Here is a 288358-nt window from a genome sequence, read left to right as displayed (position 1 = left end):
TTGATACAGCATGGCACATGGAGAAAGATCTCACGCCCGCTAGAAAGCCCTGCATAAGCCTCTGGGGCCTAAAATTTATACTAGAATCTGCATCTCAGCAGCATCACACTGAAGTGACACGGATACAGTACACCAATCACCAAACCCTAACTCAACCGTTAAGAAGAGGATTCATGAACAAAAAGTTCTGCTTAACAGTACCCACTGCTTTCTAGGATCACTGCAACCAACTGTATTTCTCCAGACTGTAGAGCATATTCAGTGTCACTATCCATGTACATTACACAACAGTCCCCAGAAACATTAAGAACCTGCTGGTCATGCCTCAAGGGAAGGAACCAGCAGTTTAACAAAAAGCATACTTGCACTTATGGGGACTACCCGGCAAATTTACAGGCACACGAAGACCACCATTCTGCCCTCCACTTCCCCCCAACGGTTGTAACTGAACATTTTTTTTTCCCCACCCAGTTTTCAGCTATCTTGAAATGCCACACTATTTTCATGGCCATATTGAAGTGACCAGACTTCTTTTATTTCTCAAGATGTGCATGGTTTTAGCTGTGTAACTCTTTCATCTCTTTAAGTGCTGGTCATTTGCTCAGGTGATACAGCAAATCATGTAACACTAAGCATTAAAGAATGACTTTTTGGGCTCACGCTTGTCCCTGGTTTCACACTAGGATTAAATATTCCTGAAGTTTGGCAGATGAGAGCATAATTAAAAGCAACCTTGCAGAAAGTAGTATTATTTCCTAAATATCTGAAATAATTAAATATTCCTGCACAAAATAGCAAAGAACACCACCTAGAAACTTCTCTTTGAAGAGTGGACTGAGCCATCTCAGAAAGGGGTTACCATATCTAGTTATCACTGATTAAACAAGAGCTCCTCAGGGAAAACAGAGCGCTTCAAAGACGGAAAACTTCTCTGGCAACAAATTCCTACTGCATCAATTTTCAACCATCTCAGAAGACAGTAACACAGTACATGTCAAATCTTCACAGCCATCTTCCCTCTGAGCACCTCCCTTTCATTACGTTGCTGCAGACAGCAAGCAAAAGAAAGATCTTTCAGACTAAAATGAAATTTATTAATAGAAAAAGACTAAATATACATTATCTAAGAAGAACCTGGTAGGTGAAAGTACAATAAAGACATAAATGTGACTGCTAGATATACAGTAAGAATTGTGAGCTCCCACAGACTGTGGGCTTATTTGCACAATTGCCATTTTCTTCTTTTCTCACAGCATAAAGAAAACATAAAGAAAAAAAAAAAGCGTAAATTACATTTATACCACCTGGAAACCGTTTGTATTTTAGTAGACGATGTACCTGAGAATAAACCCTGTATTCAGCCGCTCAAAACCTGTCAGTGTTTCCCCACACCCTGGAACACCCATCCCAGGCCATATATTCCTGCAGGCAGCCCCTGAACTGCCTTATTTACAAGCAGTTGCATGAACACCACGCTCATCTTTCCCACTGTTCATTTCTGTTCCTCTCTCGCTCTTGCTTTCTATTCTCTCACTCAAGTTTTACCTGTAGCTGAGAGAATACGTAATAGGTGTGTTAGAACAATTTTAATGTCATTGGAAGCACTTTCATATTTGTATGGGATGTTGATTCTGTCCCATACATTTCCCTGCCAGTCATCAAGGCAAAAGCGATTGACTCTGCATGACCACACGTACAAACACCGATATGCGAGAAGTCCTAAAGGATACTCACATAAACTACAGAATTGTAATAACTTTGTTCTGTAACGCTCCTCATCTTTTCCAAACTTTTCAGCCCATTACTTGTCATTCTCCTATGCTTCATCTTCTCTTCTTTTTCAGTTAGGTTTTTTTGTTTTAAAAAGACTTGTTTATGATAAAGTCAGCATTACTTCCTTGCTTACCTTGCACATGCCAATTCCCTGACTGGGCAACCAATCAAACAGAAAAGAACAATTATTTATGGTTTACTTTATCAACCACAACAAAGAAGCCCCATGAACAATGCCCCAGGATGGGTACAGGTGCCAAAATCACAAAGCTCTCTAAAAGAAGATGAGATCTAGCTATGACTGTACTCTTCTTTTTCAGCTCCTCTCCAACTACTCTAAATTAGATTTTTGCTTCAGAAGAATATGGTGGTAGGCTTTAGTTAATTTTTAGTATTTTTTTCCTCTAAATTTGGAGGTATAAATACAGTGGAAAAGCCAAAACAGTGTTTATGTCACACTATGACTTTCAAAGCTCTCATCCCCTTCTCCATTCTGTAACAGAGTTCATGTATCCCCTGTGAGTTGCCCCTTCATAATTACCCAGGAAGAACAGCACAAACACACAAATATCAGAAGGGAGGCCCAGAATGGAAGCAAGCATACAGAGAACATCAGGAGAGTTTCTTTAGCTTTCAATTTCTCCCTCCCCATTTCAGTGTAAGGACTATGGGAACACACAGACTATGGGGAAAATAGCGACTGTGAACAAACAGCAGCAGAACCAACAGCCTTGTCCTTGCTCAGCTCCCGGAGACAGCGGGTCTCCACAAGAGCACAGCTCCACCCAGACAGCTGTTATCCATGTCTGGATGCACTGCCTAGCCATGCTGCCATCACAGGAGAAATTATTAAAAGGCTCAATATAATTTACTTGTGTTTTACGTTAGAGCAGAATTATTTATTATTTGTTTTATGTTATTTTTTGTTTCCCTTCAAACAATGGGCCCTATCAAGAACAGGTTAAAAACAAGCACACCTACACACCCTCCCTAGAGCCCTGCCAGCTAAAGGGGTGAGCCTCTGCCTTCTCAAGCACAGGAGACCAGCTAGATGAAGCTGCCCAGCTGAGGGTTCCCTGCCATGGGCTCAAGTTTACAATTCAAATTGACTATTTTCTGACGGATGTTAAGTTTCCGCATGAAGCTGAACATCATGCTATCATGGAAAAAGGCGAGAAAAAACTTCAGCAAGGTCTTACTACAAAGCCAATGGATATGAACATTTCTCCCAGCTCTCACACAGAATTGAGGTGTTTCAGCAATTATCAGTATCCATTCCTCTCTTTCGAGTTTCCCTGCAAGCAATAGAACTAGATGCGATCTCTGCAAGAAATGAATGAATTAATGGCAAAGACTCCTCAGCATGATAAGAGATAGTGCATTGAGGGTATTAGGATCAGGCTTTAATGCCCAAAACCAGTCTCACAGCCATGTTCGAGCCATAATGGAACTAGAACAAATACCAGTGCTACACAACATCAACTGTCCAAGGAGTTGGGTCCCCACCCCCACCCAAAATAAAACTAAAGAACAATGCAAAGATTAAACAGGTTAATTCTCTTCCTCTATCAAGAGAAAAGTAAGTGTTTATGCTCTCTGTTTAAAGCTATTCATAACAAAGATACAACACATTCATCTGTAGAAGCTTCCATTCAGGTCAGAGAAAACCCTTTTTAAACATCAACAAGTTACACCTCTTCAGCACTTCCTATATTACCTATAAAATGAAGGTAGTATTGTAAATTAAAAAAAAAAAAACACAAACAAACAGAAAAACTACAGGAGGCATATCCCATTGAATTTGGGCAACCCAACACCTACCACAAAAGGTTTTTTCCTTCTTCAGGTGTTAGCTAGCAGAGATCACTGTTCTTTTAATTTAAGATTGTTTCTCTAGAACAAGTGCACTTTCCACTCAACTTTCTTCCCCAAAAGGAAACACCTTAATGGTAAACTGCAGTGCAAAGAATTTTATGTGTAATACCTCTGGAGGGACCAGAGTTCAAATCAAATCTTTACAGAACCAAAATATCTAGGCTGTCTATAGGAGATCAACACTTCAGAGGGACACTCAAACTACCACCTTAGCTTTCCCCTTCGAGTGAAACCCCAAGAAATTGAAGAAACCTGCGATCCATACGCCAGCTGCTTATCCAAACACCAGCACACACAGACCTTGCTAAGCAGACCCTTTGCTTGTGCTTCGCTATCAAGCATCTAAGGTCCTGTCTGCACTTCCACATCAGTGAATATCCCCAACATACTGTCGCTGTGTCTGATGGCTGCTGGTGGAATCAAAGGAGGCTCCTCTTCTGAGGTCAGGGAAGATTGTGATATGGGCAAAAATGAGTGAAGAGGAAAGGCCACTGGTGGATTTGGACATGGTTGCAACAAATACACAGCACAGTACTTACACAGTGGAAAAGCAAAAAAAGGCTTCAACACCCCCTGCTATCATCTCACTAGTTCCTAGACATTGAAGGCTGTACCCCACTCCCACATGGCAGAATAGCAGAGTCCTTCAGCTGATGGGCTCAGGTAAGCCAAGCAGAGAACAGCTAGAAATAACACTGCCAAGTGATGAGGACTGGTTGTAAATTCAAACACCATTTTGATTCATTAGTCTCCAACAGCTAAAGACAAACCTAAAGCAAAATCAACATGACTGTAGACTAAGCACTCGTACTCTGGGGCTGTTTTTCAGCCTGCCGAGAGAGAATGAGCTGATCAGAGACACACTTCATTGACAGCAGCCACATTAGTGCTGCTTCAGCAAGCCTGCAGTTAGTTCCCATTAACTGACCTCTTTTAGAAGCTGGTAACACCATAATTAACCTTAGCTTCAATTTGAAGTGAAACCTGTCCACCTCCTGAGGATACCGCACCTGCCCTACAAGCCAGTGCAAGTTTCTCTCTAGTCTTTTGGTGGCAGTGTCCTGGTGATGAGCTGTGACTGACTTTCCATTAAGGGGCACAAACATTCCAGACTTCCCTGGGAAAGCAGCAGAGCAGAGGTACTCTTTTGCTGGCTCAGCATACAGTGGCCAGTTGAAATCCTACCAGGTGATTGCAGGGAAGCCAGGAGCCCACTACAACTGGCAGCACCAGGAGCTAAGAGCCATCAGCAGCGAGCCAGCCGAGAAAGACACAGAGCAACACCACAGTGCCAGAGTCATGCCCGCCAAGGCAAGCTTAGTGCTTCAGCAGCAACAGTCTGGACCAACTGAAAATATGAATGGTTTATGCATTCACATTTCAGAGTAGCTTGTTAGGTTACAAATACCAACATTCTATAGAATTATGTCCCTTAAGTAAACTGATGAGATTCAGAGATAAAGGAAAAACACAAAACCACAAACAACCAACTAAAAAACCCCTTCAACCACTATTTGTTTAAATCCATCCATCTGAAATCTGTCTTCAGCAGCCCCACCTTCTACTGGTCACTGTTATCTCTTACCATATACCTGCCCACATAATGCGATGTATCAGTAAATCTTGAGAACATTTGCTACAAAATGCAGCTTTCCAGTATTGAATTTCATGTTATTGTTAGCTGATATTCTTCAGGGCCTACATGCATATATACAACTTATTGCTGACAAAAATCTCTCTCTAGTGAAATAGTGTACATTACACACATAAGGTCCTCCACATTTGTAAGAAAAATCCAAAGTTTGATGAAAATAATTTTGATAAGTTTTTCTCTGTTCTGGGGATAATATTTGAGTATCACACCTATATTTTCTCTGTAGCAGTTTCACCTTTCAGTAGATTTTGTATGTTGATGCAGAAAGGTTCAGGTACAATAGCTGGTACATAACTTCTCATGCATATACAAAAAGTTCCTCAAAACTGTTTAAAGCTGGTACATAACTTCTCATGCATATACAAAAAGTTCCTCAAAACTGTTTAAAGTTTCACTCTCCTTTAATCATTACATTTTAATATTCTAACATTCTAACAAGAGTCATGAAGCACTTTGCCAAATAAAATACAATAAAAGTCCTTCTGGATGAAGTTTTTCTTTTTAATAGCTTGCAACACATAATTCATCTGAGAAAAAGCTACACGGTAAGAAAACGACAGACTAAGGTATCACACTTTCCACTCACACAGACACATTGCTTATTGTTGGCATTGTTGTATGACTCCAGCAACACACTCCCTCATAAATATCAGCCCCTCAGAGACACCCCACTTAGTAAAAGAACTATCTCTAAACAAACACAACCAACAGTGCCAGAAGGTCAGCTGAAAGATGGGACAGGCCTTAAAGCCCAGATCTAAGCATATAATCTTCCCCATACCCCTGAGATACAGAGTTCAGCCTGTGACACAGGCATCATGAAAATATTTGCCGGTGGTAATATTAATGTGCATCCCTCTATGGATAAGAGCTGATCCTATAAAGCTGATAGTTGTATTCTCCCCATCAGAAAACCTCCAAGCTATCTCGCCAATATAGAGACTCTCAGGACTTCACTAGAATTCCCATTCAACTCTGCGGTTACGGGGCCTGTGTACAGCTACGACAGGCAGACACGCACACCCAGCTGCACAGAATCGCAGAAGGAGAAGAAAAGCAGAGAAACTGTAGAGAGAGATTATAAAACTTTCTTAAACCAATATACTGGAAAAGGATGCAAGTTCTTGGGTACACTGTAAACCAGTCTAAATCCAGACTGCTGTCTGTCATCCCACCTCTCCCCTCCACAGCTGCGGCTCTGCTTCTCCCCTGCACCCCCAGCAGTGTTCAGGAGCCTGCACATATTCCAACAGTCAGGAAACCCATCTAGCTCAACACCAAGTCAGCAGAGACTCTGAGCGAAAGGAGAAAATCACCTCAGCCTGGGTTAGACCGGTTTAATTGCCACAGAACTACTCTATGAAAATACAGTTTAAGTAAGCGAGAAGGATCTGATCTGTATAAGGTTCAGGATTTACCTCGGGGATATTGAAAGAAACCATCTCCTCCTCCTCTCTCCTCACAACATGTTCTTTCTTCTTCCCTTGGGTCGGTATTTCTGACCACAGCTACATGATCAGACACTTCAACTGACTTATCGAGCCAAAACTTGACACAGCAAAGACTTAAATTTAAAAGATTAGCCTAAACAACTTACAGGAATTGTGCACTGAGCAGAAAGCTCGTTAGCCCACTTTGAATAGACAAGAAGAGGTGCTAAGGGGTGAAAAATAGGACAAGATTGTCACCTTCTACTGAAAAGGGACAGGCATTTACAAGCAAATATCCCCTGTGGAATACAGGGGCAGCAGCTGAAAAGGGGTAAGAAACAAGGACAGCAAAAATGTATAGAAAGTACATAAACAACTTCTTTTAGCCAAGAATAAGCATTTAGACTGTTGAATTTTGTAAGTTTATCAAACACATGCTCTCCCAGAAGTGTTTTCTAAAACACATCACCCTACCATTAACTCTACAGACGAGATTAAAATACAAGATGCACAGACTATAACATAAGAAAACACACAGCCTATGTATTTATAAAGCCCATCTCCATAAAACCAGTGATACCCTCTAACAGACTAGAAGTACTCAGGTATCACCTCATTTATATTACAGAGAATATTTATTCCTTTAGACACACCAGCAATTTATAAAGCTAAGCAAACAAACCCAAAACACCCCCCCACCCTATATGACTCTAAGAACACAGATTTCACTTTTCAATCTGGATAACACATATGCACACCAAAAAAAAAGAGCCCCAACTAACAATATTTAATTGGTTATTGGGCATTTCTATAACCCAGGCACTACACAGAACTGTTTTAAAGTTAACAGAATACCCACAGCAGAGGAAAGCATTACCTTGAAACAAACTTCCCAAATTCTACACATTCTGAAACATAATAGGTTTTAATCACTGCTACACATAATACTGTGGAAACGATGTAGGTGGAATGCAACAGTCACATCTTAGAAAGAATTTTACGTAAATAGCTGGCAAAAACCAAAAGAACCTTGTTTTCTATGAAAATACATTACTCACAGAGTAGCCATCCCAATCTGTCTCCTCAGCTCTGTCCTTCCAGACACTCTCAAGTATCTTCAGAAAAATACCAGAAACTAGAATTCATGAACTCGAGCAAAAGAGCAGAAACACTATTGAACTATTGCTCTCATAGCACTTCAGAACTGTCCCTTCTCCAGAAATCTTTTTTTTTTTTTTTTTTTACCTGAACCTTTCTGCAGGCTGGGCTGTCAGCGGGGCACTGCCATCTGAACGCCGCGGTGCAGAGTAGCCTCAGGGAAGACTTTCGGTAGCTTTTGTGACGGACTCTGTGGCCCAAAATGCCAGATGGCAATAAGCTGTGGGGAGCTCAAACGTCCCCCGGCTGGAGCAGGGACAGGGCCGCTGGCGGGGCCACCTCTGGCGGGACACGCCGGCCCCCCCCGGTGGGCCCCGCTGCAAGGGCTCCCTCAGCGCCGGGCTCCCCGCGCCGAGGCCCCGGCGGGGCAGCGGCCGCCCGAGGAGCGATTCCCGCAGCTGCCGAGCGGGACGGCGGGCGGCGGGAACGGCCGGGCGCATCTCGGCGAGGCGCTGAGGGTCGGACGAGCCCCCCCCGCGGCGTCCCCTTCTCACCTGCCCGCCCCCTCCCTCCGGCACCCTCCGGCTCGGGCCGCAGGAACACCCGCCCGGCACGGGCGCGCCTCAGCCCGTTCCGCGACCGGCCCCGGCCCTACCGGTCCGGCGAGCGCGGCCCGTCAGTCCCGCTGGGGGGGGAAATCCTCCTCCGCCGCCGCCAGCCACCGCCGGCAGCTGCGGGTCCGCGCCCTGAAGGAGAGGGGCGGGGGGGCGGCGGCGCGTCTGCCCGAGGGGCTTTTCCCGCGCAGCCCCGTGAGGGGAGAACCTGCCCCCCCCCGCCCCGGGGAAAGCTCCTCTCCAGAACTGCCCGGCCTCTGCCAGGGGCAGGCAGGGAGCGGGCGCGGCTGGAGGCTCTGGGGCTCAGCCCCGGGGGTCGCAGCCCCTGGTTTTGGGGTGGTTCTGGGGGCGGCTCTGTGCTGGGCTCCGCGCTGGGGTGTCCCGGCACCCTCCCAGCGGCCTGGCTGGCTGCGGGCTGCGAGGCTCCACACTGGGATGAGGGTGGGTATCCAGCTGAAATGGGGGGGATGTGGCTTTCAGTGTCTGAATGTTCCTGATCAGGTTACTGTGCGAGGGATAATTTTGTAAGGTCTCTCTCAAAACCCCCAGTTTTTTTCCTGAGAAGTGAAGATTGGCAGTTGGAAATAGATGCTGAAAGACTTCTAAAAGTAGCTGGACTGCTGGGCCAGTTTTGCTGGGCTGTCTAAGCAAAGTGAAGTTCACGTCCTTTCCCCCTTCCAGCCGGTGTATCCTGACCCTGCGGCAGTAAATCGATGGGCAGTCACACAAATGTTCTTCCCCAGTACCTGCTCTGCCCGTGCGGTGACACCGATGGGCAATCTTTAGTTTGTAGGTCAGGCGGCATTTGATTCCGTGGGCTTGTTTATCACTGCCCTGGAGTCGTTCAGGGCAGAGCTGGTGACTGAGTGTGCAGTGCTGGTTCGTACTCACTGTTGACACTGACCTTTGGGCTTCTGCATGTTTTGTCTGGAATAATGTTTTTTCAGTAGCAGTCTAGCTGCCGTCTGGCAGTTCCTGTCTCCTTGGTGAATTCTGTTCCAGGTTCCTTGTTTTCATGATGCCTGGGGCAATCCCAGTGTTTCTGCTGCACTAATTTCTATAGTCACTTTCTTTGGGTGGAAGAGTCAGGACGGTTCCACTGTAAAAATGTGCAGATGGGGTCAGAGTTGGGCTTTGCTAAGGTTTGCACAGAAAATGGGTTGTATTGCCCTTCCTCTTAGTTCATTTGTATGGTTCAAGCATAATTCTTCATCGAAGCCAAAGCAGGAGATTGCTTTGAAATGTTTCTTATGCCAGCAGATCTTTGACCAACAAACCAAGAATCAACAGCTTGTATCGATATTAAAACCCTTCACAGCTGTATTGGGTCGGGGGGGTGTGTGGTAGTGGGGCAGGGGCTCCTGTGAGTGACTCTTTATCAGGGAGTGTAGTGATAGGATGAGGGGTGAGAGTTTCAAACTGAAAGAGGGCAGATTTAGGTTAGATGTAAGAAAGAAACTCTTCCCTGTGAGGGTGGTGAGGCCCTGGCACAGGTTGCCCAGAGAAGCTGTGGCTGCCCCCTCCCTGGAAGGGTTCAAGGCCAGGTTGGACGGGGCTTTGGGCAACCTGGGCTAGTGCAAGGTGTCCGTGCCCATGGCAGGGGGTTGGAACTAGATGATCTTTAAGGTCCCTTCCAGCCCAAACCATTCTATGATTCTGTGACTAACCCATCTAATATTTGAGGCTGGCTGGCTGTGAAGTAGAAAAAGAGCCAGTTTGAATAATGGCATCATTAATCCCTTTAGCCTTAGGGTCTGACAAGCGTGATGAGTTGTACAGACCTTTTAATGCGTCTTCCCCCTTTTGCTACTGGTGTTTCTGTAGAGACCCTTGATCGTTAAGTACAGTGCTTCCCTCCTGTCCCGCTCCTTTCTCTCTCCTGGTTTCAGCTGGTAATGCAAAGTAGGGTTTCTTCTCCATTTTTCCCTTTCTAAAGCAAGGGTTCTGTGCAAATGCTGCCTTTAATTTAATGTTGTCCTGCCATGTCAGTCCTGTGCTGCTTCTGATTGCAAATAAGTCTAAACACGCAGGGCAAGCAGAGGGTTGCAGGCACAAATTATGCCTTGCTATAATTGGAGTTCCGGGGGCTCCAAACCCAGGTGCCTGGTGTCCTGCTCAGCCTAACTGGGCAGTGAGCTGGCTAAGCCAGGTTTGAGCACCCTCTGCATACGAAGCTTAACTTCTGCTGCTTTATATGCTGATGTACATCTCTTGGGTTTAGACCAAACAGATGTATGTACAGCTAAGCCTCTGAACTCTAAAAACTGAACACTGTGTTTAGTGCGTGAGGCTCTCCTAGCAAAATTAGGTGCAGATTGGTTGATATTTCCATTCATACTCTTCCATAAACAAAACCAAGGCAATGCTGAATTTACTGCATCAGCTCTTTAACAGATCACTTTGTTATATGTCCTTCCTCTACAACCAGCTGCAATGCCCTTCCAGAATCAGAAGCACAGCAAATACATTTAACTAAAAGAAGCCAGCGTTAAATGGTCTTATTTAATGTTAGCAGGAAGCTGATGGGAATATCCTTAAATCAAAACTGATACGAAACCGAAATGTGTCCAAAACTTCTGCTGTGTGTAGCGTCACCCTTAGTGGATTTCAAACCTTTTCATTTCCTGGTGATCGGTTCTAACTGTCTAGAGCAATGCAAGTAAGTTGGTAGCAACTTAGATCTTTTCTTACATGCACAGATATTTTTGAAAAAGTAGTTGTGACTTCTAAGTTAGGTCAAGTTATCTAAAAATCATAAGCAGGACAATTTTTTTCTCATTTATATTAATGCTGGGTAAAAGAACAGACATTGATTTGGAAACCTGTAAACTGAAGGATGTTTTCCAGTAAGGTTGTTTTTTTTTTTCTTCTGTGAAGTCTTCAGTATTTTATTTTCTCCCACAGTAATTCTAAGCTGCAGAACCAGCCTCAAAGGCATTATGGAATTACTTCTCCGATTAGCTTGGCTCCTCCTAAGGCTATAGACTGCATCCATACTCAGAAGCTGGTTGAAGCGATGAAGCCATCTGGGGTATTGAAAGATGGGGAAGAACTGAATCACAGGTATAACAAGGCTGTCACATTTGTTAACCTCTTGGGGTTTTAGGGCAAGCTTAATATGAGTTTTCTTTACAGGCTGGTTGTTCTTGGTAAACTGAATAACTTTGTCACGAATAGATTTCAGAACTTGGTGAGAGCAAGGTAAGGATTTTTTTATATGTTCTTATCAAAACAGCTGAAGCCTTTTTCTTTCTTTCAAAGGCCATACTACTAGGATTTATGTTGAAGTTCAACTTTTAACTTTTCTTCTTAAGTATTGAGTAGAGCTGTAGTAACTGCCATTGAAATAAGGTATAAAAGATACTTCAGTTCAAGATCTTGAAGTCTTTGGGGCACTGAATAGATGTGTGAAGTGGCTCTCTCAGTTGATTTGCAGCAGTTAACAAAGCTGAAACAACGTATTGTGGGGTGAGATAGATGGTCAATGGCACTAATCTTGCCCCAAACAGCCTGCAGCCCCCAATCTAGTTAGAAATGATTACACTAGATTTGCCCTTTGCATAGCTCTTAGATTGTGTTAATTTATGTATGTCTGCTGTGGGGGAGACTAATAATGGGTCTTAATTTCTGTAAATTAATGAAAGGAGTGCTACATTACTCATCTCTTCTTTTTTTTTTCTTTTTTTTTTTGAGTTGCAAGCACTCACTTCAGAAAAACAGTAGCAGTCTATTAGACTAACAACTCAGTAGGGAGTGAGAAGACATTGTTTATGGAGGCTGTTGTAGTCTTTCTAAAAAACTCGTATGCTGCCTGAAGCTGCACATAGATCAACGTGTATTTTATATTCTAAAGTAAATTCTTCCTCTTCTACCCACAGAATCTGCCCCCTTCAGCAGTAACGAATGTTGGTGGCAAAATATTTACATTTGGATCTTACTGGCTTGGAGTACACACTAAAGGTGGAACTTTCATTGTCTGGTGATAGTTCTAATGTTTGAAAGTGACTTCCAGCAATAACAAGAAATGGAATCTCTTTGCAGGTGCTGACAGAGATGCTGTTTCTGTTGCTCCTAGACATGTAGAAAGATCAGATTCTTTGAAAAACTAAAACATCAGGAGGAAATAAAGAATCTAAGAGCGACTGAGCTGTCTCATTGATAATTCTGCACTTCTACAAAAAGAATATTCATGTTAAAGACTCATATTGGTAGTGGATGTCTTACAAGCCAAAATTTAAGAAGGAATTGTTTCTGAGCACCTTCTAAAAAACTATTTCCTGCAGCATGAGAAGTCAGGCTTTTGGTTCCTTTCTGCAGTGACTGTACATCACATAAGAATCTTTGTGGTACACTTCTCCCCTGCCCGTGGTTTGAGAATGAGTCAGCTGTATCAGAAAGCAAGGTTGTCCCTAGGAGCCTTGCCTTAATCTTAGGTCTGGTAAGGGGCAGGAAGAGGAAGGGGCAGCCTGAAAGCTAAGGCAGTTGAAGGGGATGTGGAAAGGCTTCTGTCAGCGCCTTTGCCGTGGTGTCCCTCTGGATGTGCTTTAGAACCTCTAGTTCATTCTGCCCTGGTCCTGTTCCTCTCTGGCCACTCAGCCCCAGACGTTGCGGAAGGGACGCACGCTGTCAGCTTGACATCAAGTGAGTAGGGGCTGCGCTGTGAACGTGCAGACTGCTTTGTAAAATCACCCCCAGGTGCATCTATTGTGCACCTCGTGTGTGAAACTAAGCTCCTGAGAAGTGTTCCTCTTAGCCTGGTCTTCCTCGTGCAGACATTTGCACAGACTTCACGTGCACAGCGAATGAGCCTTTGCTGGGATGACTGTCCCCTGAGACCAGACTCTCAGTGGGCTGCGGCACCGTTCTGACAAGGGGTCTGCAGCACTGAAGTGTCCCATAAGGTATCTGACAGCCCCTCAGGCACGGTAGAAAATCAAAATAAGGAAGGATAGTGCCCGCTGTCAGATGTGGACAGAACTTTTTCGATTTCTCTGGATGTTAACCAGTGGTAAGATAGCGACAGAAATCTCTTACTTTTCTTCCTCACGGCCAAGGGAAATGCCTTACCAGCACTGATGGCTCATTGTGCACCGCTGGTTCATTACAGCACAGGATCAGCCTCTGAATCTCTTGGCTAAGGAACTCTTTAAAGCCAGTGTTAGCACCGTACTAGTGCCATACTGCTTGTAACTTACTAACATTTTTTTTTGTTCAGAAGCAATTCAGTGTTTATACTAAGTAGTTTAGCAGTGTGAATTCTGTAGTTTATCACAGTTTAGGAAAAACACGAAAGTAGCAAAAAATATTTTCTTACGCAGTTATCTGTTCCTTTACAGCCAGTTGAAGATGCGTACATACCAGTTGTCAAGTTTGAGTTTGGCTTTGAGGAAAGCGTTTTGCTTTTTTTTTTAAGTGAGAAATATTTTTTTTCTTCCTTTGGAATAGGAGAATTTCTCCAGGGACCTGTGACCATGCTATTTTACAAGGTTATTGGTACTTTATTTAGGAAACTGTAATTAAACGGCCTGACCACAGCCTATCCCAGGAGAAGACGCTGCAGTAAAATGGGAGCTTACAGGAAAATAAGCCCCCAGGCAGCCTGGCAGGCATGGGAACGTCAGGGACACCCCTTTCTAAACCTGTGCTGTGGAGCAGGGTAGCCTGCTGGAACAGCACTTATCTCACAAGGACTGTGCAGAGGGGCAGTAAAGGCAGTGCCCTTGCTGACTCCTCCCAGCTCTGACCAGCTGGCTTTCTACAGAGGGATGGGTATGGGGTAGTTCACGGTGTGAATCATGTCAGCAGACTAAATGCCTTGTTGCAAACCAAAAATGAAGTGGGCATGAGACAAGCAATCTGGAAAATGGCAAGTAAAAGTACTCATGTGACTCCTGCCTGGGGTTGTCAGCTGCAGGAATCCTTGTATCTGAACACATCTTGTACAGTGACTGCAGACCTGCGTGCTGTAGTACCTAAGCAACTCACTGCTTGGTACCACTCTCATGAAGTCACTTGTTCCGTGACCTTCTTGTGGCCTTTGTCTGGTGCAGACATTCACAGAATAACTTTCTTGCCTCAGACTGTGCTATGAACCAGACACTTCAGGATCAAAAGGGCTTACTGCATAGAGAAAGTGCTCTCTCCTTTGCTGAAGTGTAGCTGAGGTGGCTGAACTTACGTCTTAATTTTATGATTAATTTTAAGCTCCCTTTTAATGGAAATTCTAAGTTTAAAGTACTCTTTTTCAACATAAAAAACCCTTCCTTTCCCTAGCTTAAAAAAAGGGGGGGGATACAATGAAGGGTTTTGTAAATAAAATATCGAACTTCTAGCAATTTTCTTGAGTTTTTTGGCAAATAAATCTCTTGGGACATGTATCTATAGTCACATAGTTCTAAATACAAATGTTAACCACTCTTTTTAGACTTGACTAATTGTCCCCCACTACTGTGCTGTTCACAAACAGTGCAGCATTCTAACTCACCGTTGGCACTTTTTTTCCTCTTAAGATTGATCTGGTGTTTGCAAGACCATCAGTACAAACTGTTTCTGATTATCTTGATCTCGGAGATGACTGGCAGCTGAGAAGCCTGGATAGGAGATGTATACTGAGCTTAAATGAGTAATATTTACACATCTTTAAAAAGAAAGTGTTACTGAAGTTGGTCTAGAAAGCACATGACACAACTCCAGTTTCTGTACAAGGTGTATAAACTTATCTCCTGTGTACTTGAGATCTGAGGAGGTGGCGAGTGGGCTTAAATTTAGATGTTTCAAGGAGCTGTGTGTTTAGATAGACCTGTATTTCATGTTTCTTGGATCAGGGTGTGTGCATTGTTCCAGTTTGCCACAGAGACTGCTTCAGGTGAATAGGCAGAGCACTTGATAGGGAAGACTGTGTGGTAGTTCATAAAAAAATAAAGATGTTTAAAATACCCAAAGCCTAAATTGCTCACTGTTTAACAGTGACTGGTTTAATTGTTCCTGGCTGTCAAAAGAAACCTGGCTGTCAGAATCCTCTAGAAAGGCCTTATTAAAAATGGTTGGCGATAGTCTATAAACTGTGACAAAGCTGTTGAGGGCACCAGTTACCTGGAGGGATACGGAATGTTATGTGTAATCTGTAATTTTAACGTACTACAAAGCGAGTAATCCAAACTTGTTTTCATAGATTTGAACGATAAACTGTAAGCTATTGATCCAGCGTAGCATAAAACAGACCTGTACCTGTTACTAGGAACTTCTGTCCTTCAACTTTTTCCTTAGAGTTACCGATGAAATGCTACATCTAGTGCCAAGTGAGGAGAACTTCTGGCTCAGCTCTGTGTGTGGGCAAAACGTGAGTAAGGTGGTTGTTTGTAATCTTTAAGCTTTCCAGAGGCACCTCATGCTGAAGAGATAAGACCATTAGAAGTACTTCAGCCATGGATAGCCATTTCAATGACAGTTTTCAAACAAAACCTGTTTTTTAGTTTAGATTCAAGGTCTGTCCATGGGATAGAGTGGGTGTGTTTTTTAATGGGAGTAGAGTGAGGAGAGGAGGGGAGTGCCTGCAAGACAAGGTGCTTTACTGCTTATCAGGAACCTGACTACAGATGGTAAAAAAGCCAAGTCAAGTATAAAAGCTTGATCCATGAGGAATAAGAAAGTATTGTTTGTGCATGTGGCTAGAGCAAGTGCTAGAAGAATGGCAGAATGTTTTTCTTAAGGGAAGTTGGAGTGAAGCAGTAGCTGTAGCAGTGCAGGCAAATTTCAGAGTAGCAGTATTTTGGGAAGTGGTGTGGTAATGATCCTTTTTCTCATCACTGTTAAGGACCAACAGTTTTGGCCTCATTGCACTGCAATAACAACTGACTTTGAGGCTGAAGTGTACTGAGTATTTTATAGATTGTGAAGTTGATGCTGCAAATTTGAAGGAATATCCTTGGGTATTGAAAGACTGCAGGCTAACTGCAGTGTATCCGCTCTAGGACATGGCATTTACTCCAACCTGCTGGGATTTCTTGGTGGGGTTTGCTGGGCAATGCTGGTAGCAAGAACATGTCCACTCTGTCCAAATGTTTTGGCTTCTGCTCTTGTGAACAAGTTCTTCTTTTTTTTTTTTTTTTTTTTTCAAAATTATAAGAGCTATTGTTTCTTTTAATTTGCAGAAAGAAGTAACACTTCTGGAGGTAGTTCTTCATATAAGATTTACGTCAACAACATTCAGTCCTACCCTGAATTACATGGCAGAGTTTTAGATGGACAGTTACTGGCTTTTCTTGTATAGGGAATGGCCAAATCCTGCACTGCTGAAACAACCCAAAGACAGCAATCTTTATTTACCACTGTAGGACCCTAGGGTGTGTAAACATTGAATTCAGAAGCCTTTAAACTTTTTTCTAACCTAAGTTGATGCTAAGCACAATTGTTTTAACATCCCAGGTGAACCCCTCAGACCAGTACCATGTAATGGGGATCCTCGCCCCAGGCTCTCCACAGCAGAACTCTGCACACAAGGGATCTGCATCAACGCCAGCGGTAACGGGAGAGGAGTTCAAACATGGTAAAGTCCTTCCCGTGCTTGTTAACTGGTTAAAAAGTGTAATTCTTGCTATATGAAACCACATTATCTGAGTTGGTACCTAAGCACAATTCACAAGTGAAACGATCCTGTCAGCAGAGCGCTTTTTGCCATCAAAATACTTGATCAGCAACAGTTCAGTGTTTCAAACAAGAGGACATCAGAGCAATTAAAAAGTGAAGAGGGAACAGGTATCTTGAAAGGCAATGCCTGCAGAGGCAGTTAATTTGGAGGAAGGAGAGATTGGAAGAGATCTCCAGGCCCATCAGAAGGTGACTGAACCCCATAGTAAGCAATAAGGGGTTGGCTGGTTGCTTCCTCCTTTCTTTCTTTCCCTTGGAAGGCTCTTGCAGAACCCAAATCTTCTAAGCACTAAAGTTTTCTTCCAGTTTGCAGCTTAAAGTTACTCCGGGCCAGGCAGCACACACTTTTTCTGGTGCCCACACCCTTCAGTCTTAGTAACTGTTCTCCCTAAGTGTTATTTCCCTCTTCTGCATTTACAGCAGTCACCCCACTCTTCTCCCACTTGCTTACCTAGCCCAAGCAAATCCCGCACTCCTGACGTCAGCACGCGTGTCCATCTCCCATGTCCCAGCGATCCCTGCAGCTCTCCTCGCCAGTTCTTCCAGGGGCAGTTCATCTTTCGGTACGTGAAGGACCAGCAGGGCCACCACGTCAGACGAGCTGTGCTCTCGTCAGTGGCATTAACTCTCCTCTTGCATTTTAACTGTATGCACTGTAAGCAGTAAAGTTCAAGTAAGGGATATCCAGCACTTGACCAATGAGAATTATGCTCTTACTACTTCTCCTGTGTATCTGCAACAGAGAGACCACAATAAAACAAAATTCGTCTGTGAAAGAAATTTCTTCATGGTGTGAAGGCAGTGACAGACTACAGTCCAAGAGACTTCACAGAACAGCAAACTTCAAACCAGGTTGAAGGAGATGTGCATAGTAAAGATATCGCCATACCTATCAATCACATCACACTTCACAAGTATGATCAGCTGCAAACAGAAACACACATAGTCCTTTTCTTTTCCCCCCTGAAAAAAGTAAATGTGATTTCAGCTAATGAGACCTGTGTGAGGACAGTATCCATTCAGTAACCCAGCCTAAGTTCAGTTTTACAGAAAAGGGCTGCACACTTAAAATATAAATATGCATTGAAAAATAAAGGGAGAACAGCTCTAACTATGATCTATTTTGTACTTTATATTCACTTTTCACAGTTAGGTTACACAGCTGCCTACTGTCCTTTTGGGCATGCAGCAGCAGAAGGGTTCACTTCTGCAACTAGTGATGAAACTAGCTGGAGAAATGGATGGAGGAACCTCCAACTGCATGGAAGACGGAATTCACAGGAGGAAAGCAAAACAATCCCCTTTAAATCTGAGTAAAGATTGTTTATTTAAGAGGACTTAAATGGTTAAAAATGTCCCAGTTAAGCAGTTGTATCGCTTAAACTAAACAGAATAAACGTTACTAACCATTATTTATAGCTGCTTGCCTTTCCAACTGAATTCATTCTACGGAAGCATTTCTTGTGACCTTTAGCCACTGTCTTAACACCTCTCATTGCAATTGGCAGAGCAATTTTCTGGTTGCTACTGTGTAAGCTAGACAAAGCGCTAGCCTGGAGCACTTTCTGACCTTGAACTGCCATATTAATATCTATAATTGGAATTGAAAGGCCATTTAGGCTGAGTATCACCCCAACAAAGCAATCTGAACAATTAGGATTATCTCATTAAAGCCACGGACCACATAACTCCCTTGAGAAAGGGGACAAGAGAAAGGGGTCTGAAGATTAGTTCCATTAAGCTGTTTTTCCCAACTTTACTTTGGCAGTTCTAACAAAGACAACTATCCCAATTGCTGTTGTTTGAAAAACTGAATTAAGGAATGTATGAACTAAATGTCTCATTCAAGTGATTTCTAAGTTCATGCCTCAGAATTCCAATGATCAGTGTCTGTAATAAATTAGATTATTCAGAATCATGAACCATTGAACTCAATTTTCAAACCTGTAACACCAAAGTCTGTTACAGCAGCACAGCCTTGTTGCACTGACATTTTGTTTTAAGAAGTTTCATCTGGGATATGTAGTAAAACCACCTCCTACTCTGTAAGGACATGAAAGAACCTCGGAAAAAAGAAAATATTTCAGAACTTTCTGAGCTGCCAAATGCTTGTCTGAGTCCTGTGCCTCCCTTAATACATCCTATGTTTGAATACAGCAGCTTTATCTATAATACACCGCCATAGCAACGCTGGTGACACTGGTTTTGCTACCTCAGAAGCATGAGTTACACCTGTGCCAGACGAAAGTGCTTGATCTCTCAGAAGAAATAAAGATGGTCAGCTGCTTATCAGTAATTACAGACTACACTTGACCACTGTGTTCCCTGCACTTAGCCATTTTCTTTATATGTATACACGGATGAGAGAATATTACTCTTTTTTAAAAATATATAGTTCTGTACTGCACATAGCTTTTATTTTTATTTTGGTTCTCTAGGTGTGCTTTATCTAGGCTCCTTGTACTTTTCAGCTAGATGGGATGGACTTTGGACAAAGTCTCCCATGCTGAAACAACTCCAAGAAACCTTCTGAGAGGGGCTATAGCACCTGAGCTTGAGTTCACTGCCTTGGCTCTCAGAAGGTTCACACGCTAATTGAGCAAGTGGACATGCAAGCACAGCTGTCCACAGCTCTTAGGTAACTGCTTTGTGCCTCCATGTTTTCCATATGCTTTTGGAAAGTGTCCAGTACATAGCACGATTTGTGGCTTGTGAGGTCTTAATAACCTACACAGCTTCAGGCACTTGCTGTTACGAAGATTCACTTCTCCTGAAGAGGTCTGCTGTCTTCAAGCCTACCTACAGCAGCACACTTGCTCTTCTTCCGCTCATATACTGCATGAGCACTGGAGGAATGGGAGTCAGAGCAGACCATCCAGCTTTTTACAGAATCACAGAGTTTTACAGGATTCTTTACTATATCCGAACCCCATATCCACTTCCACTGAGTGGACTATTAAGATACTTTTTTTTTTTTTCTTCCCTTTTGGTCTGTGAACTACCATTCACTTCTTCTAGCATGTTGTCATTCTGCAGATTTGACAGAAATCTCAGGAAGAGATTAACATGCAGGAACAGAGCTGACTCCATTTACAACTACAGCTGCCTCAGATCACATCATATGATGTTCCCTCCAGCACTGCTGACATTTTTAAAGCTCCCTAGGAGGTAAGAAGTATAAGATTGGATTCAGATAAAACAGGTCACCAGGGACATCACACAGTATCATCTAACATATCCACTACTCCCTGTTCTGGGAAGTCATCAAAGAGGTATGGATACGCACTTGTTCTACCCAAAGGTTATTTCCTTGGTGTTCAGGCTTGGGGCAAGGCAGCTCCATTGTTTAAAGATTAGATCCAAAAGAAAGGGAGCAGAAAGCAAGAAAACAGGCAGGAGCTGGGAAGGAGTAAGGGCAGGGACCAATGCAGGCACAGGACCCAGCACAGGAGACGGAATAGAGAGGTGGAATAAACACTAATACTAGAGCAGAAGCATGAACGAAGTCAGGTGTGGGGACTACCGTAGGCAGCTGTCAGCAGCAGGGAAGACACGCTCAAGATAAAAGCTAGAGAGTCAGATCTAAATGGAGGGAATAAAATCAAACCAAAACCAAACTACCAGCATAAGCCACGGTTAAGTTTTTAATAGTAGTGTGCTGCAGCCCAGACTCTGGTTAAATACCCTCAGGAGTTTCCACCAATTCCCCTGTCAGTATCTGTCCAGTGTGATTGCCGTAGTAACACGCTGCTGAGAGTTCAACTGCGGTTCATACCCTGTGAGATTTAACTTCAGAAAAATCTGGTGCTTTTACAGACTTGAAGAAAACAGGAAAGAAAAAAAAAGAACAAATCCCATGTTTCTTCATGTCCTTGCAAGCACATTATACCAAGACTTAAACTGATCTCAAATAGCTCGGAGGAGTTCCTGTGTCTAGTTATCACATGCAGGGCTTTGTTAGTAAACTTGGGCTTCTTGTAGTGGTTTCGTCATAGATTCATCTTTAGCAGCACTCTTAATTTTCAGAAGCGCGAAAGGAATTATGTATGTTGTACAATAAAATAATTTCTAGCTCTTAATGGCAGTGTGATTAATTCAGCCAGAGGAGGTGCTACAAGTCGCCATTATTATTTTAAAGTGTAGATTACCAAGTTACAAGCAAAGTCCAAGGTTATTGCAGGTTCAAGGCTGAATAGGCATTGAAATTCAAACAAATCCTGAAACTGCTGTGAGCCTGGCAGCATGTAACCCTGTTTTAGCAGTGCAGAACCACTTCACTTACATGGGTTTGGACTGCAGCCGGAGAGCTGGCTGACAGGATTGTAAGTGAGAAAGTGAGTGGAACATCTCTGAATTGACTAAGAGTGATGTCTTACAGACTTGCAGTAATTGGGTCTTTCCAGAGTGTTTGGATTGTTTCCATGTCTGAAACTAGCTGCATAGCCACACCCACAGTGAATTTTCGATCAGAGGAAATCCTTTTGCAGTCATCACAGCTAAACACCTCCCATTAGATCTATCGCGTTGCTCATGAGGCCAGTGGGATAGGAGTGGAAGCTTTAATTCTGATTAGTAACTTGAAAACTTATATGGTAACCAATAAAGACTGATGCAGCTCTTAAATCTATAAATCTTAAAGAAAAACCAAAATGCAGAAGACAAAGCTTATACGGGATGATGAATCTCTGCCTTTCTCTCAGGATGATAACACAACTTTATAGGCAGCTGCTCTCTTAACTAGAGGTTTCAACAATTTTGATGTTAATGTTGGCACGAGACAATTTTTGGATTTTCACTTCCACAAGTGTTTATGAAAACGGAATTTTATTTCTGTCAGCCTCCAAACTAGGAAATACACTTCATAACTGGATACATAGTTTTAAAAGAAAGTATATTCACACAAACCCAAACAGTTTTCATGCTAGAAAGACTTTTTGCCCGTCACAAGCTTGAGACTTCATCTTGCTGTGCCTAGCCTGAAACCCCCTGGATGATCAATGTACATCACTACTATGACTGTTTTAGACAGTAATCAGAACAGTTTGCGACCAATCAAGCAGTTTCTCTCTCTTTCCAGTGTCATTAATATCAACTGAGAAATGAGACAGCAATAAATTTAAGTATGAAAAAATATGCTGAATTTACCATTTGCTTTACACACTCTCTAAAGTCAATAGATTTACACCAGAGGGGAATTTGGGTCACCTCATATTTCAGAAATCACTTTTGGTGAAAGAAGACAACATTAAATGTGTTTAATTCCTCTCTTTTTCCAGACATCTTGGTGGGACTTTCCTTTTTTAACATAAACATAGGTAACTTTATACACCAAATCAAACTCTTTTTTCGCAGTGCAAAAATTTATCTCTAAAGCAAAAATGTGCCTAATGTTGACCGCACTGAACTTGTTCTTTTCCCCCTTCTTAGTTCCATGCCCTGAATTTATGGCAAAAATTTCCCAACTCAAGAGCACACTAAAGTTCGTTTTCATGATATTTAATATTGGTGGGTGGTATCACTTTAAACACCATTAAGTAATAGATCAGAGAGAATAAAAACATTTTCCATCCCCCTCAAGCTTTTAACCTTTAGGGCTTCCTTGAGGGGAAAATGATTCAAATGCCAAAGTCACAATTCTGCCTTCACTACGCAGAAAAGATGGCCAGGCGTTTACACACAGAAACTATGCAATACATTAAAGTTACATTAAGGTCCTTCGTTTTCCGGTTCACTAATTTCCCTTCTTATAGCTCCCACAGACACACTCACAGCCTTTCCCAGGCTCAGCAATCACATTATCTTCCCCAAAGGCACGTTCATCAGCAGACTAAGCTTCCAAGCCGTCAGTAATGTGGTTGCCCTATAGCTTCAGCGTGGAAAGTAGGGAGAAGATTGATAAGTGATCAACAAGTACAGAACAACGCAGGGTTAGTAGTCAGCTCTCCACCAAGGCAGAGGTTAGAATGTACTCTGCCTTATGATTCAAAGAGGATTTATTTTTTCTGTTTTTAAAGGAGGAGGTGATAGAAAGTCTTACTGGTAAGAAAAATGATCCACTGCATGGAAAGCTTAAACAAGACGGGGGTGGGGGGGTGGTGGGGGGGGCAGGGTGTGTGTCAGCAACAGTCTGCTGAAAAAAAGTTTCCATTTCTCTACTAAATGCAGAGGAAAGGCTTTTCTTTGAGCCCCCCTTGAGGGGTCAGGCTCCCCTTTGGTTTTAGCTGCTACAGCAAGAGCTCTTTATCCCGTTTTACCTTAACCCACACACCAGCTATTTGAACACGTATACCCTTTGACAGATAAATGCATGTGGAAAAAATAGAATGAAACATCACTGACCTAGACAGAATTCTTTACCATTGCATTAAAAACCTGCATTGAGTCATTGTGCAGGGAATGAGCATAACTTAAATGTTCACACTGAAAACCTCACATCAGAGGATACAAAAAAGTGGTTGGAATACAGTTGGATTTATTGCCAAGTCTTAACAGAGTAAATGAAAAATTTTCTCCAGTACTGCTTATGCCATTGAGAACTCTGCCCTTAACTACTGGTTCCTTTTTCTCTCCAGCAGTTACTATTTTGCAATTAATAACTTCAAGGCAATATGGATCTTTATTACCCTGAGTAAATATCAAGGACTTTATTGTCAGGAAGAAAGAATATGAAACCATTCAAGCCACACTACTGTGTCTTCCTGTCTTCAAAGCAGCAGGTAACTCAAGGGGTTTAATCTGACTAGCATTTGTTCATATTTTTCTTTCTTACCTACTTACAAAGACTAAGCTCTCATATTCTATGACACTAAGAAGTAGGCAGATTTAAAAATACCATATAAAAAGAGTAATATTTTAAGATTATTTTATTACCAAGAGTGAAAAACTTGATATATTAATCTTTACCCCAGACAAGTCATTCACCCCCACACAAGTGAATGAGTTGATTAATTGTAAAACAAGTATCATTCCCCTGCAGGAAGGTTATACCATAAAAGAGGTTTCATCTGCATCTGAATTACTAGTGCATCACTTAGCACCTCTCTAGTGTCTGGACCAGGTGGCTTCAACTGACAGCTGATGAAACCAGTAATTGTCCTCTTGCATTAGTCATTGGTTCTGTTGTTGCTCAGATTCTTGATGGCAGAAGGAGAAACAACCTCCCTATAATGGCCTTGATAATGCATGCTAAAATTAAGCAGAAGAGAAAACCCCCTCCTAGCTGTTATTATAGCTGGCCTAGAGATAGGAAAGCACACGTTGACGTGGCTGCTAAAACTGAACTGCAGTCCAAAATTATTATTCACTTTTTATGAAAAATGGAATCACATTTATTCATGCAAATGTCTGGGAAAATTTTATGTCAGGTGGATTTATACAAGGAATTCTCACTCTCTGTCAACAGAAGAGATACCTGTGCTAATTAACTAATGGCATATAATGAACATTGAATTATTAACTGTCATCATGAATAACAGAGCTCAGACACAGCCAAAACTAAGAAACCATAATATCTGGGGTTTTATAGTCTCTGGCTTGAGAACTTCCTGCCACCCAACACACATATTTTACAAACAGCAAACTGAGGTACCAAGATTCAACTAGTATTACCATAAGTAATACAGAACTTCTGCAAATTAACTCTTTGAAAAATAAGGCATCAAACCTATGAACTGTAAAGCCACAGTCCAGGGCCCCTCTGTGTAAATAACCCATGTATGTATTTAATAGATTTACTGTGAACGTTCCAAAATAGGTAGGCAGAGTCTGTCTAAGCAACTCTAAATTCTATTCCTGAATTACCCATCAATACCAAAGATGTGACTAAATCCTATACAGTAATCAAGTTCCAGTTTACTAATCCAGCACCAATTCATTTTAACAGAAAGAAAACAAATCTTGTATATTTACACATTTGTAAAGATGAAGTATTTTTAAATAGCTGCTTCTCTATTTGTTAAAAAAAAGCACTCAGTTCAAGTCAGTTCAACTCAAAGCTGGCTTTTTTTTTAATGTATGCTGCTTTACAGAGGCCTAAATTCCCCATTTTTCCCTTAGAACAGGTTCCTGATGAGCCTACAACTGTTGTATGTACACCCTCCTTTAGGATGAAAGGGGATTGCTCTGTTATGGGAGACACAGCCTCACAAAGAAGCTAAGATAAAAATAGACCTGAATAGACATCGTAACAGAAAACTCAGTTACTGTGAAACTGCTTAACTGATGCAGACCAGATACATTGAGCCTACTTCCTCCAACATCTGGAAGTGGCAGTATAAAGAATATGAAATTGAGGGGGTAGAGTATCTTGCTTCTAAACCGCCCTTCTTACTTCCCTTTCTCAGTCCAGTTACCTACTAAATACAGTAGTTTCAGGATTTCCTCACATGGAGGTTGCAGCCCCATCATTATCATTACTGAAAGTCATAACAGAATCTGACTAGCCTATATAAATTTAGATTTGTTATATAAATTTGGATTTGTATTGTACCTTTCTTAATCTATTAAACTTTCAGCTTGCATAGTTTCATGTGGCTAGGAGTTTCTCATTGCACTGATAGATTGAAAAAACCCTGCTCAAAATACTCTGCTGTCTCCTCTGACAGAAAGAGTGCTAAGTTTTGTAGACTTCTCACAGAAAGAAAAACATACATTTTCTAAAAACTATAGTAGAGTCTTTATAAATATTCTAAAGAAAAGTTCACAGACATTTCTACACGGAAGTTACTTTCCAAAAAAAAAAAAAAAAGAAACACAAATATTTGAAAGCATTTCATGACTTTGCTACTGGGATCATTGAACTTCACCTTCAGATTTGGACACCTTGTTCTGTTCCTTGCAGGAAACTCATAAAAAACCCAAACCCACGCTTTCTACAAATCCTCTCTACAGGACACCACTATACCTACGTGATGCACTACCCTGTAGACAAGACGGGATAGCTGCAAGCTGCTAGGGCCTATCTGTAGCGAAGCAAGCCTTAAGAGGTGATGGACTTATGGTTTTCTCTAAAAAAATACAACCTCAGCTGCTCAAAGCTGGTCACAAGAGCATTCTAGCAAACATAACAGGATTGTGCAGCCTGTCTGACCCGATTGTATACAACCAATTTAAGTCAGTTTGTAAAGAAGAGCTTTTAAGATAGGTCTTCACCAAGTGATCCACGGGTAAATTGCAGGTTTTTTAATGCTGATTACTGCATTAGCCAGACCAAACACTCGGGGGCCTAAAAAAATAGCTCAGCCTCCGAAGACCTTTCAAATGTGCATCTGTGGCCACATTTTCTAACAAGTTTTTCTTACTAGCAGTAATTTACAGTCATTGAATTTATGACACAGACCTCTTTGCTCAAACTGGTGTGAGACCACCTGCTACTTTCACATTTGTCACAATTCAAAATAGCCAAACACCCTTTGGAAGTGCATTTTAGCAAAAAACATCTTTCAAGACAGTCCTGCACGTTTCCTTCCATGTCATGAGTACTTAAACATTCAGGAGCAAGATACAAAAATAATGAGTACATCAACTATCAGATTAACAGGTTCCTTGTATTCTGCCAGTCATGTATTGTGTGATCTGTGTTCCCTGCTGATACCCTGATTTTAGCAAGTTATAGTTGAACCTTTCCACATGTGAGTATAAGCAAATTCTCCTGCACTGTCTACCTTGCATAGTTTGACAAGATCATCCTCTTAATTTCTGTTATTCTTCTGCTGCTTCTTTGCTCCCCTTTCTTTTTTTGCACAGCTTTCTAAAACACTCTTCTGAATGTCTCAGGTAGGAGAAGCATGTCAGGTTCTGCAGGGAAGGAGCATTTCTGTCTTCTGTCAAATGGCATTTTCTAATGGTCAATCACTGGACATCTCCCTGGGGGCTCAATGATGCTGCAACCAGTAAAAACTAACCTGTTCTGCCCCTTATAACATGCATGTTGCATATATCTACACCACCACAGTAGGACAGGACAGCTACTAAGCATTGTCACTTCAGCTTTTACTTTCTAAATGGAGCACATTCCTCCTTTCGACATCAACAGTATTACTGGAAGTCACAGTTTGTTTTGCATACTTTTGGAAAAAAAGTAATCTTTTCATTTATTTGCATTAACTATAAGCACTGTCATACATACATTAGGTCCATACAAAGCTGTGTTCTCTCTTTCAAACTCATCTACTTTGTTGACAAAAATGTAGCAGTGTAACAGTGATCAAATATCATCCAAAATTTAAAGCTGCTTACAGATCCCAAATAATCTATTCCTTGGGTATTCTCAGACTCATAATTATTGCCTGTTGTTCTCTTCAGTAAACTCTGACTGCTTTTCATTTCTTTTGGCTAACAGACAGCAGTTTGAAACTTAGATTATTATCCTCAACACCATCAATTAGGTTCTTAAATAAATTCTAAGCCAGAGTCTTTATTGCATAGATGACCAAAAAAGGAGGCTTGATCAAAACTTGTCTGAATTTTGGAAGCTTTCAAATGAGACCTCAAACACTGCAGTTAAGGTAAATCTATTCCTGTGTAATCCTGTCCTTTGTTCCCATTTCCAGATCACTAAGCCCTACATTGACTTTCTAACAAGTCCCATCTATGATGCAGCTCATTTCCACTCTGCGTTGGCAATTCTTACTACATTTGTACATGTAAGACAATATAAATCTGTTAACATAACTATATGCTATAGAAAGATGGAAAATGGCCTCTGCTGGAATAGTTTGGCCTGGTTAGGAACAGTCCTGCATAACTGTATTTTTTATAACATTGAAAGGGCTCAAACCAATGAATTTCTGATTAAGACTAAACTGGGATGCATGAAAGTTTTGCTTGTGTTTGTTTCCCAAGGACTCCTCAACTGTTTTCCCGAGGCCTCTTTGTCTGTCCAGACAAAAGTAAAACGCTCCCTGTATAACTCACTGATAGCAGACTCAAAGCCTTCAATGGGCTCTTAGGCAAACCAAGATATGGGGAACTCGAACAAAAGGACACAGAGATACCATCTAGGGAGGATGATTCTGCTGATTTAGGGAGAAGGCACCTGGACTTTACTTCACAGCCACGCTCTGGAAAGAAAGTCAGCTAGCGAACACTGTGAAGAAGACCACTTACTTCTTCCCTCGACCACCGAAGACCCTCACCCTATTTTTACTACGCATGCTGGGACTATGTAAATGAATTCCGGGAACTCATTATAAGACACCCCTTTCTAGGCAATCTAATGAATAGATATAATTTGTGTGTATGTAAGCTGATGTCCCTTGCTAGTTCGGGGGAGCCCTTATGGTGGAGAATCCCCGGAGCAACCCCAACGCTGCTAATAAAGAATTCCTGCTGAACAGTTATATTGGATTCTGACTGTTGAGTGAATCTCTTTGTTTTAACATCAACAGATACCTTCCTTCTTAGCACCACTCCACTGAATACAATTTGTCTGGAATAGTTTGTCCTCATCTATGTTATACCATAACCTCTTGTTTTCGTTTTGTATTTTTGCATTGCAGACAAGTCATTCACTCCAAGGATCTCTGAATGCCAGATTAACAAAACCTGTAACTTCTCCTAACTCTACTGTCTTGTACAAAAAAATAACAGGAACCATATGGAATTCATAAATACCCACAATAGATTATTTTGTTCTTCCCTTTTAAATGAAAGTATATTACTTATTTTCTAAGTTTCATTAACTAGGGCACATATATTCTCTGCACATATAGTACTGAGAAAGAAAAAGCCACAATACATAGAATTGAGCAAGTTGGGTCTATGGTTCTACTCAGAACTTCACTGTGGAGTCTGGGTGGGCAGAGATAGGAAATTTATTCATAATATTTCCATATTTTCCTGTCCCACTGATCAATTAAACTAGTTTATAACCTCAGACTGTGGTTTTCTTCTGTAAATAATTTGTTTACTTTTATTAACTATGCTCTGTAGGGAACATTTCATAGAAGGAGTTCTTAATTTTATAAGAAAGATGGAAAAATTAACTTCTGAAATTATAAATTATGACATTGTGTCTTTTGCTTCTTCTAGAGATATTTCAAAAATAAGTAAAAAGCTATGAACAATGAGGGATTTTTTTCAGTTTAAAAGATCATGTGAAACTTAGAAAAATGGTTCCAATTTTATGTACAGTTTACTAAGGAAGCAGAAGGGCTTAGGAAAAGAACATTCCTACAGTATTTCCTACCACTAGCATTTCTCAACAGGAGAGATGAGAAGGAATGTTTTGTTCTTTAGTGAGAGTGACAGAAGTTTTTGTATTTTCTTTTAACTTCCATATTTACTATCTCATAAGTGACTGACAATTTGCAAAGTGGATGAGTGGAAGATAAGCACCTAGACCCAACAAATGATTGCACATACAATTTCAGGACTCCATTCAGTCTTCTGTGCATTTAATTATTTGGTCTTTTGGGTGGAATCTAAAATCTAGTGTTCAATGACAAACACTATTCAAACAGCCATCTTGAAAATTTTTTCATGTGCCAGGACTGGATCTAAACCATCCTTTGCCTGAGAAGGAGCCTCTAGACTGCTAGCCTAGTCGCTGGAGGCAGCTATAGAGGAGGCTGGGGGGAGACCCTGCCCCTACCCACACAGCCTACACAGCTCTGAGTCAGAGACACAAAAGCCCTTTTAATACTCTGTAAATGGAGGTAATTATATCACTTTCTTTAAAACCCAGAGTCCAATTCAGTCTTACCTCAAAATGATGCTAGAAGTAAAAGCAGAAGATCCAGATCACTTATTTGAAAAGCTGACCATATTCCTAAATACCAAGAATCATGTTTAGCCATCAGGCTATGAGACTTTCTGGTTGAATAGGACGATGCACAATCCCTTCTCTTCCAGGAATAAAATGTTCTGTGTTGCGATGTTTTAGATTAGTTCTGTGTGTTACATTGACTAGTGTTATAAATTGAGACCACAATGGACTATAATTCACTCTTTATTAATTATAGCAAGTAGAATATGAGCAAAGACAGCGCTGGACGGCAGGGGAGTCTGCGCTCCGCCAACTGCCGTGCTGAGTAGTTCAAACAGTCCCCTTTTTATACATCTTTACTTCCCTGCTCATGAGGTAGTGGAGGTACTCCGCGCATGCTTCAGTTGTTGTTAGGGGGGTCGTTTCCTGCCTCCTGGTATTTGTTGAGGCTGAAGTAAGAAGTCTTCCCTCTTTGTCTCATAGTTGATCTTTCACTCATATATCCTTATATGGGCTGTCTTGTCCTGTTTCTTGTCGCTTTCCTGGAAATCTGGTGTTTATCTTGCATGAGCAGTATCTGGTTCAGTTTGTGTGAGCGATTACAGTTATCTTATCTCACACAGGCGGCGTCCAGTGGTTGTTTGCATGAGTGGTTTCTGTCGTCTAACTTTACCTTGAGCTTAACATAAATCTTAATAAACAATACCTTAGTCCATAGTTTCTCACACTAGCAATGAAATACCTACGTAAGGAGATCAGGATGTTCTCCTCCCCAGACAAGGACCACTGAATTTGAATCATCTAGTTTTACATTGTATCAAGATGTAGATATAAGCAATTTTTTTTTTTCCACAGAGGAAAATCAGTTTGTAACAGGTAAAAAAATAATCTGTTCAAATGCTACAGCAGCTTGCACTAAAGATAAGATAAAGGAAAGGTGTCTGAGATAAGGGGCTTAGTGAGCAAGCATAGAGTTATGCAATATGCTATAAACATGTCATTATGCTTACCTGTTTGTTGTAAGTAAGAAGTGAGGTACCTGCTAATAAGGGAATAATTCGAAAAGGTGGTTAAAAAGCTGGTTAAAACTAGCTTTGCGGTTTGAGCCACAGCCTGAAACCTACTGAGACTGCACAGAAGACAAAGGTAAAAAGTTCAGAAGCGAGGAAGAAGAGGTGCTTCATCCCCAAGACCCCATCTGAGACCACCAGACAGCACTGCGCAGACTCACATAGGAGGAGTTAAAGGAGGAGTGTATGGAAATGATTTCTTGGGACTTATTATAATAGAACCTGCCTTTTCTTGGAAAAATTATGAATATGTAACACTTTACTGTATAAAGCTTCGGGAAATTCCACCCTGCGGCGCGCATGTTTGGAGGAATGATCCCCCATGCGCCCCAGCACTGAATAAACATACCTACTCCAAAACCTTTTAGGCTTTGGAGTTTTGATTCCGCGAGTCACCCCCACCTGCCAGGCTCCCTGGGGGCTTATTTTCCTATAAGCTCCCATTTTACTGCAGCGTCTTCTCCTGGGATCGGCTGTGGTCAGGCCGTTTAATTACAGCTTCCTAAATACACTCTAAGGTACAAATAACCTTGTAAAACTGCATGGTCACAACTCCCTGGAGGAGTTCTCCTGTTCCAAAGGAAGAACAAAAGCAAAACGCTTACCTCAAAGCCATCGAACTCAAACGTGACAACTGGTACGTACGCATCTTCAACTGCCTGTAAAGGAGCGGATGACTGTAAGAAAATATTTTTTGCTACTTTCATGTTCTTCCTAAACTGTGATAAACTACAGATTTTACACTGCTAAACTACTTAGTATAAAGACTGAATTGCTTCTGAACAAAAAAAATTGTAAGTTACAAGCCGTATGGCACTAATACTGTCTAATATTGGCTTTAAAGAGTTCCTTAGCCAAGAGATTCAGAGGCTGATCCTGTGCTGTAATGAACCAGCGGTGCACAACGAGCCATCAGTGCTGGTAAGGCATTTCCCTTGGCCGTGAGGAAGAAAAGTAAGAGATTTCTGTCGCTATCTTACCACTGGTTAACATCCAGAGAAATCGAAAAAGTTCTGTCCACATCTGACAGCGGGCACTACCCTTCCTTATTTTGATTTTCTACCGTGCCTGAGGGGCTGTCAGATACCTTATGGGACACTTCAGTGCTGCAGACCCCTTGTCAGAACGGTGCCGCAGCCCACTGAGAGTCTGGTCTCAGGGGACAGTCATCCCAGCAAAGGCTCATTCGCTGTGCACGTGAAGTCTGTGCAAATGTCTGCACGAGGAAGACCAGGCTAAGAGGAACACTTCTCAGGAGCTTAGTTTCACACACGAGGTGCACAATAGATGCACCTGGGGGTGATTTTACAAAGCAGTCTGCACGTTCACAGCGCAGCCCCTACTCACTTGATGTCAAGCTGACAGCGTGCGTCCCTTCCGCAACGTCTGGGGCTGAGTGGCCAGAGAGGAACAGGACCAGGGCAGAATGAACTAGAGGTTCTAAAGCACATCCAGAGGGACACCACGGCAAAGGCACTGACAGAAGCCTTTCCACATCCCCTTCAACTGCCTTAGCTTTCAGGCTGCCCCTTCCTCTTCCTGCCCCTTACTAGACCTAAGATTAAGGCAAGGCTCCTAGGGACAACCTTGCTTTCTGATACAGCTGACTCATTCTCAAACCACGGGCAGGGGAGAAGTGTACTGATACAAGGAAATGATCACCTGCTTTGCACCTTATTTACTTATAGCAACTTATAATGATTTCTGAATATTGCTTAATAATCCTGCTTGCCTGACTGTTCTGTGGAAACCTAGCAAGAACTACAATGTTGAGCAAAAATAAGAGACATGTCCTTGCAAAGCAGATGTGTTCTAATAAGTTTAGTCTTTGTAGTGGATAGATAGCCATGTATGGATGGTAGAAACTAATATACTGGTGCTTTTAGATATGATAGAGGTGATAAACCAGCGGGAACCACTCTTGTTGTTCAAGAAATTGGCTAAGAGAATCTGCACATGCTCCGAGGAAAAGTACAAGGTGAGGACTATGAGCCTTCCTCCAACAGCCCCCCAGAGACGCCCCCCAGGAGGCAATGCGCAGGTGCAAAGAGAACATAAACTGCTGACACCAGCCTCTAGAGCTAACCCAGCCTCACTTATGCATATGGATATTTGTGTTATGCAATCCAATGAATATGTATATCCACACTCGATAAGTTTCTGGTAAAATGTGCTGTTGGGGTGAAAGCTTTGTGGAGAAATCCCCTTGCACCCCGGCGCCAGACTGGTGCTTTATAAATCTCTGCGAGTTGTAGAGTCTGTTTCCGCGAATCAGGTCAAACAGAAATTCTGGGGTAAAACTGGGGGATTTGGTGGTCAAACATCGATCTGGGGACCAAGGGCCATTTTGGGGTGAAAAGGGGGGGTTTGGGATCGGGGGGACTCACCCCGCAGCACCCAGGTGAGGGTGGCCCCGGTGATGGTGGAGGCGCCGTCCCCCACCCCCACGGCGTCCCAGCACTGGTACATGGGCATCTGAAGGTGGAGATGAAAATGTGATGGATCAGGAGAGGCAGCAGGACCACTGGCAGTGAAAGAGTTGTCAGGTGTTCAGTGTCACAGGAGAAGCAGCTGAGAGGATTCAGAATGGTGATCTGTTTGAAGAGGGGTCACACAGGGTCACCAGGACATCTTGAAGTTTCATTTTGTGTTATAAAGAGATATTCCAGTCTAAACCTCAGGCCAGTAGCAGTTATTTCTTGGTATTTTAAAAGCAGTTAGAATTTCCTCTACTACTTCTGTCATTCCCAGGTGTTGAATTGGCACCTGACAACCCCAGTGGTCTCGCTTCTGTCTCACCATCTTCCACCTCACACCAGCTGTTCCTGTGTGGTTCGGCCGTGTGCATTGCTGAAGTGCCTGCACACATCCCTCTCTATCCCATTGTTTCCCACGGGCAAAATGGAATTGGGAACAGTTGCGCTTTGGGGATTCCATCCTGGGCAGGCAATGGGATGTGCCTGAAACTGTAGTTTGACTGTGTGGGGAATTATTGCAGAACCAGAGTGTAGGGTTGGGAAGTCAAAATGTTTCAGCAGCAATGAAGAGAGAAGTATGGGAAGGTTTCAGCTGCCAGCCTGCACACCCTGGGTGTGCATGTACTCGAATGCACGGCTGCATTGCCCCAGGCTGCAGAGGTTATTGTGTAGAAAAGCCCTTGGTTACTGGAATAATTCTCTGTTGGAATAAATCTGCCTCTGGGCAGTGGAATGGGATATTTACCTTGTGACACAGAGGTACCTCTAAGGCAAAGCCAAATACTAAGAGATTTTTTTTATGAATGTTCATTTTCGTTCTGATTTCATGCTGCCTGAACTGTTTTGTCCAATCCTGACTGTTCTCCCCAGCTGTCCATCACCCACTCTCATGTTTTGATGGCTCTTGTCACAGACAGCCTGGTAAAAAGATCTTGGTTATTTTCTCTTTCCTTTTTTTCCCCTTTGAGAAGTCTCCTGAACTTTTTGCAGCTGTCCTGACTCTCCTCCCCTGTCCTCCCTGGCAGCAGTGTGGCAGTTAGAGCTGCCCCCCCCGGGAGGAGGTGTGCTCTGCTGGCTGTTAAAGAGTTGGCAGTGCTGTGCTCTGTGCTCATCTCCAAAGCTTCTCTGTTCCCCCTGGGCAGTGGATTTTAGTGTTCTGCCATTCCGAGTACAGTAACATCTGTACAGATACAGAACCTCTAGTTCATGGATTGGGTTCACGAAGCCCTGATTCTTTTAATCTCCCTGGGAAGCTCTATTGCCCCACATTTTCTCTCTCCCCTCTTCTCTGTCAGACTGTTTCACAGCTGGCCTTCTTCCCCAGGCCTTGCCTCGTCCCCTGGTCAGACTCGAGCTGTTCAGTTCCTGCAGGCCCAGCGGCTGTTGGGGGATCTGAGCTGCTCAGAGACAGCAGGGCCTGATCTCTAAAGGAAGCAGATTTTGTGGTCTGACTCTGATCTTGCTGAAGCTGCTTTTGTCACCCTTTCAGAAACCAACCGAAGGCTGAATCAGAGCTGGCGGTTTGCTGAAGGTACCAAAGAATAGGGGGGTTAGAAGCCAATGCCTAATCCTGTGGACAACCTTAATGCTGTTTGTTTGGTAACTTGTCGGAGGTATTTTATTGTGGGTTTTGTGTAAGGTGCTATAAAGCAATCCCATGCAGCTGGAAGCCAGAGGCTTTGAAGATCTCTACTCCTGGGACAGCTGTCTCGCTGCTGCAGTGTTGGGTTTTATTTTGCTTTGGAAAAACTGAACAAAAATTTTCGTTCCATTTCCTTTTCCCTGAGGTGGGAGAATTCCTGGAAGTCTCCAAATCGAGTTAAGGGGTGTCTTCATCTTTTTTCCCTGCGCTGGGCTGAGTGCAGCTCCCAGAAGGCCGGGGTTTGGAAGGCTGGGAGCGCTGACCCGACCAGTCCGAGAGGATCCTGACAAGCAGGGCTGGGCTGCAGGTGTGGCTGCAGGTACTGCGGGGAGATGCTGGGTGTCTGGGTGGGCTGACCTGGCTGGTTTGGTGGTTTTGAGGGCGCTGTACTCTCTGCACCAGCTGCTAATAAGGTGTTTTCTGTGGGCAGGGCTGGTGGCCCATCAGTCTGTGTTCTCAGAGATGAGCCCACAGGAGTCCCTCGCTGGGGCTTGGCTGCAGAGAGCTCTGTGGTGTCTTGACAGTGTTTGACATTTCCCAGACAATGCTTAAACCTGCCAGTTGACGCTGTTTAACACTCTCCTCTGTAAGAGCCTTCCAGCGGGGATGCCTATCAACTCTGGCTTTCCTTTCAAAGAACTGTTCCCAAAAGCTGCTGTATCTTTGTCACTTGCCAAATGCCACCAATGAATCTCTACTTTTGTTGCTTTGGGCTTTTACATGTTGCCTTTAATTAGGATGTGTGCTCGTCTGTCCAGGGGCTGATGGGCAGCTCTCTGGTGACCCTACCAGGTGGGCAGCTCTCTGGTGACCAAATCCCAGAGAAAAGAAGGGGGTTTACTGTATTACCTCTTGTACTTGAAGGAACAATCGTTTAGCCCAGGTGTCTTTGGACGTGTCTTTTGGGAGGGGGATACCAGGCCTCCAAACCCAGCAGTTTGTCAGTTTATTCTTTGTCCTGTTTCTGTTTCACTTCTGGCCCTTAATCTGCAGCGGCAGATTGGGGCTGCGTGATGCACAGAGGTTCAGGGCAGGGTCACCTGTTCCTCCAGGACAGGATCTGCTGATTCAGCTCAGTATTTTAAGCAAGATGGAGCCGAATGAATCCCACTTCTAGCAAGAGCTGGTAGCCAGGATGGATGAGCAGTTCATTCACAGTTACTGAAACACTGAAGGAAATTCGATTTGTACATTTAAAATGGCTTTCTTAACCAGTGTTTAGCATCTTGGGGTCTCAAGGGTTAAAATACCTCTGGCAACTTGGATCAATCTATGGGGATTTAAAAGTGCTCTAGATTAAGCAGGGAAATGAGTTAAACTGCATTTAGCTGATTCCCTGGCTGTGAATAATCCAGCCAACCCTGTGCTGAAGACATCTGGGGCTCGTCTGCTGTTCGTAGTGGAGGTTTCGGACCCTTTCTCAAAGCTGTCACCGGTCTGTAAGTTATGGCTTTACCGACCAGAAGGTAGGAGGCACTTTGGGAGACGCTCCTTGTGATGGAGACTGGAGACCTCTGCTCTTCTGTCCTGGATGTCAGGCAGTGGCTTTCACAAGTGGTCCCATCTCTCAGCTCAGCTCTGCTTTCTGTCATTAGGATACAGCTTTGATTTGCCGGGGCTGAGTGAACTGGGACATCCCCTACTGCAGATCTGCATGAGACATACCCCTCTAGCAAGGTATAGGACAACCTTACAGATACAGAAAGCTAAACCTCCCACTAATTACGCAATGGGAATGCAGCAGGCAGAGCTTTTTGTCTAGATTGCATCCGTGCTGCTGTTAGCTTCAGGAACCCAGTGCTTCCAGCCCTGCATCTTCCTCCCCTTCTCCCCATGCCCTGGGCAGATCTCTGTTTCAGGGCTGGCCCTGTGTTTTCATGAGCTGTGCCCTCTAGGCGTGGTTATCAAGTGTGAGGACAGACTTTGGGTTTTGCGCTGTGTTATTGCAGTGGTTGTGTCAGTCAGATGTGGACAAGTCCTAAGTGCAGATGTGTGGTGTAGCACCAAAAATGAAACTCTTCCTCCCGAGAGCCAGTTCAGCCAGAATCACTGACATGCTGCCCTCTCCTCTTCTGGCTGGCACAAGTCTGGCAGCCTGTGTCTCCAAGGGCTTCTTACTGAAAGGGCCCCGGGGCAGACGTTAGCACTTTAAAGTACTTGGAGCAGACACAAGTCTGCACCAATTCGTTGCAATCACCCATATTTAAAGGCAAGTGGTACCTTTTATTTCCATGGGATTATTGGTCCATGGCACATCTGGCACTCCTGTGCACAAGGTCGATGACCCCCCTGCCTTTCTGCTGTACGCTGGCTTTGGCTTTTATCTTTGGTAGGAGGCAACTGGCATTTTGGTCTCAGCAGATGGCTGCTTAAAGAACCACCCAAACCAGGAGACTTTCTCTTCTTTTCCAGGAGCCAAGGACTTTGAAGGCACGTGCTGAGGTTGACGTCCAGAACGAAGGCTGCAGGGTCACAACACACAGTATCTCTTGGAGCCTGTGCTGTAGCTGAGGACAAACGTCTGGTAACTTAAAAGGCAGGTAAAAGTTTATTGTGATCCAGAGAGGTGGGGAATCTCCATCCTGGGAGATATTTCACACTGCTGGATGCATCCCTGCACAATCTGTTTGAACTTTGAAATTGTCTGTTTTGTGCAGAGGGGTTGGACCAGAGACATCCAAAGTCTCTTCCTCCTAAATTTTTCCATGTTTCTGTGCCTGATCCTGCTGATGACCCATGCAGTCTGCTTTATGAGGAGTGAAGGGAAGAGAAAAAAGCATTAGAAAACATGAAGAAATGTATCAGTATTGCTGTCTGCTGCAAGCTCTGCCAGGGAGCAGACGCTAGCTGCCTTTTCTCTTCTAGATGAATTTATTTGACTGGAAAGACAGCTGCTGTTGCTGTGAAGTTGCCAGATGAACCTGTACATAGACCTGGGGCAAGTGGGAATGTCGAGGGGAGAATTTGTGAGGGCAGGGAGCCCATGCTGGCAGCAGCCCCTGCCCTGCCCGGGGACCAAGCAGGGCTCTGGGAGTGATGTGCTGGGGAGGAGCTCCTTGTACTGCTTCTTTCCTCAAGAGCAGCTGTTTCAGGCTTACCTGCATTATGACCATAATGAGAGAGGGTTTCTTGTTGGGCGTACATCCCCAGGAGAGGTTGCACTTGATATCTGACCTTTGTTTTCATTTCATACCAGGTGTTTCTAGGCCTTGAAATTTTTCTGTGGGCTCAAGGGGACAGTTAAGTCAAGGAGGAGGAGCGTAGGGAGACAGGCTCTGTGCAAGGGTTGTGCTTTTGTGTCGTAGCTTTTGTGGGAGACAGACAAGCTTTGTGGGCCAAGAACAGCAGGACTGATGATGGGCATTTCTAGAGGTTTGTGTGCCTTCAGAGCTCTCGGCAAATGTCAGCCAGTTTGTCTGCTGCCCTGCAAATGCCGCTCGCTGGGAAGGAGAAATCCGACTGTCCCAAGTGAATGCTTCTCCCCAGCTGCTTTTCAGCTCGCTTTGCCAGAGAGACTAAAAAAAGGGCTGACCTTATGTGCAGGGACTGTGGCTTGCACAGAGATACAGCCCAGCAAGCTTGAAAGCGTGGAGGGGCCAGTCCGACCTCCCCAGGGCCCTCTCCCGAGTTCAGGGCAGGGAGGGACCAGTGTGTCCAACAAGGCAGAAAAGCTCTCTGAGCTGTGGAGAGGAAGGAAGCTAAGCCCAGGGATGGAAGCTGCCATTATAGACTCGGATGTCCCGTCTGAAGGGAGGTTGGCTACCTCTTCTGCTGCCTCTGCCTGGGGAGGGGGGGCTTGCAAACCAGCGGAGGAGGGAGCTGTGTTGTGCCAGCAGCTGGAGCCTCCCAGAGTCAGCCTGCAAAGCTGTCACTGCTCTTGCTCATGGAGAAGAAGTGTTACTCACAAGGAGGCTTCCTGAGCAGTCTCCTTGCTGGGCTGGTTACCCAGATCTGCTCCATAAGGAGGTTCATCAGCTCCCCTGCAGCCCAGCTATTCCTTGGGAAGGTTTGATGTAGCTGGCTTGGTTAATACCAGATGTATTTTTATGAGATATCATTTGTAAAAGGAGTTCCCAGTGCTGGTGAGACCAGACAGGGAAAAAAAAAGTTTCCAAACAGGTTTGGAAACCTCTGTCTTCTAGTCATAGGAAAATTAAACAGAAGCCATCTTTCTGTGTTCAGCCCAACGAGGTACTGTGAACCTGTCTGGGAGAAATCAGCATCCAGTTCCTGATTAAAAAGGTGGGAGCAGCAGCCAAGGAGGGTTAAAAGAAGGTATGTGCCTTGAGGCTGTGCTAAAGGGAAACCCTAGATAATTTTTTTAATGTGGCTACTGTCTTGTCTTCTAAAATCCCAGCTGTTTAAAATGATATCAGTGGCTTGGCAGATTCATTCTTTCAGGCCTTTGGTGCTCCCTGCACAGACCGATCAGTGTTTCTGATCATCCGCTCTGATTTCACAAGTGGCTCCACTCCTGCTTTGTGTTTTGAAGGGTTTTCCCCTCTTCTTTTGAGGCTGTGTACTTATTACAAAGCTGTTTTTTCACGAGTGGGAAGGTTTCTCTCAAGGCGAATCTACAGGAGATGTTTGAGGCTGGTTTTGTTGCTGGCTCTTTGATTCATGGTAGTTCCTGGGATGTGTGAAGGATGGGAAGAGGTTCAAAGGAAGAACCCGAGGAGCTGGTTTAACAGTTCAGCTTGGACAATCTCTGTGTGGAAAATGAAAACCTGCCCTTCTGCTCCCACTACCAAAATGTGATGTGCTGGGAGTCAGCGTGGAGACCTCGATCACGTCAAAGCTGTGGAGTCTGACAGTACTTCCACGGCAGAGGGCAGAGGCTCTTTGAAGGGATGCACTAGGTGCCCTGTTTAAAAATCATAAAGCCCTGGCTCAGGTTCCAGCCCAGGACGGCCTCTGTGTGGCTGTTCTTTAACAAAACGCCCAGTTTTTTTGGCAAAAGACTTTCGGATACAAATGCAGCCAAATATTTGACTAATCCAGCAATTGCTTTGGGATTTTGCTTGAGTTCAAACTCAGCAATTGTGGCTGTTGTGTGGTTGTATTAAGCCTGTGAAGGCAACTGCCCAGAGTAGGTAAAGCCACATTCCACTTTGCCTTTTTTCTTGATGCCATTTCACATTGTAACTTCCTCGCCCAGCAGAGCTGGTGCCTTCAGGCTGCCCCAGCACCTCTTGGCACAGCCCGTGTGCTGCAGGGAGCTGCACCCGCTGGCCTGGCAGTGGCGAGGAGACCAGCTTGTCCCTTCAGTGCTTCACAAGGCATAAATGAAGCAAGCTGCTCCTTTCCCAGCACTGCTTCTGAGCACGCTGTGGTGCTTTGTAGCTGCCGTGACTGTGCCTGGGGCTCCTGTGGGCTGAGGCTGGAATGCATGTCACGGGCTGGGTTTGTCCCTTCCCTGTGTCCCATTTACAGCTCTTGTTTTTTCTAATCTTCCTCTCCTTTGCTTCAAATCACAGACCCAGATGTTGGTGTTTGAAAGTGCCCTGCAGGAGAGGTACTGGACCTGCTGGGGCTTTAGATGACCGATTTGCTGTGAAGCCAGGAGCCAAGGAGACCCGTCCCACTGCAAATGGAGCTGCCAAGTGATGCCAGAAGCGGCAAATGCCAACCAAGCTGTTGTGGACCAGGTAAAGCACATGAGGTTCTTTTTTTCTTGGCCTGAAGAAGTTGGAGGGAAGGACCACTTGTGGCATTTAGCGTGGTCCTTGGAGCTGACCATGGGAGGATCTTGCTGGGCTGTGGGTGCTCAGGTATTGCCATGGTTTTAAATGTGTGAGATGCCCAGAAGTAGAGAGCTGCCATGTGCTTGGGCTCTGAAGGAGGCTCTGTGCCCTCCTTGGGTGGAGGAGAGGAGGGCCTGGTGCTCCCCAGCCTGTGGTGCCCCATGGCACTGGGTGGGATGGAGAGTGCCCTGGCAGGACCCTGCCAGCTGAGGAGAAGAGCTGGGTGTGGAGGAGGAGAGACTGACCCCTGCTCTGCCTCTGTGACTGTGAAAGGCCACTAAGCCCTGCTCCTACAGTGCGCTGGTACTGCAGCGTGTTTCTGCCCTCAATATGGTGGGGACTTAGGTGGTTTTTAGCTTCCAGAGGAAACACAAGGCCAGGAGAGTTAGGATTAAGGTAGAGTGAGCCCCAGAACTATCGAAGCATCCTGTAACTGTGTAGGTGATCAGTGCCCTTGAAAACTGTCCACTTTCTTGTTTAGGCTGAGATGCCTAAGGGCAGTACCCTGCTGGGTCAGGCCTGAACCTCCATCCAGAATGGACCCATCTTCCTGTGGCATTGTCTGCTGGCAGTCACAGCCTCACAGTTACTGCCTTGCTAACCTCCATGTCAGAGATTCCCTTTGAGCTGTGATTAACTTCTTGAGGCTTGTAAATTTTCTTCTGCATTTACACAAAGACAGCTGGCTGGATTGAATGGTTTCATAGTACTACAGAAAAAGAAAACCTAGGAGGCATTACATTTGTTGGGGCCAAGGACTTTGCTTTGTTTCAAAAAGCAGTGGGGAAAAAACAATTTACTCTTTTTGGATTTCATGGCTGCACCACTAATGTCAGGGTGTGCAAAATGTAGGCATTTGAGATACTGTCTTGATTTAGAAAAGGAGTAGAGAACCAGCTCAGGGTTTGGAAGTGGGATGTAAAATAAACAGGAAGTGAGGAAAAAAATTGATTCCGAACATGGGAATAAAAAAGGAGAAAGCAAACCCAGGGCTGTGTGTTGAGGTGTGTGCTACCAAAAAAAATCAATGTTCTCCCCTGCGATGTGGGATTGCACTGCTCAGAGGAAGGCAGGGGAAACATGGCTGAAAGGAGCCAACTTTATTTCCCTTCTTTCTCAGAAGAAAACAAGTACAAGCCCTGCTTGGATTAGAGAGGATTATGGGCTGCCCATTTTGGAATTCATGATTGGGACTTCATGATGATGCAGTTGGGTAAGTGATCTCACTGCAGTTATTTGGTAGGAAACCTTTTGATAGCATCTAAAAGGGTTTGAGTGTCGCAGTCAGTCCCTTCGTTGAGCGCTGGAGTTCTTCCTTCATGGGTTAAAAGAGGGGAAGGGAATGCTCCCATGGATGGTGTAAGCTGTCTGTGCCAGCACTGCCCTCCTCTCCCTGGGCCCTCACTGTCCCTGGGGCAGCCCTTGTCTTTGTCTTTGCTGCAGCTCCGTGTCCTCTGCAAGACACCAGCTGTGCCCAGTTATTCTGTGGATTTGATCTGGTGAGTGCAGCACTGATGCCAGGAAAGATGTTTCTGATGTGCCTGTGTCACCCCCCAGGGGCTCTGGTCCTGGTGTCCAGAGCTGGGCAGTGCCTGTGCTGGGGCTTTGTCTCGGAGCCTGCAGCAGGGCTGCGGGGGGATGCAGGCTGATGGTGCCCTGTGTCCTTCTGGCACTGCAGCAAGAGGGAGGTTAATAATGCCACACGCCTGCTGCTGCTCGTGTGTTTCTGCAGGAGGATGAGAGCTGTCAGCAGCATTTCCCAGGGCATGGATTTTCAGCCCTGTAGAGCGGTTCCCTGTATGAACCAACAGTTCCCTGTGCCTCTGAAGAGAGCAGGGCCCGCAGCCTGTTTCGGTCAGACCCTGCTAGGATGGAGGAGGGTGGCTTGTCTGAAGTGCTGAGGGGGCTGGCTTGCTTCTGTGCTGGGCTGTGTGCCAGTGTGATCCCCTCTCCACGCCCTGGGCTGCTCCACATGTGTCCTCTTGGAGTCAGAAACGCAGGCAGCCAGCTGAGAGCCAAGTGTGAGTTGGGAACGATGGCTCCAAGCTGAGCTTACTGGTGACAGCTGGATATTGTGCAGGAAAACAGAGGGGAGCTCATGGGACAGAGAGAGTGTTGGCAAGGGAAGAGGGGCTTGTTGGTCCCTGAGGGAGCAGAGGTGGGTATGTCCAACCCCAGGAATGGAGAAGGGGGCAGCGACATAAACCCCGTACCTCCTCTGACTCCATGGTCCTGAGCATCCATGGTGCTGTGAATTTCAGCTTCTGGGCTCTCTTTGTGAAAGCGTGGGTCTCCCCTGGGGACAGATGGCTGATGCTTCCTTTTGTGGCTGGCCTGCAAGCCTTCTTGGAACCGATAAGCCCGGTCATTGGGAAGAAGCCTGGAAGAGACTTGGTCCTCCCTCCACTTCCCTGTCTCAGCTGCACCCGGGTACCTGGGCAGGGAGCTCTGTGAGAGGGGGGGTCTGTCTGAGGAATTTTCCATCTCCAGGCATGGTGAGGGCCAGGACTGGGTCAGAGAGCGGAACGGGGTCAGCAAGGGACTGTCTGTAGCCGCTGCCCCGTGCCGGGGTAACGCACCCGGGGCTGTGGCTGTGCTGGAGCCGGGCGGGTGTGCTGGAGGCGGTTTCAGGCCCTGCTGGCTGTGCTCACTGGGTGCTTTGGGCACTGAGCATCCCTGTCCCCTCTGACCCCGTGTCCCGGAGCTGCTCCCCCCCCCCCCCCCCCGCCGCCACATCCCCGCCGTTGCCATGGCAGTGTTGGGGCTGGCCGGGATGCCCAGTTGCCCTGGCAATGGGGGAAACAGCCCGTCTGGCATCGGGGATCCTCCCGTGAGTGTGTCCGCACGGCCCGTGCAGAGAGGGAGAGGTGGGGGATGCTGGGGGGTAGTGTCTGCGTCCCCTCCCCGGCTGAAAGCCGGAGGGCAGCTCTGGCTGCCGGTGCTGCCAGGCGGCTCAGCCGCGGGCAGGGGGGGCTTGGGAGCGGGGCAGAGCAGGGACCGGGGCTGCGGGGGAGCTCGGGGGGGACAGTGGCACCCCCTGCCCCATGCCGCGGGGCTGGGGACATCCCTTGTGCGAGAGGGGGGTGCCTGGGGCAGGGGGGCCTCGGTCCTGCCCAACCTCTGCTGGCCGCGGGCTGCGCTCGCCCTCCTGTGGGATCTGTGTCCCTGCACGGCAGCCGCTGGTCTGGGGAGGGTCTGAGGGGGGAGGTTGCCCCGGAGCACAGGGCGGGGGTCTCTTGTGCAGGGCGAGAGGCACCTGGAGGCTGCAGCACTTTCCCTGTCCGGGGGCTGGGAGCTGGAGCCCCTTCTCCCCCCGAGCAGAGCCGGGCAGGGAGCAAGCTTTGCTGCCGGAGAGGGGACGTGCCGGCCTGTCTCCCTTTCTTCCCCGGGGGTGCGGCTGTGAGTGCACCCGGGCTGGGGGTGAAACGTGGAGGGGACGGGGGCTGCCTGCCTCGCTGCTGCTGGCCTTGCCCGCCTTGGTTTGCACAGGGCCTTTGGGCTGTTTTGGCCTGGAATCTCTTTTGCACGGTGTGTACCTGAGGGCTTAGCTTCTTCTTGCTCTGTCTATACAATGCTGTGGAGGCTGAGGATGAAAAATGCAGCAGGTGGCCTAGCTGGGAGGGACTGCAAAGCCAACTCCCCCTCCCTGTCCTTTCCCTGCATTTGAAATCCGTAGGTGATTTTCTGAGCAGCAGTTCCTGCGTACATCCAGGGAAAGGAGTGGTGGGCTTGGCAGTGCTAGGACTACAGCTGCACTCGATGATCTTAAAGGTCTTTTCCAGCCTAAACGATTCTATGAGATATGGTCCAGATGCCAGAAAAAGGGTAAATAAAAAGGGAGATGCAAAGTTGCCAATCCAGGATAGCAGAGATCGGATGCTGGGAAGGGGAAAATGGTGCTGTAAATACTTAAGGCAGGAGCCACAGCTGAATCTCCAGCAGACCCTTGAAGGGACCCTTGGTGCATCTCACTGTCAGCTGAGAGATGAAGTTCATTAAAAGAAATAGTTGTGGCTCTTTTACTGTACCCACAGCAAAAGGCTGTTTTGGCTCAGGGAATATTTTTACGGAGTTTTACTTCTATGAATCTTAACTCTGCCACTTAAATATGGTCTAATGACGAAACAGTGTGGGGCGGCCTTATGTTCTCCACTTAGGAAGGGTGCCACAGCCTGGAGACACAGGTGTATCCTTTGGGTCTGCTGTGAATGGGATTCTAGATTTTCAAAGTGTCACTGTTACACCTTCCAGGTTTGCCTAGTCATGGCCACTGGGAAGATTCATCGGTCCATGGGGTCCTCCAAAATGGCTGATGGACTCCAGAGTAAGGTGGCAGTACGTCGTTATCCGAAGCTGGTCAGAGAGGCAGAGCAGCGTGTGCCTGTAAGTACCTGCTGGGGGCCGGGTAGGAGCTGGGTTAAGGCTGGCAGCTGCCCCTGTCCCTCCTCTGCCTTCCCCTCCTGTTGTCAGGGTGCTGTGGAGCCAGGCACCACCTCCCCACCTCTTTGCTGCCGTGCTTCTGTTGGAGGGGGCTGTCATGGTGCAGTGGGGGGTGGACTGTGTTGCTTCAGGGAAAGTCCAGGGTCTTTCCTGAACGTGCCAGTGGAGCCGAGATAAGGGAATGTACTGGGCATTGCACGGGAACAGCTGAAGCACAAACGTGCTTCCTTCCGTCCTCTTTGCTGTGTGGGCAGTAACATCTTCTGTCCCGTGGGCATACCTGCCAGTGCTGCTCTGGCCACACCGCTGGGCAGCTGGGCATGTGGTGGGCTGCTCAAACCGCCTGGAGTCTTGACAGGACACGGCTGTCCCAGATAGAACAGCTTCCAAAAGAGTTGTTTCATGGTGTCTCGTGTCCTGTGTGGAGCACAGATGCAGCCCTGCAAACAGCAGTGGATTCAGGGCGATTCCTCCTTCCCACCCACAACTGTCCCCTTTGCTGGCTGGAGCTCCCTTCACTGGAGGTGACCCAGTGCTGAGGCTCTGTCAAGGAGACATCTCTGTATCCTTCTGTGGAGGGGTCTGTGAGGCCAGAACAGAGGGAAGAGGAGTGCTAATGGAAAAGAAATAACGAAAACTTGGACCCATTCCTCTCCACCTCAGCCTTGGCACAACACTGCTTTTCTGCTTTCCTCTGACTCACCCAGCAGTGCCATCTCCACCTGCGTGTTGGTTGTGAGCACTGTGCAAGGGTGGAGTTAGGGGATCTCTGATAACTCCTCCCCGCTCTCTTCAAAGGTCTCTGGCTCAATCCAGCAAAACGCAAGAGGGAACAAATACCCGAAGAGCAGAAATCCCCCAACATGTCGCATCACCTCATGAAGGAGAAGCTAATGGGACAGAGCCACTTGCTTAGAGCGTGTGTATTCCGCTCTATATCATTAATTTACCGATGTTAAATATTTCAGCAGGTAATTTACGGGACTTCCAGGACTATCCTAGTGGCTGTGATCACAGATTACTCATCAGTGGCACTTGAACGAGAAAAGTCTTTCTGCAGAAAGGCATTTCTGTAGCTCTTGCTGGTGTTTTGCATTTCAGCTGACTCCCTCTGCCTTCCTGAAGGAGATGTCTCTTACCACCAAGCAGAGGCTGGCCAGCACCCGGGAGATGAGGCGGCCCCGGATTACGCAGCTTCTAGACATGGGTGAAACCTCCCATCACAAGGTAGCCTTTTCCTGCCCTTTTCCTTGCTGCTTGATGTGACATTTGAAGAGGGTGTGTGTTTGTGACAGGCGTGCCTCGGGCTCATCTGAATACCTCAGTGGCTAGGGCCTGTTGTCTTTTCAAACTGCTGGTGGTGGTGGAGTTCCTTCTGCTGGGAAAGGTAGAATGCTTTTCCCTGGTGAGAGGTTGGAAGTGCTGGTCTGCACTACGTCAATATAAATAACCTCTGCTGAAGTTGGTGGGTTTTGCTGGAGTTTAGCTGATACTGGGGAAGGCTGGGGCAGGCCACAAGGGCTCGAGCTTGCCATTTTCCATCCTCCTGGTGAAATAGCCACCTCGTGCTTTGGTGTAGTCACTGTCAAATGCTTGGGGTCATGGGACTCCCTCAACGGTGGCAGCATTGCCCCTTGAAGGCTGAGGGCCTATAGAAATTACTCAAGATTTAACAAAACCAGGTGCATTAATGTTTTGGGTTGGAACGATGTGTGGGACCTTTACAGGGTGTTAGATTTTGCAGGCTGCCAGATACACAGGGGAATCGCCCTGGGCGGAGGGGAGTGGAAGTGCGTTCTCTGGATCACTTAGATGTATGTTTAAGCTGCCTTTCTCACAGGACTGCTCACTGTAGCACACAGTCCAAACGGGTGGATCGCTGAGGTAGGCTGTGAGTGGAAAATTGCCAGCAAGAGACCTGTAACCAATTGGTTAAGGACTGCCCTAGGCAGCACAGGAGGCTGGGAACGCATCAGATGAGCGCACACGTAACTGGCAGCGTGCTGCAGGCACGAGCTGCCGTGTGAGCGTGGCTCCTGTGGAGCAGCAGGAGGCCTGCCTGGGTCTTTTGAGTGGGAACAGTGCAGCTGGGAGAGGGGAGACAAAGCAGGGAGGAATTTTCTCAAGTATTGCCTCTGCTCTGTGAACATTGGCTGTTTGTGTATAGTTTCAGACATGCTTCTGCAGTGGTATTAAATGAAATGGCAATAATGGAATACAATAAAGCATCTATTTAAAGCCTGTGGAAAAAGGAGATACCAAGTCCACTCTTACTGAAGTTGCCCAGTAATGCTGAGAAAAGAGCTAAACCTTACCACTCTCCAGCATTCACCTCCTTTGTCTTTTTCCCAACTACTGTGTTACTTTCTTTTTAGCCTTACCTCCTCTGGTAGTGTTGTCTTCTAACTGGTTTCTAGGCTCTCTATCAAAAAAGATATTTAGGGATGTGTGGGACTCGGTCTCTCTGTCTCAGAGTAAAGATCATCCCAAAATTGTTTCCCGTGGAGTCTCGTGTAAATTCTTGGGTTTCGCTTGCTCCATGAGTGCTCGTGGCTCTTCCAGGAAGTGCTCTGGAGCTGTGTGACCACGTCAGCACAGGGCTCTGCTGGCAGTAAGCGCTGCCTTGCATTCTGGAGAAGGAAACCTGGAGGAACACCCGCCAAAAGAGCTTCTTAGCTTGAGCCTTCTCAGTGTGGTCCAGAAACTTTTGATCAGCTCAGAACACAGGTGGGGGGCTGTTTCCTTGCGTGAGCCACGCGGACGTACTCACCAAGAGACTGTACTCCACTGGAGATCGGTGTAGGATTCTTTCATGAATCTTTCTCCCAGCAGCTGACCCTCCTCTCACCGCTCTGTCTTGCCTCTCCAGTTCTCAGCAGTTGACCTGGAACAGAGCTTGTTTCAGCCTTTTCCTTCAGAGGTGGTATTCCAGAACTACGTCCCCTTCGAGGCCTACGAAGTGCCACTGATTCTGAGGAACACTGACAAGGTAAGTGCTGGGATGCGGAGGTTTAACACTGTGCTGGAAGAGGAGAGCAGTGTAATTCCTGTGGTTTACAGCATAACAAGTTATCTGCTGCAGCACAGCACACTCAGAATAAAATGTCTCACCACCTTTATTCTGCAAGACGGTGGAAATCTTCCCCCCCTGATTTTGGCCACGCATTGGTGGTATCTAACGCAAAGGAGCTTTTCTAGTCGGCGTCCTTCCCCTTGAAAGCCCTGGATTGATGGGAACGTTGAGGGTTGTACAGTTCTTACCTGCTCTCCTGCTTTACCTCGAGTGTGCACCATGTGCTGGTGGCTCCCTGGTTAATCTCGGTTTCTGGCAGGGCACCTCTGCCTCTCACAGCCTGTTTAGCTGCCTCTGTGCAGCTCACTGTCAAGGCCCAGGGCTTGAGCCTTCTCCACTTCATGCTGGAGGGAGTTATGGTTAGTGGCATTAGCACTCCAGGAAGGGTGTTTTGAAGCAGCAGGGGAAACGGACTGACTTAGCAGAAGCAGTGGGAGGCCTTTAGGTGCCACTTTAGGCTCCTGCTAAACTTAATGCAGTTCTGCTCAGGTTTTTCTAAGCAAGGTGGCTCTCTGCTTTCCCTTCGGAGAACCACAGCACATCCAGAGTAATGTTCTCTTGAAGGTCTCCACCTTTACTTGAAAAAATTGTGATCGTTTTGAGATTTCCCAGGAAAGTTGAGAAGGGAGAAGCTGAAAAATGCCAGCAATGTTGTTGCATTGTAAAGAGGAAAATTGAGACCTTTTGGATTTTGGCAGGGGAAACGTTTGCTTGAATGAGTCATGTGCCAAGAGCAGCTGGTGGGAAAAGGCAGGAGGGAGGAAAGGAGCTGAGTGGGAAAGTGCTCTGGGAGAGAACATTGTACGTGCAAGGGTTTCTCTTGACACGTAAGAGTAAGTGTGCTGGAAGCAGAGAATGTTCAGAAAAAGAAAGGTGTAATTAAAGATACTGTTCTGTAATGAAGAGTAAGATGTGTACGTGAGAGGAGGGCAGGACGGGCAGAGGGAAGTGTCCGTGAGAGCACGTGAATTAACCCCCCCTCCAAATCTACCAGTCTTGTTGGAAAACAAACAAGCGGACAAAAAAAGCTGTCAGGGCATGTTGCAGGTGGGGGAAGAGCAAGAGAAGTCAGAGTATATTCTGAGGGAACAGGTTTTGACAGGGACATGGTTGAAAATGGAAGACCCTTTGGCAAAGACAGTCGCAGGGTGGTCCCTCATGTTATAGACTATCTTGCCAAAATGATGCAAGTTAGGACAAATTAAATTTCAACTATTTATTTTAGCAAGCGGCAATAAGCAAAACAGCGCTGGGCGGCCGGGGAGTCCCTGCTCCACCAACGGCGCGCACTCACTTCCCGAGGGTCCGTCTTTTTTATATCCTCCGCCTTCCGGTATCGGGTCTCTCTGAGAGGTGTATCCTGCGTCTGCGCACTTTGCAGTTAGGGGGTCGCTCCATCCGGGTCTTCCTCACGTCACCAACTCCTCGTATTTCCTGCTTTCCTGAGAGTGGGTCATAAAGCTTTTGTTTATATCTTACAGAGTACAGACACTACCCCTTCTACCCCTTTGTCCTTCTCCCCTTTGTCTTTCTCCCCTTTGTCCTTTTCCCCTTCTCCCTCTTTTCAGTCTTTTGCACAATAGGAGTCCCTGCTTCAGCATTTCAACTTAGATAAGCACTTGCAGTCAGTCGTTACACAATGTAATAGTTAAGACTAAGCTTAGGCTTACATAGTTCATGGAATAACATGTCACGAGCTCCCGGTATCTTTAATGGAATTTGATGAACAAACAATTTACTGTCTATCACAATTCCCCGTTTTTCTTTTTATCATTTTGTTCATCAAATCATTGCAATTCTTGTTGACTTAACAGGAGAGTTTTTTTCAATTTAAAGTCGTCATCTAATTGGTCGTTTTTGGCTTTAATGAGTATTGGACGGGTGACAGACATCAGATATGTTACCCGCTGCATCATTCTCCAAGTTATGACATATAATGTTATTGACAAAGTCAAACTGATCAAAATTAATATCAAGAGAACCACGATGGGGTGACACAAAAGGGTGTCCCACCAGTCATGTTCTGCATTCTTTTTTGCTCTTTCCAAGACTCGGTGTATTTCCTCCACATTGTGATGAACAGTTATTAGAGTTTTCTGTCCGTTTTCTCTAACTTTCTCTAAAATCTCAACTAAGTCGTTGTGTTGAAGTAACTGCTTAACCAAAGTGAGATTCATTCCAATGGGTGTAGGTTGTAAATTATGTATTAACCTATAATTGGATTGCAGGAGTTGGTGAGACATGACCGGGGCTAAATAGGAAAAGTCACATCTGATTATCTTTGTGAAATTGCAAACACAGAGATTTGAATAATTTTTAGTCTCTGCTATGACCTTGTCTACGGTTAAGAATTCACAAACCGTCCTCAAACATACACAACCTTTGCCGATATATATGAGTACTGTTTTAGGACTTTCATTGGGATGGACCTCAAAGTGGTAAATATTTTGTTCGGTATCTAAACAAATATCTTGTGCCTCAATTGCATTGCCTTCACAAATGAATCCTTGTTGTTCCCGTACAATGCAAGACTCCAGATTGACAGTTTGCCATTTTTCGTTTACCTTTCGGGCCCATAGTCTATGCTCAGAAGGATAGAGTATGGTCCCGTTGTGATTCAGCCCTAATGCAATGACAGGGTAAATTTGGTATACGGTGGCATTGTAAATAGTGAGTATAAAGGTAGTAGCTGTGTTTGTGATGGGGTCATAGGTAAAGTTTACCAGGTTCCACCAGGATTGGAGTCTCCTTTCAAAATCAGTGGCACTGTCCCAAATTATTCTCTGAATTTCAGTAGGAAGAATACCTTCTTCACCTTCTCTTATAATTGAGGCAACTATCGACTGCATCCATATTTGAGCCTGGATACAGCTGAGAGCCAAAGAGAGGTTATTTTGGAGCACACTGAGTGCATCTGTAATCAATTCATGATCCTTTATATTTACCTTTTCCCCTTTTGGTAATATATTTGACAACAGCCACTGGTTAGCCCCCAAAGCCAATAAGGAAGATCGCAAAGGCCATTGTATATTAGTTAAATCACTAATTGAGGTAGCCAACTTGTTCATTATCACCTCCGAATCAATACTATTGAAAACTCCCAATCCTGTTCCCAAAGCACCGGTTAGGTCTCTCTGCATTCTTTTTGTGTGAGGAGTTCGTTTTTGCAGCCAGGTTGTCCATCCCTCGTAAGAAGTCTTTAGGAAAGGTGAACAGGCTGGCTGAATGTTTGAAACATTATTTTGCATCAGCAATTCAACTTGTTTGAGAGACCACGCTGGGTTAAACAGCATTTGTTGCTGACCTGTATTTCTAATTGCATATGGTCCAATTCCAAAGATTCTTGGGCTAAGCACGACCGTTGGTTGTGTTGGAACAGTATGAGCAGGAGTAGTTGTAGTTTCCTCCTGTATGTTCAATGGGAATCGGAAAGATATAGCTTGATCCCCTGACCTGGTCCCTCCCAAACAAACTATGGACACCGGTTGGGTTGCAGTAAATGCATACCAACAGGCCTCCGACTCACAATGGGTTTGAGCTATTTTAGATTCTGTCTTGTCTCTGATAACGATTTGAGTCAAAGGGGGTTGACTGACGGTTTGAATCAAAGGGTACCGACTTGTTATCACACTTACATTGAATACTCTGCAGCCTATCTGTATCTCATCTCCTTTTTTAGCTGTCCAGGTATGGGATGAATTCTCCCATTTATATGTTTGTAGTGTTAGGTTATTGCTTAGTATGGCGGTTGCTAACTCTGTCCCATACAAATCTGCACCCATACGTCCTGTATGTCCATAATAAGCGTCTGCCCAAGGCCATATAATTTGGTTAGTTAGGGTATGTTCAAAAGGTTGGTGGGATTGGTTAGTCGTTCTAGCCCACCCTGGTGGTGTATTCATTGTGGCTAATACACCTAGCCAGACTATCCAATAGCTCCAACAGAAGGCTGGCGGGATTCTATAGATTTGTGCGTAGTTTTTCTTAGTCTCTTTTGTATCAGGGTGTTTGGCACTCTCGTCTGGCCCTTCTCCCTCAGGGGCCCTTTTCTCCTCAGAGTAGGGCAGTAAAGTTTTTCCCACTTGGGTACGTCTCTGCCTCCTCTGCCTACTCTGTTGCTTAGAGCAGCAGGGTGTTCCATCTTCTCGGCAGCAGCCGTATTCTTCAGGGGTACGTTTGTCTCTACTCCGGGACACATAGGTCTCCCAGTTTTTAGCTTTGACCTCGAGTCCATGACAGGGGACCCAGGGGATCTGCTTTCTACAGATCACCCTTAGGATCTGTGGGTGATATTCAGTAGGCCAATTAGGGTGAGTGCACTCTATTTCGGGATTTATCCCTTTAGTAAATATTTTCCACCAAGTTTTAGAATCTTCAATTATTTTCCCGTTTTTACTCCAGTTTTTAGGGACTGATTAGTTAATCTCCGTTCTCATTGATAACACTGATTACAACTAGACTGGAGATTTATTCCATGTGCATTATGAATCCCCCAGCCTTCTTTACATACATTACACTTTACACTTTATGCATATAAAAGGAAAACAAATACAAGTTTCAATTGGACAAAAATATCAGGGTCTCACTCATCGAGTCCTTCGTAGGTTCTTATCTCACAATGTGTAGAGAGTTCTTTCAGGTTTTCCGAAGGGTGACTCGTAGATCCCCAGGAGGGTTGGTCACTTTCCAGGCCGAATCCTGTATAGGTCCCTTTACCCGGCTTGCGCGTGTCCACCCCTTCTCAGCAGTCCGAACAGCAGTTTCTGTAGTGACAAGAGCAACATAGGGTCCTTCCCAACGGGGGGTCAAAGAAGATTCTTTCCATGATTTGATCAGTACTTTATCTCCTGGTTGGATTTGATGCATGGCCACATCCAATGGAGGCCTTTGCACTACCATCCCCCGGGCCTGCAGTTGTTTTCCTCTTGCCATTAGCTGTATCAGGTAGGATTTTATCTTTAATTCTTCAAGTTGGGGGTGATCCGATCCGGTGGCATTTCTAAATCATAGGGCATCCCATATAGCATTTCAAAGGGAGAAATGCCAACATCGGTTCAGGGCTGAGTTCTGATATTTAACAATGCTAAAGGGAGACACTTTACCCATGACATTTTGGTTTCTAACATTAATTTGGTAAGTTGTTTTTTTTATTTCTCCGTTCATGTGTTCAACTTTCCCTGAGCTCTGCGGGTGCCACGGAGTGTGGTACTGCCACTGTGTACCCAGGGCAGCCAAAGTCTCTCTGGCTACTCTGGATACAAAGCGTGGACCCCTATCTGCGTCTATTGCTTCTATTGCTCCATACCGAGGTATAATCTCTTCAAGTAATATCCTTGTTACTGTGTGAGCTGTGGCCCGGGCTGTGGGAAAGGCTTCTACGAATTGGGTTAAATGATCTATAATTACTAATAAGTATTTATACCTCCCCACCTTTGGTAATTCGGTGAGGTCTATTTGTATTCTTGCGAAAGGTCTATGAGCCAATTCTCGCCCCCCCATATATTTGTTTTCTTATTTGGTGCTTATTTACTTTTTACAAACCATTCCCCTATCACTCGTTTGGCTATATCATATATCCCAATGAACATGTATTTAGTTGTAAATTGATCCACTAATGCCTGAGTTCCCCAATGAGTGTTTTTATGGAATTGCTGCATTATCTTGGTAGCTATGGGTTTTGGGAGAACTTCTCGGCCGTCCGGGAGTTCCCATGTTCCACTAGCTTTCTGTTTAATCCCCATTTGATTTAATTTTACTTGTTCTTGAACTGTAAAGCTTAAAATTTCATAGGGTTTTCCATGAAAAACAAACAAACAAACAAACCACCACTTAAACCCTGGTCTTTCACATATACATCCTATGCCGTCTACCCCGAAATCGTCCCAGCAAGCATAACAGGGGAGGTAATTATCTCCACAATTAACACACCGCTGTCTGGCCTCTATCGGATCATCCAAGTGCAGTGCTGATAGCGCTGCTCTCTTTGCCTCTTGATCAGCAAGGTTATTCCCCCGTACTAAAGGATTTAGCCCCCTCTGGTGTCCTTTTACGTGTACTACCGCAATTTCGCTGGGCCCCCGTATAGCTTGCAAAATTTGTGATATTAACTCCTGATGTACTAGGGCCTTCCCCCGAGAATTGATTAAGCCTCTCTCTTCCCATATTTTCCCAAAGGTATGTACTGCTCCGAAGGCATATCTAGAATCGGTGTATATAGTTCCCACTTTTCCTTTTAGTAATTGCAAAGCCTTTAATACTGCATATCATTCGCATGCCTGTGCTCACCAGCTGGGATTCAAGGGTCCTGATTCTATCACCTTAAAAGTTTTTCCATCAATTATGGCATACCCTGTTTTTCTTTTTCCTTCTACCACTCGAGAGGATCCATCTACAAATAATTTTTCTCCTTTCCCTAATTCCTCTTCTTCCAAATCTGGTCTTATCTTAGTCTGCTCCTCGATGTTACGGAGGCAATCATGAAAAAGATTTTGACTAGGTTCTCCATACAAAAATTGGGCTGGATTTTGTAACGATGTTGTTTCAAGGGTCAGGTGGGGGGACGTAATGAGGATTGCCTCATATTTTACCAGTCTAGCATCGGTTATCCTTTTTTCTGCTTTTTGCTGTAACACACCCCTGATATTATGGGGTGATAATACTCTCAATTCACTTCCAAAGGTTATTTTGTGTGTTTCCTCAATCAATAGAGCTGCTGCCACCACAACTTGTAGGCACGTAGGTCACCTCTGATTTGTTTTCCTCCCCAAACCTCCATACAATAATAAAGCATTTTTACTTTGTTTTTACCCCACCTAGAGGGGTAATCTTCCCAATGACTTATCATCAAGCCTAAAGGAATATCTGGTGGTATTTGGGGGTACCTCACCTTGGGTCCCACACCACCCATGGGATCAGAAGGCTTGCTCTTCTTCTGTCCCATCTTCCGGAGCGCCTTCACACACTCACACACTCCTTTTCCCCCTTTTCGTGACCCAGTCCCTCGCGGGATATGGGAACTGCACTACCGAGGGGTCCGCACTCGCTTCGCCCTGCTGGGCGTCTCACACACCACGCTCCGGGAAACCCAACCCCAACCGAACGGTAACCGGCCTATACTCACGCAACCCTGCGTCTTCGTCCGGGGCTTCGTGCACAAAGATTATGGGGTTACCGGTGTTCTTTTGCTTGTTGCCGAGTTTTGGAGTTCGTCGGTAGAGGGTGTGATGTGATAACACCCAGCCAGGGCCGCTGAATTCAGCGGGGCCGTGCCTCCCCGTATGGGGCTTCCCACCAGATTGCCTCTATCCGAGTCACGGCACCAATTTGTTATAGGTTAATTCCCAAATTGCCCAATATGGGAGTCAGAGCCAATCAAAGTTTTAATTATTTATTTAGCAAGCGGCGACAAGCAAAACAGCGCTGGGCAGCCGCGGAGTGTAACTCCACCAACGGCGCGCGCCTACTTCCTGAAAGCTTTCCCTTTTATATCTTCCGTCTTCCGGTGTCTTTGTCTCTCTGAGGGGTGTGTTCTGCGTTTGTGCGCCTTGTGGTTTCTTCGTCCGGATGGGCTCTGGTAGGATTGTCAGGGCACGAGCTTTTTCCTATTGGGTCTTTTGAAAGTCTCATGATTTCATCTTTCAGCGGGCTTTTTATCAGCTCTAGGTGGGGTTGCTGAGAAGCGGTTACATCGTTCCAAGCAAACAGCACACTTTATAGTTTATCCGTATATATTCAAACATTCATTAATATTATTATAATATAGGTTATAGTGATCCAAATCATTTTGGATGCACACAGGGTATCATATTCTATTTTTCCAGTATTTCAGACAGCAAGATCTTATGGAATGACATCTCTATGAGATACTTCTATGCCTTATAGGGTGAGATTAAAGTTTAATAGATAGACAACGACTTTGTAATTTTACTTCCTCATACACCAAGGTTGATGAACAAACATGCTCCTCCTATTTATTACAAAGAATGAACCTCCATTTTTCCCAAGCCTCACGTGGGTTTGTTGTTTATCAGCGAAGCTGCCTGTCAGTCAAAATTGCCTGTTTTAGACTTTCTGAGATGAGTTTTGGTGCTCAGGGGTTGATATCAGTGTGCTAGAAAACACCTATTTGCTGTGTCTGTGCTTGTGGTATCCCAGAGGGCAGAAACTTGCAGCAAGGTGCCTGCCTGGACTCCTGGGTGTGGGGAGGAATGCCTAGAAATCTGCCTTGCCTGCACTGGCAGCTGCCTGGCTACAGACACCAGACAGCAAGAGCCTCCAGAGAGCCGAGAGTGGCTTTTAATAATGAAACCACACTGTGAGTCAGTGCTGGTCATGTATCTCAAGGCAGAAAATGCCTCTTAAGGCCATAATTGATAGGCCCAGCCTGGGGGGTTGTCTGGCTTTCCATCATTTTGGCAAGTTGACTGCTCTCATCTTCTGCATCAGCCTTTCCTTGTAGTGTATTGGGCTTCTCCCTTGCTTCTCTACAGCCCCCTTTAAATTCCCTTAGCCATCTCCTTGTTTCTTGTCTCTTTCCTATGTTCCTCCTTTTGCTCTTCAGGTTTCCTTTTATTCCCAGTAAGGCCACAGTGTCTGTGGTCTCCTTCTCTTGCTGCTCTGCCTGCATGACTGTAGCACTGCAGCTTGACTGCCCCACTCAAACCCAGTATGTTAGTAGTGAATTTCTTCCTCCCCCCAGTATAACAGGTACTGTTTTGCCTTCAGGTATTTCATCCCCCTCCAGAGTCATGACTGCTTGGGGGTGTGCAGGCAGAAGCCCGCAGGTTCTTTGGGCTGGTTGATGTGTGGATGACTTGATTCAGGTATTATCTCAGGCACTGCTGGTGTCTCACCTGCTCGGTGATTCCTTCACAGCAGGGCGGTGCCCTACTGCCTCTGGCCTAGGGCTATTTTGCCCTGGCAGAATGGATTCCATCCTGGTGTATTAGGTGCATGTACCTCTGTAAGGAACTGAAGGAATTGATGCCTCAAACATTCATCGACAGAGAAAACCTGCAGGACAAGCTGTGGCCTTTGTGATTAGTCTAAGGAATGTCACCCGAGGGAGCAGGAGTGTATGGAAGGCTGCACCCCCGCTCCCTTGCAGTTGTATTGACAAACTCCTTATGTGGGCCTCAGAGGGGGGAAACTGAGTGGAACCGACAGTTTCCCCTCAAGCACAAAGACCGCTAATCCCTGGCTGCACTGGGTAAGCCCGGTACTGTGTGGCTCTGTTGTGTAAGCCAGACACCATGCTTGCCTTGCTAACGACTTCGTGCCTTCACCGTTGAAGAGGCGACAAGGCCTGACCAGAGGTGAGCATTTCTGCCCCAGAAGCAGAAGTATGTTAATCAGCTGATAAGATGAACTGAAACTTTGCTGTGTGTGCACCCACCGCCCAAGATGGTCGGACCTGAGACAACGCTGGATCCAGGGGTGCTGATCCGGATTTCTTTGACTCTCTTTCTCACCTTTCTATTTCTTTTCTTTTCTTTTCTTTTCTTTTCTTTTCTTTTCTTTTCTTTTCTTTTCTTTTCTTTTCTTTTCTTTTCTTTTCTTTTCTTTTCTTTTCTTTTCTTTTCTTTTCTTTTCTTTTCTTTTCTTTTCTTTTCTTTTCTTTTCTTTTCTTTTCTTTTCTTTTCTTTTCTTTTCTTTTCTTTTCTTTTCCCTTTCCCTTTCCCTTTCCCTTTCCCTTTCCCTTTCCCTTTCCCTTTCCCTTTCCCTTTCCCTTTCCCTTTCCCTTTCCCTTTCCCTTTCCCTTTCCCTTTCCCTTTCCCTTTCCCTTTCCTTTCCTACAGATTTATAAGAGATCACATTGCTTATTATCCTTCTCCAAGTTTAAATTGTTTTCTACCGCAAGTAAAACATTTTAACCGATCATTTGGTGTCGTTTCACCTTAATTTAACCCGAGGGGATCACCCTTGCGACTCTCTGGGCTTCCAGCCCAGGTTGTGACAACCTCAAGAGTTAGAAGTGCTTTGGAAAGGTGGTTAAGGCGGGATGTCCCCAGGGCATGGCCAGGTATTTTCTCCTCATGTTTCCATATGAGTGGCAAAATCATAGTTTCCTGTCTTTCCTGCAGGTTCCTCGGCTGGTGAAGGTTGTCTTGGAGACATCGCCTTACTTCAAGTTGACCAGCCCCGGTGGTGTGTGCTGTAAGGTAGCACCTGGCATGTGTTCAACTTTCCAAATCCAGTTCACCCCTGAGGAGAACAAGGTGAGACTGGAGGTCCGGAGAGGTTGGTGCCTTCAGTGGAAGCTGAACCTGCAGGGCTGGATTCATCTGGTGTGGGTTTTGAGGACTGTCCTGGTTCCAGTGGGGTTGCCCTGGATCTAGAACCGGGGGAAACTCTTTCCCCATGGTGAAGATTATGCTCTCATAGGCTGGAGTCTCTTATGTGTTTCAGACCATTTTTATCCTTCAGTGATGGAACATTTGATGTCGTGTCTGCTGGTTTCAGAGATAAGAGAGTCTGCCGTCTGTGGTGGGACGGCCTCCCAAGGTGTTGGTTTCTGGTATCTGTCCAGTGCTGTGTGATTATGGGTTTGCTCCACTCACGGTAGATACAGAGGCCTGTTTAAAAGTGACCTGTTATTTGGAAGACCCGCAGTGAGCCTGATCAGAGTGGGGACCGCCACCCTTGGAAACTGGAGTCACCTTAATGCCTAGCGTGTTGGACACAGTAGCGAGACAGCGGAACATTATGTCTGAAGTCATCGCGGTTTTTGCGCACTGGTTATAGCCCACAGCCTGCTGTGGGGTCTGCTCCAGGCTGTGGTCGGGCAGTCTGCAGCTGGTCCCCTCTTGGCACTGCAGGATGCTGTTAGCTGCTGCAGCAGGGACTGACGGGCTGTGCTTTCCCTCCCTGCGCTTCCTTGAGCGTTCGCGAGGGAAGATGCACGTGGAACAGTAGGAGAATGGCAGGGTGGGGTGTTGATAAGATGATTAGTCATCTCTCTACCCAATGGTAGGGGTTTAATTGTTATGGAAAATACTAGAGGAACAAATAGATCCAGAGGGATTTTCTGTTTCCCATCGGGCAGCCACTTCCCTGCCTCACCCTGGACTGGAGCAAAGATGGTGCTTTTCCATGCCCTCTGTTTTCAAGCCTTGCAGCTGTGCTGTCCCTGAGGACACTTGTCTGTCTGCGATGCAGCTGTGAGGCTGGGGCAGAGGGAGGGCTGTGCAGGTGGCAGGGAGCCAGCCTGGCACAGGCACACTGAGCTCTAGATGTCCCTAACTCGGCAGGAGGTTGTTGGGCTGCAGGTGGCTTTGAGACATCTGCCCGAACGAGCACGTACGGGAATAAACGGGCAGGTACAAGCTGCGGGCAGACACGTTACCCAGAGCCTGCGGGGTAGCTGTGTCGTCATGCGTGTTACTGTCAGCTGGCACCTCTTCTCTTGAGAGAACCCTCAAGAACAGGATGTCCAATACTTTGTCCCTTGTCTTGCCCTTGAACTGGCGAGTGTATGGAGCAGGGAGCTCTGCCAGCGAGAGGTCCTCTGCACAGCTTCAGTGACACTCCGGTGGTTTCTGCTGCACTGGGGGTTGTGCAGGGCATGGGCAGAGGGATGCGTGCTGCTCAGCGAGGAGCACGTGGGGATTTATACAGCAGAGTCAGAATTTTGTACAAATCAAACATTTTGTCTCGTACTTGATGGAGTGTGGGCCAGCGAAGCACCAGAGTGCTGTAGCTCAGCTGGAAATGTGTCAATAGCGCAGTCAGGAGGTGCACGGCACCTTGAAAACCCCTTAGCAAAGAGGCTTTGGGAAACGGTTCTGTAGAGCCACCTGCGTTGGGCTTGCAGTGCCCTGCATGCAGAGTACCTGTGTGTTAGTTGTGGAAGGCTTACGAGTGCTGCCTTTGAACAGCCTCTGCCCCTCTGCTGCTCCATCATCTGCAGGGATGGTGGATCACCCAGTGAGCTGGGACGCAGGTACAAGCCCCTCTGCCAGGGCTGGGCAGTCCTCCTGCTGTGGAGTTGGTTTGAATCTGTTCTTGCCCGGGGTCAGTCTGACTTCAGCGAAGTCACTCCTGATTCAAGGGAGTAACATTGCGGCTAAGCCCTAAATCAAAGGACCGTGTGAGTCGTTAGCGGCTGAAATGCCATGTGCCATGGAGCGCTTGCTTGAAAAATGAGCAGTTTCCTATTGTCTTGCAGTCATTTGGGAATGTGCCACAGGATTGGACTGTCAGAAAGTAAATAAATAGCTGACGTGTCTCTGTTTATTGGCACTTGCCTTAGAAATAAGAAATGCCAATTTTTCTGTTGGGCAACGTTTCCAACTAGTTGCTCTTGCTGCTTCTGATGTACACATTTCTGTGTTAGGGTTTCAGCTGCACGGTGTGGGTGTTCTCGTGCCACCCTGTGTTCAGGTGTCCTTGCGTTATGGTCTGACAGTCTCTGCCTAATTGAAAACCATTGTGGAACTGACTGGCAATGGACAGGAATACATACCTTTGTGTGTGTCCTTTGGCTTATTAATAGATTATCTTAAAGGAAGAAGGAAGCAAGGAGCATATAAATACATAGCACAGCTTATTCTGTTTTGTCCTCTCGCTCTTTTCGCTGTAGCAATACGATATATTCAAGCAATACAAGTTCAGTCTGTAATGTTTGCCAAATCCATTACTGATGCTCAGTGGAGACTGAATTAATGCTCATTAACATGAAATATGACAGGCCGGTGAGCTATTGCATTACTGAAATTAAATTTCAGTCGGGCGCTGTTAGATGTTTGGTAGCACACAGAAGCTATTCCAAGTACACTTTTAAGATGACTTTTGCGGGGAGGAAAGGGGCAGAAAATCAAGGCAGATGGCCCTGTGCAAAATGAACCTGGAGCAAAGTGACCGATTTCAAAGCCTCCTGTGAGTTGGTGGCTGAGGAAGGCAGGAGAAGGGCCACCCCTTCTCATGGAAGCTGTCTTCACCCTCCAGTCTCTCCTCTCTTTTCATGGCCCTTATTTGCCAGCCTTTATGATACCCTGGTTCCAGCAGGGAGCTTTCCCTGCTTGACTTGCTACGTTACCTCATGCTACAAGGATCTCTTCTTCGCAGTTGTCTGCTGCAAGGAGTTCAGTGAAGTACTTAGGATTGGTTACGCAGCAAACCGACACCTCGTTTGCTGGTGTACTGGGCAGTTAGGGTTGCTGTCACTGTGACAGTAATTAATGTTAGCCTGAGCTTGCAGAGCCTGAAATGACACCTCTGAGACACAAGCAGTTCTTTAATTTCATTGGGTGTGAATTCAAATGCCAGTGGTGATACTTTGCAGGCCAGAGCTTGTAACTTATTGCTTCTGGAAGGTGAATAAGAGAAGAGGAACCATTGTACAGTGAGAGGTGTTTCCTTGAAACTGGGAGAGGAGTTGTAGGAAGGATGAAGTTGTATTTTCATGAAAATCTGTAGGCTGAACCTGGTGGGTCTAAAAAGAATCTTTAAAGCATGGAAGTGATGCAACCCCTCTCTCACCCAGGCATGCTTATTTAGAAACCTGGTTTGAAACCGTCTAAGGGTTTGCAGTTGCAAAGTAAAACAAGGCTGTAAACTGGTTCCGGCTGTAAACTGGTTCCAGCTGTACCCGCAGACTGTAAGCAAGTGCCTAGCAGAGCTGGTAACGCAGGGCAGTGCTGCAGTGGAGAACTGCAGCCTGTATCTCCTCCCGAGGGAGGTGATTCAGCTTGCAAAAGCTCACGGGACTGTGGGTTCACAGCAGCCTGAGCAGCCAGCTTCTGCCTGGCACCCCTCTTCCCTTGGCTTTCCCCCCGTTTGGCCCGAGGCTGCGTTCAGCTTGGTGCAAGGTTCCATTCTGGTGGGTCACAGAGTGTGGCTGGAGGGTCAGGGCACTCTGAAGAGCTGAGTCCAGCCTTGTACAGGATGCAGCGTCCCAGGGTGTCCCTGGAGAGGGGGCTCGGCACGCAACGTGCGTGTGCATGAATGGCGAGAGGCAACTTGCTCTCTCAAGGTCGTGGTTGTCTCTGTGGCCAAATCCTGGCTGCTTTAGCCTTGCCCTTGTGTACCTGGAGAAGTCCCTTTCCCGGGGCAGGCAGTCCCAGTGCCCCTCCCCGGCCCCAGAGCTGGGAAGGTGGCATGTGCTTGCTTCTGGGGGGGTTACACCTGGGGGAGGCATTTATTCCTTGGGCTCTTCTGTACATGGCTGTGGATCCACTTGGTCCTTAGCAATGACAGTGACTTGAAAATGGTTTCCTATTATTTCCCTTAAATAATTCCAACTGTTGAAGTTTCTTTTTTCTTTATCTCCCTGCTGATCTGAACTCCTCGCATCATCCTCTGTCAACCTGGCATCTGGGAGAGAGAAGTAAATATGGCATGCCAAGATTTAACAAGGCAGGCAGCTTTCAAGTGGATTTACAGTGCCTTTGTTACAGTAGTGTGGCCACAGTAACAACAACAACAAAGTAAATAGGATTCTTCATTTGCTAATGCAGTTTCTGAGGATCTAAACAGTCCAGGATGTGAAGTACCCAGATAGTAGGTGCTTTAAGTTCACATGGGCTGCCCGTACCTTTTATTTTAGATGGCTTAGGCTGCAGGATTGAGTACAAAATTGCTAATTCAGAAAGGCTTGCTGAAGATGAAGCGCTCTCCTGAAATGTGATATTCAGTTCTGTAGGTCGTTTGCTGCAGTTTCCTTCCTGGTATTTTACTTTCCAAATACGAGAAGCAAAAGCCCTTCTGCAAGGTCCAGTGTGAATATTTGATATGTCTAGAGAGAAAGATCTTTCTTTATTCTTTTTCACATCTTGGCTGTGACAGCATCTGTTACAGCAACCTTAAACCCTAGCTGGTGGGTAGCGCTGGGTGTTAGTTGTTGTGTTAAAGCAGTAGCTCTGTGTCTGTGCCTCCTCTGGCTGCCTTAGGGCCCTTCCAGGCTTGGAGGGGGCGGGTGTGGGAGAGCAAGAAATCCCAAGCACAGAGGAATCTGGATCTGTTCTGGTTAAGAGAGTTTGTTGTGTGCAATTCCTAAATCAAATTATCTGCTTGCTGCTTCAACAATGATAAAAATATCAGACGGCTTCAAAGCACCGAGGAAAAAAGATCAGGACAGCGAGTGATAAGATGCAGAGCTTCCATCAACTCATGGCTAAGAGAGCTGCTGGAGGTAATGGCTCCTGGGCCTGCTGCAACAGTTTTACCGGTGCTTTCAGCGGGGGCACGGGGATACTTGCAGCCCTGCGATGCCACACCGTCCATCTGGAGATGGATCTGCTCCTCCCTACAGTAAAATGATTTTGGTGATTTGATTTGCCTTCCTACTGCTGAAGGCCAGACAGCTGGGGGGACTGTCTGTCTCTTTTGTGAAGAAGCCAGTGCCGGGGAATAGCACAGCTGAGTTTGCTCTGGCAGGGCTGTCCCAGTGTCTCCCATCTGCAGCTCCTGCTACCACCTGCCTCAGGTAGGCATGCTAACAAGGCATCAGCCCTGCAGCAGAGAGGAAGCAAAGCTATTTCCCACGTCCCCTGAGGCTAGGTGAGCTGGAAAGGGAAACTGAGATTAGACACAGGAAGAACTCAAGTCTAGGGTAGAGCTGGAATAGGCTGCTGAGGGCAGGGGTGGACTTGTTAGTGCTTTTAAGTACTTGTCAGACATCTTGCAAGAAGAGTTTGGGTGTAGAGCTGAGCCAGTTCTGGGGTGGGGAGATAGATCAGATAGCTTTTCAAGGGTGTGTGTCCCCAGCCTTGTCCCTATAATGCTCTGGGAAGGGGTGGGAAATACACACTTACCCTGCACTCACCTGACATTAAAACAATTCCCGTGTCCAGCTTGTTAAATCTTTCACCGAAGAGTGAGTGTTGGTCGTGCATGTGTCAAAGTCCTTTTGAAAATGCACCTGAGCGTCCCCTGGCCAGCGTCAGTGAGGTCGCTGCGTTGCTGGGATTGGAGTTAGTGCTGTGGCACAACTGGGTGCTTAGTGGAGCCTTTGATCATCTGCGGTGGTGATCGAAGCGGGTTCTTGTTACTGCTGTAATCCCTTACATGAAATTGCTCTATTTTGGTGCCTCCAAATCAAAGTATCAGATAATTTTGTCTGGTTCTGCCAGCTTGCTGTGAAAGCAGGTGAATCAGTGGGATTGTTTCTTCTTTGCAAGTTAACAGCCCTGTTCAAGTCACGCTGCAGGAATGAAAGGTCACTAAGGTAAAAAGTCCTTTGACATTGCTGGATGCTACTGTTAGAGTCACAGAAAACAGCAGTTTTTCTTCTGCCATGGGATGGTACTGAATGCACTGTGCTGAGATTGTTTCTTTCCCTGCAGGATTATTTCTACCAGCTCACCTGCATCACAGAAAGGGAAAAGTTTATTGTGCCAATCCGAGCTATCGGTGCCCGAGCTATCCTGGACTTCCCTGACCAGCTGAACTTCTCCGTCTGTCCAGTCAAGTACAGCTCCCAGAAAACTCTGCTGGTTCGTAACATCGGGAACCGGGAGGCTCGCTACCGCATCAGCACTGAGAGGTAAAGGAGCTCGTCTTCTTTGTGCAAAACACTGTTGCATGATAACAGGGTTGGTAACAACACGGAACCAGAGCATCTGAGCTGCTGTATTGCAGCCGTAGCTGGAAACGGGCAGGACACGTGGGGTTTGCTGTTGCTTGTAGTGTTTAAGCGTGACGCAACCTTTGATAAAACTCTGCGTGCTGCAGCGAGGTTTTGTACTGCAGGGGTGTCTCCAACAGAGCGTCTCGCAAGACTGATTCTGTTAGATTGAAACGAAGGAAGGCAACCTGGCTGCCCGTGGGCTGTGTAAGATGCTGCGTGGCAGGCGACAGCTCTAGGAGCTCGGTTCCTGTAGACCAAACGGGGTGTTAAGAAATGGGCAAGCTGTGAGCTGGTGAGAGAGACATTTAAGAATTTACCAGCAGCTGTGTCTTTATTTGCAAGTGCCTTTAGAGATCGTAGATCAAAGCAATTGGTATTGAGGCCCTGACAAGAACACTGTGTGGTCCAGGAACTTTGTTTTCCAGTAGGTTTGGTCTGGTCCCTGGGACCAAATGTTAAGTAGAATGAGCTTTTAGGTGGAGCTGAGCAGACACTGGCTTCAAAACTGCACCACAGCCCCAAAGCAGCATGCTAATGAGGGCACAGGCAAAAGATGCAGCAAGTGTCTGGTGCATGGGTTGGGGGCCTTTTCTTCTAGAGCTTTATCTCTCCCAGATTTCCTGGAGAGTGCTCGAATCTGTAGGGATCCAGCTTGCAACCTCCTGATCCTGAGTATCTTCTGAAACGGTTACATACCAGCGTCGGCCAAAGACACCCACTGCACGTGAGAGGAGGAGGAGGATGATTAGTGGAGTAGAAGGGAGTGAGAGATCTGTCTAAGCTTAGATCCATCAGGTGACCTCTGTATCCTTTATTCTCTATCTAAACAATTTAAACTTCTGTTTTCTGGCCTGAGCATATTCAGGCTCTTGCCCATTCACAAGTCAGCTGCAGATGCCACCATTTCCTAGTCCATCGTGCTGCTCATATCACGTTTCCTTGCGGCTTTTCTCTGGATTTCCTTCTCTGTGGCACCAAGCATAACCTGTTTGCCTTCACCTTCAGTGCATTTCTCAGCCCATCTCCAATCCTAACCTTTCCCCTCAGTACTGAGAGCGCAGCTCTTGCATCTGGTCACTTCCTGATGACGTTCCCTGCCTGTTACTCATTTCTCTAAAGGCTTTGATGTTTTCTGTTGTGCATTTCCCTCCAGGGAAGAGCTCTTAAGTGAAGCCATGGGGCCAATTCAGCATCCTTCTGCTGTTCCTGTTCGGAGCTCTCCCTTGCCATGGTTTCTACCAGAAGCATGGCTGCATTTTGACCACTTTTTCTTGAAGGGAGAAAACCACCAAAGCCCTCCCCATTATGCAGTCTGGCTTTGTGCCTCTCCTCCCTCTGCATGTCCATACCCAGCTCTTAACTGCATAGCATGGTAATAAAAAATAATGACAGTAGAAATAGAGAAAGTCTCTTCCTGTTGTCGCATTGTTAAGGCAGGATAATGAGTTTCTGCTCCATGACATTCACAGAGATAAATGTCATTCCAGTACATTCCAGTTGAAAATGGTGTCTGGAAGCAGATCTCAGTGCAGCACTGCCTTTTCCTGACATTGCTGACGACGTGCTATGCCATGCTATGGGGCTAGAGGGGATCAGTCCGAGATAAGATCCATTTAGGAATGTCCCCACCAAGCTCTGAAAGCTCAGGAAATTATCCTGCGAGGCACAGTGCCTCGAGCCCCCTTGCATCCCTCCCTGTAGTCCCCATACGCTACCTGGAGGCGTGAGATTGGCCAGTTACCATAGGACGTGCAAAGACCATCCAAGGACGTGAAAATAGAGCCTAGGTGCAGTGAAAGAGGGAAATACAGAGCTTGCGAGATGCTGATCCACACAGGATTTCTCAGCACAGAGATGGAGTCTTGGATGCTTTGACTGTAGCAGGCTGCAAGGTGCCATTGGGAGATCTGGACTTGTGAAAGTTTAGATGTCGTACAACAAAGCAAACCTACAAATGGACATAGTTAAAAAGCACGTCAGAAGAAAATGAGCTATTAAAAAACCTCCAAACCTTATCTTTTGTGTCTTTCAGGAGCAGTAGTGATTCATTAAAAGGGTAGATCTAACAGGATGAGAATTATCCTAAAGAGCAGCTCACACTTAATGGATAAAAAGCCAACGTCTATCCCGCTAGCGTCATCTCTCGGCAGTGGTTTTCATTTGGCTATGACAATGTGTCAGGGATGTCTCCTTAGCATCTCTTCTTATCTGTAGGCTGCAGACAACAGCTTAGTGACGGTGACTGAACTTCAGGGGAGTTAAGTTTAACCATGGAGCTTGCATCTTTGGGTCTTGGAGAACCAGGTCCATGTGAGGGATAACGAGCTCCTGCTACAGCAGTAAGTCTTGTGGGTACAGCATGGGGTGGGATGTAGGACATGCAGTGTCTGATTTGTGCTCCATTTCTCAGTCCTGAGAACTGAGTCCTGAACTTGGTTGGATCCTCTTCTTCTGATAATTTGAAGAGATGAAGATATCTTCAGGAGTGTTATTCCCATCCCATCCCATCCATCTGAGGGCAGGAGTGTGTAGACATGGGGAAGGAGTAGGAAGGTGATGGGATGGGAGGTAGTGCTGAAGTGTTGCCCGGGATCCCCCTTAACTGGCAGCTTTTCTGTTCTGGCAACATTTCTGAAAAAAAAAAAAGGGAAAAACCCCAAATCTCTGCCTTTCCCACACCAGGCAATGATCCCACCCAAGCCCTGGCAGAGACCTGCAGCAGTCCTGGCATAACCATCAGTGCGGATGCAGGGCCGTGTAGAACAGCCCAGTTCTGAGGCTGGTGGTGCCTTGTCTTCCCTCCTCTCTCTCCAGAGTCTCAGGTCCAGCACACAAACGTTGCAGGCCCCGTGCTTCGGTGGCAATGCTCTCGCTGGTTGTAATGGGAGCAGGTCAGGCCCGTAATTGCAGCGATATCTCCTTAATGAGCAGAAACTGCAGCAATTTCATCAGCTGTCACTACTCACATGAACAAAGTTCAGCTTGCGCATGGCTCCAGTTGTTCTCGGTATTTTTGTGTGTGTTGCGTTCTCTAATCATGGTAAAACTCTCCAGAACATGTTTTTAAGGTGACAAATTGACCACCAGCAAAGCACTAAAACCAATAACTTTTGTTTTCTAAGTGGGGCTGTAGAAGAGCCACGAAGCCCAGCTGCAGAAGCATGTTTCACCTGACTTGTCCCTTTGCATTAAAGCACTGAGTTTTGTGTCTGTCAGCCAAGAGCCATTTACCCGGTGACAAATCATAATTGCTCATATTAAATCCAAAGTACCCCAACACATTTTCATAATTATTTCCAGTGCATTGCACAGAATTTGCCTGGTGGGCCAAGCAAACAGTTATTGAGCTTGGATTACAACCCAGAGTCCCAGATTGCAGTGCTTGTGAGTACCCAGAAAACCTCCTGTTAAACTCGCCTTGACGTGCTCCTGGTAATGGCACTTCATGTAGCCGGGGGTTTAATGGTTCAGGCTGTGCATGGGATCCTCCTCCCGTGTCTTGTTTCCATGTTGTTGTATCGCTCTAATCTGCCTTTGCACTTATTGAGCTTTTTCTGATTGTTCCTTTTCTTAGAGCAGCTTTCATTGTACTGCCGATGAAACGTGCCCTTTCTTAGGCTAAACTAGGATGTTTTCAAGGTAAAAAAATGAATTCTGCACTTTAAACCATAATTATTCTGTGGTCTTCCAGAAAGACACTTATCCTCCCTGTCTGATTCCTAGGCTGGTGTCACTGGGACAGGTAATGCCCTGACATTTGCATCTCTTGAGGTGGAGTTTATAGGTGGCAGGGAAAGACAGATTCCTGAGGAAGTCAGTGTCAAGTTGTGCAGGCAGATAGCTCTCACCCTCTCTGTGCTCCTCAAAACCATCCTCTGGCTGTATTGCTAGCGGTCGGACTCCTGAGCCTCCCTGCAGAGAAGGGGATGCAGAGTATGGGGGAGCTGAGGTCGTTTGACACCACAGGATGTTCGGAGAGCTGGATCTCTTCAGAAGTGAGAGTCAGTAGAGCCATTTCTGACCCTCTATGTTCTGTTTTTTTCTGCTGACTGTGGCTTGTTTGCTTCTTGCTTGCACAAGTGAGCTGAAGTGGAGTAGACTGCAAAAGGAGTATAGTCCCCGAATCGCCCACAGTAGCCCTGACGTGTCTCTGTCTCTGCGTTGCAGCCCCTTCTCTGTGGATCCCTCCATCGGGACTCTTGGGATCGGTGATGCCACGCAAGTAACAGTGGAGTTTCACCCGCTGAAGACCGGGGATCATTCCAGTTCCCTGGTAGTTCGCTATGACACAGGTAAGCGCTGGGCACTGCGTGGTGCACGCTCTCTGCGTCCTTCAGAGCAGAGCCCTTTCTAAGCAGAATAATGTTAAACTTGCTTTGCAAACTACTTCTAAAAGCTTTTCTTTCAAAACCTCTGCACGTTTCAGTGCTTAGAAGGGAGCAGATAAGGGGCAAAGGCTGAGTCTGTTCTGTGTGTCCTGTGTGGCTGTGTGCTGGTCCATCCCTGGTGTCAGCACGGTGTTCTCCACCCAGCACGCCCCCGTGACAGTCATCTACCATCATTTCCCATTGCCGCAGCCACCTTAATTCCCTCTCCAGGTGTGCCTCCCCTGTCCTTTACCTCAGGGAAAAAGTGACAAATAGTTGGTGTTTAGGGGTGTCCTGGTTTAGCCAGGATAGGGTTAAGTTTCCCCAGCAGTGGGGGGGGAGCTCTAGCCGGGTTATTCAGATACCATGCGGACGTCACATCCTGGCGCCAAAGCGAGACGGTCGGTTAACACGTGTGTTATGCCATCGCGCTTCTCACTGCTGTATTGGTAGATATTTTGCTCTGTTCATTGTTATCACTGTTACTGTTATTGTTGTTGTTTGTTGTGTTGCTGTTGCTCTGTTGTATTAAACCTCTCCTTATCTCAGCCCCGGGCTTTGTATTTCACTCCCTTTGTGGGGGAGGGGCAGCGGCCACATGGTCTCAGACCCCGGCAGGGATTAAACCACCACAACTTTTGGCACCCAACGTGGGGCACGAGAGGGCTGAAATAAGGACAAGAAGAGAAGGTGTGTTAGAGCAATCTGTTAGGTGTAATTTTTTGTGTTTTTATTTGTATTGTTTGATAAGAAATGTTTGCAATGCTGGGCAGTTTGCTTGCGTGGTGGGGCTGGATTAATCCTCATATCCCCTGTGTGTTCCCAGTGCTGGTGTTTGTTCTCGGTGGAAAATGTATCAAGGGTCTTGTTCTGCTCTACTGGTTACTGTCTGCTTATAATGGGCTCGTATCGCTGCTTGTGGGGGTGCACCGCTACCTGTTTGCTGCCTGGTCTTTTGTTTGGGGTCTCACCCCCTCTATGGGTGAGCCAGGGGAGGAGATTCTCTCAGTTTTTGAGAGTTTCAGCTATCCCTGGAGCCTCCTGGCCACTGTGTTCGTGGCACAATGCTTTCTAAATGTCTGCCAGATCTTGTTTTGGGCCATGCGGTACTTCTCCAACAATAGCACCACCCGGAAACCTGCCCCGGGGGCAGATAGTTATAAATGGCAAGGTGTGTGGGAGAAGATGGGCAAGTGCCTGAGTCAGTGGTCACCCCCAATGCTTTGGGATCTCACTGTCGAACAAGTGCAGAGTCCTGATAAACTGGTGGAGTGTTTGGAAAAGGTGTGCTGCCGATCTGACAAACCCTGGGAGACACAAATCCATGCGATGTGCTGGGGGCTTGCCCATGCTTACCGCATCGCCCTTAACACTGATCACTGCCCTCAAGGGGGAGAAAGGGCTGCAGGGTCTGAAAGTGAACTTACTGGTGCAGCAGCTGGGCCAGGGGGACAGGCAGTGCCAGTACCGGTCGCCTCCACCAGCACAGCAGCTGGGCCAGAGGGACAAGCAGTGTCAGTATCAGTTGCCCCGATATAGAAAACCAAATATACCAAAAACTCCCCTCGCAGTGCACAGGGTGATAATGAACCAGGCTGTGGTGGTTTGACCTTGGCTAAATGCCAGGTACCCACCAAGTCACTCTATCACTTCCCCCCCTTTCCCCTTTTTTTCTCAACAGGGCAAAGAGGGGAAAGAAAATAAGATAGGAAAAAAAAACAACCCTTGTGGGTAAAACAACAGCAGTTTTAATATAAGCAAAGCGAAGCAAAGGTCCGCGCGCGGAAGCAAAAAAAAGGAAACAGATTTATTCTCTACTTCCCATGAACAGGTGATGTCGGGCCTTCTCAGGAAGCAGGGCTCCAATACGCGTAGTGGTTGCCTCGGAGGACCAAGGGTGACCCCACCCCCTTCCTCCTTTCTCCCAGCTTTATACTGAGCAGACGTCATATGGTCTGGAATATCCCTTTGGTCAGTTCGGGTCAGCTGTCCTGGTTGTGTCCCCTCCCAAGATCTTGCCCACCCTGTCCCACTGTGGGGGGGGGAAATGTCAGAAAGAGCCTTGGTGCTGTGTAAGCACCACTCAGCAGTAGCCACAACACCAGTGTGCTATCAACACCCTGCCAGCTCCCAGCATAAAACACAGCACCATGAGGGCTGCTACAGGGGAAAACCAATTCCAGCTCAGCCAGACCCGGTACAGTCTCCACCCCTTATTCCATACCATTTACGTCATGCCCAGGTCCCACATAACACTCATTTATTCATTCCGTAAGCTTTCTTCACTCCTCCAGATGTTCAGTGACTTGGCTCCCATCTGTCAAGTCAGTGACCATGTCACTGTGGGGGCCATGTCACAGTGTGCATCGGGTCAGTGGTGGCCATGTCACTGTGAGGCCATGTCACAGTGGGCAGCAGGTCAGTGGTGGCCATGTCAGTGTGGGGACCATGTCACAGTGGGCAGCATGTTGCTGGTGGCCATGTCACTGTGGGTGCTACGTCACAGTGGGGAGTGTGTCACTGGTGGCCATGTCACTGTGTGGGCCATGTCACAGTGTGCAGCGTGTCAGTGGTGGCCATGTCACTGTGGGGACCATGTCACAGTGGGCAGTGTGTCAGTGGTGGCCATGTCACAGTGGGTGCTACGTCACTGTGGGCAGCGGTTCAGTGGTGGTCATGTCACTGTGGTGGCCATGTCACTGTGGGCAGCGGTTCAGTGGTAGTCATGTCACTGTGGGGGCCATGTCACAGTGTGCAGCGTGTCAGTGGTGGCCATGTCACAGTGGGGGCCATGTCACAATGGGCAGTGTGTCAGTGGTGGCCATGTCACAGTGGGTGCTACGTCACTGTGGTCAGCAGGTCAGTGGTGGCCATGTCACAGTGGGGGCCATGTCACAGTGGGCAGTGTGTCAGTGGTGGCCATGTCACAGTGGGTGCTACGTCACTGTGGGCAGCGGTTCAGTGGTGGTCATGTCACTGTGGTGGCCATGTCACTGTGGGCAGGGGGTCAGTGGTGGCCATGTCACTGTGGGGGCCATGTCACAGTGGGCAGCAGTTCAGTGGTGGCCATGTCACTGTGGGGGCCATGTCACAGTGTGCATCGGGTCAGTGGTGGCCATGTCAGTGTTGGGGCCATGTCACAGTGGGCAGCGGGTCAGTGGTGGCCATGTCACTGTGTGGGCCATGTCACTGTGGGCAGCGGTTCAGTGGTGGCCATGACACTGTGAGGCCATGTCACAGTGGGCAGCAGGTCAGTGGTGGCCATGTCACTGTGGGGACCATGTCACAGTGTGCATCGGGTCAGTGGTGGCCATGTCAGTGTGGGGGCTATATCACAGTGGGCAGCAGGTCAGTGGTGGCCATGTCATTGTGGGGGCCATGTCACAGTGGGCAGCGGGTCAGTGGTGGTCATGTCACTGTGAGGCTATATCATAGTGGGCAGCAGTTCAGTGGTGGCCATGTCACTGTGCGTGGGACGTCACAGTGGGCAGCAGGTCAGTGGTGACCATGTCACTGTGGGTGCTACGTCACAGTGGGGAGCGTGTCACTGGTGGCCATGTCACTGTGTGGGCCATGTCACAGTGTGCATCGGGTCAGTGGTGGTCATGTCACTGCTTGGGCCATGTCATGGTGGGTAGTTAGTCAGTGGTGGCCATGTCACTGTGGGAGCCATGTCACAGTGGGCAGCAGGTCAGTGGTGGCCATGTCACTGTGTGGGCCATGTCACAGTGGGCAGTGTGTCAGTGGTGGCCATGTCACAGTGGGTGCTACGTCACTGTGGGCAGCGGTTCAGTGGTGGCCATGTCACTGTGGGGGTCATGTCACAGTGGGCAGCAGGTCAGTGGTGGCCATGTCACTGTGGGGATATGTCACAGTGGGCAGCGTGTCAGTGGTGGCCATGTCACTGTGGGGGCCATGTCACAGTGGGCAGCGGGTCAGTGGTGACCATGTCAGTGTGGGGGCCATGTCACAGTGGGCAGCAGGTCAGTGGTGGCCATGTCATTGTGAGGCTATATCATAGTGGGCAGCAGTTCAGTGGTGGCCATGTCACTGTGAGGCCATGTCACAGTGGGCAGCAGGTCAGTGGTGGCCATCTCACTTTTTGGGCAACGTCACAGTTGTCAGCAGATCAGTGGTGGCCATGTCACTGTGTGGGCCATGTCACAGTGGGCAGCGGGTCAGTGGTAGCCATGTCACTGTGTGGGCCATGTCACAGTGGGCAGCGGGTCAGTGGTGGCCATGTCACTGTGGGTGCTACGTCACAGTGGGCAGTGGGTCAGTGGTGGCAACACCGCAACAACAACCACCGCAACAACAACCAGTGCATAACAACCACTGCAACAACTACCACCGCACAACAACCACCGCAACAACAACCACCGCAACAACAACCACCGCACAACAACCACCGCAACAACAACCACCGCACAAAAACCACCGCACAACAAGCACCGCACAACAGGCACCGCAACAACCACCACCACAACAACCACCGCACAACAACCACCGCACAACAACCACCGCAGCAACAACCACCGCAATAACAACCACCGCACAAGAACAACCGCAACACCAACCACTGCACAACAACTACCGCAACAACAACCACTACAACAACAACCACCGCACAACAACCACCGGAAAAACAACTACCACACAACAACCACCGTACAACAACCACCGCAACAACCACCGCACAACAACCACTGTAACAATAACCACCGCACACCAACCACCGCAAAAACCACCACCGCAACAACCACCACCGCAATAACAACCACCGCAACAACCACCTCCGCAACAACAACCACCACAGCAACGACCACAACAACCACTGCAACAACAACCACCGCAATAACAACCACCGCAACTAACACCACCACAAAAACAACCCCCTCAAAAACAACCACCGCAACACAACCACCGCACAACAACCACCGCAACAACAACCACCGCAACAACAACCAGAGCAACAACCACCGCACAACAACCACCGCAACAACAACCAGCGGAAAAACGACCGCACAACAACCACTGTACAACAACCACCGCACAACAACCACCGCAACAACAACCACCGCAACAACCACCGCAACAACAAGCACCGCACAACAACCACCGCAACAACAACCACCGCACAAAAACCACCGCACAACAAGCACCGCACAACAAGCACCGCAACAACCACCACCACAACAACCACCGCACAACAACCACCGCACACCAACCACCGCAGCAACAACCACCGCAATAACAACCACCGCACAAGAACAACCGCAACACCAACCACTGCACAACAACTACCGCAACAACAACCACTACAACAACAACCACCGCACAACAACCACCGGAAAAACAACTACCACACAACAACCACCGTACAACAACCACCGCAAAAATCACCGCACAACAACCACTGTAACAATAACCACCGCACACCAACCACCGCAAAAACCACCACCGCAACAACCACCACCGCAATAACAACCACCGCAACAACCACCTCCGCAACAACAACCACCACAGCAACGACCACAACAACCACTGCAACAACAACCACCGCAATAACAACCACCGCACAACAACCACCGCAACAACAACCACCGCAACAACAACCAGAGCAACAACCACCGCACAACAACCACCGCAACAACAACCAGCGGAAAAACGACCGCACAACAACCACTGTAAAACAACCACCGCACAACAACCACCGCAACAACAACCACCGCACAACAACTGCCGCAACAACAACCACCGCACAACAACCACCGCACAACAACCACCGCACCAACAACCACCGCACAACCACCGCAACAACAACCACCGCAACAACAACCACCGCAACAACAACCACTGCACAACAACCACCGCACAACAACCACCGCACAACAACCACCGCAACAACAACCACCGCAAAACAACCACCGCAACAACAACCACCTCAACAACAACCACCGCAACAACAACCACCGCAACAACAACCACCACAACAACAACCACTGCAACAACAACCACCGCACAACAACCACCGCAACAACCACCGCAACAACAACCACCGCACAACAACCACCGCACAACACCCACTGCAACAACAACCACCGCAACAACAACCACCGCAACAACAGTCACCGCAACAACAACCACCGCACAACAACTGCCGCAACAACAACCAACACACAACAACCACCAGAACAACAACTACCACACAACAACCACTGCACAACCACCACCGCAACAAAAACAACCGCACAACAACCACCGCAACACAACCACCGCACAACAACCACCGCAACAACAACCAACGCACAACAACCACTGCAACAACAACTACCGCACAACAACCACCACACAACACCCACCAGAACAACAACCACCACACAACCACCGCACAGCAACCACCGCAACAACAACCACTGCAACAACAACCACCACACAACAACCATCGCAACAACAACCACCGCAACAACAACCACCGCAACAACCACCGCACACCAACCACAGCACACCAACCGCCGCGCAACAACCACCGCAACACAGTCATCGAAAAAACAAACACCGCACAACAACCACCACAACAACAACCACAGCAACAACAACCACTGCAACAACAACCACCGCACAACAACCAACGCAACACAACCACTGCACAACCACCGCAACAACAACCACCTCAACAACAACCACCGCAACAACAACCACCGCACAACACCACCGCAACAACACCACCGCATCAACAACAACCGCAACAACCACCACACAAAACCCACCACAACAACAACCACCGCAACACAACCACCGCAACACAACCACCGCAACACAACCACCGCAACAACACCACCGCACAACAACCACCGCACAACAACCACTGCAACAACAACCACCGCAACAACAACCACCGCAACAACAACCACCGCACAACAACCACCGCACAACAACCACCGCAACAACCACCGCAACAACAACCATCGCGCAACAACCACCGCACAACAACTACCGCAACAACAACCACTGCAACAACTACCACCGCACAACAACCACCGGAACAACAACTACCACACAACAACCACCACACAACCACCGCAAAACAACCACTGCAACAACAACCACCGCACAACAACCACCGCAACAACCACTGCAACAACAACCACCGCAAGAAAACCACCACACAACAACCAGCACAACTGCCGCAACAACAACCACCGCACAACAACTGCCGCAACAACAACCACCGCAACAACAACCACCGCACAACTGCCGCAACAACAACCACCACAAAAACAACCACCGCAACAACAACCGCCGCGCAACAACCACCACCACAACCACCGCAACAACAACCACCGCACAACTGCCGCACCGACAACCACCGCACAACAACCACCGCAACAACAACCACTGCAATAACAACCATCACAACAACAACCACCGCAGGAACAACCACCGCGCAACAACCACCACAACAATAACCACCGCACAACAACCACCGCAACAACAACCACCGCAAGAAAACCACCGCACAACTACTGCAACAACCACCGCACAACAACCACCGCACAACAACCACCGCAACAACCACCGCAACAACAACCATCGCGCAACAACCACCGCGCAACAACCACAACAACAACCACCGCAACAACAACCACCGCACAACAACTGCTGCAACAACAACCACCGCACAACAACTGCCGCAACAAAAACCACCGCACAACAACCGCCGCAACAACAACCACCGCACAACTACCACCGCAACGACCACTGCAACAACAACCACCGCACAACAACCACCGCACAACAACCACTGCAACAACCACCGGAACAACCACGGCAACAACAACCACCGCAACAACAACCACCGCAAAACAACCACCACAACAACAACCACCGCAACAACAACCACCGCACAACAACTGCCGCAACAACAACCACCGCAACAACTACCACTGCAACAACTACCACCGCACAACAACCACCGCACAACAACCACCGGAAAAACAACCACCGCACAACAACCACCGCAACAACCACCGCAACAACAACCACCGCAAGAAAACCACCGCACAACTACTGCAACAACAACCACCTCAACAACAACCACCGCACAACAACCACCGCAAAAACGACCGCAACAACAACCATCGCGCAACAACCACCGCGCAACAACCACCACAACAACAACCACCGCAAAAACAACCGCCGCGCAACAACCACCACAACAACAACCACCGCAACAACAACCACCGCACAACTGCCGCAACAACGACCACCGCACAACAACTGCCGCAACAACAACCACCGCACAACAACCACCGCACAACAACCACCGCACCAACAACCACCGCACAACAACCACCGCAACAACAACCACTGCAATAACAACCACCACAACAACAACCACCGCAACAACAACCACCGCGCAACAACCACCACAACAATAACCACCGCACAACAACCACCGCAACAACAACCACCGCAAGAAAACCACCGCACAACTACTGCAACAACCACCGCACAACAACCACCGCAACAACCACCGCAACAACAACCATCGCGCAACAACCACCGCGCAACAACCACAACAACAACCACCGCAACAACAACCACCGCAACAACAACCACCGCACAACAACCACTGCAACAACCACCGCAACAACAACCACCGCACAACAACCACCGCAACAACAACCACCGCAAAACAAGCACCACAACAACAACCACCGCAACAATAACCACCGCAACAACTGCCGCAACAACAACCACCGCAACAACGACCACTGCAACAACTACCACCGCACAACAACCAGCGCACAACAACCACCGGAAAAACAACCACCGCACAACAACCACCGCAACAACAACCACTGCAACAACAACCACCGCACAACAACCTCTGCAACAACAACCACCGCAACAACAACCACCGCAACAAAAACAACCGTAAAACAACCACCGCAACAACAACCACCACACAACAACCACCGCAACAACAACCACCGCACAACAACCACAGCACAACAACCACCGGCAAAACAACCACCGCAACAACAACCACTGCAACAACTACCACCGCACAACAACCACCGTAACAACAAACACCGCAGGAACAACCACGGAACAACTACCGGAACAACCACCGCAACAACAACCACCGCAACAACAACCACCGCACAATAACCACCGCAACAACAACCATCGCACAACAACCACTGCAAGAACCACCGGAACAACCACCGCAACAACAACCACCGCAACAACAACCACCGCACAACAACTGCCGCAACAACAACCACCGCAACAACGACCACTGCAACAACAACCACCGCACAACAACCACTGCAACAACCACCACACAATAACCACCGCAACAACAACCACCGCACAACAACCACCGCAACAACAACCACCGCAACAACAACCACCACAACAAAAACAACCGTAAAACAACCACCGCAACAACAACCACCACACAACAACCACCGCAACAACAACCACCGCACAACAACCACCGCACAACAACCACCGGAAAAACAACCACCGCACAACAACCACCGCAACAACCACCGCAACAACAACCACCGCAAGAAAACCACAGCACTACTACTGCAACAACAACCACCGCACAACAACCATCGCACAACAACCACCGCACAACTACCGCAACAACAACCACCGCAACAACAACCACCTCAACAACAACCACCGCAACAACAACCGCACAACAACCACCACAATAACAACCACCGCACAACAACCACCGCAACAACAACCACTGCAACAACAACCATCGCACAACAACCACTGCAACAACAACCACCGCAACAACCACAGCAACAAAAACAACCGTAAAACAACCACCGCAACAACAACCACCACACAACAACCACCGCAACAACAACAACCACCGCACAACAACCACCACAACAACCACCACAACAACCACCGCACCAACAACCACCGAACAACAACGACCGCAACAACAACCACCGAACAACAACGACCGCAACAACAACCACCGCAAAAACAACCACCGGAACAACAACCACGGCAACAACAACCACTGCACAACAACCACCGCAACAACCACCACCGCAACAACAATCACCTCAACAAACACCGCAACACAAACACCGCATAAAACCCACCGCACAACAACCACTGCAACAACAACCACCACACAACAACCACCGCAACAACAACCACCTCAACAACAACCACCGCAACACAACCACCGCACAAAGCCCACCGCACAACCACTGCAACAACAACCACCGCAACAACCAACGCAACAACAACCACCGCACAACAACCACCGCAACAACAACCACCACAACAACAACCACCGCAACAACAACCACCGCACAACAACTGCCGCAACAACAACCGCACAACAACCACCACAATAACAACCACCGCACAACAACCACCGCAACAACTACCACTGCAACAACTACCACCGCACAACAACCACCGCACAACAACCACCGGAAAAACAACCACCGCACAACAACCACCGCAACAACCACCGCAACAACAACCACCGCAAGAAAACCACCGCACAACTACTGCAACAACAACCACCTTAACAACAACCACCGCACAACAACCACCGCAAAAACGACCGCAACAACAACCATCGCGCAACAACCACCGCGCAACAACCACCACAACAACAACCACCGCAAAAACAACCGCCGCGCAACAACCACCACAACAACAACCACCGCAACAACAACCACCGCACAACTGCCGCAACAACGACCACCGCACAACAACTGCCGCAACAACAACCACCGCACAACAACCACCGCACCAACAACCACCGCACAACAACCACCGCAACAACAACCACTGCAATAACAACCACCACAACAACAACCACCGCAACAACAACCACCGCGCAACAACCACCACAACAATAACCACCGCACAACAACCACCGCAACAACAACCACCGCAAGAAAACCACCGCACAACTACTGCAACAACCACCGCACAACAACCACCGCAACAACCACCGCAACAACAACCATCGCGCAACAACCACCGCAACAACAACCACTGCAACAACCACCGCACAACAACCACCGCACAACAACCAACGCAACAACAACCACCGCAACAACCACCGCAACAACCACCGCACAACAACGACCGCAACAACAACCACCACAACAACAAGCGAACAACAACCACCGAAACAACAAAAACCACCGCAACAACAACCACCGTATAACAACCACCGCAACAACAACCACCGCAACAACAACCACTGCAACAACCACCGCACAACAACCACCGCACAACAACCACCGCAACAACAACCACCGCACAACCACCGCACAATAACCACTGCAGCAACAACCACCACACATCCACCGCAACAACAACCACCGCAACAACAACCGAATAAGCACCACCGCACAACCACCACCACAACAACCACCGCACCAACTACCACCGCAAGAAAACCACTGCACAACTACTGCAACAACAACCACCTCAACAACAACCACCGCAAAACAACCACCGCAACAACCACCGCAACAACAACCATCGCGCAACAACCACCGCGCAACAACCACCACAAAAACAACCACCGCAACAACAACCGCCGCGCAACAACCACCACCACAACCACCGCAACAACAACCACCGCACAACTGCCGCACCGACAACCACCGCACAACAACCACGGCAACAACAACCACCGCACAACAACCACCGCACAACAACCACCGCACCAACAACCACCGCACAACAACCACCGCAACAACAACCACTGCAATAACAACCACCACAACAACAACCACCGCAACAACAACCACCGCGCAACAACCACCACAACAATAACCACCGCACAACAACCACCGCAACAACAACCACCGCAAGAAAACCACCGCACAACTACTGCAACAACCACCGCACAACAACCACCGCAACAACAACCATCGCGCAACAACCACCGCGCAACAACCACAACAACAACCACCGCAACAACAACCACCGCACAACAACTGCTGCAACAACAACCATCGCGCAACAACTGCCGCAACAAAAACCACCGCACAACAACCGCCGCAACAACAACCATCGCGCAATAACCACCTCACAACACCCACTGCAACAACCACCGCAACAACAGTCACCGCAACAACAACCACCGCACAACAACCACCGCAACAACAAACACTGCAACAACAACCACCGCAAAACAACCACTGCAACAACAACCACCTCAACAACAACCACCGCAACAACCAACGCAACAACAACAACCGCACAACAACCACCGCAACAACAACCACCGCACAACAACCACCGCAACAACAACCACTGCAACAACAACCATCGCACAACAACCACTGCAACAACAACCACCGCAACAACAACCACAGCAACAAAAACAATCGTAAAACAACCACCGCAACAACAACCACCACACAACAACCACCGCAACAACAACCACCGCACAACAACCACCACAACAACCACCACAACAACCACCGCACCAACAACCACCGCAACAACAACAACCGAACAACAACCACCGCAACAACAACCACCGAACAACAACGACCGCAACAACAACCACCGCAAAAACAACCACCGGAACAACAACCACGGCAACAACAACCACTGCACAACAACCACCGCAACAACCAAGACCGCAACAACAACCACCTCAACAAACACCGCAACACAAACACCGCACAAAACCCACCGCACAACAACCACTGCAACAACAACCACCACACAACAACCACCGCAACAACAACCACCTCAACAACAACCACCGCAACACAACCACCGCACAAAGCCCACCGCACAACAACCAACGCAACAACAACCACCGCAACAACCAACGCAACAACAACCACCGCAAGAAAACCACCGCACAACTACTGCAACAACAACCACCTCAACAACAACCACCGCACAACAACCACCGCAACAACCACCGCAACAACAACCATTGCGCAACAACCACCGCACAACAACCACCACAACAACAACCACCGCAACAACAACCGCCGCGCAACAACCACCACAACAACAACCACTGCAATAACAACCACCGCACAACTGCCGCAACAACAACCACCGCACAACTGCCGCAACAACAACCACCGCACAACAACCACCGCACAACAACCACCGCACCAACAACCACCGCAAAACAACCACCGCAACAACAACCACTGCAATAACAACCACCACAACAACGACACCTCAACAACAACCACCGCGCAACAACCACCACAACAATAACCACCGCACAACAACCACCGCAACAACAACCACCGCAAGAAAACCACCGCACAACTACTGCAACAACCACCGCACAACAACCACCGCACAACAACCACCGCAACAACCACCGCAACAACAACCATCGCGCAACAACCACCGCGCAACAACCACAACAACAACCACCGCGCAACAACCACCGCACAACAACTGCTGCAACAACAACCACCGCACAACAACTGCCGCAACAACAACCACCGCACAACAACCGCCGCAACAACAACCACCGCACAACTACCACCGCAACAACCACTGCAACAACAACCACCGCAAGAACAACCACCGCACAACTACCGCAAAAACAACCACCGCACAATAACCACCGCACAACAACCACCGCAACATCCACCGCACAACACCCACTGCAACAACAACCACCGCACAACCACTGCAACAACACCCACCGCAACAACACCCACCGCAACAACAAACACCGCAGGAACAACCACCGGAACAACCACCGGAACAACCACCGCAACAACAACCACCGCAACAACAACCACCGCACAACAACCACCGCAACAACAACCACCACAACAACAACCACCGCAACAACAACCACCGCACAACAACTGCCGCAACAACAACCGCCGCAACAACTACCACTGCAACAACTACCACCGCACAACAACCACCGCACAACAACCACCGGAAAAACAACCACCGCACAACAACCACCGCAACAACCACCGCAACAACAACCACCGCAAGAAAACCACCGCACAACTACTGCAACAACAACCACCTCAACAACAACCACCGCACAACAACCACCGCAACAACCACCGCAACAACAACCATCGCGCAACAACCACCACAACAACAACCACCGCAACATCAACCACCGCACAACTGCCGCAACAACAACCACCGCACAACAACTGCCGCAACAACAACCACCGCACAACCACCGCACAACAACCACCGCACCGACAACCACCGCACAACAACCACGGCAACAACAACCACTGCAATAACAACCACCACAACAACAACCACCGCAACAACAACCACCGCAAGAAAACCACCGCACAACTACTGCAACAACCACCGCACAACAACCACCGCAACAACCACTGCAACAACAACCATCGCGCAACAACCACCGCGCAACAACCACAACAACAACCACCGCAACAACAACCACCGCAAAACAACCACCACAACTACAAACACCGCAACAACAACCACCGCACAACAACTGCCGCAACAACAACCACCGCAACAATGACCACTGCAACAACTACCACCGCACAACAACCACCGCACAACAACCACCGGAAAAACAACCACCGCACAACAACCACCGCAACAACCACCGCAACAACAACCACCGCAAGAAAACCACCGCACAACTACTGCAACAACAACCAGCGAAACACCAACCACTGCACAACAAACACCGCAACAACAACCACCGCACACAACCACTGCAACAACTACCACTGCACAACAACCACCGCACAACAACCACCGCACAACAACCACCGCAACAACAACCACCGTAACAACAACCACCGTACAACAACCATCGCAACAACAACCACCGCAACAACAACCACTGCAACAACCACCGCACAACAACCACCGCACAACAACCACCGCAACAACAACCACCGCAACAACCACCGCAACAACCACCGCACAACAACGACCGCAACAACAACCACCACAACAACAAGCGAACAACAACCACCGAAACAACAGAAACCACCGCAACAACAACCACCGTATAACAACCACCGCAACAACAACCACCGCAACAACAACCACTGCAACAACCACCGCACAACAACCACCGCACAACAACCACCGCAACAACAACCACCGCACAACCACCGCACAATAACCACTGCAGCAACAACCACCACACAACCACCGCAACAACAACCACCGCAACAACAACCGAATAAGCACCACCGCACAACCACCACCACAACAACCACCGCACCAACTACCACCGCAAGAAAACCACTGCACAACTACTGCAACAACAACCACCTCAACAACAACCACCGCACAACAACCACCGCAACAACCACCGCAACAACAACCATCGCGCAACAACCACCGCGCAACAACCACCACAAAAACAACCACCGCAACAACAACCGCCGCGCAACAACCACCACCACAACCACCGCAACAACAACCACCGCACAACTGCCGCACCGACAACCACCGCACAACAACCACGGCAACAACAACCACCGCACAACAACCACCGCACAACAACCACCGCACCAACAACCACCGCACAACAACCACCGTAACAACAACCACTGCAATAACAACCACCACAACAACAACCACCGCAACAACAACCACCGCGCAACAACCACCACAACAATAACCACCGCACAACAACCACCGCAACAACAACCACCGCAAGAAAACCACCGCACAACTACTGCAACAACCACCGCACAACAACCACCGCAACAACAACCATCGCGCAACAACCACCGCGCAACAACCACAACAACAACCACCGCAACAACAACCACCGCACAACAACTGCTGCAACAACAACCATCGCGCAACAACTGCCGCAACAAAAACCACCGCACAACAACCGCCGCAACAACAACCACTGCAACAACAACCACCGCAAAACAACCACTGCAACAACAACCACTGCAACAACAACCACCGCAACAAAAACAACCGTAAAACAACCACCGCAACAACAACCACCACACAACAACCACCGCAACAAGAACCACCGCACAACAACCACCGCACCAACAACCACCGCAACAACAACAACCGAACAACAACCACCGCAACAACAACCACCGCACAACAACCACCGCAACAACAACCACCGCAACAACAACCACCGGAACAACAACCATGGCAACAACAACCACTGCACAACAACCACTGCAACAAACACCACCGCAACAACAACCACCTCAACAACCACCACAACACAAACACCGCACAAAACCCACCGCACAACAACCACTGCAACAACAACCACCACACAACAACCACCGCAACAACAACCACCTCAACAACAACCACCGCAACACAACCACCGCACAAAACCCACCGCACAACAACCACCGCAACAACAACCACCACACAACAACCACCGCAACAAGAACCACCACACAACAACCACCGCAACAAGAACCACCGCACAACAACCACCGCAACAACAAACACCGCAGGAACAACCACCGGAACAACCACCGCAACAACAGCCACCGCAACAACAACCACTGCAACAACCACCGCAACAACCACCGCAACAACAACCACCGCAACAACCACCGCACAACAACCACTGCACAACAACCACCGCAACAACAACCACCGCACAACAACTACCACAACAACAACCACTGCAGCAACAACCACCGCACAACAACCACCGGAACAACAACCACCGCACAACAACCACCATACAACAACCACCGCACAACAACCACCGCAACAACAACCACCGCGCAACAACCACTACAACAACAACCACCGCAACAACAAGCACCGCACAACAACCGCCGCAACAACAACCACCGCAAGAAAAACCACCGCACAACAACCACCGCACAACTACCGCAACAAGAACCAATTCACAACAACCATCGCACAACAACCACCGCACAACACCCACTGCAACAACAACCACCGCAACAACAGTCACCGCAACAACAACCACCGCACAACAACCACCGGAACAACAACTACCACACAACAACCACCGCACAACCACCGCAAAACAACCACCGCAACAACAACCACCGCAACAACAACCACCGCAACAATAACCACCGCAACAACAACCACCGCACAACAACCACCGCAACAACAACGACCGCAAAAACAACCACCGCAACAACAGCCACCAGAACAACAACCACCGCAACAACAACCACCGGAACAACAACCACCGGAACAACAACCACCGCAACAACAACGACCGCAACAATGACGACCGCAACAACAGCCACCAGAAGAACAACCACCGCAACAACAACCACCGGAACAACAACCACCGCACAACAACCACCACAACAACAACCACCGCAACAACAACCACCGGAACAACCACCGGAACAACCACTGCAACAACAACCACCGCGCAACAACCACTACAACAACAACCACCGCACAACAACCACCGCAACAACAACCACCGCACAACCACCGCACAATAACCACTGCAGCAACAACCACCACACAACCACCGCAACAACCACCGCAACAACAACCGAACAAGAACCACCACAACAACAACAACCACCGCAACAACACCCACTGCAACAACCACCACAACAACAACCACCGCACAACCACCACCACAACAACCACCGCAACAATATCCACCGCACAACAACTGCCGCAATAACAACCACCGCAACAACAACCACTGCAACAACTACCACCGCACCAACAACCACCGCACAACAACCACCGCAACAACCACTGCAACAACAACCACCGCAAGAAAACCACCGCGTAACTACCGCAACAACAACAACCGCACAACAACCACCGTACAACAACCACCGCAACAACCACCGCAACAACAACCATCGCGCAATAACCACCTCACAACACCCACTGCAACAACCACCGCAACAACAGTCACCGCAACAACAACCACCGCACAACAACCACCGCAACAACAACCACTGCAACAACAACCACCGCAAAACAACCACTGCAACAACAACCACTGCAACAACAACCACCGCAACAAAAACAACCGTAAAACAACCACCGCAACAACAACCACCGCAACAAGAACCACGGCACAACAACCACCGCACAACAACCACCGCAACAACAACCACCGCAACAACAGTCACCGCAACAACAACCACCGCACAACAACCACCGGAACAACAACTACCACACAACAACCACCGCACAACCACCGCAAAACAACCACTGCAACAACAACCACCGCAACAACAACCACCGAAACAACAACCACCACAACAACAACCACCGCACCAACAACCACCGCGCAACAACCACCGGAACAACAACCACCGCAACAACCACCGCACAACAACTACCACAACCACAACCACTGCAACAACAACCACCGCACAACAACCACCGGAACAACAACTACCACACAACAACCAACGCACAACCACCGCAACAGCCACCACACAACAACTACCACAACAACAACCACTGCAGCAACAACCACCGCACAACAACCACCGCAATAACAACGACCACAACAACGACGACCGCAACAACAGCCACCAGAAGAACAACCACCGCAACAACAACCACCGGAACAACAACCACTGCACAACAACCACCACAACAACAACCACCGCAACAACAACCACCGCAACACCGACCAACGCAACACCAACCACCGCAACAACAACCACCGCAACAACAACCACCGGAACAACCACCGGAACAACCACTGCAACAACAACCACCGCGCAACAACCACTACAACAACAACCACCGCAACAACAACCACCGCACAACAACCGCCGCAAAAACAACCACCGCAACAACAACCACCGCAAGAACAACCACCGCACAACAACCACCGCACAACTACCGCAACAAGAACCAATTCACAACAACCATCGCACAACAACCACCGCACAACACCCATTGCAACAACAACCACCGCAACAACAGTCACCGCAACAACAACCACCGCACAACAACCACCGGAACAACAACTACCACACAACAACCACCGCACAACCACCGCAAAACAACCACTGCAACAACAACCACTGCAACAACAACCACCGCAACAACAACCACCGCGCAACAACCACCGCACAACAACCACCACACAACAACCACCGCAACAAGAACCACCGCACAACAACCACCGCACCAACAACCACCGCAACAACAACAACCGAACAACAACCACCGCAACAACAACCACCGCACAACAACCACCGCAACAACAACCACCGCAACAACAACCACCAGAACAACAACCATGGCAACAACAACCACTGCACAACAACCACTGCAACAAACACCACCGCAACAACAACCACCTCAACAACCACCACAACACAAACACCGCACAAAACCCACCGCACAACAACCACTGCAACAACAACCACCACACAACAACCACCGCAACAACAACCACCTCAACAACAACCACCGCAACACAACCACCGCACAAAACCCACCGCACAACAACCACCGCAACAACAACCACCACACAACAACCACCGCAACAAGAACCACCACACAACAACCACCGCAACAAGAACCACCGCACAACAACCACCGCAACAACAAACACCGCAGGAACAACCACCGGAACAACCACCGCAACAACAACCACCGCAACAACAACCACTGCAACAACCACCGCACAACAACCACCGCAACAACAACCACCGTAACAACCACCGCACAACAACCACTGCACAACAACCACCGCAACAACAACCACCGCACAACAACCAACGCAACAACAACCACTGCAACAACCACCGCAACAACCACCACCGCACAACAACCACCGCAACAACAACCACCGCAACAACAACCACTGCAACAACAACCACCGCAACAACAACCACCGCAACAACAACCACCGGAACAACCACCGGAACAACCACCGCAACAACAACCACCTCAACAACCACCGCACAACAACCACCGCACAACAACCACCGAAAACAACCACCGCACAACAACCACCGCAACAACAACCACCGCACAACAACCACCGCAACAACAACCACCGCAACAACAACCACCGCACAACAACCACCACAACAACAACCACCGCAACAACAACCGCAACAACCACCGCACAACAACTACCGCAACAACAACCAGTGCAACAACAACCACCGCACAACAACCACCGGAACAACAACTACCACACAACAACCACCGCACAACCACCGCACAACAACCACTGCAACAACAACCACCGCAACAACAACCACCGCAACAAAAGCCACCAGAAGAACAACCACCGCAACAACAACCACCGCACAACAACCACCGCAACAACAACCACCGCAACACCAACCAACGCAACACCAACCACCGCAACACCAAGCACCGCAACAACAACCACTGCAACAACAACCACCGCAACAACAACCACCGCAAGAACAACCACCGCACAACAACCACCGCACAACTACCGCAACAAGAACCAATTCACAACAACCATCGCACAACAACCACCGCGCAACAACCACTACAACAACAACCACCGCAACAACAACCACCGCACAACAACCGCTACAACAAGAACCACCGCAACAACAACCACCGCAAGAACAACCACCTCACAACAACCACCGCACAACTACCGCAACAAGAACCAATTCACAACAACCATCGCACAACAACCACCGCGCAACAACCACTACGACAACAACAACCGCAACAACAACCACCGCACAACAACCGCTGCAAGAACAACCACCGCAACAACAACCACCGCAAGAACAACCACCGCACAACAACCACCGCACAACTACCGCAACAAGAACCAATTCACAACACCATCGCACAACAACCACCGCGCAACAACCACTACAACAACAACCACCGCAACAACAACCACCGCACAACAACCACCGCAACAACAACCACCGCAACAACAACCACCGCAACAACAACCACCGCACAACATCCACCGCAACAACCACCGCAAGAGCAACCACCGCACAACTACCGCAACAACAACCACCGCACAACAACCACCACACAACAACTACCGCAACAACAACCACTGCAACAACAACCACCGCACAACAACCACCGGAACAACCACTGCAACAACAACCACCGCAAGAACAACCACCGCACATCTACCGCAACAACAACTACCGCACAACAACCACCGCACAACAACCACCGCAACAACCACCGCAACAACCACCGCACAACAACCACCGCACAACAACCACCGCAACAACAACCACTGCAACAACTACCACCGCAACAACAACCACCGGAACAACAACTACCACACAACAACCACCGCACAACCACCGCAACAACAACCACCACACAACAACCACCGCAACATCCACCGCAACAACCACCGCACAACAACTACCGCAACAACAACCACTGCAACAACAACCACCACACAACAACCACCGCAACAACAACCACCGCAACAACAACCACCGGACAACAACCGTCGCAACAACAACTACCGCAACAACAACCACTGCAACAACTACCACCGCACAACAACCACCGCACAACAACTACCGCAACAGCAACCACTGCAACAACAACCACCGCACAACAACCACCGGAACAACAACTACCACACAACAACCACCGCACAACCACCGCAAAACAACCACTGCAACAACAACCACCACAACAACAACCACCGCAACAAAAGCCACCAGAAGAACAACCACCGCAACAACAACCACCGCACAACAACCACCGCAACAACAACCACCGCAACACCACCCAACGCAACACCAACCACCGCAACACCAAGCACCGCAACAACAACCACTGCAAAAACAACCACCGCAACAACAACCACCGCAAGAACAACCACTGCAAAACAACCACCGCACAGCTACCGCAACAAGAACCAATTCACAACAACCATCGCACAACAACCACCGCAACAACAACCACCGCGCAACAACCACTACAACAACAACCACCGCAACAACAACCACCGCACAACAACCGCCGCAACAACAACCACCGCAACAACAACCACCGCAAGAACAACCACCGCACAACAACCACCGCACAACTACCGCAACAAGAACCAATTCACAACAACCATCGCACAACAACCACCGCACAACACCCACTGCAACAACAACCACCGCAACAACAGTCACCGCAACAACAACCACCGCACAACAACCACCGGAACAACAACTACCACACAACAACCACCGCACAACCACCGCAAAACAACCACTGCAACAACAACCACCGCAACAACAACCACCGAAACAACAACCACCACACAAGAACCACCGCACAAGAACCACCGCAACAACAACCACCGCAACAACAACCACCACAATAACAACCACCGCACCAACAACCACCGCGCAACAACCACCGGAACAACAACCACCGCAACAACCACCGCACAACAACTACCACAACAACAACCACTGCAACAACAACCACCGCACAACAACCACCGGAACAACAACTACCACACAACAACCAACGCACAACCACCGCAACAACCACCACACAACAACTACCACAACAACAACCACTGCAGCAACAACCACCGCACAACAACCACCGCAATAACAACGACCACAACAACGACGACCGCAACAACAGCCACCAGAAGAACAACCACCGCAACAACAACCACCGGAACAACAACCACCGCACAACAACCACCACAACAACAACCACCGCAACAACAACCACCGCAACACCGACCAACGCAACACCAACCACCGCAACAACAACCACCGCAACAACAACCACCGGAACAACCACCGGAACAACCACCGCAACAACAACCACCGCACAACTGCCGCAACAACAACCACCGCACAACAACCACCGCACCAACAACCACCGCACAACAACCACCGCAACAACAACCACTGCAATAACAACCACCACAACAACAACCACCGCAACAACAACCACCGCGCAACAACCACCACAACAATAACCACCGCACAACAACCACCGCAACAACAACCACAGCAAGAAAACCACCGCACAACTACTGCAACAACCACCGCACAACAACCACCGCACAACAACCACCGCAACAACCACCGCAACAACAACCATCGCGCAACAACCACCGCGCAACAACCACAACAACAACCACCGCAACAACAACCACCGCGCAACAACCACCGCACAACAACTGCTGCAACAACAACCACCGCACAACAACTGCCGCAACAACAACCACCGCACAACAACCGCCGCAACAACAACCACCGCACAACTACCACCGCAACAACCACTGCAACAACAACCACCGCAAGAACAACCACCGCACAACTACCGCAACAACAACCACCGCACAATAACCACCGCACAACAACCACCGCAACAACCACCGCACAACACCCACTGCAACAACAACCACCGCACAACCACCGCAAAACAACCACTGCAACAACACCCACCGCAACAACACCCACCGCAACAACAACCACCACAACAACAACCACTGCAAGAACTACCACTGCACAACAACCACCGCAATAACAAACACCGCAGGAACAACCACCGGAACAACCACCGGAACAACCACCGCAACAACAACCACCGCAACAACAACCACCGCACAACAACCACCGCAACAACAACCACCGCACAACAACCACTGCAACAACCACCGGAACAACCACCGCAACAACAACCACCGCAACAACAACCACCGCAAAACAACCACCACAACAACAACCACCGCAACAACAACCACCGCACAACAACTGCCGCAACAACAACCACCGCAACAACTACCACTGCAACAACTACCACCGCACAACAACCACCGCACAACAACCACCGGAAAAACAACCACCGCACAACAACCACCGCAACAACCACCGCAACAACAACCACCGCAAGAAAACCACCGCACAACTACTGCAACAACAACCACCTCAACAACAACCACCGCACAACAACCACCGCAACAACCACCGCAACAACAACCATCGCGCAACAACCACCACAACAACAACCACCGCAACAGCAACCACCGCACAACTGCCGCAACAACAACCATCATGCAACAACTGCCGCAACAACCACCGCACAACCACCGCACAACAACCACCACACCGACAACCACCGCACAACAACCACGGCAACAACAACCACTGCAATAACAACCACCACAACAACAACCACCGCAACAACAACCACCGCAAGAAAACCACCGCACAACTACTGCAAAAACCACCGCACAACAACCACCGCAACAACCACCGCAACAACAACCATCGCGCAACAACCACCGCGCAACAACCACAACAACAACCACCGCAACAACAACCACCGCAAAACAACCACCACAACAACAACCACCGCAACAACAACCACCGCACAACAACCGCCGCAACAACAACCACCGCAACAATGACCACTGCAACAACTACCACCGCACAACAACCACCGCACAACAACCACCGGAAAAACAACCACCGCACAACAACCACCGCAACAACCACCGCAACAACAACCACCGCAAGAAAACCACCGCACAACTACTGCAACAACAACCAGCGAAACACCAACCACTGCACAACAAACACCGCAACAACAACCACCGCACACAACCACTGCAACAACTACCACTGCACAACAACCACCGCACAACAACCACCGCACAACAACCACCGCAACAACAACCACCGTAACAACAACCACCGTACAACAACCACCGCAACAACAACCACCGCAACAACAACCACTGCAACAACCACCGCACAACAACCACCGCACAACAACCAACGCAACAACAACCACCGCAACAACCACCGCAACAACCACCGCACAACAACGACCGCAACAACAACCACCACAACAACAAGCGAACAACAACCACCGAAACAACAAAAACCACCGCAACAACAACCACCGTATAACAACCACCGCAACAACAACCACCGCAACATCAACCACTGCAACAACCACCGCACAACAACCACCGCACAACAACCACCTCAACAACAACCACCGCACAACCACCGCACAATAACCACTGCAGCAACAACCACCACACAACCACCGCAACAACAACCACCGCAACAACAACCGAATAAGCACCACCGCACAACCACCACCACAACAACCACCGCACCAACTACCACCGCAAGAAAACCACTGCACAACTACTGCAACAACAACCACCTCAACAACAACCACCGCACAACAACCACCGCAACAACCACCGCAACAACAACCATCGCGCAACAACCACCGCGCAACAACCACCACAAAAACAACCACCGCAACAACAACCGCCGCGCAACAACCACCACCACAACCACCGCAACAACAACCACCGCACAACTGCCGCACCGACAACCACCGCACAACAACCACGGCAACAACAACCACCGCACAACAACCACCGCACAACAACCACCGCACCAACAACCACCGCACAACAACCACCGTAACAACAACCACTGCAATAACAACCACCACAACAACAACCACCGCAACAACAACCACCGCGCAACAACCACCACAACAATAACCACCGCACAACAACCACCGCAACAACAACCACCGCAAGAAAACCACCGCACAACTACTGCAACAACCACCGCACAACAACCACCGCAACAACAACCATCGCGCAACAACCACCGCGCAACAACCACAACAACAACCACCGCAACAACAACCACCGCACAACAACTGCTGCAACAACAACCATCGCGCAACAACTGCCGCAACAACAACCACCGCACAACTACCACCGCAACGACCACTGCAACAACAACCACCGCAAGAACAACCACCGCACAACTACCGCTACAACAACCACCGCACAATAACCACCGCACAACAACCACCGCAGCAACCACCGCACAACACCCACTGCAACAACAACCACCGCACAACCACCACTGCAACAACACCCACCGCAACAACACCCACCGCAACAACAACCACCGCACACAAACACTGCAACAACTACCACTGCACAACAACCACCGCACAACAACCACCGCACAACAACCACCGCAACAACAACCACCGTAACAACAACCACCGTACAACAACCACCGCAACAACAACCACCGCAACAACAACCACTGCAACAACAACCACCGCAACAACAACCACCGCGCAACAACCACCGCACAACAACCACCACACAACAACCACCGCAACAAGAACCACCGCACAACAACCACCGCACCAACAACCACCGCAACAACAACAACCGAACAACAACCACCGCAACAACAACCACCGCACAACAACCACCGCAACAACAACCACCGCAACAACAACCACCGGAACAACAACCATGGCAACAACAACCACTGCACAACAACCACTGCAACAAACACCACCGCAACAACAACCACCTCAACAACCACCACAACACAAACACCGCACAAAACCCACCGCACAACAACCACTGCAACAACAACCACCACACAACAACCACCGCAACAACAACCACCTCAACAACAACCACCGCAACACAACCACCGCACAAAACCCACCGCACAACAACCACCGCAACAACAACCACCACACAACAACCACCGCAACAAGAACCACCACACAACAACCACCGCAACAAGAACCACCGCACAACAACCACCGCAACAACAAACACCGCAGGAACAACCACCGGAACAACCACCGCAACAACAACCACCGCAACAACAACCACTGCAACAACCACCGCACAACAACCACCGCAACAACAACCACCGTAACAACCACCGCACAACAACCACTGCACAACAACCACCGCAACAACAACCACCGCACAACAACCAACGCAACAACAACCACTGCAACAACCACCGCAACAACCACCACCGCACAACAACCACCGCAACAACAACCACCGCAACAACAACCACTGCAACAACAACCACCGCAACAACAACCACCGCAACAACAACCACCGGAACAACCACCGGAACAACCACCGCAACAACAACCACCTCAACAACCACCGCACAACAACCACCGCACAACAACCACCGAAAACAACCACCGCACAACAACCACCGCAACAACAACCACCGCACAACAACCACCGCAACAACAACCACCGCAACAACAACCACCGCACAACAACCACCACAACAACAACCACCGCAACAACAACCGCAACAACCACCGCACAACAACTACCGCAACAACAACCAGTGCAACAACAACCACCGCACAACAACCACCGGAACAACAACTACCACACAACAACCACCGCACAACCACCGCACAACAACCACTGCAACAACAACCACCGCAACAACAACCACCGCAACAAAAGCCACCAGAAGAACAACCACCGCAACAACAACCACCGCACAACAACCACCGCAACAACAACCACCGCAACACCAACCAACGCAACACCAACCACCGCAACACCAAGCACCGCAACAACAACCACTGCAACAACAACCACCGCAACAACAACCACCGCAAGAACAACCACCGCACAACAACCACCGCACAACTACCGCAACAAGAACCAATTCACAACAACCATCGCACAACAACCACCGCGCAACAACCACTACAACAACAACCACCGCAACAACAACCACCGCACAACAACCGCTACAACAAGAACCACCGCAACAACAACCACCGCAAGAACAACCACCTCACAACAACCACCGCACAACTACCGCAACAAGAACCAATTCACAACAACCATCGCACAACAACCACCGCGCAACAACCACTACGACAACAACAACCGCAACAACAACCACCGCACAACAACCGCTGCAAGAACAACCACCGCAACAACAACCACCGCAAGAACAACCACCGCACAACAACCACCGCACAACTACCGCAACAAGAACCAATTCACAACACCATCGCACAACAACCACCGCGCAACAACCACTACAACAACAACCACCGCAACAACAACCACCGCACAACAACCACCGCAACAACAACCACCGCAACAACAACCACCGCACAACATCCACCGCAACAACCACCGCAAGAGCAACCACCGCACAACTACCGCAACAACAACCACCGCACAACAACCACCACACAACAACTACCGCAACAACAACCACTGCAACAACAACCACCGCACAACAACCACCGGAACAACCACTGCAACAACAACCACCGCAAGAACAACCACCGCACATCTACCGCAACAACAACTACCGCACAACAACCACCGCACAACAACCACCGCAACAACCACCGCAACAACCACCGCACAACAACCACCGCACAACAACCACCGCAACAACAACCACTGCAACAACTACCACCGCAACAACAACCACCGGAACAACAACTACCACACAACAACCACCGCACAACCACCGCAACAACAACCACCACACAACAACCACCGCAACATCCACCGCAACAACCACCGCACAACAACTACCGCAACAACAACCACTGCAACAACAACCACCACACAACAACCACCGCAACAACAACCACCGCAACAACAACCACCGGACAACAACCGTCGCAACAACAACTACCGCAACAACAACCACTGCAACAACTACCACCGCACAACAACCACCGCACAACAACTACCGCAACAGCAACCACTGCAACAACAACCACCGCACAACAACCACCGGAACAACAACTACCACACAACAACCACCGCACAACCACCGCAAAACAACCACTGCAACAACAACCACCACAACAACAACCACCGCAACAAAAGCCACCAGAAGAACAACCACCGCAACAACAACCACCGCACAACAACCACCGCAACAACAACCACCGCAACACCACCCAACGCAACACCAACCACCGCAACACCAAGCACCGCAACAACAACCACTGCAAAAACAACCACCGCAACAACAACCACCGCAAGAACAACCACTGCAAAACAACCACCGCACAGCTACCGCAACAAGAACCAATTCACAACAACCATCGCACAACAACCACCGCAACAACAACCACCGCGCAACAACCACTACAACAACAACCACCGCAACAACAACCACCGCACAACAACCGCCGCAACAACAACCACCGCAACAACAACCACCGCAAGAACAACCACCGCACAACAACCACCGCACAACTACCGCAACAAGAACCAATTCACAACAACCATCGCACAACAACCACCGCACAACACCCACTGCAACAACAACCACCGCAACAACAGTCACCGCAACAACAACCACCGCACAACAACCACCGGAACAACAACTACCACACAACAACCACCGCACAACCACCGCAAAACAACCACTGCAACAACAACCACCGCAACAACAACCACCGAAACAACAACCACCACACAAGAACCACCGCACAAGAACCACCGCAACAACAACCACCGCAACAACAACCACCACAATAACAACCACCGCACCAACAACCACCGCGCAACAACCACCGGAACAACAACCACCGCAACAACCACCGCACAACAACTACCACAACAACAACCACTGCAACAACAACCACCGCACAACAACCACCGGAACAACAACTACCACACAACAACCAACGCACAACCACCGCAACAACCACCACACAACAACTACCACAACAACAACCACTGCAGCAACAACCACCGCACAACAACCACCGCAATAACAACGACCACAACAACGACGACCGCAACAACAGCCACCAGAAGAACAACCACTGCAAGAACTACCACTGCACAACAACCACCGCAATAACAAACACCGCAGGAACAACCACCGGAACAACCACCGGAACAACCACCGCAACAACAACCACCGCAACAACAACCACCGCACAACAACCACCGCAACAACAACCACCGCACAACAACCACTGCAACAACCACCGGAACAACCACCGCAACAACAACCACCGCAACAACAACCACCGCAAAACAACCACCACAACAACAACCACCGCAACAACAACCACCGCACAACAACCACCGCAAGAAAACCACCGCACAACTACTGCAACAACAACCAGCGAAACACCAACCACTGCACAACAAACACCGCAACAACAACCACCGCACACAACCACTGCAACAACTACCACTGCACAACAACCACCGCACAACAACCACCGCACAACAACCACCGCAACAACAACCACCGTAACAACAACCACCGTACAACAACCACCGCAACAACAACCACCGCAACAACAACCACTGCAACAACCACCGCACAACAACCACCGCACAACAACCAACGCAACAACAACCACCGCAACAACCACCGCAACAACCACCGCACAACAACGACCGCAACAACAACCACCACAACAACAAGCGAACAACAACCACCGAAACAACAAAAACCACCGCAACAACAACCACCGTATAACAACCACCGCAACAACAACCACCGCAACATCAACCACTGCAACAACCACCGCACAACAACCACCGCACAACAACCACCTCAACAACAACCACCGCACAACCACCGCACAATAACCACTGCAGCAACAACCACCACACAACCACCGCAACAACAACCACCGCAACAACAACCGAATAAGCACCACCGCACAACCACCACCACAACAACCACCGCACCAACTACCACCGCAAGAAAACCACTGCACAACTACTGCAACAACAACCACCTCAACAACAACCACCGCACAACAACCACCGCAACAACCACCGCAACAACAACCATCGCGCAACAACCACCGCGCAACAACCACCACAAAAACAACCACCGCAACAACAACCGCCGCGCAACAACCACCACCACAACCACCGCAACAACAACCACCGCACAACTGCCGCACCGACAACCACCGCACAACAACCACGGCAACAACAACCACCGCACAACAACCACCGCACAACAACCACCGCACCAACAACCACCGCACAACAACCACCGTAACAACAACCACTGCAATAACAACCACCACAACAACAACCACCGCAACAACAACCACCGCGCAACAACCACCACAACAATAACCACCGCACAACAACCACCGCAACAACAACCACCGCAAGAAAACCACCGCACAACTACTGCAACAACCACCGCACAACAACCACCGCAACAACAACCATCGCGCAACAACCACCGCGCAACAACCACAACAACAACCACCGCAACAACAACCACCGCACAACAACTGCTGCAACAACAACCATCGCGCAACAACTGCCGCAACAACAACCACCGCACAACTACCACCGCAACGACCACTGCAACAACAACCACCGCAAGAACAACCACCGCACAACTACCGCTACAACAACCACCGCACAATAACCACCGCACAACAACCACCGCAGCAACCACCGCACAACACCCACTGCAACAACAACCACCGCACAACCACCACTGCAACAACACCCACCGCAACAACACCCACCGCAACAACAACCACCGCACACAAACACTGCAACAACTACCACTGCACAACAACCACCGCACAACAACCACCGCACAACAACCACCGCAACAACAACCACCGTAACAACAACCACCGTACAACAACCACCGCAACAACAACCACCGCAACAACAACCACTGCAACAACAACCACCGCAACAACAACCACCGCGCAACAACCACCGCACAACAACCACCACACAACAACCACCGCAACAAGAACCACCGCACAACAACCACCGCACCAACAACCACCGCAACAACAACAACCGAACAACAACCACCGCAACAACAACCACCGCACAACAACCACCGCAACAACAACCACCGCAACAACAACCACCGGAACAACAACCATGGCAACAACAACCACTGCACAACAACCACTGCAACAAACACCACCGCAACAACAACCACCTCAACAACCACCACAACACAAACACCGCACAAAACCCACCGCACAACAACCACTGCAACAACAACCACCACACAACAACCACCGCAACAACAACCACCTCAACAACAACCACCGCAACACAACCACCGCACAAAACCCACCGCACAACAACCACCGCAACAACAACCACCACACAACAACCACCGCAACAAGAACCACCACACAACAACCACCGCAACAAGAACCACCGCACAACAACCACCGCAACAACAAACACCGCAGGAACAACCACCGGAACAACCACCGCAACAACAACCACCGCAACAACAACCACTGCAACAACCACCGCACAACAACCACCGCAACAACAACCACCGTAACAACCACCGCACAACAACCACTGCACAACAACCACCGCAACAACAACCACCGCACAACAACCAACGCAACAACAACCACTGCAACAACCACCGCAACAACCACCACCGCACAACAACCACCGCAACAACAACCACCGCAACAACAACCACTGCAACAACAACCACCGCAACAACAACCACCGCAACAACAACCACCGGAACAACCACCGGAACAACCACCGCAACAACAACCACCTCAACAACCACCGCACAACAACCACCGCACAACAACCACCGAAAACAACCACCGCACAACAACCACCGCAACAACAACCACCGCACAACAACCACCGCAACAACAACCACCGCAACAACAACCACCGCACAACAACCACCACAACAACAACCACCGCAACAACAACCGCAACAACCACCGCACAACAACTACCGCAACAACAACCAGTGCAACAACAACCACCGCACAACAACCACCGGAACAACAACTACCACACAACAACCACCGCACAACCACCGCACAACAACCACTGCAACAACAACCACCGCAACAACAACCACCGCAACAAAAGCCACCAGAAGAACAACCACCGCAACAACAACCACCGCACAACAACCACCGCAACAACAACCACCGCAACACCAACCAACGCAACACCAACCACCGCAACACCAAGCACCGCAACAACAACCACTGCAACAACAACCACCGCAACAACAACCACCGCAAGAACAACCACCGCACAACAACCACCGCACAACTACCGCAACAAGAACCAATTCACAACAACCATCGCACAACAACCACCGCGCAACAACCACTACAACAACAACCACCGCAACAACAACCACCGCACAACAACCGCTACAACAAGAACCACCGCAACAACAACCACCGCAAGAACAACCACCTCACAACAACCACCGCACAACTACCGCAACAAGAACCAATTCACAACAACCATCGCACAACAACCACCGCGCAACAACCACTACGACAACAACAACCGCAACAACAACCACCGCACAACAACCGCTGCAAGAACAACCACCGCAACAACAACCACCGCAAGAACAACCACCGCACAACAACCACCGCACAACTACCGCAACAAGAACCAATTCACAACACCATCGCACAACAACCACCGCGCAACAACCACTACAACAACAACCACCGCAACAACAACCACCGCACAACAACCACCGCAACAACAACCACCGCAACAACAACCACCGCAACAACAACCACCGCACAACATCCACCGCAACAACCACCGCAAGAGCAACCACCGCACAACTACCGCAACAACAACCACCGCACAACAACCACCACACAACAACTACCGCAACAACAACCACTGCAACAACAACCACCGCACAACAACCACCGGAACAACCACTGCAACAACAACCACCGCAAGAACAACCACCGCACATCTACCGCAACAACAACTACCGCACAACAACCACCGCACAACAACCACCGCAACAACCACCGCAACAACCACCGCACAACAACCACCGCACAACAACCACCGCAACAACAACCACTGCAACAACTACCACCGCAACAACAACCACCGGAACAACAACTACCACACAACAACCACCGCACAACCACCGCAACAACAACCACCACACAACAACCACCGCAACATCCACCGCAACAACCACCGCACAACAACTACCGCAACAACAACCACTGCAACAACAACCACCACACAACAACCACCGCAACAACAACCACCGCAACAACAACCACCGGACAACAACCGTCGCAACAACAACTACCGCAACAACAACCACTGCAACAACTACCACCGCACAACAACCACCGCACAACAACTACCGCAACAGCAACCACTGCAACAACAACCACCGCACAACAACCACCGGAACAACAACTACCACACAACAACCACCGCACAACCACCGCAAAACAACCACTGCAACAACAACCACCACAACAACAACCACCGCAACAAAAGCCACCAGAAGAACAACCACCGCAACAACAACCACCGCACAACAACCACCGCAACAACAACCACCGCAACACCACCCAACGCAACACCAACCACCGCAACACCAAGCACCGCAACAACAACCACTGCAAAAACAACCACCGCAACAACAACCACCGCAAGAACAACCACTGCAAAACAACCACCGCACAGCTACCGCAACAAGAACCAATTCACAACAACCATCGCACAACAACCACCGCAACAACAACCACCGCGCAACAACCACTACAACAACAACCACCGCAACAACAACCACCGCACAACAACCGCCGCAACAACAACCACCGCAACAACAACCACCGCAAGAACAACCACCGCACAACAACCACCGCACAACTACCGCAACAAGAACCAATTCACAACAACCATCGCACAACAACCACCGCACAACACCCACTGCAACAACAACCACCGCAACAACAGTCACCGCAACAACAACCACCGCACAACAACCACCGGAACAACAACTACCACACAACAACCACCGCACAACCACCGCAAAACAACCACTGCAACAACAACCACCGCAACAACAACCACCGAAACAACAACCACCACACAAGAACCACCGCACAAGAACCACCGCAACAACAACCACCGCAACAACAACCACCACAATAACAACCACCGCACCAACAACCACCGCGCAACAACCACCGGAACAACAACCACCGCAACAACCACCGCACAACAACTACCACAACAACAACCACTGCAACAACAACCACCGCACAACAACCACCGGAACAACAACTACCACACAACAACCAACGCACAACCACCGCAACAACCACCACACAACAACTACCACAACAACAACCACTGCAGCAACAACCACCGCACAACAACCACCGCAATAACAACGACCACAACAACGACGACCGCAACAACAGCCACCAGAAGAACAACCACCGCAACAACAACCACCGGAACAACAACCACCGCACAACAACCACCACAACAACAACCACCGCAACAACAACCACCGCAACACCGACCAACGCAACACCAACCACCGCAACAACAACCACCGCAACAACAACCACCGGAACAACCACCGGAACAACCACCGCAACAACAACCACCGCACAACTGCCGCAACAACAACCACCGCACAACAACCACCGCACCAACAACCACCGCACAACAACCACCGCAACAACAACCACTGCAATAACAACCACCACAACAACAACCACCGCAACAACAACCACCGCGCAACAACCACCACAACAATAACCACCGCACAACAACCACCGCAACAACAACCACAGCAAGAAAACCACCGCACAACTACTGCAACAACCACCGCACAACAACCACCGCACAACAACCACCGCAACAACCACCGCAACAACAACCATCGCGCAACAACCACCGCGCAACAACCACAACAACAACCACCGCAACAACAACCACCGCGCAACAACCACCGCACAACAACTGCTGCAACAACAACCACCGCACAACAACTGCCGCAACAACAACCACCGCACAACAACCGCCGCAACAACAACCACCGCACAACTACCACCGCAACAACCACTGCAACAACAACCACCGCAAGAACAACCACCGCACAACTACCGCAACAACAACCACCGCACAATAACCACCGCACAACAACCACCGCAACAACCACCGCACAACACCCACTGCAACAACAACCACCGCACAACCACCGCAAAACAACCACTGCAACAACACCCACCGCAACAACACCCACCGCAACAACAACCACCACAACAACAACCACTGCAAGAACTACCACTGCACAACAACCACCGCAATAACAAACACCGCAGGAACAACCACCGGAACAACCACCGGAACAACCACCGCAACAACAACCACCGCAACAACAACCACCGCACAACAACCACCGCAACAACAACCACCGCACAACAACCACTGCAACAACCACCGGAACAACCACCGCAACAACAACCACCGCAACAACAACCACCGCAAAACAACCACCACAACAACAACCACCGCAACAACAACCACCGCACAACAACTGCCGCAACAACAACCACCGCAACAACTACCACTGCAACAACTACCACCGCACAACAACCACCGCACAACAACCACCGGAAAAACAACCACCGCACAACAACCACCGCAACAACCACCGCAACAACAACCACCGCAAGAAAACCACCGCACAACTACTGCAACAACAACCACCTCAACAACAACCACCGCACAACAACCACCGCAACAACCACCGCAACAACAACCATCGCGCAACAACCACCACAACAACAACCACCGCAACAGCAACCACCGCACAACTGCCGCAACAACAACCATCATGCAACAACTGCCGCAACAACAACCACCGCACAACCACCGCACAACAACCACCACACCGACAACCACCGCACAACAACCACGGCAACAACAACCACTGCAATAACAACCACCACAACAACAACCACCGCAACAACAACCACCGCAAGAAAACCACCGCACAACTACTGCAAAAACCACCGCACAACAACCACCGCAACAACCACCGCAACAACAACCATCGCGCAACAACCACCGCGCAACAACCACAACAACAACCACCGCAACAACAACCACCGCAAAACAACCACCACAACAACAACCACCGCAACAACAACCACCGCACAACAACCGCCGCAACAACAACCACCGCAACAATGACCACTGCAACAACTACCACCGCACAACAACCACCGCACAACAACCACCGGAAAAACAACCACCGCACAACAACCACCGCAACAACCACCGCAACAACAACCACCGCAAGAAAACCACCGCACAACTACTGCAACAACAACCAGCGAAACACCAACCACTGCACAACAAACACCGCAACAACAACCACCGCACACAACCACTGCAACAACTACCACTGCACAACAACCACCGCACAACAACCACCGCACAACAACCACCGCAACAACAACCACCGTAACAACAACCACCGTACAACAACCACCGCAACAACAACCACCGCAACAACAACCACTGCAACAACCACCGCACAACAACCACCGCACAACAACCAACGCAACAACAACCACCGCAACAACCACCGCAACAACCACCGCACAACAACGACCGCAACAACAACCACCACAACAACAAGCGAACAACAACCACCGAAACAACAAAAACCACCGCAACAACAACCACCGTATAACAACCACCGCAACAACAACCACCGCAACAACAACCACTGCAACAACCACCGCACAACAACCACCGCACAACAACCACCTCAACAACAACCACCGCACAACCACCGCACAATAACCACTGCAGCAACAACCACCACACAACCACCGCAACAACAACCACCGCAACAACAACCGAATAAGCACCACCGCACAACCACCACCACAACAACCACCGCACCAACTACCACCGCAAGAAAACCACTGCACAACTACTGCAACAACAACCACCTCAACAACAACCACCGCACAACAACCACCGCAACAACCACCGCAACAACAACCATCGCGCAACAACCACCGCGCAACAACCACCACAAAAACAACCACCGCAACAACAACCGCCGCGCAACAACCACCACCACAACCACCGCAACAACAACCACCGCACAACTGCCGCACCGACAACCACCGCACAACAACCACGGCAACAACAACCACCGCACAACAACCACCGCACAACAACCACCGCACCAACAACCACCGCACAACAACCACCGTAACAACAACCACTGCAATAACAACCACCACAACAACAACCACCGCAACAACAACCACCGCGCAACAACCACCACAACAATAACCACCGCACAACAACCACCGCAACAACAACCACCGCAAGAAAACCACCGCACAACTACTGCAACAACCACCGCACAACAACCACCGCAACAACAACCATCGCGCAACAACCACCGCGCAACAACCACAACAACAACCACCGCAACAACAACCACCGCACAACAACTGCTGCAACAACAACCATCGCGCAACAACTGCCGCAACAACAACCACCGCACAACTACCACCGCAACGACCACTGCAACAACAACCACCGCAAGAACAACCACCGCACAACTACCGCTACAACAACCACCGCACAATAACCACCGCACAACAACCACCGCAGCAACCACCGCACAACACCCACTGCAACAACAACCACCGCACAACCACCACTGCAACAACACCCACCGCAACAACACCCACCGCAACAACAACCACCGCACACAAACACTGCAACAACTACCACTGCACAACAACCACCGCACAACAACCACCGCACAACAACCACCGCAACAACAACCACCGTAACAACAACCACCGTACAACAACCACCGCAACAACAACCACCGCAACAACAACCACTGCAACAACCACCCCACAACAACCACCGCACAACAACCAACGCAACAACAACCACCGCAACAACCACCGCACAACAACGACCGCAACAACAACCACCACAACAAGCGAACAACAACCACCGAAACAACAAAAACCACCGCAACAACAACCACCGTATAACAACCACCGCAACAACAACCACCGCAACAACAACCACTGCAACAACCACCGCACAACAACCACCGCAACAACAACCACCGCACAACCACCGCACAATAACCACTGCAGCAACAACCACCACACAACCACCGCAACAACAACCACCGCAACAGCAACCGAACAAGCACCACCGCACAACCACCACCACAACAACCACCGCACCAACTACCACCGCAAGAAAACCACTGCACAACTACTGCAACAACAACCACCTCAACAACAACCACCGCACAACAACCACCGCAACAACCACCGCAACAACAACCATCGCGCAACAACCACCGCGCAACAACCACCACAGAAACAACCACCGCAACAACAACCGCCGCGCAACAACCACCACCACAACCACCGCAACAACAACCACCGCACAACTGCCGCACCGACAACCACCGCACAACAACCACCGCAACAACAACCACTGCAATAACAACCACCACAACAACAACCACCGCAGGAACAACCACCGCGCAACAACCACCACAACAATAACCACCGCACAAGAACCACCGCAACAACAACCACCGCAAGAAAACCACCGCACAACTACTGCAACAACCACCGCACAACAACCACCGCACAACAACCACCGCAACAACCACCGCAACAACAACCATCGCGCAACAACCACCGCGCAACAACCACAACAACAACCACCGCAACAACAACCACCGCACAACAACTGCTGCAACAACAACCACCGCACAACAACTGCCGCAACAAAAACCACCGCACAACAACCGCCGCAACAACAACCACCGCACAACTACCACCGCAACGACCACTGCAACAACAACCACCGCAAGAACAACCACCGCACAACTACCGCTACAACAACCACCGCACAATAACCACCGCAAAACAACCACCGCAGCAACCACCGCACAACACCCACTGCAACAACAACCACCGCACAACCACCGCAAAACAACCACTGCAACAACACCCACCGCAACAACACCCACCGCAACAACAACCACCGCAACAACAACCACTGCAAGAACTACCACTGCACAACAACCACCGCAACAACAAACACCGCAGGAACAACCACCGGAACAACCACCGGAACAACCACCGCAACAACAACCACCGCAACAACAACCACCGCACAACAACCACCGCAACAACAACCACTGCAACAACCACTGCAACAACCACCGGAACAACCACCGCAACAACAACCACCGCAACAACAACCACCGCAACAACAACCACCGCAACAACAACCTCTGCAACAACTACCACCGCACAACAACCACCGCACAACAACCAGTGGAAAAACAACCACCGCACAACAACCACTGCACAACAACCACCGCAACAACCACTGCAACAACAACCACCGCAAGAAAACCACCGCGCAACTACCGCAACAACAACCACCGCACAACAACCACCGCACAACAACCACCGCAACAATCACCGCAAAAACAACCATCGCGCAACAACCACCGCACAACCACCACCGCACAACAACCACCGCAACAACAACCACCGCAACAACAACCACCGCACAACAACCACCGCAACACCGACCAACGCAACAACAACCACCGTACAACAACCACCGCAACAACAACCACCGCAACAACAACCACTGCAACAACCACCGCACAACAACCACCGCACAACAACCACCGCAACAACAACCACCGCACAACCACCGCACAATAACCACTGCAGGAACAACCACCACACAACCACCGCAACAACCACTGCAACAACAACCGAACAACAACCACCGCAACAACAACAACCACCGCAACAACACCCACTGCAACAACCACCGCAACAACAACCACCGCACAACCACCACCACAACAACCACCGCAACAACATCCACCGCACAACAACTGCCGCAATAACAACCACCGGAACAACAACCACTGCAACAACTACCACCGCACAACAACCACCGCACAACAACCACCGCAACAACCACTGCAACAACAACCACCGCAAGAAAACCACCGCGTAACTACCGCAACAACAACAACCGCACAACAACAACCGCACAACAACCACCGCAACAACCACCGCAACAACAACCATCGCGCAATAACCACCTCACAACACCCACTGCAACAACCACCGCAACAACAGTCACCGCAACAACAACCACCGCACAACAACCACCGCAACAACAACCACTGCAACAACAACCACCGCAAAACAACCACTGCAACAACAACCACCGCAACAAAAACAACCGTAAAACAACCACCGCAACAACAACCACCACACAACAACCACCGCAACAAGAACCACCGCACAACAACCACCGCACCAACAACCACCGCAACAACAACAACCGAACAACAACCACCGCAACAACAACCACCGCACAACAACCACCGCAACAACAACCACCGCAACAACAACCACCGGAACAACAACCATGGCAACAACAACCACTGCACAACAACCACTGCAACAAACACCACCGCAACAACAACCACCTCAACAACCACCACAACACAAACACCGCACAAAACCCACCGCACAACAACCACTGCAACAACAACCACCACACAACAACCACCGCAACAACAACCACCTCAACAACAACCACCGCAACACAACCACCGCACAAAACCCACCGCACAACAACCACCGCAACAACAACCACCACACAACAACCACCGCAACAAGAACCACCACACAACAACCACCGCAACAAGAACCACCGCACAACAACCACCGCAACAACAAACACCGCAGGAACAACCACCGGAACAACCACCGCAACAACAGCCACCGCAACAACAACCACTGCAACAACCACCGCAACAACCACCGCAACAACAACCACCGCAACAACCACCGCACAACAACTGCTGCAACAACAACCACCGCACAACTGCCGCAACAACAACCACCGCACAACAACCGCCGCAACAACAACCACCGCACAACTACCACCGCAACAACCACTGCAACAACAACCACCGCAAGAACAACCACCGCACAACTACCGCAAAAACAACCACCGCACAATAACCACCACACAACAACCACCGCAACAACCACCGCACAACACCCACTGCAACAACAACCACCGCACAACCACTGCAACAACACCCACCGCAACAACAAACACCGCAACAACAAACACCGCAGGAACAACCACCGGAACAACCACCGGAACAACCACCGCAACAACAACCACCGCAACAACAACCACCGCACAACAACCACCGCAACAACAACCACCACAACAACAACCACCGCAACAACAACCACCGCACAACTGCCGCAACAACAACCACCGCACAACAACCGCCGCAACAACAACCACCGCACAACTACCACCGCAACAACCACTGCAACAACAACCACCGCAAGAACAACCACCGCACAACTACCGCAAAAACAACCACCGCACAATAACCACCACACAACAACCACCGCAACAACCACCGCACAACACCCACTGCAACAACAACCACCGCACAACCACTGCAACAACACCCACCGCAACAACAAACACCGCAACAACAAACACCGCAGGAACAACCACCGGAACAACCACCGGAACAACCACCGCAACAACAACCACCGCACAACAACCACCGCAACAACAACCACCACAACAACAACCACCGCAACAACAACCACCGCACAACAACTGCCGCAATAAACAACCACCGCAACAACTACCACTGCAACAACTACCACCGCACAACAACCACCGCACAACAACCACCGGAAAAACAAACACCGCAACAACAACCACCGCACAACTACCACCGCAACAACCACTGCAACAACAACCACCGCAAGAAAACCACCGCACAACTACTGCAACAACAACCACCTCAACAACAACCACCGCACAACAACCACCGCAACAACCACCGCAACAACAACCACCGCGCAACAACCACCACAACAACAACCACCGCAACAGCAACCACCGCACAACTGCCGCAACAACAACCACCGCACAACAACTGCCGCAACAACAACCACCGCACAACCACCGCACAACAACCACCGCACCGACAACCACCGCACAACAACCACGGCAACAACAACCACTGCAATAACAACCACCACAACAACAACCACTGCAACAACAACCATCGCGCAACAACCACCGCGCAACAACGACAACAACAACCACCGCAACAACAACCACCGCAAAACAACCACCACAACAACAACCACCGCAACAACAACCACCGCACAACAACCACCGCAACAACAACCACCGCAAAACAACCACCACAACAACAACCACCGCAACAACAACCACCGCACAACAACTGCCGCAACAACAACCACCGCAACAATGACCAGTGCAACAACTACCACCGCACAACAACCACCGCACAACAACCACCGGAAAAACAACCACCGCACAACAACCACCGCAACAACCACCGCAACAACAACCACCGCAAGAAAACCACCGCACAACTACTGCAACAACAACCAGCGAAACACCAACCACTGCACAACAAACACCGCAACAACAACCACCGCACACAACCACTGCAACAACTACCACTGCACAACAACCACCGCACAACAACCACCGCACAACAACCACCGCAACAACCACCGCACAACAACCACCGCACAACAACCACCGCAACAACAACCACTGCAATAACAACCACCACAACAACAACCACCGCAGGAACAACCACCGCGCAACAACCACCACAACAATAACCACCGCACAAGAACCACCGCAACAACAACCACCGCAAGAAAACCACCGCACAACTACTGCAACAACCACCGCACAACAACCACCGCACAACAACCACCGCAACAACCACCGCAACAACAACCATCGCGCAACAACCACCGCGCAACAACCACAACAACAACCACCGCAACAACAACCACCGCACAACAACTGCTGCAACAACAACCACCGCACAACAACTGCCGCAACAAAAACCACCGCACAACAACCGCCGCAACAACAACCACCGCACAACTACCACCGCAACGACCACTGCAACAACAACCACCGCAAGAACAACCACCGCACAACTACCGCTACAACAACCACCGCACAATAACCACCGCAAAACAACCACCGCAGCAACCACCGCACAACACCCACTGCAACAACAACCACCGCACAACCACCGCAAAACAACCACTGCAACAACACCCACCGCAACAACACCCACCGCAACAACAACCACCGCAACAACAACCACTGCAAGAACTACCACTGCACAACAACCACCGCAACAACAAACACCGCAGGAACAACCACCGGAACAACCACCGGAACAACCACCGCAACAACAACCACCGCAACAACAACCACCGCACAACAACCACCGCAACAACAACCACTGCAACAACCACTGCAACAACCACCGGAACAACCACCGCAACAACAACCACCGCAACAACAACCACCGCAACAACAACCACCGCAACAACAACCTCTGCAACAACTACCACCGCACAACAACCACCGCACAACAACCAGTGGAAAAACAACCACCGCACAACAACCACTGCACAACAACCACCGCAACAACCACTGCAACAACAACCACCGCAAGAAAACCACCGCGCAACTACCGCAACAACAACCACCGCACAACAACCACCGCACAACAACCACCGCAACAATCACCGCAAAAACAACCATCGCGCAACAACCACCGCACAACCACCACCGCACAACAACCACCGCAACAACAACCACCGCAACAACAACCACCGCACAACAACCACCGCAACACCGACCAACGCAACAACAACCACCGTACAACAACCACCGCAACAACAACCACCGCAACAACAACCACTGCAACAACCACCGCACAACAACCACCGCACAACAACCACCGCAACAACAACCACCGCACAACCACCGCACAATAACCACTGCAGGAACAACCACCACACAACCACCGCAACAACCACTGCAACAACAACCGAACAACAACCACCGCAACAACAACAACCACCGCAACAACACCCACTGCAACAACCACCGCAACAACAACCACCGCACAACCACCACCACAACAACCACCGCAACAACATCCACCGCACAACAACTGCCGCAATAACAACCACCGCAACAACAACCACTGCAACAACTACCACCGCACAACAACCACCGCACAACAACCACCACAACAACCACTGCAACAACAACCACCGCAAGAAAACCACCGCGTAACTACCGCAACAACAACAACCGCACAACAACAACCGCACAACAACCACCGCAACAACCACCGCAACAACAACCATCGCGCAATAACCACCTCACAACACCCACTGCAACAACCACCGCAACAACAGTCACCGCAACAACAACCACCGCACAACAACCACCGCAACAACAACCACTGCAACAACAACCACCGCAAAACAACCACTGCAACAACAACCACTGCAACAACAACCACCGCAACAAAAACAACCGTAAAACAACCACCGCAACAACAACCACCACACAACAACCACCGCAACAAGAACCACCGCACAACAACCACCGCACCAACAACCACCGCAACAACAACAACCGAACAACAACCACCGCAACAACAACCACCGCACAACAACCACCGCAACAACAACCACCGCAACAACAACCACCGGAACAACAACCATGGCAACAACAACCACTGCACAACAACCACTGCAACAAACACCACCGCAACAACAACCACCTCAACAACCACCACAACACAAACACCGCACAAAACCCACCGCACAACAACCACTGCAACAACAACCACCACACAACAACCACCGCAACAACAACCACCTCAACAACAACCACCGCAACACAACCACCGCACAAAACCCACCGCACAACAACCACCGCAACAACAACCACCACACAACAACCACCGCAACAAGAACCACCACACAACAACCACCGCAACAAGAACCACCGCACAACAACCACCGCAACAACAAACACCGCAGGAACAACCACCGGAACAACCACCGCAACAACAACCACCGCAACAACAACCACTGCAACAACCACCGCACAACAACCACCGCAACAACAACCACCGTAACAACCACCGCACAACAACCACTGCACAACAACCACCGCAACAACAACCACCGCACAACAACCAACGCAACAACAACCACTGCAACAACCACCGCAACAACCACCACCGCACAACAACCACCGCAACAACAACCACCGCAACAACAACCACTGCAACAACAACCACCGCAACAACAACCACCGCAACAACAACCACCGGAACAACCACCGGAACAACCACCGCAACAACAACCACCTCAACAACCACCGCACAACAACCACCGCACAACAACCACCGAAAACAACCACCGCACAACAACCACCGCAACAACAACCACCGCACAACAACCACCGCAACAACAACCACCGCAACAACAACCACCGCACAACAACCACCACAACAACAACCACCGCAACAACAACCGCAACAACCACCGCACAACAACTACCGCAACAACAACCAGTGCAACAACAACCACCGCACAACAACCACCGGAACAACAACTACCACACAACAACCACCGCACAACCACCGCAAAACAACCACTGCAACAACAACCACCGCAACAACAACCACCGCAACAAAAGCCACCAGAAGAACAACCACCGCAACAACAACCACCGCACAACAACCACCGCAACAACAACCACCGCAACACCAACCAACGCAACACCAACCACCGCAACACCAAGCACCGCAACAACAACCACTGCAACAACAACCACCGCAACAACAACCACCGCAAGAACAACCACCGCACAACAACCACCGCACAACTACCGCAACAAGAACCAATTCACAACAACCATCGCACAACAACCACCGCGCAACAACCACTACAACAACAACCACCGCAACAACAACCACCGCACAACAACCGCTACAACAAGAACCACCGCAACAACAACCACCGCAAGAACAACCACCTCACAACAACCACCGCACAACTACCGCAACAAGAACCAATTCACAACAACCATCGCACAACAACCACCGCGCAACAACCACTACGACAACAACAACCGCAACAACAACCACCGCACAACAACCGCTGCAAGAACAACCACCGCAACAACAACCACCGCAAGAACAACCACCGCACAACAACCACCGCACAACTACCGCAACAAGAACCAATTCACAACACCATCGCACAACAACCACCGCGCAACAACCACTACAACAACAACCACCGCAACAACAACCACCGCACAACAACCACCGCAACAACAACCACCGCAACAACAACCACCGCAACAACAACCACCGCACAACATCCACCGCAACAACCACCGCAAGAGCAACCACCGCACAACTACCGCAACAACAACCACCGCACAACAACCACCACACAACAACTACCGCAACAACAACCACTGCAACAACAACCACCGCACAACAACCACCGGAACAACCACTGCAACAACAACCACCGCAAGAACAACCACCGCACATCTACCGCAACAACAACTACCGCACAACAACCACCGCACAACAACCACCGCAACAACCACCGCAACAACCACCGCACAACAACCACCGCACAACAACCACCGCAACAACAACCACTGCAACAACTACCACCGCAACAACAACCACCGGAACAACAACTACCACACAACAACCACCGCACAACCACCGCAACAACAACCACCACACAACAACCACCGCAACATCCACCGCAACAACCACCGCACAACAACTACCGCAACAACAACCACTGCAACAACAACCACCACACAACAACCACCGCAACAACAACCACCGCAACAACAACCACCGGACAACAACCGTCGCAACAACAACTACCGCAACAACAACCACTGCAACAACTACCACCGCAAGAACAACCACCGCACAACAACTACCGCAACAGCAACCACTGCAACAACAACCACCGCACAACAACCACCGGAACAACAACTACCACACAACAACCACCGCACAACCACCGCAAAACAACCACTGCAACAACAACCACCACAACAACAACCACCGCAACAAAAGCCACCAGAAGAACAACCACCGCAACAACAACCACCGCACAACAACCACCGCAACAACAACCACCGCAACACCACCCAACGCAACACCAACCACCGCAACACCAAGCACCGCAACAACAACCACTGCAAAAACAACCACCGCAACAACAACCACCGCAAGAACAACCACTGCAAAAGAACCACCGCACAGCTACCGCAACAAGAACCAATTCACAACAACCATCGCACAACAACCACCGCAACAACAACCACCGCGCAACAACCACTACAACAACAACCACCGCAACAACAACCACCGCACAACAACCGCCGCAACAACAACCACCGCAACAACAACCACCGCAAGAAAAACCACCGCACAACAACCACCGCACAACTACCGCAACAAGAACCAATTCACAACAACCATCGCACAACAACCACCGCACAACACCCACTGCAACAACAACCACCGCAACAACAGTCACCGCAACAACAACCACCGCACAACAACCACCGGAACAACAACTACCACACAACAACCACCGCACAACCACCGCAAAACAACCACTGCAACAACAACCACCGCAACAACAACCACCGAAACAACAACCACCACACAAGAACCACCGCACAAGAACCACCGCAACAACAACCACCGCAACAACAACCACCACAACAACAACCACCGCACCAACAACCACCGCGCAACAACCACCACAACAATAACCACCGCACAAGAACCACCGCAACAACAACCACCGCAAGAAAACCACCGCACAACTACTGCAACAACCACCGCACAACAACCACCGCACAACAACCACCGCAACAACCACCGCAACAACAACCATCGCGCAACAACCACCGCGCAACAACCACAACAACAACCACCGCAACAACAACCACCGCACAACAACTGCTGCAACAACAACCACCGCACAACAACTGCCGCAACAAAAACCACCGCACAACAACCGCCGCAACAACAACCACCGCACAACTACCACCGCAACGACCACTGCAACAACAACCACCGCAAGAACAACCACCGCACAACTACCGCTACAACAACCACCGCACAATAACCACCGCAAAACAACCACCGCAGCAACCACCGCACAACACCCACTGCAACAACAACCACCGCACAACCACCGCAAAACAACCACTGCAACAACACCCACCGCAACAACACCCACCGCAACAACAACCACCGCAACAACAACCACTGCAAGAACTACCACTGCACAACAACCACCGCAACAACAAACACCGCAGGAACAACCACCGGAACAACCACCGGAACAACCACCGCAACAACAACCACCGCAACAACAACCACCGCACAACAACCACCGCAACAACAACCACTGCAACAACCACTGCAACAACCACCGGAACAACCACCGCAACAACAACCACCGCAACAACAACCACCGCAACAACAACCACCGCAACAACAACCTCTGCAACAACTACCACCGCACAACAACCACCGCACAACAACCAGTGGAAAAACAACCACCGCACAACAACCACTGCACAACAACCACCGCAACAACCACTGCAACAACAACCACCACAAGAAAACCACCGCGCAACTACCGCAACAACAACCACCGCACAACAACCACCGCACAACAACCACCGCAACAATCACCGCAAAAACAACCATCGCGCAACAACCACCGCACAACCACCACCGCACAACAACCACCGCAACAACAACCACCGCAACAACAACCACCGCACAACAACCACCGCAACACCGACCAACGCAACAACAACCACCGTACAACAACCACCGCAACAACAACCACCGCAACAACAACCACTGCAACAACCACCGCACAACAACCACCGCACAACAACCACCGCAACAACAACCACCGCACAACCACCGCACAATAACCACTGCAGGAACAACCACCACACAACCACCGCAACAACCACTGCAACAACAACCGAACAACAACCACCGCAACAACAACAACCACCGCAACAACACCCACTGCAACAACCACCGCAACAACAACCACCGCACAACCACCACCACAACAACCACCGCAACAACATCCACCGCACAACAACTGCCGCAATAACAACCACCGCAACAACAACCACTGCAACAACTACCACCGCACAACAACCACCGCACAACAACCACCGCAACAACCACTGCAACAACAACCACCGCAAGAAAACCACCGCGTAACTACCGCAACAACAACAACCGCACAACAACAACCGCACAACAACCACCGCAACAACCACCGCAACAACAACCATCGCGCAATAACCACCTCACAACACCCACTGCAACAACCACCGCAACAACAGTCACCGCAACAACAACCACCGCACAACAACCACCGCAACAACAACCACTGCAACAACAACCACCGCAAAACAACCACTGCAACAACAACCACCGCAACAAAAACAACCGTAAAACAACCACCGCAACAACAACCACCACACAACAACCACCGCAACAAGAACCACCGCACAACAACCACCGCACCAACAACCACCGCAACAACAACAACCGAACAACAACCACCGCAACAACAACCACCGCACAACAACCACCGCAACAACAACCACCGCAACAACAACCACCGGAACAACAACCATGGCAACAACAACCACTGCACAACAACCACTGCAACAAACACCACCGCAACAACAACCACCTCAACAACCACCACAACACAAACACCGCACAAAACCCACCGCACAACAACCACTGCAACAACAACCACCACACAACAACCACCGCAACAACAACCACCTCAACAACAACCACCGCAACACAACCACCGCACAAAACCCACCGCACAACAACCACCGCAACAACAACCACCACACAACAACCACCGCAACAAGAACCACCACACAACAACCACCGCAACAAGAACCACCGCACAACAACCACCGCAACAACAAACACCGCAGGAACAACCACCGGAACAACCACCGCAACAACAGCCACCGCAACAACAACCACTGCAACAACCACCGCAACAACCACCGCAACAACAACCACCGCAACAACCACCGCACAACAACTGCTGCAACAACAACCACCGCACAACTGCCGCAACAACAACCACCGCACAACAACCGCCGCAACAACAACCACCGCACAACTACCACCGCAACAACCACTGCAACAACAACCACCGCAAGAACAACCACCGCACAACTACCGCAAAAACAACCACCGCACAATAACCACCACACAACAACCACCGCAACAACCACCGCACAACACCCACTGCAACAACAACCACCGCACAACCACTGCAACAACACCCACCGCAACAACAAACACCGCAACAACAAACACCGCAGGAACAACCACCGGAACAACCACCGGAACAACCACCGCAACAACAACCACCGCAACAACAACCACCGCACAACAACCACCGCAACAACAACCACCACAACAACAACCACCGCAACAACAACCACCGCACAACTGCCGCAACAACAACCACCGCACAACAACCGCCGCAACAACAACCACCGCACAACTACCACCGCAACAACCACTGCAACAACAACCACCGCAAGAACAACCACCGCACAACTACCGCAAAAACAACCACCGCACAATAACCACCACACAACAACCACCGCAACAACCACCGCACAACACCCACTGCAACAACAACCACCGCACAACCACTGCAACAACACCCACCGCAACAACAAACACCGCAACAACAAACACCGCAGGAACAACCACCGGAACAACCACCGGAACAACCACCGCAACAACAACCACCGCACAACAACCACCGCAACAACAACCACCACAACAACAACCACCGCAACAACAACCACCGCACAACAACTGCCGCAATAAACAACCACCGCAACAACTACCACTGCAACAACTACCACCGCACAACAACCACCGCACAACAACCACCGGAAAAACAAACACCGCAACAACAACCACCGCACAACTACCACCGCAACAACCACTGCAACAACAACCACCGCAAGAAAACCACCGCACAACTACTGCAACAACAACCACCTCAACAACAACCACCGCACAACAACCACCGCAACAACCACCGCAACAACAACCACCGCGCAACAACCACCACAACAACAACCACCGCAACAGCAACCACCGCACAACTGCCGCAACAACAACCACCGCACAACAACTGCCGCAACAACAACCACCGCACAACCACCGCACAACAACCACCGCACCGACAACCACCGCACAACAACCACGGCAACAACAACCACTGCAATAACAACCACCACAACAACAACCACTGCAACAACAACCATCGCGCAACAACCACCGCGCAACAACGACAACAACAACCACCGCAACAACAACCACCGCAAAACAACCACCACAACAACAACCACCGCAACAACAACCACCGCACAACAACCACCGCAACAACAACCACCGCAAAACAACCACCACAACAACAACCACCGCAACAACAACCACCGCACAACAACTGCCGCAACAACAACCACCGCAACAATGACCAGTGCAACAACTACCACCGCACAACAACCACCGCACAACAACCACCGGAAAAACAACCACCGCACAACAACCACCGCAACAACCACCGCAACAACAACCACCGCAAGAAAACCACCGCACAACTACTGCAACAACAACCAGCGAAACACCAACCACTGCACAACAAACACCGCAACAACAACCACCGCACACAACCACTGCAACAACTACCACTGCACAACAACCACCGCACAACAACCACCGCACAACAACCACCGCAACAACCACCGCACAACAACCACCGCACAACAACCACCGCAACAACAACCACTGCAATAACAACCACCACAACAACAACCACCGCAGGAACAACCACCGCGCAACAACCACCACAACAATAACCACCGCACAAGAACCACCGCAACAACAACCACCGCAAGAAAACCACCGCACAACTACTGCAACAACCACCGCACAACAACCACCGCACAACAACCACCGCAACAACCACCGCAACAACAACCATCGCGCAACAACCACCGCGCAACAACCACAACAACAACCACCGCAACAACAACCACCGCACAACAACTGCTGCAACAACAACCACCGCACAACAACTGCCGCAACAAAAACCACCGCACAACAACCGCCGCAACAACAACCACCGCACAACTACCACCGCAACGACCACTGCAACAACAACCACCGCAAGAACAACCACCGCACAACTACCGCTACAACAACCACCGCACAATAACCACCGCAAAACAACCACCGCAGCAACCACCGCACAACACCCACTGCAACAACAACCACCGCACAACCACCGCAAAACAACCACTGCAACAACACCCACCGCAACAACACCCACTGCAACAACAACCACCGCAACAACAACCACTGCAAGAACTACCACTGCACAACAACCACCGCAACAACAAACACCGCAGGAACAACCACCGGAACAACCACCGGAACAACCACCGCAACAACAACCACCGCAACAACAACCACCGCACAACAACCACCGCAACAACAACCACTGCAACAACCACTGCAACAACCACCGGAACAACCACCGCAACAACAACCACCGCAACAACTACCACCGCACAACAACCACCGCACAACAACCAGTGGAAAAACAACCACCGCACAACAACCACTGCACAACAACCACCGCAACAACCACTGCAACAACAACCACCGCAAGAAAACCACCGCGCAACTACCGCAACAACAACCACCGCACAACAACCACCGCACAACAACCACCGCAACAATCACCGCAAAAACAACCATCGCGCAACAACCACCGCACAACCACCACCGCACAACAACCACCGCAACAACAACCACCGCAACAACAACCACCGCACAACAACCACCGCAACACCGACCAACGCAACAACAACCACCGTACAACAACCACCGCAACAACAACCACCGCAACAACAACCACTGCAACAACCACCGCACAACAACCACCGCACAACAACCACCGCAACAACAACCACCGCACAACCACCGCACAATAACCACTGCAGGAACAACCACCACACAACCACCGCAACAACCACTGCAACAACAACCGAACAACAACCACCGCAACAACAACAACCACCGCAACAACACCCACTGCAACAACCACCGCAACAACAACCACCGCACAACCACCACCACAACAACCACCGCAACAACATCCACCGCACAACAACTGCCGCAATAACAACCACCGCAACAACAACCACTGCAACAACTACCACCGCACAACAACCACCGCACAACAACCACCACAACAACCACTGCAACAACAACCACCGCAAGAAAACCACCGCGTAACTACCGCAACAACAACAACCGCACAACAACAACCGCACAACAACCACCGCAACAACCACCGCAACAACAACCATCGCGCAATAACCACCTCACAACACCCACTGCAACAACCACCGCAACAACAGTCACCGCAACAACAACCACCGCACAACAACCACCGCAACAACAACCACTGCAACAACAACCACCGCAAAACAACCACTGCAACAACAACCACTGCAACAACAACCACCGCAACAAAAACAACCGTAAAACAACCACCGCAACAACAACCACCACACAACAACCACCGCAACAAGAACCACCGCACAACAACCACCGCACCAACAACCACCGCAACAACAACAACCGAACAACAACCACCGCAACAACAACCACCGCACAACAACCACCGCAACAACAACCACCGCAACAACAACCACCGGAACAACAACCATGGCAACAACAACCACTGCACAACAACCACTGCAACAAACACCACCGCAACAACAACCACCTCAACAACCACCACAACACAAACACCGCACAAAACCCACCGCACAACAACCACTGCAACAACAACCACCACACAACAACCACCGCAACAACAACCACCTCAACAACAACCACCGCAACACAACCACCGCACAAAACCCACCGCACAACAACCACCGCAACAACAACCACCACACAACAACCACCGCAACAAGAACCACCACACAACAACCACCGCAACAAGAACCACCGCACAACAACCACCGCAACAACAAACACCGCAGGAACAACCACCGGAACAACCACCGCAACAACAACCACCGCAACAACAACCACTGCAACAACCACCGCACAACAACCACCGCAACAACAACCACCGTAACAACCACCGCACAACAACCACTGCACAACAACCACCGCAACAACAACCACCGCACAACAACCAACGCAACAACAACCACTGCAACAACCACCGCAACAACCACCACCGCACAACAACCACCGCAACAACAACCACCGCAACAACAACCACTGCAACAACAACCACCGCAACAACAACCACCGCAACAACAACCACCGGAACAACCACCGCAACAACAACCACCTCAACAACCACCGCACAACAACCACCGCACAACAACCACCGAAAACAACCACCGCACAACAACCACCGCAACAACAACCACCGCACAACAACCACCGCAACAACAACCACCGCAACAACAACCACCGCACAACAACCACCACAACAACAACCACCGCAACAACAACCGCAACAACCACCGCACAACAACTACCGCAACAACAACCAGTGCAACAACAACCACCGCACAACAACCACCGGAACAACAACTACCACACAACAACCACCGCACAACCACCGCAAAACAACCACTGCAACAACAACCACCGCAACAACAACCACCGCAACAAAAGCCACCAGAAGAACAACCACCGCAACAACAACCACCGCACAACAACCACCGCAACAACAACCACCGCAACACCAACCAACGCAACACCAACCACCGCAACACCAAGCACCGCAACAACAACCACTGCAACAACAACCACCGCAACAACAACCACCGCAAGAACAACCACCGCACAACAACCACCGCACAACTACCGCAACAAGAACCAATTCACAACAACCATCGCACAACAACCACCGCGCAACAACCACTACAACAACAACCACCGCAACAACAACCACCGCACAACAACCGCTACAACAAGAACCACCGCAACAACAACCACCGCAAGAACAACCACCTCACAACAACCACCGCACAACTACCGCAACAAGAACCAATTCACAACAACCATCGCACAACAACCACCGCGCAACAACCACTACGACAACAACAACCGCAACAACAACCACCGCACAACAACCGCTGCAAGAACAACCACCGCAACAACAACCACCGCAAGAACAACCACCGCACAACAACCACCGCACAACTACCGCAACAAGAACCAATTCACAACACCATCGCACAACAACCACCGCGCAACAACCACTACAACAACAACCACCGCAACAACAACCACCGCACAACAACCACCGCAACAACAACCACCGCAACAACAACCACCGCAACAACAACCACCGCACAACATCCACCGCAACAACCACCGCAAGAGCAACCACCGCACAACTACCGCAACAACAACCACCGCACAACAACCACCACACAACAACTACCGCAACAACAACCACTGCAACAACAACCACCGCACAACAACCACCGGAACAACCACTGCAACAACAACCACCGCAAGAACAACCACCGCACATCTACCGCAACAACAACTACCGCACAACAACCACCGCACAACAACCACCGCAACAACCACCGCAACAACCACCGCACAACAACCACCGCACAACAACCACCGCAACAACAACCACTGCAACAACTACCACCGCAACAACAACCACCGGAACAACAACTACCACACAACAACCACCGCACAACCACCGCAACAACAACCACCACACAACAACCACCGCAACATCCACCGCAACAACCACCGCACAACAACTACCGCAACAACAACCACTGCAACAACAACCACCACACAACAACCACCGCAACAACAACCACCGCAACAACAACCACCGGACAACAACCGTCGCAACAACAACTACCGCAACAACAACCACTGCAACAACTACCACCGCACAACAACCACCGCACAACAACTACCGCAACAGCAACCACTGCAACAACAACCACCGCAAGAAAACCACCGCACAACTACTGCAACAACAACCACCTCAACAACAACCACCGCACAACAACCACCGCAACAACCACCACAACAACAACCACCGCAACAAAAGCCACCAGAAGAACAACCACCGCAACAACAACCACCGCACAACAACCACCGCAACAACAACCACCGCAACACCACCCAACGCAACACCAACCACCGCAACACCAAGCACCGCAACAACAACCACTGCAAAAACAACCACCGCAACAACAACCACCGCAAGAACAACCACTGCAAAAGAACCACCGCACAGCTACCGCAACAAGAACCAATTCACAACAACCATCGCACAACAACCACCGCAACAACAACCACCGCGCAACAACCACTACAACAACAACCACCGCAACAACAACCACCGCACAACAACCGCCGCAACAACAACCACCGCAACAACAACCACCGCAAGAAAAACCACCGCACAACAACCACCGCACAACTACCGCAACAAGAACCAATTCACAACAACCATCGCACAACAACCACCGCACAACACCCACTGCAATAACAACCACCGCAACAACAGTCACCGCAACAACAACCACCGCACAACAACCACCGGAACAACAACTACCACACAACAACCACCGCACAACCACCGCAAAACAACCACTGCAACAACAACCACCGCAACAACAACCACCGAAACAACAACCACCACACAAGAACCACCGCACAAGAACCACCGCAACAACAACCACCGCAACAACAACCACCACAACAACAACCACCGCACCAACAACCACCGCGCAACAACCACCACAACAATAACCACCGCACAAGAACCACCGCAACAACAACCACCGCAAGAAAACCACCGCACAACTACTGCAACAACCACCGCACAACAACCACCGCACAACAACCACCGCAACAACCACCGCAACAACAACCATCGCGCAACAACCACCGCGCAACAACCACAACAACAACCACCGCAACAACAACCACCGCACAACAACTGCTGCAACAACAACCACCGCACAACAACTGCCGCAACAAAAACCACCGCACAACAACCGCCGCAACAACAACCACCGCACAACTACCACCGCAACGACCACTGCAACAACAACCACCGCAAGAACAACCACCGCACAACTACCGCTACAACAACCACCGCACAATAACCACCGCAAAACAACCACCGCAGCAACCACCGCACAACACCCACTGCAACAACAACCACCGCACAACCACCGCAAAACAACCACTGCAACAACACCCACCGCAACAACACCCACCGCAACAACAACCACCGCAACAACAACCACTGCAAGAACTACCACTGCACAACAACCACCGCAACAACAAACACCGCAGGAACAACCACCGGAACAACCACCGGAACAACCACCGCAACAACAACCACCGCAACAACAACCACCGCACAACAACCACCGCAACAACAACCACTGCAACAACCACTGCAACAACCACCGGAACAACCACCGCAACAACAACCACCGCAACAACAACCACCGCAACAACAACCACCGCAACAACAACCTCTGCAACAACTACCACCGCACAACAACCACCGCACAACAACCAGTGGAAAAACAACCACCGCACAACAACCACTGCACAACAACCACCGCAACAACCACTGCAACAACAACCACCACAAGAAAACCACCGCGCAACTACCGCAACAACAACCACCGCACAACAACCACCGCACAACAACCACCGCAACAATCACCGCAAAAACAACCATCGCGCAACAACCACCGCACAACCACCACCGCACAACAACCACCGCAACAACAACCACCGCAACAACAACCACCGCACAACAACCACCGCAACACCGACCAACGCAACAACAACCACCGTACAACAACCACCGCAACAACAACCACCGCAACAACAACCACTGCAACAACCACCGCACAACAACCACCGCACAACAACCACCGCAACAACAACCACCGCACAACCACCGCACAATAACCACTGCAGGAACAACCACCACACAACCACCGCAACAACCACTGCAACAACAACCGAACAACAACCACCGCAACAACAACAACCACCGCAACAACACCCACTGCAACAACCACCGCAACAACAACCACCGCACAACCACCACCACAACAACCACCGCAACAACATCCACCGCACAACAACTGCCGCAATAACAACCACCGCAACAACAACCACTGCAACAACTACCACCGCACAACAACCACCGCACAACAACCACCGCAACAACCACTGCAACAACAACCACCGCAAGAAAACCACCGCGTAACTACCGCAACAACAACAACCGCACAACAACAACCGCACAACAACCACCGCAACAACCACCGCAACAACAACCATCGCGCAATAACCACCTCACAACACCCACTGCAACAACCACCGCAACAACAGTCACCGCAACAACAACCACCGCACAACAACCACCGCAACACAACCACTGCAACAACAACCACTGCAACAACAACCACCGCAACAAAAACAACCGTAAAACAACCACCGCAACAACAACCACCACACAACAACCACCGCAACAAGAACCACCGCACAACAACCACCGCACCAACAACCACCGCAACAACAACAACCGAACAACAACCACCGCAACAACAACCACCGCACAACAACCACCGCAACAACAACCACCGCAACAACAACCACCGGAACAACAACCATGGCAACAACAACCACTGCACAACAACCACTGCAACAAACACCACCGCAACAACAACCACCTCAACAACCACCACAACACAAACACCGCACAAAACCCACCGCACAACAACCACTGCAACAACAACCACCACACAACAACCACCGCAACAACAACCACCTCAACAACAACCACCGCAACACAACCACCGCACAAAACCCACCGCACAACAACCACCGCAACAACAACCACCACACAACAACCACCGCAACAAGAACCACCACACAACAACCACCGCAACAAGAACCACCGCACAACAACCACCGCAACAACAAACACCGCAGGAACAACCACCGGAACAACCACCGCAACAACAACCACCGCAACAACAACCACTGCAACAACCACCGCACAACAACCACCGCAACAACAACCACCGTAACAACCACCGCACAACAACCACTGCACAACAACCACCGCAACAACAACCACCGCACAACAACCACCGCAACAACAACCACTGCAACAACCACCGCAACAACCACCACCGCACAACAACCACCGCAACAACAACCACCGCAACAACAACCACTGCAACAACAACCACCGCAACAACAACCACCGCAACAACAACCACCGGAACAACCACCGGAACAACCACCGCAACAACAACCACCTCAACAACCACCGCACAACAACCACCGCACAACAACCACCGAAAACAACCACCGCACAACAACCACCGCAACAACAACCACCGCACAACAACCACCGCAACAACAACCACCGCAACAACAACCACCGCACAACAACCACCACAACAACAACCACCGCAACAACAACCGCAACAACCACCGCACAACAACTACCGCAACAACAACCAGTGCAACAACAACCACCGCACAACAACCACCGGAACAACAACTACCACACAACAACCACCGCACAACCACCGCAAAACAACCACTGCAACAACAACCACCGCAACAACAACCACCGCAACAAAAGCCACCAGAAGAACAACCACCGCAACAACAACCACCGCACAACAACCACCGCAACAACAACCACCGCAACACCAACCAACGCAACACCAACCACCGCAACACCAAGCACCGCAACAACAACCACTGCAACAACAACCACCGCAACAACAACCACCGCAAGAACAACCACCGCACAACAACCACCGCACAACTACCGCAACAAGAACCAATTCACAACAACCATCGCACAACAACCACCGCGCAACAACCACTACAACAACAACCACCGCAACAACAACCACCGCACAACAACCGCTACAACAAGAACCACCGCAACAACAACCACCGCAAGAACAACCACCTCACAACAACCACCGCACAACTACCGCAACAAGAACCAATTCACAACAACCATCGCACAACAACCACCGCGCAACAACCACTACGACAACAACAACCGCAACAACAACCACCGCACAACAACCGCTGCAAGAACAACCACCGCAACAACAACCACCGCAAGAACAACCACCGCACAACAACCACCGCACAACTACCGCAACAAGAACCAATTCACAACACCATCGCACAACAACCACCGCGCAACAACCACTACAACAACAACCACCGCAACAACAACCACCGCACAACAACCACCGCAACAACAACCACCGCAACAACAACCACCGCAACAACAACCACCGCACAACATCCACCGCAACAACCACCGCAAGAGCAACCACCGCACAACTACCGCAACAACAACCACCGCACAACAACCACCACACAACAACTACCGCAACAACAACCACTGCAACAACAACCACCGCACAACAACCACCGGAACAACCACTGCAACAACAACCACCGCAAGAACAACCACCGCACATCTACCGCAACAACAACTACCGCACAACAACCACCGCACAACAACCACCGCAACAACCACCGCAACAACCACCGCACAACAACCACCGCACAACAACCACCGCAACAACAACCACTGCAACAACTACCACCGCAACAACAACCACCGGAACAACAACTACCACACAACAACCACCGCACAACCACCGCAACAACAACCACCACACAACAACCACCGCAACATCCACCGCAACAACCACCGCACAACAACTACCGCAACAACAACCACTGCAACAACAACCACCACACAACAACCACCGCAACAACAACCACCGCAACAACAACCACCGGACAACAACCGTCGCAACAACAACTACCGCAACAACAACCACTGCAACAACTACCACCGCACAACAACCACCGCACAACAACTACCGCAACAGCAACCACTGCAACAACAACCACCGCACAACAACCACCGGAACAACAACTACCACACAACAACCACCGCACAACCACCGCAAAACAACCACTGCAACAACAACCACCACAACAACAACCACCGCAACAAAAGCCACCAGAAGAACAACCACCGCATCAACAACCACCGCACAACAACCACCGCAACAACAACCACCGCAACACCACCCAACGCAACACCAACCACCGCAACACCAAGCACCGCAACAACAACCACTGCAAAAACAACCACCGCAACAACAACCACCGCAAGAACAACCACTGCAAAAGAACCACCGCACAGCTACCGCAACAAGAACCAATTCACAACAACCATCGCACAACAACCACCGCAACAACAACCACCGCGCAACAACCACTACAACAACAACCACCGCAACAACAACCACCGCACAACAACCGCCGCAACAACAACCACCGCAACAACAACCACCGCAAGAAAAACCACCGCACAACAACCACCGCACAACTACCGCAACAAGAACCAATTCACAACAACCATCGCACAACAACCACCGCACAACACCCACTGCAACAACAACCACCGCAACAACAGTCACCGCAACAACAACCACCGCAACAACAACCACCGAAACAACAACCACCACACAAGAACCACCGCACAAGAACCACCGCAACAACAACCACCGCAACAACAACCACCACAACAACAACCACCGCACCAACAACCACCGCGCAACAACCACCGGAACAACAACCACCGCAACAACCACCGCACAACAACTACCACAACAACAACCACTGCAACAACAACCACCGCACAACAACCACCGGAACAACAACTACCACACAACAACCAACGCACAACCACCGCAACAACCACCACACAACAACTACCACAACAACAACCACTGCAGCAACAACCACCGCACAACAACCACCGCAATAACAACGACCACAACAACGACGACCGCAACAACAGCCACCAGAAGAACAACCACCGCAACAACAACCACCGGAACAACAACCACCGCACAACAACCACCACAACAACAACCACCGCAACAACAACCACCGCAACACCGACCAACGCAACACCAACCACCGCAACAACAACCACCGCACAACTGCCGCAACAACAACCACCGCACAACAACCACCGCACCAACAACCACCGCACAACAACCACCGCAACAACAACCACTGCAATAACAACCACCACAACAACAACCACCGCAACAACAACCACCGCGCAACAACCACCACAACAATAACCACCGCACAACAACCACCGCAACAACAACCACAGCAAGAAAACCACCGCACAACTACTGCAACAACCACCGCACAACAACCACCGCACAACAACCACCGCAACAACCACCGCAACAACAACCATCGCGCAACAACCACCGCGCAACAACCACAACAACAACCACCGCAACAACAACCACCGCGCAACAACCACCGCACAACAACTGCTGCAACAACAACCACCGCACAACAACTGCCGCAACAACAACCACCGCACAACAACCGCCGCAACAACAACCACCGCACAACTACCACCGCAACAACCACTGCAACAACAACCACCGCAAGAACAACCACCGCACAACTACCGCAACAACAACCACCGCACAATAACCACCGCACAACAACCACCGCAACAACCACCGCACAACACCCACTGCAACAACAACCACCGCACAACCACCGCAAAACAACCACTGCAACAACACCCACCGCAACAACACCCACCGCAACAACAACCACCACAACAACAACCACTGCAAGAACTACCACTGCACAACAACCACAACAACATCCAAGGCAACAACAACCACCGCAAAACAACCACCACAACAACAACCACCGCAACAACAACCACCGCACAACAACCGCCGCAACAACAACCACCGCAACAATGACCACTGCAACAACTACCACCGCACAACAACCACCGCACAACAACCACCGGAAAAACAACCACCGCACAACAACCACCGCAACAACCACCGCAACAACAACCACCGCAAGAAAACCACCGCACAACCACTGCAACAACAACCAGCGAAACACCAACCACTGCACAACAAACACCGCAACAACAACCACCGCACACAACCACTGCAACAACTACCACTGCACAACAACCACCGCACAACAACCACCGCACAACAACCACCGCAACAACAACCACCGTAACAACAACCACCGTACAACAACCACCGCAACAACAACCACCGCAACAACAACCACTGCAACAACCACCGCACAACAACCACCGCACAACAACCAACGCAACAACAACCACCGCAACAACCACCGCAACAACCACCGCACAACAACGACCGCAACAACAACCACCACAACAACAAGCGAACAACAACCACCGAAACAACAAAAACCACCGCAACAACAACCACCGTATAACAACCACCGCAACAACAACCACCGCAACAACAACCACTGCAACAACCACCGCACAACAACCACCGCACAACAACCACCGCAACAACAACCACCGCACAACCACCGCACAATAACCACTGCAGCAACAACCACCACACAACCACCGCAACAACAACCACCGCAACAACAACCGAATAAGCACCACCGCACAACCACCACCACAACAACCACCGCACCAACTACCACCGCAAGAAAACCACTGCACAACTACTGCAACAACAACCACCTCAACAACAACCACCGCACAACAACCACCGCAACAACCACCGCAACAACAACCATCGCGCAACAACCACCGCGCAACAACCACCACAAAAACAACCACCGCAACAACAACCGCCGCGCAACAACCACCACCACAACCACCGCAACAACAACCACCGCACAACTGCCGCACCGACAACCACCGCACAACAACCACGGCAACAACAACCACCGCACAACAACCACCGCACAACAACCACCGCACCAACAACCACCGCACAACAACCACCGTAACAACAACCACTGCAATAACAACCACCACAACAACAACCACCGCAACAACAACCACCGCGCAACAACCACCACAACAATAACCACCGCACAACAACCACCGCAACAACAACCACCGCAAGAAAACCACCGCACAACTACTGCAACAACCACCGCACAACAACCACCGCAACAACAACCATCGCGCAACAACCACCGCGCAACAACCACAACAACAACCACCGCAACAACAACCACCGCACAACAACTGCTGCAACAACAACCATCGCGCAACAACTGCCGCAACAACAACCACCGCACAACTACCACCGCAACGACCACTGCAACAACAACCACCGCAAGAACAACCACCGCACAACTACCGCTACAACAACCACCGCACAATAACCACCGCACAACAACCACCGCAGCAACCACCGCACAACACCCACTGCAACAACAACCACCGCACAACCACCACTGCAACAACACCCACCGCAACAACACCCACCGCAACAACAACCACCGCACACAACCACTGCAACAACTACCACTGCACAACAACCACCGCACAACAACCACCGCACAACAACCACCGCAACAACAACCACCGTAACAACAACCACCGTACAACAACCACCGCAACAACAACCACCGCAACAACAACCACTGCAACAACCACCGCACAACAACCACCGCACAACAACCAACGCAACAACAACCACCGCAACAACCACCGCACAACAACGACCGCAACAACAACCACCACAACAAGCGAACAACAACCACCGAAACAACAAAAACCACCGCAACAACAACCACCGTATAACAACCACCGCAACAACAACCACCGCAACAACAACCACTGCAACAACCACCGCACAACAACCACCGCAACAACAACCACCGCACAACCACCGCACAATAACCACTGCAGCAACAACCACCACACAACCACCGCAACAACAACCACCGCAACAGCAACCGAACAAGCACCACCGCACAACCACCACCACAACAACCACCGCACCAACTACCACCGCAAGAAAACCACTGCACAACTACTGCAACAACAACCACCTCAACAACAACCACCGCACAACAACCACCGCAACAACCACCGCAACAACAACCATCGCGCAACAACCACCGCGCAACAACCACCACAGAAACAACCACCGCAACAACAACCGCCGCGCAACAACCACCACCACAACCACCGCAACAACAACCACCGCACAACTGCCGCACCGACAACCACCGCACAACAACCACCGCAACAACAACCACTGCAATAACAACCACCACAACAACAACCACCGCAGGAACAACCACCGCGCAACAACCACCACAACAATAACCACCGCACAAGAACCACCGCAACAACAACCACCGCAAGAAAACCACCGCACAACTACTGCAACAACCACCGCACAACAACCACCGCACAACAACCACCGCAACAACCACCGCAACAACAACCATCGCGCAACAACCACCGCGCAACAACCACAACAACAACCACCGCAACAACAACCACCGCACAACAACTGCTGCAACAACAACCACCGCACAACAACTGCCGCAACAAAAACCACCGCACAACAACCGCCGCAACAACAACCACCGCACAACTACCACCGCAACGACCACTGCAACAACAACCACCGCAAGAACAACCACCGCACAACTACCGCTACAACAACCACCGCACAATAACCACCGCAAAACAACCACCGCAGCAACCACCGCACAACACCCACTGCAACAACAACCACCGCACAACCACCGCAAAACAACCACTGCAACAACACCCACCGCAACAACACCCACCGCAACAACAACCACCGCAACAACAACCACTGCAAGAACTACCACTGCACAACAACCACCGCAACAACAAACACCGCAGGAACAACCACCGGAACAACCACCGGAACAACCACCGCAACAACAACCACCGCAACAACAACCACCGCACAACAACCACCGCAACAACAACCACTGCAACAACCACTGCAACAACCACCGGAACAACCACCGCAACAACAACCACCGCAACAACAACCACCGCAACAACAACCACCGCAACAACAACCTCTGCAACAACTACCACCGCACAACAACCACCGCACAACAACCAGTGGAAAAACAACCACCGCACAACAACCACTGCACAACAACCACCGCAACAACCACTGCAACAACAACCACCGCAAGAAAACCACCGCGCAACTACCGCAACAACAACCACCGCACAACAACCACCGCACAACAACCACCGCAACAATCACCGCAAAAACAACCATCGCGCAACAACCACCGCACAACCACCACCGCACAACAACCACCGCAACAACAACCACCGCAACAACAACCACCGCACAACAACCACCGCAACACCGACCAACGCAACAACAACCACCGTACAACAACCACCGCAACAACAACCACCGCAACAACAACCACTGCAACAACCACCGCACAACAACCACCGCACAACAACCACCGCAACAACAACCACCGCACAACCACCGCACAATAACCACTGCAGGAACAACCACCACACAACCACCGCAACAACCACTGCAACAACAACCGAACAACAACCACCGCAACAACAACAACCACCGCAACAACACCCACTGCAACAACCACCGCAACAACAACCACCGCACAACCACCACCACAACAACCACCGCAACAACATCCACCGCACAACAACTGCCGCAATAACAACCACCGCAACAACAACCACTGCAACAACTACCACCGCACAACAACCACCGCACAACAACCACCGCAACAACCACTGCAACAACAACCACCGCAAGAAAACCACCGCGTAACTACCGCAACAACAACAACCGCACAACAACAACCGCACAACAACCACCGCAACAACCACCGCAACAACAACCATCGCGCAATAACCACCTCACAACACCCACTGCAACAACCACCGCAACAACAGTCACCGCAACAACAACCACCGCACAACAACCACCGCAACAACAACCACTGCAACAACAACCACCGCAAAACAACCACTGCAACAACAACCACCACAACAAAAACAACCGTAAAACAACCACCGCAACAACAACCACCACACAACAACCACCGCAACAAGAACCACCGCACAACAACCACCGCACCAACAACCACCGCAACAACAACAACCGAACAACAACCACCGCAACAACAACCACCGCACAACAACCACCGCAACAACAACCACCGCAACAACAACCACCGGAACAACAACCATGGCAACAACAACCACTGCACAACAACCACTGCAACAAACACCACCGCAACAACAACCACCTCAACAACCACCACAACACAAACACCGCACAAAACCCACCGCACAACAACCACTGCAACAACAACCACCACACAACAACCACCGCAACAACAACCACCTCAACAACAACCACCGCAACACAACCACCGCACAAAACCCACCGCACAACAACCACCGCAACAACAACCACCACACAACAACCACCGCAACAAGAACCACCACACAACAACCACCGCAACAAGAACCACCGCACAACAACCACCGCAACAACAAACACCGCAGGAACAACCACCGGAACAACCACCGCAACAACAGCCACCGCAACAACAACCACTGCAACAACCACCGCAACAACCACCGCAACAACAACCACCGCAACAACCACCGCACAACAACTGCTGCAACAACAACCACCGCACAACTGCCGCAACAACAACCACCGCACAACAACCGCCGCAACAACAACCACCGCACAACTACCACCGCAACAACCACTGCAACAACAACCACCGCAAGAACAACCACCGCACAACTACCGCAAAAACAACCACCGCACAATAACCACCACACAACAACCACCGCAACAACCACCGCACAACACCCACTGCAACAACAACCACCGCACAACCACTGCAACAACACCCACCGCAACAACAAACACCGCAACAACAAACACCGCAGGAACAACCACCGGAACAACCACCGGAACAACCACCGCAACAACAACCACCGCAACAACAACCACCGCACAACAACCACCGCAACAACAACCACCACAACAACAACCACCGCAACAACAACCACCGCACAACAACTGCCGCAATAAACAACCACCGCAACAACTACCACTGCAACAACTACCACCGCACAACAACCACCGCACAACAACCACCGGAAAAACAAACACCGCAACAACAACCACCGCACAACTACCACCGCAACAACCACTGCAACAACAACCACCGCAAGAAAACCACCGCACAACTACTGCAACAACAACCACCTCAACAACAACCACCGCACAACAACCACCGCAACAACCACCGCAACAACAACCACCGCGCAACAACCACCACAACAACAACCACCGCAACAGCAACCACCGCACAACTGCCGCAACAACAACCACCGCACAACAACTGCCGCAACAACAACCACCGCACAACCACCGCACAACAACCACCGCACCGACAACCACCGCACAACAACCACGGCAACAACAACCACTGCAATAACAACCACCACAACAACAACCACTGCAACAACAACCATCGCGCAACAACCACCGCGCAACAACGACAACAACAACCACCGCAACAACAACCACCGCAAAACAACCACCACAACAACAACCACCGCAACAACAACCACCGCACAATAACCACCGCAACAACAACCACCGCAAAACAACCACCACAACAACAACCACCGCAACAACAACCACCGCACAACAACTGCCGCAACAACAACCACCGCAACAATGACCACTGCAACAACTACCACCGCACAACAACCACCGCACAACAACCACCGGAAAAACAACCACCGCACAACAACCACCGCAACAACCACCGCAACAACAACCACCGCAAGAAAACCACCGCACAACTACTGCAACAACAACCAGCGAAACACCAACCACTGCACAACAAACACCGCAACAACAACCACCGCACACAACCACTGCAACAACTACCACTGCACAACAACCACCGCACAACAACCACCGCACAACAACCACCGCAACAACCACCGCACAACAACCACCGCACAACAACCACCGCAACAACAACCACTGCAATAACAACCACCACAACAACAACCACCGCAGGAACAACCACCGCGCAACAACCACCACAACAATAACCACCGCACAAGAACCACCGCAACAACAACCACCGCAAGAAAACCACCGCACAACTACTGCAACAACCACCGCACAACAACCACCGCACAACAACCACCGCAACAACCACCGCAACAACAACCATCGCGCAACAACCACCGCGCAACAACCACAACAACAACCACCGCAACAACAACCACCGCACAACAACTGCTGCAACAACAACCACCGCACAACAACTGCCGCAACAAAAACCACCGCACAACAACCGCCGCAACAACAACCACCGCACAACTACCACCGCAACGACCACTGCAACAACAACCACCGCAAGAACAACCACCGCACAACTACCGCTACAACAACCACCGCACAATAACCACCGCAAAACAACCACCGCAGCAACCACCGCACAACACCCACTGCAACAACAACCACCGCACAACCACCGCAAAACAACCACTGCAACAACACCCACCGCAACAACACCCACCGCAACAACAACCACCGCAACAACAACCACTGCAAGAACTACCACTGCACAACAACCACCGCAACAACAAACACCGCAGGAACAACCACCGGAACAACCACCGGAACAACCACCGCAACAACAACCACCGCAACAACAACCACCGCACAACAACCACCGCAACAACAACCACTGCAACAACCACTGCAACAACCACCGGAACAACCACCGCAACAACAACCACCGCAACAACAACCACCGCAACAACAACCACCGCAACAACAACCTCTGCAACAACTACCACCGCACAACAACCACCGCACAACAACCAGTGGAAAAACAACCACCGCACAACAACCACTGCACAACAACCACCGCAACAACCACTGCAACAACAACCACCGCAAGAAAACCACCGCGCAACTACCGCAACAACAACCACCGCACAACAACCACCGCACAACAACCACCGCAACAATCACCGCAAAAACAACCATCGCGCAACAACCACCGCACAACCACCACCGCACAACAACCACCGCAACAACAACCACCGCAACAACAACCACCGCACAACAACCACCGCAACACCGACCAACGCAACAACAACCACCGTACAACAACCACCGCAACAACAACCACCGCAACAACAACCACTGCAACAACCACCGCACAACAACCACCGCACAACAACCACCGCAACAACAACCACCGCACAACCACCGCACAATAACCACTGCAGGAACAACCACCACACAACCACCGCAACAACCACTGCAACAACAACCGAACAACAACCACCGCAACAACAACAACCACCGCAACAACACCCACTGCAACAACCACCGCAACAACAACCACCGCACAACCACCACCACAACAACCACCGCAACAACATCCACCGCACAACAACTGCCGCAATAACAACCACCGCAACAACAACCACTGCAACAACTACCACCGCACAACAACCACCGCACAACAACCACCGCAACAACCACTGCAACAACAACCACCGCAAGAAAACCACCGCGTAACTACCGCAACAACAACAACCGCACAACAACAACCGCACAACAACCACCGCAACAACCACCGCAACAACAACCATCGCGCAATAACCACCTCACAACACCCACTGCAACAACCACCGCAACAACAGTCACCGCAACAACAACCACCGCACAACAACCACCGCAACAACAACCACTGCAACAACAACCACCGCAAAACAACCACTGCAACAACAACCACCGCAACAAAAACAACCGTAAAACAACCACCGCAACAACAACCACCACACAACAACCACCGCAACAAGAACCACCGCACAACAACCACCGCACCAACAACCACCGCAACAACAACAACCGAACAACAACCACCGCAACAACAACCACCGCACAACAACCACCGCAACAACAACCACCGCAACAACAACCACCGGAACAACAACCATGGCAACAACAACCACTGCACAACAACCACTGCAACAAACACCACCGCAACAACAACCACCTCAACAACCACCACAACACAAACACCGCACAAAACCCACCGCACAACAACCACTGCAACAACAACCACCACACAACAACCACCGCAACAACAACCACCTCAACAACAACCACCGCAACACAACCACCGCACAAAACCCACCTCACAACAACCACCGCAACAACAACCACCACACAACAACCACCGCAACAAGAACCACCACACAACAACCACCGCAACAAGAACCACCGCACAACAACCACCGCAACAACCACCGCAACAACAACCATCGCGCAACAACCACCGCGCAACAACCACCACAAAAACAACCACCGCAACAACAACCGAATAAGCACCACCGCACAACCACCACCACAACAACCACCGCACCAACTACCACCGCAAGAAAACCACTGCACAACTACTGCAACAACAACCACCTCAACAACAACCACCGCACAACAACCACCGCAACAACCACCGCAACAACAACCATCGCGCAACAACCACCGCGCAACAACCACCACAAAAACAACCACCGCAACAACAACCGCCGCGCAACAACCACCACCACAACCACCGCAACAACAACCACCGCACAACTGCCGCACCGACAACCACCGCACAACAACCACGGCAACAACAACCACCGCACAACAACCACCGCACAACAACCACCGCACCAACAACCACCGCACAACAACCACCGTAACAACAACCACTGCAATAACAACCACCACAACAACAACCACCGCAACAACAACCACCGCGCAACAACCACCACAACAATAACCACCGCACAACAACCACCGCAACAACAACCACCGCAAGAAAACCACCGCACAACTACTGCAACAACCACCGCACAACAACCACCGCAACAACAACCATCGCGCAACAACCACCGCGCAACAACCACAACAACAACCACCGCAACAACAACCACCGCACAACAACTGCTGCAACAACAACCATCGCGCAACAACTGCCGCAACAACAACCACCGCACAACTACCACCGCAACGACCACTGCAACAACAACCACCGCAAGAACAACCACCGCACAACTACCGCTACAACAACCACCGCACAATAACCACCGCACAACAACCACCGCAGCAACCACCGCACAACACCCACTGCAACAACAACCACCGCACAACCACCACTGCAACAACACCCACCGCAACAACACCCACCGCAACAACAACCACCGCACACAAACACTGCAACAACTACCACTGCACAACAACCACCGCACAACAACCACCGCACAACAACCACCGCAACAACAACCACCGTAACAACAACCACCGTACAACAACCACCGCAACAACAACCACCGCAACAACAACCACTGCAACAACCACCCCACAACAACCACCGCACAACAACCAACGCAACAACAACCACCGCAACAACCACCGCACAACAACGACCGCAACAACAACCACCACAACAAGCGAACAACAACCACCGAAACAACAAAAACCACCGCAACAACAACCACCGTATAACAACCACCGCAACAACAACCACCGCAACAACAACCACTGCAACAACCACCGCACAACAACCACCGCAACAACAACCACCGCACAACCACCGCACAATAACCACTGCAGCAACAACCACCACACAACCACCGCAACAACAACCACCGCAACAGCAACCGAACAAGCACCACCGCACAACCACCACCACAACAACCACCGCACCAACTACCACCGCAAGAAAACCACTGCACAACTACTGCAACAACAACCACCTCAACAACAACCACCGCACAACAACCACCGCAACAACCACCGCAACAACAACCATCGCGCAACAACCACCGCGCAACAACCACCACAGAAACAACCACCGCAACAACAACCGCCGCGCAACAACCACCACCACAACCACCGCAACAACAACCACCGCACAACTGCCGCACCGACAACCACCGCACAACAACCACCGCAACAACAACCACTGCAATAACAACCACCACAACAACAACCACCGCAGGAACAACCACCGCGCAACAACCACCACAACAATAACCACCGCACAAGAACCACCGCAACAACAACCACCGCAAGAAAACCACCGCACAACTACTGCAACAACCACCGCACAACAACCACCGCACAACAACCACCGCAACAACCACCGCAACAACAACCATCGCGCAACAACCACCGCGCAACAACCACAACAACAACCACCGCAACAACAACCACCGCACAACAACTGCTGCAACAACAACCACCGCACAACAACTGCCGCAACAAAAACCACCGCACAACAACCGCCGCAACAACAACCACCGCACAACTACCACCGCAACGACCACTGCAACAACAACCACCGCAAGAACAACCACCGCACAACTACCGCTACAACAACCACCGCACAATAACCACCGCAAAACAACCACCGCAGCAACCACCGCACAACACCCACTGCAACAACAACCACCGCACAACCACCGCAAAACAACCACTGCAACAACACCCACCGCAACAACACCCACCGCAACAACAACCACCGCAACAACAACCACTGCAAGAACTACCACTGCACAACAACCACCGCAACAACAAACACCGCAGGAACAACCACCGGAACAACCACCGGAACAACCACCGCAACAACAACCACCGCAACAACAACCACCGCACAACAACCACCGCAACAACAACCACTGCAACAACCACTGCAACAACCACCGGAACAACCACCGCAACAACAACCACCGCAACAACAACCACCGCAACAACAACCACCGCAACAACAACCTCTGCAACAACTACCACCGCACAACAACCACCGCACAACAACCAGTGGAAAAACAACCACCGCACAACAACCACTGCACAACAACCACCGCAACAACCACTGCAACAACAACCACCGCAAGAAAACCACCGCGCAACTACCGCAACAACAACCACCGCACAACAACCACCGCACAACAACCACCGCAACAATCACCGCAAAAACAACCATCGCGCAACAACCACCGCACAACCACCACCGCACAACAACCACCGCAACAACAACCACCGCAACAACAACCACCGCACAACAACCACCGCAACACCGACCAACGCAACAACAACCACCGTACAACAACCACCGCAACAACAACCACCGCAACAACAACCACTGCAACAACCACCGCACAACAACCACCGCACAACAACCACCGCAACAACAACCACCGCACAACCACCGCACAATAACCACTGCAGGAACAACCACCACACAACCACCGCAACAACCACTGCAACAACAACCGAACAACAACCACCGCAACAACAACAACCACTGCAACAACACCCACTGCAACAACCACCGCAACAACAACCACCGCAAAACCACCACCACAACAACCACCGCAACAACATCCACCGCACAACAACTGCCGCAATAACAACCACCGGAACAACAACCACTGCAACAACTACCACCGCACAACAACCACCGCACAACAACCACCGCAACAACCACTGCAACAACAACCACCGCAAGAAAACCACCGCGTAACTACCGCAACAACAACAACCGCACAACAACAACCGCACAACAACCACCGCAACAACCACCGCAACAACAACCATCGCGCAATAACCACCTCACAACACCCACTGCAACAACCACCGCAACAACAGTCACCGCAACAACAACCACCGCACAACAACCACCGCAACAACAACCACTGCAACAACAACCACCGCAAAACAACCACTGCAACAACAACCACCGCAACAAAAACAACCGTAAAACAACCACCGCAACAACAACCACCACACAACAACCACCGCAACAAGAACCACCGCACAACAACCACCGCACCAACAACCACTGCAACAACAACAACCGAACAACAACCACCGCAACAACAACCACCGCACAACAACCACCGCAACAACAACCACCGCAACAACAACCACCGGAACAACAACCATGGCAACAACAACCACTGCACAACAACCACTGCAACAAACACCACCGCAACAACAACCACCTCAACAACCACCACAACACAAACACCGCACAAAACCCACCGCACAACAACCACTGCAACAACAACCACCACACAACAACCACCGCAACAACAACCACCTCAACAACAACCACCGCAACACAACCACCGCACAAAACCCACCGCACAACAACCACCGCAACAACAACCACCACACAACAACCACCGCAACAAGAACCACCACACAACAACCACCGCAACAAGAACCACCGCACAACAACCACCGCAACAACAAACACCGCAGGAACAACCACCGGAACAACCACCGCAACAACAGCCACCGCAACAACAACCACTGCAACAACCACCGCAACAACCACCGCAACAACAACCACCGCAACAACCACCGCACAACAACTGCTGCAACAACAACCACCGCACAACTGCCGCAACAACAACCACCGCACAACAACCGCCGCAACAACAACCACCGCACAACTACCACCGCAACAACCACTGCAACAACAACCACCGCAAGAACAACCACCGCACAACTACCGCAAAAACAACCACCGCACAATAACCACCACACAACAACCACCGCAACAACCACCGCACAACACCCACTGCAACAACAACCACCGCACAACCACTGCAACAACACCCACCGCAACAACAAACACCGCAACAACAAACACCGCAGGAACAACCACCGGAACAACCACCGGAACAACCACCGCAACAACAACCACCGCAACAACAACCACCGCACAACAACCACCGCAACAACAACCACCACCACAACAACCACCGCAACAACAACCACCGCACAACTGCCGCAACAACAACCACCGCACAACAACCGCCGCAACAACAACCACCGCACAACTACCACCGCAACAACCACTGCAACAACAACCACCGCAAGAACAACCACCGCACAACTACCGCAAAAACAACCACCGCACAATAACCACCACACAACAACCACCGCAACAACCACCGCACAACACCCACTGCAACAACAACCACCGCACAACCACTGCAACAACACCCACCGCAACAACAAACACCGCAACAACAAACACCGCAGGAACAACCACCGGAACAACCACCGGAACAACCACCGCAACAACAACCACCGCACAACAACCACCGCAACAACAACCACCACAACAACAACCACCGCAACAACAACCACCGCACAACAACTGCCGCAATAAACAACCACCGCAACAACTACCACTGCAACAACTACCACCGCACAACAACCACCGCACAACAACCACCGGAAAAACAAACACCGCAACAACAACCACCGCACAACTACCACCGCAACAACCACTGCAACAACAACCACCGCAAGAAAACCACCGCACAACTACTGCAACAACAACCACCTCAACAACAACCACCGCACAACAACCACCGCAACAACCACCGCAACAACAACCACCGCGCAACAACCACCACAACAACAACCACCGCAACAGCAACCACCGCACAACTGCCGCAACAACAACCACCGCACAACAACTGCCGCAACAACAACCACCGCACAACCACCGCACAACAACCACCGCACCGACAACCACCGCACAACAACCACGGCAACAACAACCACTGCAATAACAACCACCACAACAACAACCACTGCAACAACAACCATCGCGCAACAACCACCGCGCAACAACGACAACAACAACCACCGCAACAACAACCACCGCAAAACAACCACCACAACAACAACCACCGCAACAACAACCACCGCACAACAACCACCGCAACAACAACCACCGCAAAACAACCACCACAACAACAACCACCGCAACAACAACCACCGCACAACAACTGCCGCAACAACAACCACCGCAACAATGACCAGTGCAACAACTACCACCGCACAACAACCACCGCACAACAACCACCGGAAAAACAACCACCGCACAACAACCACCGCAACAACCACCGCAACAACAACCACCGCAAGAAAACCACCGCACAACTACTGCAACAACAACCAGCGAAACACCAACCACTGCACAACAAACACCGCAACAACAACCACCGCACACAACCACTGCAACAACTACCACTGCACAACAACCACCGCACAACAACCACCGCACAACAACCACCGCAACAACCACCGCACAACAACCACCGCACAACAACCACCGCAACAACAACCACTGCAATAACAACCACCACAACAACAACCACCGCAGGAACAACCACCGCGCAACAACCACCACAACAATAACCACCGCACAAGAACCACCGCAACAACAACCACCGCAAGAAAACCACCGCACAACTACTGCAACAACCACCGCACAACAACCACCGCACAACAACCACCGCAACAACCACCGCAACAACAACCATCGCGCAACAACCACCGCGCAACAACCACAACAACAACCACCGCAACAACAACCACCGCACAACAACTGCTGCAACAACAACCACCGCACAACAACTGCCGCAACAAAAACCACCGCACAACAACCGCCGCAACAACAACCACCGCACAACTACCACCGCAACGACCACTGCAACAACAACCACCGCAAGAACAACCACCGCACAACTACCGCTACAACAACCACCGCACAATAACCACCGCAAAACAACCACCGCAGCAACCACCGCACAACACCCACTGCAACAACAACCACCGCACAACCACCGCAAAACAACCACTGCAACAACACCCACCGCAACAACACCCACCGCAACAACAACCACCGCAACAACAACCACTGCAAGAACTACCACTGCACAACAACCACCGCAACAACAAACACCGCAGGAACAACCACCGGAACAACCACCGGAACAACCACCGCAACAACAACCACCGCAACAACAACCACCGCACAACAACCACCGCAACAACAACCACTGCAACAACCACTGCAACAACCACCGGAACAACCACCGCAACAACAACCACCGCAACAACAACCACCGCAACAACAACCACCGCAACAACAACCTCTGCAACAACTACCACCGCACAACAACCACCGCACAACAACCAGTGGAAAAACAACCACCGCACAACAACCACTGCACAACAACCACCGCAACAACCACTGCAACAACAACCACCGCAAGAAAACCACCGCGCAACTACCGCAACAACAACCACCGCACAACAACCACCGCACAACAACCACCGCAACAATCACCGCAAAAACAACCATCGCGCAACAACCACCGCACAACCACCACCGCACAACAACCACCGCAACAACAACCACCGCAACAACAACCACCGCACAACAACCACCGCAACACCGACCAACGCAACAACAACCACCGTACAACAACCACCGCAACAACAACCACCGCAACAACAACCACTGCAACAACCACCGCACAACAACCACCGCACAACAACCACCGCAACAACAACCACCGCACAACCACCGCACAATAACCACTGCAGGAACAACCACCACACAACCACCGCAACAACCACTGCAACAACAACCGAACAACAACCACCGCAACAACAACAACCACCGCAACAACACCCACTGCAACAACCACCGCAACAACAACCACCGCACAACCACCACCACAACAACCACCGCAACAACATCCACCGCACAACAACTGCCGCAATAACAACCACCGCAACAACAACCACTGCAACAACTACCACCGCACAACAACCACCGCACAACAACCACCACAACAACCACTGCAACAACAACCACCGCAAGAAAACCACCGCGTAACTACCGCAACAACAACAACCGCACAACAACAACCGCACAACAACCACCGCAACAACCACCGCAACAACAACCATCGCGCAATAACCACCTCACAACACCCACTGCAACAACCACCGCAACAACAGTCACCGCAACAACAACCACCGCACAACAACCACCGCAACAACAACCACTGCAACAACAACCACCGCAAAACAACCACTGCAACAACAACCACTGCAACAACAACCACCGCAACAAAAACAACCGTAAAACAACCACCGCAACAACAACCACCACACAACAACCACCGCAACAAGAACCACCGCACAACAACCACCGCACCAACAACCACCGCAACAACAACAACCGAACAACAACCACCGCAACAACAACCACCGCACAACAACCACCGCAACAACAACCACCGCAACAACAACCACCGGAACAACAACCATGGCAACAACAACCACTGCACAACAACCACTGCAACAAACACCACCGCAACAACAACCACCTCAACAACCACCACAACACAAACACCGCACAAAACCCACCGCACAACAACCACTGCAACAACAACCACCACACAACAACCACCGCAACAACAACCACCTCAACAACAACCACCGCAACACAACCACCGCACAAAACCCACCGCACAACAACCACCGCAACAACAACCACCACACAACAACCACCGCAACAAGAACCACCACACAACAACCACCGCAACAAGAACCACCGCACAACAACCACCGCAACAACAAACACCGCAGGAACAACCACCGGAACAACCACCGCAACAACAACCACCGCAACAACAACCACTGCAACAACCACCGCACAACAACCACCGCAACAACAACCACCGTAACAACCACCGCACAACAACCACTGCACAACAACCACCGCAACAACAACCACCGCACAACAACCAACGCAACAACAACCACTGCAACAACCACCGCAACAACCACCACCGCACAACAACCACCGCAACAACAACCACCGCAACAACAACCACTGCAACAACAACCACCGCAACAACAACCACCGCAACAACAACCACCGGAACAACCACCGGAACAACCACCGCAACAACAACCACCTCAACAACCACCGCACAACAACCACCGCAACAACAACCACCTCAACAACCACCGCACAACAACCACCGCAACAACAACCACCTCAACAACCACCGCACAACAACCACCGCAACAACAACCACCGAACAACAACCACCGCAACAACAACCACCGCAACAACAACCACCGCACAACAACCACCACAACAACAACCACCGCAACAACAACCGCAACAACCACCGCACAACAACTACCGCAACAACAACCAGTGCAACAACAACCACCGCACAACAACCACCGGAACAACAACTACCACACAACAACCACCGCACAACCACCGCAAAACAACCACTGCAACAACAACCACCGCAACAACAACCACCGCAACAAAAGCCACCAGAAGAACAACCACCGCAACAACAACCACCGCACAACAACCACCGCAACAACAACCACCGCAACACCAACCAACGCAACACCAACCACCGCAACACCAAGCACCGCAACAACAACCACTGCAACAACAACCACCGCAACAACAACCACCGCAAGAACAACCACCGCACAACAACCACCGCACAACTACCGCAACAAGAACCAATTCACAACAACCATCGCACAACAACCACCGCGCAACAACCACTACAACAACAACCACCGCAACAACAACCACCGCACAACAACCGCTACAACAAGAACCACCGCAACAACAACCACCGCAAGAACAACCACCTCACAACAACCACCGCACAACTACCGCAACAAGAACCAATTCACAACAACCATCGCACAACAACCACCGCGCAACAACCACTACGACAACAACAACCGCAACAACAACCACCGCACAACAACCGCTGCAAGAACAACCACCGCAACAACAACCACCGCAAGAACAACCACCGCACAACAACCACCGCACAACTACCGCAACAAGAACCAATTCACAACACCATCGCACAACAACCACCGCGCAACAACCACTACAACAACAACCACCGCAACAACAACCACCGCACAACAACCACCGCAACAACAACCACCGCAACAACAACCACCGCAACAACAACCACCGCACAACATCCACCGCAACAACCACCGCAAGAGCAACCACCGCACAACTACCGCAACAACAACCACCGCACAACAACCACCACACAACAACTACCGCAACAACAACCACTGCAACAACAACCACCGCACAACAACCACCGGAACAACCACTGCAACAACAACCACCGCAAGAACAACCACCGCACATCTACCGCAACAACAACTACCGCACAACAACCACCGCACAACAACCACCGCAACAACCACCGCAACAACCACCGCACAACAACCACCGCACAACAACCACCGCAACAACAACCACTGCAACAACTACCACCGCAACAACAACCACCGGAACAACAACTACCACACAACAACCACCGCACAACCACCGCAACAACAACCACCACACAACAACCACCGCAACATCCACCGCAACAACCACCGCACAACAACTACCGCAACAACAACCACTGCAACAACAACCACCACACAACAACCACCGCAACAACAACCACCGCAACAACAACCACCGGACAACAACCGTCGCAACAACAACTACCGCAACAACAACCACTGCAACAACTACCACCGCACAACAACCACCGCACAACAACTACCGCAACAGCAACCACTGCAACAACAACCACCGCACAACAACCACCGGAACAACAACTACCACACAACAACCACCGCACAACCACCGCAAAACAACCACTGCAACAACAACCACCACAACAACAACCACCGCAACAAAAGCCACCAGAAGAACAACCACCGCAACAACAACCACCGCACAACAACCACCGCAACAACAACCACCGCAACACCACCCAACGCAACACCAACCACCGCAACACCAAGCACCGCAACAACAACCACTGCAAAAACAACCACCGCAACAACAACCACCGCAAGAACAACCACTGCAAAAGAACCACCGCACAGCTACCGCAACAAGAACCAATTCACAACAACCATCGCACAACAACCACCGCAACAACAACCACCGCGCAACAACCACTACAACAACAACCACCGCAACAACAACCACCGCACAACAACCGCCGCAACAACAACCACCGCAACAACAACCACCGCAAGAAAAACCACCGCACAACAACCACCGCACAACTACCGCAACAAGAACCAATTCACAACAACCATCGCACAACAACCACCGCACAACACCCACTGCAACAACAACCACCGCAACAACAGTCACCGCAACAACAACCACCGCACAACAACCACCGGAACAACAACTACCACACAACAACCACCGCACAACCACCGCAAAACAACCACTGCAACAACAACCACCGCAACAACAACCACCGAAACAACAACCACCACACAAGAACCACCGCACAAGAACCACCGCAACAACAACCACCGCAACAACAACCACCACAACAACAACCACCGCACCAACAACCACCGCGCAACAACCACCACAACAATAACCACCGCACAAGAACCACCGCAACAACAACCACCGCAAGAAAACCACCGCACAACTACTGCAACAACCACCGCACAACAACCACCGCACAACAACCACCGCAACAACCACCGCAACAACAACCATCGCGCAACAACCACCGCGCAACAACCACAACAACAACCACCGCAACAACAACCACCGCACAACAACTGCTGCAACAACAACCACCGCACAACAACTGCCGCAACAAAAACCACCGCACAACAACCGCCGCAACAACAACCACCGCAACTACCACCGCAACGACCACTGCAACAACAACCACCGCAAGAACAACCACCGCACAACTACCGCTACAACAACCACCGCACAATAACCACCGCAAAACAACCACCGCAGCAACCACCGCACAACACCCACTGCAACAACAACCACCGCACAACCACCGCAAAACAACCACTGCAACAACACCCACCGCAACAACACCCACCGCAACAACAACCACCGCAACAACAACCACTGCAAGAACTACCACTGCACAACAACCACCGCAACAACAAACACCGCAGGAACAACCACCGGAACAACCACCGGAACAACCACCGCAACAACAACCACCGCAACAACAACCACCGCACAACAACCACCGCAACAACAACCACTGCAACAACCACTGCAACAACCACCGGAACAACCACCGCAACAACAACCACCGCAACAACAACCACCGCAACAACAACCACCGCAACAACAACCTCTGCAACAACTACCACCGCACAACAACCACCGCACAACAACCAGTGGAAAAACAACCACCGCACAACAACCACTGCACAACAACCACCGCAACAACCACTGCAACAACAACCACCACAAGAAAACCACCGCGCAACTACCGCAACAACAACCACCGCACAACAACCACCGCACAACAACCACCGCAACAATCACCGCAAAAACAACCATCGCGCAACAACCACCGCACAACCACCACCGCACAACAACCACCGCAACAACAACCACCGCAACAACAACCACCGCACAACAACCACCGCAACACCGACCAACGCAACAACAACCACCGTACAACAACCACCGCAACAACAACCACCGCAACAACAACCACTGCAACAACCACCGCACAACAACCACCGCACAACAACCACCGCAACAACAACCACCGCACAACCACCGCACAATAACCACTGCAGGAACAACCACCACACAACCACCGCAACAACCACTGCAACAACAACCGAACAACAACCACCGCAACAACAACAACCACCGCAACAACACCCACTGCAACAACCACCGCAACAACAACCACCGCACAACCACCACCACAACAACCACCGCAACAACATCCACCGCACAACAACTGCCGCAATAACAACCACCGCAACAACAACCACTGCAACAACTACCACCGCACAACAACCACCGCACAACAACCACCGCAACAACCACTGCAACAACAACCACCGCAAGAAAACCACCGCGTAACTACCGCAACAACAACAACCGCACAACAACAACCGCACAACAACCACCGCAACAACCACCGCAACAACAACCATCGCGCAATAACCACCTCACAACACCCACTGCAACAACCACCGCAACAACAGTCACCGCAACAACAACCACCGCACAACAACCACCGCAACAACAACCACTGCAACAACAACCACCGCAAAACAACCACTGCAACAACAACCACTGCAACAACAACCACCGCAACAAAAACAACCGTAAAACAACCACCGCAACAACAACCACCACACAACAACCACCGCAACAAGAACCACCGCACAACAACCACCGCACCAACAACCACCGCAACAACAACAACCGAACAACAACCACCGCAACAACAACCACCGCACAACAACCACCGCAACAACAACCACCGCAACAACAACCACCGGAACAACAACCATGGCAACAACAACCACTGCACAACAACCACTGCAACAAACACCACCGCAACAACAACCACCTCAACAACCACCACAACACAAACACCGCACAAAACCCACCGCACAACAACCACTGCAACAACAACCACCACACAACAACCACCGCAACAACAACCACCTCAACAACAACCACCGCAACACAACCACCGCACAAAACCCACCGCACAACAACCACCGCAACAACAACCACCACACAACAACCACCGCAACAAGAACCACCACACAACAACCACCGCAACAAGAACCACCGCACAACAACCACCGCAACAACAAACACCGCAGGAACAACCACCGGAACAACCACCGCAACAACAACCACCGCAACAACAACCACTGCAACAACCACCGCACAACAACCACCGCAACAACAACCACCGCAACAACCACCGCACAACAACCACTGCAGAACAACCACCGCAACAACAACCACCGCACAACAACCAACGCAACAACAACCACTGCAACAACCACCGCAACAACCACCACCGCACAACAACCACCGCAACAACAACCACCGCAACAACAACCACCGCACAACAACCACCGCAACACCGACCAACGCAACAACAACCACCGTACAACAACCACCGCAACAACAACCACCGCAACAACAACCACTGCAACAACCACCGCACAACAACCACCGCACAACAACCACCGCAACAACAACCACCGCACAACCACCGCACAATAACCACTGCAGCAACAACCACCACACAACCACCGCAACAACAACCACCGCAACAACAACCACAACAACAACCACCGCAACAACAACCACCGCACAACCACCACCACAACAACCACCGCAACAACATCCACCGCACAACAATTGCCGCAATAACAACCACCGCAACAACAACCACTGCAACAACTACCACCGCACAACAACCACCGCACAACAACCACCGCAACAACCACTGCAACAACAACCACCGCAAGAAAACCACCGCGTAACTACCGCAACAACAACCACCGCACAACAACCACCGTACAACAACCACCGCAACAACCACCGCAACAACAACCATCGCGCAATAACCACCTCACAACACCCACTGCAACAACCACCGCAACAACAGTCACCGCAACAACAACCACCGCACAACAACCACCGCAACAACAAACACTGCAACAACAACCACCACAAAACAACCACTGCAACAACAACCACCTCAACAACAACCACCGCAACAACCAACGCAACAACAACCACCGCACAACAACCACCGCAAAAACAACCACCGCACAACAACCACCGCAACAACAACCACTGCAACAACAACCATCGCACAACAACCACTGCAACAACAACCACCGCAACAACAACCACAGCAACAAAAACAACCGTAAAACAACCACCGCAACAACAACCACCACACAACAACCACCGCAACAACAACCACCGCACAACAACCACCACAACAACCACCACAACAACCACCGCACCAACAACCACCGCAACAACAACAACCGAACAACAACCACCGCAACAACAACCACCGAACAACAACGATCGCAACAACAACCACCGCAAAAACAACCACCGGAACAACAACCACGGCAACAACAACCACTGCACAACAACCACCGCAACAACCACCACCGCAACAACAACCACCTCAACAAACACCGCAACACAAACACCGCACAAAACCCACCGCACAACAACCACTGCAACAACAACCACCACACAACAACCACCGCAACAACAACCACCTCAACAACAACCACCGCAACACAACCACCGCACAAAGCCCACCGCACAACAACCAACGCAACAACAACCACCGCAACAACCAACGCAACAACAACCACCGCAAGAAAACCACCGCACAACTACTGCAACAACAACCACCTCAACAACAACCACCGCAACAACCACCGCAACAACAACCATTGCGCAACAACCACCGCACAAAAACCACCACAACAACAACCACCGCAACAACAACCGCCGCGCAACAACCACCACAACAACAACCACCGCAACAACAACCACCGCACAACTGCCGCAACAACAACCACCGCACAACAACTGCCGCAACAACAACCACCGCACAACAACCACCGCACAACAACCACCGCACCAACAACCACCGCACAACAACCACCGCAACAACAACCACTGCAATAACAACCACCACAACAACGACACCTCAACAACAACCACCGCGCAACAACCACCACAACAATAACCACCGCACAACAACCACCGCAACAACAACCACCGCAAGAAAACCACCGCACAACTACTGCAACAACCACCGCACAACAACCACCGCACAACAACCACCGCAACAACCACCGCAACAACAACCATCGCGCAACAACCACCGCGCAACAACCACAACAACAACCACCGCGCAACAACCACCGCACAACAACTGCTGCAACAACAACCACCGCACAACAACTGCCGCAACAACAACCACCGCACAACAACTGCCGCAACAACAACCACCGCACAACAACCGCCGCAACAACAACCACCGCACAACTACCACCGCAACAACCACTGCAACAACAACCACCGCAAGAACAACCACCGCACAACTACCGCAAAAACAACCACCGCACAATAACCACCGCACAACAACCACCGCAACAACCACCGCACAACACCCACTGCAACAACAACCACCGCACAACCACTGCAACAACACCCACCGCAACAACACCCACCGCAACAACAAACACCGCAGGAACAACCACCGGAACAACCACCGGAACAACCACCGCAACAACAACCACCGCAACAACAACCACCGCACAACAACCACCGCAACAACAACCACCACAACAACAACCACCGCAACAACAACCACCGCACAACAACTGCCGCAACAACAACCACCGCAACAACTACCACTGCAACAACTACCACCGCACAACAACCACCGCACAACAACCACCGGAAAAACAACCACCGCACAACAACCACCGCAACAACCACCGCAACAACAACCACCGCAAGAAAACCACCGCACAACTACTGCAACAACAACCACCTCAACAACAACCACCGCACAACAACCACCGCAACAACCACCGCAACAACAACCATCGCGCAACAACCACCACAACAACAACCACCGCAACATCAACCACCGCACAACTGCCGCAACAACAACCACCGCACAACAACTGCCGCAACAACAACCACCGCACAACCACCGCACAACAACCACCGCACCGACAACCACCGCACAACAACCACGGCAACAACAACCACTGCAATAACAACCACCACAACAACAACCACCGCAACAACAACCACCGCAAGAAAACCACCGCACAACTACTGCAACAACCACCGCACAACAACCACCGCAACAACCACTGCAACAACAACCATCGCGCAACAACCACCGCGCAACAACCACAACAACAACCACCGCAACAACAACCACCGCAAAACAACCACCACAACAACAAACACCGCAACAACAACCACCGCACAACAACTGCCGCAACAACAACCACCGCAACAATGACCACTGCAACAACTACCACCGCACAACAACCACCGCACAACAACCACCGGAAAAACAACCACCGCACAACAACCACCGCAACAACCACCGCAACAACAACCACCGCAAGAAAACCACCGCACAACTACTGCAACAACAACCAGCGAAACACCAACCACTGCACAACAAACACCGCAACAACAACCACCGCACACAACCACTGCAACAACTACCACTGCACAACAACCACCGCACAACAACCACCGCACAACAACCACCGCAACAACAACCACCGTAACAACAACCACCGTACAACAACCACCGCAACAACAACCACCGCAACAACAACCACTGCAACAACCACCGCACAACAACCACCGCACAACAACCAACGCAACAACAACCACCGCAACAACCACCGCAACAACAACCACCGCACAACAACGACCGCAACAACAACCACCACAACAACAAGCGAACAACAACCACCGAAACAACAAAAACCACCGCAACAACAACCACCGTATAACAACCACCGCAACAACAACCACCGCAACAACAACCACTGCAACAACCACCGCACAACAACCACCGCACAACAACCACCGCAACAACAACCACCGCACAACCACCGCACAACCACCGCACAATAACCACTGCAGCAACAACCACCACACCACCACCGCAACAACAACCACCGCAACAACAACCGAACAAGCACCACCGCACAACCACCACCACAACAACCACCGCACCAACTACCACCGCACAACAACCACCGGAAAAACAACCACCGCACAACAACCACCGCACAACAATGACCGCAACAACCACTGCAACAACAACCACCGCACAACAACCACCGCAACAACCACCGCAACAACAACCATCGCGCAACAACCACCGCACAACACCCACTGCAACAACAACCACCGCAACAACAGTCACCGCAGAAACAGCCACCGCACAACAACTACCGCAACAACAACCACTGCAACAACAACCACCGCAACAACCACTGCAACAACCACTGCACAACAACCACCGCACAACAACCACCGCAACAACAACCACCGCACAACCACCGCACAATAACCACTGCAGCAACAAGCACCACACAACCACCGCAACAACAACCACCGCAACAAGAACCGAACGACAACCACCGCAACAACAACAACCACCGCAACAACAACCACCACAACAACCACCGCACAACAACCACCGCAACAACAACCACCGCACAACCATCACCACAACAACCACCGCAACAACAACCACCGCACAACAACTGCCGCAACAACAACCACCGCAACAACAACCACTGCAACAAATACCACCGCACAACAACCACCGCACAACAACCACCGCAACAACAACCACCGCACAACCACCGCACAATAACCACTGCAGGAACAACCACCACACAACCACCGCAACAACCACTGCAACAACAACCGAACAACAACCACCGCAACAACAACAACCACCGCAACAACACCCACTGCAACAACCACCGCAACAACAACCACCGCACAACCACCACCACAACAACCACCGCAACAACATCCACCGCACAACAACTGCCGCAATAACAACCACCGCAACAACAACCACTGCAACAACTACCACCGCACAACAACCACCGCACAACAACCACCACAACAACCACTGCAACAACAACCACCGCAAGAAAACCACCGCGTAACTACCGCAACAACAACAACCGCACAACAACAACCGCACAACAACCACCGCAACAACCACCGCAACAACAACCATCGCGCAATAACCACCTCACAACACCCACTGCAACAACCACCGCAACAACAGTCACCGCAACAACAACCACCGCACAACAACCACCGCAACAACAACCACTGCAACAACAACCACCGCAAAACAACCACTGCAACAACAACCACTGCAACAACAACCACCGCAACAAAAACAACCGTAAAACAACCACCGCAACAACAACCACCACACAACAACCACCGCAACAAGAACCACCGCACAACAACCACCGCACCAACAACCACCGCAACAACAACAACCGAACAACAACCACCGCAACAACAACCACCGCACAACAACCACCGCAACAACAACCACCGCAACAACAACCACCGGAACAACAACCATGGCAACAACAACCACTGCACAACAACCACTGCAACAAACACCACCGCAACAACAACCACCTCAACAACCACCACAACACAAACACCGCACAAAACCCACCGCACAACAACCACTGCAACAACAACCACCACACAACAACCACCGCAACAACAACCACCTCAACAACAACCACCGCAACACAACCACCGCACAAAACCCACCGCACAACAACCACCGCAACAACAACCACCACACAACAACCACCGCAACAAGAACCACCACACAACAACCACCGCAACAAGAACCACCGCACAACAACCACCGCAACAACAAACACCGCAGGAACAACCACCGGAACAACCACCGCAACAACAACCACCGCAACAACAACCACTGCAACAACCACCGCACAACAACCACCGCAACAACAACCACCGTAACAACCACCGCACAACAACCACTGCACAACAACCACCGCAACAACAACCACCGCACAACAACCAACGCAACAACAACCACTGCAACAACCACCGCAACAACCACCACCGCACAACAACCACCGCAACAACAACCACCGCAACAACAACCACTGCAACAACAACCACCGCAACAACAACCACCGCAACAACAACCACCGGAACAACCACCGGAACAACCACCGCAACAACAACCACCTCAACAACCACCGCACAACAACCACCGCAACAACAACCACCTCAACAACCACCGCACAACAACCACCGCAACAACAACCACCTCAACAACCACCGCACAACAACCACCGCAACAACAACCACCGAACAACAACCACCGCAACAACAACCACCGCAACAACAACCACCGCACAACAACCACCACAACAACAACCACCGCAACAACAACCGCAACAACCACCGCACAACAACTACCGCAACAACAACCAGTGCAACAACAACCACCGCACAACAACCACCGGAACAACAACTACCACACAACAACCACCGCACAACCACCGCAAAACAACCACTGCAACAACAACCACCGCAACAACAACCACCGCAACAAAAGCCACCAGAAGAACAACCACCGCAACAACAACCACCGCACAACAACCACCGCAACAACAACCACCGCAACACCAACCAACGCAACACCAACCACCGCAACACCAAGCACCGCAACAACAACCACTGCAACAACAACCACCGCAACAACAACCACCGCAAGAACAACCACCGCACAACAACCACCGCACAACTACCGCAACAAGAACCAATTCACAACAACCATCGCACAACAACCACCGCGCAACAACCACTACAACAACAACCACCGCAACAACAACCACCGCACAACAACCGCTACAACAAGAACCACCGCAACAACAACCACCGCAAGAACAACCACCTCACAACAACCACCGCACAACTACCGCAACAAGAACCAATTCACAACAACCATCGCACAACAACCACCGCGCAACAACCACTACGACAACAACAACCGCAACAACAACCACCGCACAACAACCGCTGCAAGAACAACCACCGCAACAACAACCACCGCAAGAACAACCACCGCACAACAACCACCGCACAACTACCGCAACAAGAACCAATTCACAACACCATCGCACAACAACCACCGCGCAACAACCACTACAACAACAACCACCGCAACAACAACCACCGCACAACAACCACCGCAACAACAACCACCGCAACAACAACCACCGCAACAACAACCACCGCACAACATCCACCGCAACAACCACCGCAAGAGCAACCACCGCACAACTACCGCAACAACAACCACCGCACAACAACCACCACACAACAACTACCGCAACAACAACCACTGCAACAACAACCACCGCACAACAACCACCGGAACAACCACTGCAACAACAACCACCGCAAGAACAACCACCGCACATCTACCGCAACAACAACTACCGCACAACAACCACCGCACAACAACCACCGCAACAACCACCGCAACAACCACCGCACAACAACCACCGCACAACAACCACCGCAACAACAACCACTGCAACAACTACCACCGCAACAACAACCACCGGAACAACAACTACCACACAACAACCACCGCACAACCACCGCAACAACAACCACCACACAACAACCACCGCAACATCCACCGCAACAACCACCGCACAACAACTACCGCAACAACAACCACTGCAACAACAACCACCACACAACAACCACCGCAACAACAACCACCGCAACAACAACCACCGGACAACAACCGTCGCAACAACAACTACCGCAACAACAACCACTGCAACAACTACCACCGCACAACAACCACCGCACAACAACTACCGCAACAGCAACCACTGCAACAACAACCACCGCACAACAACCACCGGAACAACAACTACCACACAACAACCACCGCACAACCACCGCAAAACAACCACTGCAACAACAACCACCACAACAACAACCACCGCAACAAAAGCCACCAGAAGAACAACCACCGCAACAACAACCACCGCACAACAACCACCGCAACAACAACCACCGCAACACCACCCAACGCAACACCAACCACCGCAACACCAAGCACCGCAACAACAACCACTGCAAAAACAACCACCGCAACAACAACCACCGCAAGAACAACCACTGCAAAAGAACCACCGCACAGCTACCGCAACAAGAACCAATTCACAACAACCATCGCACAACAACCACCGCAACAACAACCACCGCGCAACAACCACTACAACAACAACCACCGCAACAACAACCACCGCACAACAACCGCCGCAACAACAACCACCGCAACAACAACCACCGCAAGAAAAACCACCGCACAACAACCACCGCACAACTACCGCAACAAGAACCAATTCACAACAACCATCGCACAACAACCACCGCACAACACCCACTGCAACAACAACCACCGCAACAACAGTCACCGCAACAACAACCACCGCACAACAACCACCGGAACAACAACTACCACACAACAACCACCGCACAACCACCGCAAAACAACCACTGCAACAACAACCACCGCAACAACAACCACCGAAACAACAACCACCACACAAGAACCACCGCACAAGAACCACCGCAACAACAACCACCGCAACAACAACCACCACAACAACAACCACCGCACCAACAACCACCGCGCAACAACCACCACAACAATAACCACCGCACAAGAACCACCGCAACAACAACCACCGCAAGAAAACCACCGCACAACTACTGCAACAACCACCGCACAACAACCACCGCACAACAACCACCGCAACAACCACCGCAACAACAACCATCGCGCAACAACCACCGCGCAACAACCACAACAACAACCACCGCAACAACAACCACCGCACAACAACTGCTGCAACAACAACCACCGCACAACAACTGCCGCAACAAAAACCACCGCACAACAACCGCCGCAACAACAACCACCGCAACTACCACCGCAACGACCACTGCAACAACAACCACCGCAAGAACAACCACCGCACAACTACCGCTACAACAACCACCGCACAATAACCACCGCAAAACAACCACCGCAGCAACCACCGCACAACACCCACTGCAACAACAACCACCGCACAACCACCGCAAAACAACCACTGCAACAACACCCACCGCAACAACACCCACCGCAACAACAACCACCGCAACAACAACCACTGCAAGAACTACCACTGCACAACAACCACCGCAACAACAAACACCGCAGGAACAACCACCGGAACAACCACCGGAACAACCACCGCAACAACAACCACCGCAACAACAACCACCGCACAACAACCACCGCAACAACCACCGCAACAACAACCATCGCGCAATAACCACCTCACAACACCCACTGCAACAACCACCGCAACAACAGTCACCGCAACAACAACCACCGCACAACAACCACCGCAACAACAACCACTGCAACAACAACCACCGCAAAACAACCACTGCAACAACAACCACTGCAACAACAACCACCGCAACAAAAACAACCGTAAAACAACCACCGCAACAACAACCACCACACAACAACCACCGCAACAAGAACCACCGCACAACAACCACCGCACCAACAACCACCGCAACAACAACAACCGAACAACAACCACCGCAACAACAACCACCGCACAACAACCACCGCAACAACAACCACCGCAACAACAACCACCGGAACAACAACCATGGCAACAACAACCACTGCACAACAACCACTGCAACAAACACCACCGCAACAACAACCACCTCAACAACCACCACAACACAAACACCGCACAAAACCCACCGCACAACAACCACTGCAACAACAACCACCACACAACAACCACCGCAACAACAACCACCTCAACAACAACCACCGCAACACAACCACCGCACAAAACCCACCGCACAACAACCACCGCAACAACAACCACCACACAACAACCACCGCAACAAGAACCACCACACAACAACCACCGCAACAAGAACCACCGCACAACAACCACCGCAACAACAAACACCGCAGGAACAACCACCGGAACAACCACCGCAACAACAACCACCGCAACAACAACCACTGCAACAACCACCGCACAACAACCACCGCAACAACAACCACCGCAACAACCACCGCACAACAACCACTGCAGAACAACCACCGCAACAACAACCACCGCACAACAACCAACGCAACAACAACCACTGCAACAACCACCGCAACAACCACCACCGCACAACAACCACCGCAACAACAACCACCGCAACAACAACCACCGCACAACAACCACCGCAACACCGACCAACGCAACAACAACCACCGTACAACAACCACCGCAACAACAACCACCGCAACAACAACCACTGCAACAACCACCGCACAACAACCACCGCACAACAACCACCGCAACAACAACCACCGCACAACCACCGCACAATAACCACTGCAGCAACAACCACCACACAACCACCGCAACAACAACCACCGCAACAACAACCACAACAACAACCACCGCAACAACAACCACCGCACAACCACCACCACAACAACCACCGCAACAACATCCACCGCACAACAATTGCCGCAATAACAACCACCGCAACAACAACCACTGCAACAACTACCACCGCACAACAACCACCGCACAACAACCACCGCAACAACCACTGCAACAACAACCACCGCAAGAAAACCACCGCGTAACTACCGCAACAACAACCACCGCACAACAACCACCGTACAACAACCACCGCAACAACCACCGCAACAACAACCATCGCGCAATAACCACCTCACAACACCCACTGCAACAACCACCGCAACAACAGTCACCGCAACAACAACCACCGCACAACAACCACCGCAACAACAAACACTGCAACAACAACCACCACAAAACAACCACTGCAACAACAACCACCTCAACAACAACCACCGCAACAACCAACGCAACAACAACCACCGCACAACAACCACCGCAAAAACAACCACCGCACAACAACCACCGCAACAACAACCACTGCAACAACAACCATCGCACAACAACCACTGCAACAACAACCACCGCAACAACAACCACAGCAACAAAAACAACCGTAAAACAACCACCGCAACAACAACCACCACACAACAACCACCGCAACAACAACCACCGCACAACAACCACCACAACAACCACCACAACAACCACCGCACCAACAACCACCGCAACAACAACAACCGAACAACAACCACCGCAACAACAACCACCGAACAACAACGATCGCAACAACAACCACCGCAAAAACAACCACCGGAACAACAACCACGGCAACAACAACCACTGCACAACAACCACCGCAACAACCACCACCGCAACAACAACCACCTCAACAAACACCGCAACACAAACACCGCACAAAACCCACCGCACAACAACCACTGCAACAACAACCACCACACAACAACCACCGCAACAACAACCACCTCAACAACAACCACCGCAACACAACCACCGCACAAAGCCCACCGCACAACAACCAACGCAACAACAACCACCGCAACAACCAACGCAACAACAACCACCGCAAGAAAACCACCGCACAACTACTGCAACAACAACCACCTCAACAACAACCACCGCAACAACCACCGCAACAACAACCATTGCGCAACAACCACCGCACAAAAACCACCACAACAACAACCACCGCAACAACAACCGCCGCGCAACAACCACCACAACAACAACCACCGCAACAACAACCACCGCACAACTGCCGCAACAACAACCACCGCACAACAACTGCCGCAACAACAACCACCGCACAACAACCACCGCACAACAACCACCGCACCAACAACCACCGCACAACAACCACCGCAACAACAACCACTGCAATAACAACCACCACAACAACGACACCTCAACAACAACCACCGCGCAACAACCACCACAACAATAACCACCGCACAACAACCACCGCAACAACAACCACCGCAAGAAAACCACCGCACAACTACTGCAACAACCACCGCACAACAACCACCGCACAACAACCACCGCAACAACCACCGCAACAACAACCATCGCGCAACAACCACCGCGCAACAACCACAACAACAACCACCGCGCAACAACCACCGCACAACAACTGCTGCAACAACAACCACCGCACAACAACTGCCGCAACAACAACCACCGCACAACAACTGCCGCAACAACAACCACCGCACAACAACCGCCGCAACAACAACCACCGCACAACTACCACCGCAACAACCACTGCAACAACAACCACCGCAAGAACAACCACCGCACAACTACCGCAAAAACAACCACCGCACAATAACCACCGCACAACAACCACCGCAACAACCACCGCACAACACCCACTGCAACAACAACCACCGCACAACCACTGCAACAACACCCACCGCAACAACACCCACCGCAACAACAAACACCGCAGGAACAACCACCGGAACAACCACCGGAACAACCACCGCAACAACAACCACCGCAACAACAACCACCGCACAACAACCACCGCAACAACAACCACCACAACAACAACCACCGCAACAACAACCACCGCACAACAACTGCCGCAACAACAACCACCGCAACAACTACCACTGCAACAACTACCACCGCACAACAACCACCGCACAACAACCACCGGAAAAACAACCACCGCACAACAACCACCGCAACAACCACCGCAACAACAACCACCGCAAGAAAACCACCGCACAACTACTGCAACAACAACCACCTCAACAACAACCACCGCACAACAACCACCGCAACAACCACCGCAACAACAACCATCGCGCAACAACCACCACAACAACAACCACCGCAACATCAACCACCGCACAACTGCCGCAACAACAACCACCGCACAACAACTGCCGCAACAACAACCACCGCACAACCACCGCACAACAACCACCGCACCGACAACCACCGCACAACAACCACGGCAACAACAACCACTGCAATAACAACCACCACAACAACAACCACCGCAACAACAACCACCGCAAGAAAACCACCGCACAACTACTGCAACAACCACCGCACAACAACCACCGCAACAACCACTGCAACAACAACCATCGCGCAACAACCACCGCGCAACAACCACAACAACAACCACCGCAACAACAACCACCGCAAAACAACCACCACAACAACAAACACCGCAACAACAACCACCGCACAACAACTGCCGCAACAACAACCACCGCAACAATGACCACTGCAACAACTACCACCGCACAACAACCACCGCACAACAACCACCGGAAAAACAACCACCGCACAACAACCACCGCAACAACCACCGCAACAACAACCACCGCAAGAAAACCACCGCACAACTACTGCAACAACAACCAGCGAAACACCAACCACTGCACAACAAACACCGCAACAACAACCACCGCACACAACCACTGCAACAACTACCACTGCACAACAACCACCGCACAACAACCACCGCACAACAACCACCGCAACAACAACCACCGTAACAACAACCACCGTACAACAACCACCGCAACAACAACCACCGCAACAACAACCACTGCAACAACCACCGCACAACAACCACCGCACAACAACCAACGCAACAACAACCACCGCAACAACCACCGCAACAACAACCACCGCACAACAACGACCGCAACAACAACCACCACAACAACAAGCGAACAACAACCACCGAAACAACAAAAACCACCGCAACAACAACCACCGTATAACAACCACCGCAACAACAACCACCGCAACAACAACCACTGCAACAACCACCGCACAACAACCACCGCACAACAACCACCGCAACAACAACCACCGCACAACCACCGCACAACCACCGCACAATAACCACTGCAGCAACAACCACCACACCACCACCGCAACAACAACCACCGCAACAACAACCGAACAAGCACCACCGCACAACCACCACCACAACAACCACCGCACCAACTACCACCGCACAACAACCACCGGAAAAACAACCACCGCACAACAACCACCGCACAACAATGACCGCAACAACCACTGCAACAACAACCACCGCACAACAACCACCGCAACAACCACCGCAACAACAACCATCGCGCAACAACCACCGCACAACACCCACTGCAACAACAACCACCGCAACAACAGTCACCGCAGAAACAGCCACCGCACAACAACTACCGCAACAACAACCACTGCAACAACAACCACCGCAACAACCACTGCAACAACCACTGCACAACAACCACCGCACAACAACCACCGCAACAACAACCACCGCACAACCACCGCACAATAACCACTGCAGCAACAAGCACCACACAACCACCGCAACAACAACCACCGCAACAAGAACCGAACGACAACCACCGCAACAACAACAACCACCGCAACAACAACCACCACAACAACCACCGCACAACAACCACCGCAACAACAACCACCGCACAACCATCACCACAACAACCACCGCAACAACAACCACCGCACAACAACTGCCGCAACAACAACCACCGCAACAACAACCACTGCAACAAATACCACCGCACAACAACCACCGGAATAACAACCACCGCACAACAACCACCGCACAACAACCACCGGAACAACCACTGCAACAACAACCACCGCACAACAACTACCGCAACAACAACCACCGCACAACAACCACCGCACAACAACCACCGTAACAACCAACGCAACAACAACCATCGCGCAACAACCACCGCACAACACCCACCGCAACAACAACCACCGCAACAACAGTCACCACAACAACAACCACCGCACCACAACTACCGCAACAACAACCACTGCAACAACAACCACCGCACAACAACCACCGGAACAACAACTACCACACAACAACCACCGCACAACCACCGCAAAATAACCACTGCAACAACAACCACCGCAACAACAACCACCGCACAACAACCACCGCAACAACCACCGCACAACCATCGCGCAAAAACCACCGCACAACTCCCACTGCAACAACAACCACCGCACAACAACCACCGGAACAACAACTACCACACAACAACCACCGCAACAACAACCACCGCACAACAACCACTGCAACAACCACCGGAACAACCACCGCAACAACAACCACCGCAACAACAACCACCGCAAAACAACCACCACAACAACAACCACCGCAACAACAACCACATCAACAACAACTGCCGCAACAACAACCACCGCACAACAACGGCCGCAACAACAACCGTCGCACAACAACCACCGCACAACAACAACCGCACCAACAACCACCGCACAACAACCACAGCAACAACAACCACCGCAACAACAACCACCGGACAACAACCGTCGCAACAACAACCACCGCAACAACGACCACTGCAACAACTACCACCGTACAACAACCACCGCACAACAACTACCGCAACAGCAACCACTGCAACAACAACCACCGCACAACAACCACCGGAACAACAACTACCACACAACAACCACCGCACAACCACCGCAAAACAACCACTGCAACAACAACCACCGCAACAACAACCACCGCAACAAAAGCCACCAGAAGAACAACCACCGCAACAACAACCACCGCACAACAACCACCGCAACAACAAACACCGCAACACCACCCAACGCAACACCGACCACCGCAACACCAAGCACCGCAACAACAACCACTGCAAAAACAACCACCGCAACAACAACCACCGCAAGAACAACCACTGCACAACAACCACCGCACAACTACCGCAACAAGAACCAATTCACAACAACCATCGCACAACAACCACCACAACAACAACCACCGCGCAACAACCACTACAACAACAACCACCGCACAACAACCGCCGCAACAACAACCACCGCAACAACAACCACCGCAAGAACAACCACCGCACAACAACCACCGCACAACTACCGCAACAAGAACCAATTCACAACAACCATCGCACAACAACCACCGCACAACACCCACTGCAACAACAACCACCGCAACAACAGTCACCGCAACAACAACCACCGCACAACAACCACCGGAACAACAACTACCACACAACAACCACCGCACAACCACCGCAAAACAACCACTGCAACAACAACCACCGCAACAACAACCACCGAAACAACAACCACCACACAAGAACCACCGCACAAGAACCACCGCAACAACAACCACCGCAACAACAACCACCACAACAACAACCACCGCACCAACAACCACCGCGCAACAACCACCGGAACAACAACCACCGCAACAACCACCGCACAACAACTACCACAACAACACCCACTGCAACAACAACCACCGCAAAACAACCACCGGAACAACAACTACCACACAACAACCAACGCACAACCACCGCAACAACCACCGCACAACAACTACCACAACAACAACCACTGCAGCAACAACCACCGCACAACAACCACCGGAACAACAACCACCGCACAACAACCACCACACAACAACCACCGCACAACAACCACCGCAACAACAACCACCGCGCAACAACCACTACAACAACAACCACCGCACAACAACCACCGCAACAACAACCACCGCACAACCACCGCACAATAACCACTGCAGCAACAACCACCACACAACCACCGCAACAACCACCGCAACAACAACCGAACAACAACCACCGCAACAACAACAACCACCGCAACAACACCCACTGCAACAACCACCGCAACAACAACCACCGCACAACCACCACCACAACAACCACCGCAACAACATCCACCGCACAACAACTGCCGCAATAACAACCACCGCAACAACAACCACTGCAACAATTACCACCGCACAACAACCACCGCACAACAACCACCGCAACAACAACCACTGCAACAACAACCACCGCAAAACAACCACTGCAACAACAACCACTGCAACAACAACCACCGCAACAAAAACAACCGTAAAACAACCACCGCAACAACAACCACCACACAACAACCACCGCAACAAGAACCACCGCACAACAACCACCGCACCAACAACCACCGCAACAACAACAACCGAACAACAACCACCGCAACGACAACCACCGCACAACAACCACCGCAACAACAACCACCGCAACAACAACCACCGGAACAACAACCATGGCAACAACAACCACTGCACTACAACCACTGCAACAAACACCACCGCAACAACAACCACCTCAACAACCACCACAACACAAACACCGCACAAAACCCACCGCACAACAACCACTGCAACAACAACCACCACACAACAACCACCGCAACAACAACCACCTCAACAACAACCACCGCAACACAACCACCGCACAAAACGCACCGCACAACAACCACCGCAACAACAACCACCACACAACAACCACCGCAACAAGAACCACCACACAACAACCACCGCAACAAGAACCACCGCACAACAACCACCGCAACAACAAACACCGCAGGAACAACCACCGGAACAACCACCGCAACAACAGCCACCGCAACAACAACCACTGCAACAACCACCGCAACAACCACCGCAACAACAACCACCGCAACAACCACCGCACAACAACCACTGCACAACAACCACCGCAACAACAACCACCGCACAACAACCAACGCAACAACAACCACTGCAACAACCACCGCAACAACCACCACCGCACAACAACCACCGCAACAACAACCACCGCAACAACAACCACCGCACAACAACCACCGCAACACCGACCAACGCAACAACAACCACCGTACAACAACCACCGCAACAACAACCACCGCAACAACAACCACTGCAACAACCACCGCACAACAACCACCGCACAACAACCACCGCAACAACAACCACTGCAACAACAACCACCGCAAAACAACCACTGCAACAACAACCACCGCAACAACCACCGCACAACAACCACCGCACAACAACCACCGCAACAACAACCACCGCACAACCACCGCACAATAACCACTGCAGCAACAACCACCACACAACCACCGCAACAACAACCACCGCAACAACAACCGAACAACAACCACCGCAACAACAACAACCACCGCAACAACAACCACAACAGCAACCACCGCAACAACAACCACCGCACAACCACCAACACAACAACCACTGCAACAACATCCACCGCACAACTGCCGCAATAACAACCACCGCAACAACAACCACTGCAACAACTACCACCGCACAACAACCACCGCACAACAACCACCGCAACAACCACTGCAACAACAACCACCGCAAGAAAACCACCGCGTAACTACCGCAACAACAACCACCGCACAACAACCACCGTACAACAACCACCGCAACAACCACCGCAACAACAACCATCGCGCAATAACCACCTCACAACACCCACTGCAACAACCACCGCAACAACAGTCACCGCAACAACAACCACCGCACAACAACCACCGCAACAACAAACACTGCAACAACAACCACCGCAAAACAACCACTGCAACAACAACCACCTCAACAACAACCACCGCAACAACCAACGCAACAACAACCACCGCACAACAACAACCGCAACAACAACCACCGCACAACAACCACCGCAACAACAACCACTGCAACAACAACCATCGCACAACAACCACTGCAACAACAACCACCGCAACAACAACCACAGCAACAAAAACAACCGTAAAACAACCACCGCAACAACAACCACCACACAACAACCACCGCAACAACAACAACCGAACAACAACCACCGCAACAACAACCACCGAACAACAACGACCGCAACAACAACCACCGCAAAAACAACCACCGGAACAACAACCACGGCAACAACAACCACTGCACAACAACCACCGCAACAACCACCACCGCAACAACAACCACCTCAACAAACACCGCAACACAAACACCGCACAAAACCCACCGCACAACAACCACTGCAACAACAACCACCACACAACAACCACTGCAACAACAACCACCGCAACAACAGTCACCGCAGAAACAGCCACCGTACAACAACTACCGCAACAACAACCACTGCAACAACAACCACCGCAACAACCACTGCAACAACCACTGCACAACAACCACCGCACAACAACCACCGCAACAACAACCACCGCACAACCACCGCACAATAACCACTGCAGCAACAAGCACCACACAACCACCGCAACAACAACCACCGCAACAAGAACCGAACGACAACCACCGCAACAACAACAACCACCGCAACAACAACCACCACAACAACCACCGCACAACAACCACCGCAACAACAACCACCGCACAACCATCACCACAACAACCACCGCAACAACAACCACCGCACAACAACTGCCGCAACAACAACCACCGCAACAACAACCACTGCAACAAATGCCACCGCACAACAACCACCGGAATAACAACCACCGCACAACAACCACCGCACAACAACCACCGGAACAACCACTGCAACAACAACCACCGCACAACAACTACCGCAACAACAACCACCGCACAACAACCACCGCACAACAACCACCGTAACAACCACCGCAACAACAACCATCGCGCAACAACCACCGCACAACACCCACCGCAACAACAACCACCGCAACAACAGTCACCACAACAACAACCACCGCACCACAACTACCGCAACAACAACCACTGCAACAACAACCACCGCACAACAACCACCGGAACAACAACTACCACACAACAACCACCGCACAACCACCGCAAAATAACCACTGCAACAACAACCACCGCAACAACCACCGCACAACAACCATCGCGCAAAAACCACCGCAAAACTCCCACTGCAACAACAACCACCGCAACAACAGTCACCGCAACAACAACCACCGCACAACAACCACCGGAACAACAACTACCACACAACAACCACCGCACAACCACCGCAAAACAACCACTGCAACAACCACCGCAACAACAACCACCGCACAACAACCACCGCAACAACTACCACCGCACAACAACCACCGCAACAACAACCACCGCACAACAACCACTGCAACAACCACCGGAACAACCACCGCAACAACAACCACCGCACAACAACTGCTGCAACAACAACCACCGCACAACAACTGCCGCAACAACAACCACCGCACAACAACCGCCGCAACAACAACCACCGCACAACTACCACCGCAATAACCACTGCAACAACAACCACCGCAAGAACAACCACCGCACAACTACCGCAACAACAACCACCGCACAATAACCACCGCACAACAACCACCGCAACAACCACCGCACAACACCCACTGCAACAACAACCACCGCACAACCACCGCAAAACAACCACTGCAACAACACCCACCGCAACAACACCCACCGCAACAACAACCACCACAACAACAACCACTGCAAGAACTACCACCGCACAACAACCACCGCAATAACAAACACCGCAGGAACAACCACCGGAACAACCACCGGAACAACCACCGCAACAACAACCACCGCAACAACAACCACCGCACAACAACCACCGCAACAAAAACCACCGCACAACAACCACTGCAACAACCACCGGAACAACCACCGCAACAACAACCACCGCAACAACCACCGCAAAACAACCACCACAACAACAACCACCGCAACAACAACCACCGCACAACAACTGCCGCAACAACAACCACCGCAACAACTACCACTGCAACAACTACCACCGCACAACAACCACCGCACAACAACCACCGGAAAAACAACCACCGCACAACAACCACCGCAACAACCACCGCAACAACAACCACCGCAAGAAAACCACCGCACAACTACTGCAACAACAACCACCTCAACAACAACCACCGCACAACAACCACCGCAACAACCACCGCAACAACAACCATCGCGCAACAACCACCACAACAACAACCACCGCAACAGCAACCACCGCACAACTGCCGCAACAACAACCATCATGCAACAACTGCCGCAACAACAACCACCGCACAACCACCGCACAACAACCACCACACCGACAACCACCGCACAACAACCACGGCAACAACAACCACTGCAATAACAACCACCACAACAACAACCACCGCAACAACAACCACCGCAAGAAAACCACCGCACAACTACTGCAAAAACCACCGCACAACAACCACCGCAACAACCACCGCAACAACAACCACCGCACAACAACTGCCGCAACAACAACCACCGCAACAATGACCACTGCAACAACTACCACCGCACAACAACCACCGCACAACAACCACCGGAAAAACAACCACCGCACAACAACCACCGCAACAACCACTGCAACAACAACCACCGCAAGAAAACCACCGCGTAACTACCGCAACAACAACAACCGCACAACAACCACCGTACAACAACCACCGCAACAACCACCGCAACAACAACCATCGCGCAATAACCACCTCACAACACCCACTGCAACAACCACCGCAACAACAGTCACCGCAACAACAACCACCGCACAACAACCACCGGAAAACAACCACTGCAACAACAACCACTGCAACAACAACCACCGCAACAAAAACAACCGTAAAACAACCACCGCAACAACAACCACCACACAACAACCACCGCAACAAGAACCACCGCACAACAACCACCGCACCAACAACCACCGCAACAACAACAACCGAACAACAACCACCGCAACAACAACCACCGCACAACAACCACCGCAACAACAACCACCGGAACAACAACCATGGCAACAACAACCACTGCACAACAACCACTGCAACAAACACCACCGCAACAACAACCACCTCAACAACCACCACAACACAAACACTGCACACAACCCACTGCACAACAACCACTGCAACAACAACCACCACACAACAACCACCGCAACAACAACCACCTCAACAACAACCACCGCAACACAACCACCGCACAAAACCCACCGCACAACAACCACCGCAACAACAACCACCACACAACAACCACCGCAACAAGAACCACCACACAACAACCACCGCAACAAGAACCACCGCACAACAACCACCGCAACAACAAACACCGCAGGAACAACCACCGGAACAACCACCGGAACAACCACCGCAACAACAACCACCGCAACAACAACCACCGCACAACAACCACCGCAACAACAACCACCGCACAACAACCACTGCAACAACCACCGGAACAACCACCGCAACAACAACCACCGCAACAACCACCGCAAAACAACCACCACAACAACAACCACCGCAACAACAACCACCGCACAACAACTGCCGCAACAACAACCACCGCAACAACTACCACTGCAACAACTACCACCGCACAACAACCACCGCACAACAACCACCGGAAAAACAACCACCGCACAACAACCACCGCAACAACCACCGCAACAACAACCACCGCAAGAAAACCACCGCACAACTACTGCAACAACAACCACCTCAACAACAACCACCGCACAACAACCACCGCAACAACCACCGCAACAACAACCATCGCGCAACAACCACCACAACAACAACCACCGCAACAGCAACCACCGCACAACTGCCGCAACAACAACCATCATGCAACAACTGCCGCAACAACAACCACCGCACAACCACCGCACAACAACCACCACACCGACAACCACCGCACAACAACCACGGCAACAACAACCACTGCAATAACAACCACCACAACAACAACCACCGCAACAACAACCACCGCAAGAAAACCACCGCACAACTACTGCAAAAACCACCGCACAACAACCACCGCAACAACCACCGCAACAACAACCATCGCGCAACAACCACCGCGCAACAACCACAACAACAACCACCGCAACAACAACCACCGCAAAACAACCACCACAACAACAACCACCGCAACAACAACCACCGCACAACAACTGCCGCAACAACAACCACCGCAACAATGACCACTGCAACAACTACCACCGCACAACAACCACCGCACAACAACCACCGGAAAAACAACCACCGCACAACAACCACCGCAACAACCACCGCAACAACAACCACCGCAAGAAAACCACCGCACAACTACTGCAACAACAACCAGCGAAACACCAACCACTGCACAACAAACACCGCAACAACAACCACCGCACACAACCACTGCAACAACTACCACTGCACAACAACCACCGCACAACAACCACCGCACAACAACCACCGCAACAACAACCACCGTAACAACAACCACCGTACAACAACCACCGCAACAACAACCACCGCAACAACAACCACTGCAACAACCACCGCACAACAACCACCGCACAACAACCAACGCAACAACAACCACCGCAACAACCACCGCAACAACCACCGCACAACAACGACCGCAACAACAACCACCACAACAACAAGCGAACAACAACCACCGAAACAACAAAAACCACCGCAACAACAACCACCGTATAACAACCACCGCAACAACAACCACCGCAACAACAACCACTGCAACAACCACCGCACAACAACCACCGCACAACAACCACCGCAACAACAACCACCGCACAACCACCGCACAATAACCACTGCAGCAACAACCACCACACAACCACCGCAACAACAACCACCGCAACAACAACCGAATAAGCACCACCGCACAACCACCACCACAACAACCACCGCACCAACTACCACCGCAAGAAAACCACTGCACAACTACTGCAACAACAACCACCTCAACAACAACCACCGCACAACAACCACCGCAACAACCACCGCAACAACAACCATCGCGCAACAACCACCGCGCAACAACCACCACAAAAACAACCACCGCAACAACAACCGCCGCGCAACAACCACCACCACAACCACCGCAACAACAACCACCGCACAACTGCCGCACCGACAACCACCGCACAACAACCACGGCAACAACAACCACCGCACAACAACCACCGCACAACAACCACCGCACCAACAACCACCGCACAACAACCACCGCAACAACAACCACTGCAATAACAACCACCACAACAACAACCACCGCAACAACAACCACCGCGCAACAACCACCACAACAATAACCACCGCACAACAACCACCGCAACAACAACCACCGCAAGAAAACCACCGCACAACTACTGCAACAACCACCGCACAACAACCACCGCAACAACAACCATCGCGCAACAACAGTCACCGCAACAACAACCACCGCACAACAACCACCGGAACAACAACTACCACCCAACAACCACCGCACAACCACCGCAAAACAACCACTGCAACAACAACCACCGCAACAACAACCACCGCAACAACAACCACCACACAAGAACCACCGCACAAGAACCACCGCAACAACAACCACTGCAACAACAACCACCACAACAACAACCACCGCACCAACAACCACCGCGCAACAACCACCGGAACAACAACCACCGCAACAACCACCGCACAACAACTACCACAACAACAACCACTGCAACAACAACCACCGCACAACAACCACCGGAACAACAACTACCACACAACAACCAACGCACAACCACCGCAACAACCACCACACAACAACTACCACAACAACAACCACTGCAGCAACAACCACCGCACAACAACCACCGCAATAACAACGACCACAACAACGACGACCGCAACAACAGCCACCAGAAGAACAACCACCGCAACAACAACCACCGGAACAACAGCCACCGCACAACAACCACCACAACAACAACCACCGCAACAACAACCACCGCAACACCGACCAACGCAACACCAACCACCGCAACAACAACCACCGCAACAACAACCACCGGAACAACCACCGGAACAACCACCGCAACAACAACCACCGCACAACTGCCGCAACAACAACCACCGCACAACAACCACCGCACCAACAACCAACGCACAACAACCACAGCAACAACAACCACTGCAATAACAACCACCACAACAACAACCACCGCAACAACAACCACCGCGCAACAACCACCACAACAATAACCACCGCACAACAACCACCGCAACAACAACCACCGCAAGAAAACCACCGCACAACTACTGCAACAACCACCGCACAACAACCACCGCACAACAACCACCGCAACAACCACCGCAACAACAACCATCGCGCAACAACCACCGCGCGACAACCACAACAACAACCACCGCAACAACAACCACCGCGCAACAACCACCGCACAACAACTGCTGCAACAACAACCACCGCACAACAACTGCCGCAACAACAACCACCGCACAACAACCGCCGCAACAACAACCACCGCACAACTACCACCGCAATAACCACTGCAACAACAACCACCGCAAGAACAACCACCGCACAACTACCGCAACAACAACCACCGCACAATAACCACCGCACAACAACCACCGCAACAACCACCGCACAACACCCACTGCAACAACAACCACCGCACAACCACCGCAAAACAACCACTGCAACAACACCCACCGCAACAACACCCACCGCAACAACAACCACCACAACAACAACCACTGCAAGAACTACCACCGCACAACAACCACCGCAATAACAAACACCGCAGGAACAACCACCGGAACAACCACCGGAACAACCACCGCAACAACAACCACCGCAACAACAACCACCGCACAACAACCACCGCAACAAAAACCACCGCACAACAACCACTGCAACAACCACCGGAACAACCACCGCAACAACAACCACCGCAACAACCACCGCAAAACAACCACCACAACAACAACCACCGCAACAACAACCACCGCACAACAACTGCCGCAACAACAACCACCGCAACAACTACCACTGCAACAACTACCACCGCACAACAACCACCGCACAACAACCACCGCAACAACAACCACCGCACAACAACCACCGCAACAACCACCGCAACAACAACCACCGCAAGAAAACCACCGCACAACTACTGCAACAACAACCACCTCAACAACAACCACCGCACAACAACCACCGCAACAACCACCGCAACAACAACCATCGCGCAACAACCACCACAACAACAACCACCGCAACAGCAACCACCGCACAACTGCCGCAACAACAACCATCATGCAACAACTGCCGCAACAACAACCACCGCACAACCACCGCACAACAACCACCACACCGACAACCACCGCACAACAACCACGGCAACAACAACCACTGCAATAACAACCACCACAACAACAACCACCGCAACAACAACCACCGCAAGAAAACCACCGCACAACTACTGCAAAAACCACCGCACAACAACCACCGCAACAACCACCGCAACAACAACCATCGCGCAACAACCACCGCGCAACAACCACAACAACAACCACCGCAACAACAACCACCGCAAAACAACCACCACAACAACAACCACCGCAACAACAACCACCGCACAACAACTGCCGCAACAACAACCACCGCAACAATGACCACTGCAACAACTACCACCGCACAACAACCACCGCACAACAACCACCGGAAAAACAACCACCGCACAACAACCACCGCAACAACCACTGCAACAACAACCACCGCAAGAAAACCACCGCGTAACTACCGCAACAACAACAACCGCACAACAACCACCGTACAACAACCACCGCAACAACCACCGCAACAACAACCATCGCGCAATAACCACCTCACAACACCCACTGCAACAACCACCGCAACAACAGTCACCGCAACAACAACCACCGCACAACAACCACCGCAAAACAACCACTGCAACAACAACCACTGCAACAACAACCACCGCAACAAAAACAACCGTAAAACAACCACCGCAACAACAACCACCACACAACAACCACCGCAACAAGAACCACCGCACAACAACCACCGCACCAACAACCACCGCAACAACAACAACCGAACAACAACCACCGCAACAACAACCACCGCACAACAACCACCGCAACAACAACCACCGGAACAACAACCATGGCAACAACAACCACTGCACAACAACCACTGCAACAAACACCACCGCAACAACAACCACCTCAACAACCACCACAACACAAACACTGCACACAACCCACTGCACAACAACCACTGCAACAACAACCACCACACAACAACCACCGCAACAACAACCACCTCAACAACAACCACCGCAACACAACCACCGCACAAAACCCACCGCACAACAACCACCGCAACAACAACCACCACACAACAACCACCGCAACAAGAACCACCACACAACAACCACCGCAACAAGAACCACCGCACAACAACCACCGCAACAACAAACACCGCAGGAACAACCACCGGAACAACCACCGGAACAACCACCGCAACAACAACCACCGCAACAACAACCACCGCACAACAACCACCGCAACAACAACCACCGCACAACAACCACTGCAACAACCACCGGAACAACCACCGCAACAACAACCACCGCAACAACCACCGCAAAACAACCACCACAACAACAACCACCGCAACAACAACCACCGCACAACAACTGCCGCAACAACAACCACCGCAACAACTACCACTGCAACAACTACCACCGCACAACAACCACCGCACAACAACCACCGGAAAAACAACCACCGCACAACAACCACCGCAACAACCACCGCAACAACAACCACCGCAAGAAAACCACCGCACAACTACTGCAACAACAACCACCTCAACAACAACCACCGCACAACAACCACCGCAACAACCACCGCAACAACAACCATCGCGCAACAACCACCACAACAACAACCACCGCAACAGCAACCACCGCACAACTGCCGCAACAACAACCATCATGCAACAACTGCCGCAACAACAACCACCGCACAACCACCGCACAACAACCACCACACCGACAACCACCGCACAACAACCACGGCAACAACAACCACTGCAATAACAACCACCACAACAACAACCACCGCAACAACAACCACCGCAAGAAAACCACCGCACAACTACTGCAAAAACCACCGCACAACAACCACCGCAACAACCACCGCAACAACAACCATCGCGCAACAACCACCGCGCAACAACCACAACAACAACCACCGCAACAACAACCACCGCAAAACAACCACCACAACAACAACCACCGCAACAACAACCACCGCACAACAACTGCCGCAACAACAACCACCGCAACAATGACCACTGCAACAACTACCACCGCACAACAACCACCGCACAACAACCACCGGAAAAACAACCACCGCACAACAACCACCGCAACAACCACCGCAACAACAACCACCGCAAGAAAACCACCGCACAACTACTGCAACAACAACCAGCGAAACACCAACCACTGCACAACAAACACCGCAACAACAACCACCGCACATAACCACTGCAACAACTACCACTGCACAACAACCACCGCACAACAACCACCGCACAACAACCACCGCAACAACAACCACCGTAACAACAACCACCGTACAACAACCACCGCAACAACAACCACCGCAACAACAACCACTGCAACAACCACCGCACAACAACCACCGCACAACAACCAACGCAACAACAACCACCGCAACAACCACCGCAACAACCACCGCACAACAACGACCGCAACAACAACCACCACAACAACAAGCGAACAACAACCACCGAAACAACAAAAACCACCGCAACAACAACCACCGTATAACAACCACCGCAACAACAACCACCGCAACAACAACCACTGCAACAACCACCGCACAACAACCACCGCACAACAACCACCGCAACAACAACCACCGCACAACCACCGCACAATAACCACTGCAGCAACAACCACCACACAACCACCGCAACAACAACCACCGCAACAACAACCGAATAAGCACCACCGCACAACCACCACCACAACAACCACCGCACCAACTACCACCGCAAGAAAACCACTGCACAACTACTGCAACAACAACCACCTCAACAACAACCACCGCACAACAACCACCGCAACAACCACCGCAACAACAACCATCGCGCAACAACCACCGCGCAACAACCACCACAAAAACAACCACCGCAACAACAACCGCCGCGCAACAACCACCACCACAACCACCGCAACAACAACCACCGCACAACTGCCGCACCGACAACCACCGCACAACAACCACGGCAACAACAACCACCGCACAACAACCACCGCACAACAACCACCGCACCAACAACCACCGCACAACAACCACCGCAACAACAACCACTGCAATAACAACCACCACAACAACAACCACCGCAACAACAACCACCGCGCAACAACCACCACAACAATAACCACCGCACAACAACCACCGCAACAACAACCACCGCAAGAAAACCACCGCACAACTACTGCAACAACCACCGCACAACAACCACCGCAACAACAACCATCGCGCAACAACCACCGCGCAACAAACACAACAACAACCACCGCAACAACAACCACCGCACAACAACTGCTGCAACAACAACCATCGCGCAACAACTGCCGCAACAAAAACCACCGCACAACAACCGCCGCAACAACAACCACCGCACAACTACCACCGCAACGACCACTGCAACAACAACCACCGCAAGAACAACCACCGCACAACTACCGCTACAACAACCACCGTACAATAACCACCGCACAACAACCACCGGAGCAACCACCGCACAACACCCACTGCAACAACAACCACCGCACAACCACCGCAAAACAACCACTGCAACAACACCCACCGCAACAACACCCACCGCAACAACAACCACCGCACACAACCACTGCAACAACTACCACTGCACAACAACCACCGCACAACAACCACCGCACAACAACCACCGCAACAACAACCACCGTAACAACAACCACCGTACAACAACCACCGCAACAACAACCACCGCAACAACAACCGCACAACAACCACCGCACAACAGCCAACGCAACAACAACCACCGCAACAACCACCGCACAACAACGACCGCAACAACAACCACCACAACAACAAGCGAACAACAACCACCGAAACAACAACAACCACCGCAACAACAACCACCGCACAACCACCGCACAATAACCACTGCAGCAACAACCACCACACAACCACCGCAACAACAACCACCGCAACAGCAACCGAACAAGCACCACCGCACAACCACCACCACAACAACCACCGCACCAACTACCACCGCAAGAAAACCACTGCACAACTACTGCAACAACAACCACCTCAACAACAACCACCGCACAACAACCACCGCAACAACCACCGCAACAACAACCATCGCGCAACAACCACCGCGCAACAACCACCACAAAAACAACCACCGCAACAACAACCGCCGCGCAACAACCACCACCACAACCACCGCAACAACAACCACCGCACAACTGCCGCACCGACAACCACCGCACAACAACCACCGCAACAACAACCACTGCAATAACAACCACCACAACAACAACCACCGCAGGAACAACCACCGCGCAACAACCACCACAACAATAACCACCGCACAAGAACCACCGCAACAACAACCACCGCAAGAAAACCACCGCACAACTACTGCAACAACCACCGCACAACAACCACCGCACAACAACCACCGCAACAACCACCGCAACAACAACCATCGCGCAACAACCACCGCGCAACAACCACAACAACAACCACCGCAACAACAACCACCGCACAACAACTGCTGCAACAACAACCACCGCACAACAACTGCCGCAACAAAAACCACCGCACAACAACCGCCGCAACAACAACCACCGCACAACTACCACCGCAACGACCACTGCAACAACAACCACCGCAAGAACAACCACCGCACAACTACCGCTACAACACCCACCGCAACAACAACCACCGCAACAACAACCACTGCAAGAACTACCACTGCACAACAACCACCGCAACAACAAACACCGCAGGAACAACCACCGGAACAACCACCGGAACAACCACCGCAACAACAACCACCGCAACAACAACCACCGCACAACAACCACCGCAACAACAACCACCGCACAACAACCACTGCAACAACCACCGGAACAACCACCGCAACAACAACCACCGCAACAACAACCACCGCAACAACAACCTCTGCAACAACTACCACCGCACAACAACCACCGCACAACAACCACTGGAAAAACAACCACCGCACAACAACCACTGCACAACAACCACCGCAACAACCACTGCAACAACAACCACCGCAAGAAAACCACCGCGCAACTACCGCAACAACAACCACCGCACAACAACCACCGCACAACAACCACCGCAACAATCACCGCAAAAACAACCATCGCGCAACAACCACCGCACAACCACCACCGCACAACAACCACCGCAACAACAACCACCGCAACAACAACCACCGCACAACAACCACCGCAACACCGACCAACGCAACAACAACCACCGTACAACAACCACCGCAACAACAACCACCGCAACAACAACCACTGCAACAACCACCGCACAACAACCACCGCACAACAACCACCGCAACAACAACCACCGCACAACCACCGCACAATAACCATTGCAGCAACAACCACCACACAACCACCGCAACAACCACTGCAACAACAACCGAACAACAACCACCGCAACAACAACAACCACCGCAACAACACCCACTGCAACAACCACCGCAACAACAACCACCGCACAACCACCACCACAACAACCACCGCAACAACATCCACCGCACAACAACTGCCGCAATAACAACCACCGCAACAACAACCACTGCAACAACTACCACCGCACAACAACCACCGCACAACAACCACCGCAACAACCACTGCAACAACAACCACCGCAAGAAAACCACCGCGTAACTACCGCAACAACAACAACCGCACAACAACCACCGTACAACAACCACCGCAACAACCACCGCAACAACAACCATCGCGCAATAACCACCTCACAACACCCACTGCAACAACCACCGCAACAACAGTCACCGCAACAACAACCACCGCACAACAACCACCGCAACAACAACCACTGCAACAACAACCACCGCAAAACAACCACTGCAACAACAACCACTGCAACAACAACCACCGCAACAAAAACAACCGTAAAACAACCACCGCAACAACAACCACCACACAACAACCACCGCAACAAGAACCACCGCACAACAACCACCGCACCAACAACCACCGCAACAACAACAACAGAACAACAACCACCGCAACAACAACCACCGCACAACAACCACCGCAACAACAACCACCGCAACAACAACCACCGGAACAACAACCATGGCAACAACAACCACTGCACAACAACCACTGCAACAAACACCACCGCAACAACAACCACCTCAACAACCACCACAACACAAACACCGCACACAACCCACCGCACAACAACCACTGCAACAACAACCACCACACAACAACCACCGCAACAACAACCACCTCAACAACAACCACCGCAACACAACCACCGCACAAAACCCACCGCACAACAACCACCGCAACAACAACCACCACACAACAACCACCGCAACAAGAACCACCACACAACAACCACCGCAACAAGAACCACCGCACAACAACCACCGCAACAACAAACACCGCAGGAACAACCACCGGAACAACCACCGCAACAACAACCACCGCAACAACAACCACTGCAACAACCACCGCACAACAACCACCGCAACAACAACCACCGCAACAACCACCGCACAACAACCACTGCAGAACAACCACCGCAACAACAACCACCGCACAACAACCAACGCAACAACAACCACTGCAACAACCACCGCAACAACCACCACCGCACAACAACCACCGCAACAACAACCACCGCAACAACAACCACCGCACAACAACCACCGCAACACCGACCAACGCAACAACAACCACCGTACAACAACCACCGCAACAACAACCACCGCAACAACAACCACTGCAACAACCACCGCACAACAACCACCGCACAACAACCACCGCTACAACAACCACCGCACAACCACCGCACAATAACCACTGCAGCAACAACCACCACACAACCACCGCAACAACAACCACCGCAACAACAACCGAACAACAACCACCGCAACAACAACAACCACCGCAACAACAACCACAACAACAACCACCGCAACAACAACCACCGCACAACCACCAACACAACAACCACCGCAACAACATCCACCGCACAACAACTGCCGCAATAACAACCACCGCAACAACAACCACTGCAACAACTACCACCGCACAACAACCACCGCACAACAACCACCGCAACAACCACTGCAACAACAACCACCTCAAGAAAACCACCGCGTAACTACCGCAACAACAACCACCGCACAACAACCACCGTACAACAACCACCGCAACAACCACCGCAACAACAACCATCGCGCAATAACCACCTCACAACACCCACTGCAACAACCACCGCAACAACAGTCACCGCAACAACAACCACCGCACAACAACCACCGCAACAACAAACACTGCAACAACAACCACCGCAAAACAACCACTGCAACAACAACCACCTCAACAACAACCACCGCAACAACCAACGCAACAACAACCACCGCACAACAACCACCGCAACAACAACCACCGCACAACAACCACCGCAACAACAACCACTGCAACAACAACCATCGCACAACAACCACTGCAACAACAACCACCGCAACAACAACCACAGCAACAAAAACAACCGTAAAACAACCACCGCAACAACAACCACCACACAACAACCACCGCAACAACAACCACCGCAACAACAACCACCGAACAACAACGACCGCAACAACAACCACCGCAACAACAACCACCGGAACAACAACCACCGCACAACAACCACCACAACAACAACCACCGCAACAACAACCACCGCAACAACAACCACCGCACAACAACCACCTCAACAAGAACCACCGGAACAACAACTACCACACAACAACCGCCGCAACAACAACCACTGCACAACAACCACCGCACAACAACCACCGCAACAACAACCACCGCGCAACAACCACTACAACAACAACCACTGCAACAACAAGCACCGCACAACAACCGCCGCAACAACAACCACCGCAACAACAACCACCGCAAGAACAACCACCGCACAACAACCAACGCACAACTACCGCAACAAGAACCAATTCACAACAACCATCGCACAACAACCACCGCACAACACCCACTGCAACAACAACCACCGCAACAACAGTCACCACAACAACAACCACCACACAACAACCACCGGAACAACAACTACCACACAACAACCACCGCACAACCACCGCAAAACAACCACTGCAACAACAACCACCGCAACAACAACCACCGCAACAACAACCACCGCAACAACAACCACCGCACAACAACCACCGCAACAACAACGACCGCAACAACAACCACCGCAACAACAGCCACCAGAAGAACAACCACCGCAACAACAACCACCGGAACAACAACCACCGCACAACAACAACCGCACAACAACCACCGCACAACAACGGCCGCAACAACAACCGCCGCACAACAACCACCGCACAACAACAACCGCACCAACAACCACCGCACAACAACCACAGCAACAACAACCACCGCAACAACAACCACCGGACAACAACCGTCGCAACAACAACCACCGCAACAACAACCACTGCAACAACTACCACCGCACAACAACCACCGCACAACAACTACCGCAACAGCAACCACTGCAACAACAACCACCGCACAACAACCACCGGAACAACAACTACCACAACAACGACGACCGCAACAACAGCCACCAGAAGAACAACCACCGCAACAACAACCACCGGAACAACAACCACTGCACAACAACCACCACAACAACAACCACCGCAACAACAACCAACGCAACAACAACCACCGCAACAACAACCACCGGAACAACCACCGGAACAACCACTGCAACAACAACCACCGCGCAACAACCACTACAACAACAACCACCGCAACAACAACCACCGCACAACAACCGCCGCAACAACAACCACCGCAACAACAACCACCACAAGAACAACCACCGCACAACAACCACCGCACAACTACCGCAACAAGAACCAATTCACAACAACCATCGCACAACAACCACCGCACAACACCCATTGCAACAACAACCACCGCAACAACAGTCACCGCAACAACAACCACCGCACAACAACCACCGGAACAACAACTACCACACAACAACCACCGCACAACCACCGCAAAACAACCACTGCAACAACAACCACTGCAACAACAACCACCGCAACAACAACCACCGCGCAACAACCACCGCACAACAACCACCACACAACAACCACCGCAACAAGAACCACCGCACAACAACCACCGCACCAACAACCACCGCAACAACAACAACCGAACAACAACCACCGCAACAACAACCACCGCACAACAACCACCGCAACAACAACCACCGCAACAACAACCACCGGAACAACAACCATGGCAACAACAACCACCGCACAACAACCACTGCAACAAACACCACCGCAACAACAACCACCTCAACAACCACCACAACACAAACACCGCACAAAACCCACCGCACAACAACCACTGCAACAACAACCACCACACAACAACCACCGCAACAACAACCACCTCAACAACAACCACCGCAACACAACCACCGCACAAAACCCACCGCACAACAACCACCGCAACAACAACCACCACACAACAACCACCGCAACAAGAACCACCACACAACAACCACCGCAACAAGAACCACCGCACAACAACCACCGCAACAACAAACACCGCAGGAACAACCACCGGAACAACCACCGCAACAACAACCACCGCAACAACAACCACTGCAACAACCACCGCACAACAACCACCGCAACAACAACCACCGTAACAACCACCGCACAACAACCACCGCACAACAACCAACGCAACAACAACCACTGCAACAACCACCGCAACAACCACCACCGCACAACAACCACCGCAACAACAACCACCGCAACAACAACCACTGCAACAACAACCACCGCAACAACAACCACCGCAACAACAACCACCGGAACAACCACCGGAACAACCACCGCAACAACAACCACCTCAACAACCACCGCACAACAACCACCGCACAACAACCACCGCACAACAACCACCGCACAACAACCACCGCAACAACAACCACCGCACAACAACCACCGCAACAACAACCACCGCAACAACAACCACCGCACAACAACCACCACAACAACAACCACCGCACAACAACTACCGCAACAACAACCAGTGCAACAACAACCACCGCACAACAACCACCGGAACAACAACTACCACACAACAACCACCGCACAACCACCGCAAAACAACCACTGCAACAACAACCACCGCAACAACAACCACCGCAACAAAAGCCACCAGAAGAACAACCACCGCAACAACAACCACCGCACAACAACCACCGCAACAACAACCACCGCAACACCAACCAACGCAACACCAACCACCGCAACACCAAGCACCGCAACACCAACCACTGCAACAACAACCACCGCAACAACAACCACCGCAAGAACAACCACCGCACAACAACCACCGCACAACTACCGCAACAAGAACCAATTCACAACAACCATCGCACAACAACCACCGCGCAACAACCACTACAACAACAACCACCGCAACAACAACCACCGCACAACAACCGCTACAACAAGAACCACCGCAACAACAACCACCGCAAGAACAACCACCTCACAACAACCACCGCACAACTACCGCAACAAGAACCAATTCACAACAACCATCGCACAACAACCACCGCGCAACAACCACTACGACAACAACAACCGCAACAACAACCACCGCACAACAACCGCTGCAAGAACAACCACCGCAACAACAACCACCGCAAGAACAACCACCGCACAACAACCACCGCACAACTACCGCAACAACAACCACCGCACAACAACCACCACACAACAACTACCGCAACAACAACCACTGCAACAACAACCACCGCACAACAACCACCGGAACAACCACTGCAACAACAACCACCGCAAGAACAACCACCGCACATCTACCGCAACAACAACCACCGCACAACAACCACCGCACAACAACCACCGCAACAACCACCGCAACAACCACCGCACAACAACCACCGCACAACAACCACCGCAACAACAACCACTGCAACAACTACCACCGCAACAACAACCACCGGAACAACAACTACCACACAACAACCACCGCACAACCACCGCAACAACAACCACCGCACAACAACCACCGCACAACAACCACCACACAACAACCACCGCAACATCCACCGCAACAACCACCGCACAACAACTACCGCAACAACAACCACTGCAACAACAACCACCACACAACAACCACCGCAACAACAACCACCGCAACAACAACCACCGGACAACAACCGTCGCAACAACAAGCACCGCAACAACAACCACTGCAACAACTACCACCGCACAACAACCACCGCACAACAACTACCGCAACAGCAACCACTGCAACAACAACCACCGCACAACAACCACCGGAACAACAACTACCACACAACAACCACCGCACAACCACCGCAAAACAACCACTGCAACAACAACCACCACAACAACAACCACCGCAACAAAAGCCACCAGAAGAACAACCACCGCAACAACAACCACCGCACAACAACCACCGCAACAACAACCACCGCAACACCACCCAACGCAACACCAACCACCGCAACACCAAGCACCGCAACAACAACCACTGCAAAAACAACCACCGCAACAACAACCACCGCAAGAACAACCACTGCACAACAACCACCGCACAGCTACCGCAACAAGAACCAATTCACAACAACCATCGCACAACAACCACCGCAACAACAACCACCGCGCAACAACCACTACAACAACAACCACCGCAACAACAACCACCGCACAACAACCGCCGCAACAACAACCACCGCAACAACAACCACCGCAAGAACAACCACCGCACAACAACCACCGCACAACTACCGCAACAAGAACCAATTCACAACAACCATCGCACAACAACCACCGCACAACACCCACTGCAACAACAACCACCGCAACAACAGTCACCGCAACAACAACCACCGCACAACAACCACCGGAACAACAACTACCACACAACAACCACCGCACAACCACCGCAAAACAACCACTGCAACAACAACCACCGCAACAACAACCACCGAAACAACAACCACCACACAAGAACCACCGCAACAACAACCACCGCAACAACAACCACCACAACAACAACCACCGCACCAACAACCACCGCGCAACAACCACCGGAACAACAACCACCGCAACAACCACCGCACAACAACTACCACAACAACAACCACTGCAACAACAACCACCGCACAACAACCACCGGAACAACAACTACCACACAACAACCAACGCACAACCACCGCAACAACCACCACACAACAACTACCACAACAACAACCACTGCAGCAACAACCACCGCACAACAACCACCGCAATAACAACGACCACAACAACGACGACCGCAACAACAGCCACCAGAAGAACAACCACCGCAACAACAACCACCGGAACAACAACCACCGCACAACAACCACCACAACAACAACCACCGCAACAACAACCACCGCAACACCGACCAACGCAACACCAACCACCGCAACAACAACCACCGCAACAACAACCACCGGAACAACCACCGGAACAACCACCGCAACAACAACCACCGCACAACTGCTGCAACAACAACCACCGCACAACAACCACCGCACCAACAACCACCGCACAACAACCACCGCAACAACAACCACTGCAATAACAACCACCACAACAACAACCACCGCAACAACAACCACCGCGCAACAACCACCACAACAATAACCACCGCACAACAACCACCGCAACAACAACCACCGCAAGAAAACCACCGCACAACTACTGCAACAACCACCGCACAACAACCACCGCACAACAACCAACGCAACAACCACCGCAACAACAACCATCGCGCAACAACCACCGCGCAACAACCACAACAACAACCACCGCAACAACAACCACCGCGCAACAACCACCGCACAACAACTGCTGCAACAACAACCACCGCACAACAACTGCCGCAACAACAACCACCGCACAACAACCGCCGCAACAACAACCACCGCACAACTACCACCGCAATAACCACTGCAACAACAACCACCGCAAGAACAACCACCGCACAACTACCGCAACAACAACCACCGCACAATAACCACCGCACAACAACCACCGCAACAACCACCGCACAACACCCACTGCAACAACAACCACCGCACAACCACCGCAAAACAACCACTGCAACAACACCCACCGCAACAACACCCACCGCAACAACAACCACCACAACAACAACCACTGCAAGAACTACCACCGCACAACAACCACCGCAATAACAAACACCGCAGGAACAACCACCGGAACAACCACCGGAACAACCACCGCAACAACAACCACCGCAACAACAACCACCGCACAACAACCACCGCAACAACAACCACCGCACAACAACCACTGCAACAACCACCGGAACAACCACCGCAACAACAACCACCGCAACAACAACCACCGCAAAACAACCACCACCACAACAACCACCGCAACAACAACCACCGCACAACAACTGCCGCAACAACAACCACCGCAACAACTACCACTGCAACAACTACCACCGCACAACAACCACCGCACAACAACCACCGGAAAAACAACCACCGCACAACAACCACCGCAACAACCACCGCAACAACAACCACCGCAAGAAAACCACCGCACAACTACTGCAACAACAACCACCTCAACAACAACCACCGCACAACAACCACCGCAACAACCACCGCAACAACAACCATCGCGCAACAACCACCACAACAACAACCACCGCACAACAACCACCGCAACAACCACCGCAACAACAACAACCGCACAACAACCACCGTACAACAACCACCGCAACAACCACCGCAACAACAACCATCGCGCAATAACCACCTCACAACACCCACTGCAACAACCACCGCAACAACAGTCACCGCAACAACAACCACCGCACAACAACCACCGCAAAACAACCACTGCAACAACAACCACTGCAACAACAACCACCGCAACAAAAACAACCGTAAAACAACCACCGCAACAACAACCACCACACAACAACCACCGCAACAAGAACCACCGCACAACAACCACCGCACCAACAACCACCGCAACAACAACAACCGAACAACAACCACCGCAACAACAACCACCGCACAACAACCACCGCAACAACAACCACCGGAACAACAACCATGGCAACAACAACCACTGCACAACAACCACTGCAACAAACACCACCGCAACAACAACCACCTCAACAACCACCACAACACAAACACTGCACACAACCCACTGCACAACAACCACTGCAACAACAACCACCACACAACAACCACCGCAACAACAACCACCTCAACAACAACCACCGCAACACAACCACCGCACAAAACCCACCGCACAACAACCACCGCAACAACAACCACCACACAACAACCACCGCAACAAGAACCACCACACAACAACCACCGCAACAAGAACCACCGCACAACAACCACCACAACAACAACCACCGCAACAACAACCACCGCAAGAAAACCACCGCACAACTACTGCAAAAACCACCGCACAACAACCACCGCAACAACCACCGCAACAACAACCATCGCGCAACAACCACCGCGCAACAACCACAACAACAACCACCGCAACAACAACCACCGCAAAACAACCACCACAACAACAACCACCGCAACAACAACCACCGCACAACAACTGCCGCAACAACAACCACCGCAACAATGACCACTGCAACAACTACCACCGCACAACAACCACCGCACAACAACCACCGGAAAAACAACCACCGCACAACAACCACCGCAACAACCACTGCAACAACAACCACCGCAAGAAAACCACCGCGTAACTACCGCAACAACAACAACCGCACAACAACCACCGTACAACAACCACCGCAACAACCACCGCAACAACAACCATCGCGCAATAACCACCTCACAACACCCACTGCAACAACCACCGCAACAACAGTCACCGCAACAACAACCACCGCACAACAACCACCGCAAAACAACCACTGCAACAACAACCACTGCAACAACAACCACCGCAACAAAAACAACCGTAAAACAACCACCGCAACAACAACCACCACACAACAACCACCGCAACAAGAACCACCGCACAACAACCACCGCACCAACAACCACCGCAACAACAACAACCGAACAACAACCACCGCAACAACAACCACCGCACAACAACCACCGCAACAACAACCACCGGAACAACAACCATGGCAACAACAACCACTGCACAACAACCACTGCAACAAACACCACCGCAACAACAACCACCTCAACAACCACCACAACACAAACACTGCACACAACCCACTGCACAACAACCACTGCAACAACAACCACCACACAACAACCACCGCAACAACAACCACCTCAACAACAACCACCGCAACACAACCACCGCACAAAACCCACCGCACAACAACCACCGCAACAACAACCACCACACAACAACCACCGCAACAAGAACCACCACACAACAACCACCGCAACAAGAACCACCGCACAACAACCACCGCAACAACAAACACCGCAGGAACAACCACCGGAACAACCACCGCAACAACAACCACCGCAACAACAACCACTGCAACAACCACCGCACAACAACCACCGCAACAACAACCACCGCAACAACCACCGCACAACAACCACTGCAGAACAACCACCGCAACAACAACCACCGCACAACAACCAACGCAACAACAACCACTGCAACAACCACCGCAACAACCACCACCGCACAACAACCACCGCAACAACAACCACCGCAACAACAACCACCGCACAACAACCACCGCAACACCGACCAACGCAACAACAACCACCGTACAACAACCACCGCAACAACAACCACCGCAACAACAACCACTGCAACAACCACCGCACAACAACCACCGCACAACAACCACCGCAACAACAACCACCGCACAACCACCGCACAATAACCACTGCAGCAACAACCACCACACAACCACCGCAACAACAACCACCGCAACAACAACCGAACAATAACCACCGCAACAACAACAACCACCGCAACAACAACCACAACAACAACCACCGCAACAACAACCACCGCACAACCACCAACACAACAACCACCGCAACAACATCCACCGCACAACAACTGCCGCAATAACAACCACCGCAACAACAACCACTGCAACAACTACCACCGCACAACAACCACCGCACAACAACCACCGCAACAACCACTGCAACAACAACCACCGCAAGAAAACCACCGCGTAACTACCGCAACAACAACCACCGCACAACAACCACCGTACAACAACCACCGCAACAACCACCGCAACAACAACCATCGCGCAATAACCACCTCACAACACCCACTGCAACAACCACCGCAACAACAGTCACCGCAACAACAACCACCGCACAACAACCACCGCAACAACAAACACTGCAACAACAACCACCGCAAAACAACCACTGCAACAACAACCACCTCAACAACAACCACCGCAACAACCAACGCAACAACAACCACCGCACAACAACCACCGCAAAAACAACCACCGCACAACAACCACCGCAACAACAACCACTGCAACAACAACCATCGCACAACAACCACTGCAACAACAACCACCGCAACAACAACCACAGCAACAAAAACAACCGTAAAACAACCACTGCAACAACAACCACCACACAACAACCACCGCAACAACAACCACCGCACAACAACCACCACAACAACCACCACAACAACCACCGCACCAACAACCACCGCAACAACAACCACCGCAAAAACAACCACCGGAACAACAACCACGGCAACAACAACCACTGCACAACAACCACCGCAACAACCACCACCGCAACAACAACCACCTCAACAAACACCGCAACACAAACACCGCACAAAACCCACCGCACAACAACCACTGCAACAACAACCACCACACAACAACCACCGCAACAACAACCACCTCAACAACAACCACCGCAACACAACCACCGCACAAAGCCCACCGCACAACAACCAACGCAACAACAACCACCGCAACAACCAACGCAACAACAACCACCGCACAACTGCCGCAACAACAACCACCGCACAACTACTGCAACAACAACCACCTCAACAACAACCACCGCAACAACCACCGCAACAACAACCATTGCGCAACAACCACCGCACAAAAACCACCACAACAACAACCACCGCAACAACAACCGCCGCGCAACAACCACCACAACAACAACCACCGCAACAACAACCACCGCACAACTGCCGCAACAACAACCACCGCACAACAACTGCCGCAACAACAACCACCGCACAACAACCACCGCACAACAACCACCGCACCAACAACCACCGCACAACAACCACCGCAACAACAACCACTGCAATAACAACCACCACAACAACGACACCTCAACAACAACCACCGCGCAACAACCACCACAACAATAACCACCGCACAACAACCACCGCAACAACAACCACCGCAAGAAAACCACCGCACAACTACTGCAACAACCACCGCACAACAAGCACCGCACAACAACCACCGCAACAACCACCGCAACAACAACCATCGCGCAACAACCACCGCGCAACAACCACAACAACAACCACCGCGCAACAACCACCGCACAACAACTGCTGCAACAACAACCACCGCACAACAACTGCCGCAACAACAACCACCGCACAACAACCGCCGCAACAACAACCACCGCACAACTACCACCGCAACAACCACTGCAACAACAACCACCGCAAGAACAACCACCGCACAACTACCGCAAAAACAACCACCGCACAATAACCACCGCACAACAACCACCGCAACATCCACCGCACAACACCCACTGCAACAACAACCACCGCACAACCACTGCAACAACACCCACCGCAACAACACCCACCGCAACAACAAACACCGCAGGAACAACCACCGGAACAACCACCGGAACAACCACCGCAACAACAACCACCGCAACAACAACCACCGCACAACAACCACCGCAACAACAACCACCACAACAACAACCACCGCAACAACAACCACCGCACAACAACTGCCGCAACAACAACCACCGCAACAACTACCACTGCAACAACTACCACCGCACAACAACCACCGCACAACAACCACCGGAAAAACAACCACCGCACAACAACCACCGCAACAACCACCGCAACAACAACCACCGCAAGAAAACCACCGCACAACTACTGCAACAACAACCACCTCAACAACAACCACCGCACAACAACCACCGCAACAACCACCGCAACAACAACCATCGCGCAACAACCACCACAACAACAACCACCGCAACATCAACCACCGCACAACTGCCGCAACAACAACCACCGCACAACAACTGCCGCAACAACAACCACCGCACAACCACCGCACAACAACCACCGCACCGACAACCACCGCACAACAACCACGGCAACAACAACCACTGCAATAACAACCACCACAACAACAACCACCGCAACAACAACCACCGCAAGAAAACCACCGCACAACTACTGCAACAACCACCGCACAACAACCACCGCAACAACCACTGCAACAACAACCATCGCGCAACAACCACCGCGCAACAACCACAACAACAACCACCGCAAGAACAACCACCGCAAAACAACCACCACAACAACAAACACCGCAACAACAACCACCGCACAACAACTGCCGCAACAACAACCACCGCAACAATGACCACTGCAACAACTACCACCGCACAACAACCACCGCACAACAACCACCGGAAAAACAACCACCGCACAACAACCACCGCAACAACCACCGCAACAACAACCACCGCAAGAAAACCACCGCACAACTACTGCAACAACAACCAGCGAAACACCAACCACTGCACAACAAACACCGCAACAACAACCACCGCACACAACCACTGCAAAAACTACCACTGCACAACAACCACCGCACAAACACCGCACAACAACCACCGCAACAACAACCACCGTAACAACCACCGCACAACAACCACCGCAACAACAACCACCGCAACAACAACCACTGCAACAACCACCGCACAACAACCACCGCACAACAACCAACGCAACAACAACCACCGCAACAACCACCGCAACAACAACCACCGCACAACAATGACCGCAACAACAACCACTGCAACAAATACCACCGCACAACAACCACCGGAATAACAACCACCGCACAACAACCACCGCACAACAACCACCGGAACAACCACTGCAACAACAACCACCGCACAACAACTACCGCAACAACAACCACCGCACAACAACCACCGCACAACAACCACCGTAACAACCAACGCAACAACAACCATCGCGCAACAACCACCGCACAACACCCACCGCAACAACAACCACCGCAACAACAGTCACCACAACAACAACCACCGCACCACAACTACCGCAACAACAACCACTGCAACAACAACCACCGCACAACAACCACCGGAACAACAACTACCACACAACAACCACCGCATAACCACCGCAAAATAACCACTGCAACAACAACCACCGCAACAACAACCACCGCACAACAACCACCGCAACAACCACCGCACAACCATCGCGCAAAAACCACCGCACAACTCCCACTGCAACAACAACCACCGCAACAACAACCACCGCAACAAAAGCCACCAGAAGAACAACCACCGCAACAACAACCACCGCACAACAACCACCGCAACAACAAACACCGCAACACCACCCAACGCAACACCGACCACCGCAACACCAAGCACCGCAACAACAACCACTGCAAAAACAACCACCTCAACAACAACCACCGCAAGAACAACCACTGCACAACAACCACCGCACAACTACCGCAACAAGAACCAATTCACAACAACCATCGCACAACAACCACCACAACAACAACCACCGCGCAACAACCACTACAACAACAACCACCGCAACAACAACCACCGCACAACAACCGCCGCAACAACAACCACCGCAAGAACAACCACCGCAAGAACAACCACCGCACAACAACCACCGCACAACTACCGCAACAAGAACCAATTCACAACAACCATCGCACAACAACCACCGCACAACACCCACTGCAACAACAACCACCGCAACAACAGTCACCGCAACAACAACCACCGCACAACAACCACCGGAACAACAACTACCACACAACAACCACCGCACAACCACCGCAAAACAACCACTGCAACAACAACCACCGCAACAACAACCACCGAAACAACAACCACCACACAAGAACCACCGCACAAGAACCACCGCAACAACAACCACCGCAACAACAACCACCACAACAACAATCACCGCACCAACAACCACCGCGCAACAACCACCGGAACAACAACCACCGCAACAACCACCGCACAACAACTACCACAACAACACCCACTGCAACAACAACCACCGCAAAACAACCACCGGAACAACAACTACCACACAACAACCAACGCACAACCACCGCAACAACCACCGCACAACAACTACCACAACAACAACCACTGCAGCAACAACCACCGCACAACAACCACCGGAACAACAACCACCGCACAACAACCACCACACAACAACCACCGCACAACAACCACCGCAACAACAACCACCGCGCAACAACCACTACAACAACAACCACCGCAACAACAAGCACCGCACAACAACCGCCGCAACAACAACCACCGCAAGAAAAACCACCGCACAACAACCACCGCACAACTACCGCAACAAGAACCAATTCACAACAACCATCGCACAACAACCACCGCACAACACCCACTGCAACAACAACCACCGCAACAACAGTCACCGCAACAACAACCACCGCACAACAACCACCGGAACAACAACTACCACACAACAACCACCGCACAACCACCGCAAAACAACCACTGCAACAACAACCACCGCAACAACAACCACCGCAACAATAACCACCGCAAGAACAACCACCGCAAAACAACAACCGCAACAACAACGACCGCAAAAACAACCACCGCAACAACAGCCACCAGAACAACAACCACCGCAACAACAACCACCGGAACAACAACCACCGGAACAACAACCACCGCAACAACAACGACCGCAACAATGACGACCGCAACAACAGCCACCAGAAGAACAACCACCGCAACAACAACCACCGGAACAACAACCACCGCACAACAACCACCACAACAACAACCACCGCAACAACAACCACCGGAACAACCACCGGAACAACCACTGCAACAACAACCACCGCGCAACAACCACTACAACAACAACCACCGCACAACAACCACCGCAACAACAACCACCGCACAACCACCGCACAATAACCACTGCAGCAACAACCACCACACAACCACCGCAACAACCACCGCAACAACAACCGAACAACAACCACCGCAACAACAACAACCACCGCAACAACACCCACTGCAACAACCACCGCAACAACAACCACCGCACAACCACCACCACAACAACCACCGCAACAACATCCACCGCACAACAACTGCCGCAATAACAACCACCGCAACAACAACCACTGCAACAATTACCACCGCACAACAACCACCGCACAACAACCACCGCAACAACAACCACTGCAACAACAACCACCGCAAAACAACCACTGCAACAACAACCACTGCAACAACAACCACCGCAACAAAAACAACCGTAAAACAACCACCGCAACAACAACCACCACACAACAACCACCGCAACAAGAACCACCGCACAAGAACCACCGCACCAACAACCACCGCAACAACAACAACCGAACAACAACCACCGCAACGACAACCACCGCACAACAACCACCGCAACAACAACCACCGCAACAACAACCACCGGAACAACAACCATGGCAACAACAACCACTGCACAACAACCACTGCAACAAACACCACCGCAACAACAACCACCTCAACAACCACCACAACACAAACACCGCACAAAACCCACCGCACAACAACCACTGCAACAACAACCACCACACAACAACCACCGCAACAACAACCACCTCAACAACAACCACCGCAACACAACCACCGCACAAAACGCACCGCACAACAACCACCGCAACAACAACCACCACACAACAACCACCGCAACAAGAACCACCACACAACAACCACCGCAACAAGAACCACCGCACAACAACCACCGCAACAACAAACACCGCAGGAACAACCACCGGAACAACCACCGCAGCAACAGCTACCGCAACAACAACCACTGCAACAACCACCGCAACAACCACCGCAACAACAACCACCGCAACAACCACCGCACAACAACCACTGCACAACAACCACCGCAACAACAACCACCGCACAACAACCAACGCAACAACAACCACTGCAACAACCACCGCAACAACAACCACCGCAACAACAACCACCGCACAACAACCACCGCAACAACCACCGCACAACCATCGCGCAAAAACCACCGCACAACTCCCACTGCAACAACAACCACCGCAACAACAATCACCGCAACAACAACCACCGCACAACAACCACCGGAACAACAACTACCACACAACAACCACCGCAACAACAACCACCGCACAACAACCACTGCAACAACCACCGGAACAACCACCGCAACAACAACCACCGCAACAACAACCACCGCAAAACAACCACCACAACAACAACCACCGCAACAACAACCACATCAACAACAACTGCCGCAACAACAACCACCGCACAACAACGGCCGCAACAACAACCGCCGCACAACAACCACCGCACAACAACAACCGCACCAACAACCACCGCACAACAACCACAGCAACAACAACCACCGCAACAACAACCACCGGACAACAACCGTCGCAACAACAACCACCGCAACAACGACCACTGCAACAACTACCACCGTACAACAACCACCGCACAACAACTACCGCAACAGCAACCACTGCAACAACAACCACCGCACAACAACCACCGGAACAACAACTACCACACAACAACCACCGCACAACCACCGCAAAACAACCACTGCAACAACAACCACCGCAACAACAACCACCGCAACAAAAGCCACCAGAAGAACAACCACCGCAACAACAACCACCGCACAACAACCACCGCAACAACAAACACCGCAACACCACCCAACGCAACACCGACCACCGCAACACCAAGCACCGCAACAACAACCACTGCAAAAACAACCACCGCAACAACAACCACCGCAAGAACAACCACTGCACAACAACCACCGCACAACTACCGCAACAAGAACCAATTCACAACAACCATCGCACAACAACCACCACAACAACAACCACCGCGCAACAACCACTACAACAACAACCACCGCAACAACAACCACCGCACAACAACCGCCGCAACAACAACCACCGCAACAACAACCACCGCAAGAACAACCACCGCACAACAACCACCGCACAACTACCGCAACAAGAACCAATTCACAACAACCATCGCACAACAACCACCGCACAACACCCACTGCAACAACAACCACCGCAACAACAGTCACCGCAACAACAACCACCGCACAACAACCACCGGAACAACAACTACCACACAACAACCACCGCACAACCACCGCAAAACAACCACTGCAACAACAACCACCGCAACAACAACCACCGAAACAACAACCACCACACAAGAACCACCGCACAAGAACCACCGCAACAACAACCACCGCAACAACAACCACCACAACAACAACCACCGCACCAACAACCACCGCGCAACAACCACCGGAACAACAACCACCGCAACAACCACCGCACAACAACTACCACAACAACACCCACTGCAACAACAACCACCGCAAAACAACCACCGGAACAACAACTACCACAAAACAACCAACGCACAACCACCGCAACAACCACCGCACAACAACTACCACAACAACAACCACTGCAGCAACAACCACCGCACAACAACCACCGGAACAACAACCACCGCACAACAACCACCACACAACAACCACCGCACAACAACCACCGCAACAACAACCACCGCGCAACAACCACTACAACAACAACCACCGCAACAACAAGCACCGCACAACAACCGCCGCAACAACAACCACCGCAAGAAAAACCACCGCACAACAACCACCGCACAACTACCGCAACAAGAACCAATTCACAACAACCATCGCACAACAACCACCACACAACACCCACTGCAACAACAACCACCGCAACAACAGTCACCGCAACAACAACCACCGCACAACAACCACCGGAACAACAACTACCACACAACAACCACCGCACAACCACCGCAAAACAACCACTGCAACAACAACCACCGCAACAACAACCACCGCAACAATAACCACCGCAACAACAACCACCGCAAAACAACAACCGCAACAACAACGACCGCAAAAACAACCACCGCAACAACAGCCACCAGAACAACAACCACCGCAACAACAACCACCGGAACAACAACCACCGGAACAACAACCACCGCAACAACAACGACCGCAACAATGACGACCGCAACAACAGCCACCAGAAGAACAACCACCACAACAACAACCACCGGAACAACAACCACCGCACAACAACCACCACAACAACAACCACCGCAACAACAACCACCGGAACAACCACCGGAACAACCACTGCAACAACAACCACCGCGCAACAACCACTACAACAACAACCACCGCACAACAACCACCGCAACAACAACCACCGCACAACCACCGCACAATAACCACTGCAGCAACAACCACCACACAACCACCGCAACAACCACCGCAACAACAACCGAACAACAACCACCGCAACAACAACAACCACCGCAACAACACCCACTGCAACAACCACCGCAACAACAACCACCGCACAACCACCACCACAACAACCACCGCAACAACATCCACCGCACAACAACTGCCGCAATAACAACCACCGCAACAACAACCACTGCAACAATTACCACCGCACAACAACCACCGCACAACAACCACCGCAACAACAACCACTGCAACAACAACCACCGCAAAACAACCACTGCAACAACAACCACTGCAACAACAACCACCGCAACAAAAACAACCGTAAAACAACCACCGCAACAACAACCACCACACAACAACCACCGCAACAAGAACCACCGCACAACAACCACCGCACCAACAACCACCGCAACAACAACAACCGAACAACAACCACCGCAACGACAACCACCGCACAACAACCACCGCAACAACAACCACCGGAACAACAACCATGGCAACAACAACCACTGCACAACAACCACTGCAACAAACACCACCGCAACAACAACCACCTCAACAACCACCACAACACAAACACCGCACAAAACCCACCGCACAACAACCACTGCAACAACAACCACCACACAACAACCACCGCAACAACAACCACCTCAACAACAACCACCGCAACACAACCACCGCACAAAACGCACCGCACAACAACCACCGCAACAACAACCACCACACAACAACCACCGCAACAAGAACCACCACACAACAACCACCGCAACAAGAACCACCGCACAACAACCACCGCAACAACAAACACCGCAGGAACAACCACCGGAACAACCACCGCAACAACAGCCACCGCAACAACAACCACTGCAACAACCACCGCAACAACCACCGCAACAACAACCACCGCAACAACCACCGCACAACAACCACTGCACAACAACCACCGCAACAACAACCACCGCACAACAACCAACGCAACAACAACCACTGCAACAACCACCGCAACAACAACCACCGCAACAACAACCGCCGCACAACAACCACCGCAACAACCACCGCACAACCATCGCGCAAAAACCACCGCACAACTCCCACTGCAACAACAACCACCGCAACAACAATCACCGCAACAACAACCACCGCACAACAACCACCGGAACAACAACTACCACACAACAACCACCGCAACAACAACCACCGCACAACAACCACTGCAACAACCACCGGAACAACCACCGCAACAACAACCACCGCAACAACAACCACCGCAAAACAACCACCACAACAACAACCACCGCAACAACAACCACATCAACAACACCTGCCGCAACAACAACCACCGCACAACAACGGCCGCAACAACAACCGCCGCACAACAACCACCGCACAACAACAACCGCACCAACAACCACCGCACAACAACCACAGCAACAACAACCACCGGACAACAACCGTCGCAACAACAACCACCGCAACAACGACCACTGCAACAACTACCACCGTACAACAACCACCGCACAACAACTACCGCAACAGCAACCACTGCAACAACAACCACCGCACAACAACCACCGGAACAACAACTACCACACAACAACCACCGCACAACCACCGCAAAACAACCACTGCAACAACAACCACCGCAACAACAACCACCGCAACAAAAGCCACCAGAAGAACAACCACCGCAACAACAACCACCGCACAACAACCACCGCAACAACAAACACCGCAACACCACCCAACGCAACACCGACCACCGCAACACCAAGCACCGCAACAACAACCACTGCAAAAACAACCACCGCAACAACAACCACCGCAAGAACAACCACTGCACAACAACCACCGCACAACTACCACAACAAGAACCAATTCACAACAACCATCGCACAACAACCACCACAACAACAACCACCGCGCAACAACCACTACAACAACAACCACCGCAACAACAACCACCGCACAACAACCACCGCAACAACAACCACCGCAACAACAACCACCGCAAGAACAACCACCGCACAACAACCACCGCACAACTACCGCAACAAGAACCAATTCACAACAACCATCGCACAACAACCACCGCACAACACCCACTGCAACAACAACCACCGCAACAACAGTCACCGCAATAACAACCACCGCACAACAACCACCGGAACAACAACTACCACACAACAACCACCGCACAACCACCGCAAAACAACCACTGCAACAACAACCACCGCAACAACAACCACCGAAACAACAACCACCACACAAGAACCACCGCACAAGAACCACCGCAACAACAACCACCGCAACAACAACCACCACAACAACAACCACCGCACCAACAACCACCGCGCAACAACCACCGGAACAACAACCACCGCAACAACCACCGCACAACAACTACCACAACAACACCCACTGCAACAACAACCACCGCAAAACAACCACCGGAACAACAACTACCACACAACAACCAACGCACAACCACCGCAACAACCACCGCACAACAACTACCACAACAACAACCACTGCAGCAACAACCACCGCACAACAACCACCGGAACAACAACCACCGCACAACAACCACCACACAACAACCACCGCACAACAACCACCGCAACAACAACCACCGCGCAACAACCACTACAACAACAACCACCGCAACAACAAGCACCGCACAACAACCGCCGCAACAACAACCACCGCAAGAAAAACCACCGCACAACAACCACCGCACAACTACCGCAACAAGAACCAATTCACAACAACCATCGCACAACAACCACCGCACAACACCCACTGCAACAACAACCACCGCAACAACAGTCACCGCAACAACAACCACCGCACAACAACCACCTGAACAACAACTACCACACAACAACCACCGCACAACCACCGCAAAACAACCACTGCAACAACAACCACCGCAACAACAACCACCGCAACAATAACCACCGCAACAACAACCACCGCACAACAACCACCGCAACAACAATGACCGCAAAAACAACCACCGCAACAACAGCCACCAGAACAACAACCACCGCAACAACAACCACCGGAACAACAACCACCGCAACAACAACCACCGCAACAACAACCACCGGAACAACAACCACCGCAACAACAACCACCGCAACAACAACGACCGCAACAATGACGACCGCAACAACAGCCACCAGAAGAACAACCACCGCAACAACAACCACCGGAACAACAACCACCGCACAACAACCACCACAACAACAACCACCGCAACAACAACCACCGGAACAACCACCGGAACAACCACTGCAACAACAACCACCGCGCAACAACCACTACAACAACAACCACCGCACAACAACCACCGCAACAACAACCACCGCACAACCACCGCACAATAACCACTGCAGCAACAACCACCACACAACCACCGCAACAACCACCGCAACAACAACCGAACAACAACCACCGCAACAACAACAACCACCGCAACAACAACCGAATAAGCACCACCGCACAACCACCACCACAACAACCACCGCACCAACTACCACCGCAAGAAAACCACTGCACAACTACTGCAACAACAACCACCTCAACAACAACCACCGCACAACAACCACCGCAACAACCACCGCAACAACAACCACCGCACAACAACCACCGCAACAACCACCGCAACAACAACCATCGCGCAACAACCACCGCGCAACAACCACCACAAAAACAACCACCGCAACAACAACCGCCGCGCAACAACCACCACCACAACCACCGCAACAACAACCACCGCACAACTGCCGCACCGACAACCACCGCACAACAACCACGGCAACAACAACCACCGCACAACAACCACCGCACAACAACCACCGCACCAACAACCACCGCACAACAACCACCGCAACAACAACCACTGCAATAACAACCACCACAACAACAACCACCGCAACAAAAACCACCGCGCAACAACCACCACAACAATAACCACCGCACAACAACCACCGCAAGAAAACCACCGCACAACTACTGCAACAACCACCGCACAACAACCACCGCAACAACAACCATCGCGCAACAACCACCGCGCAACAACCACAACAACAACCACCGCAACAACAACCACCGCACAACAACTGCTGCAACAACAAGCATCGTGCAACAACTGCCGCAACAAAAACCACCGCACAACAACCGCCGCAACAACAACCACCGCACAACTACCACCGCAACGACCACTGCAACAACAACCACCGCAAGAACAACCACCGCACAACTACCGCTACAACAACCACCGCACAATAACCACCGCACAACAACCACCGCAGCAACCACCGCACAACACCCACTGCAACAACAACCACCGCACAACCACCGCAAAACAACCACTGCAACAACACCCACCGCAACAACACCCACCGCAACAACAACCACCGCACACAACCACTGCAACAACTACCACTGCACAACAACCACCGCACAACAACCACCGCACAACAACCACCGCAACAACAACCACCGTAACAACAACCACCGTACAACAACCACCGCAACAACAACCACCGCAACAACAACCACTGCAACAACCACCGCACAACAACCACCGCACAACTACCGCAACAAGAACCAATTCACAACAACCATCGCACAACAACCACCGCACAACACCCACTGCAACAACAACCACCGCAACAACAGTCACCGCAACAACAACCACCGCACAACAACCACCGGAACAACAACTACCACACAACAACCACCGCACAACCACCGCAAAACAACCACTGCAACAACAACCACCGCAACAACAACCACCGCAACAATAACCACCGCAACAACAACCACCGCAAAACAACAACCGCAACAACAACGACCGCAAAAACAACCACCGCAACAACAGCCACCAGAACAACAACCACCGCAACAACAACCACCGGAACAACAACCACCGGAACAACAACCACCGGAACAACAACCACCGCAACAACAACGACCGCAACAATGACGACCGCAACAACAGCCACCAGAAGAACAACCACCACAACAACAACCACCGGAACAACAACCACCGCACAACAACCACCACAACAACAACCACCGCAACAACAACCACCGGAACAACCACCGGAACAACCACTGCAACAACAACCACCGCGCAACAACCACTACAACAACAACCACCGCACAACAACCACCGCAACAACAACCACCGCACAACCACCGCACAATAACCACTGCAGCAACAACCACCACACAACCACCGCAACAACCACCGCAACAACAACCGAACAACAACCACCGCAACAACAACAACCACCGCAACAACACCCACTGCAACAACCACCGCAACAACAACCACCGCACAACCACCACCACAACAACCACCGCAACAACATCCACCGCACAACAACTGCCGCAATAACAACCACCGCAACAACAACCACTGCAACAATTACCACCGCACAACAACCACCGCACAACAACCACCGCAACAACAACCACTGCAACAACAACCACCGCAAAACAACCACTGCAACAACAACCACTGCAACAACAACCACCGCAACAAAAACAACCGTAAAACAACCACCGCAACAACAACCACCACACAACAACCACCGCAACAAGAACCACCGCACAACAACCACCGCACCAACAACCACCGCAACAACAACAACCGAACAACAACCACCGCAACGACAACCACCGCACAACAACCACCGCAACAACAACCACCGGAACAACAACCATGGCAACAACAACCACTGCACAACAACCACTGCAACAAACACCACCGCAACAACAACCACCTCAACAACCACCACAACACAAACACCGCACAAAACCCACCGCACAACAACCACTGCAACAACAACCACCACACAACAACCACCGCAACAACAACCACCTCAACAACAACCACCGCAACACAACCACCGCACAAAACGCACCGCACAACAACCACCGCAACAACAACCACCACACAACAACCACCGCAACAAGAACCACCACACAACAACCACCGCAACAAGAACCACCGCACAACAACCACCGCAACAACAAACACCGCAGGAACAACCACCGGAACAACCACCGCAACAACAGCCACCGCAACAACAACCACTGCAACAACCACCGCAACAACCACCGCAACAACAACCACCGCAACAACCACCGCACAACAACCACTGCACAACAACCACCGCAACAACAACCACCGCACAACAACCAACGCAACAACAACCACTGCAACAACCACCGCAACAACAACCACCGCAACAACAACCGCCGCACAACAACCACCGCAACAACCACCGCACAACCATCGCGCAAAAACCACCGCACAACTCCCACTGCAACAACAACCACCGCAACAACAATCACCGCAACAACAACCACCGCACAACAACCACCGGAACAACAACTACCACACAACAACCACCGCAACAACAACCACCGCACAACAACCACTGCAACAACCACCGGAACAACCACCGCAACAACAACCACCGCAACAACAACCACCGCAAAACAACCACCACAACAACAACCACCGCAACAACAACCACATCAACAACAACTGCCGCAACAACAACCACCGCACAACAACGGCCGCAACAACAACCGCCGCACAACAACCACCGCACAACAACAACCGCACCAACAACCACCGCACAACAACCACAGCAACAACAACCACCGCAACAACAACCACCGGACAACAACCGTCGCAACAACAACCACCGCAACAACGACCACTGCAACAACTACCACCGTACAACAACCACCGCACAACAACTACCGCAACAGCAACCACTGCAACAACAACCACCGCACAACAACCACCGGAACAACAACTACCACACAACAACCACCGCACAACCACCGCAAAACAACCACTGCAACAACAACCACCGCAACAACAACCACCGCAACAAAAGCCACCAGAAGAACAACCACCGCAACAACAACCACCGCACAACAACCACCGCAACAACAAACACCGCAACACCACCCAACGCAACACCGACCACCGCAACACCAAGCACCGCAACAACAACCACTGCAAAAACAACCACCGCAACAACAACCACCGCAAGAACAACCACTGCACAACAACCACCGCACAACTACCACAACAAGAACCAATTCACAACAACCATCGCACAACAACCACCACAACAACAACCACCGCGCAACAACCACTACAACAACAACCACCGCAACAACAACCACCGCACAACAACCACCGCAACAACAACCACCGCAACAACAACCACCGCAAGAACAACCACCGCACAACAACCACCGCACAACTACCGCAACAAGAACCAATTCACAACAACCATCGCACAACAACCACCGCACAACACCCACTGCAACAACAACCACCGCAACAACAGTCACCGCAATAACAACCACCGCACAACAACCACCGGAACAACAACTACCACACAACAACCACCGCACAACCACCGCAAAACAACCACTGCAACAACAACCACCGCAACAACAACCACCGAAACAACAACCACCACACAAGAACCACCGCACAAGAACCACCGCAACAACAACCACCGCAACAACAACCACCACAACAACAACCACCGCACCAACAACCACCGCGCAACAACCACCGGAACAACAACCACCGCAACAACCACCGCACAACAACTACCACAACAACACCCACTGCAACAACAACCACCGCAAAACAACCACCGGAACAACAACTACCACACAACAACCAACGCACAACCACCGCAACAACCACCGCACAACAACTACCACAACAACAACCACTGCAGCAACAACCACCGCACAACAACCACCGGAACAACAACCACCGCACAACAACCACCACACAACAACCACCGCACAACAACCACCGCAACAACAACCACCGCGCAACAACCACTACAACAACAACCACCGCAACAACAAGCACCGCACAACAACCGCCGCAACAACAACCACCGCAAGAAAAACCACCGCACAACAACCACCGCACAACTACCGCAACAAGAACCAATTCACAACAACCATCGCACAACAACCACCGCACAACACCCACTGCAACAACAACCACCGCAACAACAGTCACCGCAACAACAACCACCGCACAACAACCACCTGAACAACAACTACCACACAACAACCACCGCACAACCACCGCAAAACAACCACTGCAACAACAACCACCGCAACAACAACCACCGCAACAATAACCACCGCAACAACAACCACCGCACAACAACCACCGCAACAACAATGACCGCAAAAACAACCACCGCAACAACAGCCACCAGAACAACAACCACCGCAACAACAACCACCGGAACAACAACCACCGCAACAACAACCACCGCAACAACAACCACCGGAACAACAACCACCGCAACAACAACCACCGCAACAACAACGACCGCAACAATGACGACCGCAACAACAGCCACCAGAAGAACAACCACCGCAACAACAACCACCGGAACAACAACCACCGCACAACAACCACCACAACAACAACCACCGCAACAACAACCACCGGAACAACCACCGGAACAACCACTGCAACAACAACCACCGCGCAACAACCACTACAACAACAACCACCGCACAACAACCACCGCAACAACAACCACCGCACAACCACCGCACAATAACCACTGCAGCAACAACCACCACACAACCACCGCAACAACCACCGCAACAACAACCGAACAACAACCACCGCAACAACAACAACCACCGCAACAACAACCGAATAAGCACCACCGCACAACCACCACCACAACAACCACCGCACCAACTACCACCGCAAGAAAACCACTGCACAACTACTGCAACAACAACCACCTCAACAACAACCACCGCACAACAACCACCGCAACAACCACCGCAACAACAACCACCGCGCAACAACCACCGCAACAACAACCACCGCACAACAACCACCGCAACAACCACCGCAACAACAACCATCGCGCAACAACCACCGCGCAACAACCACCACAAAAACAACCACCGCAACAACAACCGCCGCGCAACAACCACCACCACAACCACCGCAACAACAACCACCGCACAACTGCCGCACCGACAACCACCGCACAACAACCACGGCAACAACAACCACCGCACAACAACCACCGCACAACAACCACCGCACCAACAACCACCGCACAACAACCACCGCAACAACAACCACTGCAATAACAACCACCACAACAACAACCACCGCAACAAAAACCACCGCGCAACAACCACCACAACAATAACCACCGCACAACAACCACCGCAAGAAAACCACCGCACAACTACTGCAACAACCACCGCACAACAACCACCGCAACAACAACCATCGCGCAACAACCACCGCGCAACAACCACAACAACAACCACCGCAACAACAACCACCGCACAACAACTGCTGCAACAACAAGCATCGTGCAACAACTGCCGCAACAAAAACCACCGCACAACAACCGCCGCAACAACAACCACCGCACAACTACCACCGCAACGACCACTGCAACAACAACCACCGCAAGAACAACCACCGCACAACTACCGCTACAACAACCACCGCACAATAACCACCGCACAACAACCACCGCAGCAACCACCGCACAACACCCACTGCAACAACAACCACCGCACACCCACCGCAAAACAACCACTGCAACAACACCCACCGCAACAACACCCACCGCAACAACAACCACCGCACACAACCACTGCAACAACTACCACTGCACAACAACCACCGCACAACAACCACCGCACAACAACCACCGCAACAACAACCACCGTAACAACAACCACCGTACAACAACCACCGCAACAACAACCACCGCAACAACAACCACTGCAACAACCACCGCACAACAACCACCGCACAACAACCAACGCAACAACAACCACCGCAACAACCACCGCACAACAACGACCGCAACAACAACCACCACAACAACAAGCGAACAACAACCACCGAAACAACAAAAACCACCGCAACAACAACCACCGTATAACAACCACCGCAACAACAACCACCGCAACAACAACCACTGCAACAACCACCGCACAACAACCACCGCAACAACAACCACCGCACAACCACCGCACAATAACCACTGCAGCAACAACCACCACACAACCACCACCACAACAACCACCGCAACAGCAACCGAACAAGCACCACCGCACAACCACCACCACAACAACCACCGCACCAACTACCACCGCAAGAAAACCACTGCACAACTACTGCAACAACAACCACCTCAACAACAACCACCGCACAACAACCACCGCAACAACCACCGCAACAACAACCATCGCGCAACAACCACCGCGCAACAACCACCACAGAAACAACCACCGCAACAACAACCGCCGCGCAACAACCACCACCACAACCACCGCAACAACTACCACCGCACAACTGCCGCACCGACAACCACCGCACAACAACCACCGCAACAACAACCACTGCAATAACAACCACCACAACAACAACCACCGCAGGAACAACCACCGCGCAACAACCACCACAACAATAACCACCGCACAAGAACCACCGCAACAACAACCACCGCAAGAAAACCACCGCACAACTACTGCAACAACCACCGCACAACAACCACCGCACAACAACCACCGCAACAACCACCGCAACAACAACCATCGCGCAACAACCACCGCGCAACAACCACAACAACAACCACCGCAACAACAACCACCGCACAACAACTGCTGCAACAACAACCACCGCACAACAACTGCCGCAACAAAAACCACCGCACAACAACCGCCGCAACAACAACCACCGCACAACTACCACCGCAACGACCACTGCAACAACAACCACCGCAAGAACAACCACCGCACAACTACCGCTACAACAACCACCGCACAATAACCACCGCACAACAACCACCGCAGCAACCACCGCACAACACCCACTGCAACAACAACCACCGCACAACCACCGCAAAACAACCACTGCAACAACACCCACCGTAACAACACCCACCGCAACAACAACCACCGCAACAACAACCACTGCAAGAACTACCACTGCACAACAACCACCGCAACAACAAACACCGCAGGAACAACCACCGGAACAACCACCGGAACAACCACCGCAACAACAACCACCGCAACAACAACCACCGCACAACAACCACCGCAACAACAACCACCGCACAACAACCACTGCAACAACCACCGGAACAACCACCGCAACAACAAACACCGCAACAACAACCACCGCAACAACAACCTCTGCAACAACTACCACCGCACAACAACCACCGCACAACAACCACTGGAAAAACAACCACCGCACAACAACCACTGCACAACAACCACCGCAACAACCACTGCAAAAACAACCACCGCAAGAAAACCACCGCGCAACTACCGCAACAACAACCACCGCACAACAACCACCGCACAACAACCACCGCAACAATCACCGCAAAAACAACCATCGCGCAACAACCACCGCACAACCACCACCGCACAACAACCACCGCACAACAACCACCGCAACACCAACCAATGCAACAACAACCACCGTACAACAACCACCGCAACAACAACCACCGCAACAACAACCACTGCAACAACCACCGCACAACAACCACCGCACAACAACCACCGCAACAACAACCACCGCACAACCACCGCACAATAACCACTGCAGCAACAACCACCACACAACCACCGCAACAACCACCGCAACAACAACCGAACAACAACCACCGCAACAACAACAACCACCGCAACAAAACCCACTGCAACAACCACCGCAACAACAACCACCGCACAACCACCACCACAACAACCACCGCAACAACATCCACCGCACAACAACTGCCGCAATAACAACCACCGCAACAACAACCACTGCAACAACTACCACCGCACAACAACCACCGCACAACAACCACCGCAACAACCACTGCAACAACAACCACCGCAAGAAAACCACCGCGTAACTACCGCAACAACAACAACCGCACAACAACCACCGTACAACAACCACCGCAACAACCACCGCAACAACAACCATCGCGCAATAACCACCTCACAACACCCACTGCAACAACCACCGCAACAACAGTCACCGCAACAACAACCACCGCACAACAACCACCGCAACAACAACCACTGCAACAACAACCACCGCAAAACAACCACTGCAACAACAACCACTGCAACAACAACCACCGCAACAAAAACAACCGTAAAACAACCACCGCAACAACAACCACCACACAACAACCACCGCAACAAGAACCACCGCACAACAACCACCGCACCAACAACCACCGCAACAACAACAACCGAACAACAACCACCGCAACAACAACCACCGCACAAAAACCACCGCAACAACAACCACCGGAACAACAACCATGGCAACAACAACCACTGCACAACAACCACTGCAACAAACACCACCGCAACAACAACCACCTCAACAACCACCACAACACAAACACTGCACACAACCCACTGCACAACAACCACTGCAACAACAACCACCACACAACAACCACCGCAACAACAACCACCTCAACAACAACCACCGCAACACAACCACCGCACAAAACCCACCGCACAACAACCACCGCAACAACAACCACCACACAACAACCACCGCAACAAGAACCACCACACAACAACCACCGCAACAAGAACCACCGCACAACAACCACCGCAACAACAAACACCGCAGGAACAACCACCGGAACAACCACCGCAACAACAACCACCGCAACAACAACCACTGCAACAACCACCGCACAACAACCACCGCAACAACAACCACCGCAACAACCACCGCACAACAACCACTGCAGAACAACCACCGCAACAACAACCACCGCACAACAACCAACGCAACAACAACCACTGCAACAACCACCGCAACAACCACCACCGCACAACAACCACCGCAACAACAACCACCGCAACAACAACCACCGCACAACAACCACCGCAACACCGACCAACGCAACAACAACCACCGTACAACAACCACCGCAACAACAACCACCGCAACAACAACCACTGCAACAACCACCGCACAACAACCACCGCACAACAACCACCGCAACAACAACCACCGCACAACCACCGCACAATAACCACTGCAGCAACAACCACCACACAACCACCGCAACAACAACCACCGCAACAACAACCGAACAACAACCACCGCAACAACAACAACCACCGCAACAACAACCACAACAACAACCACCGCAACAACAACCACCGCACAACCACCAACACAACAACCACCGCAACAACATCCACCGCACAACAACTGCCGCAATAACAACCACCGCAACAACAACCACTGCAACAACTACCACCGCACAACAACCACCGCACAACAACCACCGCAACAACCACTGCAACAACAACCACCGCAAGAAAACCACCGCGTAACTACCGCAACAACAACCACCGCACAACAACCACCGTACAACAACCACCGCAACAACCACCGCAACAACAACCATCGCGCAATAACCACCTCACAACACCCACTGCAACAACCACCGCAACAACAGTCACCGCAACAACAACCACCGCACAACAACCACCGCAACAACAAACACTGCAACAACAACCACCGCAAAACAACCACTGCAACAACAACCACCTCAACAACAACCACCGCAACAACCAACGCAACAACAACCACCGCACAACAACCACCGCAAAAACAACCACCGCACAACAACCACCGCAACAACAACCACTGCAACAACAACCATCGCACAACAACCACTGCAACAACAACCACCGCAACAACAACCACAGCAACAAAAACAACCGTAAAACAACCACCGCAACAACAACCACCACACAACAACCACCGCAACAACAACAACCGAACAACAACCACCGCAACAACAACCACCGAACAACAACGACCGCAACAACAACCACCGCAAAAACAACCACCGGAACAACAACCACGGCAACAACAACCACTGCACAACAACCACCGCAACAACCACCACCGCAACAACAACCACCTCAACAAACACCGCAACACAAACACCGCACAAAACCCACCGCACAACAACCACTGCAACAACAACCACCACACAACAACCAACGCAACAACAACCACCTCAACAACAACCACCGCAACACAACCACCGCACAAAGCCCACCGCACAACAACCAACGCAACAACAACCACCGCAACAACCAACGCAACAACAACCACCGCAAGAAAACCACCGCACAACTACTGCAACAACAACCACCTCAACAACAACCACCGCAACAACCACCGCAACAACAACCATTGCGCAACAACCACCGCACAAAAACCACCACAACAACAACCACCGCAACAACAGCCGCCGCGCAACAACCACCACAACAACCACCGCAACAACAACCACCGCACAACTGCCGCAACAACAACCACCGCACAACAACTGCCGCAACAACCACCGCACAACAACCACCGCACAACAACCACCGCACCAACAACCACCGCACAACAACCACCGCAACAACAACCACTGCAATAACAACCACCACAACAACGACACCTCAACAACAACCACCGCGCAACAACCACCACAACAATAACCACCGCACAACAACCACCGCAACAACAACCACCGCAAGAAAACCACCGCACAACTACTGCAACAACCACCGCACAACAACCACCGCACAACAACCACCGCAACAACCACCGCAACAACAACCATCGCGCAACAACCACCGCGCAACAACCACAACAACAACCACCGCGCAACAACCACCGCACAACAACTGCTGCAACAACAACCACCGCACAACAACTGCCGCAACAACAACCACCGCACAACAACCGCCGCAACAACAACCACCGCACAACTACCACCGCAACAACCACTGCAACAACAACCACCGCAAGAACAACCACCGCACAACTACCGCAAAAACAACCACCGCACAATAACCACCGCACAACAACCACCGCAACATCCACCGCACAACACCCACTGCAACAACAACCACCGCACAACCACTGCAACAACACCCACCGCAACAACACCCACCGCAACAACAAACACCGCAGGAACAACCACCGGAACAACCACCGGAACAACCACCGCAACAACAACCACCGCAACAACAACCACCGCACAAAAACCACCGCAACAACAACCACCACAACAACAACCACCGCAACAACAACCACCGCACAACAACTGCCGCAACAACAACCACCGCAACAACTACCACTGCAACAACTACGACCGCACAACAACCACCGCACAACAACCACCGGAAAAACAACCACCGCACAACAACCACCGCAACAACCACCGCAACAACAACCACCGCAAGAAAACCACCGCACAACTACTGCAACAACAACCACCTCAACAACAACCACCGCACATCAACCACCGCAACAACCACCGCAACAACAACCATCGCGCAACAACCACCACAACAACAACCACCGCAACATCAACCACCGCACAACTGCCGCAACAACAACCACCGCACAACAACTGCCGCAACAACAACCACCGCACAACCACCGCACAACAACCACCGCACCGACAACCACCGCACAACAACCACGGCAACAACAACCACTGCAATAACAACCACCACAACAACAACCACCGCAACAACAACCACCGCAAGAAAACCACCGCACAACTACTGCAACAACCACCGCACAACAACCACCGCAACAACCACTGCAACAACAACCATCGCGCAACAACCACCGCGCAACAACCACAACAACAACCACCGCAACAACAACCACCGCAAAACAACCACCACAACAACAAACACCGCAACAACAACCACCGCACAACAACTGCCGCAACAACAACCACCGCAACAATGACCACTGCAACAACTACCACCGCACAACAACCACCGCACAACAACCACCGGAAAAACAACCACCGCACAACAACCACCGCAACAACCACCGCAACAACAACCACCGCAAGAAAACCACCGCACAACTACTGCAACAACAACCAGCGAAACACCAACCACTGCACAACAAACACCGCAACAACAACCACCGCACACAACCACTGCAACAACTACCACTGCACAACAACCACCGCACAACAACCACCGCACAACAACCACCGCAACAACAACCACCGTAACAACAACCACCGTACAACAACCACCGCAACAACAACCACCGCAACAACAACCACTGCAACAACCACCGCACAACAACCACCGCACAACAACCAACGCAACAACAACCACCGCAACAACCACCGCAACAACAACCACCGCACAACAATGACCGCAACAACAACCACCACAACAACAAGCGAACAACAACCACCGAAACAACAAAAACCACCGCAACAACAACCACCGTATAACAACCACCGCAACAACAACCACCGCAACAACAACCACTGCAACAACCACCGCACAACAACCACCGCACAACAACCACCGCAACAACAACCACCGCACAACCACCGCACAACCACCGCACAATAACCACTGCAGCAACAACCACCACACCACCACCGCAACAACAACCACCGCAACAACAACCGAACAAGCACCACCGCACAACCACCACCACAACAACCACCGCACCAACTACCACCGCACAACAACCACCGGAAAAACAACCACCGCACAACAACCACCGCACAACAATGACCGCAACAACCACTGCAACAACAACCACCGCACAACAACCACCGCAACAACCACCGCAACAACAACCATCGCGCAACAACCACCGCACAACACCCACTGCAACAACAACCACCGCAACAACCACCGCACAACAACCACTGCAGCAACAAGCACCACACAACCACCGCAACAACAACCACCGCAACAAGAACCGAACGACAACCACCGCAACAACAACAACCACCGCAACAACAACCACCACAACAACCACCGCACAACAACCACCGCAACAACAACCACCGCACAACCATCACCACAACAACCACCGCAACAACAACCACCGCACAACAAATGCCGCAACAACAACCACCGCAACAACAACCACTGCAACAAATACCACCGCACAACAACCACCGGAATAACAACCACCGCACAACAACCACCGCACAACAACCACCGGAACAACCACTGCAACAACAACCACCGCACAACAACTACCGCAACAACAACCACCGCACAACAACCACCGCACAACAACCACCGTAACAACCAACGCAACAACAACCATCGCGCAACAACCACCGCACAACACCCACCGCAACAACAACCACCGCAACAACAGTCACCACAACAACAACCACCGCACCACAACTACCGCAACAACAACCACTGCAACAACAACCACCGCACAACAACCACCGGAACAACAACTACCACACAACAACCACCGCACAACCACCGCAAAATAACCACTGCAACAACAACCACCGCAACAACAACCACCGCACAACAACCACCGCAACAACCACCGCACAACCATCGCGCAAAAACCACCGCACAACTCCCACTGCAACAACAACCACCGCAACAACAATCACCGCAACAACAACCACCGCACAACAACCACCGGAACAACAACTACCACACAACAACCACCGCAACAACAACCACCGCACAACAACCACTGCAACAACCACCGGAACAACCACCGCAACAACAACCACCGCAACAACAACCACCGCAAAACAACCACAACAACAACCACCGCAACAACAACCACATCAACAACAACTGCCGCAACAACAACCACCGCACAACAACGGCCGCAACAACAACCGCCGCACAACAACCACCGCACAACAACAACCGCACCAACAACCACCGCACAACAACCACAGCAACAACAACCACCGCAACAACAACCACCGGACAACAACCGTCGCAACAACAACCACCGCAACAACGACCACTGCAACAACTACCACCGTACAACAACCACCGCACAACAACTACCGCAACAGCAACCACTGCAACAACAACCACCGCACAACAACCACCGGAACAACAACTACCACACAACAACCACCGCACAACCACCGCAAAACAACCACTGCAACAACAACCACCGCAACAACAACCACCGCAACAAAAGCCACCAGAAGAACAACCACCGCAACAACAACCACCGCACAACAACCACCGCAACAACAAACACCGCAACACCACCCAACGCAACACCGACCACCGCAACACCAAGCACCGCAACAACAACCACTGCAAAAACAACCACCGCAACAACAACCACCGCAAGAACAACCACTGCACAACAACCACCGCACAACTACCGCAACAAGAACCAATTCACAACAACCATCGCACAACAACCACCACAACAACAACCACCGCGCAACAACCACTACAACAACAACCACCGCAACAACAACCACCGCACAACAACCGCCGCAACAACAACCACCGCAACAACAACCACCGCAAGAACAACCACCGCACAACAACCACCGCACAACTACCGCAACAAGAACCAATTCACAACAACCATCGCACAACAACCACCGCACAACACCCACTGCAACAACAACCACCGCAACAACAGTCACCGCAACAACAACCACCGCACAACAACCACCGGAACAACAACTACCACACAACAACCACCGCACAACCACCGCAAAACAACCACTGCAACAACAACCACCGCAACAACAACCACCGAAACAACAACCACCACACAAGAACCACCGCACAAGAACCACCGCAACAACAACCACCGCAACAACAACCACCACAACAACAACCACCGCACCAACAACCACCGCGCAACAACCACCGGAACAACAACCACCGCAACAACCACCGCACAACAACTACCACAACAACACCCACTGCAACAACAACCACCGCAAAACAACCACCGGAACAACAACTACCACACAACAACCAACGCACAACCACCGCAACAACCACCGCACAACAACTACCACAACAACAACCACTGCAGCAACAACCACCGCACAACAACCACCGGAACAACAACCACCGCACAACAACCACCACACAACAACCACCGCACAACAACCACCGCAACAACAACCACCGCGCAACAACCACTACAACAACAACCACCGCAACAACAAGCACCGCACAACAACCGCCGCAACAACAACCACCGCAAGAAAAACCACCGCACAACAACCACCGCACAACTACCGCAACAAGAACCAATTCACAACAACCATCGCACAACAACCACCGCACAACACCCACTGCAACAACAACCACCGCAACAACAGTCACCGCAACAACAACCACCGCACAACAACCACCGGAACAACAACTACCACACAACAACCACCGCACAACCACCGCAAAACAACCACTGCAACAACAACCACCGCAACAACAACCACCGCAACAATAACCACCGCAACAACAACCACCGCAAAACAACAACCGCAACAACAACGACCGCAAAAACAACCACCGCAACAACAGCCACCAGAACAACAACCACCGCAACAACAACCACCGGAACAACAACCACCGGAACAACAACCACCGCAACAACAACGACCGCAACAATGACGACCGCAACAACAGCCACCAGAAGAACAACCACCGCAACAACAACCACCGCAACAACAACCACCGGAACAACCACCGGAACAACCACTGCAACAACAACCACCGCGCAACAACCACTACAACAACAACCACCGCACAACAACCACCGCAACAACAACCACCGCACAACCACCGCACAATAACCACTGCAGCAACAACCACCACACAACCACCGCAACAACCACCGCAACAACAACCGAACAACAACCACCGCAACAACAACAACCACCGCAACAACACCCACTGCAACAACCACCGCAACAACAACCACCGCACAACCACCACCACAAAAACCACCGCAACAACATCCACCGCACAACAACTGCCGCAATAACAACCACCGCAACAACAACCACTGCAACAATTACCACCGCACAACAACCACCGCACAACAACCACCGCAACAACAACCACTGCAACAACAACCACCGCAAAACAACCACTGCAACAACAACCACTGCAACAACAACCACCGCAACAAAAACAACCGTAAAACAACCACCGCAACAACAACCACCACACAACAACCACCGCAACAAGAACCACCGCACAACAACCACCGCACCAACAACCACCGCAACAACAACAACCGAACAACAACCACCGCAACGACAACCACCACACAACAACCACCGCAACAAGAACCACCGCACAACAACCACCGCACCAACAACCACCGCAACAACAACAACCGAACAACAACCACCGCAACGACAACCACCGCACAACAACCACCGCAACAACAACCACCGCAACAACAACCACCGGAACAACAACCATGGCAACAACAACCACTGCACAACAACCACTGCAACAAACACCACCGCAACAACAACCACCTCAACAACCACCACAACACAAACACCGCACAAAACCCACCGCACAACAACCACTGCAACAACAACCACCACACAACAACCACCGCAACAACAACCACCTCAACAACAACCACCGCAACACAACCACCGCACAAAACGCACCGCACAACAACCACCGCAACAACAACCACCACACAACAACCACCGCAACAAGAACCACCACACAACAACCACCGCAACAAGAACCACCGCACAACAACCACCGCAACAACAAACACCGCAGGAACAACCACCGGAACAACCACCGCAACAACAGCCACCGCAACAACAACCACTGCAACAACCACCGCAACAACCACCGCAACAACAACCACCGCAACAACCACCGCACAACAACCACTGCACAACAACCACCGCAACAACAACCACCGCACAACAACCAACGCAACAACAACCACTGCAACAACCACCGCAACAACCACCACCGCACAACAACCACCGCAACAACAACCACCGCAACAACAACCACCGCACAACAACCACCGCAACACCGACCAACGCAACAACAACCACCGTACAACAACCACCGCAACAACAACCACCGCAACAACAACCACTGCAACAACCACCGCACAACAACCACCGCACAACAACCACCGCACAACAACCACCGCAACAACAACCACTGCAACAACAACCACCGCAAAACAACCACTGCAACAACAACCACTGCAACAACAACCACCGCAACAAAAAGAACCGTAAAACAACCACCGCAACAACAACCACCACACAACAACCACCGCAACAAGAACCACCGCACAAGAACCACCGCACCAACAACCACCGCAACAACAACAACCGAACAACAACCACCGCAACGACAACCACCGCACAACAACCACCGCAACAACAACCACCGCAACAACAACCACCGGAACAACAACCATGGCAACAACAACCACTGCACAACAACCACTGCAACAAACACCACCGCAACAACAACCACCTCAACAACCACCACAACACAAACACCGCACAAAACCCACCGCACAACAACCACTGCAACAACAACCACCACACAACAACCACCGCAACAACAACCACCTCAACAACAACCACCGCAACACAACCACCGCACAAAACGCACCGCACAACAACCACCGCAACAACAACCACCACACAACAACCACCGCAACAAGAACCACCACACAACAACCACCGCAACAAGAACCACCGCACAACAACCACCGCAACAACAAACACCGCAGGAACAACCACCGGAACAACCACCGCAACAACAGCCACCGCAACAACAACCACTGCAACAACCACCGCAACAACCACCGCAACAACAACCACCGCAACAACCACCGCACAACAACCACTGCACAACAACCACCGCAACAACAACCACCGCACAACAACCAACGCAACAACAACCACTGCAACAACCACCGCAACAACCACCACCGCACAACAACCACCGCAACAACAACCACCGCAACAACAACCACCGCACAACAACCACCGCAACACCGACCAACGCAACAACAACCACCGTACAACAACCACCACAACAACAACCACCGCAACAACAACCACTGCAACAACCACCGCACAACAACCACCGCACAACAACCACCGCAACAACAACCACCGCACAACAACTGCCGCAACAACAACCACCGCAACAACTACCACTGCAACAACTACCACCGCACAACAACCACCGCACAACAACCACCGGAAAAACAACCACCGCACAACAACCACCGCAACAACCACCGCAACAACAACCACCGCAAGAAAACCACCGCACAACTACTGCAACAACAACCACCGCAACAACAACCATCGCGCAACAACCACCACAACAACAACCACCGCAACAGCAACCACCGCACAACTGCCGCAACAACAACCACCGCACAACAACTGCCGCAACAACAACCACCGCACAACCACCGCACAACAACCACCGCACCGACAACCACCGCACAACAACCACGGCAACAACAACCACTGCAATAACAACCACCACAACAACAACCACCGCAACAACAACCACCGCAAGAAAACCACCGCACAACTACTGCAACAACCACCGCACAACAACCACCGCAACAACCACTGCAACAACAACCATCGCGCAACAACCACCGCGCAACAACCACAACAACAACCACCGCAACAACAACCACCGCAAAACAACCACCACAACAACAACCACCGCAACAACAACCACCGCACAACAACTGCCGCAACAACAACCACCGCAACAATGACCACTGCAACAACTACCACCGCACAACAACCACCGCACAACAACCACCGGAAAAACAACCACCGTACAACAACCACCGCAACAACCACCGCAACAACAACCACCGCAAGAAAACGACCGCACAACTACTGCAACAACAACCAGCGAAACACCAACCACTGCACAACAAACACCGCAACAACAACCACCGCACACAACCACTGCAACAACTACCACTGCACAACAACCACCGCACAACAACCACCGCACAACAACCACCGCAACAACAACCACCGTAACAACAACCACCGTACAACAACCACCGCAACAACAACCACCGCAACAACAACCACTGCAACAACCACCGCACAACAACCACCGCACAACAACCAACGCAACAACAACCACCGCAACAACCACCGCAACAACAACCACCGCACAACAACGACCGCAACAACAACCACCACAACAACAAGCGAACAACAACCACCGAAACAACAAAACCACCGCAACAACAACCACCGTATAACAACCACCGCAACAACAACCACCGCAACAACAACCACTGCAACAACCACCGCACAACAACCACCGCACAACAACCACCGCAACAACAACCACCGCACAACCACCGCACAACCACCGCACAATAACCACTGCAGCAACAACCACCACACCACCACCGCAACAACAACCACCGCAACAACAACCGAACAATCACCACCGCACAACCACCACCACAACAACCACCGCACCAACTACCACCGCACAACAACCACCGGAAAAACAACCACCGCACAACAACCACCGCACAACAATGACCGCAACAACCACTGCAACAACAACCACCACACAACAACCACCGCAACAACCACCGCAACAACAACCATCGCGCAACAACCACCGCACAACACCCACTGCAACAACAACCACCGCAACAACAGTCACCGCAGAAACAGCCACCGCACAACAACTACCGCAACAACAACCACTGCAACAACAACCACCGCAACAACCACTGCAACAACCACTGCACAACAACCACCGCACAACAACCACCGCAACAACAACCACCGCACAACCACCGCACAATAACCACTGCAGCAACAAGCACCACACAACCACCGCAACAACAACCACCGCAACAAGAACCGAACGACAACCACCGCAACAACAACAACCACCGCAACAACAACCACCACAACAACCACCGCACAACAACCACCGCAACAACAACCACCGCACAACCATCACCACAACAACCACCGCAACAACAACCACCGCACAACAACTGCCGCAACAACAACCACCGCAACAACAACCACTGCAACAAATACCACCGCACAACAACCACCGGAATAACAACCACCGCACAACAACCACCGCACAACAACCACCGGAACAACCACTGCAACAACAACCACCGCACAACAACTACCGCAACAACAACCACCGAAACAACAACCACCGCACAACAACCACCGTAACAACCACCGCAACAACAACCATCGCGCAACAACCACCGCACAACAACCACCGCAACAACAACCACCGCAACAACAGTCACCACAACAACAACCACCGCACCACAACTACCGCAACAACAACCACTGCAACAACAACCACCGCACAACAACCACCGGAACAACAACTACCACACAACAACCACCGCACAACCACCGCAAAATAACCACTGCAACAACAACCACCGCAACAACCACCGCACAACAACCATCGCGCAAAAACCACCGCAAAACTCCCACTGCAACAACAACCACCGCAACAACAGTCACCGCAACAACAACCACTGCACAACAACCACCGGAACAACAACTACCACACAACAACCACCGCACAACCACCGCAAAACAACCACTGCAACAACCACCGCAACAACAACCACCGCACAACAACCACCGCAACAACAACCACCGCACAACAACCACTGCAACAACCACCGGAACAACCACCGCAACAACAACCACCGCAACAACAACCACCGCAAAACAACCACCACAACAACAACCACCGCAACAACAACCACATCAACAACAACTGCCGCAACAACAACGACCGCACAACAACGGCCGCAACAACAACCGCCGCACAACAACCACCGCACAACAACAACCGCACCAACAACCACCGCACAACAACCACAGCAACAACAACCACCGCAACAACAACCACCGGACAACAACCGTCGCAACAACAACCACCGCAACAACGACCACTGCAACAACTACCACCGTACAACAACCACCGCACAACAACTACCGCAACAGCAACCACTGCAACAACAACCACCGCACAACAACCACCGGAACAACAACTACCACACAACAACCACCGCACAACCACCGCAAAACAACCACTGCAACAACAACCACCGCAACAACAACCACCGCAACAAAAGCCACCAGAAGAACAACCACCGCAACAACAACCACCGCACAACAACCACCGCAACAACAACCACCGCAACACCACCCAACGCAACACCAAGCACCGCAACAACAACCACTGCAAAAACAACCACCGCAACAACAACCACCGCAAGAACAACCACTGCACAACAACCACCGCACAACTACCGCAACAAGAACCAATTCACAACAACCATCGCACAACAACCACCGCAACAACAACCACCGCGCAACAACCACTACAACAACAACCACCGCAACAACAACCACCGCACAACAACCGCCGCAACAACAACCACCGCAACAACAACCACCGCAAGAACAACCACCGCACAACAACCACCGCACAACTACCGCAACAAGAACCAATTCACAACAACCATCGCACAACAACCACCGCACAACACCCACTGCAACAACAACCACCGCAACAACAGTCACCGCAACAACAACCACCGCACAACAACCACCGGAACAACAACTACCACACAACAACCACCGCACAACCACCGCAAAACAACCACTGCAACAACAACCACCGCAACAACAACCACCGAAACAACAACCACCACACAAGAACCACCGCACAAGAACCACCGCAACAACAACCACCGCAACAACAACCACCACAACAACAACCACCGCACCAACAACCACCGCGCAACAACCACCAGAACAGCAACCACCGCAACAACCACCGCACAACAACTACCACAACAACAACCACCGCAACAACAACCACCGCAACAACAACCACCGGAACAACAACCATGGCAACAACAACCACTGCACAATAACCACTGCAACAAACACCACCGCAACAACAACCACCTCAACAACCACCACAACACAAACACCGCACAAAACCCACCGCACAACAACCACTGCAACAACAACCACCACACAACAACCACCGCAACAACAACCACCTCAACAACAACCACCGCAACACAACCACCGCACAAAACCCACCGCACAACAACCACCGCAACAACAACCACCACACAACAACCACCGCAACAAGAACCACCACACAACAACCACCGCAACAAGAACCACCGCACAACAACCACCGCAACAACAAACACCGCAGGAACAACCACCGGAACAACCACCGCAACAACAACCACCGCAACAACAACCACTGCAACAACCACCGCACAACAACCACCGCAACAACAACCACCGTAACAACCACCGCACAACAACCACTGCACAACAACCACCGCAACAACAACCACCGCAACAACAACCACTGCAACAACAACCACCGCAACAACAACCACCGCAACAACAACCACCGGAACAACCACCGGAACAACCACCGCAACAACAACCACCTCAACAACCACCGCACAACAACCACCGCACAACAACCACCGCACAACAACCACCGCACAACAACCACCGCAACAACAACCACCGCACAACAACCACCGCAACAACAACCACCGCAACAACAACCACCGCACAACAACCACCACAACAACAACCACCGCAACAACAACCGCAACAACCACCGCACAACAACTACCGCAACAACAACCAGTGCAACAACAACCACCGCACAACAACCACCGGAACAACAACTACCACACAACAACCACCGCACAACCACCGCAAAACAACCACTGCAACAACAACCACCGCAACAACAACCACCGCAACAAAAGCCACCAGAAGAACAACCACCGCAACAACAACCACCGCAACACCAACCAACGCAACACCAACCACCGCAACACCAAGCACCGCAACAACAACCACTGCAACAACAACCACCGCAACAACAACCACCGCAAGAACAACCACCGCAACAACAACCACCGCAACACCAACCAACGCAACACCAACCACCGCAACACCAAGCACCGCAACAACAACCACTGCAACAACAACCACCGCAACAACAACCACCGCAAGAACAACCACCGCACAACAACCACCGCACAACTACCGCAACAAGAACCAATTCACAACAACCATCGCACAACAACCACCGCGCAACAACCACTACAACAACAACCACCGCAACAACAACCACCGCACAATAACCGCTACAAGAACCACCGCAACAACAACCACCGCAAGAACAACCACCTCACAACAACCACCGCACAACTACCGCAACAAGAACCAATTCACAACAACCATCGCACAACAACCACCGCGCAACAACCACTACGACAACAACAACCGCAACAACAACCACCGCACAACAACCGCTGCAAGAACAACCACCGCAACAACAACCACCGCAAGAACAACCACCGCACAACAACCACCGCACAACCAGCGCAACAAGAACCAATTCACAACAACCATCGCACAACAACCACCGCGCAACAACCACTACAACAACAACCACCGCAACAACAACCACCGCACAACAACCGCTGCAACAACAACCACCGCAACAACAACCACCGCAACAACAACCACCGCACAACATCCACCGCAACAACCACCGCAAGAGCAACCACCGCACAACTACCGCAACAACAACCACCGCACAACAACCACCACACAACAACTACCACAACAACAACCACTGCAACAACAACCACCGCAACAACCACCGCAACAACCACCGCACAACAACCACCGCACAACAACCACCGCAACAACAACCACTGCAACAACTACCACCGCAACAACAACCACCGGAACAACAACTACCACACAACAACCACCGCACAACCACCGCAACAACAACCACCGCACAACAACCACCGCACAACAACCACCACACAACAACCACCGCAACATCCACCGCAACAACCACCGCACAACAACTACCGCAACAACAACCACTGCAACAACAACCACCACACAACAACCACCGCAACAACAACCACCGCAACAACAACCACCGGACAACAACCGTCGCAACAACAACCACCGCAACAACAACCACTGCAACAACTACCACCGCACAACAACCACCGCACAACAACTACCGCAACAGCAACCACTGCAACAACAACCACCGCACAACAACCACCGGAACAACAACTACCACACAACAACCACCGCAAAACAACCACCGCAACAACAACCACCGCACAACAACCACCGCAACAACAACCACCGCAACACCACCCAACGCAACACCAACCACCGCAACACCAAGCACCGCAACAACAACCACTGCAAAAACAACCACCGCAACAACAACCACCGCAAGAACAACCACTGCACAACAACCACCGCACAGCTACCGCAACAAGAACCAATTAACAACAACCATCGCACAACAACCACCGCAACAACAACCACCGCGCAACAACCACTACAACAACAACCACCGCAACAACAACCACCGCACAACAACCGCCGCAACAACAACCACCGCAACAACAACCACCGCAAGAACAACCACCGCACAACAACCACCGCACAACTACCGCAACAAGAACCAATTCACAACAACCATCGCACAACAACCACCGCACAACACCCACTGCAACAACAACCACCGCAACAACAGTCACCGCAACAACAACCACCGCACAACAACCACCGGAACAACAACTACCACACAACAACCACCGCACAACCACCGCAAAACGACCACTGCAACAACAACCACCGCAACAACAACCACCGAAACAACAACCACCACACAAGAACCACCGCACAAGAACCACCGCAACAACAACCACCGCAACAACAACCACCACAACAACAACCACCGCACCAACAACCACCGCGCAACAACCACTGGAACAACAACCACCGCAACAACCACCGCACAACAACTACCACCACAACAACCACTGCAACAACAACCACCGCACAACAACCACCGGAACAACAACTACCACACAACAACCAACGCACAACCACCGCAACAACCACCACACAACAACTACCACAACAACAACCACTGCAGCAACAACCACCGCACAACAACCACCGCAATAACAACGACCACAACAACGACGACCGCAACAACAGCCACCAGAAGAACAACCACCGCAACAACAACGACCGGAACAACAACCACCGCACAACAACCACCACAACAACAACCACCGCAACAACAACCACCGCAACACCGACCAACGCAACACCAACCACCGCAACAACAACCACCGCAACAACAACCACCGGAACAACCACCGGAACAACCACTGCAACAACAACCACCGCGCAACAACCACTACAACAACAACCACCGCAACAACAACCACCGCACAACAACCGCCGCAACAACAACCACCGCAACAACAACCACCGCAAGAACAACCACCGCACAACAACCACCGCACAACTACCGCAACAAGAACCAATTCACAACAACCATCGCACAACAACCACCGCACAACACCCACTGCAACAACAACCACCGCAACAACAGTCACCGCAACAACAACCACCGCACAACAACCACCGGAACAACAACTACCACACAACAACCACCGCACAACCACCGCAAAACAACCACTGCAACAACAACCACCGCAACAACAACCACCGCAACAACAACCACCGCGCAACAACGACCGCACAAGAACCACCGCAACAACAACCACCGCAACAACAACCACCACAACAACAACCACCGCACCAACAACCACCGCGCAACAACCACCACAACAACAACCACCGGAAAAACAACCACCGGAAGAAGAACCACCGCAACAACAACCACCACACAACAACCACTGCAACAACAACCAACACACAACAACCACCGCAACAACAACCACCGCACAACAACCACCACACAACAACCACCGCACAACAACCACCGCAACAACAACCACCGCACAACAACCACCGGAACAACAAGCACCGCAACAACAACTACCACACAACAACCGCCGCAACAACAACCACTGCACAACAACCACCGCACAACAACCACCGCAACAACAACCACCGCGCAACAACCACTACAACAACAACCACTGCAACAACAAGAACCGCACAACAACCGCCGCAACAACAACCACCGCAACAACAACCACCGCAACAACAACCACCGCAAGAACAACCATCGCACAACAACCACCGCACAACAACCACCGCAACAACAACCACCACAACAAGAACCACCGCAACAACAACCACCGCGCAACAACCACCACAACAACATCCACCGCAACAACAACCACCGCACAACAACTGCCGCAACAACAACCACCGCACAACAACCACCGCACAACAACCACCGCAACAACCACCGCAACAACCACCGCAACACCGACCAACGCAACACCAACCACCGGAATAACAACCACCGCAACAACAACCACTGCAACAACAACCACCGCAACAACAAACACCGCAACAACAACCACCGGAACTACCACCGGAACAACCACCCCAACAACAACCACCTCAACAACCACCGCACAACCACCACCGCAACAACAACCACCGCGCAACAACCACCACAACAACAACCACCGCAACAACAACCGCAACAACCACCGCACAACAACTACCGCAACAACAACCACTGCAACAACAACCACCGCACAACAACCACCGGAACAACAACTACCACACAACAACCACCGCACAACCACCGTAAAACAACCACTGCAACAACAACCACCGCAACAACAACCACCGCAACAAAAGCCACCAGAAGAACAACCACCGCAACAACAACCACCGCACAACAACCACCGCAACAACAACCACCGCAACACCAACCAACGCAACACCAACCACCGCAACACCAAGCACCGCAACAACAACCACTGCAACAACAACCACCGCAACAACAACCACCGCAAGAACAACCACCGCACAACAACCACCGCACAACTACCGCAACAAGAACCAATTCACAACAACCATCGCACAACAACCACCGCGCAACAACCACTAAAACAACAACCACCGCAACAACAACCACCGCACAACAACCGCTACAACAAGAACCACCGCAACAACAACCACCGCAAGAACAACCACCTCACAACAACCACCGCACAACTACCGCAACAAGAACCAGTTCACAACAACCATCGCACAACAACCACCGCGCAACAACCACTACGACAACAACAACCGCAACAACAACCACCGCACAACAACCGCTGCAACAACAACCACCGCAACAACAACCACCGCAAGAACAACCACCGCACAACAACCACCGCACAACTACCGCAACAAGAACCAGTTCACAACAACCATCGCACAACAACCACCGCGCAACAACCACTACGACAACAACAACCGCAACAACAACCACCGCACAACAACCGCTGCAACAACAACCACCGCAACAACAACCACCGCAAGAACAACCACCGCACAACAACCACCGCACAACTACCGCAACAAGAACCAATTCACAACAACCACCGCACAACAACCACCACACAACAACTACCGCAACAACAACCACTGCAACAACAACCACCGCACAACAACCACCGGAACAACCACCGCAACAACAACCACCGCACAACATCCACCGCAACAACCACCGCAAGAGCAACCACCGCACAACTACCGCAACAACAACCACCGCACAACAACCACCACAAAACAACTACCGCAACAACAACCACTGCAACAACAACCACCGCACAACAACCACCGGAACAACCACTGCAACAACAACCACCGCAAGAACAACCACCGCACATCTACCGCAACAACAACCACCGCACAACAACCACCGCACAACAACCACCGCAACAACCACCGCAACAACAACCACCGCACAACAACCACCGCACAACAACCACCACACAACAACCACCGCAACATCCACCGCAACAACCACCGCACAACAACTACCGCAACAACAACCACTGCAACAACAACCACCACACAACAACCACCGTAACAACAACCACCGCAACAACCACCGCACAACCAACGCAACAACCACCGCAACAACCACCGCAACAACAACCACCGCACAACAACCACCGCAACAACCACCGCAAGAACAACCACCGCACAACTACCGCAACAACAACCACCGCACAACAACCACCGCAACAACAACCACCGCAACAACCACCGCAACAACAACCACCACACAACAACCACCGCAACAACAACCACCGCAACAACAACCACCACACAACAACCACCGCAACAACAACCACCGCAACAACCACCGCACAACCAACGCAACAACCACCGCACAACCACCGCAACAACAACCACCGCACAACAACCACCGCACAACAACCACCACACAACAACCACCGCAACAAGAACCACCACACAACAACCACCGCAACAAGAACCACCGCACAACAACCACCGCAACAACAAACACCGCAGGAACAACCACCGGAACAACCACCGCAACAAGAACCACCGCAACAACAACCACTGCAACAACCACCGCACATAACCACCGCAACAACAACCACCGTAACAACCACCGCACAACAACCACTGCACAACAACCACCGCAACAACAACCACCGCACAACAACCAACGCAACAACAACCACTGCAACAACCACCGCAACAACCACCACCGCACAACAACCACCGCAACAACAACCACCGCAACAACAACCACTGCAACAACAACCACCGCAACAACAACCACCGCAACAACAACCACCGGAACAACCACCGGAACAACCACCGCAACAACAACCACCTCAACAACCACCGCACAACAACCACCGCACAACAACCACCGCACAACAACCACCGCACAACAACCACCGCAACAACAACCACCGCACAACAACCACCGCAACAACAACCACCGCAACAACAACCACCGCACAACAACCACCACAACAACAACCACCGCAACAACAACCGCAACAACCACCGCACAACAACTACCGCAACAACAACCAGTGCAACAACAACCACCGCACAACAACCACCGGAACAACAACTACCACACAACAACCACCGCACAACCACCGCAAAACAACCACCGCAAAACAACCACCGCAACAACAACCACCGCAACAAAAGCCACCAGAAGAACAACCACCGCAACAACAACCACCGCACAACAACCACCGCAACAACAACCACCGCAACACCAACCAACGCAACACCAACCACCGCAACACCAAGCACCGCAACAACAACCACTGCAACAACAACCACCGCAACAACAACCACCGCAAGAACAACCACCGCACAACAACCACCGCACAACTACCGCAACAAGAACCAATTCACAACAACCATCGCACAACAACCACCGCGCAACAACCACTACAACAACAACCACCGCAACAACAACCACCGCACAACAACCGCTACAAGAACCACCGCAACAACAACCACCGCAAGAACAACCACCTCACAACAACCACCGCACAACTACCGCAACAAGAACCAATTCACAACAACCATCGCACAACAACCACCGCGCAACAACCACTACGACAACAACAACCGCAACAACAACCACCGCACAACAACCGCTGCAAGAACAACCACCGCAACAACAACCACCGCAAGAACAACCACCGCACAACAACCACCGCACAACTACCGCAACAAGAACCAATTCACAACAACCATCGCACAACAACCACCGCGCAACAACCACTACAACAACAACCACCGCAACAACAACCACCGCACAACAACCGCTGCAACAACAACCACCGCAACAACAACCACCGCAACAACAACCACCGCACAACATCCACCGCAACAACCACCGCAAGAGCAACCACCGCACAACTACCGCAACAACAACCACCGCACAACAACCACCACACAACAACTACCGCAACAACAACCACTGCAACAACAACCACCGCACAACAACCACCGGAACAACCACTGCAACAACAACCACCGCAAGAACAACCACCGCACATCTACCGCAACAACAACCACCGCACAACAACCACCGCACAACAACCACCGCAACAACCACCGCAACAACCACCGCACAACAACCACCGCACAACAACCACCGCAACAACAACCACTGCAACAACTACCACCGCAACAACAACCACCGGAACAACAACTACCACACAACAACCACCGCACAACCACCGCAACAACAACCACCGCACAACAACCACCGCACAACAACCACCACACAACAACCACCGCAACATCCACCGCAACAACCACCGCACAACAACTACCGCAACAACAACCACTGCAACAACAACCACCACACAACAACCACCGCAACAACAACCACCGCAACAACAACCACCGGACAACAACCGTCGCAACAACAACCACCGCAACAACAACCACTGCAACAACTACCACCGCACAACAACCACCGCACAACAACTACCGCAACAGCAACCACTGCAACAACAACCACCGCACAACAACCACCGGAACAACAACTACCACACAACAACCACCGCACAACCACCGCAAAACAACCACTGCAACAACAACCACCACAACAACAACCACCGCAACAAAAGCCACCAGAAGAACAACCACCGCAACAACAACCACCGCACAACAACCACCGCAACAACAACCACCGCAACACCACCCAACGCAACACCAACCACCGCAACACCAAGCACCGCAACAACAACCACTGCAAAAACAACCACCGCAACAACAACCACCGCAAGAACAACCACCGCACAACAACCACCGCAAAACAACCACTGCAACAACAACCACCGCAACAACAACCACCGAAACAACAACCACCACACAAGAACCACCGCACAAGAACCACCGCAACAACAACCACCGCAACAACAACCACCACAACAACAACCACCGCACCAACAACCACCGCGCAACAACCACCGGAACAACAACCACCGCAACAAACACCGCACAACAACTACCACCACAACAACAACTGCAACAACAACCACCGCACAACAACCACCGGAACAACAACTACCACACAACAACCAACGCACAACCACCGCAACAACCACCACACAACAACTACCACAACAACAACCACTGCAGCAACAACCACCGCACAACAACCACCGCAATAACAACGACCACAACAACGACGACCGCAACAACAGCCACCAGAAGAACAACCACCGCAACAACAACCACCGGAACAACAACCACCGCACAACAACCACCACAACAACAACCACCGCAACAACAACCACCGCAACACCGACCAACGCAACACCAACCACCGCAACAACAACCACCGCAACAACAACCACCGGAACAACCACCGGAACAACCACTGCAACAACAACCACCGCGCAACAACCACTACAACAACAACCACCGCAACAACAACCACCGCACAACAACCGCCGCAACAACAACCACCGCAACAACAACCACCGCAAGAACAACCACCGCACAACAACCACCGCACAACTACCGCAACAAGAACCAATTCACAACAACCATCGCACAACAACCACCGCACAACACCCATTGCAACAACAACCACCGCAACAACAGTCACCGCAACAACAACCACCGCACAACAACCACCGGAACAACAACTACCACACAACAACCACCGCACAACCACCGCAAAACAACCACTGCAACAACAACCACCGCAACAACAACCACCGCAACAACAACCACCGCGCAACAACGACCGCACAAGAACCACCGCAACAACAACCACCGCAACAACAACCACCACAACAACAACCACCGCACCAACAACCACCGCGCAACAACCACCACAACAACAACCACCGGAAAAACAACCACCGGAAGAAGAACCACCGCAACAACAACCACCGCACAACAACCACCGGAACAACAACCAACACACAACAACCACCGCAACAACAACCACCGCACAACAACCACCACACAACAACCACCGCACAACAACCACCGCAACAACAACCACCGCACAACAACCACCGGAACAACAAGCACCGCAACAACAACTACCACACAACAAACGCCGCAACAACAACCACTGCACAACAACCACCGCACAACAACCACCGCAACAACAACCACCGCGCAACAACCACTACAACAACAACCACTGCAACAACAAGAACCGCACAACAACCGCCGCAACAACAACCACCGCAACAACAACCACCGCAACAACAACCACCGCAAGAACAACCACCGCACAACAACCACCGCACAACAACCACCGCAACAACAACCACCACAACAAGAACCACCGCAACAACAACCACCGCGCAACAACCACCACAACAACATCCACCGCAACAACAACCACCGCACAACAACTGCCGCAACAACAACCACCGCACAACAACCACCGCACAACAACCACCGCAACAACCACCGCAACAACCACCGCAACACCGACCAACGCAACACCAACCACCGGAATAACAACCACCGCAACAACAACCACTGCAACAACAACCACCGCAACAACAAACACCGCAACAACAACCACCGGAACTACCACCGGAACAACCACCCCAACAACAACCACCTCAACAACCACCGCACAACCACCACCGCAACAACAACCACCGCGCAACAACCACCACAACAACAACCACCGCAACAACAACCGCAACAACCACCGCACAACAACTACCGCAACAACAACCACTGCAACAACAACCACCGCACAACAACCACCGGAACAACAACTACCACACAACAACCACCGCACAACCACCGCAAAACAACCACTGCAACAACAACCACCGCAACAACAACCACCGAAACAACAACCACCGAAACAACAACCACCACACAAGAACCACCGCACAAGAACCACCGGAACAACAACCACCGCAACAACAACCACCACAACAACAACCACCGCACCAACAACCACCGCGCAACAACCACCGGAACAACAACCACCGCAACAACCACCGCACAACAACTACCACCACAACAACCACTGCAACAACAACCACCGCACAACAACCACCGGAACAACAACTACCACACAACAACCAACGCACAACCACCGCAACAACCACCACACAACAACTACCACAACAACAACCACTGCAGCAACAACCACCGCACAACAACCACCGCAATAAAAACGACCACAACAACGACGACCGCAACAACAGCCACCAGAAGAACAACCACCGCAACAACAACCACCGGAACAACAACCACCGCACAACAACCACCACAACAACAACCACCGCAACAACAACCACCGCAACACCGACCAACGCAACACCAACCACCGCAACAACAACCACTGCAAAAACAACCACCGCAACAACAACCACCGCAAGAACAACCACTGCACAACAACCACCGCACAGCTACCGCAACAACAACCAATTCACAACAACCATCGCACAACAACCACCGCAACAACAACCACCGCGCAACAACCACTACAACAACAACCACCGCAACAACAACCACCGCACAACAACCGCCGCAACAACAACCACCGCAACAACAACCACCGCAAGAACAACCACCGCACAACAACCACCGCACAACTACCGCAACAAGAACCAATTCACAACAACCATCGCACAACAACCACCGCACAACACCCACTGCAACAACAACCACCGCAACAACAGTCACCGCAACAACAACCACCGCACAACAACCACCGGAACAACAACTACCACACAACAACCACCGCACAACCACCGCAAAACAACCACTGCAACAACAACCACCGCAACAACAACCACCGAAACAACAACCACCACACAAGAACCACCGCACAAGAACCACCGCAACAACAACCACCGCAACAACAACCACCACAACAACAACCACCGCACCAACAACCACCGCGCAACAACCACCGGAACAACAACCACCGCAACAAACACCGCACAACAACTACCACCACAACAACCACTGCAACAACAACCACCGCACAACAACCACCGGAACAACAACTACCACACAACAACCAACGCACAACCACCGCAACAACCACCACACAACAACTACCACAACAACAACCACTGCAGCAACAACCACCGCACAACAACCACCGCAATAACAACGACCACAACAACGACGACCGCAACAACAGCCACCAGAAGAACAACCACCGCAACAACAACCACCGGAACAACAACCACCGCACAACAACCACCACAACAACAACCACCGCAACAACAACCACCGCAACACCGACCAACGCAACACCAACCACCGCAACAACAACCACTGCAAAAACAACCACCGCAACAACAACCACCGCAAGAACAACCACTGCACAACAACCACCGCACAGCTACCGCAACAACAACCAATTCACAACAACCATCGCACAACAACCACCGCAACAACAACCACCGCGCAACAACCACTACAACAACAACCACCGCAACAACAACCACCGCACAACAACCGCCGCAACAACAACCACCGCAACAACAACCACCGCAAGAACAACCACCGCACAACAACCACCGCACAACTACCGCAACAAGAACCAATTCACAACAACCATCGCACAACAACCACCGCACAACACCCATTGCAACAACAACCACCGCAACAACAGTCACCGCAACAACAACCACCGCACAACAACCACCGGAACAACAACTACCACACAACAACCACCGCACAACCACCGCAAAACAACCACTGCAACAACAACCACCGCAACAACAACCACCGCAACAACAACCACCGCGCAACAACGACCGCACAAGAACCACCGCAACAACAACCACCGCAACAACAACCACCACAACAACAACCACCGCACCAACAACCACCGCGCAACAACCACCACAACAACAACCACCGGAAAAACAACCACCGGAAGAAGAACCACCGCAACAACAACCACCGCACAACAACCACCGGAACAACAACCAACACACAACAACCACCGCAACAACAACCACCGCACAACAACCACCACACAACAACCACCGCACAACAACCACCGCAACAACAACCACCGCACAACAACCACCGGAACAACAAGCACCGCAACAACAACTACCACACAACAAACGCCGCAACAACAACCACTGCACAACAACCACCGCACAACAACCACCGCAACAACAACCACCGCGCAACAACCACTACAACAACAACCACTGCAACAACAAGAACCGCACAACAACCGCCGCAACAACAACCACCGCAACAACAACCACCGCAACAACAACCACCGCAAGAACAACCACCGCACAACAACCACCGCACAACAACCACCGCAACAACAACCACCACAACAAGAACCACCGCAACAACAACCACCGCGCAACAACCACCACAACAACATCCACCGCAACAACAACCACCGCACAACAACTGCCGCAACAACAACCACCGCACAACAACCACCGCACAACAACCACCGCAACAACCACCGCAACAACCACCGCAACACCGACCAACGCAACACCAACCACCGGAATAACAACCACCGCAACAACAACCACTGCAACAACAACCACCGCAACAACAAACACCGCAACAACAACCACCGGAACTACCACCGGAACAACCACCCCAACAACAACCACCTCAACAACCACCGCACAACCACCACCGCAACAACAACCACCGCGCAACAACCACCACAACAACAACCACCGCAACAACCACCGCAACAACCACCGCACAACAACTACCGCAACAACAACCACTGCAACAACAACCACCGCACAACAACCACCGGAACAACAACTACCACACAACAACCACCGCACAACCACCGCAAAACAACCACTGCAACAACAACCACCGCAACAACAACCACCGAAACAACAACCACCGAAACAACAACCACCACACAAGAACCACCGCACAAGAACCACCGGAACAACAACCACCGCAACAACAACCACCACAACAACAACCACCGCACCAACAACCACCGCGCAACAACCACCGGAACAACAACCACCGCAACAACCACCGCACAACAACTACCACCACAACAACCACTGCAACAACAACCACCGCACAACAACCACCGGAACAACAACTACCACACAACAACCAACGCACAACCACCGCAACAACCACCACACAACAACTACCACAACAACAACCACTGCAGCAACAACCACCGCACAACAACCACCGCAATAAAAACGACCACAACAACGACGACCGCAACAACAGCCACCAGAAGAACAACCACCGCAACAACAACCACCGGAACAACAACCACCGCACAACAACCACCACAACAACAACCACCGCAACAACAACCACCGCAACACCGACCAACGCAACACCAACCACCGCAACAACAACCACTGCAAAAACAACCACCGCAACAACAACCACCGCAAGAACAACCACTGCACAACAACCACCGCACAGCTACCGCAACAACAACCAATTCACAACAACCATCGCACAACAACCACCGCAACAACAACCACCGCGCAACAACCACTACAACAACAACCACCGCAACAACAACCACCGCACAACAACCGCCGCAACAACAACCACCGCAACAACAACCACCGCAAGAACAACCACCGCACAACAACCACCGCACAACTACCGCAACAAGAACCAATTCACAACAACCATCGCACAACAACCACCGCACAACACCCACTGCAACAACAACCACCGCAACAACAGTCACCGCAACAACAACCACCGCACAACAACCACCGGAACAACAACTACCACACAACAACCACCGCACAACCACCGCAAAACAACCACTGCAACAACAACCACCGCAACAACAACCACCGAAACAACAACCACCACACAAGAACCACCGCACAAGAACCACCGCAACAACAACCACCGCAACAACAACCACCACAACAACAACCACCGCACCAACAACCACCGCGCAACAACCACCGGAACAACAACCACCGCAACAAACACCGCACAACAACTACCACCACAACAACCACTGCAACAACAACCACCGCACAACAACCACCGGAACAACAACTACCACACAACAACCAACGCACAACCACCGCAACAACCACCACACAACAACTACCACAACAACAACCACTGCAGCAACAACCACCGCACAACAACCACCGCAATAACAACGACCACAACAACGACGACCGCAACAACAGCCACCAGAAGAACAACCACCGCAACAACAACCACCGGAACAACAACCACCGCACAACAACCACCACAACAACAACCACCGCAACAACAACCACCGCAACACCGACCAACGCAACACCAACCACCGCAACAACAACCACCGCAACAACAACCACCGGAACAACCACCGGAACAACCACTGCAACAACAACCACCGCGCAACAACCACTACAACAACAACCACCGCAACAACAACCACCGCACAACAACCGCCGCAACAACAACCACCGCAACAACAACCACCGCAAGAACAACCACCGCACAACAACCACCGCACAACTACCGCAACAAGAACCAATTCACAACAACCATCGCACAACAACCACCGCACAACACCCATTGCAACAACAACCACCGCAACAACAGTCACCGCAACAACAACCACCGCACAACAACCACCGGAACAACAACTACCACACAACAACCACCGCACAACCACCGCAAAACAACCACTGCAACAACAACCACCGCAACAACAACCACCGCAACAACAACCACCGCGCAACAACGACCGCACAAGAACCACCGCAACAACAACCACCGCAACAACAACCACCACAACAACAACCACCGCACCAACAACCACCGCGCAACAACCACCACAACAACAACCACCGGAAAAACAACCACCGGAAGAAGAACCACCGCAACAACAACCACCGCACAACAACCACCGGAACAACAACCAACACACAACAACCACCGCAACAACAACCACCGCACAACAACCACCACACAACAACCACCGCACAACAACCACCGCAACAACAACCACCGCACAACAACCACCGGAACAACAAGCACCGCAACAACAACTACCACACAACAAACGCCGCAACAACAACCACTGCACAACAACCACCGCACAACAACCACCGCAACAACAACCACCGCGCAACAACCACTACAACAACAACCACTGCAACAACAAGAACCGCACAACAACCGCCGCAACAACAACCACCGCAACAACAACCACCGCAACAACAACCACCGCAAGAACAACCACCGCACAACAACCACCGCACAACAACCACCGCAACAACAACCACCACAACAAGAACCACCGCAACAACAACCACCGCGCAACAACCACCACAACAACATCCACCGCAACAACAACCACCGCACAACAACTGCCGCAACAACAACCACCGCACAACAACCACCGCACAACAACCACCGCAACAACCACCGCAACAACCACCGCAACACCGACCAACGCAACACCAACCACCGGAATAACAACCACCGCAACAACAACCACTGCAACAACAACCACCGCAACAACAAACACCGCAACAACAACCACCGGAACTACCACCGGAACAACCACCCCAACAACAACCACCTCAACAACCACCGCACAACCACCACCGCAACAACAACCACCGCGCAACAACCACCACAACAACAACCACCGCAACAACAACCGCAACAACCACCGCACAACAACTACCGCAACAACAACCACTGCAACAACAACCACCGCACAACAACCACCGGAACAACAACTACCACACAACAACCACCGCACAACCACCGCAAAACAACCACTGCAACAACAACCACCGCAACAACAACCACCGAAACAACAACCACCGAAACAACAACCACCACACAAGAACCACCGCACAAGAACCACCGGAACAACAACCACCGCAACAACAACCACCACAACAACAACCACCGCACCAACAACCACCGCGCAACAACCACCGGAACAACAACCACCGCAACAACCACCGCACAACAACTACCACCACAACAACCACTGCAACAACAACCACCGCACAACAACCACCGGAACAACAACTACCACACAACAACCAACGCACAACCACCGCAACAACCACCACACAACAACTACCACAACAACAACCACTGCAGCAACAACCACCGCACAACAACCACCGCAATAAAAACGACCACAACAACGACGACCGCAACAACAGCCACCAGAAGAACAACCACCGCAACAACAACCACCGGAACAACAACCACCGCACAACAACCACCACAACAACAACCACCGCAACAACAACCACCGCAACACCGACCAACGCAACACCAACCACCGCAACAACAACCACCGCAACAACAACCACCGGAACAACCACCGGAACAACCACTGCAACAACAACCACCGCGCAACAACCACTACAACAACAACCACCGCAACAACAACCACCGCACAACAACCGCCGCAACAACAACCACCGCAACAACAACCACCGCAAGAACAACCACCGCACAACAACCACCGCACAACTACCGCAACAAGAACCAATTCACAACAACCATCGCACAACAACCACCGCGCAACAACCACTACAACAACAACCACCGCAACAACAACCACCGCACAACAACCGCTGCAACAACAACCACCACAACAACAACCACCGCAACAACAACCACCGCACAACATCCACCGCAACAACCACCGCAAGAGCAACCACCGCACAACTACCGCAACAACAACCACCGCACAACAACCACCACACAACAACCACCGGAACAACCACTGCAACAACAACCACCGCAAGAACAACCACCGCACATCTACCGCAACAACAACCACCGCACAACAACCACCGCACAACAACCACCGCAACAACCACCGCAACAACCACCGCACAACAACCACCGCACAACAACAACCGCAACAACAACCACTGCAACAACTACCACCGCAACAACAACCACCGGAACAACAACTACCACACAACAACCACCGCACAACCACCGCAACAACAACCACCGCACAACAACCACCGCACAACAACCACCACACAACAACCACCGCAACATCCACCGCAACAACCACCGCACAACAACTACCGCAACAACAACCACTGCAACAACAACCACCACACAACAACCACCGCAACAACAACCACCGCAACAACAACCACCGGACAACAACCGTCGCAACAACAACCACCGCAACAACAACCACTGCAACAACTACCACCGCACAACAACCACCGCACAACAACTACCGCAACAGCAACCACTGCAACAACAACCACCGCACAACAACCACCGGAACAACAACTACCACACAACAACCACCGCACAACCACCGCAAAACAACCACTGCAACAACAACCACCACAACAACAACCACCGCAACAAAAGCCACCAGAAGAACAACCACCGCAACAACAACCACCGCACAACAACCACCGCAACAACAACCACCGCAACACCACCCAACGCAACACCAACCACCGCCACACCAAGCACCGCAACAACAACCACTGCAAAAACAACCACCGCAACAACAACCACCGCAAGAACAACCACTGCACAACAACCACCGCACAGCTACCGCAACAACAACCAATTCACAACAACCATCGCACAACAACCACCGCAACAACAACCACCGCGCAACAACCACTACAACAACAACCACCGCAACAACAACCACCGCACAACAACCGCCGCAACAACAACCACCGCAACAACAACCACCGCAAGAACAACCACCGCACAACAACCACCGCACAACTACCGCAACAAGAACCAATTCACAACAACCATCGCACAACAACCACCGCACAACACCCACTGCAACAACAACCACCGCAACAACAGTCACCGCAACAACAACCACCGCACAACAACCACCGGAACAACAACTACCACACAACAACCACCGCACAACCACCGCAAAACAACCACTGCAACAACAACCACCGCAACAACAACCACCGAAACAACAACCACCACACAAGAACCACCGCACAAGAACCACCGCAACAACAACCACCGCAACAACAACCACCACAACAACAACCACCGCACCAACAACCACCGCGCAACAACCACCGGAACAACAACCACCGCAACAAACACCGCACAACAACTACCACCACAACAACAACTGCAACAACAACCACCGCACAACAACCACCGGAACAACAACTACCACACAACAACCAACGCACAACCACCGCAACAACCACCACACAACAACTACCACAACAACAACCACTGCAGCAACAACCACCGCACAACAACCACCGCAATAACAACGACCACAACAACGACGACCGCAACAACAGCCACCAGAAGAACAACCACCGCAACAACAACCACCGGAACAACAACCACCGCACAACAACCACCACAACAACAACCACCGCAACAACAACCACCGCAACACCGACCAACGCAACACCAACCACCGCAACAACAACCACCGCAACAACAACCACCGGAACAACCACCGGAACAACCACTGCAACAACAACCACCGCGCAACAACCACTACAACAACAACCACCGCAACAACAACCACCGCACAACAACCGCCGCAACAACAACCACCGCAACAACAACCACCGCAAGAACAACCACCGCACAACAACCACCGCACAACTACCGCAACAAGAACCAATTCACAACAACCATCGCACAACAACCACCGCACAACACCCATTGCAACAACAACCACCGCAACAACAGTCACCGCAACAACAACCACCGCACAACAACCACCGGAACAACAACTACCACACAACAACCACCGCACAACCACCGCAAAACAACCACTGCAACAACAACCACCGCAACAACAACCACCGCAACAACAACCACCGCGCAACAACGACCGCACAAGAACCACCGCAACAACAACCACCGCAACAACAACCACCACAACAACAACCACCGCACCAACAACCACCGCGCAACAACCACCACAACAACAACCACCGGAAAAACAACCACCGGAAGAAGAACCACCGCAACAACAACCACCGCACAACAACCACCGGAACAACAACCAACACACAACAACCACCGCAACAACAACCACCGCACAACAACCACCACACAACAACCACCGCACAACAACCACCGCAACAACAACCACCGCACAACAACCACCGGAACAACAAGCACCGCAACAACAACTACCACACAACAAACGCCGCAACAACAACCACTGCACAACAACCACCGCACAACAACCACCGCAACAACAACCACCGCGCAACAACCACTACAACAACAACCACTGCAACAACAAGAACCGCACAACAACCGCCGCAACAACAACCACCGCAACAACAACCACCGCAACAACAACCACCGCAAGAACAACCACCGCACAACAACCACCGCACAACAACCACCGCAACAACAACCACCACAACAAGAACCACCGCAACAACAACCACCGCGCAACAACCACCACAACAACATCCACCGCAACAACAACCACCGCACAACAACTGCCGCAACAACAACCACCGCACAACAACCACCGCACAACAACCACCGCAACAACCACCGCAACAACCACCGCAACACCGACCAACGCAACACCAACCACCGGAATAACAACCACCGCAACAACAACCACTGCAACAACAACCACCGCAACAACAAACACCGCAACAACAACCACCGGAACTACCACCGGAACAACCACCCCAACAACAACCACCTCAACAACCACCGCACAACCACCACCGCAACAACAACCACCGCGCAACAACCACCACAACAACAACCACCGCAACAACAACCGCAACAACCACCGCACAACAACTACCGCAACAACAACCACTGCAACAACAACCACCGCACAACAACCACCGGAACAACAACTACCACACAACAACCACCGCACAACCACCGCAAAACAACCACTGCAACAACAACCACCGCAACAACAACCACCGAAACAACAACCACCGAAACAACAACCACCACACAAGAACCACCGCACAAGAACCACCGGAACAACAACCACCGCAACAACAACCACCACAACAACAACCACCGCACCAACAACCACCGCGCAACAACCACCGGAACAACAACCACCGCAACAACCACCGCACAACAACTACCACCACAACAACCACTGCAACAACAACCACCGCACAACAACCACCGGAACAACAACTACCACACAACAACCAACGCACAACCACCGCAACAACCACCACACAACAACTACCACAACAACAACCACTGCAGCAACAACCACCGCACAACAACCACCGCAATAAAAACGACCACAACAACGACGACCGCAACAACAGCCACCAGAAGAACAACCACCGCAACAACAACCACCGGAACAACAACCACCGCACAACAACCACCACAACAACAACCACCGCAACAACAACCACCGCAACACCGACCAACGCAACACCAACCACCGCAACAACAACCACCGCAACAACAACCACCGGAACAACCACCGGAACAACCACTGCAACAACAACCACCGCGCAACAACCACTACAACAACAACCACCGCAACAACAACCACCGCACAACAACCGCCGCACAACATCCACCGCAACAACCACCGCAAGAGCAACCACCGCACAACTACCGCAACAACAACCACCGCACAACAACCACCACACAACAACCACCGGAACAACCACTGCAACAACAACCACCGCAAGAACAACCACCGCACATCTACCGCAACAACAACCACCGCACAACAACCACCGCACAACAACCACCGCAACAACCACCGCAACAACCACCGCACAACAACCACCGCACAACAACCACCGCAACAACAACCACTGCAACAACTACCACCGCAACAACAACCACCGGAACAACAACTACCACACAACAACCACCGCACAACCACCGCAACAACAACCACCGCACAACAACCACCGCACAACAACCACCACACAACAACCACCGCAACATCCACCGCAACAACCACCGCACAACAACTACCGCAACAACAACCACTGCAACAACAACCACCACACAACAACCACCGCAACAACAACCACCGCAACAACAACCACCGGACAACAACCGTCGCAACAACAACCACCGCAACAACAACCACTGCAACAACTACCACCGCACAACAACCACCGCACAACAACTACCGCAACAGCAACCACTGCAACAACAACCACCGCACAACAACCACCGGAACAACAACTACCACACAACAACCACCGCACAACCACCGCAAAACAACCACTGCAACAACAACCACCACAACAACAACCACCGCAACAAAAGCCACCAGAAGAACAACCACCGCAACAACAACCACCGCACAACAACCACCGCAACAACAACCACCGCAACACCACCCAACGCAACACCAACCACCGCCACACCAAGCACCGCAACAACAACCACTGCAAAAACAACCACCGCAACAACAACCACCGCAAGAACAACCACTGCACAACAACCACCGCACAGCTACCGCAACAACAACCAATTCACAACAACCATCGCACAACAACCACCGCAACAACAACCACCGCGCAACAACCACTACAACAACAACCACCGCAACAACAACCACCGCACAACAACCGCCGCAACAACAACCACCGCAACAACAACCACCGCAAGAACAACCACCGCACAACAACCACCGCACAACTACCGCAACAAGAACCAATTCACAACAACCATCGCACAACAACCACCGCACAACACCCACTGCAACAACAACCACCGCAACAACAGTCACCGCAACAACAACCACCGCACAACAACCACCGGAACAACAACTACCACACAACAACCACCGCACAACCACCGCAAAACAACCACTGCAACAACAACCACCGCAACAACAACCACCGAAACAACAACCACCACACAAGAACCACCGCACAAGAACCACCGCAACAACAACCACCGCAACAACAACCGCCACAACAACAACCACCGCACCAACAACCACCGCGCAACAACCACCGGAACAACAACCACCGCAACAACCACCGCACAACAACTACCACCACAACAACCACTGCAACAACAACCACCGCACAACAACCACCGGAACAACAACTACCACACAACAACCAACGCACAACCACCGCAACAACCACCACACAACAACTACCACAACAACAACCACTGCAGCAACAACCACCGCACAACAACCAGCGCAATAACAACGACCACAACAACGACGACCGCAACAACAGCCACCAGAAGAACAACCACCGCAACAACAACCACCGGAACAACAACCACCGCACAACAACCACCACAACAACAACCACCGCAACAACAACCACCGCAACACCGACCAACGCAACACCAACCACCGCAACAACAACCACCGCAACAACAACCACCGGAACAACCACCGGAACAACCACTGCAACAACAACCACCGCGCAACAACCACTACAACAACAACCACCGCAACAACAACCACCGCACAACAACCGCCGCAACAACAACCACCGCAATAACAACCACCGCAAGAACAACCACCGCACAACAACCACCGCACAACTACCGCAACAAGAACCAATTCACAACAACCATCGCACAACAACCACCGCACAACACCCATTGCAGCAACAACCACCGCAACAACAGTCACCGCAACAACAACCACCGCACAACAACCACCGGAACAACAACTACCACACAACAACCACCGCACAACCACCGCAAAACAACCACTGCAACAACAACCACCGCAACAACAACCACCGCAACAACAACCACCGCGCAACAACGACCGCACAAGAACCACCGCAACAACAACCACCGCAACAACAACCACCACAACAACAACCACCGCACAACAACCACCGGAACAACAACCAACACACAACAACCACCGCAACAACAACCACCGCACAACAACCACCACACAACAACCACCGCACAACAACCACCACAACAACAACCACCGCACAACAACCACCGGAACAACAAGCACCGCAACAACAACTACCACACAACCAACGCCGCAACAACAACCACTGCACAACAACCACCGCACAACAACCACCGCAACAACAACCACCGCGCAACAACCACTACAACAACAACCACTGCAACAACAAGAACCGCACAACAACCGCCGCAACAACAACCACCGCAACAACAACCACCGCAACAACAACCACCGCAAGAACAACCACCGCACAACAACCACCGCACAACAACCACCACAACAAGAACCACCGCAACAACAACCACCGCAACAACAACCACCGCGCAACAACCACCACAACAACATCCACCGCAACAACAACCACCGCACAACAACTGCCGCAACAACAACCACCGCACAACAACCACCGCACAACAACCACCGCAACAACCACCGCAACAACCACCGCAACACCGACCAACGCAACACCAACCACCGGAATAACAACCACCGCAACAACAACCACTGCAACAACAACCACCGCAACAACAAACACCGCAACAACAACCACCGGAACTACCACCGGAACAACCACCCCAACAACAACCACCTCAACAACCACCGCACAACCACCACCGCAACAACAACCACCGCGCAACAACCACCACAACAACAACCACCGCAACAACAACCGCAACAACCACCGCACAACAACTACCGCAACAACAACCACTGCAACAACAACCACCGCACAACAACCACCGGAACAACAACTACCACACAACAACCACCGCACAACCACCGCAAAACAACCACTGCAACAACAACCACCGCAACAACAACCACCGAAACAACAACCACCACACAAGAACCACCGCACAAGAACCACCGCAACAACAACCACCGCAACAACAACCACCACAACAACAACCACCGCACCAACAACCACCGCGCAACAACAACCGGAACAACAACCACCGCAACAACCACCGCACAACAACTACCACAACAACAACCACTGCAGCAACAACCACCGCACAACAACCACCGCAATAACAACGACCACAACAACGACGACCGCAACAACAGCCAACAGAAGAACAACCACCGCAACAACAATCACCGGAACAACAACCACCGCACAACAACCACCACAACAACAACCACCGCAACAACAACCACCGCAACACCGACCAACGCAACACCAACCACCGCAACAACAACCACCGCAACAACAACCACCGGAACAACCACCGGAACAACCACTGCAACAACAACCACCGCGCAACAACCACTACAACAACAACCACCGCAACAACAACCACCGCACAACAACCGCCGCAACAACAACCACCGCAACAACAACCACCGCAAGAACAACCACCGCACAACAACCACCGCACAACTACCGCAACAAGAACCAATTCACAACAACCATCGCACAACAACCACCGCACAACACCCATTGCAACAACAACCACCGCAACAACAGTCACCGCAACAACAACCACCGCACAACAACCACCGGAACAACAACTACCACACAACAACCACCGCACAACCACCGCAAAACAACCACTGCAATAACAACCACCGCAACAACAACCACCGCAACAACAACCACCGCGCAACAACGACCGCACAAGAACCACCGCAACAACAACCACCGCAACAACAACCACCACAACAACAACCACCGCACCAACAACCACCGCGCAACAACCACCACAACAACAACCACCGGAAAAACAACCACCGGAAGAAGAACCACCGCAACAACAACCACCGCACAACAACCACCGGAACAACAACCAACACACAACAACCACCGCAACAACAACCACCGCACAACAACCACCACACAACAACCACCGCACAACAACCACCGCAACAACAACCACCGCACAACAACCACCGGAACAACAAGCACCGCAACAACAACTACCACACAACAACCGCCGCAACAACAACCACTGCACAACAACCACCGCACAACAACCACCGCAACAACAACCACCGCGCAACAACCACTACAACAACAACCACTGCAACAACAAGAACCGCACAACAACCGCCGCAACAACAACCACCGCAACAACAACCACCGCAACAACAACCACCGCAAAACAACCACCGCACAACAACCACCGCACAACAACCACCGCAACAACAACCACCACAACAAGAACCACCGCAACAACAACCACCGCGCAACAACCACCACAACAACATCCACCGCAACAACAACCACCGCACAACAACTGCCGCAACAACAACCACCGCACAACAACCACCGCACAACAACCACCGCAACAACCACCGCAACAACCACCGCAACACCGACCAACGCAACACCAACCACCGGAATAACAACCACCGCAACAACAACCACTGCAACAACAACCACCGCAACAACAAACACCGCAACAACAACCACCGGAACTACCACCGGAACAACCACCCCAACAACAACCACCTCAACAACCACCGCACAACCACCACCGCAACAACAACCACCGCGCAACAACCACCACAACAACAACCACCGCAACAACAACCGCAACAACCACCGCACAACAACTACCGCAACAACAACCACTGCAACAACAACCACCGCACAACAACCACCGGAACAACAACTACCACACAACAACCACCGCACAACCACCGCAAAACAACCACTGCAACAACAACCACCGCAACAACAACCACCGCAACAAAAGCCACCAGAAGAACAACCACCGCAACAACAACCACCGCACAACAACCACCGCAACAACAACCACCGCAACACCAACCAACGCAACACCAACCACCGCAACACCAAGCACCGCAACAACAACCACTGCAACAACAACCACCGCAACAACAACCACCGCAAGAACAACCACCGCACAACAACCACCGCACAACTACCGCAACAAGAACCAATTCACAACAACCATCGCACAACAACCACCGCGCAACAACCACTACAACAACAACCACCGCAACAACAACCACCGCACAACAACCGCTACAACAAGAACCACCGCAACAACAACCACTGCAAGAACAACCACCTCACAACAACCACCGCACAACTACCGCAACAAGAACCAGTTCACAACAACCATCGCACAACAACCACCGCGCAACAACCACTACGACAACAACAACCGCAACAACAACCACCACACAACAACCGCTGCAACAACAACCACCGCAACAACAACCACCGCAAGAACAACCACCGCACAACAACCACCGCACAACTACCGCAACAAGAACCAATTCACAACAACCATCGCACAACAACCACCGCGCAACAACCACTACAACAACAACCACCGGAACAACAACCACCGCACAACAACCGCTGCAACAACAACCACCGCAACAACAACCACCGCAACAACAACCACCGCACAACATCCACCGCAACAACCACCGCAAGAGCAACCACCGCACAACTACCGCAACAACAACCACCGCACAACAACCACCACACAACAACTACCGCAACAACAACCACTGCAACAACAACCACCGCACAACAACCACCGGAACAACCACTGCAACAACAACCACCGCAAGAACAACCACCGCACATCTACCGCAACAACAACCACCGCACAACAACCACCGCACAACAACCACCGCAACAACCACCGCAACAACCACCGCACAACAACCACCGCACAACAACCACCGCAACAACAACCACTGCAACAACTACCACCGCAACAACAACCACCGGAACAACAACTACCACACAACAACCACCGCACAACCACCGCAACAACAACCACCGCACAACAACCACCGCACAACAACCACCACACAACAACCACCGCAACATCCACCGCAACAACCACCGCACAACAACTACCGCAACAACAACCACTGCAACAACAACCACCACACAACAACCACCGCAACAACAACCACCGCAACAACCACCGCACAACCAACGCAACAACCACCGCAACAACCACCGCAACAACAACCACCGCACAACAACCACCGCAACAACCACCGCAAGAACAACCACCGCACAACTACCGCAACAACAACCACCGCACAACAACCACCGCAACAACAACCACCGCAACAACCACCGCAACAACAACCACCACACAACAACCACCGCAACAACAACCACCGCAACAACAACCACCACACAACAACCACCGCAACAACAACCACCGCAACAACCACCGCACAACCAACGCAACAACCACCGCACAACCACCGCAACAACAACCACCGCACAACAACCACCGCACAACAACCACCACACAACAACCACCGCAACAACCACCGCAACAACCACCGCACAACAACTACCGCAACAACAACCACTGCAACAACAACCACCGCACAACAACCACCGGAACAACCACTGCAACAACAACCACCGCAAGAACAACCACCGCACAACTACCGCAACAACAACCACCGCACAACAACCCCCGCACAACAACCACCGCACAACAACCACCGCAACAACAACCACCGCACAACAACCACCGCAACAACAACCACCGCAACAACAACCACCGCACAACAACCACCACAACAACAACCACCGCAACAACAACCGCAACAACCACCGCACAACAACTACCGCAACAACAACCAGTGCAACAACAACCACCGCACAACAACCACCGGAACAACAACTACCACACAACAACCACCGCACAACCACCGCAAAACAACCAATGCAACAACAACCACCGCAACAACAACCACCGCAACAAAAGCCACCAGAAGAACAACCACCGCAACAACAACCACCGCACAACAACCACCGCAACAACAACCACCGCAACACCAACCAACGCAACACCAACCACCGCAACACCAAGCACCGCAACAACAACCACTGCAACAACAACCACCGCAACAACAACCACCGCAAGAACAACCACCGCACAACAACCACCGCACAACTACCGCAAGAAGAACCAATTCACAGCAACCATCGCACAACAACCACCGCAACAACAACCACCGCGCAACAACCAACGCAATACCAACCACCGCAACAACAACCACCGCACAACAACCGCCGCAACAACAAGCACCGCAACAACAACCACCGCAAGAACAACCACCGCACAACAACCACCGCACAACTACCGCAACAAGAACCAATTCACAACAACCATCGCACAACAACCATCGCGCAACAACCACTACAACAACAACCACCGGAACAACAACCACCGCACAACAACCGCTGCAACAACAACCACCGCAACAACAACCACCGCAACAACAACCACCGCACAACATCCACCGCAACAACCACCGCAAGAGCAACCACCGCACAACTACCGCAACAACAACCACCGCACAACAACCACCACACAACAACTACCGCAACAACAACCACTGCAACAACAACCACCGCACAACAACCACCGGAACAACCACTGCAACAACAACCACCGCAAGAACAACCACCGCACATCTACCGCAACAACAACCACCGCACAACAACCACCGCACAACAACCACCGCAACAACCACCGCAACAACCACCGCACAACAACCACCGCACAACAACCACCGCAACAACAACCACTGCAACAACTACCACCGCAACAACAACCACCGGAACAACAACTACCACACAACAACCACCGCACAACCACCGCAACAACAACCACCGCACAACAACCACCGCACAACAACCACCACACAACAACCACCGCAACATCCACCGCAACAACCACCGCACAACAACTACCGCAACAACAACCACTGCAACAACAACCACCACACAACAACCACCGCAACAACAACCACCGCAACAACCACCGCACAACCAACGCAACAACCACCGCAACAACCACCGCAACAACAACCACCGCACAACAACCACCGCAACAACCACCGCAAGAACAACCACCGCACAACTACCGCAACAACAACCACCGCACAACAACCACCGCAACAACAACCACCGCAACAACCACCGCAACAACAACCACCACACAACAACCACCGCAACAACAACCACCGCAACAACAACCACCACACAACAACCACCGCAACAACAACCACCGCAACAACCACCGCACAACCAACGCAACAACCACCGCACAACCACCGCAACAACAACCACCGCACAACAACCACCGCACAACAACCACCACACAACAACCACCGCAACAACCACCGCAACAACCACCGCACAACAACCACCGCACAACAACCACCGCACAACAACCACCGCAACAACAACCACCGCACAACAACCACCGCAACAACAACCACCGCAACAACAACCACCGCACAACAACCACCACAACAACAACCACCGCAACAACAACCGCAACAACCACCGCACAACAACTACCGCAACAACAACCAGTGCAACAACAACCACCGCACAACAACCACCGGAACAACAACTACCACACAACAACCACCGCACAACCACCGCAAAACAACCACTGCAACAACAACCACCGCAACAACAACCACCGCAACAAAAGCCACCAGAAGAACAACCACCGCAACAACAACCACCGCACAACAACCACCGCAACAACAACCACCGCAACACCAACCAACGCAACACCAACCACCGCAACACCAAGCACCGCAACAACAACCACTGCAACAACAACCACCGCAACAACAACCACCGCAAGAACAACCACCGCACAACAACCACCGCACAACTACCGCAAGAAGAACCAATTCACAGCAACCATCGCACAACAACCACCGCAACAACAACCACCGCGCAACAACCAACGCAATACCAACCACCGCAACAACAACCACCGCACAACAACCGCCGCAACAACAACCACCGCAACAACAACCACCGCAAGAACAACCACCGCACAACAACCACCGCACAACTACCGCAACAAGAACCAATTCACAACAACCATCGCACAACAACCACCGCGCAACAACCACTACAACAACAACCACCGGAACAACAACCACCGCACAACAACCGCTGCAACAACAACCACCGCAACAACAACCACCGCAACAACAACCACCGCACAACATCCACCGCAACAACCACCGCAAGAGCAACCACCGCACAACTACCGCAACAACAACCACCGCACAACAACCACCACACAACAACTACCGCAACAACAACCACTGCAACAACAACCACCGCACAACAACCACCGGAACAATCACTGCAACAACAACCACCGCAAGAACAACCACCGCACATCTACCGCAACAACAACCACCGCACAACAACCACCGCACAACAACCACCGCAACAACCACCGCAACAACCACCGCACAACAACCACCGCACAACAACCACCGCAACAACAACCACTGCAACAACTACCACCGCAACAACAACCACCGGAACAACAACTACCACACAACAACCACCGCACAACCACCGCAACAACAACCACCGCACAACAACCACCGCACAACAACCACCACACAACAACCACCGCAACATCCACCGCAACAACCACCGCACAACAACTACCGCAACAACAACCACTGCAACAACAACCACCACACAACAACCACCGCAACAACAACCACCGCAACAACCACCGCACAACCAACGCAACAACAACCGCAACAACCACCGCAACAACAACCACCGCACAACAACCACCGCAACAACCACCGCAAGAACAACCACCGCACAACTACCGCAACAACAACCACCGCACAAGAACCACCGCAACAACAACCACCGCAACAACCACCGCAACAACAACCACCACACAACAACCACCGCAACAACAACCACCGCAACAACAACCACCACACAACAACCACCGCAACAACAACCACCGCAACAACCACCGCACAACCAACGCAACAACCACCGCACAACCACCGCAACAACAACCACCGCACAACAACCACCGCACAACAACCACCACACAACAACCACCGCAACAACCACCGCAACAACCACCGCACAACAACTACCGCAACAACAACCACTGCAACAACAACCACCGCACAACAACCACCGGAACAACCACTGCAACAACAACCACCGCAAGAACAACCACCGCACAACTACCGCAACAACAACCACCGCACAACAACCACCGCACAACAACCACCGCACAACAACCACCGCACAACAACCACCGCAACAACAACCACCGCACAACAACCACCGCAACAACAACCACCGCAACAACAACCACCGCACAACAACCACCACAACAACAACCACCGCAACAACAACCGCAACAACCACCGCACAACAACTACCGCAACAACAACCAGTGCAACAACAACCACCGCACAACAACCACCGGAACAACAACTACCACACAACAACCACCGCACAACCACCGCAAAACAACCACTGCAACAACAACCACCGCAACAACAACCACCGCAACAAAAGGCACCAGAAGAACAACCACCGCAACAACAACCACCGCAACACCAACCAACGCAACACCAACCACCGCAACACCAAGCACCGCAACAACAACCACTGCAACAACAACCACCGCAAGAACAACCACCGCAAGAACAACCACCGCACAACAACCACCGCACAACTACCGCAAGAAGAACCAATTCACAGCAACCATCGCACAACAACCACCGCAACAACAACCACCGCGCAACAACCAACGCAATACCAACCACCGCAACAACAACCACCGCACAACAACCGCCGCAACAACAACCACCGCAACAACAACCACCGCAAGAACAACCACCGCACAACAACCACCGCACAACTACCGCAACAAGAACCAATTCACAACAACCATCGCACAACAACCACCGCACAACACCCACTGCAACAACAGTCAGCGCAACAACAACCACCGCACAACAACCACCGGAACAACAACTACCACACAACAACCACCGCACAACCACCGCAAAACAACCACTGCAACAACAACCACCGCAATAACAACCACCGCAACAACAACCACCGCAACAACAACCACCGCACAACTACCACCGCAACAACAACCACCGCACAACAACCACCGCAACAACAACCACCACAACAACAACTACCACAACAACAACCGCCGCGCAACAACCACAACAACAACCACCGCAACAACAACCACCGCACAACAACTGCTGCAACAACAACCACCGCAACAACAACCACTGCAACAACTACCACCGCACAACAACCACCGCACAACAACCACCAGAAAAACAACCACCACACAACAACCACCGGAAAAACAACCACCACACAACAACCACCGCAACAACAACCACCTCAACAACAACCACCGGAAGAAGAACCACTGCAACAACAACCACCGCACAACAACCACCGGAACAACAACCACCACACAACAACCACCGCACAACAACCACCACACAACAACCACCGCACAACAACCACCGCACAACAACCACCGCAACAACAACCACCGCAACAACAACCACCGCAACAACCGCCGCAACAACCACCACCGCAACACCACCCCAACACAACCACTGCACAACAACCACCGCACAACAACCACCGCAACAACAACCACCGCAACAACCACCGCAACAACCACCACCGCAACACCACCGCAACACAACCACCGCACAACAACCACCGCAACAACAACCACCGCACAACAACCACCGCAACAACAACCACCGCAACAACAACCACCGCAACAACCACCGCACAACAACCGCTGCACAACCACCGCAACAACAACCACCGCACAACAACCACCGCAACAACAACCACCGCAACAACAACCACCGCACAACAACCACCGCAACAACAACCACCGCAACAACCACCGCACAACAACCACCGCAACGCATGTGAATCGTTGCCATTTCACTGTGGGGTCCATGTCACAGTGGCCAGTGGGTCAGTGGTGGCCATGTCACTGTGGGTGCTACTTTACAGTGGGCAGCAGGTCAGTGGTGGCTATGTCAGTGTGGAGGCCATGTCACAGTGGGCAGCAGGTCAGTGGTGGCCATGTCACTGTGAGGCCATGTGACAGTGGGCAGCATGTCAGTGGTGGCCATGTCACTGTGGGGGCCATGTCACTGTGAGCAGCAGGTCAGTGGTGGCCATGTGTCACGGTCCACTTGGTGGACTCGTGATGGTTCGTTTGCCACGATCTTGAAAGTGCAAAATTATGGTGACCAACACCAAAGGGGATAGCAGTAATCAAACAGTGAAACTCTATTGGTTTGCCTGTGAATAGGCACGTGATAGTTAGAGATGGGTGAAGGAAAGGAGAAAAGTAAAGTTAAGTTTAGAGAGAAGAGGGAGAGAGGTTATAGCTCCCACCGCTGATCTCACGACGTCCTAATTGTCCCGGGTCCAGCTGATGCTGCGTTGTCGATCGTCATGGTCCTTGCTGGGAAAGCTTCCAATTTTTGTTGTCCAGAAGTCATCTTTTATGCTTAGTAACACACCTTGCTCCTCCTCTGCCTCAGGGGTCTCCGCCCTTCTCAGAATTCAATTATCATATCTCCACCCCTCTCGAGCAAGGCCATCGCGCGTGCGCGGATGGGGAGTGTCCGAGGTGTGGTCAGTCTCGGAGGCGGGTAACCTTCAACCAGGAGGTGTGTTTTGGTATTATAATGAAGCAAAGTTCATCTGAGGTTCATGATTTCTTCATTGGTGTTATGGCAACAGTCGCGATCCATCTTTTTGACAATGGCTATGCAATTATCACTAACCGCTCTGGCTAGGCCCAGGTACCGAACAATAGCACAACACTCTTTGGTGTATGTTCAATGGTGGATGTTGGGAAGTTGGATGATGGATGCTGGATTTTGGGATGGTGGATGGTGGATGGTGTAAAGGTGGTTGGAGGATGGTGGATGGTTGATTGTGGGAAGGTGGATAGTCTGAAGGTTGTTGGTGGGTGGTGGATGGTGGATTGTGGTATGCTGGATGGTGGATGTTGGAAGCTGGATGTTCGATTGTGGATTGCGTGATGGCAGATGGTGGATTGTGGGAAGGTGGATGGTGGGAGGTTGGGTGGTGGATGGTGGATTGTGGGATGGTTGAGGGTGGGAAGGTGGATGGTGGATGTTGGACTGTGGTATGGTTGATTGCGGGAAGATGAATGGTGGATGTTGGATTGTAGGATGGTTGATGGTGGATTGTGGATGGTGAATGGTGGAAGGTGGGATGTTGCATGGTGGATTGTGGATTTTGGGATGGTGGATGGTGTGAAAGTTGTTGGTGGATGGTGGGTTGTGCGAATGTGGATGGTGGATGTTCGATTCAGGGAAAAAGGATGGTGGATTGTGTATGGTCTATTGTGGGATGGGGGATGGTAGAAGGTGTGAAGGTGGTTGGATGATGGTGGATGGTGAATTGTGGGAAGGTGGATGATAAATTGTGGATTGTGGGATGGTGGATGGTTGGATGGTGGGTGGTGGATGGAAGAATGTGGGATGGTGGATTGTGAATAATGAGCAGGTTGATGACTGATTGTGGATGGTGGGCAGTGGGATGGTGGATGGTGTGAAGGTGTTTGGAGGATGGGGGGTGGTGGATGTTGGAAGGAGGATGGTTGATGGTGGATGGTGGGAACGTGGATGGTTGCCGATGCGGAAGTCTCGGACACAACTTAGATGACCAATTTGATCAAGTTGATGTCACTTTATTAAAGGCTACACAGCAATTTATACTCTATCACAAGCTTCACGCGCCGCTATCTTATTGCTAATAGGCTAAAGCTACTTGTTCACGCGCCCTTCTGCCCTCTATGATTGGTCCCAGTGTGGTGTCCACGCGCTGCTCTCCCCCCAGGTAGACCCCCTGTTTTCGACATTCCAACATCTTTATCTCTTGGGCAGGAATGTGGTTTCTCAGGCTGTCTCGGCCTTGTTTATGTCCTTGAACACAGCTGCAGCTTGCTGTTACAGTGAGGCCCCTTGGTCTGGATCGCTCACAACATGTCCGTTGTTCTCCAGCGATGCCACAAATCCCCCTTTTTGTTTTTGAGTGATCCAGACCCCCCTGTGGTCCTGTACTAAAAACATTGCACCGACAGTCCTCTGCAGGGCCCTTTGCAGAAGGCCTATAAGGCAAGGCAGCATTAAGAGCACAGTCACTACAATCAAAAGGACTACTCCGACAGTTTTGACTCATGTTATCAACCAACCAGATAATCCCCAACCTTTAAACATCCTTGTCAGCCAGTCCAAGCCATCATCTTCTGTTAAGCGTTTGACTCCATCCTTCAATTGCTGAATGCTTTTAAAAATAGATTCTGAATGATCGGATAGATTCATACAGCACATTCCTTCAAATTCAGCACAACCATGTCCTTGTGCTAGAAGCAAAAGTCAATCGCAGCTCTATTTTATAACGTAGCATGTCTGACACTATCAGCATCAGTTAAAAGACCACTTAAAGCCAAAGAAGTAGCATTACTTTGTTTGCTAAGCCAAAACTGCAGTGGATTTGGCCATGTATCCACAGGTATTTCTACCAAGCACGTAGAGAACGGATTTTCAGGGCTTGCGGTGGCGTTTGGTTGTGAGACCACCCATCCTTCACTTTGAGGCAGGTTCCAATACAGGCCGAACACCGAGCAAGAACCCAGCGAGAGCCGGCATCTGTGCAAACACAAACATAACCCTTGCTCCAAGTTAATATCTCATTCGGTTTCTGTTTCATCTTTCTTAACTTCCTTTTTCCAGGGTCTCACCCATCGACTCGGAACCCATCTAGTGCCGGTATCGGTAATAACGCAGGCATAGCCTCGACCTGTCATTTTTAGTTCCACAGGTCCTTTCCACTCTCCTATAGCAACATCTTTGTACTGAGCAAAAGCACCATCTCCACACCGGCTTATATCGGATTTCAGATCCATACTATGTATTACTACTGGTGGTTCCTCCCTATCACCTGTGAGCCGTAAGTACTTTAACACATACACCGCTTTTGCAAATGGTTCTGCAGCAGCCAAGACCTCTCCCCCTTTTTGTTTTTGCAAAAGCACTTTTAAAGTTTGATGCGCTCTCTCCACTATAGCTTGCCCCGTGGGGGAATGCGGTATACCTGTGATGTGACGTATACCCCAGAGTTGACAAAAAAGAGCAAATTTTTGAGAGGTATAGGCTGGTCCGTTATCAGTTTCACGGGTCAATTGAACTAATTTCCCATATTCCCTGGCGCATTCTGCCCTACCGCGATGGTAACTTCTCACAGCTTAGTACTTTTTCACAGCTCAGTGTTGCAGCTGTCCGCTGGTTTTGCCCGCTACCTTGGCACAACTGAGCAGTTTCTTATCTATCTTCCAAGGCCTGTTCTTCATCAACCCTAGCTATTGCTTAGAGGCTGTGTAAGGCTGACAGGCCAATGCCTCCCACATCTCCCCTTTCTTTGTTTTGCAGCAGCACCTGCAAGACTTATTTCAAGACTTTATCAATTAAGGGTTAGGCAAACTTCAAAAAACCACAGCATACTTAAAACAGTTTCACAGAATGCTAGAAAAAATACAGTAGTCACAGTTATTAGGTAAAAAAGAGTAGGCTAATTTCAGTACCCATAACTAAGGGATATGACTAAATACTACAAAAATAAACAGTAAGGAAAATACGAAATAGCACGCTTGCTTAATGGGGTGCTAACATTCAGATCCGCAATTCCTAGGGAACCCTGGATGCATCGAGAATTTAGAGTGCCCTTCCTCACAAACCAGAAATCCTACGCGATGCGTCCATCCGTAGGTGAGGCATCCAAAGTCACCGCAAGCAGGTCCAGCCTCATATATCCAAATCAACAGGCCAAAATAACTGGCACTTTTCTTTGAGCGGAAACATCTGATCTCATCCTCCTGTTGGGTTCCACCCAGAGCCTGGCCACCACTCAAGGGGGAAAACCAAGGGAGTTTCTAATAAGGTTAAACACTTAAGTTCCTAATTCTTAATATTGCTAAAGAAAGAAAGTTGAAAACGCACATTCTTACAGCATTTCATCCTTATTAATAGCTACATTCTGTCTAAGCTACATCTTTCACTGGTGACTAGTAAGCCCATATATTTCATTAAGGAGTTGCAATTACTGTCAGCATTTTCTCTTAAAAGAGTTGGCAACTGCAGTGTGATTAAGGACAGAGATAGTGTATTTTGTCCTATTGCAGTAGCAAGCATTACCCATACATTCTGCTTAAATGATCAGTTGAAGAGACCACAAACTGTCGACACAGGGGCATCCACAGCACCCACAGCTGGCTCCTGAGTGTCCACCAAAAGCTGCCTCTCACGCCTCAGGTGTAGTTGCACACAGCTTGCTGGTAACCACCAGGACTGTAACCTGTGAAAACACAAACATAACCTCTTCCCCAGGTTATTAAAGGATATGGTCCTTCCCAGTTAACACTTTCCAGGACTTGAGCCTTGCCCTGGATTTCTTGTTGATCTGGTATCTGTGATGAGAAGTGCTGCAATATTGACGGCACCTATTTTAACAATCCAAATGCAGCAAAGGGAGTGACGTCAGAGTGACGTCAGATTGCCATAATTCTGAGGAGTGAGTCCCCGAGGGTTGACACCACTGGCTGTTGAAGAGAGGGAGTCCTTCTGGCACTCAGGGCAAGTCACAACGATGTCTTCAGCCTGAGGCCTTGATAAAGAAAACTCATTTTGTATTGCCCTGGCGTTTTGGTGGAAAAATGCATGTGAAAGCCGTGCTTGCTGTGCTTCTGAGATGGCATTAGCTGCACGGTGGAGGTCTTGTTTTTGCTTTCTCTGTAAGTACTCTGGGTGATGTCAGTGAAGGATCTCCTCGCAAAATATAAAGCAAGCTATGCACATCATCATTAGTTGGGCCCAACAACAGCTGTATCCAATTTATGGCTCCCAACAGTTTCTGCAAATGATTTAAAGTCTTAACATCAGTTTTAAGTTTAACCTGTTGTGGGACAATGGTCTGTTCACAAGTTCTCTACCCCAGGTACTGCCACGGTGATGATCGCTGTACCTTTTCAGGTGCTATTTGCAACCCCACTTGAGATACTGAGTCTTTGGTTAAAGCAAGAGCCTTTCCCATGATCTCCTGTGTTTCTGCTGCTATAAGGATGTCACCCATATAATGATATATAACAGTCTGGGGGACCTGCATTGTGGCAGTATTCTTTATGCCTTATGGTAAAACAACCCAGTGGTACCGTGTTGCAGGTTCACTAACATTAATACTGGGAACAAAAAAGGGAAATTTAGATGCATCATCCGGATGCAAGGGAATGGATAAAAAAATCGATCTTTCAGATCATTTATTACAAGATGCCAGTTTAGGGGAATCAATGTGTTGGAGGTCATGTAAAAGTCACCATTTACCACTTTTATTTAAAATAACAAACACCAGGGGGTTCCAAGGACTGGTGGTAGGTACGGTATGTCCTGCACTTAACTGTTCATGAATTAAATCATTCAGGTGGAACAACTTTTCCATTGGCAAGGGCCACTGACTCACCCACACAGGTGATTCTGTTTTCCAGGTTAGTTTCAGGGTGGGTTTAGGGGTGGGTTGTGCTGCAGTGGCAATTAAGACAAATTTGATCCAATTTGAGTTCCCCATCGAGCCATACAGTCACGACCCCATGATGTAATAGGGGTTTCCAATATAAATGGATGAATATTTGCTACCCAGTTTTCTGGGCCCCTTACATGGATGAGATCTTTGCTTTGAAACGTTACAGCATGACCACCAACCCCGAAAAGCGCTTGAGTTACCCGAGCTAACGGCCAATCTGCTCGCAGATATTACAGTCACATCCGCACCAGAATATAAAATGCCTGTCAGTGCAACAGATTCTTCTGCTTTAGTGAGGTTACATTTTATCAGAGGTCGACTTTGTCTTCCTGCCTGAGCTGAAAATACTTGGGGAGTACTTGCTGATCCAAATCCTGAGTCACCCCAGCCTCTCGGCATACTATTAGGAGGAGCTGTAGTAAAATAACAAGCTGAGTAATTTTTGACCCTTTTGTTACTGAACATGCATCTATGACCTCTGGTAAAACGAACAACCCCTGTAAGGTTGTTGATGATTTTTATGACAATACCCTTCTCAGATAGATGGTACAAAGGTGCACTCTCCCCACAGAGTATGCACCTGAATTCAAGACAACAATTAATACAGAATTACTGCCTCCTGCTAGAGGAGTTATTTCAGCTATGACACTTCAAACACTGAGCCCAAACAAACAGGCAGCACTGATGACCCAGCGGGTACTATGGCACTCTGTCAAAGAAGTCTGCAGTCCGCAGCTGCCGCTGGGCTGCATCTCGCACACGCAAAACAATCACACAAAGAGGCCTCTTACACTTATTACTCACACAACATAAAATGATAAACGCTGCAAACATCAAAACACTGTTAAGAATATATAAAGCCATTGCTTATTGATTATGTGGGGCGCTGCATGCCAGTGTCAGCAGCTTCTGTAAAAACTGCTGCTTTTGGCGGGGGGGGGGGGGCGAGAGCGCAGTGCCGGTCTCAGCCGCAGGCGGTTAAGACTGTGGTTAAGACTCTTTCAGCCCTCCCATCAGCACCATCATAAGTAATGCTTGTGATAAAACTAAGAAAGTCCCAAGCCCCCCAAGCGTCATCATGTAACTCAGGATTAACATCAATAGCGGCATGTAGTCAGGCAATAAATTTTGGATAGGGCTCCGTGGGCCCCTGTCTTATTCCTGTAAATGCTGGTGCTGCTTTTTCATCATTTTTAAGGCCAATTCTTGGGTTAACGGTAATGCTTCTGGTTGAAATCCGACTTCCCAGTTGGAGCTAGCAAAAGGGCCTGCACCCATCAGCGTTTGAGCTTGCACCCCATATAGAGGGTCTCCTTGCTGATGGGGTGTGGCTGCGGCAGCGTCACAGGCCACTTGCCAACGTTGGAAAAATTGCAATTGTTGGGAAGCTGTTAGTAAGGTTTGTACAATCATGCGCACATCATACGGAGTTAATAAATGTGCTGTAAAGATATGCGGAATTACTGAATTTGTATATGGTGATTTTCAACCCATATTGTGTTACGGCTAATTTTGCCTCCTTAATCACTTTCCAATCTAAGGCTTCCCACTCCTTGCCTTGTGGGGTTACTGTTACCGGAAACGTCATTGGCCCAAGATCGTTAAACTGCCCCTCTATTACACAATCCCGAATAACTCCCAGCCATCAGCTTGCTGGATTATCATTACCACTCGCGCATTCCAGTGCTCCCCCTCCCATTTGAGCCAGTGGCCCCCCTCCCATGTGGGCCGACAATGACAGTGACCCGATAGCCACCGTTTCCCTCTGACCACCCCCCCCGCCCGCCCCCGTGTCACGGAGGAAGGGGTTAATAGGAAGAGGGGGAGGTGGCGGTGCTGTAGGGGTGGGCTGAGCCGCTTGCTGCATTTGGATTTCAAGTTGCTGTAATTTTCTCGTTAGTTCTTGCAAGTGCTGATCTTGTAAATCATAACAAGATTGTTCCTGCACCGACTGGGGTGTCGGGGGCGAGGATGGGGGCAGGGCTGGGTTGGCGCCGTCCTCTGGCGAGGCAGCGGCGGGGGGGTCAGGCGGGGGGGCGGTGGGAGTGGGGCGGGGCCGTGCACTCCGGTGGTTGATCTTTTGGGCTTGAGGGGGGGAGTCGATCTGGAGTAAATCTGTTGATTTTTGCTCTTGATTTTTCTGCCGCACGGGTGCCGCGTGTGAAGCGTCCCCGTCCCTCCTTTTAGGAGCCGCCTTAGGGAACAGGGATCCCACGAACGTCCCAGCAGTGACGGAATCCTGAGCGTCAGCGCGTTCTGCCTCTGCTGACCAGGCAGCGAAAGCGGAGGCGGGGGTCTGCAGTTCCGCTTTCAGTTCTTTCAGAGTGTCTAGGACCAATCTCCACACAGTGGAGAGTTTCCTACTGTCTTTAGAGCCTGAGCTAATGTCATCCCACAGTGCCGCTACGATCTTTTTCCAAGTAGCAGGTTCAAAGGCTGCGGTCACTGAGGGGATTAGTCCGTGCTGCCGAGCCCACAACAGCACCCTCCTCAGGTTCCCCTGATAAGATAATCCTCTCTTAGAAAGTATATGTTGGAGGAGCTTAACCACTGCCGCTTCTTCTTTACCCAGCGTGGACCCCATCTCCTCCCCAGCCGCTCACCGGATCAGGGCGAGATTCCGGACGATTGCGCGCGCGTCTTCCCAGGCGCCGGGGCAGCGCCTGCTACGGCTGCTTCCGCCCCCTCCGGACCGTCTTCTCTTGCTCAGGCGAGCACCGATGGGAGGGTCCCGATTCCCCAGGGCTTGAGTCCCACGTATCTTCAATGAGGCTCCCTCGGGTCCCTGTTCAGGCGCCAGTTGCTGACACGGAAGTCTCGGACACAACTTAGACGACCAATTTGATCAAGTTGATGTCACTTTATTAAAGGCTACACAGCAATTTATACTCTATCACAAGCTTCACGTGCCGCTATCTTATTGCTAATAGGCTAAAGCTACTTGTTCACGCGCCCTTCTGCCCGCTATGATTGGTCCCAGTGTGGTGTCCACGCGCTGCTCTCCCCCCAGGTAGACCCCCTGTTTTCGACATTCCAACATCTTTATCTCTTGGGCAGGAATGTAGTTTCTCAGGCTGTCTCGGCCTTGTTTATGTCCTTGAACACAGCTGCAGCTTGCTGTTACAGTGAGGGCCCTTGGTCTGGATCGCTCACAACATGTCCGTTGTTCTCCAGCGATGCCACAGTCCCCCAGGCTGTTATACATCATTATATGGATGACATCCTTATAGCAGCAGAAACACAGGAGATCATGGAAAAGGCTCTTGCTTTAACCAAAGACTCAGTATCTCAAGTGGGGTTGCAAATAGCGCCTGAAAAGGTACAGAGATCATCACCGTGGCAGTACCTGGGGTGGAGAATTTGTGAACAGACCATTGTCCTGCAACAGGTTAAACTTAAAACTGATGTTAAGACTTTAAATCATTTGCAGAAACTGTTGGGAGCCATAAATTGGATATGGCCATTGTTGGGCCCAACTAATGATGATGTGCATAGCTTGCTTTATATTTTGCGAGGAGATCCTTCACCGACATCACCCAGAGTACTTACAGAATCACAGAATCATCTAGGTTGGAAAGGACCTTGAAGATCATCCAGTCCAACTGTTAACCTAGCACTGACAGATCCCAACTACACCATATCCTTCAGCGCTATGTCAACCTGACTCTTGAACACCTCCAGGGATGGGGACTGCACCACCTCCCTGGGCAGCCCATTCCAATGCCCAACAACCCCTTCTGCAAAGAAAAGCTTCCTAATATCTAGTCTAAACCTTCCCTGGTGCAACTTGAGGCCATTACCTCTTGTCCTATCACTTATTACTTGGTTAAAGAGGCTCATCCCCAGCTCTCTGTAACCTCCTTGCAGGTAGTTGTAGAGGGCGATGAGGTCTCCCCTCAGCCTCCTCTTCTCCAAACTAAATTCCCCCAGTTCCCTCAGCCGCTCCCCATTAGACCTGTGCTCCAGATCCTTCACCAGCTTCGTTGCCCTTCTCTGGACATACTCGAGTAATTCAATGTCCTTTTTGTAGTGAGGGGCCCAAAACTGAACACAGTAATCGAGGTGCGGCCTCACCAGTGCCGAGTACAAGGGCAAGATCACTTCCCTGTCCCTGCTGGCCACGCTATTTCTGATACAGGCCAGGATACCATTGGCCTTCTTGGCCACCTGGGCACACTGCTGGTTCATGTTTATCTGGCTGTCAATCAACACCCCCAGGTCCCTCTCTGACTGGCAGCTCTCCAGCCACTCCTCCCCAAGCCCATAGCGCTGCTGGGGGTTGTTGTGGCTCAAGGGCAGCACCCGGCATTTGGCCTTATTGAAACTCCCCCAGTTGGCCTCAGCCCATTGCTCCAGCCTGGCCAGATCTCTCTGCAGAGCCTCCCTACCCTTGAGCAGATCAACACTCCCACCCAACTTGGTGTCAGCTGAAATCTTATTGAGGGTGCACTCGATCCCCTCATCTAGATCATCAATAAAGATCTTAAGCAGGAGTGGCCCCAAAACCGAGCCCTGGGGGACACCACTCGTGACCGGCCACCAACTGGATTTAACTCCATTCACCACAACTCTTTGGGCCCGGCCATCCAGCCAGTTTTTTACCCAGCAAAGCGTGCGATCATCCAAGCCTCGATCAGCAAGTTTTGCCAAGAGAATGCTGTGGGAAATGGTGTCAAAGGCCTTACTGAAGTTGAGGTAAACTACACCCACAGCCTTTCCCTCATCCAATAAGCAGGTCACCCTGTCATAGAAGGAGATCGGGTTTTTTAAGCAGGACCTGCCTTTCATAAACCCATGCTGACTGGGCCTGATCATCTGGTTGTCCCGCATGTGCTGTGTGATGGTACTCTGGATGAGCTGCTCCATCAGCTTTCCAGGCACCGACGTCAAGCTGACAGGCCTGTAATTTCCTGGATCATCCTTCCGACCCTTCTTATAGATAGGCGTCACAGTGGCCAGTTTCCAATCTGTCGGGACCTCCCCGGTCAGCCAGGACTGCTGGTAAATGATGGAAAGCGGCTTGGCGAGCACCCCAGCCATCTCCTTCAGCACCCTCGGGTGTATCCCATCAGGTCCCATAGACTTGTGTGTGCCTATGTGATGCAGTAGGTCACTGACTGTCTCCTGGATTGCGGGGGGGGTCATTCTCCCAGTCCAGCTGAGGAGGCTGGATTCCCTCAATACAACTAGTCTTGTTATTAAAGACTGAGGCAAAGAAGGCATTAAGGACCTCAGCCTTCTCCTCATCACCTGTTACCATGTTTCCTCCTGCATCCAGCAGGGGATGGATACTCTCCCTGGTCTTTCTTTTGCTACTGACGTACTTATAGAAACATTTCTTGTTATCCTTGATTGGTGAAGCCAAGGTAATTTCCAGCTGGGCTTTAGACCTCCTGATTTCTCCCCTGCATAGCTTCACCATGTCTTTGTAATCACTGTGAGTGGCTAGTCCCTTCTTCCAAAGGCTGTAAACTTTTTTTTTCTCCCTGAGTTCCAGCCAAAGCTCCCTGTTCAGCCAGGGTGGTCTTCTCTGTCGCTGGCTTCTCTTACAGCACCTGGGGACAGCCTGTTCCTGAGCCATTAACACTTCCTTCTTAAAGAGTGCCCAGCCTTCCTGGACCCCTATACCTTTCAGGATCATCTCCCAAGGGATCCTTTCAAGCAGGTGCCTAAACAAGACAAAGTCAGCCCTTTTGAAGTCTGGGATGTCAGTTCTGCTTAGCCTTCTCCTGGCCTCCCTAAGAATAGAGAACTCTATTATTTCATGATCGCTGTGCCCTAGTCGTCCTCCGCCCGCCACATCATTCACCAGTCCTTCTCTGTTCACAAAGAGGAGATCCAGCAGGGCACTTTCTCTGGTTGGTTCTCTCACCAGTTGTGTCAGGAAGTTGTCCCCTACACATTCCAGGAATCTCCGGGACCGGTCCCACTCTGCTGTGTTGTATTTCCAGCAGATGTCTGGGAAGTTAAAGTCTCCCACAAGAACAAGAGCAAGCGATCATGAGATTTCTCCTAAATACTTATAGAATATTTCATCCACCTCTCTGTCCTGGGTGGGTGGCCTATAGTAGACTCCTACTACAACATCTGCCCTGTTGGCCTTCCCCCTGATTCTAACGCAAAGACACTCTACCCTGTCTTCGCTACACTTGTGCTCAAGGCAATCATAACAGTCCCTAACATACAGTGCCACCCCACCACCTCTCCTTCCTTGTCTGTCCCTTCTAAATAGCTTGTAGCCCTCAACAGGCACACTCCAGTCATGGGAGACATCCCACCATGTTTCTGTAATAGCCACAACATCATAATTTTCCTGTTTCATCATGGCTTCAAGCTCCTCCTGTTTGTTACCCATACTGTGTGCATTGGTATACATGCACTTCAGATGGGCTGATGTTTTCCCCCCTTCCCCCTTCAAATCTAGTTTAAAGCTCTGTCAATGAGCCCAGCTAACTCCTGCCCCAAGATCCTCTTCCCCCTCTGGGATAGGTGCATTCCATCTAATGCCAAAAGGTCTGGCACCCTGTATACCAACCCATGATTGAAAAATCCAAAGCCCTGACTGTAACACCAGTCTTGGAGCCACAAGTTCATCTGTTGAGTTCTCCGGTATTCTTCTTCATCCATCCCCCCAACTGAAGGGATGGAGGAGAACACAATTTGTGCCCCCGACCCCTTAATCACTTTCCCCAAGGACCTGAAATCTCTCTTCATTGCTTTAGGACCTCTGGTAATGTCGTCACTACCTACCTGAAAAACCAGGAGAGGGTAGTAGTCCTTCGGTCTCACTAGAGCGGGGAGTTTTGCCTTGAGGTCCTTGACGGAGGCCCCAGGGAGGCAGCAGACTTCCCTATGAAGCGGGCCCGGTCTGCATATGGGGCCTTCGGTACCCCTCAGAATGGAGTCACCCACTACAATGACTCTTCTGGGGTTCTTTTTAGAACTGGTTTTAATACCTGGTCTAGAATGACCCAGCCTTGGTGGACCTTGGTCTTCCTCCTTGTTTATCTCATTTTCTTCCTCCTTCTCTTCTTCACTCAAAAGTTCCAGGGCCCCGAATCTATTGTGAAGGGAAACCATGGAGGGTGAGGGAGGTCGGGAGAGGATTTTCTTGCCTCCCTGAGTGGGGACCTGTTTCCAGCCTCCCCCATGTCTTAGGTCCCCTCCTTCTGTCTGGTAGCAAGAGGATGAGGGATTATCTACCTCATTTGGAGCCTCCATTTGCTCCTGTTGCTTTAGGGGTGCTAGGGTGTTACTCCACCAATCAATTTCCCTTTCACATTCCCTAATACTTCTTAATCTCTCGACCTCTTCTTTGAGTTCTGCAACCAGGCTGAGCAGGTCATCCAGTTGATCGCAGCGCACGCAGGTGTTATCACTGGTGCCTTCCGACAGGACTGACAGGCTCAGACACACCCTGCAGCCCGGGACCTGGACCGCTGCACGTTTGCGTGGCAGCTCCGACTGGGTCGCCACATTCTTTCTGGTGGTGGTTTTGACCCGAGTGGAGACCATGGTTCAGTCTACTCATGGAGGACGATAAGATGAAACTAGCTCAGATAAGTTCTAGACCCCGGAGATAGACTGCGACCTGTCCGCTCGCCCTGCCTGCGCGAACTGCCGCACAAACTGACGTGCCTCACCCTTCTGACGCGCCATGCCCTGTTTGCCCTCCCTGGTCGCTCGCGCTCCCTGGGGGCTGCTCTTGTACGTGAGGGGTGTGGGGTGTTGTCACTCCAGTCTCCGCCCACTCTGACTCACCGTCGTCCTCGTTAGCAGCAGCTCACTCTTCCTGCTCGGGTGGGGGGGGGTGTGTGTGGTGTGACTTGAGGCTCTCCCTCTTCCCTGGGCTTCTGCCTTCGTGTTTTGCGGTTTTGCCGTGGGTCTTTGATGCTTTCAGGAGGGTCCCCCACCGCTGTCCTCCTCTTCTGACCCCCTCTCCTCAGCAACATTCTCTTACAGAGAAAACAAAACAAGATCTCCATCGTGTGGCTAACACCGTCTCAGAAAGACAAGCATCGTGATCTGTGCCCGGCCATCCATATCAACTGGTATTAGTTAACCCTCCAGGGCAGCCATGTGCTCTGCTGTTTCAGTGGGATGAAACACTTAGTGACCCTCTTGTTATTATTGAATGGATTTTTTTGTCACAGCAAATGCACAAGACGGTCACTACTCGTCCAGAAATGTTTACCAAACTGATCATGAAAGGTAGGCAGTGCCTACTATTACTTGCTGGTCAGGAACCTGTGTGTATCATTGTTCCGGTTACTATGCACATGTTACAGTGGCTAATACAAATGTCTTCGAGCAAGTACGACTTTCACATGCATTTTTCCACCAAAATGCCAGGGCTATACAAAACGAGTTTTCTTTATCAAGGCGTCAGGCTAAAGACATCATTGTGACTTGCCCTGAATGCCAGAAGGACTCCCTCTCTTCAACAGCCAGTGGTGTCAACCCTCGGGGACTCACCTCCTTAGAATTATGGCAATCTGACGTCACTCACTTTGCTGCATTTGGAACGTTAAAATATGTACCTGTGTCTGTTGATACCTTTTCTGGAGCAGTGTCTGCGTCCTGCCATACAGTGGGGAGTCAAGCATCTGCCCAGCATTCCCCATCACCGACCGGACAGGCCATTGTGGAGCGTACGCATGGCACGCTAAGGCGTCTATTGCAACAACAAAAAGGGGAGATGGAGGGTATCAATCTACACCTCACGAAAGGCTAAATAAGGCATTATATGTCATGAACTTTTTAAACATTTCCCCTGTCTCACAGGTGCCACCAATATTGCGTCACTTCTCGTCGCAGATACCAGATCAACAAGAAGTCCAGGACAAGGCTCAAGGGTTAGCAAAAAACCTGGAGAGTGGTAACTGGGAAGGACCATATCCTTTAATAACCTGGGGAAGAGGTTATGCTTGTGTCTCCACAGGTCACGGTTCCCGATGGTTACCAGCAAGGTGTGTGTGACCACACCCGAGGCGTGAGAGGCAACTTTTGGTGGACGCTCAGGAGCCAGCTGTGGGTGCTGTGGATGCCCCTGTGCTGACAGTTTGCGGTCTCTTTGACTGACCATTTGCTGAGAGTTTGGGACGTGTTGGAGGAAGAGAGAGTATACAACTTTTGAAGGAACACATTTCCAAGTTACAGGTTCAAGATAGCTGGCTTGATGAGTTTTTAGGGGGATGGGGAAAAAGTGGCTGGCTTAAGTCTATCTTAAAATCAACTTTGATAGCTGTAAGAATATTCTTATGTATTATTATATGTATACCACGTATTTTACAATGTGTGCAATGCCTGATTGATAGAGCAATATGGACTGTGTTGTTAGTAGAAAAAAAGAGGGGAGACATGGGCCTTAACAATGCTGGATCGATATCTGGCCTGTCTTTGGAACATAACAGCACTAGTGACCTTGTTGAATTAGCTGGTGGTAAGCCTTGGGAGCAGTAAACAGTGAAGAAGAATTTGGAATGAACATTGATAAAGAAACTGTGCTAACCGAAAGTGCAAAACGGGAACCGTATTGCTGAGCAGCAGCCCGCAGTGGATCCCAGCGAGATGGATGCGACCTGCCTTATCACTGCCAGCACCATCCTAACAGCTGGACTGACTAACCCCTGGATTCCAAAACAGCCAAAGCGGAATGTATGGGTAATGCTTGCTACTGCAATAGGACAAAATACACTATCTCTGTCCTTAATCACACTGCAGTTGCCAACTCTTTTAAGAGAAAATGCTGACAGTAATTGCAACTCCTTAATGAAATATATAGGCTTACCAGTCACTAGTGAAAGATGTAGCTTAGACGAAATGTAGTTATTAATAAGGATGAAATGCTGTAAGAATGTGTGTATTGAACTTCCTTTGCTTAGCAGTATTAAGAATTAAGGACTCAAGAGTTTAACCATATTAGAAACTCCCTTGGTTCTCCCCCCTGAGTGGTGGCCAGGCTCTGGGTGGAACCCAACAGGAGGATGAGATCAGATGTTTCCGCTCAAAGAAAAGTGCCAGTTATTTTGGCCTGTTGATTTAGATATATGAGGCTGGACCCGCTTGCGGTGACTTTGGATGCCTCACCTACAGATGGACGCATCGCGTAGGATTTCCAATTTGCAAGGAAAGGGACTCCAAATCCTCGCTGCAACCAGGGTTCCCCAGCAATTGCAGATCTCAATATTAATACCCTATTAAGTAAGTGTGCTATTCTGTATTTTCCTTACTGTTTATTTTGTAGTATTTAGTCATATCCTTTAATTATTGGCAGTGAAAACAGCCTACTCTTTTCAACTAGTAACTGTAACTGCTGTATTATTTTTAGCCTTCTGTGGAATTATTTTATGTATACTGTGTTTTTTGAAGTTTGTCTAAACCTTAATTGATAAAGCTTTGAAACAAGTCTTGCAGGTGCAGCTGCAAAACAAAGAAGGAGGAGATGTGGGAGAGAGGCAAGTCGACATCGGCCTGTCAGCTCTGCGCAGCCCCTGAGAAGCAGCAAGGCTTTGATGAGAAACAGGCCTTGGGAGTAAGATAAGAAACTGCCAAGTTGTGCCAAGATGGCAGGGAAAAACAACGGACAGCTGCAACACTGAACTGTGAGAAGTTACCACCATGTGAACAGCGCGTGAACAAGAAGTTGATTGGTCTGCACAGCGCATGTTAGAGTGGTCTTATGCTGACAGGAGAAAAGGTAGATAGCTGTCTAATTGCTGATTTGCTAATTATGAAGTAAGAGCTTTGGCAAGAGCTTTAGTGTGTACTATTGTAATAATAAAGAGTCTTTCTTTTTGCACTTCATGGAGAGTCCATGCCTCAATTGCCACAGTCCCCGGCCTCCTGAGGACATCTTTAGTCTGCTCAAATCCCCTCCAGACTTCCTCCTCATGTCCTTGAGCCTTCTCTGGTGTCTTTGGCCCAGTTGGGACCCTCTAATGGCATCATGATGCTTATCAATATCTTTGAGGTTGCCCTTAGCAGACTTTTAGCTTTGTAGCGGCCCTCAGACCCTTCTCGTTCCCTCAGAGGAATTCCCAAGTCCATATCTGTGACCCAGCCCAGTCATTCTGTCCTCTTTTCCCTCTAGCCGTGCCTCTATTCATTCCCTGGCCCTCTAATGACACATTTACTTGGTTCGGATCAACTCAAGATTTAATTGTTATTTAATTCTGACTCCCTGGCTGCCTTGGGACAGATTTTCTCCCAGTCACGATGCCTCCCAAGACCTTCCTTGTGGTCCAGTTGCATCTTGTAGCACTTTAGGTGGGGCCATCTTTGTGCCACAGAACACTCCTTTGTTCCTCTATGCTATCTGGGATTCCAGCGTTCAGTTCCTGGCCACCCGAGATCATCGGCACTGTGCTCAGATGATCACCCGAATTCCTCCTTGTCATCTCTAAGACTTCTTTTATCCATCGGCCCCCCTCAACACCCCTCCTCACAGTGACAATGTCAGCCCTGACCTTCCTCGATCTCCACAGCACCTTTTAGCACTCCATCTCCTTTTCTATCTCTCTTGTTCTGTTAAAGCCTCCCTTCTTTCTTTGCTACGCAGCGCTCCTTTATCGTTCTCCCTGCCGTCAAGTGTGTCTCTGTTTGGTTGTTATAGTTGGCTGAGATGCCCTAGCTGTGTCTCCAAGCGTTCTTTTCTTACCCTACCCCTTCCTAATTACTCTCTATAACAGTGTCTTCCTCATCCTTTCACATACTCCACCGCACTCTTGTAGCACTTTAGCTCCCTTTCAATTTTATTCTTTTGTGCTCTTCAGAGCTCTTCTCTCTTACTTTTTACCGTTGAGCATGCCTTCATTCATCCCCTGATGACATCTGTACTTTGTTGAAATCCCCTTTGCAGTTCCCCTTTGTTATCTCCAAGGTTTCTTTGGTCTCCAAGGCCCGCTCAGGACTCCTCTGCTCCCATTGCCAAGCTCTCGTGAGGGCTCTTCAAGCTCCTTTTTTCCATTTGGAACCCTTCCTGCACCCACATCTGTTACCCCAGTCGGTCTTTCTGTCCTCCCATCCATTCGGTGCACCTCCATTCAGTTCCCCAGCCCCCTGAGGACATCTCTACTTTGTTCGATTCCCTTTTGAATTCGTTGCACCCCCGAGACTTCTTTGGTCTCTCTAATCCCCGTGACAATGCCTCTCGTTTTGCCAGAACCTTTTCTGAAACCATCTTTGTGCTCCAGAGCCATCTATTTGTTTTCCATCTTATCACATGTCTTTATTTGATATCTGGTATCCCAAAGACGTGTGTCGTCAGCGTAGATCTCTTCCGGAGTTTTTCAGAGAAGAGGATCACCTTCATATGTTATCGATAAATCTCCTGTGGGGGTGTTTGTCATGTTTTGCAATTTATTTTTGTTCTAGCAACTTAGGTGTTAGTTAGGCTGGTTCATACAGTTTCTGATACATGTCATGCAATTCCGTGGTTTTTTGTCTATTCTGTCCTTTGGGACTCTTAGGGGAGTTAGTCAGAATGTCTAGGTCACTCTGAATTGTTGGCAATGTACAGTAAATAATTTATGTTGCAGCCCGTGGTATTTTTGAGAAGGAAATCTTATAGGATCTAATTCTGCTTTGTTCTTTACTCCTATCTAGAACATGGTTTTGTTAGAAGTTAGGTAGCGTGCGTGGTCTTGCTAGAAAAGAAGCGAACCCAGTAGCATTTTGGTTTTTTCACAGGAAACTAAAGCACATCATTTAGGATAATGATATCGCTATTGCATGTAGCCAACTACTTCCCTATGTAGCTCAGTACAATATCTGTCTTTTTGTATCTATACCCCAGAAAAACTAGGTTTAATTCCCTACCCGGTCACGTCGCTGATGCAATAGATGTAGCGAAAGAGCAGATAGTGTTGTTTCCAGTAAGGGTTGCTTTCTTCAATCAGCATTTTGCATGCTGTAAACTTAAGGCAGGTGAGAGAACTTGCTGCTGCTCCCCTGGCTGCCTTTATGCCTTCTGGTGGTTCCCCCTCCACTTTCCCAGGTGATTGTGGTCAGGGTGGTGGGTGGGGCCTGGGGTAGATAAGCCACAGCCTCTGCTCAGGGAGGTCATTCTGCTCTTGGACCTCTCTGAGGTCAGTGCTCTAGTGTTCCTGGAGTTGATGGCAGTTTTTGAGCTGTTGAACCTCTTTGGGCAGGTGAGTTTTGATAATCACAGAAACAGCGGTACCTGAGGTAAGAGTTTCAGGATTGGTCAAGGTTCAGCAGTATCTGTAATGTGAAGTACACTGGTATGTAGTGGTCTATTTTCAGGTAAGTACTTTTGTATTGACTGGGTGGGGTGGGTAAAATGGTTTAATAGTGTACACTTACAGTTTTTCTTTCCATTCTAGATGCATTGCATTTTCCTGGCTTTTCTGGCTTTATTGAAGATGGGGCCATAGTTTTTTCCTAGTATTGCTGTATACATTGTAAGTTGTTGATATCATCTGTCTAAATAGGACTAATGGTCAGATGATGGAGCAAGGGTTAGAGTGAGCACCTTGTATGTATCTGTATATGGAGTGTTAGCATTTCTCAAGAAAGTAGCAGAGCTGTAAAGCACAGTGTTTTGCAGGAGACAGGATGGCTCATAGCATTTTCCCAATTGCCTGCAGAGCACTGTATTGTTTTGCAGGTGCTGTGTAGGCAGCCTTTGGAATAGGATGAGCATTTGAGGTGAGCTGGGGTAGTAGAGAGCAGGAGCACAGGCCTGGTGTTTTCACACCAGCACAACTATAATGTTCTGTCTTTTGATGTCATAGGTGCCACAAGCGATGATGGCTGCAGTGTCCAACACTGAAACTGGTACAGAGCAGGTGAGCAGAAAGTCCAATGCTTTTGAGGAGGAGCATGTTGCAGAAGAGGGCCGGGTCATCCAACACAATGCTGACTTCCTGGTCCTGTTTTTGTATGGCTGATAAAGAGGAACCTGGCATCTGTAGGAATATCCGGATTAGCTGATGTGGTTGTTGTTGAAGATAGCTTCAGACCCCCAGCCCCCAGATAAGTTGAGGGACTGGTGTTTTGGAGAGGGCTCTGGGGGGAGCTCAAGGTTGGGAATTGCAGGGAGGGGTTTTCAAGTTTGTGTAGGGGAGAGGACTGTCCAGGAATAGTGCCTTTTGGGCAGGGAAAGGGAGCAGGTTAACTTTCTGCCCAGGACTGCCATGTACTGGGCAGGGCAGTTCCAGCCTGTGGCTGTGTTGTTGTGTAGCTTGTGTTTTCTGTTTTATGTGTCCTAGAGCTTCCTCGGGTCATGACATCCTCGTTGCTCTTTGTGCCGAAGTAGCACAACGTGTGCCTCAGGCACCATCCCTTGGGTCTGGAATGCCAGTAGTCATTGGCACAGTGCCAGTTGGGTGCTTTTTTATTGTGTTACAAGCCTAAAGTGTGGATAGGTCTTGGAAGTTTCAGGTTGGTCTCCTTTTGCAGCGTTATTCCAGGCTGTGTAAACATCTATGGTCTTAGGTGGTCCACCTTTGCAAAGACCTTTTCTGGGAGTTCTTCCCTGCATCCTTACATGCTTAGGTCTTGAAGTAAGGTGTCTTGCATATGACTCATCCCAGTTGCTCCCATCTCTTTTTGTCTTGGGCCACAGCGTTTGGCTCTTCTCAGCCTGCCACTGATTCTTCCTCTTGGCTGCCTTGGTCTTCTCATCTGGCACTGTCTCTGGCCAAGGGGTCATTCTTAGGGTTAGGGGTAAGTGTTTAGGGATTAGGGTTAGGGGTTGTTAGGGATTAGGAATTAGGGTTAGAGGTAAAGGCTAGGACTGGGGGCTAGGGTTTGGGGGGTTATGGGTGGGGGTTGGGGCTGGGGCGTACGGGGTGGAAGCAGAATCATCTAGGTTGGAAGGGACGTTGAAGATCATCTAGTCCAACCATTAACCCAACACTGACAGTTTCCAACTACACCATATCCTTCAGCGCTATGTCAACCTGACTCTTGAACACCTCCAGGGATGGGGACTGCACCACCTCCCTGGGCAGCCCATTCCAATGCCCAACAACCCCTTCTGCAAAGAAAAGCTTCCTAATATCTAGTCTAAACCTTCCCTGGTGCAACTTGAGGCCATTACCTCTTGTCCTATCACTTGTTACTTAGTTAAAGAGGTTCATCCCCCCCTCTCTGCACCCTCCTTTCAGGGAGTTGGAGAGGGCAATGAGGTCTCCCCTAAGCCTCCTCCAAAATAAACAACCCCAGTTCCCTCAGCCGATCCTCGTACGACATGTGCTCCAGACCCTGCACCAGCTCCGTTGCCCTTTTCTGGACACGCTCGAGTCATTCAATGGCCTTTTTGGAGTGAGGGGCCCAAAACTGAACACAGTAATTGAGGTGTGGCCTCACCAGTGCCAAGTACAGGGGTAAGATCCCTTCCCTGTCCCTGCTGGCCATGCTATTTCTGATACAAGCCAGGATGCCATTGGCCTTCTTGGCCACCTGGGCACACTGCTGGCTCCTGTTCAGCCGGCTGTCAATCAACACCCCCAGGTCCCTCTCTGACTGGCAGCTCTCCAGCCACTCCTCTCCAAGCCCGTAGCGCTGCTGGGGGTTGTTGTGGCCCAAGGGCAGCACCCGGCACTTGGCCTTAGTGAAACTCCCCCAGTTGGCCTCAGCCCATCGCTCCAGCCTGGCCAGATCTCTCTGCAGAGCCTCCCTACCCTTGAGCAGATCAACACTCCCACCCAACTTGGTGTCAGCTGAAATCTTATTGAGGGTGCACTTGATCCCCTCGTCTAGATCATCAATAAAGATCTTAAGCAGGAGTGGCCCCAAAACCGAGCCCTGGGGGACACCACTCGTGACCGGCCACCAACTGGATTTAACTCCATTCACCACAACTCTTTGGGCCCGGCCATCCAGCCAGTTTTTTACCCAGCAAAGCGTGTGCCCATCCAAGCCATGAGCATCCAGTTTTGCCAGGAGAATGCTTTGGGAAATGGTGTCAAAGGCCTTACTGAAGTCAGGTAGACAACATCCACAGCCTTTCCCTCATCCAATAAGCAGGTTGCCCTGTCATAGAAGGAGATCAGTTTTGTCAAGCAGGACCTGCCTTTCATAAACCTGTGCTGACTGGGCCTGATCCCCTGGTTGTCCCACATGTGCTGTGTGATGGTACTCTGGATGAGGTGCTCCATCAGCTTCCCGGGCACTGAAGTCAAGCTGACAGGCCTGTAATTTCCCGGATCATCCTTCCAACCCTTCTTATATATGGGTGTCCCATGGGAATGGTGTATGGTAGGAAGTTGGATGGTGGGGAGATGGATGGTGGATTGTGTGATGGTGATTGTTGGATGGTGGATGTAAGAATGTGGGATGGTGTGTGGTGGAAGAGTGATGGTTGATGGTGGGATGGTGGATGTTGGGAATGTGGATGGTGGAAAGTGGGATCGTGGACGGTGTATGGTGGATGTTGTATTGTGGGATGGTGCATGGTGGATGGTGGGTTGTGGGAAGTTCATTGTCGATGGTGGATGGGGGATTCTGGATGGTGGGAAGGTGGTGGGAGGGTGGATGGTTGGAAAGAAGAATTTGAATGTGGGATGGTTGACGGTGGGAAAATGGATGGTTGATGCTGGATTGTGGGATGGTTGGTGGATTGTGGATAGGGGATGGTTGATGGTGAGATGTTGGATGGTAGATTGTGGGATAGTGGATGGTGTATACTTGATGATTGATGGTAGATGGTGGATGTTGTATGGAGAATTGCAGGATGGTGGATTGTGGATGTTGGTAGGTTGATGATGGATGATGGATGGTGGACTGGGCGATGGTGTATGGTGGAGGGTGGGAAAAAGATGGTGCATGGCCATGGTTGGATTGTGGTATTGTAGATGGTGGATTGTGGGATGGTGAAAGTTGGATGGTTGGAAGGTGGATGGTGCATTTTGGGATAGTGGATGGTGCACGGTGGGAAGGTGGATGATGGATGGTGGACTGTGGGATGGTGGACGATGTATGGTGGGAAGATGGATGGTGCATGGTGTATGTTGTATTGTGTTTTGGGTGGAAGGAGGACGGTGTATGGTGAATTGTGGGATGGTGGATGGTGGAATGTGAATGTTAGACTGTGGAATGGTGGGTGGTGGGTGGGTGACAGTGGATGGTGGGAAGGTGGCTGGTGGATCTTGTATTGTGTGATGGTGGATGGTGTATTGTGGGATGTTGGGTGGTGGGTTGTGGATGGTCAGAAGGTAAATGGTGGATGGTGGGATGGTGTAAGATGTATGGTGGAAGCTGTATTGTGTGATGGTGCACGGTGGATGGTGGGTGGTGGGAAGTTGCATTGTCGATAGTGGATGATGTAATGTGGGAAGGTGGGTGGTGGACAGTATTGTGGGATGGTTGATGGTGGGAAGTTGGATGGTGGATGTTGGATTCTAGTATGGTTGTTGGTGGGAAGATGGATGGTGGGTGTTGGATGGTGGGATGGTAGATTGTGGGATGGAGGATCGTGCATGGTGTATAGTGGATGGTGTATGGTTTATGGTGCATGGTGGATATTGGATGGTTGATGGTGGAGGGTGGGAAGGTGGATGGTGGGTTGTGGATGGTGCATTGTGGATGGTGGATGGCTGATGGTGTGTCGCTGTTGAGACGGACACGACAAACACAGAATTGTGCAAAATGGCTACTTTATTGTTCTAACAAGCTTTTTTATAACTTTATGAAGAGTATGTGTCCATATATGATTGGTTTAATTAGAGACTAACCGTTCATGATTGGATGAGCTCTTCTCTGCTGCAACCTCAATAACCTTCCTTTCCTTGCGGTCAGGCAGTTCCGGTCTGGTAGTTCCTTACTCTTATTTACTCAGCTCTTCTTGGGACTTTCAAGCCTCTTAAGGGTACACGGTTATCTGCTCAAGGTCAATATCAAAC

The 288358-nt window shown here is 51.0% G+C and overlaps 1 protein-coding gene, 1 long non-coding RNA gene and 1 pseudogene across 2 annotated transcripts; all 3 read left to right on the top strand.

Annotated features, from left to right (window-relative positions):
• Window positions 1–11005: 11005 nt before the first annotated feature.
• Window positions 11006–15070, top strand: LOC141915689 (poly(A) polymerase gamma-like; annotated as a pseudogene).
• A 29959-nt stretch (window positions 15071–45029) lies between these two features.
• LOC141915771 (uncharacterized) lies at window positions 45030–48119 on the top strand. Its single transcript, XR_012621016.1, has 3 exons — window positions 45030–45112; window positions 46271–46396; window positions 48039–48119. It is a non-coding gene; the product is annotated as an uncharacterized LOC141915771 (long non-coding RNA).
• Window positions 48120–58201: 10082 nt separating this feature from the next.
• On the top strand, window positions 58202–279624 carry LOC141915688 (hydrocephalus-inducing protein homolog). The gene is made up of 6 exons (XM_074807472.1): window positions 58202–58459; window positions 64526–64725; window positions 68977–69101; window positions 278777–278802; window positions 279430–279480; window positions 279550–279624. The coding sequence occupies exons 1-6, from the start codon at window positions 58256–58258 to the stop codon at window positions 279622–279624; spliced, it is 681 nt and encodes a 226-aa protein (XP_074663573.1). The 5' UTR covers window positions 58202–58255.
• Window positions 279625–288358: the final 8734 nt, after the last annotated feature.

The sequence above is a fragment of the Strix aluco genome, chromosome 27 (assembly GCF_031877795.1).
Source record: "Strix aluco isolate bStrAlu1 chromosome 27, bStrAlu1.hap1, whole genome shotgun sequence".
Classification (NCBI taxonomy): domain Eukaryota; kingdom Metazoa; phylum Chordata; class Aves; order Strigiformes; family Strigidae; genus Strix; species Strix aluco.
Note: the sequence above shows the minus strand (reverse complement) of the source record. Positions and strands in the feature narration are given on the sequence as shown.

What these genes read in the sequence shown, in the direction of transcription:
- LOC141915688 (XM_074807472.1), top strand. Translation starts at nt 58,256, where the DNA reads ATGGCCAGGTATTTTCTCCTCATGTTTCCATATGAGTGGCAAAATCAT. An exon ending in TACCGCATCAGCACTGAGAG is followed by an intron (nt 64,726 to 68,976) that starts GTAAAGGAGCTC and finishes TCTGCGTTGCAG; the next exon opens with CCCCTTCTCTGTGGATCCCT. An exon ending in GGTAGTTCGCTATGACACAG is followed by an intron (nt 69,102 to 278,776) that starts GTAAGCGCTGGG and finishes CACATGTTACAG; the next exon opens with TGGCTAATACAAATGTCTTC.